Source organism: Varroa jacobsoni, unplaced genomic scaffold (genome assembly GCF_002532875.2).
Source record: "Varroa jacobsoni isolate VJ856 unplaced genomic scaffold, vjacob_1.0 scaffold_596, whole genome shotgun sequence".
NCBI lineage: Eukaryota > Metazoa > Arthropoda > Arachnida > Mesostigmata > Varroidae > Varroa > Varroa jacobsoni.
The window spans coordinates 139,497-425,031 of record NW_019213498.1 but is presented as its reverse complement, the minus strand read 5'-3'; the positions used below and the strand labels follow the sequence as shown (position 1 = coordinate 425,031).

Sequence of the window (285,535 nt, the reverse complement as noted above, 5' to 3'; positions counted from 1 at the left end):
CGATGAAAAATTCGTATACCGTTTCCGTGTTTATCGCAGAGGAATTGAATTTCGATATGCCTCGGGTTGTCAATGTATTTCTCTATGAGAAGGCGGTCGTCGCCGAAAGAAGCGGCCGCCTCATCCTTCGAGAAACGGAACCCTTCCGCCGCCTCCTTGTCGTTCCAAGCAACTCGCATGCCTAATCACCGAATGAAAAATTTTTAGAAACGTTGAACGTATGTCCTTTGAGTAATATCATTGCAGTTTGATGCTGCCTCTGCAATGCTGTTGTTTCAAGCTTGAATGTATAGCCACATGTAAATTACCAATCTTAATTAATATTAGTAACAATAATATACGAAGACGCGACACTTATTGAATGTTATTTTGTACATAATGAAGCTGTACAAACTGTTTTCTATGAAACATTAATTAAATACCTTTGCCACCTCCACCTGCAGAAGCTTTGATCATAACAGGATATCCAATTTCATGAGCTATCTTTATTGCTTCTTCGGGGCTATTTACTACTCCATCGTATCCCGGGATGCAATTCACTTTTGCCTCATTGGCTAGCTGTAGTTTACGCATTCAATATTGGCAAAAGCATCGTATAGAACTGCGTGTTAATACATTATTCAGCATAAGTTTAGTTAATATCTTTATCAAAGGCAATATAGTTTGCCACTTATTGCTTCTTTACGTTTCTCAAAAAGGTCAGCGTTTCAAAAAAAGTCAAAGGATAACTTACGTAATTTGAAAATATCTGGAAAAACTATGTGTTACGTGACTTAGAATATTGCCAGTGTTCGTGTACGTACCTGTTTAGACATTATTTTGTCACCCATGCTTTCAATAGCCTTTGCGTTTGGCCCTATGAAAGAAACACCATCTTTTTCAAGACGAGCAGCAAACGCCGTGTTTTCCGACAAAAATCCGTAACCTGGATGAACGGCCTGCGATTGAGCATATTTTAAGGTAAATGAGCAATGGATCCTAGAGTCTGTAAATCCAAAGCTATTTCTGTTTTAAATACACTTACCTCAGCGCCTGATTTCCGTACAGCGTCCATAATAGCTTCAATATTAAGGTATGAGAGATTTGTCGGAGCCGGACCTATGCAGAACGCCTGGAATAGCCGTTATTGATTGGAATTAGGAGATAAAAAAATGCTAAGGATTTGTCACAATATTGCTTGCTATATTGTTGTTAATAGGCATGGCCCAAAAAATGTAAACTTAGCATCAACTAGCCTCATCAGCCATTCGTGCAAAAAGTGAACGGGAATCTACGTCCGAAAAAACCGCCACTGTTCGTATCCCCATTCGGCGGCAGGTATCGATAATTCGACACGCGATCTCTCCACGGTTGGCAATCAGGATCTGTGAAAAATAGTTCACACTCTGCGTAGGGGCAAAATTTTTTCTGTCAAATATTACATTATATACAAGGAAAAAGAGCCAATGCGAAAGCTAGATGAATCCTGAATGGGCCACTTCATGTCGGAAGTGGCCACAGGAAACACTTTTCTTTCTGCAGTTGATTTTTTATCTTAAATGAACAGCGCATGGGGTAATTCTTCACTTATCATGAAAAGCATTCGAAACTGCGTAAAAGAGTTAGACGAAACCAGTAACGACTCATCGCTAAACTATTAGATCGCTCATTGAATAGTCTTGCTGATTCCAGAAAACAAGTATTGCATGTATAAAAAAGCGGGAGTATGAATTCGAAGAGTAATTATGAAAAATACCGTATTTATTATATACTTTACAGGCTACGAAAAAGAAAGTGTGTAGACCGCGCTGCGTAAGTTTTGGACGCAAATAAAATTTCGATAAATACCTTTCCAAACTTTTGTTCTGAAGTATCGATGGGATCCGTCGTGTAGACCAGCTGCTGCCATGACGGTATCGCCGCTATTTAGAATCATGCATATACATCTTTATTTAGACGGCAATAAATATTTTCACGCTTGCTGTAGTTTACTAGCACTCATACACTAGGGTTTTAAATTTTGTAATTACGATTGGGTGCTTTTTTAACTTAAGAATGTAGCATGTATTCATAGTGGCAAACACAAAGACGCTTGTCGGAAACTGACAAGATATTAGCGAGCGGGTACGGTATTTAGGCCCTAAAAACACCTGAGTAAACCGCTGTTTATTGTTTATATTGCTGACCTTACCATAAGCAACTTTCACTTGTTTTTAATGTTTTTTCCGTTTTACTATTTGTTCATTTCTTGTATATTCGATTCGAAAGACTTCGGGTTCCAAAGATGCAGTTTCAGACGAGAAAAAATGTGCATTTTCGATACCTACCTTATTTCGCCTATTACCCTAGTTAAACGGTAAAAAAGCGGAAGTAGTACGGGATATTTAGGCCGTGAATAACAAGGACTCTACAACTGAAAAAAAAAAACGCTCCAATCGATCCGCGAATTTTAAGAATGACTTTTCACTTCCAGAGGATGCAGTTCGTCCCAGTCGGCCGCTTAAGGTCATTTGAAAAAAGATGACCGGAAAAATAATACCTGAACTTGTGAGAAAGTGCACTGGAGTCACATGAGTATCGACGAGCACCTTAGGTCTATGGGATTTAGTTAAGAATTAGGAGCTTAACTGCTCCATGAATTGAATGAACGTCACAAAAAAACAGGGTCAAGTTCAGAATTAAACCAGTTCTTCGATTTAAAGAGACGACGGCTTGCTGGAAGGGTCTTACATACTAGGAAATACTTGAGGAGAACAAGACGACCAACAAAGATTTGTATATTCTAGTTACAGTGAGTGGATGGTGTTATGGAACAGAAAATGCCCGATAGACAAAGCGACGTCATCCTTCTTTACGACCACGTTAGATCGCATCCGGTAAAGATTATGGAAGCCGTCCTGAAAGAGCTGGAGGTTGAAAGAAGTTTGGATTTCTCTCAGAAGAATAACCACTTTTCCCGATTATTAAGAGATCAAATTAGTAAATGTATGTTTCACAGTGAAAAAGACCAAGACCTGGCTGGACGAATTCTTCAACAGTAGGTCTCAGAATTTCTCGTGAAAAGGAATAAATAAATTAGTGGATAGAAGCTACAAGGACGTGGACGCACGGCAAATACATAATATATTAATTTGCTGCTAAATTTGAACAAGAGCTTTCATTTTTGTGACATGGAAAACCGGACTTACTTGTGTTCTAACCTTATATATATATATAACTTGAAAGAACGTCGAAACTTTCAATTATCCAAAACTAGTTAAATCGATCAAAAACGGTCTTTTCGGTGCCTTTGTAAAAAAACATCGATTTCAATTTCCTAAATATTTAAAACTATCGAACTGGATTCTAGTTGTTTAAGACTGCGCGTGGAGAAGCGCAATATTTTACGAGCATAATAATGATAGACAAAATTCCAAGATATATAAATGTGAATTTAGAGGAACTCGAACGCCTTAGCCATCAACCATATTTATTCGGTGTCGGTTAACGTTTGCTAAAACAAATGTAAAAATTATCTTTCACACAGATGGTATCAATCAGTATTTAATTACCTGCAGCCTCCGCAAGGGTCCGCTGACCACGTTGACTGATTTCACCAGTAGATTTTACGACGGCAGAACCACCCCGATTTCGGGGGATCGTATTTAACCAGCGGAGCATTGTTCAATTTCGAACATGTAAATTATTTCTCTGCAACAGTGACTGAATGCCGCAGCTCGCTGATAAAAAAACACGATTTGTGAATGAACTTACTAAAATCAATTATACAACCTAAAAAGTGTATCTACAACTACATAAGCAAAATATACAGAATTTTATAAAGCTACGCAACTTGATGTAATATTTATAAAGTTACTGATGTTGCAAGTACTATGCTTTACACATTAATGCCACAGTATTGTAGTATTTACGCATTTTAAATAGTCAAATGACAGAAACGTCATATAATTTGGGAAGTGACTTCGATGAATTTTGTGTTAGTCTGAATTGAATTGTTTTTATTTAGTTTCTAATTGCAGTTAGTACGTGCTCTAGTTATCAGCGTTATACGCTGAACTTAAACCGCTTGCAGGAAATACATAGGATTATATCAAATCCTGATTTGTAGACTGAGAAAATCTTTGGAAATGATGTTCATGCATACAACGATATAGTGGTGATAAGCAGCGATAGATATTAACGGGTCTTAATTTAAGATATTTTTATACATTATTTGGAAGTCAAAAGAGTATATTACTAAGTGTTAAAGGCCATTAATGTTCTGAAAAGCTTGACTAAAGCCTCAAATTTGTCTGATGTAAACCCGTCGTTTTTATTTGCATATCATAGGATTAGAAGAATTGGGAGATTTTGATGGAGCGAGCTTACCGAATAAAATCTTCCGTTCGGACTGAAGGTACTGTACTCTAAACAATAACTGAATAATACACTTAAATACTACAGTCAGATAGTGAGAAATTAAAACAAAACTTGCTTTTACATATGCATGAAAGTCAGCTGCGATTAAGTGGAGAAAGTTCTACTACATTCGAACTTTTTCGAGGCCTAGGAGAGCGTAATCATCATCTAGAGCATCTTGAGTTGTGACAATCATTACGAATTACTTTTGTTTAAAAAAAAACCTATGCGTAATTGCACAGCGATAACACAAACATACTTTGGATGTTGTTCGCTATGTTTCTCGGAGATAACTGAGAGACCCGGAATTGCGCCCGTGCAGAATACTCCTTACATATAAAACAAAGAACTACTGGTAACAAAATTGTATCCTTTAATTTTAGTTAACGCAGTAGAATTAATATAGACTTGGGCTCCAGTTCGCTCTCACCTGGAGCCAGTTTTCATATAAGTGAACTTTCGGCTGTCGTTAGAAGCTGCACACTACTAAATTCATCCCATTTTATATAGTGAGATTGTTTCACACCAATTACGACAATTTAAGACAAGTAGAGCGGTGTTTGCCCCCTTGGACCGCTTATTCTCAAAATACGTATGTCATATAAATGCAAAGTCATGCCGATACAGGAAGCACATGTCTAGGGCCTTGCAGTGTTATCTTATCGTCATATAATCAAGGAGATCTGTAACAATGTATGGGTAAGCGAGGTTAAGTGGTCCGTCTGATACGTTTTCTTGAACAGCTCGGCACGCGAGTCTGCCGAAACAGGGTTTTTTTAAATCTTTTGTTACGACACTGGAAATTTATATCTACCGCTTTATACTTATTTATTATATTTGAATAGCCTTACTCTAAAGCAAGAGAGTCTGATATAACGAATAATTATTCTACCTATGATTACTACTATATCGTTATTTATTATATCAGTTGCATCATTTTGTTAAGCCTTGTAATATATATAGACTCAGGACCAAATCGCAAGGTTAATAATAATATTAATATAAAAACTGCTTCAAAATCGTCTTCTAGTAGCAATAGGTATACTATAATTCTTGATATATATATATACACACACACACACACATTCACACTTAACTCGTAATAAGTAGATTTATGATCATCCCGTCTGAAGCAATACTTAATGGTAATAACCAAACATATATATTGAAACACATACATAAACTCTTTCGTGCGCCTTTGCAGTGCACGAATATAAAATCATTTAAGTGTAAGAAATTCAAACTAAGAGGACTTTACAGAGATCTGTACGAAAGTAATATGTGGAAGATCTGATACTGGGTATTGATCTAAAGACTATTATTGATGCACTGGAGTGGAGGCAACAAGGCGACAGCATGTTGAACTGTTAACATCAATATAACAGTAAAGTAGGAACAAAAATAATTAAAACATTGACTTCTTAATACTTATACAGAATTATCAGTTCTGTATTATTGCTAGTGCTATTATCACTATTACTACGAGTACCGTTAGTCGGAGGCAAATATAGGCGATCGAAGTTTTACTGCTTAATATGATTTTTTTGATCTAGATATCTGAGATGAAAACAAAAGTTTGTTGTTCCGAGGCTCAAATATATGAAGCCTTTCAAGCTGCAACTAACACGATTTGCACAATAGTTCTCGATCGTCTACAACATACAGAATGAGTCAAAAATAGTCTTATAACACAAAATGACCAACGTATATAATTAAGAAAATGTTAAGTTGGTAATTGTGAAAAAAGACGCCCATAATTGAAAGAGCATCCGTATCAACCAGAGACTTACTTTTGCCAAATCCTGCATACACCTGAACTACCGCGATGTTAACTAACAGCAAATGCAATATTTCAAACATATTAAATTTGTCTACACTGTAACCTACTCAGAACACTCGCCTAGAAAAGTAAGTCCATTACCAATGTACTCTACTAACTAAAATAGTTTTCACAATGTGATACCCATTAACTATATTGACATCTCATATTGAAACTACTTTATACAAGTTATTTTACAAGCCTGAACTCATGTACTTGGAAGCCGAAGTTTAACGCCTAGAAGCTACCCTTCTTCAGCCTGTAAAAAGAGTTCAGAGTGAAATAAGTTTTACTCTGCACTGCTCTTTTAGCGCTCGTAACAAACCGTGGATAGATTTTATTTCAACACAATAAATAATAACACACCTTTTTAGAAGAATTGGGGATGGTAACTTTCAACTGCTAGTAACTTCAAAATAAAGGATATCAGAGGCATCAATCTAACAACATATTGACACCTTCACTGCTGTCACCTGAAGGAGATACACTTGCACTAGATGCTTATGCTACGCGCACAGAAGCACCCCACTGCACCACAGAGAATCGTAGAATGCAAAATGCAACAGGTATCGAATCGCTAAGCGAAGAGCGCCGGATTAGCCGGCCGCTAACGGGTGAACGGTCCGACTCTGCGATATTTCGTCAAGTTCGTTGATAGTCGCAGTTCAGCGGATGACTTTAGAACAGAACAGAGGCTCCCTTTTATTATTACAATAATTATCATTATTATTCAATTTAGACAATATGTCTATCAAACCTCATAATAACTTTGAATTTTTTTGACATACTAATGCAAAACGCCTGAACTTCACTGTACATTCAATTAAATCTGTTGTGCAGGAATCTGTTTAGAAACAACTATTATGAATCTGTAACGTCTTACCGAGGAATGCGTTTCTTATGTGATGAAGGTAATGTTATATAAAAGAACATACATGAAATTTTGTACATTTTACGTGACGAATACACAAGAAATAAGATTTAATATATTCATCTTTCCTATCTCATTAAACATGGACTATGAAACGAAACGAAAGTTTATAGTTTTTCATTAAAAGCAGCTTTTGCTGAAAACTACAGATGATTGTAACTTCATGTTGAGTTCAGAACATTGCACGTACTTTACACAATAATAAATATAGAGAAATCAGCAACTAAATCCTGTTTGCACTGAAGGCGAATCTTCATGAGAGTGGACTCTTTGTTGAATGCATGTTTTCCGCGTAGTTCGTATATGGGCCTCATCCTAAAACTATCTAATATGTAACTGCGACATCCTGAAGATAACCCAGCGATGTGCTACCACTTGTCCTTGAAAAATTTTAGAAGTCAAGTTAGAATAGAGTTAATAGGATGCTCGAGGCGAAATATTGGATATTGGAATACATAAGTAGTTGGTAAATGGTGTAAATTAAATACCAGCGCGCCACTTCTGCACGAGCTGCGCCGAGAGGTAAATTCCAACCGTACATAAGACAGTAGCAGTAGAAGTCGGCGTACATGCACAGAGTCGAATACACCAAAAAGAAATGCAAAATTAAAAGGGTCACGCAGTCCCGCAAGGTTGTATGGCTTCCTAACCGTGTTTGAAAAGTTAAGCCCTTTCGACTTTCTTAAATCCAATAGATGGATTGAAAGACTTGTGGCGAAATTTTTGGGTTATGGTGAATTCTTTACGCTGCGAGTCTTTACTCTGTTGCGAACATCTTTGTTTCTCATAGAGTTACTTGGCTTATAGGAAAGCTATATATTTTGGAAAAAGTCTCTGCTACAAGTAGATCATGGTGATGACGCTTTTCGTCGTTCTAATCCTTATGGCTTCATTTAAAGTCTAATATGCGTCATGATCACAGTTTATCACATTAAACGGCGCGTTCAAACAAGTTTGGTTTGACAAAAGCTTTTTTCCTTGCCTAGCTGTTTTGACGATTTTAGGTACTCGATAAGACATCGTTCGTATGGTTTAATGGCACTAGCTGTATGCATGTACAAATAAATATACAATATTCTCGTATAAAGTCAAGTTAAACTTAAAAACTTAAAAAAAGGCTACCTTTTTTTCCGAAGTACCCAAATATTTGCTTAGATAGTGTTTCAGTATTGAAAATTAGCTATTTGCATGCAAGTAGGAAAATACTACTGGAGAAATTTTGGAAGTGTACTTTATTACTCCATTCGAGGACTTCGATATCGTGGGCATCAATTACTCAAATGCAATCGTTACTATATAAAAAACCACCATTAAAAAATTAGATGAATTTTTCGTATCTATCTATATCTAAAAAAAGAGTGAGAATATTTGCTCTAAATTATAGTTTAATTATATGTATAGACTGGATTACCGGCAACGTGTAGTTCTAGTTTTGAAAAAACAAATCCTAGCTTGTAATAAATGAGGTTTAGACGAGGATTGTCTCCATTACTGTAACCTACAATCCATTCATTACAAACGTGAGCTCAGAATAATGAAAAAAAACCTATTAAAACTATCGCTTCGTAGGGTTTTAGCTCTTTAGAATTAGAATCACAAACGTTTGTAGGGCAAACATCCATATTGCCCATGTTTGTTTCAGGCTACCAGAAAATGTGCTTGCCCGTTTCTAAACATGCTATTCTGGTTCACAAGAAACCAATGAACAAGAATGGGACACAGTGATCCTGCGACAGTTTTACTTTTTTTTGCCAACTCTTCCAAGGCACGTCTAAGAAAGCCCTCTATCGAAACGACATAATTAGTTATGCAGACTTGGCATTAAACAAAAGGTTTGAAATAGTGTGTCCAACGAACTTACATATAGAAATTAAAGTCACTGACACTCGCGAGCACCTTTGCAACGCACTATGAGTAAACATAAACTATAAAATTAATGATGAAGCACGTCGAGTACAGATTCAATAATGGCATCTCCATCGCCATCGGGTGATAATATTTGCAATCAATCTGCGATCATGAATAATCGGAAAATTAAATTTATCGAAAAAGCGTGGTATTTTTAAATGTGTGATTAAGGTTCTCCTTGTGCCATAATTGCAGCCTGAAATTTAAACGCAATCTGCATTTGATCTTGTATATACTTGTATTTGATGTATCAACTGCTATGAATTTCTGAGGGTCTACGGCGGTACTTTTTTTTAACTATCTAACGTTTTTATACGTGCTAGCCTTAATAGGTAGTAGTACATTTTCATAGGAGGTCAACATATTCATACGTCGTTGTTTTTGGTAGGGCATACTTAATTCATTTATAAGGTAGCCGCCGAATGTTAAGTTGTTTCCGAGAATTGCGCTTTTTACGCGAAAAACCATGATCCCACTGTTAAATAATATAAATAACATAATTAAATGGCGCAGGTTTAATAGAAATAAGACCTTATATACAACTGGTAAGTTGCATGTTGAAAACGCAATGTCTCTGATAAATGCGCGATTACCTACACAGCAACATAACATTGCATCGCTGTCCTGGGTATCTTAAATATTGATGCTATAGTTGGTAAAACGAAATTTAGCTCACTCTTTAAAAAATCGGTTGCAGACGGGCACCCGTAAACTCCAAGCATAGATGCCATGCAGTTAGGAATCAAAATGCGAAACATTTACTATTTCATCATGAAACGTTTAAACATTAGAACATCTATGAATTGGAATAAAGCATGACTTATCTTAATAGTGCATAAATTATTTACTCAAATGATATTTGTTTCATCTTGATAAAGTCTTTATAAAATAATGGCAACATCTAGTTAAGATTTTCTAGCCTATAGCACAGCATTTTCGCTCGACTTCGCAACATTTCGCAGCATTTTCGCATAGACTTCATCGCTTGTCTCTCGCAACTATCCTCAGCTTGTTCGATGTCCAAGTAGCTCCTATTGCAACGTATGAGATACGCGTCACTTGGGAAAATCGCAATTTTCTCAAGTCAATTAGATCGCGTCAGACCCTCCTTCCTCAAAAGAGCATTGAGTCTTCATATGCTCCCCAAAATCGCTTTGCGTGTCTGCTAATCGATTCATTATTGCTGTTCAAGGGCATACGTCGTCGCTTTTGATTGCCAGCAACGGGAGACTGGAAGGCCAGCCTTAAAAGCTAGGAGCAAAAATTCGTAGCGACCGATGGAAGTTTCATTGGTTGGAAAGCAGTTAAGAACAACGAGTACAAAAAAAACAAATCGGCTAACTGGCATGTCGCTATTCGCTCTTCCGTGCATGGGTTCTATGATAGACTCTGCAGAAGACGATGCTGGCACGAACCTAACGATACATATAGGTGCTTCAGATACGAGGAAAATTGTGGTCGATCATACCATTTGTTACCCTTTGATATCATCTTTAGGGCATCTAGCAAATCTGTCAGGTTAATTGTATAAGTTCAATATAACTCATATGATGCAAAATGTCCTAAACGTTTCTGTATACTCTGTCTGATATTGAGGTAAATTCGTACTACTAGCAACGATAAATAACTTAAATTTGCAAAGTGATTAACCATGTTAAAAGCAAAAAAAGAAACGCCTACGTGTTCTCTGTCCATTCTCAATATATTTTAAGTAAGCGCCTAATTATAGGATGAAAGGAAACAGATGTTTAAAAAAAAAAGTACTCTATTTATTCAACAATTTGTTTCTCAAATTTATTTTTTGCTGAACGTTTTATGAAAGCGTTCGTAGAAAGCTACTGACTCGTTTGTAATTCTGGGTGTCACGATTGTCAGTGCCTTCTCGATATGCCATGTTGACACGTTCTGCATAGTCATGTGCTCTTCATACGCTTCGATGGCTGCTTCCTGCATTAGTGCCACAATCTGCCCGATCCAAATTTATTATGAAACAAATTTATTATGAGAAAAAAAATTAAGAACGTATACCAATGTACACTCATCTCAATAACGTTTTATGAAACTTTTTCCTCTAATGGCCGAGTTGAGAGTGCCCACAATTTGTGCAACAACTGTTTAACTAATCATCTCTAGCAAATCGTTCGTTGCTGTACATACAAGCTCGGCATTGGCTTGCTAATTTTTAAAAAGCAAAGTGATCTGCGATTGTTAAATACGATCACACGATCCGATAATTAAGTCAGACGATATCAAACACGCGTTGGCGTGTATAACCTTGTTGATTACTGACTGAAAAGGGTCTTTCGTAATCTGAAAAGGGTATAATCGCTTTGAACCAAAATTAGACTCAGTATTTCTTCAAACTGATAGTAATTACATCATATTGACGATTACGTTTCATACCTCAGCTCCGGAGTAGCCACTCGTCCAGTTAACGACGTCTTCCAACTGAACTTTACTATCGACAGGATGTTTCTTGAAGCAGATCTGCAATATCTCTCGACGGGCCGCCAAATCAGGGAGAGGGACATAAACTACGGAATCTAAGCGACCTGGACGAAGTAGAGCCTATTTTGGGGAAAAGTGTAGTTTCGCACGCATCTATGTCATTAATATATCTCGACCCGTATTGAAATATTAGCAAAGGGCCTAAGTCTTAGATGCCGTACCTACCCGATACGAACCTTTTGCTACAGTGTCAGAAAATTGATGTAGTTATATATTATATAAAGTGTCTATAAGAAGCTTTTGCTGTCGGCAACATTGTGTTCTGGTTCGATACCTCATCGATAATATCCGGTCGGTTTGTTGCCGCCACTATCATGACACCTTCCAAAGCCTCGATTCCGTCTATTTCAGTGAGAAGCTGTGTGAGAACCCGATCGCCGACAACACTGCCTCCTCCGGAAGATCTTTTTCGTTCTGAACCAATTGCATCTGTAAATTAGAATTGAATATTATATATAAAATCTATCGCATAAGCTCATGGTAAATTTTATGATCAAAATAAGTATATAGTACTCACAAAATGTTTAACCTCAAAACTAAAACAGATTTGTTCGAGTGATAACCATCTTGACAATTCAAAAACGTAGGGGACAACTGATCTATCTCTTAATTATAATTATAACTAACGAATTATATATATATATAATTCATTATAATTAACGATTAACCGATGATTAAATTAGACTATATCAGTTTTCCTAAGTTTTCCATAAACTGACGTCTTCTATCAGTACGGTAGCTACGAATCGTGAGCGAAGACGTACCAATGCCGAGCTCACCTATTTCATCAAAGAACACAATAGAAGGGGCTGCAGCGCGAGCCTTCCTGAAGAGATCTCTTACTGCTCGCTCACTGTCGCCGACCCACTTAGAGAATAACTCTGGACCTTTGACAGCCAGAAAGTTCAGTCCGCTCTCAGTGGCTAATGCTTGTGCGATCATCGTTTTAGCGCATCCGGGTGGGCCGTACATGAGAAGCCCTGACGGAGGTTTTATCCCCATTCTAAGCAGAAATCAATAAAAACTGGTAACTGGATTTATTCATAAAATATCAACAAGAATTTTGCTCAACTCGACAACTAATCCAAATTTTTATTAAACTCTTTAATTATAAAAATAATGAGTCCTAAGAAACACGCGAAACGGTGCTGTTCATCGCTATTCAACACATATTTTTAGCTTCCTATAGGTAAAATCTAATATAGAAAGTTCCGAACAAAATGACGTCAAGTTGATACAGAAAATTGGCATACAAGGTTCACTTGAGACTGAGCAATTATTTGATCATGTCTTTTATGCACAATTACCTTCTAAAATCGTCTTTATGAAGCAGAGGCCACTCCACGCTTTTTCTCAGCCTCTGCTTGACTTTCTCCATACCACCAATATCAGACCAGTAGACCTTGGGAATATCTAACACAACTTCACGCATCGGTGTTGCCGTCACGATCTGGTCATCATTGATATCGAAAGTCACAATCGGTGTTATCACAACCTACATATTCTATTTAGAATTACAACACTCTTACTTTTTGCATTGATTTGCGCTACATCCAGCAAGCTGATCTCCCCTTATGCTCATCTGGCTTAACCCCCCCCGCCCCCGCTCCCCCAACCCCCACCCACCCTAGCTGTAACTTAGATATCACAGTTAGAATACGATTTCTACCCCCAATTTTAATTATTTTATTAGGCTTAATTTACGTTTTCTTTCGCACCTTTGAAGCTTTCTTTAGATCCTCGTTTTCCAAAAACCCTGCTTGGTTTTCACCTTTCTCTGTCATTCTCGAGACAACTGCGTGCCTTATTAAGGACTCTAAGTTCGCACCTGTGTAGCCATGGAGAGTGCTGTTGATCTGTAATAATTGTACATATACAAGTTAATAGAAGCCTTTTATAGGGGAAACTACTGCCTTAAAGCGCTAAGGTTGTATATTAAACCTATATACATGTCGTTGTCCGCACAGTTTGCATTTTATAATCACTGTCTTCATTAACTAAATCATTTTTTTAGAATTTCTTCTGAAAAGACTAACCATAATTTTTAACATTCAAAGACGATCAGGACTATGCGGTGAGTATTGCATGCCAAATTCTGATTCGACTGAAATGCTTTACTATTAATGAGATGTGTAAAGACTAACATGTTAACGTTTACTTATAAAGGTACCTAAATAGTAGTTAGTTAGTTTAGTTAGGTTTCAGTTACTCTGTCGGAAAATTTCTATATACCTCGTCGATCTCGCTGCTTTTAAGATGATGTGAAAATTTCCGTAGCATTAATTTGAGTATTTCAAGCCTTTCCTCGACTTTAGGTACTGCTGTTTCGATCTCCGCATCAAATAAACCCCTAACCGCCTCATCAAGTGTAGAGACGCGGCCACTGGTGGCGATCACAAAACTCTTGTGCGACATGAAACACATAGTTAATATATTGTGGGACCAATTAAAGCTAAGATTAAAGGGCATCAAAACTGTGTATCGGAATCACACCAGAATCTCAGCTGAATTCTGTCGAATTAATTTTTTTCTTTTCAGACATCATTTTCTTTGCATGAGTGGCACAACAAACTTTTAAAGCGTATATTATTTAAAAAAAAAGGCACAATGACGACCAACCTGAGGCGGCAAAACTCTGATAAACGCATTAATTCTCGCATATCCATCTCTAGCATCGCGCTTGCCACCCAGAAAACACTCCACGTTGTCCAACAGAATGAGTTTATGCCGAGCTTTTTTCAGAAGAGCGGCCGCGGCCCCAGGAGACTCCTCACTGGTTTGATGTATCGTAAAAAAATGTGAACTTCAGCACATGTATGTTTTTCTTTACTTAATATTTATTGCTCCATGCACTTTGCTATCTATATTCACTGGACGCTGTAAATTTGACCCGATTCTAAAGTTTAAACCGAACAAATCTAATAGACAGAAAGAAATTATGTATTGGCAAACGATGGTTAACTTTACTTAACGGTTGGAGACAATGCCTTATATCCTAGGCTGACCAGGCTCTGATATGTCATGATGTATGCAAATAATATACCAAATACGAAAAAAACTGCGAACCTGTCAAATTACCTGCCGATAAGATCCTGTACGGTTACTTCGAAGATATTAATGCTTATTTGCGATGCAAAAGCGCTAGCGAGCATCGATTTTCCAGTACCTGAAGGACCAATGATAAGGATGCGACGTGGTGGCCGTACGCCAATCCTCGCCAGCTGTTTCAATCCACTAGTGGTAATACTAGCAAAAGCTTTAAGGGATGCCTTTGCAGATTGCAAGCCTCCAATATCCTCAAATGTAATTTTATTCTTATTCTGCGCTTGTGAGGGGTCAGTATCCTCAACTGAGACTTGTTTACGTCGTATACTGAATTCAGTATTGTGAGTAATCCTGCTTGGTCATACACATACAGAAATGAAAACAATGAGAACAATTTTCTCTTCCGTTCAGTAGTGTATATCAGGCCATCTAGAGGCCTAAACAAATAAACACATTAGAAGACGTACAAGCCTTGAAGGTAAAAACGTACCTATAGTATGTGTCCATTGCCTTAATGTCCTTGTCTGGGGATCTAATGCTGAGTGCCGCCATCGACGTCTCCAACCTGAGATCTTTACTCTCGGCAGCCACTATCCGCAACGTGTACGACTCACAATAGTGATTACATCGAATTTCCTCTCCCAAATGCACGACGGTAGCATCTGCAATATATATAAAAGGTACACAGTTCACGCATAGAGCACCCGTGGGTTCCGTGAGTTACACCGAACATTTGATAAATATAACTTAATTTCTCCTTGAAAACAGCACAGAACTATCAAAATTAGTAAGCATACAAAGTAAACATAAATAGCCTATAAAATAGAACAGAACATTAGAGATTCTTCGAACAGGTTACCATCGCAGTGTACCGCTGACTGTGTGTTATACTGATAAAATAAATCTTCTCAATCAATGCCGTAAGTGTAACAGGGCGAGTAGTGATTTTTAAAGGTTATTTGGAAACATTAATAAATCAACTGAATCTTCTAAAAATAATGTACGAAACTTTCTTACCGTGTGTTCTTCGTAATCTATCGAGAACCAGCGATTGGATTTCTTCGGAAATCTCAATCCCAGCTACCTGTTCAACTTCTAATGTTGATGCCTCAAGTATGTTACCATCGAAGCGACTGATAGATAATCGGCTCGCAGGAGAAAATTCATCGCATTGTAGTAGCGGATATGCAGATAACAGAGGCGCCGCCTGCAGGCCATGGCATATTATGAGAAACAGGACGCATAACTAACATGAAAATATATTTATTTCTGTACTGTATACTCGGCACTATGTTTATATGCATACATATAAATATTAGCGTACCATGTGTGGCCAGACTATTCGAAGTGATGCGTGTCCCCGTGCATTGGTCACGATGACATAATCGTTTACTGCAATATTGGCCATTTTCAACGTGAACGGACTTACAAGCAAGATCTGCCTCTGAAGAGACATTGAAAGTTCTCCTAGGAGATTATCTGCAATGAAGATACAAGAAATCCACTATGCGAATTCCAATATGAATTTACTGTACTTGAAGAACGCATACTTTTTACAACACAGGTAACGACAATGCGTCTGAAAGGCAGGTTATTAAAGCTTCGTAGCTTTGCACTAATTTGATCAGACCTGCTATTTTCTCTAGAAATGCGTAAAAATTTAAGGTTCAAAATTCCCTTCTATTAAGTTTATTGTATTTGTGGGTTATTCGAAAGAGATTCTCCGTCAAGTAAAAATGACTACTTTCGGCATTTAATGTATCGGGACGTGTGAATCGCACAAGAACGTATGGATTCGATCTCGCATCTATTTTTTTATAGAGAAGAAATAAAATATGACGAATAAACAAAAATTAAAAAAGACAAAATGCCTTTTTAAGTGCATTTTAGCGACGCTTACTCTGCAGACATGAACCGTGACTTGTGAAAAACTCCGAAATTAATTCCGGTTCATTTTATTAAACGGATATATACCATCTCGATGATATGCATAATGAAGCAAGGGCGTGAGGATAACTACTAATACCTATTTGCAGCAACAGATAACCAATGCACTCACCCTTATTCTGAAGTTCGCGTACAGTCACAAACAACGTCCCATTACGGATGAAATCGTAGTTAGTGTTATCAAAACCTAACTCTTTTGCGCTCAGATCTGTTTGACAACCGTCACCATCGACAACAGTGTGTAGATGCTTCTCACGATCTTTGGGCAAGATAATGATCGAGCATTTGTTGCATTTCATGAAATCACTCTTAATATTTTCTTTCTTTTTATTTCCGCTGTTGCCTGTGGTAGGAGTAGTTGTCATTTTGAACCGCAATTTGGATACTACTGAAAGCAAAATAACACATGTAGTAAATACTACATAATAACAGAAAGCTAAATACGTTTAAACTAAAAAACGTTAACTAAAAAGATGCTCACACATAATTTAGTTGTCAAGGGATTCTATATTTTTCTATACAGCCAAATCTCCTATGTTGGTACTGGCTTAATTGTTTACCTGTCTGTGGCAAATCAAGAACCAATTTGTTATTAGATATTAGACGATAAACAAATATTATGTATTGGGCACATTTAAACCATTACGATTTTCAGGTAGAGGTCGAAACCAAAAGGTTACGGTTGCAAGTTGGATACCTGATCATGTCACTATTGCAATAACTGAGCTTTTTCTTCTACGACGTCAATTTTTTACGACCACAAAGTAAGTAAGTTTGGTTGCTAAGGCCGAACTCCATAACTGCTACATTGTTAATGCAAATAAATGCAAATAAAACCTTGACGAAATACCAAAGTTATCAGAGAAGTAACTGTATTGACACAATTTTGTAATATAATAGATTCTATCAAGCTTTACAATGCTTCAAATTAGTTAAACTGATACCCAGTCGGTATTATTCTGCATTTATTGACCGTCTAATCTTCAGCTCAGATAATCTAGCCTTCAGCAGTTAACGCTTTACGTAAGAAATTGTATGTGACGTTTAATCCAAGGTTTGTTGCGTAATCAGTTCATTATATTGTAATGTGGACACTGTACGTACAATGTAACGATGACATAAAGCATTTAGCGATAAGTAATCATACAGACATTAATATATGTAGTACTATTTAACATAGTGACTTTATACTAAGGTTTTTCGCATAAACTTACTAAATCACTGCTTAGTAATCTATGTTTTTATCATTTCAAATGTAAAAAGTATACTTCTTTACTAGCTAAATATATTTTGTTGAATACTTCCTCCTACTCACTTACACCCATTTGCGCTTTCGTTGTGCAGATACGAGCGGTCAATAATAGTTCATCCTAATTCATTAACAAACCAAACGGACTAAGTTTAATTGGAAAAGAAATACAAGATGATGCCGTTTGCCAATTTTTGTTATTCTCTGTCGTACAGTAAAAAGCTGTAATAGATTGTGATGAAATAAATATTCTAACCTCAATGGCCTTGATGGACTGTTCCACAGTTGATGTGCAAACGTGTCGAATAAATTGGAAGCAATTTCTGAAAATTTCAAAGAATCATAATCCAAACAAATATGTAAAAGCTGACTATTTATAATTTAGAAACCCCGATATCGAAATTATAAATGGTTTATATACAAGTAGTTGATCACCATAGCAAACTCCTTCCGTACGAAGTACGGCGTGCGGTGAAGGATGCGTGTGTGCCGTGCAACAGCTGATTAATAAGTATCACCGTTATATGCGAATATTGAATATATTCTAAAGGTTGTACCCGACTCTGAAGTTTATTATGATAAACGTACAAATGGTGTACGTATTTATTGCACAGAGACTTCGTTAAGCCATGTCATGTCCTGCTTTGTGCACTCGACTTACACTCGCTAGTCGTACTTCGCACAATTTCAAATGTGGTAAAGATTTCCTGCTGGGTACACTTTTTAGTTAGGTTTATTATATGATGCATAAAAGCTAAAACCGCGTTCCATTTTCCTATAAATGTGTCTGCTTTTGTTTACAGTTAGAAGGAATAGAATGTGACTCTATCCAGCAGCCTGTACACATTGCTCAGAATCTACCGAAACAATAACTGATAGCGTTCGGGGTGAGTACCCAAGTTACAGAGAATCACACCTTTATTTTCAGATTAAAATGCTTTCGCGTCCAATGAACTGCAGTTGTCGATCAGTGACAGTCGATTATGTGCGTGTCTGGGTTCTTAACGAAATCATTAGAACTGCTAAAAATAAACATTCGAACTTTGAATGTACCATATGTGCGTAAACAGAGAGGTATCATGAGCTGAATTCGATTTTTACGAGGTATACCCCTTTGTATTTGCTTGTATATTTATGTCATTAATAATAACCTAAATAAAAGTCTGTTTTTCACTATAATTATTAACTTGACTGTCTCCTCATAGAGCATATACGAGATATTAAAAACGATGTAGTCATTACTAAAGGTAAAGAAATATTATGATTTAAAAAGCAATAAAAGGCAAGTTAAAATTGAAACCTATATTTAAATAACGGTCAGGCTTATCTTTAAAGCAATAAAGGTGTATTTGATGATAAAAATAGATTTTAATTGCGTACGGCGGCTAACGCTCGAATTTAAAAAACTTGTAATGCAAAAAATCATATGTGAAGTATACAATATTATCAAGGTTGAGGTTTTAAGTAAAAAAAAAAGCTCAATCTCTGATTAATTGGTTGTATTTATGTTTGTCAAATATTCTCTACGCTATCATAAATAACATAAGGGTAACCGTTCTTCTGTTCAAGTTCACGTTCAGATTCAATGTACACGATAAAGTTGTTTCACAGAGCCCTACCTTATTGTATTTCGTAGATAAACGAGGTACTGTAGATTATAAAACACCGTTTAGTTGACACTTCAGAATGGGCAAAAAAGAATCAGGTGCGGTTAAAGAGCAGCGAAAGATTCTCTTCCAAGCAGCACAGAATGGAAGTTTAGACTGCCTACCTCGAGGATTACTGATCCGAAATATAACGAAGTGGTCGGCATATACACCAGAACAAGCGCAGGCAACGTGGGACAGCCGAACTTTAGTGCAACCGGCATCTTTGGATAGCGTGCTGCATGTCGCTGCACGTAATGGCAACGTTAACGTCATCCGGTAAGCTTACAAAATGTTAGCTTGCCTTACCACTTTCTCTCAAAATTTAGTCCACACATATACCTTGCAAGTGTGCAGAAAGTACATTTTTTCTACAAAATATATGGTACACAAATAAACTAGATCTTTTTATTTTTACTTTTCCCTGAGCTTTTTCTTGGAATATCTCAAGTTAGATTATCTGCTGACTTCAACTAATCAGGACGGTAAATGCGCACTTCACGAAGCCGTCCAAGCTCTTCAATGCGAAGTTTCTCAATACCTAATTGATCGTGGAACGCCAGTGGATGTTCTTAAAAGAGCTGATTGGTATGAAGAATATTTAAATATCGTATACTCACTACTACGCTCCAAGAAAATTTATACAAAAGTCTCGAAATATTTTGATATATTCGAATATACCGCGTTGCTCATTGGTTAATTAATTGACTATATACATGGTGCAACCGATTACAGGTCATTGCGCATAATCTACCTAGATCTATTTTGCAAACAGCAGCATACGATTTTCAAAATATTTCGAGCATACAAAATATTAGATGTTGTAGTTCTTCTGATATGTAGTTGATAGCATTCTGAAATTAGTATTGGCCATAAATGAAGCAAAGAAAAAATAAATACCGAGTAAAAGCTAATGCAGCAATTATGCACTGAGCTGTAAAAACCTCAAGCTTCTATCTATAAAACTGTTCTTTCGTTTTATTACGGTTGGTTTTTTCCGTTCTAGAATCTAATGTTGCGCCCAACTTCTGTTATAGGACTCCACTGATGTTGGCGTGTACCCGATCTAATAACGTTTCCATGGTTAAGCTTCTTTTACAAAATGGAGCCAGAACAGATCTAAGAAACAAGGATGGCTGGACGCCGTTTCATATTTGTACAAGGTAACTTTCCTTCATTGTGCTACTACTTACACTAGATTACGTGCCTAAAAACTAACAATAATAGTAATAAGTTGCTCAAAACACTGCGTAATACATTTATTAACTTATTACCGTGTATTCTCCATCGCTTCGGGCGTCAGAGTGCCGAAGAAAAATAATTTCTTCAAAATTTGCACTAGCATTGCTCACTGCCTTCTTTTAGAGTGCAATAGCTGATCAGAACAAATATTTGATCATTTAGTTTTTACTACCTGAACTCGTCGCGCTGCTGCTACTATATGTTCTATCTTTAGCGGTGCCACTTTCAGTAGAATTTTTTCCTGTGCTTTTTTTTGCTACGCGTTTGGGTAGGTTTTCGCTTTTTTTTGGCTTCTGGACGTCATGTATTCTCATAAGATCAACAAGCTTTTCGGCACTTGAGCCGTTTGAAAAGTGAAGAACATCGTCCGGCAACGAGTACTGCCGGTAGCTTCCCGGTCGAAGGCTTACACCATCAGTGTGATAACGGAACTCCGGTTGATCATTATCCGCCTATTAGACACATATATACGAGAGAAAAACGAATTGAAAAAAAACTTTACAAATTAATTTCTTTAAGAGAATTATTGCTCTAGAAGCAAATTTAGTGTTAGGGCGAAAGGAACTATGCAGTCATCTTTCAGCAGCATCATCTAGAACAATTTATGATAAGAGTAATGGACAGTGGCTAAGCGAAGATAATCTAAAATGGTTTCGTAACCGCTTGATTAATCAAGAATGTAACTTTTGTGCCTCGTTCTGCTTAAAAACGGTTATTTGTAATGGTTGAAAATTCTCAGACGATCTATCATTTGCGAAATATCATATTATATGGAAGACAACTTCTGATTTTACTAAAGATGCGAAGTGTAATGATAATCAGACTGATAAGATGTGATTTTGTAATGAGGTGATTTAGAATTCAAATATTTAGAAAGGATTGCTGAGTCTTAGTTGGGAATCAAATATGGGGTTTTGCGCTCGCTATTCTGGAATCCTGGCCACCTCTCTATTGCACCGATAAAGTAAAAAATTGATGTTCTTTAAATTTGATCAAATGTTTTAGACAAAGATGCTCTATTTGAAGATTTGTCGGTCCAAATCGCACACGAGCTATTACATATGCATGACAGACGAACACAACTCTAGCCTTGTAGCAAACGTTCTGCTTTATGTTTAATTTGATATTCTTATTATAATTATAGCTTGGTCAAGGGCTGGACTTTCCTTTTGTATCAGTTGCCAGAAACGCTGCTTTGAGACTATTTATCAATTAACTTCTTACCTTCAGTTTATATAATTCGTTCCAATCGAAAAGTAGTCCATCGGTTTGAGCGCAAAAAGGATTAAAATCGAGTAGTCGAACGTAGTCCTTGCGTGAACGATATACATCAAAGGTGTAATTTTCTAGAGGGAAACGGTCTTGAATGTATTCCTTGAAAAAGGACATTACGTCATTTACAATCTGATCCCGTTGCTCGATGATGTACCTATAAGAACGGGTCAATAAAAATATCAAACTTTAGCAAACCAAAAATATAATCAACTGTTTATCTGCAAAAGAGCTTAATACCCTTGAAAAAGCAAAGTGCCCCTAGCGGTTTATTACAAATCATAAAAATGAAAATCCGAAGAATTACAACTCACCCGTAATACTGACTGATTTCCCTCTGCGAGATAGCAGTCAGTTCCCGGTGGTGAACAAAACAACGGAATTCAAATGAGGGTTCAATTTCTACCCATTTTCGTAGTACCAGATGGTGAGGTATGCACGAAGCAGCTTCTGCGGTTATTGCAGAGGTTAATGGAGTGATATTTGTCGAGCTTTGTACATAACAATTATTTATACAAATATAGCAGCATAATTACTAATGACAAAAAATCGATTTGCTTGTATACAAGAACATTACGAAGTAAAATAGACCTTATTTTTTTTGTCTACTTATTTTAATATTCTTTCGATTAGAATTCTGCATACCTCCGCCTATAATGTTCTCAGCAACCGTTTCGTGACATGCGGTATCCAGTGGAATTGTGTCGTCACAATATTCGAATGGATTTGTAAGATCGTGGATCACAAATGATGAACTTTTTAACAGAAGGCACACATCCACAAAAGTGCTGCAGCTTAGTGAATTGTTAAGGCCTATCCAAGATGCATCCTAGAATAAAATAGTCACAAATTCACACAAATATCATCAATAAATAATTAATAAGAACGCTTGCACCCTAACGATTTTATAATAAATTCGAATACTAAAATGCTTTCGACATAATACAAGAAGTTTGATGAAACATCTTGAGATTATTATTTATGTTTACCCGTCTTTAATAATTTCCTATAAATTGGAAACGTTAGGAAACAAAATTAAAGATACATATATTAAGTAACATTTTGAACATAACAAACATTCAGCCATTTTTTTCCGATACGGTTAATGTGTTCTACGCATGCGTTATATAGCAGCAGCTGTGGATTTTACCTTGGGGCAGCTCCAGTCCAATTTCGGAAAGCAACGGCCGCCTAACTTTCGGATTTTTTTCGAAACCCAACGCGACAGCTTTTCGAAGGCAGGGACCTATATGAAATAACATGAAATACATAGTAAACTAGCAGAAATATTTAGGGTTATCTTCAGTTCTTATAACCTTTATACAGAGTTCAAGCACAAATCATGCGTTTTATTTCTCTGGGTAGCTAGCAGTCAAGACGTTTTCGCGTATTGACATGTCTTGTACTCATATACCGAATGCAGCTTTTGTATTTGCGATTACAGCACTTGAAGTATACAATTTTTATAAAATTTAGGTGTATGACGTATGACGTAAGGGGTCTGAGTCATTCTAAAAATTAATGTACTGTTCATTTTGCGGTAGTGGGATCTAAAAACCGTACTTTTAACGGTACCAACAATCTTCAAATAATCTTAGACATGATTTATGGTGCATATGGTTTAGTTCCTGTTTAGTATACGATTTTATAAATAATCTCTTCACGTCGTTTAGTACACAAGTTAATCCAAGTTAAAATATGACTTACGTCGGTTGCACCTTCACCGAGCTCATCGTCATCTTCTACGTCCGACCAAGATACATCAGAGTCGTTGTCCTCTTGACTGTTGTCCTTTTGTGTCTTCCGGTTCCACTGATATGGCTTACCGGGCAATCGGAGAGTATCATCCGAAAGCAAATATTCGACGAAGTCCGCCGGGAGTGGCGTGATAAACGACAATGGGGTCACTTTCTCGAACTGGTAATACCTGAACAAGTACAAGTGTTGAGTAGCCGAGTCAATGAGACCAACCTTTTTATTAATGAATGTTGTTCACGATAAACACGCTAAGACAGACGCTAATTTGTGTGTGATAAAGATATGAAGAATCGCATTCTGATTTCTAATAAGTAGACGAGTGTAGTTTGGGCTCGGCAATAGCTTGCTGTTAATTTACGCGAAAGAATACAACATCAAACTAACTACTGCGTTATTTTGGTGCTGTATTTTTTAATTTACAAATGATGTTCTCGTTGGCGGTACGGAGGCATATATCGCTAGACTATGTCTTTTCTCATTAAGTATTTAGATGCAGTTTGTAGTTGCGCCAGATTGTGATAATCGATGGTATTTGCTTTTCGAGTGGCTCAAAGAGTACGGCGGTAACTAGAATGTCAGTCAGAAACAATGTTTGTTTCTAAAATGCCTAAAGTCATAAACAATATGATTCAATGACATAAACGTAACATTGTTATTAAAAAGCGTTTCGGTATAAAAATAGTAAACTATCAGTTTTAAAGACTGTTGTTTTTCGCTTGCATTTGCTTACCACAATATGTTGCAAGCATCAAAACCAAATTTTTATGGTTCAGTAATGTTTCATTGTACTGAAGAAACGCGTTCTAAGTTACGCCTTAAATATTACTTTAATACCGCTATATTTGGCTACCAAATTCTGGGAAATTTCTTAAGTTCGAAAATATTTGTAAGTGTATTTTGCTTTTTTGATGCTAAAATATTTCTATGTGAATTATAAGTTAGCCAACAAACGTATCAGCTGAAAGCGTACCACACAGGAAAACTGCACTGCATTATCTCACTACGGCTGACTGTTCGAAGGCTATGGCTGCCATTTGCTTCCGCCATTTCGACTGGTCAAAGTGAGCACCCTTAATCAACTTTAAATTTGTTCACAAGATCGACGAATGATTAGCTGCGCGACAGCGAAACGTCGCGTTTTGACTACCGGGAAAATCCCCCTGTCTGTTTGTTGTTATCTTTCTTTTTGTTTTCATCCAAAAACGAACAAAATGTAAAAGAGTAGCGGAAAGATCAGAAACGAATTCTGAAGCGATTTAGAATGAACGACAAAATGGACGAAGTTGAAAAACAACACCACATTTTCAGCCTCCACGGGTCCACTTGATAGTCCCACTTCGTGTTGTTGGTTATGATGCTGTTGATGATTTTGCTGACGCTGCGTGCGGCCGCATCAATGAGGAGGCAAGTGTCGCGGGTGAGAAAAGTTACGATTGCGGGTTGATTTTTTTGGGAAGTTACTCTGGGAAGCTGTTAATAAATATCCCAAACAATATACACGAAAAGAATGCACTGAGAAATAAGACAAACATAGTCATATTATTGTATATGTATTTTGTGAATTACTAAATAATACAACAGTATATTAAGATAGATATATTCGGAGTAGGATAGCAAAGTAATAGGCCGAACAGCGCAAGCATTCCATATATTTTATTTATTAATTTGCCACAACGGTAGCGGTGCGGTTTAGCGATAATGTGTTTGCCACGTTCCTTGGGCGGACGTGTAACGTGTGTCATGTTAGTCTCTGGGAAAAGGCATAAAGCGTTGGGGCGAGCCGTGTAATATAATGAATGCCTCACAGCAGCGCTGTGCGTAAGATCGACGCCTTTTATTTATTTTGCAAAGTCTGTTGCAAGCGAAATTGTGATAATAGTTATAATAGTGGTAGTAATAGCAATCGATTTTATGATCTTTCGAAGCCTTTAGAAAGCAGTTCAACCTATTATTCAGCCTTATGTTTCAAAAAAAAACTGAGAATTTCTTTATCTTACACTGAGATGATGCGTCAATACAACGTAAATCTAAAAAAGACATCTTTTTTAATGTAAAAAAGTATTTGCGCGTCACTGCATGGAACTAGATGGTGCATAGCAAACTCGTATTTTAATTTAGCATACTGCTTGTTCTTTTCACTGACATATTACGCATGACAAATTACGGTACCGTCGTAGCAAGCAACGTTTTTGCGCGATCGAGCCGATCCGTAACCAACCAATGTTTGAATCAGTATTGCATAAGGACACTAGAAAATTGCCTCGAAATCCAAAAAGTACGACAACCTGATTAGGACAACTAGGAATCACTAGGCGAAGGAATCAAGTTGGAAAAAGGCAGACCACAACCACCTTAAACAAAGCGGTGTAATGAAGTTAAAAGAGACAAGGACTTTTACTTTTATCTTTCATACTTATCGTGCGCACAAAAAATTTGGAAGGAATATGCGGTTTAAAGGCCTTTGATCGCCTAGCAGGACCAAAAAATGAATGTCTAAACAGTGGTTTCGATTTACTTTGCATTGCAGGAAAGGAAATTTAGAGTCGCTGAAGATCCTGTTAGCACACGATCCATTCCTTTTGAACACCAAGAGTTATAACGGAAGAACACCGCTGCACACAGCTGGTAAACTTTTGAATCTAGTTTCTTTCGAGTAGTCATGAACTCCCTGAAATTTGTCATCATTGAATGTGCGCTCTATTTATATATTTATCCAAAAACAACAAAATCTAAAAAGCAGCTTAAAGAATTCAGGAAAATAGTAACCCATTGTTAACAAGATAAAGTCTGAACGTTTTAAAGGGCTCATAGCGACATGTGCGTTCACCACTCGGTACTTCGATAGAAAAATGATATAGGTGAAAGACGAGTTTTGCGTCAACCTATGTAAGGATAGTACAAGAATCTCTGCTTGTAACAGTCTGTAAACAGAATGAATTTAATTATCAACCGAAACACCATTTTAGTTAATTCCAAGTAATGACTCAGACGGTCAAGGACTTGTTTTTAACATTGTTTAGCCATAGGCCCCTTTCGTTTAAAATTAACTAATGTATTTTCCTGTTTTCTATGCTAATTTCACTCGCAGCCATACACGGCCATTCAGAAATTGTAAGGTTCATCGTGTCGGCCTGTCGACTGAACGGCCAACTAGTGAACGCACAGGATTCATGTGGAAGTACACCTCTTATGGATGCAGCTCGTTTCAACTCGGTCGAGTGCTGTGACATTCTTATCGGGCATGGTGCAGCCATTGATAAACGAGACGGAGTCGGACGAAATGCATTCCATATCGCTGCTCAGGCAGGATCTACTGAAGTCATCCGATATTTCCTCGGCGTAATGGGTGCTTCAGTTAAGAAGACAAATTCGATAGAATCAAGGCTAGACAACTACAAAGCCTCGACTAAAAATACACGCAATGGAAATGATGTCCATGTAAATACCGTACATTGGAGAACAGATAACGGACAAACAGTACTACACCTTGCAGCACGGGTTCGTATCTACAAGTTTTCTGAAAAAATTTAATCTCATTTAAAGAGTTTAATTTGGCTGCTGCGTTGATAGAAACTAGCCACAAGATTGCGACAACATCGTCATAGCAATATGTATATATGTATAATAAAGGTTTTAGAACATGACATCGAGCTGATTTTGCTAATCGGCAGGAGGGCCACGTTGACACTGTAAAATATTTGCTGTCCATTGGAGCGAATATCGAAGTAAAAGATTGCGAGAATTATACAGGTATGTTTGTTTTATTCAAGGTCCATGGTTATTTTTTTGTATATAACACATCTTTAGCGCTGTTTGTATCTATTTTACTTACTCATTTGATCCATAAATTTACCGGGGTAAAAAACCGATAATTTTTCTTTTAGATTTCTTGTTGTGAAAAGCACCTTTGCCTAGAATACTGGGATAGATGTGCTGAACTCAATTTAAATTACGGATATTTGGACTTTAGTTAATGAATGTAAGCAAATTGCTATGAAAAATATCTGTCTCATTAGGATGAGCCATCTCTGTATTTACACATACCTATGCCTATAGCTTAGCAGTTATTTTAAGAACGCTTCTTGAAGATATAGGTCTTTAACTAGTGGCATTTGAGCCAGCAATCATTACTTCAACCTTATGTCTACGCAATCATTTCTGTATGTCATAGTTATTTTAAGTACATTAGCAAGATGAAATGGATAACATCTGAGACAGTAAATTTCCGTTTCATTTTCAGCCATGGATATCGCTAGAAGATACAAAAATGATCAAATTCTCGAAACCTTAAATGAGCATCGTGATAAAACCCTTAAATAAAAATTGGATACTTGTTAGCCCTTTACTAAAATTACTTGTGTTTGCTTATGTATATATATATATATATATATATATATATATATATATTGGATTACATGATCGACTATGTGTCATATATAGATAGATAAGCTAAGATATTTAGGAGGGTAATGTGATTATGTGATGCATGAGATATGTATTATGAAGCAAAAAATATTCTACTACGTCAGCTATCTTTGTAAATCAAATTTTCTTTGTAGTGATGTTTGCGACTGTTCGCATATAATTTGAGAGTTTCTTGATAGTAGATCCCAACTGGCATTTCAGTGCAAGCGGTAAAAATCAAAAAAAGGCATACATGAAAAAACCTTTGGGGGTGGATACAATTTCACAACGTTTTTTTTTGTTTCTTGTTTGAACTCGTAACTTTTACGTGTTCGTTGTACTAGTTGAGTGCGAAATGAATTGTCTGAAATAAATAACGATCAATTCCCAACTTGTGATCATCAAGCCGAACGATGGATAGCCGGCCATCGCTCACTGTCGTTTATCAGTTCAGAATGAGTAATGTATACCTGTGAATACGTCGATATGTATACATTTAATACTTTCGTAAGTAAAACATTTTCGAGCGATCGCACGTAATAACGCCTTTTTTTCTTTCTTATTTACATTATCGAATGTTAAAGTTTAGATATTTTCTATCATTTCGTATACTAAATTCCGCTCTGCGCAGATTCAGTTTATATTTATCTGTTGTTTTGCACGCAATCGTCTCCTGTTGTCGCATTTGTTGTAAGGGCCCTACTACGTTAGAAAGTTTGCGCTTATACGTGTATAAAGGTTTTGTTTTAATATTATTCTCGCTTGCATACGGCTACAGTATTAACAATACAACAGTTGATCAGAGATCAGCTGAGTTTTCTAACTAACAAACTGTGTAAATATGCTCAGAAGCAAAATATCACTAGATTCGCTTATCAGATATATAATATCAACTCACGAATTTACATAGCAGATTTTGTCTACAACTTCGTTGCTTTTTAGCAGCGGAGCGATTGGGAAAATGCTTAACGGAAGCTGAAAGTGCAGCAGATCAATAGGTAGCAGCATACCGACTATTTCGTTAATTCGTACCACTGCAATAGTTCAAACGCTGCTGATGAGAGAGAGTAAATTCGTTGGCTTCTTTTTGCCCACGCAGGTCATTCGCGACGAAGGGCAAATGGCAAAATACTTCAAGCGAGAAAAACGTGACCTATTGGCCCACACCTGTGCACGCTGTGAACTCGCATAGAGTTCTGTTTATTACGATGAGAGGCATATTTCGATTGTTTCATTTGCTGAGCTACTATATTTAGAATTATTTTCTAATGTGAGGCGATCTATTTTTCATGTTGCACAAAATAAAACTACTTTCCATCTAGTTAGTTGTACGCTATGAAGGAGCGTATTTACTATAAGCCACAGTGAGAGCGTAAACAAAGTCACGGCTTTTAAGAGTTCAAACAGCCATAGGAATGATCTAAAGGGAAGGAGCTAGACAGGTACGCCACACTACCAAAATAGCATCATTAAAAGGACCTAGATCTGACTAATATTTGAAGCTTTTTGAGATGCTAACTGCCACAACACCTCAAGCAAGCCCCTGCTTCAGATGCGCATCGAATTTGTTTCCATTGTGCTATGGTAAATAGGTCTTTAGCGTTCGATTGTGTCTCAGAACCTCTCAACATTAGCCTTAATAGTGCAAAATGATGCAAAAGCGAGAACTAAAATCTGTGCGACCTTTCTAAGGTCCAACCTTCTTTTAAGAAAAAAGAATTCACATGTTATTGCATTTTATTACACCTTTATTTTCCCGTTTGTAGTATTTAACAATATGCTTCCAGGGAATTCCATTTTTTTCTACTCGTTTTGTCCTGTGTTAATGAATTTATGAACAACTGTATCCTTGTGAGGTTCTTGGTGATTTGTTTTTCGTTATTTTGTTGTTGCTTAGTTATATGTTATTGAGTTTCTTGAGCCATTCTATATAATTCGCAATCTCTAATGATGGCAAAAGCTTTCCTGTCAACATCTTACGCGAATAGTTCATATCGAGCTATATATATGTTTCTTGATTATTTCCGACAACACGATTCGCGCGAGCGCCAGCTTTATATCGACACCTCCAACACCAGTTGCCGTGTCACTCTTTATGTCTTAAAAGCCCTTCATGTAAACGTTTGTAATACTTCACTGCCTCACTTTGACAATTCGCATTACCGTGCTTCCAATATAATATGAACTTTTTTCTAATACATTTCACTCTGTCTTTTGTAATATTGTAACGTGTTGTGTGCTTAATATCCAATGTTTGTTTAATCATGGTCAACTAGCAAAGATGCGTTCGCTTAAATATCGCGTGTACTTGACGCAAATCAATTATCATTCTGATAGAAACTTTTCCACGCTCTGTATATACTGTGACAAATAGGATTTTCCTACCGTGACTTAATGCTTACTCAGTACAGGTATTCAATTTCTCTCGTGCACAATGACTTTTACCTTACGCCCACCAGACCGCAATGATTTCAATACGGCAATACAACAACGTAACCTAAACAGCGCTGGCTTTCTTGCCATTGGGAAGCTCGTTGAGGCCGACGATCGTATTCGATGACCACGGGAAACATGCAAGACATTAGTCGTATCTGCTTTGGGGGCCGGTCACGTCGGCAACCTGCATCGAAGGGTTGAAAGATGCTACGGACGCAAACAAGCTCATTCTGTTTGTTTATGTATGTGCTATATTAATGTGTTATATAGGAAACCGAAACAGGCGCGGGTGCGTGCGTATTTCCTAGCACTGCCGCCTCTGACGCGCCGCTTGCCTTAGACATTCGATTCGTGCGCCACATTTACAACCATGTAAACATGTGGACCAGTTAATAAAGTGTTTGCGCTTATGTAGTCGGTGCTAGAGTCGAGGAAAACCCATCGAGAGATATGGGGGAGACTGTCTCTATACTATTCCACTGCTTCCTCGGATCTAGTGTCAATCCAGTGCAGACCTGTTGCCAACGCGTCTGTGTGACGCACCACAACTCGCAGTGATAATTGTTATGCGATTGGTAAGCTGCCGCGTAGCGAGATCCGAATCAGATTTTTGTAAACCCGGAATAAATATACCATACTATAATATATTGATTTATTATTTGTCACCTTTGCTTATTTACCATTTAGATATTGGCTGCTTCAGCTCGACTCACAGATGTAAAAGGCTGAGTCATGTTTATTTTCACGTATATCTAAAAAAACTGTCGACTTCTATGGTATATTTGAAATGCTAGCATGAACCAATGAATTTTACATCGGAAAACCGTAAAGATCCGTACCCAGTAATATTCGTCGTTTAAAACTTCATTTTAGTGCAGTCATATGCTACACTCCTGTTCATTCGAACGACTGCAAGGAAAAATGTTTCTTATTTAGATATCAATATTATAGAGACAGTTACCCATATATTTCGGTCGTCTAAAACTGTTCAAGGATACACTTCCTTTCCATTAACAAAGTTATGTGAGAACCGGTGTTAGATTTATAGTATAAGGTCTAACTAAAATTTAAAATTCAGTATTAGCGATAATTCATAGGGCATATGAAGCACTTTTTAGGTTCATGACTAAAACTCTTGCTTTAGGGTCACCAGTCTTAAAGGACCTCAACTTTCGGGTTTAGTCGAAATTCGAAAAAAATCAGATTTAATGCATATATGCTGCATGGTTATGCTGTAAGGCTAACGTAAATCGTGATCTCGAGATTCACCGAACCATATGCATCACCGAGTAACGCGGGTAGGCTCGATATGTCTGCATCAAGCAAAGGATTGGATGAAACATAAAGATAAAGAAAAGAGTCGTTCACCAGGTTGGGGAGTGCTATTGTTTGTTTATGGCGAGCTATGGGTAAACACGTCTTTGAGGCACGATGATCTCAGGTGGAAAGATTGTGAAGATTTGGACACCATGTAAAATATAGAGATGCGTTACCATAATTCTGAAGCGTATCAGATTTTTTTTTATTTTCCGCAAGCTAAGCTACTTTTTTTTTGTCTTCGTTCAAGAAATAACATGTGAGGACTTGTGGAGATGAGCGCCTAGCGTGAATGCGTATATTTCACTATTAGAATATATATGTTCATGAGAAAATCGGTAAATTGATATTCCATAATGATGCAGTGAACACGCAGCATTGCATCTCAAAGTACTTGACACTGAATTGGTATCAACATCCGCTTACCGCCATTAATAAAAGGGTCCCAAAATAGTGCACTAAAGCAGAAGACTAAGTGTAATTATTTTGAAAATGTTTTCTAGCAAACTTTGAAAACATTAAGAAATACACCGACTGTCGCATGGCTACCAAGCATAAATGTTCTTAAGCCAAAGTTACACGCTTATTTATGTTAAGTAAGCGGAACGAAAGCCTAATCGGTGAGAAAGGTGAGGAAGTAAGTGGCTAAAGGAAATGCTAGTTATAAAGAAACGTACCTTTTAGAAGATTCGCAAAAAAAGGTTATTGCAATCGGACGTAAATAATCAGGGTTACTAGATAAAACCTACGGCAAGGCCTGAACTAAGAATCGCAGTGCAAGGGAAATCGTTACGTAAAATATAAATTCAATCGGCAGACAGTTAAATCGCGAATGCTACGTTTAATTGCTTTAAGGTCTTTTAATTTAAACCTTCTCATAAGCAACTGCCACCTAAGTTAGCAAACCTGTGCGTTAGCATTTACCTTAAAAGTCACCTCATTTTTATTAATGTAATATTTTATATATATTTTTTTCGTCTACTGCTTGATTATACTCCGGATATCGTTCTCGGCGAAGAGAAATCGTAAGTTTTGTGACTGCTGTGCACGTGTTTTTGATGAGGAATCTCGTCTGTCAACGACACTGCCCATAGCTTCATTCGGTAATGTGCTTTTCTTAAGAGAAGCACATCGTACGTAGATGAAGAATTATATTCTACTTGTTAGTAATAAGGTAATTCGAAATCATCATCTCAGTGAAAAAAATGCTGCCACCTTTGCACAAATCCTTTTTTTCTGCTGCCACTTTTACCTGAATTTGCACCTCGAGATGCCTCCGGGGTGGATGTTGGGTTACGTGTAACTTGGTTTTTGTTTCTTGATTTTTTTTTCAGACCTTCTTTTATCTGCTCATGCAAGCGGCTTTTCTACACGTTATAGTATATAGGTGCGTGTGTGTATTGCTTCTGTCACTCCAGGGACTCTCAGGATCGGCTCTTCGCAGAGTGCGCAGGTTTGAAGCCCGGGTACTTGAACCGTCGTGCGGCCTCCACCCGATACCGTTTACGCTCAACTATGGTTAACATATATAGGTTGTACTTAATACAAATTTCTCTTTTTGAATCAATGCGATGGCCATCATCTCCATGCATTGTTTTTCTACAACGACGTCATGGAGGTTATGTAATGACCGTGTAGATGTTGACCACGAGGCTGATGATGACGCGATGCTTGATCGTGTTGAAGATAGGTCGAGGCCCCGGGTAACGAAAAGCAGAATCTACTGGACTCGCGGTTTGGCCGGCACGTCGTTGCCCCTGATGTTCCTAACCTGTGCGAGACAATGCAACGGTTGAAAAATTCATCAGTGCGGAAAAGTAGGTATAAAAATTACTGGTAATCTGATGGGCGAGCGTAGACGCTCATGAAGGGATGACATCACCGACCTTGAATAGGCTAATGCTAACTAGAATAGAGTCATCGTGTTGCTTTCATGTCGTTGGAATATACGTGTTCATGTGGGTAACATGTTTCTGTTAAACAATCCTCGTTAGGGCAATGGCAGCGTTAATCTTAACCCGATTGATATACCGAGGACTATAATACAAGACTGCGTCGATTCCTGATGCCAATCTTCCTTTAATCGGTACGTAAATCATAATGTTCTTTTCATCTAGCTTAGCGTTGTACTAGCAACTCTAGCAATGCAATAATCTATTAGGTCTTCGCCGTCACTTTTGACAATTCTCTGTAATTTCGAGCCACCAACTAATTTAGTTATCCTTTCTCGCTACAAATTTTCTGGTGAGCTGTTAAAAAGTTGACCCAGTTCCCATTTTTGAGACTTTGTTTTTCTGGCAAATGGACTGCTGGAAATTTTGTTTGCCGGTGGTTATTGAACGTAGCAATCCATCAGCTTAAGGTCTAGCCAATATGGCGGATGCCAAGTAAGCTTTTACTGACGCACCTGCAGGGCGGCCTGTTTGCTGCAATGTTTGCCATAAAAACGTATGATGTTGCCTTATCTATCAGGTTATTTCAGCCGCATAGCCTGACTCATCTGATGTAACTGGGCCGCACACAGATCCTTGTTAGTCGTTTCGTTTTCCTCAATCATTTTCCATTCTACAAGACTTTTTGAGTCCCATTGAACACAAGTCGTAGTTTTTTGAGGATGAACATCTCGTTTAATTCTAGGACTAGGCCTACTTTCCTGAGTTCTTAGTACTTTCTGCATCTCGCATCGATGTACGTATACTATTTCCTGTGCCCCGTAGCAATTCAATGTAGAAACCTGTTGAATTTCAATATGGAAACATTGTTACTGTGTGTTTGTTATTCGATTGGAGCCGAGATGTTAGAAGACAATGCGAGGTCGTGTTTCCTTGAGCCCTTCACCTAGTTTAAGTGGTATCCAGCCTCCTAATATTTTAATGAATCTCGTATGTTTTATTTATTTAGTCATTTTATTTTAATTTTAGTCACGTTATTATTAGTCACTTTATCTCCTCGACCAACTCAAAAACGACTAGCCGGCCGTTCATCCCGGAAGTGCGATTCGGCAATCTTCAGTGATCTCGTATGAATGGCGGCGGTGGTGGGCATGATTCGAGACGCCATCTTTGAGCAGTTCTCTCTGGCAAAGAGCTCACACCGTACCCTGCACAGATATCCCGGGCTGTTTCGGCATCATTTTGGGTCCGGAAAAGACTCGGCGTCAAAAACGAAGTCGAGCTTAATCCTCGTTTACTGCTAAATGAAGTAACAATTAGTTTATAAAGAAAATAGGAGATCTTTAAACATGCATAAAGTAGTACATACCTTGTGGGGAGCAATTAAAAGAAACGACCATTATTGATGCGCTAAATTAAGATTATTATCTCTTTGGATTCGACTCTCAAGCTCAAATCTGTACGCGAAAGAAAACCTAGCTATAGTCAAGCGCGTTCCTGAATGAGAATTTTAAAAAGAAAAAAAATATTAGGTTGGACATGTCTAATCTGACTAAGGATTCTGAAAAAATATGATTTAGTAGTCGTCTTCATATATGCCTATTTATATAAAGACGATTAACTAACAATACTGCGTAGAATGCTTGAGAAAAAATGAGCTATGTTACGAACAAAACATCGAGGCATGTAAAACGCATACGGCTTTTATTAAATAATCCGATGTCGTCTTTGCAGAATCTACTAATATCGATAGATTCGATTAACAATTATTTTTGATACGTTCATATAGTTAAACACGATCATATTGCCATAGAGCTTACATTATCGAAGATCTTATTTAACTATAAAAATTTTTTTAGGATGTGTCGTTTCGACTTCCAGTACAACCTCAGACTGTTCGTAACGATGTAGATGTAGCGTTCTCTGTTGCGTTAGTCTGGCCCGAGTGAAAAGTTTCTTTGTTCGCTCCATTGTTGTTATTGTCTGATGCTGAGAACACTGACATAACTTGCACACCCGATCGAATATTCGATAAAATTCTAGTTTATTGAAGATACAGTGTGAGCCTTACACCAGAGAATAGGTCTTCCCTATCTAGCTATATCACGTATGGACATTCATCGCGGCGCTTTTCACAACAGACAGATGCCACATGGAACCGAATGATGTTGCGTTTCTTCTGAAACGTTAGCGAGGTGGGTAGCATATTAAACTTTGGCTTTAACATAGAGCTTTGGCGTTAACAGCCAGCTGAGACGCGGTGCTTCATTGAATTCCTTGGGCTGTAAAAGTTATCGCAGGCCAGGTTATGACTACTAAGTGCAAATCTTGTGTAATTTTCCATCCTTAACACATGCAAAACAAACCTCACCTTGCCACGGACAACATCATCTAATTAAGTTAGTAACGTTGGGAGGTTTTAACCCTGTGCAAAAAATTACATATAGATTTATGTGTATAAATTGGCAGAACGAAGGTTTTTAGTTCTACTCATGGAATAAATTTATCTCGATATTAAATTTATTTCGTACCTGCGAAAGGACCATAGTCTCCATCTCCGCCATGCGCTGGTCGCTGAATCCGCTGCGTTTTTGCACGTCTACAACTTTCACTGTTCCTCTGTGTTTATTACAGCTGCCTTTATCGGCGATATTATACCTGGTGTTGTTCTCCGCTTGAAGGATTTCAAGAACCGCGTTGATATCTCCGATTGTCCGGAAAGTGGAAATCCCTCTGAATGGGCGACCAGGTGCCCCTGTGTCCTCCCTTTTACGTGCCGATCCAACACCGCGTTGGCCGATAATCAGCGAAGCAGCACTGGGGTATACAATGAGCTCTAAAATATGGCGCGGGTTGGTCTCCAAATTGAGCGCTATGGCCCATTTTAGTTCCGTCTCCGGCGGTTGAGTGGGCCCATTGACGTCCAGATTTCCGTTGATAACGTGAAGACTGTTACCGTGCGCGGCTGAAGGATCAGCACTATATAGAATGGTATAGTGTTAATTAAAAGCAGTTAAGAGCTGCTCCTGGATCGAGCGCAGCAACTAATGCATTCTGATATCGAGCGTATCAATATAGAAATGCGTTATAGCACAAATAAATGGCGGTGTTACGCTGCGACCCATCCAAACTGAGCCACGTCTCAATTAGGCCTATGTCGTATTTTTGCTAGTATGTTTTAGCATTCCAAACACATATTTTTCATTCGATTGATTGAGACTATATGGAGGCGTACACACAGGGTAAATCCAGGCCAAATCATCGCACAAAAAGTTTATTCATAATATTTTCTCGTTTTGTAGAAATTTATTTTTTGCTGGCTCATGGCAACCCGTTAGAGCAGTGGACATTCGCATAAGCAGCGACTTCGGCTCTTATTAATGAGTCTTATTTTTAAATTCTAAAGGGACTAGCAAAGGTTTTTAGTATATTCATAGGAGTGTAGCTGAGTTGCCGCGTTATAACTTCAAGAGCGGCGATCATAATTTCATTTAGATAGTTCCTTCTTTAGTCGCAAATAGGCAAATTAGATTTTCATACATATTCAGGTAGACCCACACTAGGCTATCAAATGAGTGGGGACGCGTTATGGCATAATTTCGAATCCGGGCACAGACAGAGCTTGTTTTATACTGGAAGGCAGCCATCTGGTCGAATGCATAACGACGAAATAGAAAGGCTATCAGTTTCTAGGAAACAGTAGGGCGGATTAGAGTCGAATCTAACTAATAAACTGCATACTTCTGTATTAATCTATTTAAAGGCGAGAACGATCATTGGCAATGATTAAGTAGACGATGGCGCAGAAAGAAAGATAGAGACAAGGTTTGGCGGACAAAGTATGTTGAGATAAAGCTTGCAGAAAGTCGGTCATGAGCATTGCGCTTGACAGAAAAGTGGACATTTCATTGAGAAGGATATATATATATATATATATATATATATATATATAGAGAGAGAGAGAGAGAGAGAAAGAGAGGGAGAGAGATTACAATATATATAGGAGAATACGATACAGGTTGTTCCTAAGAATGCAGCAAAGTAAGGGAAATTGTGTTAATATATATATATATATATATATACACCATATATATATGAAATCCACTGTAATGAAGTTTCAACATGATAATCTCGTCTAGCAATGGGTGGGGTCTCGTTGCACCTGTGTATGGTTACGGTGTCCATAGCGAAAATTGAGTAGTGTATAAGATTTACTAAATGGCCAATTGATGAACCTTTGTAAGAAACGTGCCAATTTTTCGATGCTCTCAAAAAGCTTACGCAAAAAGCAGAATGGGTAACAAATATTTTATTATTAATTTTCTAATACGAAGGAGCTGAAACTGATTTTTAGAGTATAATCACTTTATACCTTAAACGAATGCGGAAAGGTACTACATCTTACGCTTGTATATTTCGCCCTTTCTCAGTATCGCACGCAAGGTTCAACTAAAGCTTAAAAGTAGGAAATCTAGGTTTTTGGTTACAAATAAAAACAGGTGTTGCAGTGTAGAAAAGGGCTTTCAGTGCTGCCTTGGGTCAGAGAAGATAAGAAGCGATTAGGTCCTTTAGCAGAATTATCTAATTAATTCGTTCGACGAGGATTTATTAAACTTGATGGTTTAAGTTTTCGTACTCTGTGAGGATGACATTGTGTATAAGCGTCTTCCTAGTAGCGAAAGTAATGGTAAGACTGCAATGTTGAAAACACTTCATTGGATAAGAAAAGTTCAGAGCATCGGAATTATGGAGCAATTAAACCTGCATAACTCTAAAAAGTGCATCTCGCTTAAAAACATTTATATGGCCTTGTAAATGCATTCGGTACGTAGGTATGAGAAAACGGTGACCAAGATTTGAATGGATGTGATTCATTGGAAATTCATGAAAATTACATGGTGCAATGGCATGATCTAGTTAACTACAGGTGCGCTCCTTTAAGCCAGTTGCCTAACTTCATCATTCAAAAAAAGGATATGTTCGTTTCACTTACCTGTGACAGGAGAGAATAACTTATAAAGAAGAAATTGGTATGGGTAGCTGGTCGAAGATAGTTGTCAGCGTTTCTTCAGCACATAGGATTTTAGGCACTAGTAGTCGCTGGCTTGGATAGATATAGCTTCGTTGCTTAGTGACAGACATGTGTGATTGGTACGAACACCAGGAAAATATACATGTGACCACATGTGTGCAAATGGCTAAAAAGTATTTTTACATAGGACATCAGTGGAAGCAGAAGCTGTGCGTGATATAGGAAGTGCTAGGGTAAGAAGAAACCTCGGCTGCATGCAAAAGCTGTGTCACGATAAATCTCGAATTTTTTTTTTATAACAGAAGTCTACAGCTAATTACAATGGACGAATCGGCTTCTCACGCAATGACTGTGGCTAGCGAGACGAGAAAGTTCTTAGAAGAATTATTACACGACAAAGAAGGATAAAGGGTAAATAAAAACGAGAAGAAGAAGACCAGTCACTTCCCATGCACGTGGGCTCGTAAAATTGCAGTCTTTTATATTTATTATTATTATCATTATCGTTATTATTATTATTATTATTATTAGCATCATATTGTGTTCATTTTAGTGGATGATTTCCAATATATCATTGTTTGCAATGTGTAATATCAAAGCTTTTGTTTTCCCTGTGTTGGGTTACTTCGAATCATATACTCGGGCTTCATCAAGTTTGTGTTTCGTACATAACATTGGGCGCCAGGAAGCGTTCGTGGACGCTTTTCGCATCAAAGCAAGCGAATAGTGTTTTTTTTACCAAAGCCTGATCAACAGGACTGCCGTTATGAGTCGTATTAATATAGGCATCACTAGATCGCTAGAGTTCGCATTTGCATTCCCAATAGCTTAATCCTTCCATTTCTACTGAAGAATATTGAAGCTCTGCGACACAAATTAGTAAAGACTATTTGATTACATCGAAAAGAAACACATGTGTGGGTGTGTGTGTGTGTGCGTGTGTTTGTTTGTTTCAAGGTTACAATTTATATTTCCGCTTAGATCTACCCCCAGGCAAGGTCATTACGCCGAGTGTGAATACTCTATAGCAATACGGCACGTATTATTTATTATCAATAACCGGCGAAACGGATATTAATCGGATTGAAGGTTATAGGTGGAAACGACGATGTCTCGTCTAGTTAGTTCATTCTATTTCAGGGCAGTGGTGATGAGCAATTAAAATGTTTGGAAACGTGGACTATTTAATAGTCGGTTGCCCATAAATATTACAGCCGTTGAACAAAAACCGATTTGACCGTTGAGATCGATGATCTTAATCATAAAAACAATACACAGACATCTTAAATACTGATCCGGTGATCACACTGAAGACAACTGCTACAGGGATAGAAGAACAAGGTGCCTCATAAACAGTAACTGTCAAAGTTAGCGAAGAGGGAAAAGAGGCACGAATGACGTTGAGACAACAGGCGTTAATCTTAGCCTCTGGCCATTGTTATTGCCATCACAACGACCGCTATTAATATCAACTATTATATACCTTTTTCATTGCAAGCATTCGGTTTCCTTCTAAAGCGATCCATCTAGAGCGTTATCGTTACCTTTGGTACAGTCATAGCGATGGTCCAGAATTTATGTGTTCTATATTGACATGCGAGAGACGAGACCTGCCAAGATTGCGTGTCATGATTTAAATTACAAACGAACTTTATCGTTCATAAATATTGATCTCTCCTTTGTTGAATAAAAAAAACAAGAAGAATAAAGCACATAATATAATGGTTACTGAGATGCATTGTCTGTAGTAGATCGTGAAACATTTGGACATTGGGAAATGACAACGGGATATATGTTTATTGTGTTTGATTTGATCATTGATTAGGGGCAATAAAGGTCCGCAAATTGTTTCATTTGTGTAAAGGTAAAAGTTGTAAAGGCCGGTACAGATCGTTCAGGTTTCGGCCCGTAAACGTAATGGCGTGATGCGATGTCGCCATGTATTGCTGACCACCAGTCTCCAACTATTTCAATAACATATAAAGCATGTTTTGGTCTTTCACTTATCATTATGATAAGTCGCGAGGGTTTTTCAGTAAAGGTTTCCGTGGTCATAAGTTGTTCCCGTAAAGCTGGAACATTAGAGTGAAATCGGCGTATCTGTTTACGAAACGAAGATGGCCGATTGCTTTACGTGAGTGCGATGAGCACCAAATCTATTCGTATAGAGACGATGTTGCAACGGGCTATGTCAACTAAAAGGTTCCCATTTTTCTTTAGATGTGTTTGAACGCTGTTATCGTTATTATACCAACTCATAACGGTTATAATTCCTTTTATTTCCTTTGTTTTTGCTACATAACTGAGTTGACTTCGATTAGCCCACAGGGTCATTGTCAATGGAGTGGCCAAACCTCGTAGTTCAATGCGAGAAAAGGTTTGCCAACGGATCGCTGATTAAGACGGGACGAGTTGGTGCCGCGTGTGTTTTTGTTTATTTATTTATTTGATTGCCTATCTGTCTGTTTACCTCGACTGTTCGCTGGCGGTAAAAGCTCGCTGCGCTGGTCTTTTCATAGAGTTCATTAACATGGCTTCCATCTCTGCAATCCGCTGATCCGAGAATCCACTGCGTCGCATTCTGCGTATATGGAGGCGGACAAAAAACACGACAAAAACCGTGACAACACTCATACGAGTTTCGGATAAATACATTGTCTGTACACCTAATCATGTTACCACACAAAAGAAATTTACACAGACTGACACGGAATAGTAATAACGCACTGAGCTGCATTACAGATTAACTTTAGCTCTCGATAAACGGCTGGCTGATAAACATCTAAAAAGCACTAAACAACTGTACGAAATCCCTAAACACTCACATACGCGATATCGGAATCGATAAGAGCGAATCGAACCGATGCCAGTTCTGGGTCTAGAACCAAGAACCCACAGAATACAAAACAACCCATTTGAGTCTCGATAAAATCTAGCTGTGTTATGTACTTTTCGTGTTTTACGTCCCCGGTACTTAATCCTTTTTGTTGTAGAGCCTATAAAGTTACGATGAGAGAAGGTGACTCACATATAGGCAAGCACCGCAAGCCTTCGCTTTTTTCTTACCGAAAAAGTTTTTTCAAGTTAAGATCGCCTTAATTTGGATACCTGTCAAAGCAAATAAGTAACTTTTTCACGCAGCAAAATATATTATACTCACTTATTTTGGCTATTAAATGGAATAGAAATTACTTCTTTCCCAGACTCTCTATGCAATGGGAATTCCGCCATCTTGTTCACTCTAAATACCCTTCATGATGACGTTCAGTGCTACCCTGTCTGCAGGTTAGCGTCAAGCCTGCTGTATGGACATCGATTGATGAATGAAATGTCGAAACAATGGTACTGAGTTACTGCCTCGTTCCAGAAAGATTACTAATTTTCTTGGTCACAATTTAATACGGCGTTATCTGAGGAGTTATGAAACTTCATACGTGGAAAGCTTAGGTTGGCAGTATTATAGGAAAAAGGGCGATATATTTGTGCTAACGCGGTTACTGTTCATAAACCTCTTTTGTAAGCTAAATTTCATATGTAGATTCTCTATCGCTAACACAGAAGCAATACCCGTAATTAGTTGTTTTTTTGAAAAGATTTTTTTCAGTTCAGTCTCAGAAATGTGGGATGGAAAGTTTGTTGATCTATTGGCTTAATGTTGACCGGGCGTACTTGCGTAATGCTGATTTGTTATATGAAATTCAGCTGGATCAACAGTGATTTTGATCCAGTTGAATTTCGGGGGGTGAATTTGAGGGGTGCGTGTTGAAAATAATTACTGTCAATTCTAGTGGGACGAAGGCTAAGGTTCGCAAAGAATATGCTCAGGTTTAAAATATAGGGGCTTCAAATACTCTCTGTTATCAGACGGTTCTGGTTTCACACTATTAATCCGCTGTAAAAGCACTCGTCAGCCATCTTGAAGTTGCGAGGTGTCAAGACGCTTTTCAACTGTGATCGTCATTTTTAAGCTGGAAATAGAAAAGCAGCAATATGAACGTACAGAGCAAACCAACTTAGACGAAAGCATATCTTCAGTGCCGAGCGTCCAAATAACATATCATCACAAAATCGAATAGTATGGATGACGCAAATAACACTTCATGTCCTGTCTCTTCATGAGTTGCTGCTGCCGTAAAACGCTAGTTCAGTATTGCGTTAGTCGCATAAATAAAGTACGTACCTTAATTAAGTTTGTACTAACAACTCGAAATTATCCCAGTGAACCTTTTGTGGATATGGTAACCCCCTGATCAATTGAGCGAACCCCTTAAAACTAACAATACTGAAATATATATATACTGAAACAATACTGAGGTGGCTCTACACACTCTAGAAGACTAAGTGAATTCCAGCTGAAATGGATTATCGCGCCTTTTACGTAAAATGGGTCGACGTTCTAGCTTTTCTCCCTAATTTAGCGTCAAGGACACGTACCAGTTTCATTAATAATTTCGAAACAAAATGGGGCCGGTTGAAGTATCTATATTTAGCATGGTCGTTTCATTTAACGTGGCTGCTTAGAAAGGCGTTTGCCCTAACAAATACTAAGAGTTACTTATTTAAAAACAACATTTCACTTGCTCTACAAACCAAATGTTCAGTGGCTTTACGAGTCCGCGACGTTGAAACGGTCAGCCCTCGGATGATGCGTTCGGTTGAAGTCGCCAAATACTCACTCGTAACCGAACGCGAGTATTCGGGGTGAATTTGAAACACTATGACTAGTAAGAGGTGATTTTACCGAAAACGAATTCATCCAGGCGCTTTGTCTTAGCGGACATGTTACGATTTCTCGAAACTAAACAACGGGCTCATAAGAGATAGGAATTTTCACGACAGCTCGAAATCGATGGCCTACATTATTCTGAATCTCTAAACCGCTTCTGAACAATCAGAGGCAAATGTACACAACGCAATGCAACGATAGAGATTTGCTTGAGGGAGTCTGTAAATCTACCAAAATGGCGCAAAAAGCTATTTTTTTTTTCTGTGTTTCGCATAGATGAGCGAAACGGCAACGAGTGCACGCACTGAATGTTTCGCTTTACGCTTGCTTTCCGTAGAAAAGTTATTTACGAATTTTGAGAAGAAGTTTTTCAAAATGATTTGTGCTCGCAGCCGATGAATGTTGTATTGTCAGTAAGAAGAACCGCACACGGAAAAATCTTTCAAATATATATATATTCTCGTAAATATGTGAATCATGAGCAAAGACGTCTGTTTTATCCCGATACCGGGCACTTTACATACACATGTCTTTCATACCTATGTCTACCATTGAGTAAAAAGCTATTGATGCTAAATGCGGAGCTTCCCTATGCACAGTTACATATACATGTGTCTACATGTACATAGATATTGCCACTAGCATCATATACAGTTCATCACGAAAGGATTACATCTGAGCCCAGTGAATTAAAACTATGTCACTGGATGTGTTTATGAATATTTCGGCTGTAGTGCTTACATAGGCTAGACCAGAAAAAGCCGAAAAAATCTATCTGCATTACATAGTCTTAGGAAGGGCTAAATTGTACTCAGCTCTCTTCCATTTACCCCAACTGGGTAGATTAGTTAGTTTCGTATTAATTGAATTCACCAGTTATTATCACAACGAACAGTAGTATAAAAAAAAAAAAAAATAGTAAGAATAATCACAAAAAAGTAAAAAACCATAGAAAATGTTAAATTAATGAAAAGATGCTAGGAATTAAGTTATACGCACACTCTTGCTTAAGCAGACACCGTCGTAACGATGGCTTTTCTTTCGCCTTTTCGGCTTGAGATAACAGACGAGGGGTCAAGCTACGTTGTAACATTGCATGTATAAATCACTGTTATGCAGATAGAGCGTTCGTTGGGTAAATTCCAATACTACTTTAGAAGTTCACTACTTTTCAGTTCAAAGTAACTCTGTAACCTTTAATTAAGCATATCTATTCGAACAGCTTTTTTATGGCACTTGGCATAGTAGATAGAACGAAGACTAGGACGACTATATTTAGCCCGTAACTTTTCAACGGTACCCCCTTTGGAGGAACCTTGTGACCGCTAACCAGTAGTGAGGTGAATGAGATATATTTGGATTTTTTTTTATATACTTCACAGTAGCTCTTCATAGGTAAACAGCGTTCGACTATGTATGGAGACTTGCCAAATATGTTCCACGATCCTGTGTGTATTTTTAGTTCAAAAGTAAAAATTTCTGGAAGTAGCTACTAGGGATTTCGGCCGTATAAAACGACGCATAATAAGCGAACAAAGAGAAATAGATCATGTCATTGAGTTGAAGGCTTGGCTAAACAGTGTTTCCTATCCTATAGGATTAGACAAGCTTCTGCAGTGCAAAATTGTCTTTGTTTGTTGCCTTATGATAGAAACGCTTCTGCTTCAGCCAGCGGAAACCGGTCACCCTAACGCTGCGCGACTGTTGATCACACAACAAACTATGAGCAAGTGAAATGGAGGAAATTATAGAATGATTCTTCACACATCTACATATGTAAATCACAGAAAACTCTGTTGGGGTCCGTGAATGACAAGCTGGCTAATTTGGCTACTTGTATTGTCTAGTGTTATTATGCTCTTAGTTGACTGCCAACAAATCGAGATTTTTGGCTTTTCAAAGTTGCTATCGTAGTCATTAGTTGCTAGTTACATTTTATAGTGAATATTTCATAGATGATCGATCTCAACCTCTTTGTTTCTGTTCTTTCATCAATCCTAGTTTGTTCGGCTGTCGCAGAGTTCTGCTGATTCGATGCCTGATTTTACTTTTACTGGATGCCCGACAGTTTTTTTTTCGCACTTTTTCGAATTTCTTATACCACTTTGTCATCCGTTCGGCCATATTCATTCTCACGATAGTCTCTACCGGTAATATTCAAAATCTATTTTTAGTAAAAATAAACATTCAGCAACACTACATTAGCACAACACTGCGATTTCAAAGGCTCAAACATGATACCTGCAAATACAAATCGTTCGATTGACAAACGTGAAGATTAATACTGCCCTATATTGAATTACATTGATTCGTCATTAGTTCTTCGTCTAGGATAGCTTTGTAGTATATAGTATAGTTTTTAGGAATATCATGTAGCCTGCAAGTCGTCCTACAAGAACTGCGATCTAGACCCCTTGCAGCTGCTATAATTACGAAATGAGAACTGGGTCTCTCAAGATGGTCGAACGAGTGCTTGCCTTGGGCTTGATCAGCAAAAACTCGAGGCAGCCACTCTGATACCCGCAGCTTTCAGTAGCTACTAGTTCAGCTCAGTGCGGCAAATGCTACACTGTGGTTGGTCATAAAAAAAACTTAGGAAATTACCCTGAAGCCACTATTAAACGTACAGAAAGGAAAAGAAACTGGGTAAATTCAGAAGTTCCCTTTTTTCGTCGATCAGACGTGACGGTTTCCACATGTTAGTATAGGTCTAGTAGAGGAGACAATATGGGAGATTCTATAAGTCCCAACGACCCCAACGACGTTTTAATGTACTTTGCTGCATGGCGGTCCAACTCGTTTGAAAAGCTCTATCATAATATCTAGACACGGACGATTCCGCTCGCTCATTGGCTGGTTGACAGCAGATTAGGTGAGAGAAAACGTGAGTCGTAAGAGGTTAGATGTTTTCATGGACTTAGAAATTGATTGTGTCTACATAAGTTTGATAAAATACACAATCAATGAAACGTAAGATGATTTACGCGCAAACATAGTGCCCGTTTAGAAACGCAAATCATCTTTATCCGAATTTATCCTGTTTCATCCTGTGGATGAATAGGTTGCGGGCAGGTGTATTCAGTAATCTAAAATCATGCAACAGGTCCTTAGTGCGTCGCGCAGCGGATTGCATAGCTTACCTACAGGTTAGGTTTAGAAACCAAAGAGTCTTGCTTTTTTTTAACATACTCCATCGAAGATTGCCTTGAGTCACACTCGAAGAAAAATCATTCTAAGATAAATTTGTATTTCTTAGCCAAAGGGTTTTTGCTGCACTAGGAACGAACATGTTGGACAATATCTTACGCTTTTTGATAGTGCAACAAATTTGAAATATTGAAAATGCTGGTTTTTGCCACTCTATATGTTACCTCTGTAGTCCGAAATCAAGACGGGTGTTGAAAACGCTGCTATTTTCAGCCCGACATAGCCAGGCGTAGAGAGAAGTTTAAAAACAATTCCACTTCGAACCTTAGCGCTGAGCTGCTTCGATATATTTCGCATTTCTTTGTAAATAAATATTTAACCTAGAGGGCTTGCAATTGTAATAAATTATTTCTTTAAATTGATCAAAAAATTGAAAGAAAAATATTGACCTTCACGAATTGTTGCTGTATTTATTGGAAGGACATGCTAGTAATTCAGATAGGCATTTTAGAAATCGTCCTAATAAACTACAATTGTGTTTTATGATAGCTCTAGTTTCCTTCACTTTAACGATGATCGTTTTATATAAAATCGTGTTGGATTAAATCGTTCAGGCCTAGACTGGATTCGCCCGGTCGTTTAGTTTAAATATATATAACGTATAGTTTAAAATTTTGTACTGTAGTGAAGGTTAAAGTTGCTTTATGTAAACGAAGGATAAATCGCAAAAATATCCAGACGGTCCGTGGGGCTCCAATTTAAAGCTTTGTGACCTAAAACAATAACGACCCTCACTTAAAGACGTTTCGTAGGGGCTTGGAAAAAATTCTAGAGGGAAACTCTTCACCTTTTCTAAACCTTGTGTACAAAATAATTGTATTCGAATGATCTAACTAACATACCTGAGTTTGGCGTACTCACCGATTGTTCATCAGCATCCCTTCGAGTTCAGCGATTCGTTGATCGGAGAATCCGCTCTTCTTCGATCTAAAAAATCAATACGGCTTTAAGCATTCAGGTCGGCTATGTTTTGACTATGCGCGCGATAAGATCCGCCTAAAAACCAATAGCTTATTTGTGCTCAACTTAAGTAAAAATGAACTTCTCTATGCCCATTTATTCGTTTTTGCCAAGAACCCTAGTGATGCTCGCCCAATCGCATAGTCACTTTCTAGGAAACAGTTCGTAGGAAACGTTGTCCTCACCTTGAGACGTCTGTTTCTGTTGCGAGAATAAGGGCATTTGTTTCGCATTGAGGACAACGAAAGATACGAATTGGTGTTTGCTGAAAAACGATGTCTCGATAGTTTAAGGGAACTCCAACTGAAGACAGCGGTACGGCGACAACCCCGTCTGGGCCTCCGATTGAGGCAAGCGCGGCCATTGCGCACCAGAGTGCGCTCCAGTGGCCAACAGGCCAACCCCAACCGCTACACGGGCGAGACGACCTCATCGCTTCTTGCTATGCTCGAAGTTTTGATCACGTGAAGGAGAAAAGGCATCGTAGATTGCATTGCAGGCTTTTAGTGAATAATATTAGTAACAAAATGATTGATCCTGACTCTTTAGTTAAGTTGTGAAGAGAGACTTCACTGGGGATGTAAAGTTCTCTTCAGTCTACAGATATTTTAAGATAAGTTATCCCTCATCGTTAGAAGTGCGGCCGAAACAGGGCAGAATTCATACGCTGCAGTATTTATTTAACTACAATCGCCTTAAGGAGCTCGAATTTCTCTGTGAGTATCTGGGTAGAATAACAATTATCCATTCATAAATAAATGATAATAGTAACTGTGCATTTAGAATGCGCTAAAAAATGTTATTCATTGAATATTCTCTTACGATATCTGTAGTTGGCAGATCGGCCCGAAATCAACGTGATTCGTTTTAATGTGTGCACTGAGTTTTTTTTTTATCAAGGTTCGACAAAAACAGAAGTTAAACACAATTGGCACTTCTTCCTTTACATTCATGAACAGATAGTAGGGATTTATCTTTTAATCTGCAAGAATCCGTATGAATTAATTATACTTTAAGGAAGTCTGACGTTTGCAAGATGTGCCGGAAACATACAAAGCCCGGGCAGTGTTCATGGGTAAACCAAAAAAATAGTGCTTTTTATCGTCGATATGCATGTACTGGCCCTATAATCTCAAAAACAAAATGATCCACGTAATGTGCAGCATCGAGCATACCACGTATAGTGTACTCGTTAGCATACGAAGCGACCTGAACAAAACTGTCATCCTAAAAGCAAACGATTTGGAACGGCCGTTCGGCTACGGCTTTTCTTGTCTGGTGTACTATATTTAAGATGTATGTCGATTGACACAAGCTTCTATTTAGCGCTATGGTATACTTATAAGGAATTTACAACTCGAAAATAAACCTGACGAGTATTTCGGCCTAGCGAAATGAAACTCTGACCTCAATCGCTGTAGCAGACGACTTTTCTGTAGTAAGGCTCAATGGGGCCGTAGCCATTGGGATGCGCGCTTCCGCCAGTTGGCTGCTTGGGGGAAATACGCATTACTCACTAAATAGATTTAATTATTTTCTACTTTTTGTGGATTCCTTCGTGTTATGGGCGATCTCAAACTGATGCATTTGTTCTCTGAGCAACTTTCGTTTTGATATGCCTTGGAGGATTAAGCTTATCACTAACAGCTGATCTTTCGCTGCAGACAACTGTGCTAACGAGAAAAACTAAGTTTGTATCTTTGGGCTGAGGCTACCTAGACAATGGCAAGACCATTCAGCATTAAGATCTGCATTCGAATTGTACAAATTGTTCGTGATAAAACAAATATCGTATAGTTTTAAAATCGAACGTGTATACTATACATATTACAAGCAGTAGGTTCAATAAAAGACCAAATAGGTGCAATCGTGTGCGATAACCTTGAAAAATCGTGCATACAATTATACGCGCAAATCTTATTCAATTGTCAGAAAACAATGATCAAAAATAAGTTGACGACCAACGAAGTTACTACTAGTGAAATAAAGTTGCAGTTTCAGCTTTTACGTAAACTAAACCATGATGCTGTATGTTTACTAACTTTTCTACATAAGCCATAGCCTTCGCAGGTCCCCAATGTCATTTAATACTGAACGTTATTAGTTCTTGACTAAGTTATACGGCACATCAAAGTAATTTGCTGTTAGGCTAGCTAGACAACGCGTTAAGTGTAGCCACGGTCTTATACATTCTTTTGTATGCGATATTTTAACTTGAATAATATTGTTGAATTATTATCTCAACCGATGGGACGTTTTAAAAGTATTCTTCAATTATAAGTTTCATAAAATCCTTTTGAAACTGCTGTTAGAAAAGGTTTATCTTAGACGTAGTGTCTGAGCTTCTCCTCTGTCCAACAAAAGACAACCAATCGTGCAGTAACATGCCGTAATGGCTTATTACAATTGTTACGCTGAATTTGCCGTGAACGTGCCGTAAGTATAGCCGTAACGGACTATCAGCTTAGCAACGTAATTTGCACACGTAACAGTACGTGACAAACAAGCAACTTGTGCTTAATAGCAGTCTTGCACGCACACTTTGTCTTTTAAGTCTTAGTTCAAGTAAGCTTCGTGTTTATCCATATAGTATATTAAAACTTATCTAATATATCATTTGATCATCTAATACATCACCATTAGTTCTGTCGTAAGCAGACGCTAACAAGGTCGCATGCGAGCGACTACCTTCGCTCGTATGAATTATTTATGCTTTCTTTTTTCGCTTGTCTCCCACACGTTCGCAAAACTAAGAGCATTAGGGTAATAGGAGCGATTTAAAAAAGCAGGAAAATCGATATTTGACCCAACGAGATACGTATTCTTGAAATGGGACCGCCGCGTAAATCTGTATACTTGGTATAACTGGTGCATGATATTCTAAATTGTCTAGAATATATTCAGAAAGGTAGTAAAGAAAATAAAGTATCAGAAAACGTAATTATTTGAGAAGGAAACAGTAATTTCATCTCTAAATACAAAAAGAATCTCTCTGCATATCCTTCGGTTGATCTTCCATAAGCAATTGCTTCCTCATTTGGCTTGGAATCCAAAAGTTTATTGAAAACAGATGCTATTACGTCTTAACAACCGGCGCTTCTACAAGAACATCAGCCCTTCATATTATTACCAGAGTACAAAATTGACATTAGAACTCTTTCGTCACAAACGTACCGCACAGACATATGTCTGCTTCCTCTTGCCGTGTAGTTTACTGCATCGATAGATATTAACTATATAAAAACACTTTTCATTTAAACATTTGTAAACTGTCCAAAGGTCCGTTTTTTCCGTCCGTGATTCAGTCCGTACGCACATACAATATGTGTGACATATAACTTAATGTTTGAAGATCTGCTCCGAATAATATGATCTTCGATAAGTCTACAACTTAATAAATTGAAGAGAATCGTGTACATAATTGACCTATGTTAGTAATAATATAATCTCTTTATGCCGTACCTTTACGGTCGTGTCATCTAAAAATGATAGAATGATGAAGCAGTTATTGCCGTTGCTTTGTTTACTATTTGGACAATGTCATGCTAACCGAACCAAACAATCGTTAAATAGTGTTAAACGATTTTTAATACGTTGATGTATTTGTAAAATAAAAAGATTGGTATAACTATATCTTAACGTAGACGATATGTGTTTGTTCGCACTGGTCATGCAACCAGACCATGGTGGTATATGTACTTCCTGCACGTTGGCAATTTGCGTCACCTCAGTCAGCATAATCGTATTACTTTGGGAACCCTACTGGGATTTAGACGCCCTCATGGAAATTCCTTTTGGTCAGTTCGCATAAACCCTTTTAAATATGGACGAAGCTGCTAGGGAAATCAACAGTTGTATAACGGCTGAAGAGTAACTGGCTAACTAAGCAACTCACAGTTGGATCCACTTAGCCATTACCAGTCTATGCCTGCCCGACGTCGATATCGCGGTGCTCTAAGGCGGAAATGGTGACACCGCCCTTTACACCATGAGAAAATACCTGTATTGCATTGCATCCCCTTCCTGCTTCCGTGCCACACGAGCAGGATAAGTGCTTTAAAGTGATTCTGGAAGACCTTGAACGTAACTTGCAAGGAATTAGAGCGTTAGGGTTAGAGGTGGGGTGGTAAAGGGTAAATCCGTTTTCCAGGCTTGCACTGCTATTATGGAGAGCTTCGTACGTAAACAGACCTGAGGTTGAATAAAAACTGAGATGAAAATGGGGCTCGAGTAATAGCAGATGTTTGCACAACAGCATCTAGATGTTTCAATCAACATGGATAATTACAAAGACGCTTTAAATGTGTTTTTTGTTCGCATCTGTACTCTCTTGACATTGTATTAGAGTGTTGTAGTTTTTACAGTGAGATGAAATTTAAAATATCAGCTATATCAGTGCGGTAGATCACCTGGACAATATAGTTCTTTCTAGACAAGCCGTAACACTTGCTGTAAGCGTTTATCGTGCTGGCCTAAATCGGCCAGAAGAGGCAGAGCTTCACTCCGCCTATGTGCGACATTACTTTTTGGCGGCCACGCATTAAAAGATCATGCGCACCAATAGTGGACAGTTTCCTTTATATCATTCCTTGTTCCTTAGAAAGCTCAGTACTCGTTGTCACGTCTTGAAGTGTTATAACCACACCAGTTTTATGCTTTGCGTCTGTATATGTGTATAACCAGCCAGTGGGTTTCGGGTTTTGTCTCGCTTTTTTCGCTTAACTCTTCTGATTGGCAATGCTTGTTTTCATACGCCCTCGTTCTCTCTCTGACTCTGTCCGGCTTCGGGCGAGTGCAGACAGTGAAGCTGTTAGAACTTCTTGATGGTTTGCTAGCATAGGCGTGACCAAAAAGCGCGATTTGCCCACTACACTCCTGCCGTTCTAGGTCAGGTCGTAACGTCGGAACACACTTCTGAGTTCTGCCCCAATAAATTAGCGAGACAGGCAATGAGGAGTGCGGCGATGTCAGATGTATGATACCTTCAGTTTGTTCTCTTTCTATTATTTAGTAGCTGGCCCTATTACACAAAGATTTCTGAAATGTAAGCGTGACAAAACTTCGAAGTGGTCGAGGATTTTGCTAAACTTTTTCTACACGAACTTCGTCCCGAAAACAAATGTTTCCTTCATTAGTGGAAATATTGTGGAGGAACGTGAGCGTTATTTTAAACAAGGTAGTGCCTAAAGTTTAGCTAATGAAAGATGACGGAATCGACGCTTAGCTTGCCATGTGTCCTAACATAGAATGATTTGCGCTAAGTTTTTCTCGAAGGAAAATTTTTCGTATGGAGCATACATTAAAGCTATGCATGGGCATACGTAAACATCATAATTAAAACACGTGCTTGAGTGGTCAGAGGTAACTGGCCAAATTCTGATTCAAGTTTCAAACACGGACTTTGTTATGCGCGAGTATTAAAAATACGTGAAATGTTTATTATGTTAAAAGTTCTTATAGTCCTTCTTACTGTTAAAGGTCTTTCAATTCGGTAAAAGTATATTTGGGTTTGGCTTTTTGGTACTGGACACCTGATTAAGTATGAACTCTAGTTTAATGGGAAAAAGCATATGCTGGAAATAACTGCCAGATAGAACTTCATATAAGAAAATGATTAGCTCACGTTCGTAGAACATATTATTTCAATATCAAACGGTTAAAATCAAACGCTTTAGAACCTATTATGCCCAGTCATTGCTAAGAAGTAATTAAAAGTACCGCTACAGAGGTGACGGTTCGTTTGCTGTGGAAAAATTTGTACCAGGAGTACCCCTTCGAAAAGATTTTCCCTAAAGTGATATCTCGATTTTAAAATGAATGTTAATTATCTTTTATGGGCCTTACAAAACCCAATAATGACACTGAACTCTGCTCCATGCAAATGACACGGGACACTTAATGTTGCGATGCTTTCGTTGCAAAATAACAACCAGGTGTTAGCGAGTGCTGGGTTTGCCTATGAATAACTGTTAACCCTCTCTTTCTCGCCATTAGGCTCTTTCATTGACCGAAAGGTCACTCTTTTGGGAAGTGCAAGTTAACTTTTCGTCTCTCCATACTCCTGTATAACTTGATATTATTACCGCAATCAGATTGTGAATGCAATGACCGTTACAACCCTAGTACATACTTAATCTCTTTAAAATATAGCTCGTCGAGAAGAAAGCTCACTTTTGAGACGGTACTCCATCACATAGTAACGCTAACGGCATCTAACGCTAACGTTTGAGATTCGAGTGTCACCCAACTGCCCATCACAGCCGCAGAGGAAATAATCTATGTACGATTGGATTATTGAAATACAAAGCAAAAAATCGTTACGTGCAAATATTGGCCTTGTGTTGAAAAAATTATATAATTTTTGTGAGCGTGCATAACACTAATCTAGTAGATCATCGTATTTGTATATGAATGTATCAGCCACTTTTTTATTTCGTATCCTGGTGCACACTGATTTTTTTCAGTGACTACGACAAGATGCCCAATAATGACTAATTGGCTTGAATGACTAATAGCGCTTGAATGTCCGCCCTACCCTGCAGTTCGTTCGCATGCAGAGTAATACCATAGCGTTAAAAAACCATCACCTTTAATTATAGGCGTTAAGTAGGCCGGTAACGCGTATTTTTGCTACATATCAAGTCAGCCGACGATATTTTATCATGTCAATAAAATTTCTAATTCGAGTACAATAGTCCAACGATAATAGACAGCATAAAACTACCTGATATGAAGCTCTGAGCAAAAATTCAGGCGATTCTTTTTTGGCTGCATAACTGTCAGATGAAAACTTATTATTTATTTTTCCTTAATTGATTTGTTTTTATTTTTTCATAATTAGCAGCTAATTAATAATTAAAATAAATCAGTGTGGAAAGTGGGTTGGGATAAGATAGGTTTAGGTTGAAGCATTGTAAGAATTAAATTTTTCAACTTGATACTAGGTGACCAACCCTTAAACCGTCATACGTCGGGCCGAGTCGAAATTACCGGTTGCGTTTTAGGTTTACCCAAATGTGTTTTTCCCGGATAGCCGCAAACTATATTTTAATTATTAATTAGCTGCTGCCCGATGATATGTAGTGATTTAGATGTAGAAATTAATGTTAGCCGAACCGCGTATTTTTCTAACTTGGAGTCGTATGAATAGCTTGACTCATCATATTCTTATTTTTTTAAATTAACCTAGGTCTGACAGCTGACATTGGGGGTGAGGTATGGGATCTTAGGTGAGACACTTGCGACTAAGCATTTCGCCTTGCTTTGTACTTTTACGCGTCACAATATCACCACACGTGTGCTGCGGTTTCGGCACTATCTTAGTTATATATCCTGTGTACTAGTCCACGTAATGAAGAAATCGAATATCTAAAGATACGAGGAGCAGCCATCGATATAATTGACTTCATCAACTTCATCCTGTATTTTTGTCGCCACAATCCTATGGTACTGGTGGCGCTGAGTTAACAGTCGGAATCTACCAACTGCGTGTCGTAGCGCTAACAGCTAAGTTTTTCTTGTTTTTGCTCTGTGTAGTTTGTTAAACTTTTATAGAACCAATATATTAGGGAGGAATCGAGATGTAAATCTTTCATGGTACCTAGTGAATTTCACCAACTAACGCGTGTTGTCAGTCAATAAAGAGCAGAGAGAAGTGTGGCGGCAAGCTTCATTTTGTAACCGAAATATAAACTAAATGACAGTCTGTCTCAGTTCAGCTTAAGTACTTCAGTTCATCCGAACGTTGAGCTGAATTGAGACGTTATCTAATTTTGCAAAATTTAACATAAAAATTACTTATGTGTATGTATTCAGACCAGTATCGTAATAGCTTAATGGCCGAATTATAATACTAGGTAGAATCAAAATGTTTCCTGCGCTAGATTTTATAAGCTTTAAATTAAAAACGTCCAAAATCATATATTAAAGAGCACCTCGCCATTAAAGAGGTTGTCGCTAAAGAGCGTATGTTACTTTCTAAAAAGATCGGATACGTAGAAATTAAATCTATTCTAAAATTGTATTTGTCTTGTTACGGTTATATCTTTTTTTGCATTTTTTTGCAATTTCTCTCATCTTATATATCAAAAATTATATTCGTTGCTAACAGTGACCTACGGAAAAATCCTCTAATGACCTTTTTGATTATCAGGTCATTCAGTAGGAAATACGCCCGAAATGTTAATTAATCCATCTTCCTTTTCTTTTTATAACAGTGCGCTTTTTCGCCACTGACTGTCTTTGTATTTTTGAGATGCACTAGCGTCTCTTAAATCTGAAACAGTCCGACCATGCGAATATCGCCACTTGGGCTTTCAGTAGGCAATTTTCAATGAGTTATAAAAAATTCAAGAAGTAGACTGCTTCACGAATCTGAGTCCGGCCTGTTGCTACAGACGCAAAGACCAGTTTCCGGAAAGATCAGCTATTGAAGGTTCCGTGAGCCAGTGACAACATTTCAGGGAAATAACTTTTAAATTCGAAAGTAAATTTTAAAAAATCAAGTTAAAAAAAAAGTCCCGGCAATCTTTTAATAGAAAAATTGTTCAAATCTTAACTTGATGTCGCGAAATAAATGAATTACCATCCGAAAGGAAGAAGGTCATAAATAGTGACGGACATATTCTGACTGAAAATAAAACAACTGATTATCCTTGTGGAAAAATTCATTTCAATTAGAAAATAGTTTGATGTCGATGCGATTAGATGAGGTCGCTAGTAGGTAGGGCTTTAAGTGTTCTTTAAACGAACTCTCAAAGGCGCCTCTGTGGGTCAAGAAGGTTCCATAGAGCTTCATTGGTATTTTGTAGTCTCAATAAGCCATGGGCTTGCGACCACATCAGCTAAGAAGAACTGCGTCAATATACGCTACTAAATCAGGAAATTGATCGGCGTAGTCGACAAATCTCAAACAATCATTTGCTAAATAGTTACGCCTTAATTTAATAGTAATGGTGCCACTCGTGGCAGCCACCGTCAGAGACAGAATACCAAAGCCACTATTAATGATTATGTTTAGTTGATATTTGTAGTAGGACATCTAGTAAAAATGTTCTTCTGTGACATTGCACGAAAGTGTTTTCGGCATATAAAAAATATTTCAAGGTTCAAAGATGCCTAAAGGCAAATACGTTTGGCGTCTAAGCTCAGGCCCTTACGTTGTTTATTATTACTAAGCAATTAGTATATTAGATCGCGAGCTCAGTACAACAGCGTGTTTATGAAGAATAAAATAAATGGTGCATTTTATTGTTTGTTATTGAAATTTGGATTTCTAAGAGTCGCCAAGGCGCTGCCTTAGAAACAATAGATTGAAAGCTTTTCCATTCTCTTTGGCCTTGTTAGGAACGTTTTCGTTTGGCTATTTGTCGTATATGGGTAAAATATTCTAACGATACATATGTGGTCTAATTATTATTAAGAAACGAAATTTTAAAGCACACCATTACTTCATTTTGTTATTCCGTAGGTATCTGGCAAGCAAACTTATTTGATATCGAAAAAATAACCATATTACACCTCTTATCAGGATCGAAGGCTAGCTTCTGGGAGAAAAGCGAGCGATATCGTTGACTCAGCGTTATATGTCAACGTTTTTTTTTTTCTAAATGTTACCTAAACTATATTAAGCCAATATGAGGTGTTTACCGAGCGGGTAAGCATTTGAGTATGTACCTGACTCTACTTTGGTTTACCAATAGGTAACCAATGATCTTAAACAATTTGCCCAAAGGTTGGTTTACCCTGTTTTTTTGAGCCAGTTCACGTTTCGGTCTCCATCTTTAGGGACAGTTGATTTTTATGGGACTGCTGTTCCTGGATATCAGCTTGCACGCTGATTCACAAATTCAACTTCAAAAATCAAGTAATTTGTTGCATATTCCTATGGAGGCCAGTTTTGGAAAAGCAGTATGTGCTCTACATGAAATGCCCTGATTCTGCCTTTAAGCATAACTATGTGCGAAATGATGATTGATAGTGCGATTTTTCTCTTAATTATAAAAAAAGCTTTTGGATCAACCCCATAGAGATGAGACTCCAGAACAGCTATCAGCCATAACAGACAAAAACTGTATCTTTATTTACGTACTGATCCGCGGCACGTTCGACTATACAGTTATCATTCTTGGGTTCGCTTCCAATGAAGACAATCGTCAGGTATCCCATTAGTAGCTTTAGCACTCATCAGTAATTATAACAATATCGAGTCCATTCATTCTTTCGAAATCGACTGATCAAGCATCACGTAACGACACTCACCTTGGTATGATTAAGGTTCGTAGGTTGGTACGCGCGTTATGTAGGCGCGATGATGAGGGTGATCGTAGACGTCCTATTATTCAGTCCTCGTCGACCCTTTTACACTTAAATTCGTTATTTCGCACGCCTGGTTGCCTGTTCCTCCACCTGCTGCTTTAATGCTTTTTCGTCTTCCTACTTCTTTTAATATAAGGAGACCAACTTTGCTTCGCCGTGTGTGACCGACATTCACCGATTTCGATTAAACGAAAAACAGAGATCTATTTTTCGGACGCGACCGTTTCCTCAACTACGCTGGGCAATGAACGACGCGCGCTTTTAAACCACCGGCACACGGCACTGACTCAGGTACAGACGAACCTATCGGCTGCAGCTAGACTGAGTACAGAGCAGCATTGCTCCTACCCGAATACACTCCCCGGAACCTGAAACCCGCATGTCCTGCTCCCACAGATCCCTGCGGGCAATTTCGCGCGCAAAACTCCATACCCCCTTCCAGTTGCCGGCTTCTGACCCCCATCAAACAGTGGCATTCAGTTGCACTACGGCTGCTGCCAGATTTGCAACCGCCTTCAAAGTTGGGGGTGAATGAGAAAGAGCGTTGTGGGCGGAGCCTACGAGAAAACTATAAGCTCAGAAGAAGAGGGTTGATGTAAAGTGCGAGCGCCACGCTACAGCCACAACTACAACTGCAACCAGCCAGATATCCAAGCCGCCATCGACCACGCTTACGTATTAGATAATACATTGCAAAATAGATACATCTGAGCTGCGCACTACGATACAACCCCACATACTCACAGCAGCTGGCGCCGCTGCGTCGGGTCGTGCCAATGGCATCGTCCTCCGGTAGTAGACCGGCCACTACCCCCCGCCTACAAGAGACGCCATTTCCATTACCACCACTTTAACGAGCCGCGTACAGGTTATCCCGCGTCGCTACGAACTCAAGTCAATACAAGCACATTGGCAGCTTGCTATACGTGGTCACACCCATGCGAACGGAATAAACACACAGACCGGTCGTATGCTAGTCAATCGTTTATAGAAATAAACGTAGCGAAATGGTTCCGGATCGCCTACTTATTTGCTGCTTGTCAATTATGATTGGCGGTAGATGCCACTATTCTGTGTACAAACATAAGCCCTTACGACAGCAATGGAAGCGCTTTAGAAATAGGAAGCCGGCAAAAGTGAATGAATGTCTTGTAATGAAGTCAAATGACAACACAGACTAAGTCGAGCGTACACAGTTGTCACTGTTAATGTTCCTCTAGTGACATATCTATAGACTATATGAAAAGTATGATTCATCGTGTTTTGTTATGTCATAACAAGATCAAATAATCAAACGGCCACTTTTCAAGAAGAGCATAAAAGCTTATTTCGTTCTATGAAGGAATTGCTATTTACGTTTATGACCTAGTGGACCTGATAAACTGTATCAGACAAAGTAGCTATTAATATCGAATCTTTAGGAACGATGGAGTATCTTCTAGCACCTGCTCCGATTTGCTACTTTTTCTGTTTCCAAAAATGAGAAACACTTCGAAATACAACTCACTATACTGTGACTACCTAGAAGATGGCAAAATAAAATCAGGCCACATCAATCTCTAGCCTTCTAATACCTTCATAAATATGCCACTCATTCCTACCAGCCCGTTAAACGATGATCCGGGTTGGGTTGGAGTGAAGAACGGAAGAGAAGTTGAAACTTGTGAGTAGTAGCGTAGACGAGAACCAGTTCAAACAGAGGCGTTGATTCCCACACGCACTCCGCATAATATAGACCGTAATACTCCCTCTACCTCCAGTTTGAGTGTATTAATTTCAATGTGAATTCCAGCCCGTTAGGTACGACGTGCGAAAATAGCAGAAATAAAACGCGTTCATTTTCTTTCATCCTTATATTTGTCGGCCACTTCTGTCCCTGACATCTTTAGATCTGGTGTTTAAGCACTTTTCCGGTTCTTCGTGAGTTTCAAATGCACCGGGACAAATTTCATTCGTAAGTGACAGGGAAACGCATGAAGCACTTGGTGCGGCGCTTGAAGAACATCATTATCTTCGTACTGCCGTAAAGAAACCATCTTTTATCACCCGTAATAACTGTAATAGTAACCTGCCATGGGACGTTGAATTTACACAAAGCTGTATGTTATTGTGCTGTTCTCTTAATTTATTGGGCATGGAGCCTCTATTTGTTGTTGAAATCCTTCTCTATCAATCCACAAGTCCCAGATTGGCTGTTTTCTTACAAAGGTGTCTTCAAACCGCTTTTATCGACTGACTGAAAAGTGGTGTAGTCTCCGGGGGCAAGATGGTAACTCTAATCTCGGCCGGCCGTTTGTCGGCTGCATGCAGCGCAAATACCTCCGTCTGTTTTGTTAAGTTTTTTTTGATCGAAATAAAATAGGTGTCAAAAATGTACTCCTTCTTCATCTGAAACGTCAGAGCTCGAAACTAAAATGAAGACCCATTCACTAGACGAAACCTTAACGGAACGACGATAAATGAATGGTATATAGTAGCAGTAGACGACCAGTGGGTAGGCAGAAGCAACAAGAAGAGAACATTTGTTAAATCACTTCTCTATTACACATACATGTCGAGTAGGCTTTGGTCGAATATGATAGTAGCACAAGCATTCGACTTCCTACCGTGGCGGAGTCGGTAAAACACCGGATTGTGGGTCGAGTTCCTTGCATTTTTTTTTACACCTATAACGCCACAGTGAGATTACATTTAATCAGCTTGAATACTGCAAGGATTTGTACAGTTATCAGCAAAAAAAATTGAACTGTACAAATTGTGGACGAGACCATTTCATATTTATTAAGTTTGAACGTGAGACGCGTTCAACCGCGCTAAACTATTGCTCTCTTTTGAGGAGATACGTCTGCTCCATCGGGCGGATTACAGCCCGAGTACGGCGTCTGCTATTAGTGATAAACATTCGCACATGTTTGGTCTAAACACTTAGGCTCTCGAAAATATCAACCAATACGGATAGACAAAAAAAACAACACTTCGCTCAGTCAAATTTACAAAATGAACCTAGAGTAATTGTCATGGTAAACGAACGAAAAGTTCCCCTAACAATGCTATTTTGAGATGTGTTCATCTAGCTCTTTGTAATCGAGTTACAGTAATGAAGCCTGCAAAACAGAGCGCCTCCAAAGACGAAAGTTGTTCAGCATCTGATTTAGTTAAAAATGACAACGTTTCCAATATGTCTTCGTATATTTTACATATTTCACGGCGGAGTTTGTGCTGGTTGTCGGGTAAGCAATCACACGTACACGTTGTTGTGTACATTATAGATCACATGCGGGCAATAGCCTATACCCATACAACGGGTCTAGACCCACATAGGCCAAAAGCTTTGTAAATAGTCGAACGCGTTGTAAGTGAAACCTATTCAACAAACGACCTTCGGCAAACAGCGATACCTATGATTATTTGTAGAGAGAGAGAGAGAGAGAGAGAGAGAGAGAGAGAGAGAGAGAGAGAGAGAGAGGAGAAAAGCTTTGTCGGTTCTGGCACCCTGACAGCTAGGTCCTATTCACGTTTTTGTTCACAAACATTTCGGATGCCCTTTAGAAGCATTATGCTTCCCTCGAATTTCGTGTTTTCCATGAATGGCAATCAGAATAAGCTGTACTTGCGACAGGCTGGTTGCAAATGGGTTCTACGAATAGAAGATCTCTGACGAAAAAAAAACCTGCCAACTTTTGCAGGTTTATGCTGTGTTGTAACTTAGCGAAAGGACCAAAACGTATTTTGCTGCGCATACAAAGATCCTGCAAAGTTAGCACTAAAAATAATTAGCCTATTTTAGCCTAGTGGGTTGTTACGACTAACCAGTGGCTGCGATCTCGTATGCTGAGCATACCAAATAAGACCCATAGGAATCCTGTTGTGGGACCATATGTAGCCCATTGAAGCCTATAAGGAATATTATAGGAATAATATGTACTGCATAAGGAATATTTTTGATAGGATCTTTTAATGCGATTAGTGGCGGCGCTTTTCCGTGTGACTCTTATAGCATTAAGTACTCCTGATCGAAACCTGTTATTTTTTTGTCTCACAATTAAGATATAAACTGAAGAAGTATTAGTTTTTAGCTTTCAAAGAGTGGTCTAGCTAAATGTGCCACTGTTCGAAAAGGTTCCCATTGTAGGCTTACTTTATATAATTTTCGTGCAGTCTGCAAATAATAAAATTGGTTGAATTATCATTAATAGGACACTGCATGTCCAGATTATCGGATAACTTCTGCAGACGGTTAATTCTGTGTACTAGTCTAATCGCGGCACAAATCAGGCCTATAAGACCCAATGAAGCTTCAAATATTACATACCTAAGTACAGGTTATCATGAAAGTGGGACGTGGATTGCTTGAAATTTTTGGATGTCCTATCATCATCGTTACGTCGTATTTCCCATTTCGAAAACTGGATTCAAAGACTCGTTTTCAGCTAATAAAGCATTAAGCAAGCGGTAACTAGATAGACGACCACGTTCCATGCCTCGCTGAAGTATGCCCGAGCTGAACCTGTACTCAATACGTGTAAATACTTTCTAAGGGACTCACGTGCTTAGTCAGCTTTATTAACTTAAGTTATATGGTAAGTGATTTTCAATAAGTCTGCGTATTTCTCTTTGCCGTTTGCAACGAATCACAAGTACAATATTTCGATTGCTGACCGCCAGCTGAAGCTAGGTCATATCGCAACAAAATTCTTTGTGTGCGAGTTGACTACGGACGTACGCTGAAAATGCGTTAAAAAATGTAGCATTTATGGCAGTCTATCACTGTTCATTGGAACGCTCTGTCCCTTTGCCAAGAGTTTCAGGCGCCTTTGATAAACTAACATGTGAGTTACTCTAGAAATTATGCCATATGAAACGTCAGCCTGAAGACGGTCTGACATCATAGGCGCTGAATTTGCTTATTACGAGCATTCAGCATTTAGATTCTTGTTTGTAAAATCTAAAACGAAAAAACTCTAATTCAGCTGCTTTTTCAATCAGAACGATACTTTGTACGATTCTAGTTTCAAACGTAGCGTCCTAATGTCTAGAAATATCGGACAGGCCAATCATCATATTCGTGGCCACGGGCATGGGATAGGTCCTGCGGTAAAGGTTCGGCGCGTGTGTATTTTGCGTAAAACGCAGACGATTCCTTCGACAATTCGAAATCTATGAGGTGATATGTTTTGACGAGATCCTGCATACGGAATGTGGTGCATGCTATGAAGCGTCAGAAAACGCAAGAAGGCTTCACTGTATCACAGCTCAACGAGTTACAGCTCAACGGTCGACTCATTTGATACACGCAACAAGAAAAGAGAAACGAAACATGTCTGCAAGCTTCCTAGACAAGTGAATCTAAAAATGCGTCTTTAACATGAACGAGTTATCGATTAGAAAAGAGCCTGTCTATTTCAACTATAGTCGAAACAAGACACTATCGTGTTCTAGTAGTTTTAGTTAGTAATACTATCGTATACAGTTTTTGCTGCAGAAACAATTTGACCATATGAGTTAATTGGAGGTTCGTGGATGAGGTTCACAGATCAGTAAGCTATATGTATATAAGATGTCGGCTTCATCTAACAATTTTGTTTTAGTAAATGTAATGTTAGGCGAGTGAAGTGCCACTGATGCGGTATAGAAAGAAACGTTAAAATCGCTAATTAATAAAACTGGGTGAGAAACTGGATGTAGCTGCTGGATCGCTGGAAAGACTAAGGGCTACGGCATAATAATAACAATAATAATATAACATAATAAGTAATTTCACATTTTTATTACTATATTATTAAATGTAATATATTTTTATTATTAGATAACGTTTAGGCCTCTCGTGATAACGACAATAGGAAACATACTAACATTTATAATCAATGACTTCTCTGTTTATAAGCGCACAAACACGCGCACCCTATGTTAGATAGAAGGGTTCTTTTCTTGCATATAACAGTACATTTTTCAATCATCACCGCATAGTAGATACGTTATATTTTTCTGTTTATATTTGTTACGAATATAGCGTAAAATGATGGAGAAGCACGGCTCTCTGGAGCCATTGACTCGAATATGATTCGAACTATTTGTTAAATAAGAGCCGAACTATATTAACGTGACGTCATAAATAGTTAGATGATCACTTTTTGATGGGAGTAACTACAGTGAAATAACCTCGTTCATGGGAAACTATGTTATTCCTCTACCTAGAAAGCGTGCCATAAACCTGTTTTCGTACCTATTTTCGTTTCTAATCATAGTCTTCCCAATGGAAACCCATCCTTTTACGCTGCTGCTAGTAACCTTAAAATCTTTCGTTATTCGGACATAGCGTAGAGGTTACAAGCAATTTAGCGGTTTGGCGGACCGGGCTCCATATCGTGCACATCTGTGCACGAAGGATCTATTAGGGTAAGGTGCTCCCGGATAATTATATTACTTTGAAATACCTGTACGGATGCTGACGGATTTTATCCTTGTTAGGCTCTATTTATATGTTATAAGAATCAATTTTAGTAAGCCGTGTTCATACAACGATATTCTATTGTCGCTTCGTTAGAGTTGGAGGTCGCTGGAAATCTATTGGATAAAACCGACCAAAAGCATCTTGCCTAGAAACGAGTGCGGTATCTCCTTTTTGCATCAAGAGAATGCTTTTTCAATAGACAATTTGAACGTACTAATTATATTATTAAATTTTGCACACTTTGCTCCAATGGTGGTTTGTCTGTTGCAAAGATGGCTTTGTCGGACACTGAGATATTTTGGGGCCTCTGGTGCACTGTACAAATATATGTTTTTTTTTTTGTGTGTAACTGTAAAGTCAGATCCAGATTGCTTTGCCTCGAAGCACTTCAACGTGGCATCGCTTCTAAAAAATGAAAAGAACTACCTCATTGAAGAAACACAACAGGTACCGCTCGCTGGCCACAATTTGTCGGCTTAAATGAACATCCTGAAGCTTATCTTCATACAAATATTCGCCTTGTGATATGATATTGTAAAAAGAATAAACACTATCAAGAATATGTTTTCCTAGTGCCTAGTTGGAGTCATCAATTGATATTCAAACTGCGTTATGTGGTACGATCGCTCCTGGTAATGAAAGCTTCGGATTCCCTTCACGTAATTACAAAGAGGATCTAATTTGCTAATTGACAACTTCTTTAACCTCACTAGCTGACGCTCGATCTTAAAGAAAATCGTCTCCGTAAAATTTGCCTACTGGAACGTTGCCAGCATTAGATTTCATTCGGACGCGCCAACGCGTTCGTGCGTGGTCTGGTTTTGATGATTGCACTTGAAGTTGTTAAAACTTTGTTAAAAACAGACACGCCACGTCCTCTATATTTCCCTGTATTTATGCACATCCCGTGGAGTCTTCAGGAAGAATCCAGCGTAGTCTAGATCCAAGTTGAATTGTCTGATACTTGTTCTTGTTTCAGTTCTTTTAGAAAACCTTGGTCAATGTTCCATTTACCATTATATATTGCAGTTTAACTGATGCCTTGTTTCGGTTGTTATTACAGAAACAATGCAGTGATCATTTACCAAGAGGCAAGCGAAATAAACTAGAGATCAGTTAGCGCGACGAACTATTATCCAAAAAAAGAAAAAAAACTACGGATTTGATACATGAATTGTTATTATTCACTAAACTTTACTGAATTCACTGAAGTTCATGAACTATTAATATTCACTGTCACTATTTTTGTTAGCAAACTTTCCGGACAATTGAACACGTGAAAGACCAGACAAAACGCAAACTCAACAACCTTGGACTGACGTCTCAGACAAGCGATCAATCTGGTCTTCGGATTCTCGTTAGAAATCGAACGTAGAATATCCATTTAAAAGGCCAAACGATCAACTTACACGCTACAGTGAAAAGGGCTGCTCTATTCGGAAGTTCGTCCTGTAAGTTATCCGATAATAATATCTAGTATACTTACATCTTGCTTTCGTCTATTTAGCCTCCAACGTTATAGACATCCCTATTTGTATTGACTCTCAATAATTTTTCCATTATGGTTCTCTGCTGGGCGGTAGTATTTAGATCTAATAATAGAGATTCAAGCGAGTCACTAGTGTCAGTGGCAAATTGTAATTGAAACTTCCTCTTCTGTTCTTGTCAACCGAAACTATATAGAAATAGGCAGACAAGAATCAAAATGATAGATGTCTCACCTAGCGCATAGGTCGACTCATTTGTGAGGTTCTTGCGGAACCACCTGTCGAGACAAAAATGTTTTCTAATGCTCAGCTACTTCAATCTATCTTAGTTTTATACAACTTCATATCGATAGCCGTAGCTATTAATCCAATAGATAACTACGATTTGGAAAAGGTCAATATGGCTGCCTATGCGATCCTTTACCTTAACTCCAATTAGCCACGGGTATATCTAACAGCAAAACATCTCGGCAAAAATTTGCCCAAGCATTTTGATCAGTTATTAGGTACTGTTGCATAGAAATTAGCAAATAGGAAATAATAGACCATGGTTTTCTCCAGGCTTTAAGATATAACAAATCTAAGGTATATTAACGTCGAATGAGAAATTCGTTGTAAATTATGTTATATATATATGAAATGCGTAAAGGGGTACAACATTAGCTTCCTGCCATTAAAAGAACTTTGCAATTAACTAACACCTTTCAGCCCAGATCCGTCGAGCCTAGAGGTTGGAGCCTAGCGTGTATAGTTTTTAAATACACGTCCAATGTTGGCTCGCAACCTGAATGGCAGGTCTTGAGCTGTTTTGAGTCATTCGAGGAAACTGCCTATATAGTACATATGTGAACGAGTAATCTAGAACAGAAGCCGTCCGCCGTGTCTATGCGGCTACTGTGAATTATATCAGCAAATTCACTTTATCAAGTTCGTCTGGCGCGCCTTTTTTTCTGCGACACTACTCCGATTCATGTCCACTAGAAGTATTTCATCCACTTGAAAGTTATTTACGAAAAATTCATGTCGTTGAATCAATGAAGCGATTATTTTTACCGTGTCATATACCAACGTATTGATTTGTACAAGTAGTACTCAAGCAAGCTCTGGTGGGTTACGCATCGAGGATTATATACAACAAATTCGATCGGTGAACAGAGGTCAGTTTTGCGAAAAAAATGTAATAATCGAGGAATTTACATGGAGATCGATCATGTTAGTACAGGATGTGTTACATTCTATTTTGTCTTTACGTGCTTGACATGCATCGGTGCGTGTACGTCCTATATATTATGCGTATAACACAATAAATATAGCTCAACCTTAAATAGATAAAATGCTATAAATATAAAAAAAAAGGCATGTAAACTATTTTTTTGATTATGTTTGCCTCATCTAGCAGACTCAGGGTCTATGTATAAGCAGGACACTTAAGCTGAGAATTCGATAACTACGCCTTACGGATTTATGTAAGCCAGATCAAGTGACATCCAGATGAAAGTATCCATCTATTTATTAGCGGCCATCTAACTAGTTAGATGGACAGTATTACATAGCACCATAAATATCAAATATAGGATTGCTTTCAGGCCATGTGCCTATCCTAATGGGATCTGGTCAGTCTAGAGGCCCATAACCAGGACAGCCTGGTGCTGACGTTTCTTTGTCGACAAAAACAAAAGCAACGAAGTAATTAATAACCATGGGTGATTTGTAGCGCCAAAATACGAAGCGTTTGTGGCTAGCGATCTCCTATCTCATACTTTTTGTATATATTGTGTATATTTATATATATTGTAAGCCGATTGGCCGTCAGTGATGCATCTGAAGAACTCAGCAAATTAAATAGCTAATAAGAGCAAGACGGGGAAGTGATGTTTTCCCATTCAATGACGATGCAACGAAGACTCATTAATTAGCAGCAGCAGCAGCAGCAGGATCCTTAAAGCCTCCAATAAACCGGGACATCGTCTACTGGGTTACCATCTTAAAGATTTAAATCAAGTTGTTGAGAAAGCCTTTCCATACTTTTGTGTTGTGTTTAACAGTTGTCGATACGTATTTGTTTTCTAATCGTCACGAGATGATTTTGGAAATGGATAAAAAATCTGTAAATTTTTCTACAATTTTTGTCAATTGACTCGCATGGTTTTATACAACTTTGTTGCTAAAAGTTGTGTTTTTTTTTTCTATTAAAAACTGCTCCCTGCCAATCAATTGAGTAAATTGCTTCGGCTGTGTGAGATATTGTGGCACATTGTCTTGATTTATGCGAGTTAAGCGAGTTTACCGATTGAAGGGACACTTTGCTGATGACTGGGAAACTCTCGAACCCAGCTTTGTGACTGATTAAGTCACGTCACGATCATAAAATATCCAAGACGATCGTAAATGAAAATATTTTTAAATTTTCACTATGTCATGTCGACTGGTTGTGCAGGAAATCCCTGTTCCATATTCCTATAATGTTTAGAGGCCACTGTTTTTTAGCTTTAACGCTTATCGTCGTTGCCTTTACTGTTGTAATTTTCGTAGATATTGAATACAGTTTGGTGACTAGGTCTTTTTGAAAGGCATTTGTGTCTTTAGTTGACAATTGGGTACCTTTGACACCTGCTAGCGCAATATCCGTGCAAAGCATCTAAAACTAGAAACAGTTAAAATTAATACGTACATACCCCCCTCCCCCCTCGAACCCTCACTGTTGCTAAATTTATTTGCTGATATAATTGATTTACATTTCAGAGCGATCGACAAAACATACTACCCCATCACCACTATCAAAACTGGATACCATCTAATGCTTAAAGGTAATCTTCGATTCATATAGTAGTAGTACACCTCTTGCCATAGATATAGTGCAGCTTTGCTTTTGATGAAAATAAACAATATCCGGCGCCACGATTTGTTTTTATCGCGCATATGTCGGTCTAGTTTTTTTTACGATTTACGATCGATACGTCATTTTAATGGGATCATTATATTTTTTTTTCTTACGGATGATAAAAAAAAGGCGTTCCGAAATAAATTATGTCAATATTTCCGAAGTAACCATCGTTCATTCACCGGAACGAAGCGGATGAAGAGGAAAAAAACAGCAGAAGACAAACCGCATTGATAGCCAAGACAATCAGTCTTGGTAATATCATGACCATTGAACGTGACTAGCTAGGTACCTGTTTGCTTATTTTTAATTATATAAATACAGTAGGATAGAGAGTAATTTTATTTGCTTAATTAGAAGTACTTCTTGGGTACCGACTATGAAAAATATAGTTACGTTAATCCAAGGTAGCAAACGTACGCTGCTTCCTTCTAAATGACACACGTTTCACAACTATTGAAAATCAACGTTTCGCTATAGAAGTCAATTCATCGAATTCAATGAATAAGCCAAATAAACTGCGAGTCTTTTAATGACAGACCTTTGCCGTAGAACCGACATGATGGTATTTTCTCTATTATGTCATGGTTTTATATGAGGACCGTCTTTGCATATTGAACGATGCGCCATGCCTAGCAGGTGATGTCACGGGCAAAGTGGGCAAACTAATGCTAGGACTCGGCTGTCAAGCACTCGATGAAACTGAAGAGGTCAACAATGAAGACTGTCCAGTCTATGGGAAGACGTCACAAACTATATAGCCAAAGGGGCATTTAGGCATTTAAGAGGAACCCCAACTTGGTTTCTGTATGCATAAAACGTACCCTTCTTTCATACTAATAAATCCTGCGTTGTCTGACAAAATAAATAAAGCACTCCTTTATTTCAGCAGTTGAAGCAACAAAGTTGTGTATATATATATTGTAGCTTTACAAATATGATTGGCTAGAGTGAGCCGCACGTGGAAGGCGCATGTGTAGGGAGCATAAACAATATAAAGATGATTGCACAGTCTACTATTCGTACCCTAGGAACGATTCTGGGCAGAATCTTGAATGATAATATACATAGAGGCCGAGGAGTTGTGGCCATTCGACTTAACTCTTAAGTACTTCATCTACAAATAATTTTTTTAAAATCTAAGCAAAATTGAATCTTAGCTATTCGAGTTCTAATAGTTTTATTCTACACCTTCGAACCGCGATTCTTATCATTTTTTTTTTTAAGTAAGTTTTGTAGTTTTTCTAATTTTCCCTAACTGTACAGAGTTCTCTTGCCAGGCCAAATTTACTTAAACGAAAGTTATTCTAAACTATTCCAACTTGCCGTTTTGCGATATCTTTCATGCAAGTATTATGTATTTGTATAAACAAGTTTGTCCTTTGAAAAGTAAGTAAGCAAGCAAGCTCAAACGACACACTACGACCCAAAGGATAGCCCAAAACCATAGACCTTACATAAAATTTGAGGCTTTCTGCTTTAAATTTATATCTCTAGATAAATCTGCTACGCTCTATACTTATGACAGCTGCAGGCAACTTCCAAGTTATTTGTATGTATAACAAAAAGCGACTGGGTATAAACAAAAGGTTTAAAAACACATATATTTAATGCTGATATTTGAGGTCGTGAATTGAGCTCAAAGGATTATATAGGAAAAATGATAAGGATTAATCATGCTTTCGACATTACTTTTAATATCGGAATTGCCCTTGTGAAACAAGCATCCTTGATATTACAATAACTGTCGCAGCATCAGACAAGGGAATTCGGCTCTGCTATAACTAAGAACTTAGAAATGCGTGCACCATTGAACCTGAACAAATCATACCTAATACTGAAAAAATGCATAATCCTGCAGCCAGTAGAGATAACTTCCTCTTAGGCGACAACTCATAACGTTAGAATTCCACCAATCAACCTCCTATAAAACAATAAAATAAGAGATTTGTTTTAGCCTGTGTTTTTTTTTGTGGGATTTTCCCGGTGGATAAGGCTATTCATGTTAACTGTTGCTGCGATGTTGATTTTTTTTTGGTACGCATTGGTTTTACCGATTTTATCATTTGTGTTCTGTTTTCAAAATACAATATAAAAACGTTGTGCTCGGTCACACTGCTTTTTGTCCTGGTGCATATCTTTCTTATATCTGCACTGAAAGAGATGTCATACGTATTTGAAGATGCTGTTGAACGAAGTTATTTCTCTGCGTGATATCCGAACCGTACCTTTTGTAGAAGAAATACAGTAACAAATTACTGAGTTGGTCAAATGCAAGGGCATTTCCTGTCTCTATATTATCATATAGTCGTGTCGATACAGCTTAAAAGGTAGCATCGTAAGGGCTCGTGTCAAACGATTACGGTCTCACAGAATCTCAATACGCTGATTTTTCAATGCTGCTTGCTTTGCCTTCCATGATCTGGCAGTCCGGTGCGATTTTCGGTATCTCTGCTCACAGATTTAGCTTAGCACGTTCACTCTATGGGATAGTAAACAACTTTGGGAAAGGCATGAAGCAAATGGCGTCTTGCAATCGTCGTACGAAATCAGCTGATGTAACACCACTCAGTTTCTAGACTGTAATCAATCAATGAATAAGTACACGGGTAAGTAATAAGTAATAGAAATAAGTGCGCGTGCTTGCTCGAGAGGCCAAGCATAACGTTGTATAAGCTGCCGGTTATATATGCATGAAAAGCTAGAATGATTTTCTAAATTTTCATCCTAACAGAGAAGATTCATGCAAGAAGACTCATTTATCATATAGAAGGAACGACGGATATTCTGGGATGTCTTATAAAACAAGATATACCTATAAGGTTTGTTTGACACCTCAGAATGTTTGCAATGTCTGCCGCCTCTCCATTGTGATAGATTAGTCTCCTTACATGATCCTCTTCTCACTTCTAGTTAGGATCTAAACTTGAAGGAAATCAGTCTAGTTCGTCTAATATTCGCGTCTAGTTTCGATCTACCATAGCAAGAACACGGCCGCTACCGCATCTAATTACGAATACCAGAAAGATGTATAAATATCTATTATCTTCATCGAAGTGATTATATCTCCGAGTGGCAAGACAGACCTTCTAGAATGTCAAGGCCTAACATAAGCTCAGACACGCTAATAAACAGTTTCTTTAATAATAGCCAGCTTCTTTCCATGAAAAATCGCAAATATATTGATTTCAACAATATTCTATGTTTAAAAAATGTAATTTAATAAAAACTTAAAGCAAATCTCATACAACTAACTGAAGGCTTCACGTCGCTACACGGCAGCTTTAGCTCTTCAAGCAAGCATAGTCCATCATTTTGAAAAATGAAGTTACACAGGCCCAAGCCTTGAGAAAGAGCAACGTTGAAAAAGTACCCTGGCCGTGTTGTGCGTCTTGTGAACGGCTGTTCCTCTTCTTCTTCTTCTTCTTCTTCTTCTTCTTCTTCGCTCACGATTAAGATTATATATAGAAATACGTTCAAAATAGTTTCAAACGTTCAAAATCACTTGAAGTCCTGTGCTCTTGAATAGATGCTGAGAAGGCCGTTGGTAATGCCAAAAGAAAGAGCCTACTTGACATGGAGAACAGGGTGTTATACAGTGGGTGTAAAGTGAGCTGGGCTTCTATGATTCATTGCAGTGTAATATCCGAAGCTTTGATTCGAGGCAAATTCGACGCAAACGTAACAGATAGTGGTTAGTACATTGTATTCCGAGATTTCGTAAAAGCTATCGGGATCGATGTTTAACGGTAACCTTCATCTGACGATTTAACAATAATCGCCTTTACGCCGAAATCAGCCATGACAATTCAGTGTTAGTTCCAGATTGAAATAAAATGTTTTGCTGGAGTCACTTCGTTTCACTGTATAAGAAATTGACATTGATTTCATGCTAATCAATCGATTTAAACCCTATTTCATCGCCTGTGGCGCGACGTTCGAACGCTAAAAACATTGTTTTGCCTTCAATACTGTTGTCGGTGAAGCTTGGACACAGTGTGATGCTCGTGTCCCCTAATAATAAAACTAAATACATTATCTAAGGTATCGTGAAGTCGATAAAGGTCCGTTGCTCGAAAACGTTGAGTTCCAATTGAAATTAAAACTTAAGTATCAATAAAATATGTTTCATTTGTGTCATATTATTAGCGGAGAACCACGAGCAGATCTACGGGACTTTATTAGATTTCTCTTTTTTACGACTTCATTAACGACCAACTGGTAGTATAAAGCAGAGGAAGCTATTAAAGGTATTCTATTAGAATGAATTGCAGGATTAAACAGGGAATATACATAGCTATGAGTAAATTGATTGAATTATATTTAAGTATTAGGACGCCATTTTGGTATGTATCACATACGTCTATAACACGCTAGAAAGCTCTGTCTTTAGATGTGTTTATCACCCAAACGTTCAGGGTTGGTGGCTATTAACTTAACTGATTCGGTTTAACAAGTTTCGAGAAAACAACTACATAACTTTATTATAACGCTACACCAGTACCGGTTAGTCAGTATTAACAATTGCGCTACATTAACAAAGCGAAACGCTGCGGCAGGAAAACTGACCTGCGCAGCGTTTCGCTTTGTTCGCAGTCCTGCGACGAGAGTATGGGATTGGCTTTCTACTCACTGTCATGCTAGGAGGTTCGTATCCACATCTGTAGGAAGTTTTCCTATGGCCACGACGAAGGATCTCCACGGCGGAAAACAGGCTTTGTATCTCAAATATGTGAAACGATATAGAGATATATGCGCAACAGAAAGTACGACACGAAATCAAGTACCATGGAAAATTTTAGTGCTAGCTGGTAATCTGCAATGGTGAGTGTGTAAAGCGAGGGTTGAACAAGGAAAAGTATTTTATTGATAAAGCCTGAACCTTTCTGACCTGGTCATCTCGATATATCAAACCTCTAACTTTTAATGGTCATTGCTCACCATATTTCAACACCATTTTTACTAAGTTTGTGAGGTCCTACCGGACGATTGTCCTGTGCACTGCAAACCTGGAAGATACGGCACATCACGCATTAACGACCTATACGACATTTACCCACATTAGAGACATTGTTTCTAAAATACAAGATGACTTACAATGAAAGAAGACGACTTACGTACTTAACAGCAACCGTGTTGGAAGGCCTGGTAAAGACCCTGGCAAAAGATTTTGAAGCAAAAGAACAGCTCGTGAAATTTTTATAACAGCATTTTTGTAACAAACGATGGTTGTCCAATTGAGAGGACGCGCCGCTGTCATACCCCCGTCGAGCGAGTTACCTCGTCTGCGGACGCGGGTATCTAAGCAGAATGGCCTCGAGTCGAAAATCCGGTGACACCAGCCACACCGTCCTATCAGAACGGAGCTACATAAAATTATTTTACAGAATTACATTCGGTATTCTGGACTTGTATCAAAAATTTCGAGTTGATACGTATTGAACCTCGAGAAAAACTATGAATTGGTCATTATCTCAATGGAAAATCGAACTGGTGGGGTTTCATATTCGGCCCATATAGAATAGACATCATCGTCCGGTCGTGGTGATCCTATAGTACGTGACCTATATTCCTCAAATCCTCTATAAAAATGTAAAAGCACTATGCTACGCTAAAATGTCATTAGAACAAGCCCTTATTGTAGCATCTAACAAATCACAGAGTTTATTGTTTATGGTAAAATATTTCTTGTTTTGCTGTTATATAAAGTAACACTAATATGAATTATAATGGACATATAAAACAAATATCATACGTATTGTGCAAACAAACTTGGAAGAAAGGTTGCGGAAAATTGGGACAACTTTTGGTATTGGAAGAAAAGCTTTCATTTACGATGTCTGCCCCTATGAGGCAGACACACTTATACGGTTGTGGCAAGCCATCTTGGCAGTCTCGGTCGAGCTTTTCTTAAACATTTATGATTTTGTTTTCATAATAGGACTCACTTAGGGGCAAAATCCTAGGACACTACAGATTTAATTCTTTACCAGAACATGATCCTCTAGTAAAAATAATTTTTACTCTCAATAAGAAGAGCAATTTTATATAAACAACGGGTGAGCAATGACTCAGCTGAAGAATGCATCAGTTTTCAATCATAACTATTTCGAAGTAAATTAAATGTCATGAACATTAACTTTGTAGTCCTACATTTTGATCTAAGAAGGGTAATTTTCTGTGCCTATTCCGAATTCAAATGAGGCGCATATCCGCCATGAGTAATGGTACTCCTCTACACAATCAAAGCTCATTATGCCTTATCACTTTCCACTAAAATGTATAGGAGCCAGCTGTAAAGTTTTTGCAGTGCGAGATAGATCAAATAACTTTATATGATCTTTGGCGCAACATAGTCCGGTCGTCCTCAAAAGGACTCGCGTATCAAAGAACGATTGTCCCTATCACTTTGTTGCTTAAACAGGAAAAAGAATATAACGATGTTCGCCTTGAGCTCGAGACTGATATCTGCCGCAGCTGTCACTGCTGTGTTGTTTCTGATATCTGCTGAAGCTGAGCCTAGTTTCAAACTGATAGAAAAATTCGACCTGGAGAAGGTGAGTTTTCTCACGTAGTAAATGCTAAGATCTAAAGGTACCTGGATAACATTAGCCTAGGAATACCTGTTTAGCTAAGTTGGATCCTAAGGTGTCAGACTATGAATTGAAAAATCGTTCGTTCAAACTTACTTTACCGCTCAGCATTTACTTTTTAATAAATCTCTATATTGTCCTGAAGTTCCGTAGTGAATCACGGCAAGTCCTATAGACTACTTTCGTCAGGCACCATAAAACATGTTGTCAGCACACGAAAAAAAAACAACGTTCTCTACAGCCAAGAGACGGTTACTGCCTTAGGAGTGGTATATGTGAATGGAAATGATGTCATTTATATAATAATTGGATAAAAAAAAAAAACGACTACTATGATATAATATGGCCTGACGAAGTATTGTAAACTTATCAATGATCTATTTTTTCTGGTACACCGAAAACGACTTTGAATTAAGTTAAATGCATTTGCAGGCGCCTTGCTACTAAGAAACAAATATACCCTGTCTGTCAGTCTAACGGTGTGATCGTCTTTTACTGGACCGATGAAAGGCGTATGGTTCGATCGACAAGCTGCGGATCAGAGGGAATTTTAGTCGTCGATAGGTCAAAAAAGTTGCAGTGTAAACATAACATACAAGAAAGGGCAACTTCTTTTTATTCGAACGATAGGTCCAAAATGCTCGATGTCTCATTAACGGTCAATACAAATTTAAGATTGATCAATGACATAATTAATCATGAGACTGAATTCGCGGTTAGTTTCATCACTAAATTGTGTTGTGATTAGAATAACAAGGAAAAATTTAAAAAAAACATGATGGGTGTGTTTAGATTTTCGCGTTTACTTTGATAATTTTTCCTTTCACACATTTATTCATTAACATACTAGTTACATGTAAGACTGCTATTCCATGCATTGTAAATATAATTCGCAATTCTTGTCTTAGAGAAAGCTGGAGCGTGTTTTCCAACCTGGATTTTTAAATTAGAATTATAGAATTATATATATATATTATATATAATTGTGCGTGCTCACCCTTACAATTTTTGCAGTTTCAGAAACAAACATGGTGGGTGACTCATCGAGCCCAACGACTCCGCCCAGGCCATCTTGATCGTTGTCTAAAGGTGACCATTAGTCGACCATTTAGAAGCAACCAGCTTTATATCGGAATTGACCACGAGAACTCAGGGTTAGTAATACTTGCCACATTTGTTAAAGTTAGAATCTTTATGTCGACAATCTCTAAATAACCCTATACTTCTGGTATGTTAACTGCAACACATAGAAGCCACCAGAGATAAAAACGATGTGTACGGCAAAAATGCCCGAGGAAAGGAGAAGAGTTAAACGACAACAGAATATTGTGTATCATATGTTAGCTTGGAGCAATAAGATGGAAATTGATGAGGCAAGTTACTTACAGTGATCTAAAATGTCAACGATTTTCTAGCGTCATCGATCAGGCCTACTTTCCGGTCGAGTTCAATTCTCAAGGATTCACCTTTAGAATGGAGGGTAGTGTTGTGCAAGTTTAGTTTCACGCCCATCCACCCTAACCCACTGCACCCATTTTCTAGCCTACAGGTGTATTAAAAACATCGAAAATAACGTATGACGAGAAGTAAGAATATCCGGTCCGTAGACCGCTGTGTGCAGCTTTCACCTCCAGGAAGGTCTTTAATGATTAGGGTTCTGTACATTCCGCCTTAGATCATTTATTGTTCACTTATGCAGCTTACAAGTATTGATCATATAAAATAACGTCTTGTTTGTAGTTCACAGAGTACTTTAGAAAATAGAGATCTTTGTTTGTGTCTTTGTTTGTTGTACTTCAAGACAATGAAGTCGCTCGGGTCGACGTAGTAGACACCGACTATACCACCTACTTCATCGGATATATGAGCTTCGAAAAAAGGCGTCAGTATCTAATCTCGTAGCCTTCCACCGCCAAGACAAACAGGTTTTTTTTTTTATAGATGGTTTCATAATATTTTAGATACACAAATATTAACGGCTAAAGTCTTCGAATGCGTGTGTGTGAATAACATCTCCTTTGTCGTTATAGCAATTAGTGCTAACAGCGTCATATATCTTGCCCAAAAATATTCTGCTCAAAGTTCCTTTAGCGGCCGTTAGCGACTTTGAGCTTTCGAACATGGCCGCAATGGAAAAGTGATCATTCAGGTACCTAGTTTCATCCCTGTTGTTGTAAAGGACAAGCTGTTAAACGGACACATTGTATTTGTACTGCCATTGACGCACCTAATCCTTAGTGTATAGATATGCTCGAATGGCTAAAACGCTGTGCGTTTTCAGTTGCCTATCATGCGAAACCTAAAGAAAAAAGAGCTAAGCCAAAAAATACATAGTAATCATATTCTAATTCATTGCAGAAGACGAGTTCCTGTTCACGTATTCCAACATGCCTAAGCCTGAAGGAGCTCTTTTATCAAAAATGTCTGATAGTCTCTTGGAGATTGCCGGAATAGGGATAGATGCTCTGGAACCTGTCGACAACGACGATTGTTCTGATGCCGAGGGCTAAGCAACCAGCCTACTGCACGTTTTTTGCAGCGAGAAGCCAAACTGAAAGACAATGTCAATTTTGTTGCTCCTATTATTATTATTATTATTATTACTCGCCTTTTCAGCAATTTTCTGTCTATTCATCTAGTTTTCTACTGGGTAGACAGTTGAGTATGAAGGGGCTTATCTTAGCGAGCAGCTTTTGACGTGCGTTGAAGTGCGTTATTATCGTCACGCCTAAGTAGTAGGACAAAGGGAGGATTGGCTGATCATTATTAACAAAAGCATAAACCTGCTTTTGTTTCTACATAGAAAATAAATCTACTACTTTTTTGCCTGCAAAAATTCCAAACCATTTTTCGTGCTTTGTGATTATATTAAGAGTTATTACTAATAACTTATCTAAACACACAAAACACTTTTGGTTTAGGTTTATGTTTATATCAGAACAAGGCCTATAGAAGCGACCGGTGGTGCATCATTACGATGCATCCTATGAATCAAAATGAATATTATTCATTTTAATTAGAAAGCTTAAGCTCATAAGCAGATCTAAGAGTGCGGTTTTGCACGAAAAGATGTCGGAACTCATGCGACTTTCGGCCATTTTCGTATTCCTATGAGACGTCCACATTCCTGAAACCGCCCAATCGACCCGTATATTTATATCCAGGTCCACGCACGAGTTGGATTTACTATTTAGTGCTCATAAACAACAAACTGGAACTTCAGCTTTCGACTAAAAAATTATGAGAAGCCTTTCTTTGCAAATATTCTTACATGAAGCATCGCTCCACCTGGATCTTAATTTCAACTTGATTCGAAATTTTCTTTTGCAATTCATCGTTGCTGCACTAAAAGCGAACGGATTATTGAATACGTCTACAATGTTTCAATTACTGAAAGAATAGAATACCACTTCTAGAAATAAATCTCAGATTATTAGGTTCATAGTAAAAATATAGCACTCTATCCTCTTTCGTTTATAATGTCTTATAAATTTACTGAAATTATTGTATGCACTGCTATAATACCCTCTAAACACTTGTCTCACACACTTTAATAACCACTAAATTGCCCCCCTTTTCACTGGCTTAGGTTCGTGCAATAACGGTTCAAACAAGGTCATCTAGTAAATGATCTTTCCAGATTTTCTTTTTGTTTACAGGGATTAAAGTATTTTAACGTTAATAACACTACACGCAAACTTCGATAATAATCAACACTCCCTAAAACAACACAAAACAAATATATACGCATACGTTGTTTTTAAGCCTTAGCAATCCCACGCCTAGTTTTCGCTTGCGGAAATCTTTCGATGGTATGGCACAGACTAACTACTCGGTTTCGAAAACCTATTAAAGATGATGGCCCTGCAAACTTTGTAGTAATTATGCCATCTGATAGTCAATATCGCCTAATTATTTATAATAATATTAATAACAAGTCAATAACTTTTACGCGTGAAATATTAAATGAGTATTTGAACTATCAACAAACCATCAAACCGCTGAAGTCTACCAAAACAAGTTCAGTCATTCAAGGATTGCCGCTATCCAACTTTAATAGTTAACCGCTCATCTTCATAACGAGCATTCAAGATATATTCTGAGTGATACCAGCAGTACCGTTTTGACCACTCAGGTTGCCTGTTATGTATTTTATTTTATTTTAGGCAGACATGCATTGCATTTACCGAACAAGCGGTGTCAGTAATTTTAAATCTTATATTCAAGATATGATTAGGAAGTTCAGCAATGATGTCAAAGTTATTTCCACAATTGTTTCGTTAAGACTATGGGTGAAAACAGGAAATCGGAAGGTGGTTGAAAAATAGAAAGCATTTCCAGGTTATTATGCAACCCATCAACTCGATAGAATGATCACACATGACGGACTTACGTTACCGACTTTTTCCTATAGTCGTGTACACTTTTTAATTTTTGATATGTTAGTTCAGACCAAGCGATCGGTTGAGTTATACCGCCAAAATTTCAAAAACGAAGCCGCAGGATCATTTTGCCTAATTGTCCAGGTAATGCAATAATCGTCTTGAGATTTACTCATGCAGTAGGCCTTTAAAACCCGTATTTTAGAATTTTGGTTATGACAGGTAGCGTCGTATTAGCTGCACGAGTACCTATAAAGAGGCACTATGTATATATAAAGGGCTATGATCGAAGTACGATAGAGTGCCGCTTTCCATTAACATGTCGGTACGGGATCAGTAACGTGAAAGGCTATTGAGAATGTCGTCAAATGCAGAAGTTGACAGTGTTGTCACGCGCGTGCTGAGCTCTTTAGTCGGGGGTCGCTTGTCAAAATCTTTAGCTGCGGCCGATAACCGAGAGCGCCCAAAGCGGAGACGTCGACGTTGTCGTTCTGACAGTTGCTCGTAAACGAACTATCCATCAGCAGTAATAACAGTGCATGGGATCAGAGAGAACAATATTGACGGATAATTTTCGGTTATCAGCAGATTGTCGAAGGTGGATGTCAAAAGAATTCTGGGATGCAGTGATATCTGTCAAGAACGACTCAAACATTCTGCGTTTTCGTAGACGGCAAGGACAGAAGAGGCTTTCTACGTATGTCTATGACCGGCGTAAAAGGACTTGTACACTCCGTCAACGTAAAAGATCACGGGATCAGCGAGGTTCGTTGCCGCTGAACTGTGATCGTCTCCTTGCAGGTAGAACTCAACGGGAACGTGGGCAACAGGAACTATTGGATATACATACCTGCATGATAAACCATCTAGAATTTTCCGATGTGAAATCCAAGTGCAGAGGTCGAAAGCACTTCCCCCCTTTTCAATGTCGTGATGAGCTGATAGATTCACTGGCGTTGCCAACCATTGCAGGTTACCAAGGGACATCAGAGGCTGTTCCACATCCGATTTTGAACTTATCGGGGGACAGAAGAGCTCTCGCACATGGGCCACCGTTAAGGTTAAGTCCGGACGAAGGTTTGACCACCACAGATAATCTAACAATGACAGCTAATGTATCTAGTTCAGAACTAGAACTGGAATGGATAACGGCCATATTAGATGGAAAAGAAGAGTTTCCGAACATTGCGGCAGCGACAAAGCATCAGTCACTGAAACGTAAACACGCCAATGAAATCCTAGAACAGTCTATTGCAACGCACAAACATTCTGAAGACATTACGGCACTCGAAGATTATCGTAAACAGAGTCGTAACTTTCAACTTCGCAAAAAATATTTGCTCAATCACCTGAAGACGAGCCGTGGTTTCTACGAATCAGATATCGAGTGCTCGCTGTGCAGTGACACATCTTGGCAGGACGAACATCTGGAACCGTTTCTAGCCGTACAAGCCGATCGGACGGAGTTCGAGCATCGAGGTGAGTTACTGAGTAACGAGCATCAACCGAAAGGGATAATGGCTCCGAAATCTTACGATTGCAAACACCATGCGAGAGGAAACGATAGTTGGCGGTCTTTTTTTTTAACGGCGGATGAGGAAACCTATAATCCTTATGAGCAGATATCACCGACGTTTGATAATGAAGAATTATCGTTGCCTTCTATGACCAGACTGAACGTGTTAGGTAAGAGAATGGCATCAGGCGTGCACGAACATACTGAAGATTTAAGTTCATCAGCTATGGTTAGCATATTAAGATCAACTGTACGAGAACCGCCTCGAACAATCGCAAATACTCTACTAAACCATAAGCTACAAGAGGGGAAAGAAAAACAAAACTTTCCATTGCAACAATTAGCGCTTAATAAAGAAGGGATTAGCTTAGAAAGCCATACCGAAGAGTCGGTTAAGCACGTGACGAATTTCGAAGGGATTAGCTTAAAAACCCATACCGAAGAGTCGGTTAAGCCAATGATGAATTTCGAAATTCACGCTGAGCCATCCGAGCTTGAAAACGATCAAGAGGCCGGCGGGGTTGTGCCATTAGTGACCTATGGCGATATCTTGATGCCATCACCTATAGGTTACGATGAGGCCGGTGAGGTTGTGCCATTAGTGACCTATGGCGATGTCTTGATGCCATCACCTATAGGTTACGATGAGGACACAATCTCATCAGTCGGATATAATGAACAACCTGATGTGCCCGCGACTCGATTAGAACGAGAGAATTGCCAAATATCATTGCCTCCGCAGGAAACTCTTACACAAACTACCTGTTTCGGGCATGTTCAAACTGGCTCTCAGGGTGAGATTGCGTCAACAACCTCTTATGATCCCCGAGTTTTTTCATCGACGGTAGTTGATGATTTAATCAGGCCTAATGCTTATAGTGGTGAGCTATTATCGACTACACGCTATGACTACAGCGCAAGTTTTTTCGACATCCTCACGTCGACGGCAAAATATGACGACCAGCAAAGAGCACCCCATGGCGATAAGTCATTGCAGTCAGCGACAGCTAACGACGGCTCTGTACCCATCTTCAATCAAACGATTGTTTCTCCAATAAATTACGATTTTAAGAAACAAGGTAAACCTGCTCCATTAACAACGACTACCATCGAAAAAAGGGTTTTCCCGCATCAAATTAATGATTCTAGGCTGTTAGAAATTCGTTCTGCTAAAGAAACCGAAGATTATACTGGCATATCGCTCTCCGTGAGAAAAATGGCGAATCTTCTAAACGGGCAAGCTTTGTCGGCAATAGATAATAAGAAAGGCTATCCCTCTCTAGCCACTGATCCAAATCACGGAAAGATGACACTAAATGATGGAACTAAACCCGACCGTCTAGTTACGGATCGTACCGAAATGCCTTTGTTGACGAAAAAGCCCACACGGGTGTACCTTGCCAATCAAATGGGGACGCCGTCTGTTCCTTGCTCAAGCGTAGCTTCTATGGAACTGTGCTTTGATTCAAAAACCGCCCTGCCTACTATTAATGAGCAAACACCCGTCTCTTCTATAACCAACAAACACCAAAAGCGTGTCCACAATTTACCAGTTGGCTCCACAGCAACAGTTCATGAAAATAAAGGAAAGATACTTATAGATGAGATTGACCGATCTGGCAATCAGTTACCTACGACGCCAGTCACCAATCAGCAGCCGACCATTAGCAAAAATACTTACGTGGATCGTAGAATACCACTTTTAGAAAATGAAAGGCCCAAGCCGATCACTGATTCTGCTCAAAGACTTGTACAAGCTAAGAATAACATGGGCAAAGAAGCCGCTATTTCCCTGGAGACAGTTCCATCACCGACCACTGATCGCGATAGAAAAAAAGCAGTTTCAGCATTGCATCAGACTGGCCATGCCTACAAGGGTATATCTGAGCAAGTTAAGAAAAATTCAAAGAAATCCTATCCACGCTATTACGATGTGGCTAGCGGTGAAGACCCGTTTAGAATGCGGATCAACGAAAAGAAAATAACAATCTTATAATTTAATAATCCACTAGGGGCTTACGAGTCGATTGGTACCACAAATAAACTTTTTCTTCTGATTTAAACACATGCCTAATTGTTTATTGATTGATTTTCTTTTACGTAAATATATGTAAGTAGATGAGAGCAGAATCGTACTATGTGCGGATATAGAAGTTCTAAATGTTCCAGTAAAACGATTCCTGTACAACCATTAAAACATTCTTTAAAAGAGTAGGTATGAAAAAAGCCATATGCGATAATATCCAATTCTGTTTTGAGTTTAGATTATTGACATGTCGGCATAGTTGGCAATAATGGCTCAATAGAAGCTTCATGTACTTTTTAAGAACTGCCGAATCATAGCATGAGGAAAATCTGGACGCGAACAGATGAGAAACTTTTATTATTTATAATTAAAATGCTTATCCAAGCCCGAATCTTCGTGACCAGTACGTACTACAGGACGATGAAAGAAGATCAATCAATCCGGAGGCCTCTCTTAATGTGGTGCCTCCTATCTGTGGTTGTAAAATCTATACGAAGTGCTCTGCTTAGTGTGGCTCTGCGCATCTGTTTAGGGCGTTCCTCCTTTTTTAATATTTCTGCAGCAGTCGACGAATCACTTTTTCAACAGCCTGTAGTGCCTCTCAGGTCGCAACCCGTTTTTTTACTTTCACCTCTGACTCTGTGCCACGCAGGTCTGCTAGGTAAGGTATAGGTTGGGTATCTGGCACCAGGGCCACAGCGAACGTAGATACCTGGATCCTTGCCGATCCCGAGGAGAAAACTTTGAAAGTTGCTTGATATTTTTAGGACTTCATTCCCGAGGCGCTTGATTTTTCCACTTAGCATGTCGAGTTACTTCTTGGTGTCTGAAACGAGGTCTCTGATCAGTAATCCACAGTTGCCCCTTAAAGTAGCCGTCCCTTCTTGTTGCTATTCTAAAATAGCGATTGTTTTCTTTCGCTTTCTTTATTTCTTTTGGTTTCTCGCCTCTATGTCACAAGCGATTTCTTTACGTGATTTTCAAACTTCAGAGTAGAATAATGCTTGCGTAAATTGGAGTACAGCCGTTCGCTGAGTCTTGCGGGTTAGGTTTCTGCTCTTTTTCATACTTGTCGCCTTCTTCATAAACTCCGGGGTTCCCAATATAATCATTTATTTCGTGACCAGCCTGCGGCGGCCTGCTTCTCGGTCTATAAACTATAGAGAGGATTCTCGCTATAGAGTTCACCACTTCACTAACCTTAGCTATAACCTTTCTTATACGGAAAATATCGTCTTTTATCTAAATACGCTCCTAAGCAGCTTGTACCATTTACTTTCTCAATCTGTTTACGGTTCAGACAAATATGGTTTAACTAGATCTTTTTTCAATTAATAGATTTCCTAAACTTTTTTACCTCTAGTTCGAAACGGTATACAGAGTCTTACGTGCTCGAAGTCCGGTTTTTGGGACAGACCTTGCTTAGACGGTGATAAGTAAATCTCTTGCGTACGTCACCATTTGCACTCCTTGGAAAGGCTCTGGAAACAAAGGACGTTGTCATACGCTATGTTCCACAAGGGCCGCATTAGAAGAGATGCTATGGGACACACGTTTTCATAGCCATACGAGTATATAATTGTCTTCTCGTTCTGTTTGACAGACTCAACAAGTATTTGTATAGATATCCCGCATTCGCAATCTTTTTGACCTTTAGGTAATTAGATACTGTTTCAACCTGGTATAGAAGATTCCTAATCATGGTGTTGAGATCTGCTGGAGGAATAATGGAATGTCTTTAATACCTTCTAAGGCTGTAAAGTGTATGCGCAACTACCTTTGGGTTCTCTATGAAGAGGTGAATGTTGTCCAAGCCAGAAGTCTTTTCCATTTTAATTCGATAGGCAATTATTAATATAATCGATAGTACTAAATTACGTATTCCCATAATCACAGCTTGTTCGTTCATGTGGCTCGCATCTGAAGTTCTCATGCTTGACATCGAAGTTCTCTTCTGCTTGAAAATGTCAACGTTGAGGGCGTCTGCAGTTTTGTTTTTGATGATTTTATATGAATAGCTCAAACAATCTTTTAACAGCCCAGCGAATTCGTGGACAAGCTCTGTTAGAATCAGCAATGGCCGCATACCAGCTTGTTTGACTTCAATTGCTTTGTCCTATGGTCTCTATTAGGGGCACTGGCTAGCAGGTTTCGTAGAGTGCTCTCGGGAGGCCTTCCTTGCCTTTCCAGTTTGTTGTGTACCATAACTCCTTATAACATATCCTCGAAAGCTTCTGAATCCAGTATCTTTAACCCATTCTGTTGAACCTCTTCCGGTTTGTACTTCCTGTATGACGAAAATCTTGACCCAATTGTGATGATTAAGATTTTCTACGCTTCAGAGAATTCACTATTCAATGATTATTTGAACCAGATCTACGCCTGCGATAGTAAAACTTGAATACACGTCCCTGTTTGGCTTTTAGATGGATGCTTCTATGGCATCATTTGTAAAAGTTAGCCTATTTGTAGTGACCGTCTTTATTACAGTTGTTTCTCCTCTGTCTGTAGAATGCCAACACACAGCAGTCGCGTTTCTGAGAAGTCCTCAGCAATAAGCATTTTATTTTAATTGGGCATGTCCTAAATGGATTCTGTAACTTTATCTAAAAAAGCTTGCAAACTTCTCCTTCTGGCAGATAAGGTTTACATATCACGAGTAAACTTTGCTAGCTCTATTAATATCAATCCAAGCGAATTACTTGTTCCTGCTGAGATATTAGGGCTGAGTTGTCTTCGATGATACTTGCACTCCCTTTGCTGTCCATGATCCATTCGGGGTTCTATTTACCAACGCAATATTCGGTTCACCTATAAACATCAGTTTAGCATCTTTTCTGTTGACTGTTTGGTCCCATATTGCACTGACGGGATTACTATGATTGCAGTTAACCTGTATCATATTGAGATGACTGATTACTGCTGATTAGTGTGAGCGACCCTATTGTGCTTCGCGGGTTACCCGTATTTTTTTTTGGTAGGTGCCCCGTTCTTGTCGCGCGATTATCTTTTGCTCAAGTCTGGGTTTTGTCGTCTGCTGACTCCTCTGGCATTGTTTTCTCCGTGTCACGATTCCCTTCTTGTACTTGAACCTTGATATCCTTCCTAATTTTCAATGTATTTCACAGTTCGTTTTCTGCTTACTTGGCTTTTAGAAAGAAAAAATGCATCGTGCATGAAGATTACTGCTGGGGAGGGACTAACCAAATTCTGAATATCTATCTCCGCACATGTTTCTTGCGGATACTTTCCGCAAACGTAGCTTCACCTGCAGATGTTACCTCAGCTATTTTGACGACCATGCTGCCACCTTTAATCTTTGTGACCGGGCCCAGGGTAATCCCTGCCTTCGAAGTGACCTTCGATGACATTAAAAGTGGCCTTGAACGTAAGATTGCCCTCGGCTTTTACTCTGACGACACGCGGACTCGTCCGTTTCTGCTTCACTAATTGTTATGGGAGGTCTTCGCCTTGGTCTCGACGTGGACGTTTATCAGCCGCGAACATGCTTTGACCGAGCGTCTTAATGGTGCCACTTCAAATGAAAACAATCAGAAAATTAAAAGAGATGTAATAGCTAGCGCTTCTCGTTCTTTAGATGTCTTGCTCCTCTTCGTAACCTTTCCGAAGATACGAAGGAATTCAACGGTAGAAACCGTAACCGTTGCCATTCCTGCAATTAAAGTGCTTAGAGCGGTCACCCTCATCTTGAATAGCTTTGATGGTATCACTGCAGTGCATGATGGCAATCCCTCTTACTGGCAAGTTTGTCATAGCTATTGCAGATATTGCAAAGCGAAGTGTCCCAGGAAAGCCTTATCTTTTTCTGAGTCATTTGTAATCAGTATGGCCTTTCTCGCTCGCGTTACCAAAATGTTTGTTTTCTAGTTTTGTGTTAAACTATTCCTTGCGGACATGACCACTTCCTCCCGTCGCGTTTGTATTACCAGAAGAGTGAATCGTTCCAGTTTTAGTATATGTATCCGAAAACATTGTACTAGGCTAAAACTGAGTTATTTGAAGCAAAGACTCTCAGTTCCATAAGAATTAAACGAGCGCAGGAGAACCAAATATTCAGTGTTGAACACAAACTGTCAACTTCATTGTACTTCAACTATACTGGGACATAAAAAAAGCTGCGTATATTCCATTATAAAGTAAACCCAGATAAGATTTACGAAGATACGTCGTCGTCGTCGTTGTCGACAACGCAGTCTAAATTCGTCGAATAGTTCCTCCACTTTTTTAACGACTTGCTCATGAGATTCTGTCCATTGCGGCAGAACTCTGCAAAGATTCACGTGCGTCACCATCGTTACGAAGACCAAGCTGGAAGAAACTCAAATTCGATATAAATACGATACAAGAACAGAGCCACGGTAGCTATTGTTGCAATTAAACAATACTTCTATTATAGGAATTAAATTAAATAAAGAATAGGCTTGATGTGTACGGAGACTACACTGTATTAATCGTTTTTACAAGTCTTCCATCCTTGTTTCGTCCTAAACCCATTGAACGACCGAAAAAGGTGGACGTCAAATGCGAGCATGCAAAGTTGATTCAGTATTGCTAGATACTACGGTGGCCAGAGCGTGCCTATCTCGCAGTCCCAGTTTGATTACTCGTTGGGGCAAAAACCCCCTATAACCTACTATACTTATATGCGAATAACGTATTTCGTACGAACCACGTTCCAACGATCGTAACTGTCGAGCGATTTCGATGCTGGGAATTCAGTTTAATGCAATGGACAATGCAAACATTTTACAATTTTTGGCAATCAACCTCATATCAGGGGTCTGGCCGCACGCGTGGCGAGCGACGATGGTGGGAAGAACAGTTGCTGCTATTTTGGTGGAGATGGAAACCGCAAAAACGGGTGAGGGGTAACGTTACTTCGAATACTAACGTAATTATTTAATGTATAGCTTATCAAGAAGGCTATTTGAAAAGCTAACTGCTGAACATTACTATTATATAGATATTGGTTACCGCGGGCCATGCGTTTGCTTGTAGGTGCTTATGGCGGGGAAAAGACAAGCTTGGTTTCATCAAATCATGATAACAATATGTCTGTGTTTGTTTGGTAAATGTGCATGGTTGCTACTAACGGTAATCTGTGCCTACCTTAAATCCCATTATGATACGTGTCTCCAACCGACGAGTAGCGTAGAAACTTGTGACTTACGAACACCGGCTTTATGTCGAACTTCCGTCTCGGCCGTATGAAGCTCACACTCAACGACAAGTTCTTTAAATATCCCTTCTCGGGCCGTTTTAACATTACCTCAGACTTGTGTTACAATAGAGGAATTATCACTTTTGAAAAGGACTCCGGTCCAACGCAGACGACAACGTTGATTGATGAGCGTAACTCAGGTTGATGTTTGGCTACAACTGTTTTTTTTTTTCTATTATTAGAAACGGATAGTATTTAAGACGATTGTAACTATGTGCAGCTGAGAAAAAAAGCTACGATCATTTAACGTTCCAAAAGCGTACCAACGCAGCCTTACTATTTGCTAGCCTACGGTGCATATGCTTAGACCACAGATAACGGACGCAACGTTATAATTCCATTAAGAGTTATTCGGAAGATCTAGTATTTACCTATGTTGAGGGGTAGGCCTGCTAAATCTAAAATTTTGACAATCGCAATTTCTGTGAATCTGATCGATTTCATCATACAAATGATAAGATGAACGGGTAGATTGAAAAGTGCCCTGGAAGACAAGTTAGACAAGAGATTTTTTCTTTTCAAATGAAGCATGTTCAAGCGAGCAACTTCACTATGATTAGTCATTTTTTGTTAGTACAAATGATCAAAAAATTCGATTTTTTGTGAAAATTGATTCGCCAAAAACTATATTCACGAATTGCGCTACCAATGAAACATACCGAAACATTAGAAGATAACTTTCAGAACCAGCTCACCCTTTGATCTGAGATAAGTAAGAAACAACAGGCTCATTATAAAGTTATAAATCCAAAAAACATGTGGATTTAAGTTTAAGGTTCGTGCAAGTTGAGTACATTATTATAAGTTTCTCTATTATAAAGAGGTCTTTTTATGACGTTATGGGTTAAATTGAGTATTTACGGTCCAGTGTTGTTAAACCGGTCTGAGATACACCAACAAAGTTCTATCAAAGCACGAACACAAATTCCTTATGAAAGAAACATAGTTATTTACACGAAATCAACGTTTCAATCTTCAAAAAATGTCAGTTAAAAGTACGTTTCAAAAGTGTCAGAACGAAAAAATCTAGTGGACGGGCTAAAAATAAGACCAACAAAAGACGCGTCCCCAACGTTTCAAGCTAATATACACGGCTCGGCTGAAAAAGGAACGAGTAATAATAATAATATTTCATCAATATAAACTGCGAATGTTTCAAAGGAAATTCTTGCAAATTGTTTTTAAATAAATCAAAATTTTATATCTAAAGAGCTTCTCTATAGTATTGTGATTGCCAAAGGTTTTGCAACAACTAAAGTGACAATGGTTTTCAAACATTATCAATCATTCACTATTCATTTTATTTTTTAGCTGTTCTTTCACGTTTATATATCGATTGAGGTGCCTCACATGTTGTCATTTTTTGTGTGTAAGTGGAAGTTTAGACCTCGAGAATGGATGATTCTTATTATCCACATGATAAATTTTCAACATAACATGTCTTCTTCAGCGAAGATTATCCAAGCAGCCCGGATTATCCGACCAGTACACACTGAAAGCTCGATATCTGGGACAACTCATTAAAGCGGGTCTGATCCATGCTCGAAAATAACATTTTTTCCTTGGAGGACTCGTCCCGATAGGACATACAACTGTTGCCCTAAGGCACGTTTGAAGGATGACGACTCGTGTATAATCGATGAACTGACTGAGAACTAACATCAGCCAGCTTCACGTATGGGATTTACTCCACAATTTACTTACGAGCTTTGGGGCTTACATAAACTAAGTAAACAACATGAATTTTTATGATCTCTCAGGAGTTTGCCAGGTATCGAGCGCCAAAACAGCGGCTCGCGCAAAAATTCTAACAAGAAAATTTATTGCATTTAGCTCATTTCACAGCGACAAATTACACCCCTTTTGATCGCTGGCAAATGAAATTTCTGACAATCTATCCCACAGTAAAGAACGCCTTCAACCAGCTAACCGAGCTCTTTAACATTACACCTGAGAATTTTCAGCGGACTGTAATAAGTTGATTACGAAATTTGAAGAAACTGTAGAGGATGACGACAAGCACATAGTAAATCAATTTTATGTCTGAATTCACAAACATAAATTAGGCGCTTGTTAGCAGACAGAAACCGCTACTTCTCTCTGACCAGCCTAACAAGTTAGTAAATCTAGTCTGGAAAATCTATTGATTGTGTCGAACTACCTCAAACTTCACTCTCAAAAAATTAACAGCATATTGCATATGGAATAAACATTTAGTCTTCGAAAATGTAAAAACACAGTGATCCGCTTGGCTCTATACGTCCAGTTTCTAAAAGCTAAAGCAACATAACTGCGTTTGTTAGTAAAGACTCACATTCAAAGATGGCAGAAAGTCGTGGACAATACTTTGAGCTACGACGTTCATTGTCCATTTCGCCATATATGTAATACGGTAGGGTGTTTTTTTTTTGTTTTTTTATTGAACGTGAGAACGTTTAGACGGAAATGGGCCAATTCGGTATTCATTAAATACCGCCAAGAGTGGTGTTTGACAGGGTCAACACCTGCGAAGTATACCGAAGTTCGTGGAAAAGAAGCAGCCTTATATAACGATTATGGTGTTTAAATAGTATATTATATATGTTATGAGTAATTAATGAAATGATTCTAGCGATTATTGGTAATAACAGTAGATATTGGCCCCTTTCTCATCAGTGCAAAGCTACATATGTATATATATATATATACACATGTATGTATGCTTCAATTGATAGACGAAACAAAACAAGTTACAAGATTATTACACGCTTTACTTATACTATCAGCTGTTCGCCTATTGCTAATGCAAATATTTCGTCAACTTATCAAAGGCAGCACGGGTACCGCTTCAGTGGCCAGCTGCAGCCATCTTTCTAGCTAGCCGACCCATTATGATGGTCAAAGTGGTCATGAAGGACGATCGACTATGCAGAATGATGTTTATCATCTTACTTGCTTTCTGCTGCCAGCTTAATTGCCTGGTCAGTCGTTCAATTTCTACCGACGACAATAATAATTTTCATCCACAGTTAAACTTCTATCAACTGCTATTCAAATTTACTTAGGATTGTCCCTATCCGAGCTGCGTTCGGTTGCTCTTGTTGTTGTTACTAAATCTGACGGCCATATGGCAACCTGAAGACAGCGAGCAGAACTGTTGCTTGTGATTCCGGATGCGTCGTACGCGCTCTTGTCTCGCTCGTTCAATCCTCGAAATATATAATAATAATATTAATATAGACAGGTATTAATTCCCCATTGCTTCTTCTTCGTCATCGATGTTGTAGTTAGACCAGGCGCGAACGACTACCGTGGCTGCATGGGGCAACTGGCCATATCCGAAACAATGATGCGTTTTCTGAGCGAACAACACAATTGGCGTTTGATATGGTATCCGTTCAGATGCTGTTGTCAAATGGAAAAGGTGCGTTGTGTGTACGCGCCGGCTTGACTACTGATACTATAACTAGATCATTTCAACACGACGACTACTCGTTCCACTAAAAAATGCCCACGTGCGTATCTTTCAAAGCACGCTTATATCATGGTTACACATATCGAATATAAGGAGTTTCATGCAAAGCCGAGTTATACGGGGCTAACGCTGGACGGCAACGAAAAACTACGAGTAATAGATGGACGCGGACTCATGTGTTAACATACTGTTGATGACTGCCACAAGCTTAGTTGTCTTATAAGTTTGAAATAAAGAAGGCCAGATAAGGCATTTTTAGACCGGCTTTGTAGACTTGCTAGACTTTGTAGACTAGAATGCCACTCGTCATTGAGACATTTTAATACGCCAGTGAAATGTTCCATGCTGTATATATATATATATATATATATGGATATACTAGATTGGCCTTTTACGGGGAAGCAGACACTCAATGTGTCTCCCGTTCCCCCCGTAACTGACTTCATATGATTTGAAAGAGATTGAAAAATTAAGCTCCCTAACACGTAACACACATATACGGCACCGTTACGGGACCACGACCGCCAATGACTTGACGATTTTGAAGGCGAGCCAGTTTACCTTCATTGTTCCCAATGCAGAAGCGGTGCCGGCGGCATCATCTGAAACAGTAGCGTCATTTCTTCTATGTTTTTGTGTGAAACCCGTTGCGAACGCGTTGCCCTAATACAATGGAACCCGCTCGGCAAACGCACAGTTCAGTATCAAAACTTCTATGAAATACGTTCCTGATATTACGACAGAACCATTTAGAAACCAAGGGTAGAATAAGCAAACATTTGGAAATCGTAATTCTGATTGTGTATATAGACCACTTCAGCTCGTGACCGCGTGTTGTAAGCGACTTTGAACGCGTGAAACTTACGAGCTAATATTTATTGGTCACAAATTGGTGACACATTTGAGATTAGGTTCTCCTTGTTCCTTCGCTTTCCAAGGTACTGCCAATCGACGGATTGATTGTACCTTAAGTTGTATAAGAAAACTTATTTTTTATTGAGTGGCTAATGTGAATAGTAGTATTGCTCAAGAGAAGTAAAATCCGTGGCGTTGAATGGCAGTTATTTACTTCTACATCGTGCGAAATCCAAACGCTTTAACCCATTGTTCAGGTCCCGACAATGGGTTAAAGCGTTATGTGATTTGTATCGTACTTAATCAAATTGAAGATATGTCTGTCTTATAGTTGTAAGTATACGCTTCCAAAGACTCAGCCTGATTACGTTTTAATATTTCTTTTATCAAGAGTAGGTGGTCTTGAGCCGTTTCCTATGGATTACTTTAAAATATTCTTATAAATAAGAACGACTTCCTTTCACGTGAAATAGGCATATCGACAGTAAGGAATTTCAAGGTATAATTCTCGTGAACGCCTGAAACGTTTGCATTAAAACGAAATAATAACACTAAAGTTGAAGGTTCGACTACTAAGACCAGTGTTTAGTAGAACCCAACTTTAAGAAATTATTCTGTCAGCTATTTTTGCTGCCATTAGTACGCCGTTCAGTAGATGTCTCCTCCTTCCATCTTCCTATAGCGAGGTTTTGGAGGAAGGTCCTTTCCACACCTTGAATTTTCTTTCACAGATCACATTATAGCCTAATCTGATTCTAACTTCCTCGACTCCAACGATTTCTACCTAATATGATTCTAATTAATTTAAATAAAAAGGTTCTGTAAACAAGCTGCCTGTAGAAAACACATCTATCTTGAATAGCAAGCAAAGGAAACCAAATACAACCATCGACAAATCAATAAACAGATATAAAATTACACATAAAAAAATACAATATTTTTTATGTGTGCTGCTAATGCTTAAAAAAAACTAAGCTGCATAGGGCGATTCGTCAGCAACTGCTAAAAAATACTTGACTAACTGCAAATGAAAACGCGCTTCTATGTTTTGTACGCTTAAATATGGGACAGCATATAAGGCTGCCATCTGAAACTGATCTTCTCCATAACTGTTCGCACCTATGAAGGACCTCTAATCTACGGATTTAAATAAAATGGTCACAATGTGACTTAACATGCATATAATAAAGTGTATATGGTATCAAATACTGCACACAGCTTACTGACGTAGGTCATGGTGTTTACGCTTCGGTACCCAGCAAGCAAGTAAGCAAATCAATTAGCCTTCTGGGTCTTTTTGAGGTTGAAGTGCAATCTTTGCAGGTTCATGTGAGTTCCTAAAGGGTCACACACTGAGCGAAAAATTTTCCAACAGACAAGTTGCCTCCATCGCGTAACTTACTGCGGAGGTGTAACTTGAGCAAACTTCTCCTCATAAGATATTCGCATTCGTAAACTTACCGTTTTTAACTAAAACAAAGGCCCTTTCCCTACACACTGCAACGGCCTGGTCCGGAAGCCTTGAGCGGAGACGTGAGCGGAAATAGAATAACTCTATAGGCTCATTACCTTTTCACTCATCAACCCTAATATTATTCGCTTGCCTAGGCCAGCCTGTTGCTACTTAACGACACTGTTCTCGTCTGCCATAACATGTGACTTACAGATCTCAAACATTCACAGTTCAAGCACATCTTGCTTTAGGCACGTTGCCACCTGAAACTTTTCACCAAACCGTTACACTGGCAGATATCGGATCACAATGACCCGCAGCCGTTACTACGATTAAATTGAGCTCAGCAAGCACTCTACATAGCATGTACTTGTTTTAGCGAAAACACTGTTGTTATTTCGATGCTATTATTTACCCTCCAAATTTAAATTAGCATATATATATATATATATATATATGTATATATATATTGTGTGGAGTTGCAATACGAAAGGTCTTCCTAATGGATACAGGCAGTGCTTCTTTTGTCTACATTGATAGTACAGAGACCTCTTAACTGAGCCATGATTTTCATCATGTTTCCGACGAAAATCAGCGCGATGATAGATGCCTGTTAAGGCAGGATGTTGTTGTTATCAAGATCGTTGTTTTCGCCGTTGTGGCCATTGCGTAGCTGTTGCGGGTATAGGCTCCGTGTTTGCTTGTAGCTCTCCGCTTGCAGCTGACTGATGTCTCCTGTCCTCCACTACGACCAACGCTTTGGTCTGGTTCGCCCCCGTTGCGTTAACAGCCACATCAGATTATAGTGAAAGCCCGGTCTTTTTCATTTGCTCCTCCTCTTGCAGAGTAACGCTAGGCTTTGACCGTTAGTGAGCGGTGGGGGGTAGAAGCAGCAGTAGTCGATGAGCGATGCCGGGGGCGCCGTTAGCACCGTTTGCCGGCGTGATGTCTATCATAGCAGCTGCAGCTGCACAAAAGCGGCTTGGTGACCAAGTCTAATGGCCACCGAGCCGGGCCAGGGCAGCCCAGCTTGGCCCCCTGACTGCCCTCCCGACTGACAGCCATAACATCAACGAGCGACGGTAATAACAACACCAGCGTCAATATATCTACTAGCACCGTATTGCCGTCACCATCGATTCCGTCAAGCTTTGTTCGCCACAGCCGTCAGCGCAAACACAACGGAGCTAGCGACCGACTTATCGAGGCCCCAAGTAACGGATAGTAGCTAGTTACGTGCAGTGCTACTTGCTACAGTTCTGTCTGACAAACGTCTACTAAGAAACTGTCCAGCGTCAATAGCGACAGGCAGGCGGGCGGACAAGCGAATGAGCATTAGAAGAAGAAAAAGGCAGCAATGGCTTTCGCCCGTGCCCACTACTTTATGGGGTGCTGTGGCATCCTATGCAAGCGTCTCTTTTTGTCTGTCTTTTGCCGTTTTTTCTATCATTCTCATCGGTGTCTTCATCATTGTCGATCGACGACTATTGACAGGATCTGTCGACTGGCCGGTGTCCACCCAACACTGCGGGGCTGTGTTAGCAGCCTATTTAGTCCCTTGCCATTAATGATGCTGCAGCCACCGCCATTGCAGTTGTCTGTTCGGTCTGCCTATTGTTAGGGGCTGATTCGCCTTGTGGTTAGTGTGTGGTTATTATTACAGAACGCAGCAAATGCTTGCTCGTGCACAGCAAGTAGCTTTCACACAATGTGGACATGATGACGCGATGCCAAGATGCCTTCTCTTTTCCGATTTCTTCTTATATTTGCTTTACATCTTTTTTCTCGCATTATCGCAGCCACTCTCACCACTCAACCCTCCGATGCCCAGCTGGCCCTCCTTGCTCCCGATGACTGTCTGCAGACGCCACTGCTCGGCCATCCACCCCCTGACGCTATAGTGCGGCAGCGGCGGCGTTGATGATGGTCGTGGCGATGATAGTAGGGTCGCTTGTTGATGTTGTTCCTTTCCTTGCTTTCGGCGTTGTCACTGCTGCTGCTGTTTTCAGATACGGTTGCAGCGGCGACTGTCTTGACTCATCCCGCTGCTGCTGCTACCGCTAGTCCTACTGAAGCGATCTGGGCTAGCAGAACAGGCGTCAGCTGTAACGATCTGGGGCTTGACAGCTCCGCTAAGGCCAAGCCCTGGCTGGTGGTGTTTGGTGTCCGGCGTCAGCGTCAGCCGTCCCGGCGAGGGACTGCTAGGGGCTTCTGCGCTGCCTCCTATGTTTGCTGTGTATCGCTTTGCCAGTTGCCGATGGTATATAAGCGGTCCTGCCGGTTTAGGGTGGACATTAGCTAGCTCTTCTTTGACAAGTCAAGTACGACAGTCTATCAACCCAGTCGAACAACATGAACGCCCTCCAGGTTGTTCTCTTTGCTGCCGTTGCCGCCGTGGCCTTTGCGCAGTTTGACGGAACCGACTTTTCCGCCTTCGGACAGCAAGGTCAGTGTGAGCTCTCGCGATTGGATGACAACGTCTTTGACAACACATGGCGACCAACAAGATTAAACAGCGAAGGGCATCAGCGTTGTCACAACATACGCGAAACCGATGCACCGTTTTAGCTAATACCTTTTATTGCCTGCAGATCTGTTCCCTTTTCTCTATACTAATTCTCTGCTAGATACAGTCACACAAGCCAAATAAGGTCTGGCCGCAAAAAAAAAGGAGTCGCAACGTTGCCCCGCATCGCGAACATTTGCAAGTGAATTTCAAGGGAATCTCCACTATTGTAGTACGATTGATCGATAGGTGTTCTTGCAGATCTTTAGTGAAAATACGAGTACACCTCGGCAGTTAATTAATTACGTACAGGCATTTCATGTCGTTGCATTTAAAGTAGTTATCCTTTAACGAGGTTAACTTCAGTTTGTAGATGAAAGAAATGCAAACATCGCTTAACTTTGCCCTCTTCTCGTATCCTCTAGTGGCCGGTGGAGACGCACCTCAGTTCGACTCATCGGCGTTTGGGGCTGATGCTGGTGCTGCCTTCGGTGCCCAGAACGCTGCTGGTGGTCAGGATTTCCAAGGATTCCAGGGCTTCGAAGCTGCCGGCGCTCAGGCAGCCCAAGGAGGCCAGGTGCAGCAGTTCGATGCATCGGCCTTCGCCGGCGCATTTGGAGGTGACGCCGAAAACACTCAGTTCCAGTAAATAAGATCGAAGAAACCAAAGAGATCTGTGATACTTACTAAATGTTCTGGATTGATATAGCAACATGACAAATAGCTTCTTTTGTAGTGCATTAGGAGAATAAGAAGGAACTCTATGATTGATGACGACGGCGATAATGCTGATGATGGTGACTGAATGACCACCGGTGCGCCCCGGGGGTAGTATGGCAATCAAGTATGGGATTACGGAAGCGAGCTGTGATCTCGTCTGAGTCGTTATTGTAGCAATCGTTTCGAACGCGAGCTCCTTTCCTGAGAGTCTGACACTTCTATTGATAGTTGGAACTTTTAATCGAACACTTTGAAACACTTCGAGCGTAGAGTAGATGTTTCTGTAAGTTTCGTGAGACCAAATTGTATATATGTTGTGTATATAAAAAACTGAAAATGCCAAATAAATAGACCCTAGATTGAATGTAGAAGAGTTTTTTAAGATCAAGTGATAATTCAATTAATGAAATAGGCTGGCAGTAAACGGGTTGATCTTGCATTATATTAGGTAGCTTTCAACTCCTTTCCAAAATAGCTTTCTAAATAGGCGTAGAGTACCTGCAAGATTGGCCACCATGAGCTTGAACTATGCTGGGTCCAGATTATTTTAAGAAGCACTTCGAAATCTACTCTAAAATGAATAACGTTGTGTTCTGTTTCCGCTAAATTTAAAATGACTCGTGTAGATGCGAATCTGACGCAGGTTATTACTAATGGGTTCGTAAAACATTACCCTTATCAAATTTTTTTTTATTCCCCCACACGCATAACAGCTCCTGTACTATAAGCTTTTTTCATTTTCTCCTCTTATAAGTTGGAAACCTCTTCAACATGCAAGGAATACGTTATTTTTGCTAGAAATTACGAATATTATATATTCTGATAGATATTCAAGGAGTTTACCCAAGAACTAGCGAGGCTTATGACATAATCTTTAATAAGCAAAGCTTAATCGACTCATACCAACTGATAAAAGTTCATAAGCAGGGTTTATGAGTCCGTCAGTATAAATCAAACGTTTTGAATAGGCACAGATTGCCTCTATGTTGTACATTTTTAAATAGAGAAGACCCAGAACCTTCAGAAAGTTAAATATGTCATTTTGGAATCAATGCCTAAACGTTTCAAGTTTCACGTTCGGCAGCGCTTTTAGGAATTACGTTAGAGGTTAGTATCTACACTTAACATATTTTAACTAACTACGATAGGCAAATTTTAATTGTTAAACTTTAGTTTAAAAAATTTTTTAAGCTTAACTCATCTTTTTCTATTCGGCTTTCTTTCCAGCTCAAGATAGTTACTGATTAATAAGGTATATTCCAAAGCACTCTACGAAAAAAAATTCTAACTGTCCCGAAATGAAAAAGATCTGTAAGGAAGTAATTGCTGATGCGTCAGAACATGCTGTTGACCCTTTTCCTCGGTCTAAAAGGCAAAAAATTATACAATGGCGTAGCTGCTACTAAGCGCTAATTACCAGCTTTCAGAAGTGTGATGATCTGTATCAGTCGTCCTAATTTTATAATTTTTTGGCTTGTGTTCTTAATGGTAAACAATAACGTAATAGAAATATTTTTATCGAAGCTCTATTTGACGCCGCTAATATTGAACAACTAAAATAGCGTATGATCAGCTTGGTTAAACAACAATCGAACCTTGACAAGAAGTATACTTGTAACATAAGATTTGCATATATTAAATATTTTAATGAAAACTTTAAGAAGTATGTGCCTCGTCTGATTTAATTATATCTTGAACTGATCTTTTTGACCGCTTGGTTAGTAGCCGAAATCGTCCGCGTCGCTTGGCTCCGACATGTCCTAAGACATGCGCGGCACATTTAGCGTCGACCCATCCTAGTGCTGGGAGATTTACCCGCCAAAAACGGTTCGGTGTTGAAATTTTGTTGGCGAAAGCCTACAGAGCCCTTTAAGGGCATCATAGAAAGTCATAACTTGGATAGGTTATTAGTTGTTATAAGCTATGAATAACCTAAGATCTTTAGTTATAGTTATAGTTTCTTCTCACCTCCATGACTTGCTTAATTTCGCAAAAACATAATCTCTTAGTTTTTTTTTTCATCAGCTTCGTAAGCTTCAAATCATTTTGTTTCTCTCAATAGGCTTGTACACTTGCTGCGATCTGCAGGAGTTTTAGCAGTAACGAAAAGGCAATCTTCGTGTCCTGGGTTAGCCATTTATTATCAAGTTATTTTTACAACTAATGAATTCAACAGACGCAGCTGCACTGACCCACAACTTATGTGCTAGTAGTGGTTTAACTAAGAGTTTTAGCACTTACAGACGAACTGCGAATGCGGAAGAAATATTTGGTCAAAATAGAATCCTGGCCTAAAATATCTTTCGGTTGAAAGTAGTACTCCCCAGAATATAGTATATATAACCATTGCTGAAAAATTTTATACAAAAAAAAATCGATAAAACCACATACTTTATAATCTTTCATTGAATTCGATGTAGGTATAAAACTTTGTTCAACCTTTGGAATTTCTCAATGAGAAACTTCTTCAGAAGGTTCAGCTAATGATGGACGGGACGTGAACCAGTACGTTCTGCCTCATTCTGGTGCAACTTATGCAGCAGTTTGCATAAACTAATGCGCAGCTATAATTTTAAAACTCGAAACACCTATTATTATCAGCTTCTAGCTTGTAATAATCATTACCATTGCAGTTTATATCAAAACGATTTCGCTACTAATCTGAGGACCATCAATTTTCTAGAGACTACTATACTGACAACGTTGCAAACACGCCTCAAAATCCTATTAGAAGTGCTTCATCCTATTAATTCGGTTCAAAAGAAATAAAAAAAATGGTACACGGATTAAACAGTCTATATATTATTATATTAATCATTTCTCTATTCTGTGATAGGTAGCTCAAAAACTGTGAGTGATAAAAGACACTTACCGGTGGGCCACGTAGTCTTTAATACGCAGTGCTGCATTGTCACCTGCGGAATAAAACTTTGCTCGGCAAATAATAATTACGAATTGATTGTTTTGCTTTATCTTTTAAACTTTTACGGCTGCTCTTTATGTGCGAACAAATCTTCGGAATCACCTCCTCGATATAGCGTCAAAGATTTGCCCCCTCTGGAGGGTCGAGCCGCAGTGGGTCTTTGAAGACATGTCATCTGGGGTTTCACCAACAGATCGGCATGATAACAATCATATACTATGATGATAAATTGACAACGATGAAATTTCGGTCAGGGATTTCACGCTTCCACACGCTCATGGTTACCATGGCAACGTGCTTAAAAAGATGTGCATTATCTAGCCAAACGACGCCATTGTAAAATAACCGGTTCGGAAACTTTGACTGTCGAAGTTAATAGGTCGAAAAAAATCAGGCATGTGCCAATAGGTTGTTGTGAGACGATGAAATCAAGGACACTTGTGGAGGACCCAAAGGTGTTGACGGTTAATACCAATTACGTATGAATTTTTATGAAAAGCGTACCGTATAATCGCTATAAAATGAAATTAATTATCGTCAATCTCAAAATTACCCTATTCACTATCGGTGTAGTGTGATAGAACGTAGTGATCTAGGTGGCTGATGTGCATATTTTTAAATCTGTTGCCACAGTGACCATGAACACGCGGCTATCGCTGATTCGGATTTCAACGCTGCTGGTTTTTTTTTGATACCATGCCGTTTCATGAATCTGTGGGAAACATCAGATAACATATCCACTCCGGCTAAACCGGCCAGGCGAGGGAAGATCTTTGATGCTATAACAAAGAAATGATTCTGTGGACTTTTTTCGCATAATCGAAGTAGCTTAAGGCATTGAAAGAAACACCTATACAGTAAGGTCAGCTACTAAAATCTAGATCGTACTTGGTTTTACTTTATTAAAATTTGCAGAAGAATGGCAGTCATCTTCAAAATAAAAATTCGTTGCATTGTCTAATGGAAAGTAAAGCTCATTGCAGAAGATGCGGAAAATTTCTAAGAATAAGAGGAGCGTTCTTCCATTCAACCGGCGTGTCAGGTAAGCCGTAAGGAAATAAACTCTATCAGAAAAAAGATGTGATAAGAGGCAACTTTTGAATTCGTCGTAATCGAGATCCACATTTTGGTAAGTTCATATGGTTGAAAACTGTATTAGACAACTTACTGTTAACTGGAGCAGGTTTTTTAGGCTAGATTGTGGCACAAAAAACCTAATTATCTCTACATTTCAATGCGCTAGTATATCGAGATCTGCTAACCTGGACCTTGATTAGGTCACGACAAAGGCGCCCACCGCACCGCTGAACGAGGATGCAGCCAGTACTAGAACACATCTAACGCTTACGCAGGTAATGACGTTGCGTTGCAGCAAATGATAGTAAAAACTGATTAATAGCACCACTCATAGCCGATCTTTAACGATCTAGTTCAAAGGTCTTTTTATAGAAGATTAATTTTGTTATTAAAAAACCACTCTTTTTTCAAATTAGTTATTGCTACAAGAAGTCTGGCAAACCTTCGCGCCAAGAATTCGTCCTTTTCTGAAGTTTTGCAAATTCGTCCTGCCTAACAGACTAGGCTTCTACAACGACTCATCTATAATATCTGGCCTATCGATTATTTAACAGAAAAAGATAAGAGGGATACTGAAAAATATGGCCCGTATATGTCCTACCCTATTTTTACTTGGTATCTCGCGTTTTTGCATGACAAACTTTGGCGAAAAGTACTGTAACGCTAACGTATTCACCGCATCGTCGATAACCATTCATGTTTCTGAGGCTTTTTAAAATATTCAATTGGTGGTAGACATAAGTTGACAGCAATTTCTTTCCATCTCCTGGGCATCATAAGGGCACAGAACAGAAGGCATAGCTATGGAACACAAGCGAAAAAAACGAATGAGACGTGAAAAAAATGGGGTAAGTTGGCGGACATAATTTGTATCATGAATCTATACGGTCGGTTGTTCGTCTGCTCGTTGTCCGTAACTCGTTAGGCCATTATGTGGTCCCTAGGTACGACGGTACCCTATTTCATCTGCACTTTCTAGCTGTTTCGGTTCTTCTCGGTCCCTCGATCGCCTTTTTTTATTCTCTCTTGTATCTCTCCAGTTTTCGAGTTTCTTTTCCACTTCGGACAACTTTCCGTCGTTGCTGCTCATAGGACTGTGTCATTGTCCTGCTTCGATGCATGTCAAATAAGCGCAATGAGCTACGTGTTCCCGCCAGCGCTTTCCTGCTTCTCTGCCTTTATCATCTTCGCCTGTTTGCCATTATTCCGTCAGCCGTACGCTCTCAACAGCACCGCACAACAGCGACCACCGCAAGCACGGTAACGGTGACGTCACGAAGGCGCCAGCGACGCCAGCAGCCACAGCATCGCTACCGCCGCTAAGAGTAGCCGCAGCAGTAGCGACGGTAACAGCGAAGGCAGCGGCGAAACGGTGGTCATCGACGTCGTCATTATCGCCGGCACAGACAGCAGCGCGGCGGCAGTCTACGACGACAGTGAATGAATGTGCAAACGACTGGTTACGGAAGCGGAACCAAGCGAATACAGTACATCGCTGCCAGCGGAAGGTCGCAATAGTACGGTTACGCTTACTATTGTCGTTAAAAGAAAAAAGCTACAACCTAATGTTCATTTTCTAGTCGACACCTGCAGTATAATCGCCACCTGTTACCTTAGCCGGTGGTCGTCGTCGAGAGTGTCGGGTATGCAGGCGTCCGCTATTGTGGTACGTCGCTGATCCACAGAGCGAATTCGTTCGTGAGCAACGCAGCAATCGCAAAATTAGACGAAAGAAGATGATACGTTATTATTACTTGTGGCCGTTCGACTTTGAGGTTTTTGTTTTCTGAGCCTGGTGTTCCATAATTTGTTTCACCATCATAATTCCGATAAGTATTTGTGCTCCACGATGTAAGCGATTACTCAAACGTAAATAATCTTCTTCTATTCAACACTCGGCTTAGGGTCGAGGGATTTTAGGTCTGTCCAATAGTGCGGCCATACTCGGGTTACTGACATCGGCAATTCGGCCGTCTGTCCTATGCTGTAGTCAACATCGTGTGTCAACATCCATTTGTTTTTGTGTGTGTGTGTGTGGGTGTATGTGTGTGTGTGCGTGCGCGTGTGTGTGTGTGTGTGTGTGAGAATTAAGTTCGAGTCAGGAAATTTGTGTAGCAAGAAAAATGCAGCGATCTGTTTGTATCGGTTTCTGGAGCACTGCACGAGAAGTATTAGCATCAGCTATCCACTACCAGCAGTGAATGAGTTGCCTTTTGATCAGATTGACGTGACCAGCGGATGGTGATGATTAACAAAACAGGTAACACTATTACTGCTAGTTGCCAGTCTTCTTAAGAGAGGGCCTAGGAGACTTTCCCCGAACGAGGGTGCCAAGCACAGCACGATGGAGCAAACGCAGCAGCAGCCTATTGTACAATACGATCAGGACTTCCTGTTCAAGGTATCTGTATTGTTTCCTATTATTGCTAAATGTATGAAACTATGTTTGGACTCAGTCAGCTAGTCTGAGACGCCTGAGCGGCCTGGTAAAGGGAACGCGAAAAACCTTTTGAACAAAAGACTGGTGGCTTCAGTGGGGAAAGGCATTATTCCCTCTGTCAATGTTTCTCTTACATATTCTATTTATGTTGTAAGTGAAGACTCTAATGGTTTTCGATATATTTCTATAAAATAACACTTGCGACGCAAATAACTTGTATATGTAGGATAATCTGTGGTTTTTTAATTATATGCTAGAAGTCAGCCGAGCAAATAGACAATTCTATCCTCTAAGATATTTATCATATTACTTCCTATGAGCTGTTGACCATACGGCGCTCAGGTATTAGCCGACTCACAAAGAGCAACCTATAATGTATTTGTAAAAATAGGATTCATAGTCCTAGGACTAGAATCACTTTTCAACCTTCCAAATTTTAATTTGTTTGTAAAACGCAGCTTGTAAAGGTTCGCCCGAACAAAATGGACTTGATACTTCGTTTTGTCTGTGACTGAAAATATTATTCCAGGTGTTAGTTGTCGGTGATTTTGGCGTTGGCAAAACAGCGATCGTACGCCGCTACACAGATGGAATATTTTCGCAAAATTACAAGATAACCATTGGAGTCGATTTCCTTATCAAGCGACTTCGTTGGCATCCCAATAAACAGATTACTCTACAGCTATGGGACATCGCAGGACACGAGAGGTTTGGCTCGCTTACGAGGGTCTACTATAAGTACGCGACAGCAGCAGTCTTCGTCTATGACTTGACGCGGCCAGCTACACTCGAGTCCATCGTAAAATGGCGCGAGGATCTCCGGGAGAAGACGGACGACAAGACATGCTTGCCCACAGTGCTTCTGGCAAACAAATGTGATATTGCAGACGATTGGCCCGATCTGGACCGATTCTGTAAGCAGAATAATATCGATGCCTGGTTTCCTACTTCAGCGAAAGAAGATGTTAATGTTGATGAAGCTCTTAACTTTCTCGTTGAACGAATAGTTGAAGGGGGCGTGGAATTAGGGAATTCAAACCCGGCCGGTGTTCAAGCAGACAATGGAATTCTCCTTAAGGATAGGCCAACTTCAAATGTTTGTCAGTGTTAATTTTTCATCGATTACAGCGTCGTAGTGAATTGTTCATTGGAAACTTCAGCGTGTATGAAGGTTACAGCAAAATTGTTAAACTAAGTCAGACCGCGAGGCTACAATAGGGATGGATCTCACGCACGTTATTTCTATAGCTGTGCCCGCGTCACATACACTGTCTGGCGGGCTTTTCAAATGTTCAAGAAAATGTCTTCTTTAAAAGTACCTGCTTGATATCTTCAAACTGAGCAGTAGTCATTAATCGTCTAAGGAATTCCTTCATCTTCCCCGACGGCCGAACGGTTAATCAAGTAAGTAACGAAGGTCGAAATACAGCTAAAAAATATGTCGTAAAGTTTTACATCTTCTTTTTCGAGAAAAAACTATTGAAAAACAGGGCCAGTGATAAGCAATACGATTGTGAGATACAGTAACATATTATGGAATACGATGCTAGAATGGATGTATAGAACTGTGCGCCCGCAGATATGGCTAGTATAATTTAACCAGCCATGGCCATGTTTTCCTGCAGTACAGACAGGCAAAAATCGTCTTGATTTATACTGGTTGTTATGACTCGACTGCAGAAATAATGTATATAAACATATATCAAATATGAGAATTATGTAAAGTCATTTGACCTTTAGCGAGCTAAAGAAAATTGTCAAAGCATTGGTGGTCAGTTTCTCCTACAGCTTAATATAACGTAGCAGGGCGAAATATTTCGTCGTTGATGATGATGAAAATTATATTTTCGGTACAACAAGATAACATCGAATCAAAGACTCCCCTACATAGTTACACTTTAACCGTCCTGTATTGTTTTATGACGGGTTTCAAGTTCGGCCAGGGACATACCACGGCTCAATAGTCTATGAATATATTAAACTTAAATATTTACCCGTTAAATTAACTTTAATCATGAAACAATATGCATGCCGAAAACTCAAGAATTCTTAGGTTTTTAACGGCAACACGTAAAACAAATTGCACTGTTTTAATTGACGAATTATTCTAAAATCCTCTGTTATTTTGAATAAAAACAACCATTTGTGAAGGATTTATACGTTTTTTTAAATCTATAGTTCTCACCAATTTCCAAAATGCAGCGCATAGAAGAAGACGCGACCGGTTTTCCTTTTTAAATACAAACAGTGATATCTGCGTCTAAGCTGCTAGATCAAAAATCTCCTGCAGGGATGCACCCACAAGGGTATACTTAATACAACACATTTAGGACGTGCGAAAACTATAATTCAGTACTTCGAGTACAATACGCATTGGCTGATGCTTCTGGATTACGAGGAATACCATGTTATACTAGGTTACCAATACAATTTTCGCCTTGGCGATTTGTTTGCGGAAAACAAACAAATACTAAAATTATTATATATTATATTTATTATAATATTATTATATATTATATTATAAAACTAACTACATTCGTGTGGCTAAACTGGGCAGTCGTATGATTCTCGTTCCTGGCTTTTATAACGATTCTTATGTTCAACGCTAGTGTATATCATAGTCAGTATTCATGCTAGATTGTTCTCTTATAGATTTCACAAGAGAAGCGTGAAACTTATCGCTCTGAAGTACAGCTAGAGCAGTTTTTCTGTTGTAGCTGACTGTACACTAACCAATGTACATCAAGATTTCGACGACAAAATTCGACGAGAAGCTGTGTTTTCAATGTTATCTATACCTTCCATCCCTCGTTTCTAAGCGTACTTAAAAGCGAGAGGAAATGCCGTCTGGAAGTATTGTCAGACGATGGCATCGACAAAATACGATGGCCCACGTCTAGAACCGAACGGACAACTGGCTTTTAATGGTTGCAGGTCCCACGCTACCGCGCCGAATACCTTGGGCGTCAAGTCCAGAATGCTTTAACAATCATTTGCTTTTTATGCGGACTAGATATTATAGTAGATTATTTTGCCGCAAGCTTTAAAGCGCTTGATAGCATCTGAGGATTTTCATAAGAATTTATAAAGTACGATATGTTTACGCCTTTTCCGCCTGGTAGCTTACCTTGACTTACAGGTCCACGGTCATAAATAATAATGATAAAAAATCTGAAAATTTTACGCGCACTGTAAAAATAGATATAGATTATGAATATTAAATTCTACAAACCTTCCTGACTCGTCATTCTATGGACGTATTAATATATGTTTATGTATCATTCCATGTATAACGCAACCGCATTTATGTAGGGCAAAATTCGTGTACATCCGATATGCATAAAGTGACGAGTTTTCGTTAAGTGCATGTGCCAAGAACATCATGAACTAGTGTCGCGTATCAGTTACCAGCAGCTTGACATGTAGTCCTGTTACCACGTTGTTGTGTGACTCAGACGCTAACTTGTCCTATATAAACCTCCCCTTCCACTTTTCCTTTCAGGCAAGACGAAGGGGCAAGTGCAAGCATATAGAGCCGCCTTGATGATGACTCAATGATGACCATGGTGGTGGTGCCGGTGATAATGTTATCGTTTCTTATTACCGCAGCCGTCGAGTCACGTCCTGCTGCTGCTACTCCCGATGAAACGGCCGAGAAATGCCGGCGCCAGGTTGCGACGAGGTCCCGATTGAGTCATCCAAACGCTTCACAGTTGCACTGATGTGGTAACATAGTAACTGTTGACTTGTCTCTAACTCATCCAAAGTGATAATGACGGGCCGACGCACAAGATTATCGTCCATCATCGATAATAGATTGGTAAGTCGAACTGGCGCCACTGATATAATAGCGGATGAAATTAGTGAAGGATAAAGGAGCTCCAGGGGGTATCGTATTCAGGTGGTCTCTTTATCTGGGGAAGCTGAACAGGAACAACACGTCATTAATTCCTGTGTACCACAAAATATCGACTTAGATTGACAACGTCTATAAGAAACATAGACATATTGATGAAATTAAAATGTTGTAAAAAGATTATTATAAGTTAATCTGTGTCGCATTCTGATAGGACATTAGTAAAATGTAACTTTTGTCTTGAACATTTTACGGCGAAAGAAACATGGGTTCGCCCTACTTTTATTGATACATACTACAATAATATTACCAAAAAAACTATTAATTATTTTAAAGTCGCAAAGGTTAGACCTTAGCATTTATTGGCAGCAGCACAACACAGGTCGTATATAAGTGTTTATATAGAAACTGCTAAAAAAGATGCTTTTCTCTGAGTGCCTGATTTAAAGACTAGCTTTTCACAGACATCTTAGATATATCTCGTTCACATACCAGTTGCCCGGATCACATGTACACATATGCTGCACTCATAATATGATAATTAATTGTATTAAACCTAACGTAGAAAAGAAAAATCTATGCTAGCTACCTAACCCAAGCCGATGATATTTACTTTAAACTATTGTCCTGTCATTTAGTATGGTAATCCTACTCATTTGTATGGTAAATGAAGCAGGTTCGCAACGGTATTGATTATTTCCAGTGGTTTAGTGTACATATGTCTAATAGAATACGCAATGGCGATGCCGGACGTAAAACTCGAAACGCAGAGAGGGTATATATGCATATACGAAGCATATTATAGGTTGGATATATAGATACATGTTGTCCTGGACTGATACATGTAGTCGTACTAAACCATGTGCTAAGATGGCAAAAAAGCAAACATATCTTCCCCTTATTTCATACTATTACTCAAAACCATTATATTTATCTCGTTTCGTTTGGTAGAAAGGAATGCTACCTGGTATTAGGACAACGCTGTTAAGCTAGCCATTTAGACGGTCACGGTTTTGATGTGTTGAATCGTTTTCCCATTATTAATGTGCCTAGATGCTCCACTCTTTAAAAGCATATGGCAAGTGAAGCCCGCAGATGGAAAATGAAGACTAGTAGGTTTATATGCCCCCATCGTAGCACGAAAATCTTCACAGATTTCAAATCCATATAGCGTTTTGATTCTACAGAGAATTTCTACACATATATTTCCTTCTTGGAAACATGAAACTCCATATTTGTCACACCTTTTGCGAGCAGTTGATAAATTGTAGTTTACCTATTTCCGAAATTAATTTTGCCAATACTAAAGTCATTAACTGAACCATTCCAGACAATGTGCGTTCTCGACGTGGGCAACGTGCGCCAATGCTGGCGCAACTTCTTACGCAATCCCGCTAATTCCCGAAATTTACAAAGTACGACTGTTAATCTCTCCAATAACTTGTTCTTTTAAAATGTTCATTTTGTTCTAGCTGGTATCTATTAGTTTATGATCGCGCCATATACTGCAGACAAGAGAAGCACCCGTCGCTTCCGGGCAATTATTTTGACGCTTCATTCTAATGATGAACACGTATCAGGATTATTGCGGTATACCCTGCGTAGGTGGTCGATCGATCGAGTTCGAGCCGGCTATTCGCACCAAAGTGCAATCCGGCGACGTGCGTCGGTAAATCTTACTGGATTTTTTCCATTCGGAAGTAGATTGAAAAGCCAGAATATGCTCATACCTAAAAGAAAGGAACAGAACTTAATCAAAAGACTAAGCTTAGACACCAGTAATAATAGTAATTCCGAGGGGTTTAAAGGGACCATTTTCGCTGTGTTTGAACTATAATGATATAATAGCATTGATATATAGATAATAATATAACATATTTCCAGTTTAGAATAGTGATTCAATGCGGTTCGTAAGAAGCTAAACCAGAATGCTGAGCAAATTATGCCACAATTCACTTAAAATGGCTCAACGACCAAACCCGTCGAAATGTAAACACATAGCAGACGGAAAGAAGTATTATCCTCAAGAGTCTTACTCTAGAGGTCACAGTCGTCATTAGAATTCGAATGGATAGATACAGCAGACGATTGTTAATGGCTATGTTTGCACAAACTGATTTTTCTACTCATGATAATTAGAAGAACAAGTTTATAGAATAACACCACTCAATTGCTCAATTACATTAAGTTCAAGCAGTTACAACGAATGCTAGTTATCCGGTGCGACTGATAGTCTCGAGAACAAGCGCAGTACTTCTACAGAAACGGTAACTACTGTATATTGTTAGATTGTAAAGTCTCTATTTATTGACAGTAAAAGCTGTTCTGTAAATAAAATCGTTTGAAGTGTAACATGCAAAAGGGGTTGTCCTTCTTTTTTCCTATTTTGTAGAAACGCCATTTTGTAGTAGTAATAAAATGCAAAACCCCTCTAAAAATTATCTACGCTTCAAATAACTTGAACATTTAGATAGCTCTAACCATATCGATAGATGCAACACACAGGATCAGCATAGATTTTTGCTTTGCCCTAGTTAGAAAATATTCGATTGATCAACACAATAACTCACTGATAGCTACACTGGATGAACGCCTGTGGGTACTTGCTGTTCATTCATTACAGGTTGACTGGCTTGTTGTCTTGCCTAATTAAATTTAGTGTGTCGAATCTTGTGCCAAGAAAACTGTCCACCATTTTCCCCATTTCGTTTCGTTCATAACCCCCACGTAATTTTAGTTTGAGCAGGGTTTTCAAATATATGCAAATTTTCCTTTTATTTGATTCACTTCGAACCAGCTCTGTTTGTTTGTTTCAATTACTAAAAAAACATGCTGAAAGCAGTTTTCGTAAAGCGAAAGTACTTTTTGTCAGCGGACTCCATGATAATAAGCCAATTCGGGCTTTATGCTTCGTCACACTTTTTGGTCATCACCCGAATAGGCTACGATTGATCCTATGAAAAGGTCACATTCAATTATACACGGTATCTAACCGAAGAAACCCATATCTGTAACACCGCTAATCTCTCTTACTTTCTGCCGAGTTTAAATTTAGCGGGTTAAATTTATGGACGAATCAACCTACGTAGAGTTAACGTGTACATTAGCTGAGCCAATGTCCTCTGTTGCTCCTGAAACCAACGTGTGGTTATTGCTGGTTTAACACATATCTTAATTTCTGCATTATATAAATCGAGATCCCCGATTGAACTATTTCCGCTAGTTTCTACTTTTAAACTAAAGCTACGTATGTACAAAAGTTAAAGAACGAGTGTTTGACCGTACAATATGCGTCTTCTATACCCGCAAAACTTGAAATATTTTTATGAGCCATGTATAGCTCAATTTTCACAAATCCCATAATTCACACATATTTTGCAGTCTTAGCTAAGTACTCAGTGTTGATTGTGATGACTGCCAGTAAACTCAAGGCATTCAGAATCTAACGAATTCGCGCACTCCGCGAAGTGCTCAATAAACGGTCTTACGAACGTCAACGGAGCTCTAACTTAGATTGGACAAACGTTAGCTAGGACAGCACTCGCTGACTTGAAAACTATCTATGCAAATGAATGATCTAGCGTACCTTACGCGATAAACAAACGCATCTTGTCATACTTTCATCTACAACACTGTTTAGAGAATGAAGTTCCTACGATACGTTGTGACGTAAACACTGAATAAAGTGGTAAAAATAATAATTTTTATGCAGAGACCTATTAAATGGGCATTCAAGCGTGCACTAAAAATAGCAAATTAAAATGAGCTGTATTACACAGAAAAGAAAGGCGAAAAACAACGATGCTCCGTGGATAAGGATGTCCTTATTACAGCAGTTATGACAGTTTAAACGGTGGAAATTATTTCAAAAGGGGGCGATGCTAAACCTAAGCAGTTAACAATAACTGAAGGCATCTGAAGACAAGAAATGCAACGGAGGATCCCCCGCAATGAAGGAGCGACTTGAACTGGTAAAATGTTTTATCATGTAGGAACCTATGGAGTTCGAAAACGTTATTATTGATACCACCAATCCAGCTACTTTTCATATGGAATGGCCGGAAAGCTCTTTTTGCTATCAAGGACAAAAGGCTAGCTGAAATATATATTTTCATTATCGAATTCCATGATTCCCACTTAAATTGTATGACATAAGCATTCCATGACGAGACTCAGACCAGTGTCCGTCGATTCAAGATTCGAACACTTCTCCATTTAAACCACATAACTTACGTGAAATATGGATAACATTGAATTTAAAAATATTGAAACCGTGCACTTATAGATAAAACAACACCACAAAAGTATACCATTATTTTTTATAATATATTTTTTGCAACCTTGAACTAAATGAGTATTTTGTAATGTTTATTAATATAATTAAATTTCTTGGGTTGGGGTTTTTTCGGGTTTAAAAACAGTGTAAATACTTTCTGACAAACACGTCTAGAGGGTGCTTGTTCTTTATTTTTCAACTTCTTACTATCTAATGCGTTGTGATTGAATATTCTTCGCGCTTCTTTACCAAATTCAAAATAGGTGCAACGACCGGCAATTGGCCAGGTAGTGGGCGCGAAGTTTCTGTTCACTGCTTGTAAAAATGACCCACATACGTAACATGAATTTTATCAAGTGACTAATTATATCGCGTATGGATTTCACGTTCAGCAATAATGTCGTTTGTGAACTTCGTAACAGTCGTGTGGACTGCTTTAACGTCTTAGCTTAGAAGTTCCTTAACACCAATATGTACCTATACAATAACGTATTTTATAGGTTTGCGCATGAATACTGGACGTTCTAGCTTTGTCTAAGTACTCTTTTTAATTATCTATACTGTGTAAATATGTATCCATGCTGCGCGGAAACTGCATTAGTCCAGCAAGCACGAAAGGACAAATAACGTTTTCCCAATGAGTAATTTGCTAACTAATTTCTTTCTATAACTCTTAAACTTTGAACTGCTCAAAATATTCTACATCTTATAATTAACTACATCTGTAATCTTCTTAGAAGGTGAGAAAATACTTTATAACATGAATTTCATTTTCCTTACCATACCCCATGCGACACGAAGTTTGATGGATGGCCAGAATTAAGAAAAAGTAATGATTTATGGCAAAAAACCATTCAGTAAAATTACTGTGCAACTACTGGCTTTAGGGACACTTGAATATATCCTACTTTTAATGAAAAAAGAGAGACTTGCTATATACATATATACGCAGTAGGCTCTCGGTATTTAATTTGATATGACGTAAGAGCGTTCTCATAGTTGCAAGTAGGACGCTCAACTCATAACTATGGTACTCCCGGTTTGCTTTCCAACTACGGTTTAGCTACTTTTTCCATTAATTAGGGTTTTAAGGTTCCCTCAGCCCGCACTTACGTTTGCTTATAATTTATTATCGGTTTTTATTCTACAAACATGAGATCTTTATCGGATTTACTTGTACGAACTTACTCGGCTGCTGATAGCATCAGTCGAGGCAAAAATAATGAGGTATAGAAAGAATACTAAAGATGAACACAGATTGAGATCCACACACAAGCAGCATATTTACAGATCTACCGTGAAAGCAAATGAGAAACCATAATAATTAGTATCGAAAACCTATTTGCAGATGTTCGTCCTAATGCTTATAGAAAATGAAAATGAATCTTAATGAAAATCCTTCACCGATCGTACTTGTTGTGTATCGGAAGCGAGGTGTTAGTAAAATTTAATGAAACAAACCAGCTCAGTGACGAAAATATTTATATTTATTTAATAAACATTAAGAAACATCAAGCATATTTAAAAACGCTTTTATACGTCTTTTTTTTTACGAAGAAAGGTTTTAAAACTATTGCTTCTTTCTCAGTTAATAAAATATTCTTGTCTAGAGGCTGAAAACTATAAATTAACGCAGGAATCAACAGTTACAGAACGCACATATTAAACATGATAGAGTCATGAAAAAATTTGAGATAAACGTTGTTATAAATTATGTAAGGAATTATATACTATATATAATAGTACCACAAATCTCATTCATTCCTTGTTGTTTATAACCAATGTTTTAAAGAATTTTATAATATAGATTACAATCATTACAATAAGCACGCATCGTTAATGCTTAATTATTTTTGTACTGCACGTTATCCTATTGTTTGTATATGCAAAATCGTACACAGGTGGTTCGAGCCTTCAAATCTGATCTATACGGCCCAGCCAAGTTTAGATCTACCAGGTTAGTGTGTACGTGTAATGCTAACAAAGTACACTTATCAATTGGAATCCAGATTTCGTAAAAAAAATAAGGCCCTATTTTTAGCGTGTCTCATTTAACGTGATTGATCTACGTAGTGAAATGATAGAAAATGTGCTCGACATCGACGGAGGTAGCATTACTTACTTTCTAAATAATTTCAATAATAATAATTCGTATTATTTGACTTCGTGAACGCCAAAGAATTCGTAGTTTAAAATAAGCAGCAAAACGTTTGCATTTTTTATTTTTCATTAGGCAAAATGAAGTCGGTTACCGGAACGTACTTTTTCTAAAAATGAACCTTACAATCTTCAAAAATATTGTTAGGTTAAAGGAAGACTTCTAGATCTTGTTCTTCGCGCTCTATATATACTTACGCGACGTATGTGCAACAACAAATCGTCCCTAAAACCACTACAGTGTACTACTTTCAAACTATATTGCGAAATGTTCACATGGCTTTAGCAGAATCTTGTGTGTAACACAGCGTTTTAAAGAGGTAATAATAAACTACAATTATGCGAGATCTTTTCCATTCCAAACAGAGTATTGATGTTTGAAAAACTAGACGGTGCTTTTTAAACAACGAGCGCGATTTCTTTTTTATAAACTGGCGTTCATGATAGACCTCACAAATACAGAGAATACGTCAAAGCCCTAAAAGCGGGTAAATATACTAGCCAGTAGTTGACCTAGGACATTTTTTATAGTAGTAGATTTTTAAAGACAATCGAAAGCACGCAGTCCGTTTTTTCCGCGTTTTGCCTCTTTTTGTGAAGTTTCGAATAAATTACCTAATACAAGATTTAAAAAATTATAAAGGAACCACTAATATAAATGTCGTATACAATGCAAAAAGGACGTAATGTGAGCGTTTGATTTAAATTAGAAAACTTTATTTTCTCAACTGGTCGCATAACGGAGTAGATGGCGCAACGGAAAAGGGATGTTTTATTGTTGTCACCGGAAGCCGTTTGGTGTCAGTAAACATCACTGTTTCGTCTCCTAAACGATGCTTTTGCGGTCAACCACTCCAGTTCGTCCTGTTTACAACTCTATGCATGTCGTTCTTGCACCGCCTAATTTGTTCGTCCTTTTTCTTTATGGCGGACAATATATTATAATGACACCTAGTATACTTAAGTCGAATCTAACGAGCCATCATATCGTGTATACCCATACATACAGAGCAACCTGATATGGATGCCAGTAGATAGCGTCCCTTGAAAATCTAGGCGAGACATACAAACAACACAAGCTCCTTTCGGTCGTCACGATAAACCCTTTAACAGAAATAATCTATCATTACAGTGTTGCTTTGTTCCCAATAGAACCCTTAAATTTGTCTCGCTAATCAAATATTAACATTACATTATAAACAAGGCAAATGGGTTTTGAGGAAACATGAACAGAATGGACGCTCAAAATATTCGAACTCTTTCTCTCTCGCCGAAGAGTACTATCTTGTATAAGGTTCTCTTTTACATGATGACCGTGGTGTCGGACCATCATAAAATTCGTGACTACTGATAGCCTACAAGTATAAAAGTATTGTTTTTGACGATGGCGCCGATTTTCCACTCACAGCTAGCTATTAAAATGTTTAGTCGTCATTTATAGGTATGTCGCTTTCTTAAGTAAGCTGAACTTATTAATTCATCCTGAAAGTTCCGTTGTGACACACAGGCATTATTACATCACACGTCTTCGCGTACAGTTCTATGCTATCTGCATGGGAACTGAGAAACCATCAAATACCTAAAGCAAGAAAACTCCTATCGAACCAAAGGAGTCTGATTTAGCACGCTCTTTCCATTTAACGTTACCATTTTCTACTTTTTCATTCTCTTTGGACGCCTGTTGTTCCCACGAATAAGATTAACGATGGGCGCATATGGAAGATATCATTACAAGCACCCACCCACCTACGCACGAGCACCGTGACTATATTCACTATTCAAATATTGCAACACGAAACTGAGTTCGCAGATTTTTTTCTTCCACTGAAGTACATAGTTGAACACACGCTCACCTAGTTGATGTGTTCATAGTTAGCTGCGCAGACTTCCGAACCTGAGCAGAGTCCAAGCGATAACAAAAAAAAAAGCAATTCTCTTGAACCTATCACACAGCTTCAATCGAGTACTTCTAGTGTGCAAAACTCCCAAAATTATCAGCAATATTCAAGTTTTTACATTTGATTTCGGTATTTGGGCTCAATTCCCCAAAATTATCTCAATGAAAAGCAATAAATATCAGTCAATTATGAAAGGATAAAAATATTCTTTAAGGAAGCAATTAACAAGAAAACGATGCAACGAAAAAGAAGCAGTCATAAAAAAAAAAGTAGATTTGTAGTTAGCCCTTGCTACCAACCAAGTGGTCACGAATGGTCAATAAAAAATCTAATTTAGAGTGTGAAAGAAAATTTAAAGCTGCACACTTCTCATGTCGAGGCTGTGCTTCATATATTCTAGGCTGTCTTGTTTTATCTTTCCTCAGCCCTACACGCATATTAGAATCAGCATAGGCCATTTTACTTTACTGTTTATAATTTTCCTCACTTTTAGTCTAGCTAATCTCGTATATGCATTGTCGTTCGTGGTGCCTGTCTGGCAATGACGAAGTCAACCGTTAGCTGGCTTGGAGTACGAATGTCACTGAGGCGTCGGCCGATGGCCGATTCGAGCCCAGGTATAGAGACCCATTTTTGGTGATACATCGTTGCCGCTGTTGTCGCTGTCGATCAACGTAAAGGCATGAAGCAATGTTTTTCTGCTTCCTGTAAACGTGACTCGGATGTTTAATACAATGAAGTTGTACTGGTTTTTCTTGCTTTTTCGGATGCCTGTTGCCGATTCTCATCAGGCAAGTCTCAACAGCGGAAAGTAAAGATGATGACCTCGGTCGAATAAGATTTTGGCATCAGGTAAATGTCCACTGGCGAGGAGATTCACGACTACGAGGTTATGTTTTGCTAGTCGAAGTAGGGATTGCTGTTCATCACTCAGCGCGTCGCCACTAGACTCTAGCAGAAACTGCGAGGAACAATCCAGTAAACGAAAGTTATTGAAACGTGATGCGACTAGAATAATCATATTTAGAATAAAAAGCTTCTATTCGAAGATACTGTTTATAGCGCGTAGTAATAAAACAGTATTCTTATCATAACGCGTTTTTCTCTTTCGACAAGCATTATATACTCTGCAACCATGAATTATATACCATTAGCAGTAACAGCTAGCTGCATGGAAATATTTGCTACTGCAAAGATATACCTTCGTTTGAGTGAAGCATCTGGCCGCGGCACTATAAATATCGCGCGACGTGAGGGCGTTAACTCCCAAGTGGGGATTTTTCTTATTCGATTCATGACTTAACTCAACTTCATTCTGCTGCCCTTCACGCTGACCCGCCAGACGAGAGAGGTCGTTGAGGTCACGATATTGTTCGTAGCTAACGACCGGCGGGGTGGCTACCGCTCGGAAAGCGGCAAATCGGTGTTCGAAACGAGTCTGCGAGATAAACACAATAGCCACGTATTTTTTTGATAGAACCCGTGGATTCAAAAAACGTACTTTAATTTCTTAACACAATTTAATTTCCAACTCTCAATTAAAATTGTATCCTAAATCCTTACTCTCTCAGTGTCGAACTCCTGATGCGGTTGTTGGAGCTTTCCGTCCATACGCAGACCGAGCATGGTCTTATACAATCCACCGCAAACATTCTGCATTGCCTGTTAACGTTTAAACAGGCGGAATAGAATAACATAACCAGCTTATAAGATAGATTAACTGTAACTTTTTGAAACCAATCAGTCTAATTCTAAAATGAATTTTCACTCGTTCCGACAAAGTTGTAGCCAATATGAAATACGTATTGTGTAGAGTATTCGTAGCATTAGTTAAAATGTTGTATGTCAAACGTTAGCCTTAAGTTACGTTTGAAAACCAATCGTCCGCGTGTATACAGTTCAGTCGATGTAAAACAGATGATGCAAGAATGAAGTGTAAAGCTGGTTAGTCTCAACGTTATTTCAACGTAATTGTGTTCTTCTTAACGCATTTCACCCGTGCCGTTATTATATATCATTGCTTATTTATTATCGTTCAAATATTAATTTCGGCTAGTAGTAATAATTATATAACTTACTGTTTTTGGTTACGTATTTGCTTAATTAGTTGGCCATTTTATAAGTTGGTCGATTAATTAGTTATTTAATCATATTATAGAGAGTTTAGGGTGAACACATGATTAGGAGAGATGACGATGGTAGTTGTTTGTTTATAAATAAAAATATTTACCTGATGCGCCACTAATTCCTTGTGATGATACCCTTGGCCTTTATTAGCCGGCTTCTTAGCCTTCGTTTGGGATCGAGGATCTTTTTTCAGTTTTCGTTTAAGTCTTCGATCGCAATCTGCCAAATAGTGGTCAGCCTGAGAGAGGACCGTTACAAGAAAGCGGTACAAATACTCGTACAAGTACCTGCCATTAATATGCCGTAAGGATAAAAAACAAAAGCGCAGAAAATATGATAAATAATTGACTTGTATTTGAAAATGAATCAAAGACGTCTGAGCTTCATTGTTGAATTCTTCCTTCAGCTATCCATTCAATTTGTTAAACAGATTCACTTGGCTGACGTGATTACTGTTGATCGTATATTAGGGCGTACTGACCAAAAGATATATCCATATTCGTGGACAGCGTACAGCTCCAACTCAAACCCTGCAAGTAAATATCTTATCTGCGTTCGAAGTACATGCGCCATCAGCCACATCGTGAACCATTGGAAAGCCGGCGCTTGTGGATCTACATCACGTTGAGATGCCACCAAACGTGAATCGACAAGTTCGGCCTCTTCTTGTACTAACGAAAGGTCTTCAAGGAGTCGAGCCGCCTTTTCGCGCTGCCGTGCCCGGTTGTGACCCGTCGCCTATAATGAGCATAGTACAGGACCAAATAATTAATAGAATTTAGAAGCTTCTAAATGTATAGATGATCCGTTGGATACGCGTGTCGTTATATTGCGCTTCAAATCCGTCCTAGAGCTATTATAAATCACCACTTTGATGTCTGAATCTGCACAAAATTGCGGATGGGAAAGCAGGAAAAAAATACGGTCAGTGTGCAATTTACAAAGTATGAGTTCTACCATATGTCTCTAAGATACTACTATATAGTTATTATATTATAGTGCTAAACAGAACAACATGATTTCTTCTTTTCGCGGATGAACTCTATGAGAGCGAACAGATATTTGTTAGTTCGCCACCTTTACTTTATATCAGAAAACTAATTGGCAAGACGTCGCAACTATAATTAATTTATTACATAGAAGAACAATTAATGATACCAAGCCTAATAGATATGAATCTCGCAAATAGTGCACACCGGAGGACCCACCTGTAGCAACCCGAATAGCGGATGTACACAGCGAATTAATAAGCCGTCAACCCAATCTCTACATTCCGCAATCTGGGATAATGGAGTCTTGGCTAATAACACCTGAAAATGGTTCAAACGGGCACGACATGTTATGACGAATTGCTAGAGGATAAACCTACATAGAAATACTCCAATTACATAGTACTAAATCAGAAAAATCATTGCAGCAAGACTGTAGCTTTCTGAACTCAGTATTCAATTTGGTTAACGGAAAATGATTTTATTTATGTATGCTTCTATGCAGAAAACGTTGATGATGATAGATGGACTTGTCAAAGGCATGAACAGCAACGCTAACTTACGGGTGGTCGACAGAAGGATCTGACAGCGTCCTTTAATACATCAATGCCTTTCGTTACGCCGAACACGAGACCGGGTTGAGGAATATAAACGAGCTGGCCGATACAGCGTGAAAGTACGCAAGGTGCTTTCTTTGAAAACTCCTCAAAAAAATCAAGAACCTAAAAGCACATGGACATCAACTGGCAAATTAGAAAACAAGTGCATGTTATCTGTAGGTAGATACTCAAAGGGGCGGCATATACTTGACCATCATAAAGCTAGGAATTTTCTTGCAAAGCAATGCATTTGGCAGTAAAGATCTATTTACTTACTTGGTTATAACTCGACAAACCCACGACCTGCATCGCTTCGAGCATCCGATCAACCATTCCTGCTAGATATTCATATGCTTGTCGACAGCTTGCAACTTTCGTGTGTCGTGGAAACGTTGACGGTAGAAGTCTGAGAGAAATAAAAATATGTTTACTATTACATAAAATTATTAACACAAGGATATTCCATTGAAAATTTTAAAGAGGCGGCCCATATTTGTATCCTATGTTGTTTTGTATCCTAAAATTCAAATTAGACCAGCTAACAAGAAACAAGAGACACTACTACTTGAGGACTGCAAAAAGTAACTGAACATAGCATAGTATTAGGTATTAATCTAAAACGTGATCTATGCTACCTTTGATTAAGTGTTGCGTCGAAACCTGGAGTTGTCGGAAAGCTGTCATCGTCGTCGTCCTTGCTAGGATTATTTCTATTGGTTTCTCTGATGACTTTTAGAGTTTCGGCCGCACTTTGAAGGATCCTTCGGGCCACACCGAATCCTCTCGCCATGCCTGGCCTGGCTTCTAACACGCACAGACTTTGAAAAAACAGCCGCATAAAGCGCAATCTAATTTGCAATGCCCAAAGGCTTTCAAGTGTATCTTCAATTTCCAAAGGTGAGACCTGCTTGGCTAATCTCTCTTCGACAGTTTTTTCCGGTTGTCTGTGATCTTCGGCAGTATCTCCATTAGATGCTGGTAGGCTTCCACTTGACTTGACATCATCGACCTGTCGGGCGGCTCGCTTCGCACGCTTCTGAAGTTCATCCTCACACTAAAATCAGAAACAACACAAAAACATTCAAATTAAAGGCTCTATAATATACGATAACTCAGAAACAATTCAGAAGCATAATTAAATAGCCTACTTGCTTTCAGAGACGTATGACACTTAAACAACACACTGTAGAGCAATTTACATGACCACGTGAATTTTCACTTTAAGAAAAAGTAGTACACGGCAACGCTCGATTTCGTAAACTATTATTTTAATGAAACTCTAGTTACTGTTTGAGACCTTAATGCGTACTATCACTTAACGTTTATAAAATTGACTTTGCTTGAAGAGATCTTGGGGCGGGCGGGGCGGGGGGTGTGCGCAGTCTTCGCAAAAATAGAAACAAATTATTTCTATGAATCAAAGCATGGTACGAATGGTTTTTGTTGTACAGCTCATTTAAAGAGACGCTTGTGCTAGTCACTTACCTCCTTAAGTAGTGAGTACGCTTTAGCGTCGGGAACATCTAAAGCAAGGTAAAAATTGTACATAACTCCATGGAAATCCTCTTCCTCAAAAGCTCCAATGCGGTATACGATATCCTGAAATAAATAATTTATCAGTACATTAATTTCTCTAATTAATAATTACTAATGGGAAAAAGTAGACTAGATTATTTACTTTTCTCTGTAAAATAAGATTCCTGCTTGAGTAATGCTTGTTAGTGCTAAAAATAATTCTGGTCAAATGCGACATCTTACCCTAATTGTTACTACAAGTTTGATTGTGGCAAGGGCTACAGAGCGAAGCGTCCTATCTTCGATGACAGTTAATGGTTTTAAATGGAGGTAGAGATTTGTGAACACCGTTTGAGCTAAGCAGTGGCCTTCAAGCCAACTAGCTAGTAGACGAAGCGATGAGTCTAGAACGGCTCGGATCTCCAACGCACTCAAATCTGACACCTACACAACCAAAACAGAAGATATTAAGAAAACATGAGATATTTCATATAAATTTTCAATAAAAACGGATACAACTATGAGCTATCAATACAGGACACATTGTATAAGATTTAAGTACCGCGTATCAAGTTCTTTGTACTGATACTAAAAAAATAGTTATCATTTTTACCTTAAGGCGTCCTTCTGCAACAGCCTCCTCTGCGACCCCACAGCCTCCCTGTTTTGACCTTTTCGAAAGCAGCGCCTGGCTGTCTGTGGGTAGAAGATCGCCATTTTTTTGTTGAACAGGTTTAGTGTTATTGTTATTGTTATTATTTGCTGCGTTACACATCCCTGCATCCATCTTGGGGTCCATCATCTCGATGGCGGACATAGCCTCAAGAAGGGTAAAGTCTCCTGTAGCAATACAGTATTGACAACATAAAAAGACCCCCGGAGCATATGCAACTGTTATTTTTCAACAGCAGAGTACTTTGTTCTATGATTCTTAAACATAGCGCTATGCTTACTGCAATGAATGTTGATGAAAAATGAAGTAACAATAAACATCGTCACATAATAGATGTTCTTGACTAAAAATGCTTCCTTTATATTTGGGCTTTTAAATTAATTTATTCATAACTTTTCAGAAATACTAAATCGTATTGTTATTTTAAATGCCTATTCTTCTCAAACGTATGCCTACAAACGTATGTTTGAAAGACGCTGCTAAGGGTAAAACGAAGTTTCATACTTTTTTTTTGAAGGCAATGAACTTAACATGCATATTAGAGAAGACGAATCATACATTTGAATTCAAGGTATTCCCACTTGTAGAACCTTATATTAGGTGTAGTTGCCAGAACTCAGTAAGGGTGCTTTACTTTAAAAAGTTTTTCCAAAAACCGCCTTAGTACCAAAAAAATTTTTAATTTTAACTATAATTTTAATTGCACGTTGAGTTTTTTCAATCAAGCTGAACCCATAACAAATGGTAGAGTTCTACGAGATGTAAGTGTCGCTTAAGCTTTATTCCATATTGAATCACCTGCATTAGTTATCCTGAACTCGTAAACGAGTTAGATATTCTATGTATGTTTGAGTTGTGAGGAAATGATCATAGTGGACAGTCATTTAAAATGAAGGGTTGAAAATTTTTAAGGAATACAAACGTAAAAATGATTTAGTTAATTTAAAGAACGTTACGAATCTGTGAAAAATATCAGTGTTTCAACATTTTTTACTTCCTTGATCTCATAACCAGCCTAGCATTTTACAGATACACAGAGGTTACTTTTATTTTAAGATAGCAGGATAATCAAAGACGTAACGGGTCAATGATGGCATAGAGACGACCCATTAAGATGAGAGCACAGGAAAATTAACAGTGGGGTATGGGACACCTACAACAGGGTCACAGGATGATTAGGACGCGATAACGGAATAAATATAGACCAAGATAATCACACATTTTATTTGAATTTTTAAACCAAGGTATTGGAGCAAAGTAATGGGAGTACTAATAAAATGCAATCGGTTTACTGAAACAGGGTGATACCACCAAAAACGAAAAAAACTGTAATAACAGAGTGAATTGTCATCAGGTAACGAGAATACAAAAGCAAGACGGCAGAACAATTACAACGGGCTCAAATGAGATAGTACCGTGTAGCGCCAGTCCTACGTGAGCAGTATATTCCGGTCACTAAGTTCATTATCATATTATCAAGCTTGCTAGCCTTGATGTCAGATTAATGAAATGCAATAATTTTTTTTCATTCAATAAAGCCTCTCGTAACTACCCCACGTTGAGGAGCCGCTGACATTGCTCAGACTCGACAGAAACTCTATGATGCCCGAAATGCAGAGATAAAAGAGCTTTAAACAACAATGCAGCGAAACTGTAACTCAGCGTTTAATATTCTAATTTTTTTTAAATGATTTTCTCATATGTTGTATGACGATTTTGGGTGCCTTCGCTGACATTTAATCTAAAAGTTACTCTTTGAATCCACAGATAGATAAAAGTAGGCTCTACAAACATACGATGCGTCTAACAGTATTAACCGGTGTAAATGTGCTTATTACGCGTCACATTGATTTCATCCGCATTTAGAGATATCACAGAAGTTCTGTAGATTAACCTAGCAGCTAATGGTTATATATCATAAAGTTACTAATACCGCATTGAGATTCGACAGCAGCATAACGTTCGAGCACTGGGCTTTCGATTGTATTTCGTATGCTTCCACATGTATATCGATTACTCTGGATTTTCCCAAGTAACTTAGTCTTTTGCAGTAGTGTCCTGCCATTGGGCAACTGGATTTTATATATAGGCTAAACCCCTTATTCAACGCAGGACCATCTGATTCTTGCATAAGACGAAACGTATTTATCCAGTCGTAGTTTTTAGTTTCAAATAATTGCGACCGTGTTCGGCGATCGGATTTTTAATTAGCCTTATGGTGTTTTCAACTCATAAGATTTAAATGTCTCCTTTTACAGTTGTGGTTGCAGATCATTTATCTACCGGTATTATAATAATTAATAGTACATATAGTAACAATTAACAGTAAAGCAGTGCATGACTTTGTGGCAACTTAATTTGGAATAAAAAAAATGCAAAGCTTAGATGAGACTTTGTAGAATAATTAGCTGTCATGCAAACACTTTTCTGTACCTTAGTGCGTAACGTATATATGACTGTAATTGCAATATCGAAATGTACCTCCACAAACACATTATATAAGGTAGTAAAATGGAATTAGTTTCCATGGAACTTCCATTGGAATTGAGGCCATCGGTTGAAAGCACTATTAATTCTATATATTAGGACGATGAAGCCACAAGGCTTAAAAGGTTGCATAATATAGGATTGATGTTTAGTTGTTTACCAACATTAGGCTCTTTATAAAAAAAAAAAAGAAAAAAATTAAGTTGCATTTCAATCAACGCAAAGTAAATTATATTTTTTCTGTCGACCAGCAGGGAAAATAACGAAATACGACCAACGAAATTCCCAGTCATCCATTTTATAGTAGGGTAAAGGTGTAGTTTAAGTAGTGTACATATTCTTTTACCGATATAATTGAAATAATCACTTTCAGATGTCGATTATTTACTGTCAATCACAGTAACGTAATAGTGCGGTTTTATAGAAAGTTCTGTTTACGGTTAAGGAATGGTCTGCGCTCATAGATCGATTTGTCATTCGAGATGTAGCTATTCCACAGCTTATAATGGTATAAAAGAAGAGTTAATTCCTACGTATGCGTTCACTAAAGGATGCGCCAACTTCGCGAACCTAAAGCCTCAAACTAATTCTGAATTTACTCCGCCTAAATAAATAATAATAAAAATAACAAACTACCCTAAATATTGTTTCGTTTGTCCTCACTGTATCTATTACATATGTTGCTAAAGGTGTGCATGCAAGTTATCCTGTCAAGCTAGTTTTTCAAAGATTTAATTTAATAAATGATGTTCTTAATAATTATAATTTGTGCATAATATATAGAAGAGTGAACATATGATGACGCACTGTCCCTGAAGAGTTCGCCGAGCGCAAGCGATTTTGCAGCTGAACAAAAGTTCTCGGTGATATCGCGCCATTTGAACGCCACCGGTGGTCGTACGGGTGGCGATGGAGGAACCACGGCATCCGCCATTGCGCACGCCGAAGAACCTCCCTCCTACCCAAGAAAACCTCCTGTTTAAGTAGCACTACTAGTAATAGGAATCACTCCTCCTGCCTGTCCGACTGCTTGGTTGTAATGAAGAAAATGTTGTTAGGTGCACGTAATAAGAACGGGGCGCGAAACACGCTCACACGAGTAATTAACGATTTTCACTGTATCAATCAACAGCCTTTTTCTTTCTCAGCGGCGTACGCTGTTCATGTATCAGTTCGAGCAGTGGCCCAGTGGCACAAGGCCGTAAGCGCACAGGTACACCACCGAGTACGGGAAGACAAACAGGAACAATCGAATGGAATAAGGGTATAATCATAGCAGTGCTAAGTGGCTCAATCCAGACACGAAGTTTATTTTGATTAGAAGCGACACCCTTATGTCGTAGTCTGCTACAGGGCCGACGGGCGATTCCACACTTTTGAGAGAGCGTAGCGCATGCATCGGAAAGCTTAGAAAGACTCTAGATTTTACCCCACACCAGAGTACGATCGGCCTTATATCCGTAAACTTTCTCGTTAAATTACAATTGCCAAGTTAATTATATAGATAAACAAAATGATATTGCATTATTATCGCATGTATCCGTTTTTCGCAAAATGTCTTAATCTGCGGATGTCATACCTCAAAAGTTACTGGTATGCCCATAACCAAAAATTCGCATATGTAGCGCAGAACTATATAAATTCCGCTTTAAGAAACGACGCGTAGAAAATATAACTATAAGCAGATTTGGTACCAAATTGCCATACATAAATCAACTGACGATTTTGAGCGGACGAAATAATACGTACTCGATTCAAGCGGAAATAACCCCAAAATACATCTTCTTGATAGACGTCAAATATTAGCCGGGAATCCCTTTTATTCTAAAAATAAAGTGAAATATCTAGATTACGGCAGGCAGTCGGCTACAAATCTGCTACCAGCACACTATAGCAAAAAACCTGATTTGTTCATATTAAACGTTGTATCATCTAATATTGTATACATCTACTTTATAGATAGCTCTGTTAATGTTGGACTTTATATAAAAATTGTAGCAATCTCATTATATATAGAAGCTCGTAAAGCTATTTAGACATTTTGCTTTCTTTCGAAAAACTATGCCAAGTGTGCATGAAGCTCATCCGTAGGTACTTACGCCATACAACGACTAAATGAAGCATAGCCAAAACAGTTTTAATTTACTTAAGTATAATTTGGGTGGGAGTTGATTCAAAAATAAACAAACTATTATAGATAGCGCAAAACGCCTGTGAATCACCACTAGAGTCTGCAAAATGTAAAGTATAACTAAAGCCATCAGAAATTCTTTAACGAGTAGCTAAAAAGAGCTGATATTGGCATACATATACACAAAGAATAAATCGCACTCGAAATAGCTGACTCTGTGAGCGTTTTGACTTGTAGATTTATCTAATTGCAAGATGAAATAATTATTTTTTATCGTACTTTACCTTGGTAGCTATTAGTAGGCGAGACGTTCAGTCAATGTAAATACTTGGCGAACTTTTTTCTGGTGAACTCTCCACGATGGGTTTTCTAAATAATAACAATCATTGATTCCAAGCTCCCCAAAATTTGATGCCGGGGTCTCAGTGCCCTTTGTGCATTCCATGCGTCTCCAAGGTTAGTTTTAGCAGGATTTATTCATATTGCAGCATACATCTCGGCAGGCTATAAACCCGCTAAATTCATTTATGTGGAACTCATATCTAAAACTCAATATTTGAAGAGTTCTGTTAAAAAGGTATAACTGAATTTACGGATTTGAAGCTTTGCAGAAAGCTTAAACTTCAATTTGAGGAGCCGAAAATTCAACCCTCATTCAAAGTAAACAATATATTCTGATCTTTGTAATGTTTTACTCATCGACCAAAACACAATTTGACCCAAAAGTCCTGTGGAGCTTTCGTATCACGGTAGATGAGTAGCAAGCACAGTAATTCGCTTATCACATAATCGCTGGAGGGTTACTGGGTATCATCATCATCAACCAAATCTTTAAGACGCAGAATCTTTTCTTTTTTGTCGAGCGTTTCGCTATGCCTCTCTCATAAATTATAACATTCATAATGTTGTTCTATTACTTAGGCTTAATCATTTTTCAGAGTGTTATAGAGGAAGCTCGCACGTCATAAATGAATATTCACCTAGGTTAAACGGAAGGATTTTACATATTTCTACGACAGTTAAAGATTTTACATATTTCTACATTATATTCATTCATTCGAGGATCAACCAGCATTTTTAAATTAGGACTAGGGGTAGTCCTGGTCGAGCAAAAAGATTAGTAAAGGAGGGAGAATTTACCTTATGTCGCGATCGAGGATGCTATGATTGGTGAAAAGTTAAGCTAAATGGAAACGCTTAAAATTGTATATTTCGTGAAGAAGCTCGTTTACTATAGAAGCTTGACTTCTTCGTCTTGTTAGATTGTGTATTCTTTGGAATACGTAAAATGTGGCGATAGATTTCGATGCGATCGAAACTTCATTAGAGAAAACTGCAATTTATTAACGACGCCTCTTCTTGCTCATGTGCTTGCCAGTTTTTCAACAGTTGCAATTTTCTTCAGACCATAGTTCCTGAGCATCACTGTCGGCATCTTAACCTAAGAAGGCACAGTCAACAATTTGTTCTAAACAATCTATTCGCAATTGAGGTCTCAGGCTTACTTATGATACATATGAAGGGGTTCGAATACTCGAATAGTCGCTAAGTTTTAGATAGAAATAGGACTAGAGACCGCCAATATGAAAGTTTGACGAGGTACCTATCTCGCCTCTATACCAAATGAGGCATCGTACACAACCTACGCTCTTTATTAACACTGAACCTACCACTAGAAGTCACTTTTACTGTTTGCAACATCTTTTACAGCCTCACATATTTAAACGTTGTCACATTACCATCGAACTTTACGCCGTCGAACATCTACATTTAATTATAAAAAAACAATAATTTTTTTCAAGGATCGCTTATTTTGGCCGAATATGTAATGTTGTAATAACAGGAATACAGGAAACATAGTGATAGGTTTAGTATTATTCATAGAAGTATCAAAAACAGCTTAGAAACAATTTGTTTTAACCAAATTCAGCGCAGACGATATATTGTATATACAGTATATTGTATATACTTTCGACGTGCTAAAGCACACTTTTCAGTTGTTGTTATAATAGACGTAATTTATCGTGTATACAACGCTTGATTTATAAGTGCAAAAGTATAGTTCGGCAGAGCGAAGTAGAATACTTAAACGACAAGTTTCATATAATTACTCACCTGCCATGCTAATAACACCACTTGAAAATAATATTCTAATGACAGACATGAAGGTTCAGTCTTAAGCCAGAAGTTTTATGTCTCAAAAATGATACTTATCGTCTGCTGCCGGCGGTTTATTATTAGTGTGTCCGATAACTTATTTTAAGCTTGAAAAATACCTAACCCTACTATCGAATTCTTCCACAATCTAGGCAGATCGAGAATCGTTAGCTTTTATGAACAGCACTGCTTTCCGAGGGCGTTGCGCTCCGAGTTATATTTTTTCAATGGGCATTTATTATCGGAAGTAAATAATCTGAGGTTTTGTCTTCGCTACATAGAGTCGTACGTCTCGTTAAGTGCATCCCCTTTGAACCCCATAGCATAACTTCTATATCTGTGTTCAGTTACCAAAGACACGTCCTTCGAAAAGCGTGCTAAAGTTGTAAGTTCAAACGTTTATGAGGAGACACATGGCGCGGCATTTGTTTTTCCCTGAACCTGTTTCAGACTGTAGCTATCTATCGCTCAACTTAATTAATCGAGTCATCCTTTCCGTTTCTATCTAGTAACAAGACATAAAGGCTATGTCTTGCATAATTTGCTAATAAAAATTATGTATACCTGCCTCAAACGTATCCCTGTCGACGTTAAGTTGACGAGAACTCTTAGAAAATTAGTAGAGATATGCTAATTATTGCATCAACGAATTTATAATAGAAATTTAATTTTATTGATTGGGATAGAGGATTATTGCCAATTGTCTTTCCACATGGAACTAATGTTTAATGGAAGCAATACATTTTGATCTACGTAAGAAAGAATCACAATTGTAAATCCCAGAGCCTAATAAAAATCTACTGGTCAACCATAAAATTCATTAGGTTAATTTATGCGACCAAAATCTGATCTGCTGAAGGTCGTGGGGTCCATTAGGAGCGGAGTATAGCGCACATTTTATTTTGCGAACCTGCATGCTGATTATTGACTTTTATTAATGAATTTTTTTGTAAATACAACAACAGACATGAGTCCTTGCGGTGGGAAGAGGTCTAAACAGAAGGCTTGCGGTAATTAGCCTTCTACAGTTCCGCTGGATATAAGGTCTATATTATAAAATAATAATACTGGTCAAAAAGCTTCGAGAAGCCGCGCGTAACTGCGTATACCTAAATCGTTCAAATTCTAGCTGTCCCCAAAAATGCGCCGTGAGGCTCAATTTACATGTACCATCGGTTTTTGTAGTAGTTAAAAAAAAGTCTTCAAGTTCTACCGTATAAGTAGATCTCGGTTTGCTTCTCACCTTTTGGTGGGTTTCTTCTGTCGTCTTGAAGTTTTTTCGCTTCTCAAATGTAGCTTAATCTTTGGATAAAGAAAGAACCACAGGCAGGTAGATCTGTTAACGACAACATCGATGTCGAATTTACAACTGAAACTGCAGGACCTTGATGAGGGACTCACAGTTTTTTTTAGCTCAGAATTTAGGCCTACCAGTACCTATTCTGGTAGACAAGACTGCAGTTTTCTTGATAATACTTTTCAGTGACGGTAAAACCATTTGGAATTAGTTTAAAATGCACACGTCCCCGATGGCCGAAAAGGTTGGTGAAATAATGCTTAGCCTTTAATCACGATACTGTAGATTTTTCCACCTCGCATTCATTTTATTCTAATTTTGTCGACACTTGATATCCATACAGCTATGTCCAGTGACATGTAATGATGCGTTGTAGAGCATTCGGCTCTTCTTTAAGCGTGATTAAGTTATTTTGAGACATTTGCTAACAGATCGAAGTTCAGGTGCTTCGGCACAATCCTTGAGGTCGGTCGTCTCGCATCCAAATGAATTTTCCAAATTATTCGACATGACCCGTCTGAAATTCTGATCTGAGGGTGATTCAACGAGCTTCGGGCATAAATTGCCTTTCTTTTTTCGTGTTCTTGTACATACTCATCTACATCGCCCTAAACGAGGGTTCTATTCAAGGCCCCCACGTTTGGCGTGAAATCGTCGGTCGATCTGTCGCCTACTGACTTGTGGCTTGGTCCTCAAAGGCTTTCTTTTCCAGTTAATCGTTCTTAACATAATACATGATACACGTACTTTGAAAGCCGATTTGGATAACAAAAAAAAACACTCGCCTGAAAGAGCCTGCAAGGTCGATAGAGACAAATGGCCATGCAGATATAGCGTCACAGACCCTATTACAGGGGATATTCACACCCGAATATAGAGGAGCAGGGCTGGCCAGCTGTAAGTTGCCGCGACGGCTGGCAGTATAATGAGTCTTTCTATACGGAAACCGTTATTAAGATTAGAATGAGTGTGCACACACCGACGTTTCTAAAATTATATACAAAGTAGTACTACAGATAATGACCATAAAATTAATTTTGTACGTAATTTTACAGAAAATGCGTAATTCTTTAATCTGTTCGAGGCGCATTTACCTGAGCAGATTTTTTTGCAAATGCTACAATTTTTGATGTACTAATTATAAGGTTATTATTGTTCTGTAAAAAGGAGGCTTATCAACCCTCACATTCAATAGATCTTTTAGGTTTAGCAAACATACTTGAACAAAGGCTGATATTTTTTTAACGGATTTGTCGTTTTTCAGAATGGGTTACTGATGTCTAACCATCATTATCTCGACTGGGGGTAACTTGAAGTCATGAATTTGTGCGATTTATGAATAATAATGTACTGAAGCTCATACATTTAAAAACCAGTTGATATGCAAAAAATGTTATTGTTTCTTCTATTGGATTGATATTAAATGTCATCGCTAAACCAAATTGTAAATGGTTCAGTTTAAAATCCAAAATTGCTCACATCATACTATAATATCGTATAATACTAAAACTTTAATACGGTTAGAAGAAATTATGAAAGTACCCAGCTCACACTCACACGCTGCTATTTGATCCTGTTTTATATAGACGTAGCGTCTGAGTGTGAATAGTTGGTCTCATGTGCTCAGAGCGTTTCTTACGTTCATGCTACGGTGGGAAGCGCCATGTTTGGTTGATTAGCGGACATTGTGGGACGCCGTCTTACCTTTCTGTACATAAACCTTTTAATGGTGATGTACGAAGTAACAGCAATTGCCCCATATAAAGTTTATATAGTTCTATGTTACCTGAAGGACTTTTCGTTTCCAACGGGTCACAGAATTTCTTTTCTAACCAGTGTATTCTAAAATTCAGACTTTTTTTTACTGACTTTGTTATCATCTACGTTAAATTATTTAGTTTCAGTTTGCTGTTCATTTCCTAAACACCTTTGTTCCAGTAGGGCTATTATGACCATGAGGCTAGAGGTTTGTTTTAAATATAAATAGTAAAGACACAGTTATCTGTAGGTGTTGTTGGCAAACTATTGTATACCAGCCAAACAAGTTCTTAAAAGAGCGCGAAATCGGTCTATATATATATATATATATATATAAGCATCAAAGTTTAATCCATACCCTATATATAATAGTTGTTACAAATATACTTTCTGTACACAAGTATACACAAACATATTACTTGTACAAACATAGTGACAATACTTTGTTGATTAAGGTAATTTTTGTTGTATCATATATGAGTGTCGAGTAGCTCCCGTTTACCTTTCAATATTTGTTGTAGAACGGACTACCTCCATAGAGTTTGTATAGTGGAGAAAGAAGACGATCAACCTTCTCGTACGCCGCTCGAGAATCTGCGCAAATGAACCGCACGACGCGGACGTTGTCGGCTGTCAGGGAGGTACAGAACAAGTTTTCTCGTTCAGGAATTATTCCAAAGTCCTCCCTGAAATAAAGTTATTACTAAGGTAAGTTTAATAGGCGAAACCCTGTCTGTATACGCTGACATTTAACTATGACCCGTGAGCTACTGTCTAGAAAAATGCAAAACTGGATACCTAAGAATATAACATGAAGGTCAACACGAAATGTTTCATTTAAAGTTATCCAGATCTTGCGTTGATATTAAGTTAGAGACTGTTTTTCATGAAATGGTGATGCATGTACTATGAAATATAGATATCAGAGTAAATATAGTGTTTCACTAAATACAATTGGAAGACCATAACCGCATAATTAATTATGGATGATCTTTATTTATTAACTAAGTGTGAAGAATGAAGTTTTTTTGATATCAACATGAGTTAAAGGATCAAATAAGGAATAGCGGGTGTACCTTGCCGACAGCTCGGTGAATACTCTGCCTTGAAGATCACGCACAACTTCTGATCTGCCGTAGAGAACGAGAATGCCGAAGACTTCGAATTGGTACATCCGGTCGGCGATGGTCAAATCCTCGAAGTTCTCTAAGATGGTGGCTTCACGCAGAATTAGTTCATCGCCAAGATACACCTTTAGAGAAGAACTGAGGTAGTTGAAGCGCCATTGTTCTTGATTAGCAACTCGTCCCGAGCAGTACCAATCCAAATAGATGAGGTTTGAATCGAAATTGTCTAGGTAAATTGTTTGCTCTTGGCTGAAGGAAACATAATAAGCAGCTTCTATTAATTCGCATACTTTTCGTACTGATTAAGATTATAGATCTTAACTAAAATTATGGAGCACATGGGCAATTCTTTTAGTAATATACCTATAGTTGGCACCGGCATAGCAGACAATGAAATCCGGCAGGACGGATAGAAGGGCCCCCTGACGTATCTCGAAGTGATTAGTCTGCCGTGTAATCTGGTTCGCTTTGGCCTTGTACACCTAATAAAATAGATACAATTATGAAGCTTGAAGTTATGGACTTTCCACCTCATGCCCTTATTGACCAAAGCTGATATAACCGTACTGACTCGCAGCACCATACGTCAGAATACTGAAGTTAGATAGATCTTCTTTTCATTTGAACTGCAATAATTATCGTGTTATATTACTATTAGAATACGTAAGGAACTGCGGGTTACAGACTTCTACAACAAATATTTTATTTATATATATATATATATATATACATATATCCATTCCCAAAATATCAACTTGGGCACATATTTGCGCCATAACCAAATCACGGATGCAAACAAAATACTGTTCACAGAAGTGAGCAAAGAATGCGGTTTCACTGCAGATAGGACTCGAAGGACGATTTTTCTAGAAGAATGATTCGAAGATCTGTCAACCACGACGGTAAGAATGCTGTAGCTTCCGAGGCATTTTTAGAATGTTTTAAAACAGCCAAGGTTAAACCTAGCGCTTCGCGTCTATGTGCTGCGTGCTGAGAGTCCATACGGAAGCCATTAATGCAGGAAATGAGTACATGTCAAGGAATACGTACACTCTAATTTCTAGCCGATAGCAACGGTTGGTTGTGTCGCTTGGTACAACCTGGCGTGCGGGCTCCGGTTCTCTAAGACCTAGCCGACGCTCAAACTCATTCGACTCGATAGCTGACCCTGTCACAGCATCTACGAAAAACCGCTCTTAGAAATTAAAGTGCATGTATATGGCGGCCCCTGGACAGGTCCTCTCATTGAACCATATTTTACTTCGTTTCAGAAACATATTGAGGGAAAAAGTTCTGTCTTCCATTATGCATACAAAACAGTGCAATTATCGAAAGAAAAGCTTATTGAAGGCACAACTTATTGTGCAGCGCTCGCAATATGGCCGTTTTGTTCTTGTTGCAACTTATAGTCATTGTATTTTTCAGTATGCTTTTTGAAAGGCAAAGCCTACAATAGTATGCGTTTTATGATTTGGCACACCTAATTCGTATGAATCATAATCAAAAAACACATGTCTCGTTTCGAACATAGAAGGAAATCCTAAGTGACGGTATATATTGAATATAATGACAAGCATTGCCAGTTGTTATATGCTCATCGTATTGTGTGTACTCGAGAAACTTTATGACGGTTTGAAATTGATAAAAAGCAAAACGTTAACCTAATTATGATGGAAAAAAAGGGGTTTAGTTTCGCCAGTTTTTTTCTACGTATTGCATATTTGAGCTGTGCTTCGGTAGGTACACGCGTACGAATATCGCTTTACTCCGGGTAATGCTTAAAAACCCTTCAAGATGTCCGTGATCAAAACAAATAGCGATTACATTGAATAGCCGTGTTTGTTCCTACTGGCATAAGCAAATATTTTATTCTAATACGCTTTTAATTTATAGATAGGCTACAAACAAGTCACAGGTTATTAGAAAAGATTTATATATATCTATACAAAGTAGGCCATGTAAACTAGGATTTTTTTATGGTTTATTTCTAAAGCACTGTATCTAAATAGAAATAAATATCTTCCAATTCTTATGGGCGACGTATAAGTGTCATTCCTCACGTTCAGGTTTATTCGGTATGACCACCATTCACCCGGAAGCCTAAATTCGGGATTCGACCCACTCGTTAGCCATTCCTACAATATTCCGTTTTTTTTTCATAAATTATTTTTTTACAAATATATTCTTATTAGCAATTGTGCGTCGACCAAAATTTTGTGTATAAACACATTAAAATCGTGTTCTACATACAAACAATTCCAGTGGAATTAAATTTTGGCCTGACAAGAGGCTCAGAACTACACAAATAGAAGGGCACAAAACGGTGCAGAAAGTCCTATAAAGGCTGAACGTTGCAGTTTATCTAGACTCTCCAATAGACAACTGATATTTTTCTCTCGAAAACGGTTGTTAATTTCCATATCCAAGACGGTTTTTAAAGCCATTTTTACGAACTTTTAAACTTCTCAAAATTGAAGCCTATCGACGATTTTCTAGCTTGTTCCAAAAATCTCTCTGGGCTTTTTTAGAAGCCGTACGAAAACAGGCAGAAATATAGACCATCGCTTCCGAAAAGGAAAAGCTTGATGGGATTCGTTCAGCACAAGAAAATTAGATAATAGCTCATTTTCTCTCAAAGTGCGAAAACGACGCGCTATGTAGATTTTTCGTCTCGTCTTCTAGAAAGAACAGGCTTGTTTCTGGCTGCAGAGTGCACACCAGCCAGCCCGTACTCTGTATATATATGTGTAGCAGAAAAAATCGTCCGTTTTCAAGGGCATATTTCTAAGGTGATATGAGTTGCATAAAGACTGAGTACACGTAAGTAACCATGATACCGCCAGCGAACTACTTCTATCAGCAAATAGTTTCTAGCCGTTTGGAGAAAACTGGCTACAAAAAAAAAGTCGATGTTTGGATGCCACATGAATTGACACAAAAGAAGTTACTCTTCACCCGGAAAACTTAAGAGAAACACAACTAAATAAAGCCAAATTTGAAGAGGCTGCTAATGGCTAATGAAAAATCTACCACAAACAACAAAAATGATAATGTCCAACTAAGATATAGAAACAAGATTGAAAAACTAGATTGGAACTCGTGGGCAAGGAAGGTGTTATTTTACGTCATATAAATAATGCTATCAGACAATAAATCTAAAGAATTTAAACAGAAAATTTCGATACGTGCTCTGTATAGCTCGGATCGTGCACCGTCGTACTATCGTCTGTTTCGGTCTTTAAATAACTCCCTTAATGGTGTTAGTCTTAATAAGATGCAAAGATCCCTTGTTTCAATTTTTCACCCAAAAACCAAAAAAGTTCTACAATAACAAAACTATGGTCTACCAGCAAAATGGTGAAAAATCATCGGCTAAAATGACGCATATTTCACTTAAATGTTATTATAGAACATAAACAATGGTGCTTCAATTTAGGCTTAAAAACTGACAACTTTATATATATGTATGAAGGTAGTCAGTTACCTTGTTAAAGGCTTGTGATGTTACGAGGACTGAGGTAGCTTTGCAACACGTAAGAATGAGGCACACGTTGTCACCAGATACGAGTCCACCTCCGTATACAACAGGGTAAATCCAACGGGTCGGGCTAAGACTTCGGATAGATGGGCGCGGCACGAACAGCTATTCATGTGGAATTTCGTATCCCATTAGTGGGTTGATGCATTTTATTCCACTTTTAACTGACTGGCCTAAAAGTGGTGAAAGTTAACTATTTAGCGAGATTATGTATAATAGTTCAAACAAATAACTTCTTCTCGGATTGAGGTAAGCGATGAAATACCTTGCAAAGCCCACCTTGTAAGGATAGGTAAAGCAAATGCTGCTGGCCTCACTCCAGCGAAAACCATCCATAGAGTTCCCTGGCGAAACCTTGAAGGTAACCGAAGCAGAACAGGTTCTTGCGGGTAGCAAGAATTTTTTAGCCTCACGTATCCTTTGAAAAGTTTTTTCGTCTCCAGGAACAATGGCTGGCATGGCTTGATGTTGTGTCAGCATGCCCCCTTAATTTTGCGAAACGTCTGCAATGGTAAAAACATCTACGTGTCGGTATCTATATACATGTAATGTTTGCTAGTAATGCAGATAGGAAATAGAGTAACCGCTACTACAACTACTTCTAAAAACAATGTACTAGCAACCTTTTGAAGCACTGGTTTCCACTAACCCTAAGTAAGGTCGTCGATAATTTACTGCCTTAGAACAAGTTTGTTGTCCGAGTAGCGTATAAGGCGGGACGCTCCACGTAGGTTTATATAGATGCTTGTGTGGTAAGGACAACGCTTTCCCAAACCAATACATCCTGAGTTTATGAGCTATCCCTTGTTCCAAGTGTGGACCGTTGGCAGAATGGTGATGCCAGTGATGACTTAGAGAAATAGTTACCTATAAATACCTGAAGAATTTTATTATAGACATGAATGTGCCATCAATTAGCAATGATGCGAAAATGTTTGCAAGGATGACCAAGGACATACACCTTCAAGGAGAAAAAAAATTTAACAAAGTTCTACAAGTAACCTTTTTTTTACAATGGGGCCTGGTGGCCCATTAAAAGATACTGTGCTTGTGTATACACTTTATATTTTTTTTTTGTTTGTGGCTTAAATCGCGCAACCTCTAAATGACAATTTGTTTCTATATAAAACGTGTATTATTTGCCCCTATTTCCCGACTATTACTATCTTTTTAAACGGTTCACTAATTCGGTGGACGCTTTTGGGGGAACTAAGCTGCTGCTGGTGCTGAAATTTAGAATCGTTAAAATCTGGCTACTGATCTTTTAGATAATCACCTACTTTTATATAGATACGAATTTTTATTTATAGGTCATACGCGTCAGTTGAGTCGATTAATGAGTTGCGCGCCTATAGTCGGAATGCCTTGAATTCGCAAAAAGTACGGTGCGCATGCGTCTAATATTCGATTTTTACTAGGGGAAAACGGAAAAATTATCAGACCTTTGTTTTTTTTTTTGTCTAATCTAAGCTCTACCGTAGTTCGAATTATGGTTACTAGCCATGATGCTTCTTGATTTAGCACAGTTAACAATATCATTAAGGGAAAGGCCGCCGTAAGCCAAGCGAAAAAATAGTGATGTCATTATGTATTTCGCAATACGTAAGTGCTAATAGGTAGAGCTTTCTGTTACTTAACTGTATTATATTTTAAGTGGACAGTTCTCATAGTAGTGATCTATAATGTGAAGGACATTCTGCCCATTAGTTACCTAGTCTATGGGCATCATGTACTTATGCAAGGATCATCACCAACACACATAAACCAGCATTAAGACGTTGATTAACAGTTGATAACATCTTGTAAAAGAGGACGACGCTTTAGCGTTCCGATACCAGTTGCGGAATTCATTGGAAAGTCGTATCATACGACGTCAGCAATACCTCTGGTTATGCCCTTCTCACTTGGCATGGTGGTATTTGCATTGGCTGCCCCATTGGAGACTTGTGCGAAAACGATGTCCTGGATACCTTGTCTCATCCTTTCTAGTTACTACTATTGTAAAACGGATACAATCGTTTGTTTTGTATTCAGTAAGAAGTTATATTTGAGTGAGGCGACGTTTCTAGTGGATGCTGTCCAAAAATACATTATATACCTTGCTTTAAAATAGTTCACTATTTCACTAGCAGCTTCAAATATATTGAATCACTTGTTTTACACGTTGAAATGTTGCTATTGTGGCTAAGGGTATTTATTACCTGCCTGACAGCGTTTATAGTAGAAACTGTATTCCAGACGAGCCATGTAACTTGGAAGAAAATAAGCGACTAGATGTAGATAGAGTGTAACGCGCTAATATTCGAAATATTTTAGTCAGAAAAAGGAAAATGTTGTTTTTTTTTTTTAATAATATAGGATTTCTTTTAAAGTATATAAGAGTATTACGTCCGGAAATCTATTCTAAACAACGAAAGGCAACGGGTAACGTCGTGATGATATCAAAAAAAAAAAAAAAACAAATAAATGTAAGGAAAAACCTCGTAAACGAAAAACTGTATACACTTCCGATCGAGATTGCCATTATTTTAGCATTAACAAATTCTGAAATTTAGAATATGTATAATTTGCGCGTATTGAAGTCTGAAGCACAGTTAATTATAATTGGTTCTATAAATTGCTTTGTTAAAGTTAATGGCTATCACACTATGTTATGTAAGGAAGCGATGGAAAGATGCACGAGACGTTAGCAATCTACCAGGATACTTATTGCATTGTATACGAATTCAACGAAGTTGAAACGGGTGACCAAATAAGGTCATCGAAAAACTACGGACAAAGATCTGACGGGTGAACCCAAACTTTACATCGAAAAAACCACATTGTCGTGAACGGTTCATGGGGGGGGGGGGGGATAATCGAAAATAGAACCGCACAGTAAACATCTAAGGTTACGAAATACAGGCCCAAAGTATGATCGCTTGAGAGTTTTACAACGATGATTAATTGAATGTCCAATGAAAACATAACTTTGCTTGATCATTAAGGTACTATTGCGTTCGTTCGAGTTCGATCGAGTCAGTTGAAGTTGGTCTGAAACTCAACTTACTGAATGTCAGCTAGTTATGAAACAGCTACCACGTATGGAAACAATTAACAGGAATAATGTTCACTAGATGTTGTTAACGAGAGATAGCTACATGTACTATCTGGTGGCTATACAAGAAACACAATTTATCAGCGTGACGCGATTTATAAGCAGGATACCCTTTGGCCGAGTTCGCATTGATTGACCATAAACTTACAAATTTATCTCAACAATCAATTCAGGTATGATTGACGTCAAAGGTAGTGAACAAATATTTCCTGTTGGCCGAAATTTGAAGAACACTTACCGAAGTTATTATATCGACTATGTTAATCTAATGGTATGGTCTAAACAAATGCTTAGTAGTATCGGGGGGCATCAGTAGCATAATTGTTAATGATGAATTGGCCTAGTGATACCGATAGGAACAGCGTAGGGGTGAGCTACCCAATTTAAATATTGTAATCATTGAATATTGGGTCGTTCACTAGAAAATGCGAAATGGCAAACTCTGAGGTTGTCAAATTTTTTTACAAGCACCGTTCTTTATTTTCAATCCAGGTACGTACCCTCATTAATTAGTACCCTCTGCCATTTAGATGGTATTCTGTTGTTGTGGAAGTCTGAGGTACGAGGGTCGGTAAAATCTCGAAAGGCAATTTCCAGAGCTAGCTGAACTTCGAGTATTGTAAGTTGAATATTATAAGCATTGTTGAGATTTGGAAAAAATACTAATCTGCATACGCAACGTTTGACGGGTTAGGTGGAAGAGAAAAAGTCCCCAATTGGAACTCCTTGATTTTCGCCACCATGGTCTTTGTGGTGTGAGGTTATTTGTTGTCATGCAATAACAACAGTTTAACTTGGTCCGTTAATCCTGATTGCTTCACACGAAATTTGTTTGTTATCTACTTCACTCAACAGAGTTGAACTTCCGAGGATGTAGCGGGATGTAGTCCCACTACATCCTCTAGAGTTCCCCAGATAGACATCATAAGCTATCACAGCCATACATTTGCTTTAGGGTAATGTCTCGCCGTTTCAACTACATTCACCTATTCAGTCTACGCTGCTTCTGGTAGTAGACTCTTCAAGAAACATCAAGTTTACACGGAGAACTATATCTGTCGATGTTGTTCATATAAGAAACGCATATTTGTAAACTAGTTCAATTTTCTTATTTTCTCTGGCTCTCACGTTCTACAGGTCTATGCTATTTATATATACCATATTCAACGCATGCAAGTTGCCTGCCCATGTGACGAGATACGAGTGAGCGGCCTTAGATTACAAAGAATACAAGTATATCTCGAAAAAAAAAGTGCCCCGAGTTTTGCACCATTATACGAGGGGACGTTTTAAAAAGTGGGATTAATGTTTCCTTCTTTGCTCACTTATAACAGGTCACTTGAAAACAATCCGAAGATTGTGGCATCGGTCATTTTTTTTACTAAGCCCAAGTACGATACAACTCTGATTTATTTTTAGGTTCATATGGGCATGAGTTCTGAGATCCTTTCACTGACAACATCAGCTTACATGCCGTTTTTCCTCGTTGGCCCACCGGAAGTGCCGGGGGTTCTGGCTGTCTGGGCAGCAATGGATCGTCAGGGCCGCTGGAATACGATAGTAATCTTGCTATTAGATGCGTTACTGCAGTAATAATGTTGTTCGATCCGGCATTGTCAATTTCCACAGCGATTGTGATAGATGGTTGATCGAAGTCGTGCCTTATTTTTGATACTAACATGACGGATTTCTCTGTTTTTATATTCACACAAGTTGTTGTATAGTATTGAGGAACCTTGAAGCAGCCAGCTGTCAATAACTACTTTAAAGGAAAAATCGGATGAGGGATTTTGGAAATTTGTTCAATAAGTCACCTTTGTAAAAATTATTTTTTACGAACTAACAAATAATTATGCGCGTATTTTCAAACCCGGCATGGTTACTTATAACATTGTCATGTCTAGCGAGGTTATCCATCTCTTAATTGTATTATTGTAAGAGTTGTCGCTGTCGCTCCTGCCGACTCCCACCCAGACATTTCAGACAGCCAGGACAGAGCCTATGATGGCGATGAAAGAAATCCTAACCTAGTGTCATGCAAGGGAAAAGTTTAATCCACATCTCAACAATGCTGTAGCCAATGTTAACTTATGTGGTTCTTTATCCTCCGGCAGTTCCAGCTCTAGCAAAGTTTGCAGGCATGTATTCTATCGTAATTACGTAAAGTAAGCTCGAAACATTTGCTCGATAAAAAACGTAACAGGCACCGTAGGTCATCATTGTACGTTTGCTTATATAGAATGGAATGGAACTATATGGGGCGAACTTTGCTTGAGGCTATTGTTGAAAACAAGGTGGTGCAAACGAAGCGAAAAAAAAACAAAATAGCATACTTATCGAAAGTTCTTTTATAAAATCTTTATCTAAATGGGCTCGTGACTATTCATCGACTTTCAAGAATACAGAAACTGAGGAGTTCTATCTACCTGGACCATATAGACCCAAAAGGTATGGGTAGATAGGCTAGAGGTGGCTTTAAGAAAGGCACTAACTATTTTGTGTAGAGAAGTCAGTCATTCGACAAGGGCAAGGGAAAAATGCCTTTCTACCTGATAAAGGACCGTAATTATGGTTAAAGAAGACGATGCTTTATAATCGTTTACTGTCAAGTCAGGTAGGTTAGGTCTCATAAGTCATAGGTCTGCTGCGATGTGTGAAACCGGGACTTAAATGGCTCACGTATTGGCCCATATACGAGATACACCTGGTTCAATAAATGGGGAAAAATAATAACGATATGCGTAACGCTCTTCAACATCAGCTTAACCCTAATGAAGCCTATTGTGATTGTCAATATAAATACTGTTTCGATATCGTGATTATTTACAATGACTTTAACATAATTTTATCTCTGTTACGCTAATGAAAGAGTCCACAATATTACCTTCAAAAATAGCCATATGTTCACAGCAACGACATGCGATACAATTGGATCTATAAATATATGTATATTCCCTTTTGCTGAGCTGAGTAGAACTGTCATGCCACTCGGTTTTTTCAATTTTTATGTTTAATTTAACACGTGCTCGAAATATAGTGGATCATATAGCCCATGATCCATATTAGCTTCCCCTCCCGGGTGATTATGCTCTATAACTCAGTGTAGCGACTTTTCCAACCCGTAATTTACTTGCAACTTACCTTCGATAATATAGTTTTGAGGTAGGCAAAACTGTGGTAAAAAGACAAGGTGATTATTCTAGTTCTTTATCCTACCACAGAGGCTGATGAAATGCGAAAAAAAAAATTCTAACTATCCACCATAGCCGTATTTTTTAAGGTTTGGCGAAAGGAAAAATTCAATAACACAAATCACACGAAATTTTAGAAAAATTACACAAAATTGTTTCGTTGTGCGATATTCCTCAACTACAGTTCTGTATGCTGTAATGTATGCAATGTAGGTTCTGTTTATGCGGTAAGACAATCTAGCTCTTTCTAAACAAACGGAACAGTACTTTTGAAAATGTCAAACCTTCAACATTTTCGATACGCAAAAGCGTCCGCTATGGATTTTTCCTCGCAGACAAAAACTCATTGCAGCCCTATCCTGTATAGGGCGCATATAACAATCGTCAATCATGTCATTGACTGCTAAATTGGCAGACAAATTTAAGAGGTTTATTTGCCTCAAGGTACAGCTCTCAACGAAAACTTCGTAACGTAAACTATCCGAATTAGTTTATTATTTTATACGAGTAGCCGATGTTTCCCACTGTGCTAAGACACTGGGATTAGTGTTAATGACAATAATTAAATATTAGATGAGTCTCGAAGAATGAGTGAAATAATTTACTGTGTACATGTTTGAGAAATATTCACTACTAACGGAGTGTACATAGGTCTCTATGAACATAATCATTATTTCTTAACCTACTGCCAAATTATAGATTTCTTTCAACATTTTTAGAACACCTTACAGAGCCTCAGACGATATGTCGGGCCTAGAAATAATTACACAGAGCTTCTTCAACCTCGATGCATGCCCTTCTAAGTATTTGGTCACTTTTTTGAAGTAGCGTCCAGCAGCGACTTTTTTACACAGTTCATTATTGAGTGATGCAATCAATACACTATCATCTATGCAGTGTAACTACTGCATAAACATTAAACTTTTAAGTTTGTTTCGTCGAAACCTTAAACGTTGTTGCTCCATGAACTAGACGATTTTGAATACCGTTTTCCAATCCTACCGTTACTACAGTTATTCACGTACACTGGCCTGCCTTTGCTTAAACAAACTGGATGTGGTTTTATCTCAGGCCTCTTGAAATGATCACACATTTATATTAGGCTGTTAAAAAGAGTACTGACCGTTTTTTTTTTTACTGTGTGCCTTTAAATTTACATACCTTAGGTTCTATAAGTTACGTCGGATCGGCGTTGGCGTCATTTAAAGTCTAAGTTGTGTACTATGCTTACAGCACGTACAACTGTGTTCAGGCTTAAAATTAAGTGCTTTAAAAATAAGTAAAATTTCTGCAAACATTTACTTTATATTACAATTTTATATTACAAACACTGTGCAGGTGTATAAAATATTGTACTGATTAAAGTCAAAATGCGCTATCAGAAGAAATTGACTGAAGATAGCACTGTCGCTTAAAGTCTACAAATTTTGATGCAGGAGATGCCTCTCGTCGTGCTTGATTCATTATAAAAAGCTAATGAAATTATTGCGAAAGTTGAGCAAGACAGATACGTGAGAAGCCATATCGCTAAGGTTCTAAATGTCTACCATAAAAAAGTTTCAAACAAACTGAAAAAAACTAACGACAAAAAAATGCTGCTCGATGTTTGCGTGCCACACTGATCGACGCAAAAACATAACCGGATTGTATTTTTACCTCTACAAAAATGCCATTTCTAATCCGGTTGATGAAAAATAGATAACATACAACAAAAATAATGTGCAAACATAAACATTTTTTAAAATGTGCTCTATTACCTGTAGCAAAGCCTAGATTGACGATGAGATGTATTTGGTGGGACTGAAAAAGGATCGCGTATCATGAGCTGCTACCGCTCAAAAAAACAAAAAAGCAAATTACAACAAGCTATTGAAAAAATCCACCGAATTCAGCTAGTGAAAAGAAAGAGCGTTGTTTTCCACCATGATAATACAGGATCACATACATCTTTAGCGACCCAGTTTGCAAGGAAGATTTAATTACAATTCGAAGCCCGAATCTTGCACAGTCCAACTCTAATCAGTCTCGGTCTCTGCAAAACACCCTTAATAATATTAATTTAGATTTAATACAATAGAGTGATGCTAAAATTCGTTGTCCCAATGTTTTGCTCAGAAACTCTACAGTGATGGTATTATGGCGTGGCCAGAATAACGACTGAGGGTCATTGATCAAAACTGTGAATATATATATATATATATGCTTCAATTTTAGCATAGAAAACGGCTAATACTTTTCAATGAATAAAGTTTGTGACGTTACGATTGGGAATTCATGCAAAAATGCTAAACGTAATCAGGAATGCGACTGATATGAAGTTCATGCACTTTTAAAAACAACTTTACCTTTATGTTAAAAAAGACGAGGATTCCCGCCAGTATTTTGAGCTAATGAAAATTACAAGAAATTACACGAAAAAAATACTAACCGTTTCTGATTTTAACACTAACAATAGTTAAAATGTATTTTTGTAATGCAGGGCTACGGATGAAAATCGGTCCTGAAAGAAGTGCTATGTAAATTCGGTTGCCGAGAATTGGTCTCTAAAAGCACATATACTTTATGTAGAATACTATTGCTTAACTAGTAGCTTTTTACTAAGTCGAGATTTTAACCGCTTATATCTGCAGTAATCGAATTTTATAATCAAAGCCCATTTGTATGAACAACTAATAAAACAATTGATACGCGGAACACTTTAGTTTTAATACAGAATATTATTATGAGGAATATCTAAAAGGTATCTATCTACCAACATTTCAATAATTTGTGGGGCATAATCCAAGTTGGCACATGACGGTTAGTCGTTGTCCCGTTCCTACCGAATCGAAAATGCCAGAGAGCTTAATGAGTCCACCCTTTTGACCCAAATGGATAGTATGATAGATCTTGTGGGCATATCTGCACGAGGATAAGAAAATATAGCGTTCACAAAAGACTTTTGATCTAGAGGCGTATTTTCACGACAGAATTTTGGAATTGATTTGGGAACCCTGCAGTAAAACTGTAAATAATCTCAGTGGATGAAAACAAATTGCTCTGATATTCCACTTAGTGCAATACAAATTTCGAAATTCAATGAAGAGCTACAGCAGTTAAATATATCAAATTTGATTCAAACACCGAGTGTCGAAAGAAACCCATAAAATAGTTTGTTCCATTATTATTCTATTCCGAACTTTATTTACAATATTCAAGAAAACTATCAAGCTATTGTCGGCAGATGAAATAGCAGGGCAAGATCTATTTCTAGGGTAGAATTCGTAAATAGCGCTATGGTGTGTATAAGACGACGCTGCACAATTTCGAAACTCAATCTTAATCGAAGCGTCGGCGTCTGCCATTATGGAAAACAAATCCCATTTTTCAGCTATTTGAATGGCTGTCGTCACAGCATATACGTGAAATACATCGTCACCGCTGCAGTCCCTGCAATCGGCTCTAACGCCTAGTTAGGACACGCTCTATTCAACCCTTAATTACACAAGAGATCGTTTTTCATCGTTATTTCGTCTCCACGCACATTAGCATAGTACATGTATCATATACCCGTTAATAACTTTTTCTACACGCCACTATGGCACTACGCTGACTTTAATGGACAATGTCTAGCTGAAATCTATGATGCTAATCAGCTCTGCATCTGCCAGCTTCTCTCCGCCAATTAATGAACCTTAAAACGTTTCTCATACTGTTTGAGTTCAATGCGCCATGATATAGAACAGTATGGGATAACGATCGCCAAACGCTGTATCATTTTTTTGTAGGTTTTTCAACATGGACCTATGTCACGCGTTTGAAGTGTTTCGGAAAGAGATATCGTAGACTCTCTGTCCAAGGCAAACTAGAGATGTAGAACTTGTTTACGAACGCTAGGGAAAACGGTTGTTGTCATGTGTAGTAATTTGTTCCATATGGACTGCGTTGCTAACTTGGTTTTGAATAAAAAAAATCATTGGAAATTACTCATTGTACGAATAATCAGTCTGCCCTATTGGTACTCGTTGTATATATCACTAACCGATTACGAAACAAGTTTGATAACCAGCTAGAAGGCAGCGAAATCGAAGCTGTGGAGGTAAGAAAAACAAAAAGATCCTATTTTCCTTAACCTAAGTAATCTACACCCTAACAGTGTATTGAACTTCTTTATGGAACAAAATCATCAAAACAGGCACCCAAAGCCCGGCAAGCATTTCTGTTTGAGAGGTTACAATGGCTGAAAACCGCATCTCACAATTTAAAGATAATAATGTTTTGCCCCACGCAATGAATGGTGGTTGAAATAAACATATTCACAGTTAGCTTACTGATTTCATTTTTAAGGCATGTTTTATAACTGTCTGTACAACCGCGTTATCAGCATAGTCCAAACCGAGCTACCTTGCCCCTGAAAAACATATACTCTATATTTTCGATAAATTGAAACCCGTGGCACATCGATATAGAGAATTATCACAAATACATTTAACCCATTATTCAAATACGCCTCTGTTATATAAAATAAACAACTAACTGTCATGATAAGAAAACGCAAGCCATGTAATCATTTATTAACTGCGAGTCCTATAAAATGCATCACAGACGGACGCCGCTAATAGCGGTCATAACATCAAGATCCGCGGCATTTTTGCGTCATCGTCAGCGTAATTTTTCGAAAGAATGATGGCTTCTATTGTACTATAGATATCTTATCCGTGTTCTAGCTATTCAATTATTCTTATTCCAATTATCAAGTCTCATTTACAGTCTTCATTATCGTAGTTCTTCTTTTTGATGTGTTGTCGCACTGTGTTCAGACGCATGCGTTGTATAATGAGTTTATAGATTTACTTAGCTAGCATTATTGTTTTTCCTTTCTCGCCTCGAAATGGCTGGCTGAATAATATAGCAACGTAAAACTTTAATTCCAGTATCATTACCCTTAATTACAGATTGCCCTAAGACGATTCTCTCGAGTGAAGAACAGAATGAATAACCATTTGCGTTTTTGCATCCGTAATATTTTTGTACAGCATATAGGTATTATACGATGATTACTGTTCTGTAAACATGTTGTGTCTATCTGTCCGCATAAATTGGAAAATATTTTTTCTATGACAGTGACTGAATGTGAAGTAATTTTCTAAATCGTATTTAAAAATTTCAGTTCTCTCCTTGTGGTTTGTGCGGCTTAGGGATTCCGTAATTGTCTCTCGACTGAGTAAATAATGATGCTGGAGAAAATTACCGTGTCGCAAGATTAAATCCCTGGACTTTTCTGGTTTTTTCACAAGCTTAGTCTCTGTTTGTTTATTCAGTCTTTGTCAGATCTTCGGTCAGAGGTATTGAGATCGTAATATTGCTCACACAGAAGCGTATAAGGGTGCTCAGCGCGTAAAACAGGTTCGTATCTATCTAAAAATAAAACAACGTAATTTATATTCACACATCACGTATTGTTAACTTCATCAAATTCCATACTTTAGCATTCGACTCATAGTATCTTGGCCCAACGAGCGATGTTCTCTTAATTTTGCACGCTCTGGTACTATTTGACCTTCCTGGGCCTTCTTAAGTGCTCAGTAATGCCTCGGTGATGAAACGCCTTGCATCGTTCAAGTTTCAAACAAATCCCGCGATTGAAACGACACGAATTTTCTCGTTAGCCATGCTACCGTGCTCACTAAAAAAATGTGTTCGATTTCAGTATCTTATGGGGAAGAATACTTCGCTGGAATACTGCTTCCGGCTTTCGAATCTTCGGTTCGAAACACTTTTCGTCACTTTTATATACTGTATACGTAAGCCCCAAGGCTAAAACAATCGGTCAGCGACATAGTCAACACTCGGAGACGCAATGCGATGTGCGCAATGAGCTAAGCATGTGGGAAAATGGGCATAGATAATGAAGATGACCCACGCGAAGGCGTAGATAATCGTAGAAGCCGTAATAATAACACTGGACGAACTAAAGGATCGTCAAAGTGGCCCAATACATAGATATGGCTCTATTTTCAGGTTCTGTATACCTATTGAACTATCAGCATCGATTCGCTTGTTGATCAAGTGTGTTCTTATGTCCTTTATAGAAAAGCCAATGCCATTAACGCACTTGCTAATTCCCGTGAGCTTTAGCCCAAGATAAATTTTTGCTGTAAGAACTACCACGTTTAACGAACGTTTCTATAAACTGGCTGCTTTCTTTATTTTCATATTGATAATGCATCTTTTGTATGAGTAAGTTTTTTAATAATGAGAAATACCAATAGTTCGATGAGACAGATAGTAGTACAAAAAACTTTAGATTGTAACTTGGTTGAGTACATGGAGTCACCAGCTAAGACGGTAACGTACATAGATAACAAACTGGTGCGACGTAAAATATTCGAAATATTAGCACGTTTGCGATCACACGTTGACGCTTAGTTACAGCATACACATCTCCTATGTTTTATAAATTAAGCTTGTATACAATTTGTTTCTGTGCGAATAATTTAGGGTTCACCACAAAGATAACTGCCTTCTATATTATTATGTCACTGTAACACACACGTCTTTAAATCTACTTTCCCTGTACAACCTGAATGAACTTTTTTAGTAAATTCCAGTCACCTTTAACGCTAATCTTTCCGCCCATGTATCCCTTTAGTGGTGACATCTTGCCAAGTACGATGAGAGTTAGGTCGTCGGAGGTCATTTCCAGAGTAACATCTGGCTTTATGGCGTCCACTTCCGTAGAACCAGATTTCACATCGACGTTACCTAAATAATAAATTAGAAATTATTTGCCTACACACAGTTTGCGCTATATAGTAAAGAAACAAATCTAACAACAACAACAACTTTGAGTAATATGATAGAACGAGCTGGGTAAGACTCTGTTATAAGTTAGGTCGGTCAGAGTAGAACTTTAGTCACTTTCAAACTCTCAATTAGAACCATAAGCTATGCTCCGAATGAGCGCAAAAAGCAGACAGTGAATCGGCACAAGTTTTCGATTGCGTAGAAATATTGCCCGGTTAGGAAACACGCTTTTAACATGATTGGGTGTTATTCCCCGCACAACCTCTAATCACCTGTATACATTAGAGATGGCATTAAAGACAGTGATGTAGATTTCACATGAGCTTCACAGTAGTGCTACTTGAATATATCAATGCTGGTACAGTATTACTACCGGCTGTGATCAGTACCGGATATTAAAAAGGCTCGGAGGATTTGTTAGGATATGAAAGAGCTGCCTCACTTTAAATTTTGTAAAACTATTAATAACGGTTCAAAACGACGCAAAAAACATTAGACTTCATTTTCTTTGGCCACTTGGAAAATGAATGTAATACAAATGGGAATCTTTTGTTTCGGCTGTTCAGGTCCATGCAACGTGACCTGCAGTGCACGCGGTAAAATGACTGTATCAACTGATCGCCTCCATAGATATCAGCCCAACAATCGATCTAATGTTTGAACAGGAAGAGATAGCCTAGTTAATGTATTAGCTGATTTCTTGGGCAAATAGGTAGCATTTAAATCTAGCTGCATATTCAGTGGCCGACTTACGGTGCGAGATGTGGGTCACAAAGATGGCTACCTGCAATTCTGCCATATATGGCGCCAATAATAGTGCCAGATCCCAAAATAAGTACTTACAGATTTTCAAGACTAACCTTTGTCAAATATCAAGCAGATGGGGTAGACCTCTTTAACGTCGCTTCCGGGTGCGCCATGCAGCAAGAATTTGTAGGACGCGGTGGTCTCAATGAGAGCCTCATGTTTAGCGGCGTGTATAGCCAGCTGTTGAAGCACCATCGTTAGTTGAGTAAACTGGCCGTCGTTGGGAACTGCAGGAACAATATGCAATGCGCCAGCTAGAAGTGACAAACAGGCACGCCACAGACAATCCTCTAGTGCTTTCTATTTGATTAAGGTTACGGGAAGCTCAGAGCGCACAAAATGCAGGTATGTACTAGAAGTAGAACTTCAGCTGGCAGAACGACAAAGGGTCGCCGTTTGCAGTCTCTACCTGAACAATTATATGAGTTTTTGAACATTATTCCTCGGCCAATATCGGTTCATAATGGTAGAAAATTCCTCCCGCGAAAGCCAGATAGCTAGATGCATTCTAACTTCAAATAAGACCATAAAGATGAATTCAGTGTAAACTTAACGGCCTCCCATGTAATATATACACGTCTACACTGTAGTTAGCTAACTGCCAAGTCAAAAAGATGTGCAGACATATGAAATGTCTACTCTTCATTGAGTTACGTTACATGCCTATATATAAAGGCGCCATCGAGGCTTCTTTGAGTCCTCAATGCTTGCTTCTTATGTATTAAAGCATCTGTGGTTCTGAAATGTCTAGCCCTAAAACCATGTGCGCTTTTGTTGCTATCGGCAAATTCTAATAACAAAAGCACAGTACTAAATAAATAAAGTGATTATTACCTTTTGGTGATTTTCCATCAATGATTTTGCCAAGCAGTTTTGAGGGTTTGTCCTCATAGTCATCTCCTGCTAGGCCAAGCGCGCTCTTTAACACTTTTACTAACGGACTAATAGCATTAACGGGTTCGGCTTCACGAATCACCTGATCCAGTTGGCTAAAAAGATAACACAATAAGTTGTATTTGAAAGGATTCTAAATTATGACTCTAAAAATTACATCTCTGTTCATAAAACATGCACCGATGCCCACTGAATTCGTGACGAGGACTTTTAAACTGACGAACTGGCAATCTTTGTCTCACAACTGCTAGAAAAAATTGCTGCAACCTTAACCTACCTATAAATAAATATTGTGGGGTCTCTTGAATTACTCTGATAACGCCTCACAGTTTAACGTACATCACTTTTAGATCTAGAGACTCAACCTGTGAGCTTCGAGTTTCACTGTACTTGTGTAGAAATAACTTGCACACATGGTCATCGGACACGCGTTAAACACATTTGTTTATGTAAGATCATTTTCACGCTCATGATAAATATGCGCGGACGACCCTTCAGTGTTCACATCAGCGGTTCCCTTCAGCGGCCACATCAGTGTTTGTCAACATTGGCTCTCAAACTTGGGTCTGCATTTGGCCCACAACCAACAAAGTTTACATTGTTCTCTATAAGAAAAATCAAAATGGTTTGTCCCTCTAGGTTGAAAATTATCTGACCGGACGGCTCCACTTTCTGCGCAGGCCGTCTTAAGACGAAACTTTAGCAATCCACAAAAATCAGGCCAACCCAATTCAGCGGATCGTTCAGGTCCGACAAAAAGGCAGGCAAACGAAGACAAATTTTTAGTAGTACAGATAGACAAATGATGATCTCAAATGAAACTATTACTTCTTGGTCGATACGCGGCTGTTGTAACTTCTGCAGCACATTACGCTACATTCGACACTAACATAGATACTTACATGGTCACCCTGATCACCTCGAGACCCCACGGGATGATACTGTCATTCAGCTTTGTCTACAAAGATATCAATAAGAGCACAACAACAACAGCAACAAAATGATCAAGTAAATTCTTCTACTCTGTGATACATCAACTAACTTGAATTTTGAACGATGTTGACCATGTCTAAAACTTTGCCAGCAGATCTGATTATATATGTTCGAATGGTTACTAGAGCTACAGTTATGGCAGTCGTGAATGAATTTACGTTAACCAGTCGCTTGTTGTCGTGACGGTTCCTTAAGTCTTAGCTAATTGTTAGCAACCACGCATGTTGGAATAGAAGAACGACAATTTGAAACTTCCAATTCAAGTGAGCAGGCGCATGAGATGCCCATAGATATTAGTTCCCGTCTACTAGCGGAATTCATGGGTTTTATCAATTCCAATTACTGGTCCTAATAAAGCAATCTAAAAAAAACTCAAGACTCCTGTCCCATTCATCTCCTCTTTGTAACATTAGCCGATTTATTTTTAAGGAACAGCTAAACATCATGGGAAACCTACCATCGATCTAGGACAAATCTTTGAGCGCATAGTGACCTCAAGCTTTTTTAAATAAGTATAGCATACACTATATATGTTTGCATCCATTTTAAAATAGCCTCTTTGAATAGCTATGAAGTGATCCCAGACAGAATGATGTCCACCAATGGGTAAAAAACAAGAACTTCTGTAACCTACGAGTAAAGAAGATTCCAGGCTTTCTTTGCGTCTCTCAAGGTCTTCTTGTTCGGCGATACACACAACCGACGAAAGACAATGTTGACAAAGCAGCCGAATAGTAGCGTCAACTTCGCGGACACGCGTCACGTACTGGACCGAGTTGACCACCTGACAGGCCAAAGAGCACGATAGCTCAACCACGGCCCCATCGCCCAATAGTATCTATGATAACAATCATATATGAAACACCACACAATAATAACAATCGTACATATATCTTAAACGTACTTACATGCTGAAGCGATAATTATTACTATCTCTTCTGTTTATTATCATGACTATTATTACTCGATCTCGTACATAGCCACGACAGGGGAAATAAATATTACTAAGCTAAGTTGACAGCCAGCCTTTTTCTGATTCATCAGAACACTTTGTTTTCGGATAGCAGTGATACAGCATAGAAGTTCAAGAAATTATCGACAAAGATAAGCATATGTGTTACCTCTTCTCGACCCTCTGTAATAATAAACGCAACTGAACATACTTCTTACTCTACCAACCTGTCGGGGCTCAATCTCGATCGTTCGTGGTCGCAAATCTATTTTACGATGATTATCTACGCCGGGAAACACGATGACGATTCCTGAGGATAAGAAAGATAATAAAGAATCATACGGTTTAAATATTTTTCAACAGTTCATAAACTTGCTACACTTACAGGATTCCGAGATCAAACAATTATGCACGAGTGCGTTCCCAACATGAAATCCTCGATCGATCTGTATAATATTTTCAAATATTGGACGGCCCCCCTCCTTATCAACAAAGTCCAACAACAGTCACCTTTACGTTTATTGCCTAAAGGAATAACAAAATAGAATAGTACCTTGCAGCTGCATCTTGAAAGTCTTATGTTATACAAATGGCTGGCTACGCCATAACATCGGCACGACGCATAAAAGGATGTAGAAAGAATCATGTAGAATGCACAAATGTATGCACCTAGATCTTCAATAATACTAGAAACGTACGCCTTAGTACAGGTTTTGCAGCAAACTGACAAGATATTGTCATTAGAGTATCACAAACAAATCCGGCGGACTTTAAAATTGAATAATTTTTTAACTATGTGGCTCCGCTAGCAGACGAGGTGCGGCTAGTGACCACACCAGTCTCCTAAAAACTAGCGGATGAATATCGGTTGGGTTTACTTGGTTTCAGAAAAAAATAGTCTCGAAAATCAACGCTTAGTAGTCGAGCCTTTGTTCCGCGGAGACGGTGGTGCTATGGAAATTCATCTAACATTGGTGTAGACATTAGGCAGCAAAATTTTAAACAAAGGCACAATCAGGATTGGAGTGTTGAAGACCAGCGAGCAGCTAGCCAAATCTAAAAACTCGAGAAACAAGAATGCATCGCCACAGTCGAGGACGCTTTAATCTTAAGTACTTCGTCGGCAAAATTGGCTGTCACATGTAACGGGTCACAGAATTATGACCGAATACTGAAAAGGTGGAATAAAACGGGGACCAGGCAAAAGAGTGGCATCATCCTGGAGAGAAACTGAGTTCGGTGGCAGTGTCGAGAAGGTTCCAGTGATTACGAAGCTTTCGATGCTTGCCACCAATTGCCCTAAAGAGATGGGCAAACACATTCCAGTATCGATTTACTTCGAGAAGCCATAGATAGATTAATTACACGTGGAAACGCGAATGGTAGAAATATGGCTATCCACATGTTGCCAGAGCGCTGCAACAACTATAAGAATCAGACAGAGCACCTCTAGCACCTACTAAGAAATCATAATTCCAGCCCAACTAGTTCAAAAATGACTCATTTTCGAAGTCCACCAGATTTTTTTAATATATTTTTAGGGTCTTCCTTGCTATAGTTGAATCCATAGACCAGAAAAGCACTTACCAGGTCCCTGGACTGGCATGAGTTTTCCCAAACGGAATATCGCCATGCGCTCCAAAGATGTCACTCGCTGAAGACAAAAAAATGATCAAATCATAATTTCGTAGTGAGGTGACTTAGATCAGAGATAATGGTAATCAGTTAGATTGCTGTTATAGTCGCCGTCATCTAATGTAAGCAGAACTGCCTACGCTATTTTGGCAATGCGACGTATTTACGGGGGTCCTTCTATTATTGATTCGCGCTAGTAATCATTGGCACGGGCGACCCGAAACGGATGGACGGCCGGATGTCCCGCGGAAAAGCTCCAAAAAACAAGTAAAATGAACACGTATCAAGCAATCTAACTGAAAACGACTGTCTACATTATTTATGAAGCTAATTTTATTTTATTTCAAAAATTTACCAAATAGATATTGTCACTTGCATGCACTCTGGAAGTTTCATCAACAGAACAACCAACAAAAAAAAAGTGAAAAAATGGAAAGTAATAAAAAAAAATAAGTCGAGTTAATTAAATGTCCAAATGTTATAAACTAAATTTATGTTTGAGAAGAGCTACGAAAATCTAAGCTAAGAATAATTACATTGAATATAATATTCACATCTGTCCATTTCGTAGCTGATTTCGAACGAACAATAACAATAACAATGCTACATCCATGACTCATCTAAGTCATGTATTTTATAACAAATAGGAGTTATGTATTGGAATAGACACTATGCGACAACAAAGCGAGCTTACCTTAACGCAAAGCCATCCCGTTAGCGGAAACGTAGCGACCAGTACGACGTAGCAAAGGACAGTGACAATCGCGCGGAAAACAGCGCTCTGCCACGGCTCCTGCTCACATTCTGACACGGACGAAGGTTTGAGCCCCGGTCATCCCAGGACACAATCCCGGTGAAAAGAAACAATTACTTCTAAATTGGTGGGCTCATTCAAAAAGGATTAATGATCCTTGTCTGGTCATACTGGAAAGGGGAATCCCTATGGTAACAACCTCTACAAACGCTTAGTTTAAGAGAAAAAGTGCAACCTACCTGGTGTGTATATCTTTACTACGTTACATTTGATTGTTATGAAACATACCTAATGATTAATAGGCTACATTGATTTTGAACGACTGGCTTGACGATGCACATTAAGAGTGGCACATATAAAGTACTGGCACATAGAAACAGTTTGTTTTTCAAACACACATGTGTTTATGTGTTACTTGATTATGAAGTATGCAAATTTTCGATTTACATTTGACAAAGTCTTCTTCATTTCTGCTTACACCGCAAAACTTTTTCAGGCGCATCGGGTTTTTGATGATTATTTGTTGGGCCGCCACTTTGGGCGAAGGTGGTATAGCCCCAAATTGGTTGAGAGTGAATCTAGATTGAGACTAATGGCGGAATGAAGTTAGCATATTGTATAAACAAAATTGATTACATAATTTGAGCAGTGTTTACCTTTGCAGACGGGTTCACTTAGTAAACAATAATTCATTATATTTTATAGACTACCTAACAATATCAAAAAAACCTACTGGACGCCCACCTACCTGTTATGTCGACGATATAATCGCGGTCGTGATACTTGAATACCGTCTTATGTTTTTTGTCGGTGTTAAACGTGTGCGCCGATTTAAAGTCGAACGCTGATGTGTAATCGAACACAAAATCCGTATCTTGGCTTCCGCGCGACTTCGTTTTAGCGCAGAAAAACTGTGTTAATCGGACCATATTGCAATAGGCTGCGTCTCCAGATCTATATAGTAAGTACGCTCCTCTGTGCTGGTCGCACGATCACGTAGCGGGGTATCTGTGCAATCCACGGGGTTGAAACCGACATATATTTTGTGTTGGTCAATTTTTCTGAATGGGGATGTTATCTCGCACTCCAGATTGGATAATCCTATGCACAAACACCATCGAACGTAGCCACACCGTTCTCAACAGCAGGGAACAACTAGGACCAACTAAAGCATAAGAAAGGCTAGACTGCTCAGCTACACCTTGTTATGAGCGGCACCGGATTCAAGCCCCAAACCCGCAATAGCTCGAGCCTACCTAGTCGTTTGTGCCGAACGAAAAGAAGGTGGAGGGAGGGGGCAAGATGGCAGCTGCTGCTGCTACTCTCGACGGTGGGCAACCGCGCGCATAAAACCTACTAACGACGCTTTCAGTCGTAATTCACCGCCCAGGGCATTCAACTGAGATAATGACAGGACCTCCTATCCCAATGACCTTCATCGAGGGTGTGAGACTTCAACTCAAAAATGCGTTGCACTAGTAGAACTTAACTAGATATTTCTTTAACTGTATGAAATACAGAACGCAGACATGCTATGATAGATCTAATAACACTACTTAAATGTAAAAACTCATTTGAGTGTGAGTATTTCACAAACGAAACGGTTTCCTACATTTATCTCTAAACTTTAGTTTATATACCTATTATTTTCGAGTTTGTTAACAAACATTGACAAAATATTTAGTATATTTTGAATACACAAATAGCATTAGCAAAAAAAAATGCGATGCAGTTGGCGTATTCCTAGCTAGTTACCGCAAACAACAATAACACGCATCCTTAGGATATACACAAATCGAAACAATGAAAAACAGAATATAGTAAACATGTAGTAGTAATAAACGGCATATCATTAACAGTATCGAACCCATGTATAATAATTCAAAAAAGTAATTTTTTAATTTCCTAGGATATTATAATTTTATTGTAGATATATAATCTATAATCGGAGATCTGTTTCTCCTAAGATTAGAAGTTAAGGCGTAATTGATAGAAAATAATTAACATTTAGGTATTCCACGAGCCAGGCACCCGATAAGGCAATCCAATAAGCCAATTTTAGAATAAAAAGACAAAAGTTTTTACTTAGCGTGATAAACAAAAAAAAAAACATATGATAAAGACATACTATGCACTTAACCTATAAAATTTTGATGTAGGCCGAAGTACGAGAGCTTGGTCTTCGTAGACAACAGTCATCTCATGAAATCATGCATAAATCGGTTGCTTTCAAAAATTATAAATGATCGCCACTAGCACAGAAATTACCGTCTGCTTCGACAATTCTTAGCCCATGGTATCGACAAGCTGTAGCATTTTTTTTTTAATTAAAGGAATACAACGCATAAAACAGAATAGTCACCTGAGTTCATTGCAAACTGGTCAGCATAGATCTAATGTAAGTAGCAATTAATAGTTCAGTTACAGCTTCCGTGTCTCTGGCGTTTTTTCTGTCCAGTGCCTTGTAGTGGAACGTATCGCAACGTACGCAATATATATTGTTATAATCTAGGTAAAGTTTCTGGGGTAGGGGGGTAGCGTATACCCTGCTATAAAGGCGATTAAATGACTATCTCTAAATTGTATTTTAGTTCAGACTTCTTTCGTCTAGTAATCCACGCTCATAACAACCGATGAGAATACTTATCAAGTTACAATAAGGGGTCATCCCAAAAACAATTATTACGAATAATAAAATCAAAAATAATAATTGCGATTACGAATTCTTCTTGTCTTCGACGGGATTTCTTAGCTGGGGTGCTATTACCCAGGCAAAGCCAGAGGACTTGATCTGTGAACGGCGCGGGTCCAGATGAAAAAGTATGAGGTCTTCAGACACGATCCCAACGGTTGCTGAGGCAGCAGCAGCTCTGACCGGTGTTTAGCCTGGTGGCAGACACAATAGGCTATTGTATAATGGAACAGGTGATCTGTTCACACCTAAAAGGGCAAGCATTGAGATTAGGTAAGGCACGCACCAACGTGAGGGTGCCCCCTACCGCCACTCAAACAATGAGTACGGCAAAGCTTGCTGTTAATGCATTTAGTGAGACGTTGAATCTTCATTTTTTGTTAATTTATCTTTATGCATAACATGATACTGTCATCAAATAACAATAGTGTTTCCTACGAGGACTTTGAAGCGCCGTCAAGTATACTGGACTAGGAAAAAGAGCATAGAGCATATTCAAAACAGAGATTGTTACGATTAATATTTATATATTTATTTTCTAGAGATCTCCCGTGCACCGTAAGCCGTTTCAGACTTTCGTATTAAAAATGACACTCAAATTCGGAATCAAGTGTCGAGGTTTATTCACGAAAGTGATACACTTCGACTGTCGTTGTTGACAAGCCTCTATTTGTTTAAATTGCTACTCTATATAAATAAGCTGCACAGATACCCAAAGGGTGGGCTGAGAATCTAGCTGAAGGTTGATACCATTGCAATTACCGAGAGGTTCTCTCTTTGATGTCAGTCACTTATAGTTGTATTCAGTACACAACCTCCAACTATGCGCTGGCTAGGCAGTTCCACAGATCACAAAAGATAATACCAGGAAAATGCTACGCAACATGACCTATGAAAACGCTCGCTTGAATACGCGGTCAGGGTGAAGGACACGCTGATCCATCGTATTTTCGGAAACAGCTTTTATTATATAAAGGCAGTCGTTTACTACTTCTTCTTGTTTATGGTGAACGACGATCCAGTGATCATGGAACCCATGGGGACGCCTTCAGCTGACGAGCCATCTGTCGCAACAATGGGAACTGCCGTAATAGGTACTGAGCCGAAGCGTGACTCGTCCCAGCTTGGTGGGTACGGGGCCCAGTCTCCAGGAATGCCGGCAGCCTGCAGTGCTGTGTGGATGTAATTCCACTTCCACTTTTGGCCGCGGACCCAGTACCAGGCTACGTTGGGGCTCACATTATGGTGGAGGAAGCCCGAGACTCCATGAGAAACATCCTCTGGCTTCACTTCAAAGCGGACCGGCACAACGTAACCGTCTTCACCGCTATTCTGATGGGCGGGTTGCATCGTCTGGTAGGCCAAAAAGCCTTGATAGAGTGGCACAGCAGTCGTAGTCGCTGTCAGGATGGCAAGGAGTGCGATCCGAGTCATCTTCAAGGACGCTTCCTCGTTGTTCAAAGGAGTGCGATCGTTACACCCCCGGCAACACAAAGCAGACTCTGGGCTCGAGGCCCTAGCTGCCGCCTTTAAATAGGCAGAAGTCAGGCCTGGAGAAGTGGAGCGTATGTCGAACATCGAACGATCGTTCAACCACGGCTCTATTATCATCGTGTCGGGAGGAGGTTGGAAAAATTCGCGCGTGAAGTTTGTTCCTCCTCTCTTCCGACAGTTCACAGACAACCGGCCATCAGCGCTAAGCAACTCGGTGCAACAGAATGGCGAGGAGACAACGATGACTGACGAAGCAGCGGATCGACACGTGAAGACGAACAATGAAAGAAGATGAGAGCAAGCGAGAAAGTCTGGTGCTCTGCATCTGGTGATAAGGATTTGGTCTTCATAGACGCCGGTTGCGCGAACCCAGCTGGGCCACGGTATAGGGGAAAGCGGCGTGTGTGCCTCTGATTGACCTAGGATCTAATTGTCACAGACGTATGGCCCGGACACCAGCAAAATGAGGGAAACGCTTTATAACTATACTTAATTTACCTGTAAAGAAGACGCCGTTATTTTACTGGTTAAGAGTAATGACATGCTTCTGGCGTGTTGTATGTTTGAGCAAAACGAACTAACCCTTAGTCTTGTTAGAGCACTTAATCATGTTACATTGAAAACTATTATATTGCAAACGAACGCGTAACAAAATTTGATCACTACATGCCCCAGCGTAAAATACACGTCAAATTTTGACCATCCTTTGAAATTTGGTTAACGATATTCTTGTTTGATAGTTGCCTATCTTCTGAGAACACAATGTTTACTTGTCGTGTCTAATTTTCTGCCCCGCACCCATTTTCAAAACACTTCAGCTGCAGTCCATAGTCAATCAGCAATTTAATGTTGACTGTAATAGGAGCGGCTCTGCTTTAAAAGCGGTGATTTACTTAAGATGATCCTAGGAATATTTAGGCGATATGAGAGTCTAGAAGAAGTTAAGGTGCAAAAATACGGCCAGACCTATAATGAGTAATAGATGACATGAAATACACTTTTAAGATAATATACCGCCCACTATTTCGCATGATTTACTATGCGTCTCATAGGACGTTAACATTTACAGCCATTCGCCATGATTAATTGGGTTGAATTCTAGTCAGTAATAATTAATACGGTCCGCAGATTCTGCTCGAATAGGTTATCTGAGTCGCTATCAAAACTGCGGAAAGTGACTCCTGTTTGATGAACATGCCATTTCCACGCGTTGACGTTCCTAATTTCATCCAAACTTCCAGTTTGGCCACGGGAAACAACAGCAACTGTTCGTCAAAATAACGACCCTTCTTCCTCGAGGGGTCGACCTCTAAAGGTAAACATCATTCATGCCGCGGGAGGCGCTCCCCTATGGAGATTTCTATTAAATTTTTTCTGGCTCAGTTATTTGCTCCTTGTTCTTGAACTGGGATGCCAATAAAATCGTCTCAGTCAATGTTAAACGTATCAAGTTAGATTATTGAACTTTTACTATTCATCTTCATTATCATTAGTATCATTATGCACAATAGACCAATGACTGCCTAAATATATTCAAGCATTTTGATTAAATGACACAAATATACCTTATACGAGGCGACCGATGGACCACGCAAACAGTAATTAATATTTACGAGAAATGATAGGACGAGCTGATCGGTGCTAGCTATTATCGTTTCGTTTGGTAGGGGGACAAATCGTGTGGAATATGTACGATCGTACCCGTTCAATATGTGAAGAAGTATTTATCTAAGTTGAGTGCAAATTTTAACAATGAAGTTGACATGAACCATATCTCGAGGATGTTTCTTTATTGGGCTGGTTTATCGCAATTCCTATGCCTTGCCATCAAGACGGCAGAACGATTCCATTAATTTACAGAAGCGGTTTTTGAAACACTTCATAGAACAGATGCCCCTTTGCGTACAAGTGCGCAATAGCTCTGAAAACATGCGTACAATCCACTGTGCTTCGGTTATATCATAACGGAAAGGCATAATGCGTACATCACTCCTCTGGCTAGCGAACAGACAGCTTGAGGGATAGCGCCGACCCACAATAGTTTCTAATCAGCGATACCGGCTGATATGGCTGCCCTCCTCTTCTGTAAGCGCCAACAGAACTCAGTCTAACATTGTCGTATTCTAATCGAGTAAATGTAAAAACTAGTAACCCTAGCGGGATAATTTGCTTCACTCGTAATCTAATGAATAACCTTTTTTCTTAGCGGTTTACTCCAATTTAAAGGCGACTTTACTCATTTTTGTTCAACGAAGAATTAACTAGCGTTTTCGAATAGTATTTTTGTTTCAGCTCGTTCACTTTCGCCGAATTGCACAAATGTTTACTATATAGAAAGGCTTTTAGAGATTAGTCGTAAAGAATCTTTTTTGTGTCTCTATATAATGTGTATTTTTCTATTTCAGTTTTTAGGAATGGTTATATATTACGCGAAAAAACGATATGTTGCGTTGTTCCATGCCCAGTAAATTTTAGATAACGAAACTATTCGACGCGCATCTTCCTCAATCCCTCTATAGATATGCCGACGAATCTGTATTGAGTATCTATGAGATTACATAGTTCATATATGCACCGAGATGGATAGTTTGTTTTAATGCCGAAATTTTCGAAACAGTGCACGTTATCGCAAGGTGTTTAGCGCTGTCTGAGAACTCGCTCGTTCTATTCATACAACAGTTTTTCATTCTACAATAACCTACTTACGACCAAATTTCGTTTCGTGTGCTAGCTCGGCGTTACTACGCCTTTGGTCATTCACAAAATAGTCATTTTTTAGTACCTTATGATTTCCTTTGTTCCGAGAGAAATAATATGCCACCGCTCTGCAATAAGCTGCCAGTTCTAGGTACTTCGTAGAAACGAATTACATGACACAGTCTGAGGCAGATAAACGTTTAACATGAGCCTGAAGCTAGCATTTCGGTTAGTTTTAGATATATATGAAAAACTAATTGGTTTATTTTTTTTTTTGCTACTTAAAGTGCGTACTCTAGTATAGCATATATCATATGCACGTAGACAAATTAAAGCTTCTTACACTCTATAAACTATATCTCAGCTCAATTAACAAAAAAAGCCTAGTCTAACGTTTACTTTTTGGCACCCACGCCACAAGTAAAAATCGCAAAGAAAAAACTTCTAGAAGATAGTAAATGAAAACCTTTTCTACAAGGTGTACAGTTATGTGAACTTGTCACCAAATCGAGCAAAGGTCTAAATGGTAATTAGAAACCGTATAGGATTTGTAAAACTGTCCCCCTAATCGCCTAGTGGGTGACGTATTTTCCGCTAATCTTAGCGACGCGTTGTGGCTTAGGTTGGAACCAGGGCATTGATAGGCTTCGTTCAAAGCTGGGAGCTAACCTTCTGATAGAACGTGTGACGGCGACATCGGACGTAAAACTCAAACCGTAGCAAATATAGAGGTTTCATAAACCCTCAGAAATTATAAAAACGATTGCAGCTCTTGTTTGGGTAAATTATCACATATGTGTAAAAAGAGCCTCATTATAAATAATTACTTACATACCTTGCTAGTTTTTGTCACGTGAAATAAATCCAGCTTCGTGTTCGATTCCTCGAAGATGACAAGTGATTTTTTTTGGTTGACTACTACAGCTCAATGTAGAGTTACGTTAAACCAGTTTTTTTTTTCCATTTTATCATACTACTTCCCTGGAACTTAAATCCGTCCCCGCCAAACTACCGTTAGCAATATTATGGAAGACTTTCGCAACAGCAAAAAACATTGCGTTGTCCTAATGTCTATAGCGCATTATCTCAGTCATAATAGATTAGATTATGAAGGAAACTTAGCAAAGATACCCTTTGCTGGATATTTATCTGGAGTTATCGGAGGTTCTGATTCTATTTAACGGAGAGTTTTTGTTGCAAGAAGTTGAATGACAGCGCTAAAGGTATTCTCAAAGATAGCTGTCTTCTGGCTTCCATCTGCCCAATAAGCGGCCCTGTTATTGACGTGTTTGTCGTTACTACTCAGATATCTTCTAGCTTATTAAGCTCTCCCTCGAACTGCTGGTAACCCAGTGTTCTACTTTTTCACAGACATCCGGGCACACTGTCACGGCTGTGCATGGTATAAACTCACCGACGAATATAGGGACATACAAAGATGCTTCGAATTTGCCATCGCGAGAGAACTCTTTCCTTTCCATCTCCGAAACTATACATTTATAGTAAATAACGATGTCCGGTTCTTTTTTGCTTCCTCTTTATACGCTGTTTGCTGGTCAGTGAACCTCAGAGTAGGGAAGGTCCCGGTATAGTGGCATGGTGCATTGAATACACCTGCTCGTCGTCGCCGTTGTCGTCGTCGTAGTCGTCATCGTCATTATAGTCGTAGTCAGCAATAGGAAAGGAGCAATCCCGAGCAAGTGTTGTCTCTGCCGCATGAATCAGGCAAAGGTGAGGCACCCGTTCGGACCAAGCTCACACGCAGGCATTACAAAATCAGGTAACCGTTATCTGTAACGGCACCGATGCAATCACTACAGACAGCCCGCTAACCAACAGGGACGGACGCATCAGCAACATGATGATGTCTAGATAGACGTTTCGGTATGCCATAATGCGTATCAGATCTAGCTGGCTTTTCAACCGTTTGTCACATGCATTACAGATACAGTTGTCGACTTCTTGATGCTACCGGTTAATAATACCAATTACTACTATTATAATACTTGTTTTTGTTGTTATTATATTACCATCACTAACATTGACCAAACTGGTGCCTCTTACGGTCTACTTTCGTCGTAAAATATTCCATAACTGACAGCGGCCTGTTTCAACGCAATCAAGGCCTAGGCTGGTATAGAGCCTTGGGGAAGGTGTTTATACTGCGACGACTTGCAGCGTAGCTCTTCGGTTCAGATATCAATATTCTTGCGAATAAAACGTTCTCCGCTGCGCATTTTTATCATTCCTATATCAAAAACATAGATGTATTTCCATATAGGAAGGTCATTATTACTCTACTGTATTATACATCGCGTGACTGTGTAGCATTTCTCTTTGTAGCGTTACGCAACAACTTAACTTGGCGAAGAACTGAAAAAAACCAGATACAAAATGCCATGCCAAATGTCACCGCCTAGCTTGCAGGCACAAAGTCGTTGTGTTGATTCTGTGGATTTAATTCAGTCGTGCGTAACGGAAATCCCTACAAACATACATGCGCGGAATCGCTTTAGCATAGGAACCTCATCGTTCAGTAAAGAAAGATGCCGATGAACGTTCAGAAAACGTTTCCTCATGAGCCATTGTACACGGTGATATGCAATGACAGTAAACACGATGGCATTCAAATCGGTGGCCTGCAGAAAAGTGACCTAAAAAACACACTTCTTAGATCTATTCGTGTCCCTCTAGCCGTTTCGAAAGTGAAATTAAGCCTATGGAATGCGCTGAATTTATTATGCGACTAGTAGATCAGCCAATAATAAAAACTGCCGATGCAAAAACATGTTGTTTTTCCAGTAGCTTTTCAGTAGTAGAAAAAAAAATAAAGTTAAAAATGGTTTGTTAAAGTAGCCATACTTTCTAAGGTGTAGTGGCATCAAGTGAAATTTTACAACCGGATGGTAGTACCCGATTATGCTGAACGTGTTTTTCCGAAAGGAAAGTTGCGCTCCGTAGAGCAACACGTAACTTCAACGGAAAATCAAAAACAAAACAGCATACACATAGGGATATCATTGTTTCCTAATGCCGAAAACTTATTTATCAGCGTAATAGATGAACATTCAGCATCGTAATAAGTTCTGTTTGTAATTACCATGAGGCTAAACGAAAATGTGCCTTCTTGCGACCTGCTGGGTTTCGTCTAAATAGAGCACGACTTACTGCAAGTACACGATCCACTTTAATATAGTCAACATTAGCCCGGTAATGCAGTTCTGTGTACCATGAATCACCAGTCCATTTATAGAAACGGAGCAAAATGGGCACACTATAAAGGCGGGAAATTTTCAAAATGTCCAAGGAGAGCGCTAAGACAAAAAATCAGGGTTTTCGACGTCAGATATGATGTACTGTATAACCCTAAACAACCGTTATCTAATCTGGTCGAACAACTTGATGACTAATGTATTGTCATTTATGACAAACCTTTACAAACACAAACATTTATGATAAACATTTATGATTTCACCAAACGTCCCCTGTTTGCTACGAGCTTATAGGCAGTATTCCAGCGAAATCAGGTAGAAGTTGAGAAATTTGATATTTTTTATTTTAATATATAACGTTAATCGTTAATACCGTTCTTTCATATTTACGCGCACTTACTTAGAACGAACCGAATTCACATAAGCTTTTTATTATAAATAACAAGTCAAGCTATCAAACATGACGAAGTCGGAAGGTCTCTTAAACACAATAAAACGCTTTGATTAAAATTGAAAAGTTTGAAATCTGTCTGTAATCCGAAATTATGAATGTATTTTCGGATTACAGAGATTTCAGCCAAGAAATATCTCATGCCAAATCTGTGATTTTTTACGTCATTTATTACGGCACCTGTACGATCGGGTGACAACCGTACGAGCCCATGTCAACGGGTTATATAAAATCACATTTTTTCCCAAATTACCAAAAAAAACATCTTAGACGAAAAGGACCCTCGACTCTAATATATGATAATGACGGCTGAATACCTAAGCATCTTATTCTTTTTAGGCGTGATATCGAAAAAAGCAATTATGGTCGTACCTCAATTTACTCTAACGTCTGACCTTTTCCTCATCCATAGGAAAATCGCGTATAGAAGAGTTTCTTTGTTACAGAAGAACGACCGAGCTAGTGCTTTTTTAATCCGATCATAACTTACCGCTCCTTCTCAAGTGAATCGGAGATACTCTGCAGGGCGTCTGAACAATAATACTAATAGGCGCAAGGTTTCTGTATTGGTCAAGCTCAATAGATTCTGCGCCCCCAACTAAAAGGCAGAACAGCTCGTGCTGAAACGTTGTGAACGACGGCATGTCTAACATATCTATTAGATATGCTGTGAATCTAGATAAAAACTACCCTGGTAAACTGCTGTCTGTCTTTAACTCGTTTCGGACAAAACGAAGTCAAATTGCCTAAATACAACGGCTAGATACCCTATATTATACCCCCGTAGTAAAGGGCCTTGCTCACTACTAATTGATTCTAGCAATGAGCCGGCATGGGACTGTTAGCTCTCGAAGTCAGAGATCCCAGCCGACGGCAAAAACTCTACACCCGTCCTAGTTTAATGCTAATAAACGAAATAATCCTAAAACAGATATTAAAGGTAGAATATTATGGTGGGATTTGCTCTATCATCATTATGTTGGACATATGACAGGGTACTATTTACACAGGTTTCAATGATTTAAGGAAAAAGTCAGCGAAAGCAGTGGCACGTGATACGATGAACAACGGATCAGAGATCCCGGGCAATTCTTTTTAGAGTAGGTGTCAAAATTTTCTTTGATTCTCTTCCCAATTAAAAATCTTTCCACTGCAGCGCATCAGTGTGCTCAATACGCTCAGATATTAAACTATTGATCTATTTGCTTTTTTCAAAACAGCGAACAAACCTAATTAACCTATGCAGTACTCATTCTCCTAATCCATGGACGTCATAACGATGAGTTGAGATTCCGGTGTCACGTCGACAAAAAAACTCTGCCTTTGCCAGTCGGCAATTTAATTTAGAAAATCTAATTTAAAATTCTCGCTCTAACCTCGTATTGATGTTATTACTAAAGAGGGCCACATGCCCCACCAACTAAGATTGCTTAACTTACCAAATCTATCGAGTACCGCTACAGGGTCTACAGAAAATTTGCTCCGCCGGGAACTTCAATCAACAATCAATTCTTTTGTGAATATAATGAGCGAACAGCTAAACAGATCAAGCTTGCTGTGGGCCCTTCCACTTCCGCGATAGCTAATGATTACGACGATAATGGTATGGACCCGAGCAGGGCACACTGGCCTATTATTCGATGCCTACGCCCATGTCGGTACCGTCATTGCTTTTCGTTATCTCATAAATACATATTCTAATAGTGATGCATGTACCGACATCAAAGAAATGTGTTCACAAATGTTCACCTTAGAGGCCGGAAACACCTTGCTCAAAGTTCGGTAATCTCTTGAAAATGTTATGAAAATGATGCTCAGTAAAAAAAAAAAAACTTTCTGTACGTTTTTCTTGATTTGTTTATTTTGAAACGCGCCACAGTAGACGATGATTTATTCACCAAAAAAGTAACTTTTTGCCCCACTATAATCTCTCTTTGTTACCGGTCTACTCAAGCATAGCACATTTATTCAACATTCCGAAAATTCCAAGCTTCATTTAGTCATCCGCATGAGAGCATACATAGCTAGTTCGAAGCACTGGGAAGTACTCGAGAATTTCTCGATTAGTTGTTTAGTGAATGATTATTTGACAACTTTTCCCGGAAGTACAATTTCATCGCAGTTTCAGTGGAAGGACATCTCAAACAGAGGTAACAACGAAGAGTATGCCATATAAAAGGTCGATGTTATATTTCAACGATGATAACAGCAACGATTTTGGCCGCCTGTTTGTTACTTTACGGTTCATAGACCGTATTCCATCTAAATGTAATTGTTTTTGCTTGTGCATAATATTTTCCTAGAATAAATGTAGGCTTAAAAAATAAATGTGTATATATATACCTCTACGTTTTTCGGGTTCGCAACCAACGTAAAAAACGCCATAGGTACCATTCACACACACTACATACATATATATCTTTCTAATGGTCACCCTCAGCGATATGGTTGCTAGTTTTTTCTTCTTTCATTATTTTTATGCCTAGCTTTGTTTATTCAATGTACTGGGATAAACGGTTTTTTAGCGATGGATCTTTAGCGTTATCAAGGTAACGATCAAGGAAAATTCGTTTGGTCACTTACTTATACATGTGTGGATGCTGCACATATGAATGTTTGTAAAGTAACGACTTAAAGCTTTTACGGATTTTGTTTATCCGCACAAATGGAACTTTATTTTAAATAAGACATGCATTGTAGACCACGCTTCCACTAACATGCCTCATTAACAACACGCTTATCTAGACAACATTGGTATATAAAAATATTTTCTTGTTCAAAATAGACTCTTTCCTTCCTTTCACATATACGTCTTTCGATTATCGATTGACTAATAGGTACAATTTCAAATTGAGGAAAAAACTAGCGAGGTGGAACGCTCACCGCGTCATGTCATCAGTTACATAACGGATGCTTTATATCCATTTGCAGAAGCACATTAATCAACAACAAAGCGATCAACTACAATCTTTCCCTTGATCCTATTCGCGCCTCGACCGGTTCGTATAAAACAACATTGTAATAGTCATATCAGTGTGTTGAAAAAGCTTAAAACTAACACACGGAGTTCTTACATTTGCTGCTGTCGTCTTCTCATCGTATGTGCCGTTTACGTGTGTTTGCGATCTTTTAAACAACAGATTTCGTCACTTTTACGTTGGCTTAGTTCTATAAAAGTACTAACATGCTACAGATCTTTCTCACTCTTCGCATTTTTGCCGATAGGCATTAATGCCTCGCGTATACGATCGGCATTAACAACGTACATTCGTTTATGTGCTTCACCGATTGTGCTTCGATCAGTGCTTATGGACATTTAAGCACTGATCTATCTAATCGCCGGAAAAAAAATATTTGGTAACTTACTTCTATCTATAAGTTCGCTTGGCATTTTTTTTATCCCTTGTATTTACTTTCTGAGCGTTACAGCGTCTTAGGCTTTAGTGGCATCCTACTTCGAACTTCATATCTAACATAATAATGTTATATTAGAATATGAAACATCAACTGAAAACAACGTAATAGAAGGACCAACAACGATTTAGCAGAAGCGATATCTCCTGGTATAGGTGCGATGCATTGGAGTCAACTAGGCGCGTTTGTAGTATCGTAGAGAGTAATGCTGTGGCATTGTAAGTCTTTCCCTGAGATTTGACGAAAGGCAAACGATACCATGATCATTTCCCGCTTTAAAGGGAGACAGTTTAGGATCATTCTCGAGTTAAAAGGATCCAATATACGACGAAAAGGCCTATTTCATAACATAAACTGGCAAGTTCTTGTAACAGCAGAATAGCGCAGGGTAGTATTTTTGGCCCCAAACTTGAAAACGATTATTATCTGTTCAGCTTCAATGAATCAGTAGGGGCATTATATATTACTGGTTTCTAGTAGGCGACGCATTGCACTCGGTCCCTATGAAGCGGCGGCCCGACATTAGATTCTCATCGCAAATAGCCAGGTATGCGTTCTTCTAGATGGGCTCGCAAGTAATGCTACACATTCAATCGATTCAAAACTGGGCTGATAAGACCCTGGTCCACCTGTGGCTAGATCTCTCTTGCTAACTGTTTGCCAGGAGCCAAAGTCCACTACTTTTTTGTTTTTCGTTAAAGCCTCGAATAACCGTTATGGCTTTAGTGCGTTTATGTCGTTGATGTTTTTAGTCCTGATCTGGGAAAGTGAGCATAAGGCCAATGATAAGTCCGATGCCGAGCAGGACCATAAAAATCCTAAACAATCGCGAACCTCCCGTATGTCTGGAGTTGAGCTCGTGCGGCAAAATCTCAAAGAATGTTATGTACACAAATGTTCCAGCTGCGATACACTGCAATACACCGTTGACCATTGCGGGGGCGCTATCGATGCCGATCGCAATTCCGATGCCAATTGGCGCCATAGCGGCAAAAACTGCCAAGCACGAAAAGACAGCAATGTGCCCCATTCGCGTGACTGAGCTGACAAGATTTGTCGCAAGGGTAACGGCAATGACGCATTTATGGACAACGATCGCTCCAAATAGCTGAACTACCTGCAACAGGCCGAAGCATAGAACGACATAGCGGTGACTGCTGCTAGCCAACAACCAATTGAACTAAATGTAGAAGAGAATCTACACATAAGAACTGATTACAAAAGTAGTGTAGACCTTTCAGTAGTTCAATGCTAGCGGCAAACTGTTTATTATAATCAAATAACATAGTACAACGAGTTGAAATGGTCTATATAATGGTCTTTTGTATAAAAGCTAGAGCGACTGCTTGCTTGCACTGTGGCAGCAATCGTCCAGATGCTGAATAATATATCCACTCTGAAAATTTCTCTACCTTCAAGGAACTAAGGTTTAGTGTAAGACAGCCAACAACTTCTTAGAGGCGCTTCCTACTTCTTCTGTTAGCTCGTAGAATGGTAATGCGCTTCGTCCGAAGGGTACTCGAATCGAAGCCCCGGAGAGGAATCGTATGCTGCAACCGTTCTTCATCTAAATGTCGAACTAGTGAACATACGCATACGAGCAACCGAATATATAATAATAATGAATAAAATACGAACATATAAAACAAACCTGCTGTGTTGTCGGTCGAAGCCCTATGGCTATACCTTCAAAAATAGAATGCAATGACAGGGCAAACACCATCACAATTGCTCGGAACGCGGAATGACTTCCCGGATCACCGTGCATGGATACCGCCGTCATGCGATCCTCTTCGTCGGTCAGCTCATCAAATTCATCGTCATCCATTTGCTTTAAAGAAACAAAAAGTAATATATTAATGTTAGTTAGCTTACACGATGCAAAAACGTATTGCGTGGATATGCCGCGCGGTTACGTCCCACTCCCATCATGGTTGAACTTTTAAAGGATTTTAATAGGTCTGTGCTACCTCATAAATGCGCAGAATTTGTAACGTTATGACATCTTCAAGTTTACCTCGGTTTGGGGTTTGCAGACTGAGTAGCGATTTCGAGTTTCATTAGTTCCATTAGATTCAGTAAACATCGGGAAGGGGAGTACATTCAGAATAAATATTCTTCTTTTTTTTTTTTTATAAAAGTTATCCATAGAGCCCAATTTAGAACCGAAGAAGCAGGATAGCAAATTGAAATTTATCTATTTATTGATATTTTAGCGTCCCGTTAGCATTACCAAAGAGAATTTTTCCCCGATTATCAGCTGAAGCTTTACGTTAGCTAGCAGATGTTGTTTAATCAGATCGTTATAAAAGGCAAATAAAATAGTGTACCCTGTAGAACGAGTCTAGGCTATAAAATTAGCGAGAAAACTAGTAGTTATGCAACAGATAAACCTTGGCGCCCATAGAAACACATTATGCTCATGAAGCTTGTAAAAACACTTGGTAAAAAATACTTATGAATAACACGTTCTATACTCTAGAATAGAGAATAACACTCACTAATCTTGTCATCAGCGTTATGCCGACCTATTTAATTAACGAAACTAACTTTTATCATCTAACGTTAACGCTTTCAAACATGTGATTATAATAATCTATCATTACTGATACAAAATTTGTCAGTGACTAAAAGAAGTCTGCGCAAACTCAGGACGATGATATTAAACTGTAACAATTCTCAACACTATTTAACGAACAGTAAACCTTAGTTATTTAATTAAGGTTTGCTGTGTGTTGGCTCAGAGATTTCGGCGTCAAAGATGCCAAAACTTCTGCACAGATTTGTATATAGGAGGATAGAAAGCGGTTTGCAAGGGGCGACATGTAAAAAAGGAGAACAGACAAAATTTAGATGAGTCAGCAGATGCTACACGAAATTAATAGCGGCACGTAGAGGTAGGGGAGGGAGGCATGAAAGAGAAGATTGACGTGGTCAGTTGCCATCGTACCCCAACGGGTTTATTCATGCCGCCTTCTAGGACTCCGTCGAGGTAATTGGAAGAGAAGGAAGAAGTGGGGGCCCCATCACCAACCGAAGGTATACCAAATTGGCGTTGTGCATCGTCGTCCTCAACGTCTTGGTCAACGTCATTCTCATCATGCTGACTGTTTGGATGAGGAAGATCGTTTTGGACGACGGTGACACCTTCGTTGGCTAGCCTCAGCGCTTCATCGGTTTGAGCACAACCACCGACCTCTCGGTTTGTCTGACGTTCGCTATCATTCATCGCCTCCCTGTGAATCGTTCCATAATTAGGTACTGGCGCTGGGCCTAGGTCGTCTGCTCCACGGCGCGGACCGTGACTGTGGCTGTGGTCCATGCCACTACACGAGTGAATGAACTGTAATTGACAATACGATACATGGGATTAGAAAATGGAACGAACTAATAGACATGTTTGCTTCAGCAAATATATTAACGTTTCGTTGCAATGAACCATAGCGAACATAGTACCAATGACCACGCAAGCCAAATGCAGTATAACGTTACCATGGCAACAAATCATTTAAGCCAAACCCTCAAAGACAACTTATTTTACTCTTTTTTTTTTAAATTTTTTTTTTACCTTATCTTAGGTAACTAGCGCTCGTCGGAAATACGAAATTATATTCGCCAATTAGCCGGAACATGAGACTGTAATGCCACGATCCCGTATGGGGATGTGACAGGCTAAGCCGATGTGACAGGTGCTTACGAGTCTTGCAACACCTACATATATTTTTTCTTTTTAATTGTAAGATTTCCCTCACTTGAGAACGTATGATTCTGGTACTAGATAAGAACTTTATTATTGAAATACATTTTTTCTATTAAAGATGAAATAATTGAGCCAGTAAAAAAGAAATCTGAGTTATTTTGATTTCTATTCTAGAAGTAAAGAAGTTTCTGTCACGCGCAGCTTTTCTACGGTAATATGCTTGCCATATTGGTCATTATTAGGGTATCAACAGAGAAACAAACGAAACGACAGAGCACTGACAAAACATAAATGAAAGAAATAAATTATTAACTTACTTGAAAACTAGAAAGCACACATATAATACTCTTCGATTCAATGTTATTACCCAATTGGACGGCCAGGCCTCAATATCTACTGCAGACCATTACATTTTTGTCGCTGCTGATATGCCTAGGTCCATCTGTCGCCAAAGCATCGTGACATTCTGACATCCGATGTTTATATAGCGCGCTAAGCAAGCATTTCTAGAAATTATTGAGCCTGTCCGGACTAAACTTGTTGATGTATTTTTTTATTTCTTGTTTAGGTGACAAAATAACAAATTTTTCAGGTCTGCCTGCTGGTAAGACCAACCGTGGGGATACATAACAAATCAGATCACCGATCCTCAGGGCGTGTTACTAACTACAAACTGTAGAAGATGAGGGTACTCGTTTATTTGACCACGAGCATGGGCATAATTCGATTCATCTCAATGCAGCCTTCGACAAATGCGTATCGCACCACAAAACCTTTTTGCCTATAGGCAATAATAATTAGAAATGAGCAGATATAACAGGGCCAAAACCGAAAATCTTTCAAACCAAAAGAATAATTCGCGCCGGCAAGAAGCGGCGGAGGAATATCGTGTCGAACAGTTGTGAGTAGGCTAGATCATACGTCGACTCACAAGGTCATCGTAACAGACACTACCAGATCTCAATGCTTTATGAATCTTAACCATATAAATTTTGATCGTTCGTCTTTGCTAACAATAGTAACTTTTCGTATAGACAAAACAGTATCTGTGATCATTTTGTTTCCAGTTTGCTTTTCCCGAGAGCGGCTGTAAGATGCCTTTAAGGGTACTTTCGAAAGCTAGAAAAAAAAAACTAAAACGTATTTCTCTATAAAGTGTGTTGAATAATGAATGCCTCCAAGATGAAAAAGGTCGGTAATCATTTATAAACTCTAGTAAAAAGCGGTCTTCTTAGTAAGGATTTGTGGAAAAAAGTTGGCAAATTGAATGTGTCTATCGTTGAGAGTTGTGGGTAAAGGGACGTTGTCTCGCCCGAGAACAACGCACTTAGCCTAGCTACTCGGTATAATGTTGTTTTAATCTATGAAGCTTTAATCGAAGCAACGATTACTAGGAGAAACAGAGGAAAAATATCATTTCCACTTTAGGGAGTTCGTAATCAGGTTAATCAGATCATTTGCTAGACTGCGCGGAAAAGAAAAAATTTAAACAGCTATGCGGGTGGCGAAAATTTAAAAAGTAAATTTTGTCGTTACATCGTTGAGATAAATTTGCATTATGTGCTTCTGAATAAGCTATCACAATGATGCGTGCGCTGAGTTCGGTTACACCATTAGCAAAAAACGGCTTGTTTTAAACTACTGCTAAAATATGCCTTAGATTAACGAAACTAATCACTAAAATTGAGACTTTTTTTTTAGTGCACGTAAAGGATGCGCAATTTTTTGCGTCAATTGCATTTCGTTGTATCCAAACTACTATCCTAAGTCAAACCGTCATTTTAGGAGATATTTAAATCAATGATAACGTATAAATACGACACTTTTAGCAATTAAAAGTAAATACTGGTGTGCCTTTACGGTACAACTCTTCGTATGTTTACCTGTTCTAAAATGAGCACGAGGAGAAATCCGGCGATTATTATCGCATAGGGCAGAGGTAAATTTATGTCAATTTTAGCATCAACGAGTGCGTTGTCCATTTTCTCTGTAGCTTCCGGTATTAGATGCAGGAAACACGTGGCCAGAAATACACCGCCGCCAAGGCAGGATAGTCCTGTGAGAACGTGGCGAACCATGAAACGTCGGCTGTGTGAGCGGCGCGACAGAAGCACCGGAATCGAAGCGAAAAGCATTGTCCCGCAAAACAGTCCGAGCGCAATACATAATTTAGCCATGTTTGGCTTAATCCAGTTGCCTCCACCTTCGACGCCATCGTTTAAGCCAACTATGGTCGTGTAGTCAGACATCGCGGTAGATCTCAACCCCATTCAGCACTGAACGCTGCCGCCTAAAATCAAAGGCAAACATAACGAAACGTTTGAAGCAGGAACACGTACAAAGGAGGGAACAAGGTTGCGCATCATTAATAAATACACAAATAAAATCAATGTTTCTTTCTTTGATTGACGTCACTCTCATCATTAATATTCAGTCATTTTTCATTGATTGTGTTTTATTCTGACAATTCAATTTGTGTAGTCCAGTTGTATGCTCATTTGTGAGTCCTTTGTTCCACTGCAATTCACAATGGGCTATTTTGACTAAGATAAATTTTATTTAGATGCATATTCATGATGTTATTTTTTAGAGTAGTAAATGGAACGTAAATACGCTCAGTATTTCTAGAATAATAAATTGATTAAAAAAAAAACTGCTACAAAAAAATGCTGTTAGCGTAACAGAACTAGTTATCATTTTGACGATTCGAACCATATTGTATTGTACACAAAACAAAAAGCAAATTTGCCTGTTGCTGGCTCACTTACGAAGCCACCTAACTTAAATCACTTTGTGGCACAAATTCGGTAGGACGAATGGACAAATACAGGCCTAGACACCTGGTCAGGGAAAATAGGTTGAGATTCCAGCACTTCACGATCTCAAGGATGCCGTTGGTCCGTTCCTTTTCAGTCAGCCGCAACTTATCGCAAAATTTCTACAGACAACCATTATTTTATAAGCCCTTAACGATAACAATTCAGTATGCTGTTACAATAAGCATACAAAATCTACAGATATTATTACAGACCGATTTGACCACAGTTGTTGGCTTACAGCCTGTACACACTTACGACCCGTGCGTCAACGAAGCAAGGTTACGGCTAGGCTAAACGATTCGTCCTAATAGAGAAGAGGCCTGCTTTATGCGTAGTTTTATTTTCAAGCATGAAATAGTCATCATATTTTCAACGCAGGCTACAGCGCCGTCAGCGCAGAAGTGAGTTCGTGATAGCAGGTGCTCTATTGGCTACAATTTGTCATGTCAGCACAATAAACGTGATAAAAATTTACGAAGACTGAACGTTCCTAAAACGTTTGAAGGATGCATGTATATTTTTGGCCTTATATTTGTAAAAGTTACTAATAACACGACAATTAAGTATCATGAAATAGCAAGGCTTCGATTTCAGTCCGTATGTACAACGATAAAGGTAATAGCGGCCATTTTACAGTCCTCACTGTTACATAGAAAAGAGGTAGTCACTATGAACAAGTGGATCACAAATCCTTTATATTATCGTTTTTATATTTGAGCTTGTCCTTATTCCAGTAACTGACTAAACGATACTATACTTACCACTTCTACGGTCTGAGTTTTCTGAATGGTCAATAATCTCTGTTTCACAAGAGCAAAGAACTTCACAACGTCTGAAAAATAATTACTGGAATTGATAGGAGAGAGATCGCTCCTGAATTGAATCATTCAATTTAAACGCATGAACATTTGGCAGCTACTAACAGTAACCGCTTACCCGCGTCGACCCAACGTCCGTTCATCAACCTAACATGGCCTCTTATGGCTAGTTGAGCTAATCTATGTTACCTAGCATCAAGAACTACACATCAGAGCTAAAAAAATGATCGCTGCTCGTGGTGTTACACCATGCCTTTTGTTTTTTTTTCTTGAATTGCTTTATGGATTTAACCGATTCAGAGTATCCAGTCCATAGGCTTAGCTGTCTTCACCACTATTGCCAAGGAATCGCTACTAGGTGTAACCGATGAACATGTAGACGATAAGCACACGAATAAATGATCACATTTTACGAGGATCTTCCCATCCAAGTCATCGTAAAATTGTCGTCCGACATGCTAGCAATCGTCAATATCTTTGGGTTATTACATGGGGCATTCCAAAAAGGTTATAGATGTTCCGTGTAAGTAAGAAGCCCGACGAAGCGATCTTTAATCTGCCCTACCTCCTGACGAAAATCACCTGAGATGAAAATAACAGGATTTTAAGCCGAGCAGAAACGTAAAGACCGAGCGACTGTCTGAAGCTGACTGTACAATCAAAACCGAAGAGGCTTTATACTTTACAAATTACGAATGGCCTTTATCGCTCTTTCTTATCGAAACTATGATGAGATATTGTTAGTCTTACAAAAAAAAGATTTAAGATTACATAAGGTTGAAAATAGCCCGACAATTCCAAAGTCTACTATTTAGGATAAGGGTATATAAGTGACCATTTAAGGTAGATCTTATTTTAGAACAACAGCAACAACACCTGCACCCAGTTACGCTGGGAAAATATTACCTAAAAACATCATGTTCGTTCCATTCGACTATTCGTTAATTACTGGGGGTTTGTTCGGCGGCTATGGCACATTAGGAACCCATCGTACAAATGATGATCCGATCTGTTCGGTTACGACTTCTGAACAAAAGGTTCGTTTGGAGGTTAATCATAGATCGCAAGATCCCTATAGAACTCCACAGAAGAGAGGTAGACATTGTCAAAAGTTACATTCGTTTCAACATATGAATTCTAGACATTAACTCATCATATTAGGCCATGGCAGACTTTTGCAAAAGGATATAATTCGACCTTTTTTTCACGTACTTCAATCACGTATACTATTCTTCATTCGAGAGTGTGGTCCACAGTCAATTTTATTAACTAGCAATGCAATAGTTAAGTAAAGTTAACAGCTACACATCGGCTGCGGATTTTGCAAAATTGAAATCTAGATTAATTCATCACCTGTTTGTGGCTATTTTTTTTCAAGATTCAATATAGAGATTGTTTTCGTGGTAACAGTCACGTCCTGTCAAAGAGGTCTAGGTATAATCTGCCTGTAAAATCATAACTAATATCGTATCACATAACTCATAACAGAATACAAAAGTTTACTGTATTTTAACTTAGCTCCTGTACAAATCTTTGCAGCGCTCTTTTAATATATATAGAAAACGTATATCTATCTATATAAATAATCCCCATCTGTTTATATGAAACGGTATCCTTTCATGAATGATATATGATCTATGCCTTTTTTTTTTTTAATGGAATATTCTGTAATGCTAAGATTTATGCTGTAATGTGAAGAGGTAGGATCGATCCTTGTCATCCCCATGTCAACACACGCTAATGATGACGATGATGATGATGATGATGTCAGGCAAAAATATTTTGATCTATTATTATCGTTGTCGTTATCTGACTGTCAACTTACATTCTGTCTGATAGTGTATAGGTCTGGGAAGGCGCATTTATTTTTTAAATTCGTTGCAGTGTTCATGGAAAGCATTGTTGTTGATTGAGCTAATAACGTAACTCTGGAGGCAAACAATAATCAGCTATAATTTGATTTCAAGGTACACTCATCCTACAGTAGAAGGACGAAATAGTTCGATGTTTGTTGCACAAAATACGCCTGGGCTTACGGGACAAACTGGATAGTAGGCTCAAAAATGTTCGTAGAAAAGCCGGACGAAAATTGGTATCGATATTCATGTAAACTATGTGCACACATACGGTTGAACGAACCTCGTTGAACCAGAATGACACTAAGATTGAGAACGCACAAGTAACGCATTGTCTAAAGTGTACACACGCATACGCGTTGACACCAGCCGCACTCACAGACAGACAGACGCTCCGAGGTCGGAAACAATCTCGGAAATGCACAGATGTTCTTTTGATATATCGCGTCACACGGTCACAATCCACATCGTCACGATTAGCAAATGCAAAAAATAACGACAGCTAATAACACCGATACCGCTGTAGCGTCGCCATGCGCCAAACTGCATCGACACCGTACAATACCATGGCCAACCGACACCGATAGCGGCAACCGCATCTGCAACACCTGTCGACAGGAGGATTCCGTTCAAAGATTGAATAAGTGAAAACTATACGATCACATGATCTTTTGCCTATATTCCCCGTCCGCAGGCGTACGCCCCCGTTGTTGTCGACTGCTGCTGCTATTGTTGTGACGTTAAGTTTCTGCTCGGTTAAGTGCGGCTGGCCACACGCCGTCACCGCTCCGTGACACTTCTTCGTCGTTGTCACCGCCGTTACTATTACCGTGTGCTCACCGCGATTTGCGTTGGTGCTACTACAAATATGGGAATCCAATGGAGCATGGTGACGGGGGACTCTGCAATGGTGACGCTGATGCCATCTAATCCTACGCTAATCTACGAGTTTGGCTTACGGCAGTCCGAGCCTCGTTGGACCATGGTCGCCACATGCAGCGTCGCGCAGTTGTCGAAAACGAGAGCCAGACAGCAACAATCACCGCGAATAAATAAAATTGCAGCAACGCATTGTCTTATTCGACTTTGCATCCTCAAGCAAGGCTCCCATCCTCCTTCTCCTGTGACTCTAGCTGAGTGCTTCCCGAGATAATAAAGACGTTAGGGTTGTTGGGGCAGTGCGGCTTATCGGTAACCGCCTTAACAGAGACAGACAGAAACACGTAATCGTGAACGTATTCTATGCTGCTCCCGTCGCTCTAGTGATCGCGATAGTTGATGGAAATAAAAATGACGACTTCATTATTGTTGCTGCTGTTGTTGTTATTGTTGTTGTGCCAATGGTGACGTTGATCCTTAGCGGGGGCGGCAGTGTCGAGGAGCAAAAGGCAGGTACAGGCGGGAGCGGCGGAGGACTGCACAACAAGATAAATGGCAACCAATGAGATGAAGTGATACGCGACGAGGCAAGGTTTTTGGATGTTTTTGCGATCGCTTCTCATCTCGAGGTGGAAGCTTGTCGCGTATTTAGTGTGTGGCTGTTATGGCTGCCACTTGTACACGACTACGCCGAGTTGTGCTGGTGTGCGTTTGAGCGCATGAGTGCGGTCGTTCGCGCCATAGCCGGGGCTGGTGGGCCAAATCTTATGTGCAGCATATGCTAAATGTCCGTTATGCTGTTTTGACGTCGCTAGCCAATGAAATGATCCCCGTGTATGCTCATTGCCTATCCATCTTCAAGGCCATGACACTGCTATATTTTGATGCGGGCCACTTACTGCGGCCCAAAAACTAATTGTCTTAGCAGTACGATGTAAGGACAAGGATACAAGGCCAACGAGATCCCTTAATAGGTGGCTCAGTGAAAGATAAGATTTCAAGATCTTCTACCATACAGTTAAGGACTTTGTCGATTCGCTTTGGCGGCGGGCGGGGGGCGGCTAAGTAAACATGGCGGAAATGCAGTGACCTTATATATTTTCCAGTACCATTTTGCATCTAATAATCTCTAAGCGGTGCAGGCATTTTACTAGTTGCTTAAGAAATTCATAAGTCGAAGTTACTGAACGGAAACAGGTTATACTCGTACCGAATTCAACCGACACAAATATAATAAGAAATAGCCACATATATTTAGATCTAGTTTTATTCGAAGCGGTTTTATCCGACACTGGCCGGCATGTTTATTGTCAACAGATAATTAACACCGTGAAATGTCCCACTGGCGACCATGTAAAATGAAAATATAGTAAAATGTATTAAACTACGTTGAAGAATACAAGTACATTCTACCTGATAATTTACTATATTTGTTCCGCAACATTTGCTATATACTGGCGTAATTGTTGTCCTTTTCATCGTTATTAACACGCTTCTTGTTCTTGGTAACCGCCGTACAAACGATATGTCGCTTTCCTTCTGTGCTACTACTATCGCCCCTTCCTTGTCAGCTTCAGATCTAATTTCAACGACATGATCAAGTGAATATACGAAAACCTCGCCTTCTCTTTAGCATTTACAATCCGTGAAACTTTGCTTCCAATAATGATGTACAAGTGTGGAACTCAATTGTGAGGGATTAGCTGTTATATGGCTCGTTGCTATCTATGTCACAAATGCCAAACCTAAACAAGAAGTGCAATTATTTAGGTTTAGAAGTGCTTAGAAGACTATCGAAATACAATGAGCGTCTGTAAGATCGCAAAATCGTGAAACATTTTCAACGACTCTTCAAAACAATCTTATCCGCAGCTGGAGATAAATCGAAACAAACTAATGTTATTTTGAGTTAATTTCTATGAGCTTAAAAAATTTGTATATAGTTTCATAGATTTAGATTTTTGTTCTCATTTAGTTCAGAGTCATGCGGCGGCGACACATACCCCGTGCTAACATTTCACGCGTTCCTTAGTGTATCCTCGCTTACCCCTTTGTATAAATGCACCTGGTGGGGCAATGCTGCAGATCAGTTTCGGCCGCTTTGTACCTGTTCACTTCGATATCTCTAAAGCATGTCATAAAAACAGTCAAATACCTCGTCGTACGACTATGTTCACTCGGTTCTGGTTTTCTTCTAATTTTACACTACTTCGTTTTCATTCGTTCAACACTTGTTCGTACCTTATCTGTCCAATATGACCTGAGTCACAAATTAGGCCAAGCAGTTGTTACTTGACAATGAGCTATAGTGCTTGTAGTACGAACAAATCAAAATTATCTCCACATAAACCTCTGAATATTCCTTAATGGGCACATTACTATTAACACACTACTAACAAATGTGTGCTTGAGATAGTGTATTTTTTTAATTAAGGCAACTACTTTTGTATTTCTTTGACTAAATCTGTGTTTGTCGCAATAATCTGCTTCACATCAACGTTACAAATACGAGCGCACATTCGAACAATCTGCTTTACAAAATACACCACACTGTTGCAGTCGCCTATTCGTCTTTCTGACTATTCTATGACCAACATTAACAAATTCTAATGCTACTTTATCCACAACCCAGTAGTAGTAAATAGCAAATATAGGATTATTTTGTACCTAAACTGTTTCTAGTTAGAACTATGTCCTTAAGGCATTGTTTTACCATGTCTATGTCGTGGCGTTTACTCCGTTTATGTATATTGACTTACTTAGTCCGCACAGGTTTTAGCTTTTTCTATGCCTCTGCGAGTACTTGTAGAAGTCGGACATTTCAAACGGCTTGCTCTCCTCATAATACGGTTTAAATTTTCCGGCCTCGACAACGACCTGAGTTGCAGCCGCTGATGTTCTCACAACTGTGCTTGGTTGGGCCTGAGATTGGGCAAGAAGAACTGTTGCACCTGTAGCACTGCTTGCTGGCGTTGCCGTGACTGCCACTGGCGTTGCAGATGCTACTGCGACTCCGGAGCATTGCGGGGGATCACGTGTTGGTAACGCTGGCGGTGGGAGAGGGCTACGTCTGAGTGGAATAGGTTCGTCGAGATCCGTCTCAGTCCATTCTTTCTTCAGTTTTGGCTGGGGCGGTGGAGGAGGAGGCGGTGGAGGCGGAACAGATGAAGATGGTGTCGACGACGAGCTCGCCATAGACAGACTAGAGACGCTCGACGTGGACGTGTGTCGCGGCAGGGGTGGCGGTGGAGGTGGGGGTGGCATTGCAGTCGCGGCGGCAACGACAGGATAAGCGATGCTACCAGCGAGAGGCCCAAGACTAGGTAGTCCGGGCGTGTTCATGTCGCCTCCGTCCGGTATCATCGAGGATGATGATGTTTTAGAGCTAGTGGTCGTGGCCGGCTGGAGAAGACCAGGTATATTGTCGTGACTTGAAAACGCTTGCGATAAGCGTTGCGTTTTGACGCTGTATAAATTAACCCGTTCAAAGGGGCCTTCGTATTTCGAACGCGCCTCGAGTAATGGGCTAGGCGCTCTCGTTTTGCTGCCCGGTGCTGGTGGTTTACATGGTAGATGCGCATCAGCCCGCGACACTCGATACACTGGCGGATACTGCGAACGCCGGTAAGAAGTATGCGTGCTTTGTTGAGCGAGGCTAGGCACGTATCGCGATGAACTGTCCGAGCGTTGAGATTTTGGCGAGGACGGCGCAGAGTAGGCGGCAAGTGGAGGAATCGGTGAAGTCGATGTCGAGCTCATCGATGAGCGTGGCGACACTCTAAGGTTCAAGCTGCTTGACGCGTGACGACCGAAGTCCCGACCAAGAGTATTCGATCGTGGCCTTTCAAAGCCGCCCTCAGCGCCCATCACAATGCCGATGGAGCCGCTGTCCACGCTGTCACTGAGGTCAGACAAAACAGGTGAGCGCGCTTTCAGGCGATCGAGCGAATGTGAAGGTGGTAGAGGGGGCGGAATACGTCGATTGGTTGACGCATGAGGAGGAGGTGGTGGACGCACTGGCTTCTGGGGCATTGTTGACTGCATTTGAACTATAGGCGGAGGAGGCAGAACTGCCGGCGGTGGCGCTGTGACCACTACTTCGTTTGCATTACGATCCACTAAGGGCTTGGCCTTACGCAAAGTCGGGTTTGCGATGTCGTTATCGGACGGCATTTCAGAATCGTATGCGCCTGTAATATCCGCTTCTTTTTTACAAATTTCTTGTAGTTCCTTGAGTTTTTTACGGAGGATTTCAACTAGAGCGGATTTCTTAACCGACAGTCTTGACAGTTTCACCTCCGTTGTGGCTTTATCATCATCCCTACCTTCGAAGGCGAGCGCAATTCTCGAAAGCGAACTACGGATGGTCATCTGTGACGGATTATTGAGTTCTTGCGAGATCCGCTGCAACCGCAGAAAGTCTTCTGGTGTTTGTTTTCTTGCTCTTCGGCTATCCATATGAAACTGATGCTGTGCTATAGCCATAGACCAAATTGTTTTGTTCAGTGCCGCATTGGCAGCGTACCACACAATAACAGAGGCATTGCCTGATAGCATGCTAGTACTACTTTTCGGATTGTTGATTTCAATCGAAAATTTTGTCTCTCGGTAGTATATATTTTCCATATATTTCCACTGATAGAACTTTTTGGGAACTTTACGATTATTGAGGTCATACTCACTGAGACCTCTATGGCTCAACCCTATCCACATCATTGGGCCGTTTCGATCTTTCTGTTGTACCTTGTAAAAATGTATACCATAAGTAGCTAACCCCTCAACTGTGTTCATGTACTGGATAACCGCGTTGCCCCTGGTAAAACCCAAAAAGCTTCGGTAGTCTTCGAGAATTTTCCGCTCACAGTAGTCAACGGATTTGTGCTTTGTTAACGAAGGACTGGGGAAGCCCATTTGGCGTAAACGCAATTTAGCATCATCATCTCGGGTCCAGTCACCAAAATTGGCTTGAAGCGCAAGAGCAGTAAGGCGATACTCTGTCTGACTGTCTGGTTCTAATACGTCCTTGCTCATCAATAGCTTGGCCTGCATGAAGAAGGCCTCAACCGTGGCAGCGTCTGCCAAAAGAGCTATCGTCGGCACATAGAATTTGATCATAAGGTGAAGAACCACGCGTGGTGCTTCACCACTACCGCCCTGCTGGATACAGTTTTCAGTTACCTGATCCAGCACGAGCTTTTCCGGCTGCAGCCAGTGCAGGTGGCCATCTTCATCTTGCCACGATAGACCAAACAACTCACGTTCACGCAACTTCAAGTGAGACGCCGCCAAATTAAGTAGGTCTTCAGCGATCAGTTTCTCATCGATCTGCGTATCGATTCGTCGTTCTCCTAACAAGTCAATTTCGCAACGGGCAGATGCTTCCATTCTCATCGCCACCTGCTACTTGAGTTACCAACAAAAAATGAAGAGGTCACACTCATTGATTATAAATCCAACAAAGTGCAAAGCACAACCGCCCCAGGACACGAGAACTGAAACTGATTTTTTGAAAGCTCTCTACAAATGCACCTCTCTTCCCCCGTGAATTACCTCCAACCACCCCAACCACCACGTCCCGTCTGTCTGTCTGTCTTTCTATCAGTTCGTCTACATGCCTAGTTCTATGAAGGGCACTCGGACATTTGTAATAGGTAGCCAAGCGAAGCTCAGCCGCCGATTATACCTCCTGGCGGACAGACAAAGCATCAGGCCGACGCCGCGAGGCGGCTGAAAGGCTAGCTACAATAATCTGAACCAGCTGTTGCTGCTGCTCGTGTTGCTCCTGTTGTTATTCTCGTTGTCGATCGGGCAGGTTGGTCGTGTTCAGCCGTGCAGTCACCCAGGTAACCCCGCGCACTGGTGATCGGCGGCGTTCAGCGTAAATGGTGATTTGTTGCCGTTTGTTGGTGTCCTGCAAGCGCAATCGACCGCTTCGACAGGCGGTGTTTTCAAAGACCGGTCGATGGCGCAATAAGGAAGAGATGATCTTGGGTGGTTTAGATGATGGCAATGATGGCGATGATGATGGTGATGATAATGGTGGCTGATCGATGCTGATCAGAGATGGTAGGCGTCAAGTTGTTGTAGTAGCATGGTGTAGTTGAGTGTTGTGTGGCGGTGATGGTCAGTCAGCGAACGCGACGAGGGGCGCCAGAGGTAGACAGACGAGCCTTAAATATAGAACGACAGACAGACAGACAACGATTGGTCCTCATCCTGAACACAAACCTGTACACATTCCGTTTCCTCCGTTCATTCCTTGTCATCAGATAATTGCAGTATTTAATTAATCAATGAATGAATGAATGCATCAATGAATGTATGGATTGGAAGCGGCAAAGAGGGATGATAGGAAAACATACGAAATAGGAAAGGGTGTTGAGAGAAAGCGAGAGAGAAAATGAAATTAATTTCTCAAATGATCGTGGTGCGCACACGCACGAAGAATATACGCTTCGTACCCAAAATTGGATAAGCAGTTATATAATTGTATGTTTACGTATGCATTTGTAATAGTTTATATCTGCTGTAAGAATATGCGCTCTAATGATTTTGATTAGTCACGTTTCAAACCTCAAGTACTATGAGTCGTCTACAGATACTTACATTATGTACACGAAGTAGGCCGAGAATAAAAATATAACTATACAGATCAATGGAAGTTTATTACTTTAAAAAAAAAACTACTGTTCACTAATTATCTCAGTATCCGCTGTAATTACGTATCCGACCCTTTGTTGATTCTGTAAGTAGATGCACCAGCCACATAGAAAAATGCCTCTTAGTACTGAAAAAAGCGAGACATCCATTCAGTACTACTGCAGCATTGCTGCAATATCTGTAACTTCCTAGTTATGTAAAAGAAACCATTTCAGATGGTTTAGATAAACTGCGCTCTACTGCGTTTCCTACTTATCGTGATTTAATCGTGATAATGAATTTAAACTAAAGGCTCGGCTTGTTTGGAAGCTAATTATATTAATGCATCGAACGCATTGTCATGACCCACTTACTTATAATAATGTTTAAAGCTTTGGCCATTTACTATTAAACTACTACGGAACAGAAGCCGTAGTGACCACTCGTGTAGAACGTTAACAACGAGCATTCACATTATACTGCACAAAATCTAAATAAATCGTCTTTCACCATAACCCGTATTTTATATCGTTGATAACTCGGGTTAAAGGATCGAACGCCTCAAATTGGGGATTTATGACCTGCCCTAATCTCACATAATAGAAATTCAGAGCTATCCGTACACTTAGGCTTTCTAAAATCTCTCCCTAAGGTTAAAAAGGTTCGCTTGAATGAGAACAATATAGTGATTTCAGATACTGAATAAGTAAACGTACTAAACACAACACGCTTGAACACATTGTAAAAATAGTGCGATTGTTATTTCTTTGTGCAAGTCAATCATTTTACGAAACTGTAGGCATAAATATATGGTCTTGGATAATACTAATAATTTTCTGTCAAAAGGCCGCTATTCTTCCGCCGCGCAAGCAATAGAACAATATCCGATCATAGATCTAACATTTACGGTGTATTAAATATCATAATATAATATATATATATATATATATATATATAGTAGTAGTAAATATAAATACCGTAATAGAAAAAAAACGCGAAAGACACAGCATAAGCAACAAACCTACAGGCTTAAGTATTATTACACAGATATTACGCAACAAATATGCGCAGGTCAATGACAACGATGAAAAACAGACATCTCGTGCTCCCCTGGACCATGCACTTAAACTCCTAGGGCAATATGTTGTCCCATTACGATAGCAGAAACATAGACAAACTGACTAGAAATCTATAAATCGAAAAAACAATAATAACGGTGATTTTCCGAATTTGTAGCTTCGGCTTGCTAAGAACCCCGTAACTCGTGTAGTCGATCAATTAGTGGACCAAAGGAGGAAAAAAAGTCCTACTTCTAGCTCCAGTTTACAGACAGTAGTAAAACCCCTTAAAATGCTGTAAACTACAATTTCGGTGTCATACTATTTACTCGTCCTCAATATAACATAACAAATCATTATTTGGCACTGCTTAGTTAAGAAGTCTCACAGGCTAAGCTCATACGATTAATTAAGCTAAGCATTCTAATATCCGTGCTCTAAATTATATTAGCTTCACTTGATGCACTGCCAAAAGCAAATACGGAACTTTCTCTACACAACTTAGAATAACCGGTGCCTATTGTAGGCCAATGTCTTAAAAATGAACCATTCAAAAAGTTGATACGGTTTGGGGAACGCCATCTCTTCGATGTTTTTAGATAGGTTATTCAACTCTTCTCCCTTCGAATCAACTCAGCATGTTCCGACTGGTTTTCCATTTGCGCGAATTGTTTCCAAAGGCAAAAAACGAGAACAGGTGCAATTATATGTCATTCTTTGTAGTGGTGGGACGGAGAGATGGACTTTTACAGTCCGATAGCACCAGCGTTTTAATAGAACGCGCTCGGCGTTCGTAGGTTTTCTATAGAACTAAATCCAGTTCAAGTAAGACGTTGCACTATTAGTAGCGAGACCTCCGCGTTAACCGTCCTACACTATACGTTTTGTAGAGCAGTTGCCATGAAAAAGAGTAAGTCGGCAATCATTATACCAGTGTTTTTAGTTATGTTCGAATGATCCGTTACAGAGACGGAGTCAATGGCCGAGGTTTGGCTCCGATTAATACTACTGCTGTTAACTTCAGCAAAAAAAAAAAAACGAATTCCGTAATGCATGCTGTGCTGGTATGACAAACAGTAGATTACCACAGACACATTGATACTAGTCGGCCTATGCACAAGGTAGTAGCCCTCCCTCTTTATCGCAGAGAAAAGAAGGGAACTTGATTTGCGGTAGTGTCACGTTCAGCCAACGCGATCTGACGCGTATGTTACTATCACGAGACTAAATCATTGTCGATACGCCAATACTACCCTATAAGACATGCGTACAGCCCTTGACCCCAATAACTTAAACCAGCGAGAATAATCATGAGACAGTGTGCGAAAAAAAAATGGATAAAAAATAGTCAAAATTATAATAAACATACATTGTAACTTTTACCAAAAGAGGTATTCTAACTATTACGGAAGCTCCTCTTCACATATTCTATTCCGTACCTTTGTAGTGGACACTTAATTATTTTAATTAAATTAATTAGCAGTTTGTTAATTTCTAGGGCACAGGTTTTTTCATGACTTTCACCACATACACATCTGAGCACAGGTGAAAAATGCAACAGAGGCCAGATTCAAGACATAGGGTGACCCTTACTTGACACAATGGCTCATTCATCCATTATTACATTAACAAATAATTATCTCCCGTTGTCAAGGGATGAGCCAGTTAAGACAAAAAAAAAAAAAAAAAAAAAAAAAAAAAGCTAGATTCGCCTGTTTGATTATACATTTCGTAGAAAATAACACTTGCACGCACAGCTTGCGCACAAAAATTGACCAAAGCAAGCGTATAGTTCTGTATTGACTATAATAGTATTATCGTACGTATTGGTTGGTGTACATACATGCGCGACTACAAGGCAGAGCGCACTCCTTATGGCTTTTCTAACAGTAGCAAAATCCAAAAGATTCGAGAACCAGAAAACTATGAGACGCTCAGGGCACCTGAGGATCAGCCAAAAAAAATACGTTATTATATATGTACATGTAAGTGAGTTAACGTTAAATCGCGCCGATCAAATAAATAAATTGTTCATTCACATACGTTTCGATATCTATGGTTCACAGCTTTGCTAAAGACATATGTCGCCTATACTTACCTATGCAGCCAACGATGGCGGCAAATGCTACCGATAGAATGGAAAAATCAGTCTAAATGAAGATTGATTAAGTTCTGATGATAGTACCTCGCAAAGAACACTGATCGTATAAACTGCTTCAATAGGCCCTCTATTTTAGCGAAACTCAAGCTCACCATGTCGCTAAAATCTACGTCTGGTAGGGCTTCGAATTCACTTGTACCTGCAGAAATTACGTTACGATTAGAGGTCAGTTACGTACATATACCAAATCAATGAAATGCTACTCAAAAAGTGACATCGGAACAATGGTGACAAACTACGTTGACACGACCATCGACACATATATATACGCTCGAATTACAAGTGCTCTTCGTGACTCAAACCTTAGCCAAAAAGTTAGCGTTTCAGGATCCCCGGCTATATCTTTCTACATCTTGGAGAAAAAAATCGGCTCAGAGCGTAGCGAATCGTGATTTTATCATCAATTCGATGATGAAAAACTCGACGTACGATTCTAACGAACGTGACGGTTGCGCAACTTTGGGATCAGACGTTTCTGAGAGGTTCTGGCCTACAATTTAGAAATCCTTTCGGGCTCACCTTGTTTTGATTAGTAATGGCAAACTTGAAATTAGGCTTTTAGTTTCCCTCTAATCTTTGTTTCAGTTAATGTATCAAATGGAACAGCACCTATGTAGTTATTACTACAGCTACTAAATGCATGAATCATAAGTTATCTTGAAAAAAAAATTACATATCCGCTCAGTATTACACCTAAATAATCCGATCGATAATGATGATTAGCGGAAGGCATAAAAAAGGAAATCGCAACGAAGATACAACGTTCACAATTAGGAACTTTGGGTAAAGTCTTCCCTATTTCTGTAGTCAACCTGTTTAGCCTACAGCGTGACTATGACCCTTATTATAGTCGAAATGTAGAGGATCAACAACTGCGTTACTGGCATGGACTGCAATTGTTCCATTTATGATGTCAAGCAAAAGCTTACCGGGCAAATCTAAAAGACAAATTTTCAAATATACATGCCCTAGTTAGTAGAAACGAGTCGAATATTGACGATAATTGACTATATATGTCGAACTGACGGAAGAATGAGTAATCGCTGTTCTTCTTCCATGGTAGGGAGTAGCGCCACGTTTTAAAAGCTGTTGACCACGAATTGATGAATCTACTATGTACCAGTGAACATAATTTAGAAGACTTCGCAGGGTTGATATTCCTATTGGACAGCGTGTTTATCTTTATTCAACAAGCGATACTTGCGACTGCGTGGCCTGGGAAATAATATCATAGATCTCCTATAAAAATGTTGAAGAGTATTTTAAATTGTACAATGGAACTGTTTTACCTAACGACTATGATATAAACTGAGTTAGCGCCCATCACAGGTTTTCCTTAAGCCGACCCATGACTCCATAACTCCTGGCTATAAGATCTCTCTAAACATGACTGGGGAACTCGTAGCTACGCTATATTCATAGATGCTCCTCCGTTATTTAGCTCTCAGGAACACTTTCCCTCTCTTCCACAATAACAATCTGATATCTCATGCTGTGATCATTACTTCATACAAGAGTTTATAGGCTCCACCGGAATTGCGGTAAATTCAATTTTAGGCTAGGTGAATAGACTTGCTCGTATGAACCCAAATCTGTGGGTCGAATTCATTGTATTGTTCAAATGTGCAAAAATTATATATTATACATTGAAGTTAGCTCTATACGAAGGAAACGAAAGAACGGCTATTAAACTTCTGCCAAGTAACCAGTGCGTCGTTAAATACTTTGCTGTATGGCTGAAAAACACACAAAATCGAGTTGCACATCTTCCGCCAAACTGCTATAATTTAACAGTTATGAAAGAATGTATGTAATTGAGCTTGAAGTAAGCTTTTTACTACCGAAGTCTTTACTCCGAAGGCAAATTTAGTTATTCGAGCCGGTTGCTGCAGTACACTTTCCGATACCCGAATTTGACTATAAATTTATTGAATAACCAGCCCGTAAAAAGAGCACACGAACATCGATCACTGCCGTCGAGTTACAGCCTACACCATGTGAAAAGAAATGTTTTCGGGTGAAACAATGAACACAGTAGAATCTCTCCTTCAGAATAAGTTCGATAAGCTAATTTTGGCATTGATTACGAATGGCTTAGATTCGGTCGATTGATCAGATTATTTAACAGCAATTTAATCTTGCTAACGACCGTCGTTCTTCACTGTTCTTTATTGCAACTCATATAACGACTTCGGAGCATATCCTTTCGTCTTTTGTATTGACATTATTATAAACGCTAGGGTCGGAAATTCCTCATAGATTAGCAAATGAGAAAGAATTTTAGTTGTAGACTTGAGAAGTACAGAAGCTTGAACATCTATGTACGCGTCTTCTCGGCTGTACACATTTAAGGCCTTTTTCGGCGTAGACATGAGACCATACATTAAAAGGCATCTTTACGTCTCAGACTATTATTTATAAGTACATATTACGCTTAGGAATTCAGTTAAATGCTAAATTTAAGGTACGCAATTTCCACCAAACAAAACACTAGTAAGTTTATTCGGTCTCTGCACGTTTGCTTAGCGCCCTTCAAGGATCATCGGCGAAAGCTAGAAAGTCGTCTCAAAAATATTTTTATACGTGCGTAATAGGCAACTAGAAAACAAAAAAGTTTATCCTAAGAGTGACTCCATAAATTAAAATTACTATGCAAAAAAATTTATAAAAATGTAAACAAAGAACCGATGCCACAAATTCAATGAAGTCTAGCGAGTCACGTTGAGAGGTTGGTGAAGCTATTGTTTGAAAATTCGTTTAAAATCTCAGTTACAAATCAAAAGAATAAAACGATGAATTGAAATTATCTACATGATATTTCAAGGCGCACACATCAATATTATATAAGTAAACTCAAGGTTATTGAATATTGTGAGGTTTATTTTAGGTCATTAGGTTAGACAGTAAGTTATTTTTTGCGTAAGCCTAGCACTTTTTATTTTTTATGTTTATCTTTAGCTAGCGTCTTAAATACCCTATACGGAAGCCCGATGGCAGCAAAGTACAGCTTAGATATCCAAGCAGTTTTTAACATATAAACAACGGCTTTAAGTGCTAGTAATCAATACATTTAATTAGTCCTATAGATTAACCCTAGCTGTGCCTGCCGCATAGTTATCCAAACACGTGTCACCGCAGGATTTAACAATACACATCAGTTCTGAAATGTGGATATGTTGAATTATACAGAAGGAGCCCGTGTTCGTGTCAACATAACATATGTCTACTTTACAACATCTTGAGACTTAGATACTGTATATTTATGTTACAGTATCATTATATTACATACTATTAAATGGTTTGACACAAGTTGTTCAGCGTACGTACTCGGAAGCTCGGAATTAGCATCGAACTTACATAACACAATGAATCTGCCTCTCACATCCTTATATCCAGACACCTTTTTAAAAGTCAAAGCTATATAAAATAATGAAGGAAGTTACACGAAGTAACTTAGAATTTGAGGAATCATTTTTAGCGATTGGAAAACACCCGTGTAGCCATAATTTTATTATATATTCTACTTTTTGCTATTAGTATAAACAAGTGACAAATCTTGAAACTATCAATTACTTTTGGCTAAGGTGCTATTAATTGTAAATTGCAAACTTATTCTGACTCCATGAAAATGACATGCCTAAGTATTTGTCTTGCGACCTGCTCAAGAATACGCGAGAGAAATCTAAATCCATTTGTCCCACAAAATTACCACAACAAAAGAAGTGAGCGCTAGCAAAATGATCAGTGCAATATCCGCTAATTAATGACAAGCGTGCCATGATACGGGCGTGTTTTTCTCTCTTTTGTGACACCTGCATAACAATCGATGAATACGAACGCTCTTTGTACAGTCGAACAAGATGTGGAATTAGAGCGATGATGCTCATTTTCAACTTCGGATTGATTCCGGAACTATCGGATGAAGTAGATATTTTGCTATTGGTAAAATCGACGATGAGGTTTTTTAAAAAGCTGCACTTTTTTTCGGTGGTTTAACTGTTTACTTAATTAAAGTCGATTAACATAATCTATGTCATACCGTTATGAGCTGCTTACAAAAGTGCCCTTAACATTGAGTTTTTTTAGGTATAACTGAACGAACCAATGAGAAAAAAAACGCTACCGAAATTGGTGCCAAGATATAGCTCTACGCAAAACGATTAGCCAGATTCGAAAATTCATTAATAGGGATAGAAATGAATAATACTACAGTGGAGTGTAGTATCTCAATGTCTCTTCAGGTCCAATATGAACTACCATATACTTAATATTAAATTTATTCCAATTCAATTTGCACTAATTCAATATTCAGCTGAAGTGGCTTATTATTTCGTATGGTTCCAAGTGAGAGAGTTCTAGATAGTTTCAACCAAGACATTCGAATTGTAAAATTCAAAGCATGAGGGAGATTTTTCCTATTTGTCCTCTAATTTAGAACACGAATTCGCTTCGTACTGACCAGCAAAAAATCGTTTAATTGTTGCATACACAGTTTTTTTCCTTTTCTGAATACGCCCATTGACAGAGTGGTGACGAACAGCCAGCTCGTATTTGACTTCGCACGGTATTGCTCGTTAATCCGTTCTAGTAGTACATGAGGGGTCCAGGAGTAATCAACATCCTGAAGCGAACAAGATTATTGCTCTCTGCTGTTATTACCACCGTCTTTTCCTCCGTCTCTATGTCATGAATAAATGATTAGTTATAAATGTGTGTCTCTCATCGCAAAAATGCTCCTAAACATTTGTCAAGCAAATTCCAATTACAAAGGACGCCGTTGGCAAGCAGCCGGCGATTTCTCTTGCCGCTGTATTAATTTAGAAATGTTTAGAACGGTTTCGCCATACCAATATTGAGCTTCACTGCAGAAAAATAAAAAGGAAGGGAGAGAATATTCATAGAAGCGTGGGCGGTTCACTTCAGCCTCTTTTCGCTATCGTAGTTGTGGATATCTAAATAAACACACGAGTGATAATTTTATGGCCAGCCTTTAAGATCCTAAAACGTGAAGTGCAATAAAGCGTCTTCAGCAAATATAAACCTGGCTCTATCTATCGGATGAATAAAAACGACGTGTCCATATATTTCCTCATTACTAGTGCTAACTGGAGATTTTGATAGACTGCTTCACTCGAAACATGTTCCCAGCTGTCCTCGCCAAATTGTTTGACTTCTTATAAGCTGTTTCCTTAAAAGAAGTCGCCTTCGGCCTCATGACTCTATTAAAGTTACTAAGCCCCTCTTTTATCTGCCAGCTAGGGCAAATCGTGAAATGGCATAGAAACTAACTGGCCTCAGGCTTCCGCAGCTTCACTATAAGTGATACCAGAAGCAAATATAGGTGCGCAGCACAAAAGACCATGCTGTTATACATGCAGGCAACGAACTGTGCACAAGTAATACTCGAGTTAAGTTAAGCGCATTTCGTTGAGTGCATTGCCATAGTAACTATGAATATGCTTCGGTGCTTTAAGTTTAGGAGTTGGTCACAGTGCCATTTCATAGATCGGCTAAAGAGAAGTCCAGCAAGCCTCACCTTTGATTGATACTCTAGTGGGGGGTGGAGTGGGGGGTAAAGATGCTATTTCTAAGAGGTAATTGTTCATACAGTAGGAACAACCAAAAGTGTCAAGAAATGTGTAGGTAATGCTTCTGTGTAAAACTAACATGTTAAGCTTTGCGAAATGAATCTGATCCTTTTCAAAGCCTTCGTCGATCAATGAGGGCTGCAATGACCTAAATTTTTAGGTTGGTGAAACCAGTCTCCGTCTAATAAGGGAAAACAGCTTTTCCGACTATTTCACTTCATGGAAAATAGCTTACATTATAGTGGAATTCGAAGTTTGAGTTTTCTTGTGTAGAACATATAAGTAAACGTCGAATGCAATCAATCGTTTTTTTAACACCTTTATTATTTGCTCTTTCAGTCAGTTAGTTACATCCGCTGCCTAAGCTTACGTTCGACATTGCGTGCTCTTTCGAAAATCCCTAATCTTTGCATAATCACCTCTCCATTCTCCATTAAAAAAAGATAAAATCGTTCCCAGAGTTAATTGCCACTATGGGTGAGCTCCCCTCACCTCCCCTAACTTTACTAGGCGCGAGTGTAAACAGGGGTTTACCGTTGATTTACCGCTGAGCTATGTATAGCCATATCAAATAAGATGGAAGCAATATATATATATGTCAGCGCGGTATGATTGTATCGGGTTCGCGAGTTTTTTTCCCCACTTCAATGCTCTATTCTGTTCAATCGAGCAAGTTACTACAAGCATGTAGATGCTGACTATCGACTGCTGCAAGAAGTCAGTTAATCAATTTCTTGATTTTTCCGGGTGTCCAGTAGACATTTTGGCGCATTCACGCATGCGTTTCAAAGTTTCACGCGCGGCGACAGCCTCTACAAATCGATTATACAAAACCTCATTGCTTTTTTACAGTTGCTCAATGACCCTATAATGGTATGTGTATCATGCGCAGACTTCCATGTGAAACGGCATTGACCACCCATTTCCCGACGTACTCTGAACATTACAGATTTCCTATTCGCATAGCAGTAACATTTAAGATCAAACTTCAAACTGCTCCCATCAGCTCAAAACGTCGCCACGCCGTAAAGTTTCACCGGAGCTATAAAAAATCTTAAGGATACCTAGAAAAGTTTGAGGGTACTCACCAAAGATGTTCAACCTTTTCAGAACACTGTTCAAGGCCTGTTTTGCCAGTTCGTCGTGTTCTGTTGTAGTTGTTGGGCTGTCCAGAAGAAAACCAACGATGAGTAGAACAAGGATGATGTCGATGATCTCCTGATCTGGTGCCCGGTCTGATGTCGCTCGACTGCGGTAATGGCACTGCACTTCGCAAACAGCCTCCTGTCACTGTTGTGCTACTCACTGTGTGTTTAGAGGGAGAGAGCGCCAGGAGAAGGAGAAGCCATGCTAACTGAGCGAGCTACGCCGCTGCTACGCACTGAGACTGATAACTTTTTTGTAAAAATGCTGATTGCGTCTTTCTTCAACTATTGATCCCGGCGTTTCAGCATATTAGTCACATTTCAACATACAATAGGTCATAACGTTCAGCAGACTACTTCGTCGACGTACTACCTCAGTCATGATAACGATGACAACAACTTTCTCCCTAAGAAGTAGCGGCGCGACATAAAAACAGTCAACAACAACAAAACTCTTCGTAACGCTCTTAACTCTGTCACCGGCTGGAACAGAGCCCAGTTCTCAGCATAGCAGAAGACGAAGCTATTGCACTTCAGTTATACTCATCGTCGTTTTCAATCGTCGCGTTCTAGGCTCGCATTATTATGGCAGCTTTTGTAGTAATGGGAGCATTGGAACAGCTTTCAATCGGCTGCCGCGGTAGCAAGCGCAACGCGAGAACAACGAACGCGCATCCACTCGTAACAGCCAACAGCAAAAGCTGCAGTAACAGTAGTAACGACACCCCCAATATTAATACAGGCAAAACGATATGACACTATCAGAACTACAGCAACAACAGTAGCGGCAGCGGTTTAACAACGGTTGCCTTTTCCTCTTTGCATCCCTCAATATTGCAGCAGTCGTTGTAGAAGTAGTAGAAGAGTGAAAAAGAACCAGTTCTTTCCCTAAAAAACCGAGGATCTCACCTCGCTAGCTTCAGTGGTAGTCACAACAACAACGAATTTGCGTGTTACTGCTGATCGTCGTTGTCGCCGCTTGGCGCTGTCTGCACCCTGTTCGCTTGTTCTCTACGCAACGCGATACGTTGCATTTTGCGTTATTTCGCTATGACAAAGATACTAGATACCATCACTACCAATCAACAAAGCTAGTCAGTCAGTTAGATAGACCTCAGCTAGCAGCTGCCGCTTTTTACCGACGCCCCCGCCACCGCTAATCCATATAGCACTCTGTTCGGACGGCCAAACGCCGACGATGCCGGCGACAACAACAATAAGAAAATCAACAGCGGGAACTGATATGTTTATCGTAGTGGCTTTTACTCAGGAGGCCCCTCCTGTCTGCTATTTACCAGTCGCTTTGATGATGAACTCGATATCGCTTACTCTTTCTCAAGCTCAACTGGTGCAATAGTTCTCTCAAGTGTTTTTACCTAAAGTTAGGAGTCTCAGTGCTACGAACTGATTGGGACAGGGTGAAAAAGTTCTTTAAAATAGAAGCTGACTCCAGGGGGAGCGCGAAAAAGGGAGGATGATAAGGGGTTCAAAGATCGCGCGCTCTCCCATCTTGTCATAGCGCTGTGTACAAGCGCGCCAACTTTCAAAAATGTTTAAGAACATGTTCTGAGTACTTTCATGGAGTAGATAAGCCATAGAAATGCGCACATGATATTAAGGTTTAATTAGATATGGTCTGGAGAGGACTAACAAAAGTCAGACCTGCAAACACGGATGCAACATAAAGTATCACTACTTTCACAATGCCCCGTATTGTATTCTCCCAGAACGAGATGACTGGAACGCAACGTCAATGAAGGGGTGATAATCTTCACCTGAAATACTAATATACTGTATTAGTATGCTAATATACGAACTATGCTAGGACGCTATATTTGTTAATCTATGTCGAGCTATCGTGCCAGTCGTACTTGTGGCCAAGATGGCGACGTCCATAGGCTAGTAACAGCAGAGCAGCTGAATTGGATGCTGCCGAACGAAACGAGAGCACCATTTACTCTAAACAGCCGTCCTCGCACAGAGACAACAAAATCTACCATACAATCTAGCTTATTTCCTCCTGGTGTACTCGTAGCTAGTTGTAATCGAATTCATACAAGTTATCGGGTGACAGGAGATGTTTCGGCAGCAGCCAGTGATGTGATAGTGAACTCAATGCAAGTTTGTTTACTTCAGACGACTACAACAGCCGCGCGGTACACCGGGGCGAGATATCTGTTCTACTTTCATTTTCTACACTACTGCATACAATATATTAAGTTACAACGGCTTATTATATATTACACAAACAGATAGGAAAGTAAACAACAGAGACAATGTCTTCGACACGCATATTACTCGTTCCGCTATTCTTTGCAGCAGCCAGTGGATGGCTTTATATGCTCTCCAAGTCAGCGCCGAAACTTCAGAGGACTGCAAATGAAACGTACGCAATCATTCGATTTCTATCTTTCTGTTACCAAGATATACGTAAAACAAAATTATGCCATACAGTCTACATACTGATTCAACGTCGGAAAAAATATATATCTCTTGCTATTATCCTCGTAGTCTTGCTTCAATGCAAAGTCTCGTTCAAAAAATACAAAGAGATATAATCGAACTACATCTGGTTAAGGATTGTAATCTCCCCAGTACTTGCACAGATATATTTTGAAAGGGTCACGTGCAGGAAGCAACCAACCCTTTTGATTTTACCTAAGAGGCTCCACCAAGAGCATAATTAGCCAAGAAGTATTTCTTATTCAATATTTTGCTTTTTTCAGACATGATCGTTATAGACTGTTGGAAATCAATTGTTGAATAAAATGTAAAGCTACCGTAACACTTTTCCAAACATCCTGGTAGATACAGCCAATATTAGCCGAGGGTAAAAATCACTATTTATAAGAGAAATCGTTTTCAACTTTTATCTAACAAAATCCACTGTTGTATGATGTGGGGGTGTTAACGCACAGGAACGCACTTAAGTTTCCATCGTCATTTGAGGAACTGCATGCGCTGTCGGGCCTCCTCCAGGAGTATTACTCGTCTCATCCAAATTTTGTTTACGTCTTCTTTTGTTCAGCCTACCTTTATAAGCAGACATTCGCAATTCCTGGATCCGTATTTATGGTGAGCTCGTAACATCGGGTAATGACGCCATTAGGTCATTCAGATTCTATTCACCAATACTCGCGGATACAAAGAGCTTTTTTTTGTAACATCTTTGCAAAGCATTTTTTAGAAACGAGAAAAATGAAAGCATGTACACTGAGAACAACCCATCGGCACCGGAATTTTGATAAAGAAACTATCGGCGCACATCATTAAGTATATCTGTATGAAATGCATTTAAAGTTTATTATGTTTACGTACGCGTTATTTACTTTCATTTGAGGATAGTACTCACTTATTCTGTTAATTGTACCTGCGCATTATGCTTCTTTGAAACGAGTACTGACCAACAAAGTATCACGTAATAGTTGCCCTTCAAGTATGCAATCGATTTACACAAGCAACACTGTATTTTTGGTAATTCAAATGATGATATTTCAGAATCTTCTTGGGGGCGCCCTGTTTGGTGTTATACCGGGTTTTTTGTTGGCATGTTTTTTATCGGCTACGGGAGCAACCTTCTGCTACCTTCTCTCGTATTTATGCGGCCGGCATCTAGTCAAAAAATTCTTCGCTTCAAAGGTTGTATCTTTATAATGAAATAATCAGTAGGTACTTATGGGTTATGCTATTGCAAGAGCCACTGTTTTATCGAAAAATAAAAGCGAACACAGCTATCGCCGTAGCAAAAGCAACCGATGAAATACAAATTCGAACTTGATTTTGTGACTAATTTAAACATAATTGTCTGTACTACTATTGTTTACTGACGCTGAGAAGATTTCATACCTCGAAAGAAAAATCAACGAGAATGAAGACGAACTCATCTATTTCCTGCTGTTCCTACGACTGTTTCCGATTACACCGAACTGGTTCCTGAATATGGCGTCACCTATAATCGGAATACCCATTCATCTGTTTTTTGTTTCTGTCTTCATAGGTTTGTGCACTTGAATGCTATACAGAGGTGAATGGGCAATCAATGAAGAATGAGCACATGCGTAAGAATTCCGTTCTTTTAGTCGTAAAGATCTATTGTTATGTTATTCCAGAGTCTAGAGGTGTTCCATGTATCTGTTTGTCGACTTGAGATGACTAATAGGTAAATGTGCAGAATGTTGTTTTTGTTTTATTCATAACATAATCATTATTCCAGGTTTGATGCCCTACAATTTAATGTGTGTGCAAGCGGGCTCGCTTCTAAGCGAAATCCAATCGACATCAGATATTCTGACTCCAGCCGTCGCTGCCAAAATGGCGCTTCTGGCGATTGCGGCCCTTCTTCCAGCGCTCTTAAAAAAAGTGCGCAACAACCACAAAGGAACGAAAACTATGGAAGCCTCGGCACTTGGAGACCATTGCGAGATTAAAGATCACATGGAGTGAGGGACACCATACATCGCACCAGATGAGCAGCACCGAGATTACTATATATATATATATATATAGCGCCAGGCAATGCTTGCAAACAAGCACAATGAAAAACTATGCATAAATAATAGAGACACATATAATATATATATTAAATAAGGAACATACATATATTGGATACACCCGTTACAAAAGAAACGTAGATAATATAATTGTAATAGACCCTGCTAGGAAGAAACTTACCAATCCTGCACGGTGCATTGCAAAGGCATATGTTTTTTGATACTGAGAACTAAATCCGAGATAGTAATTGCTATTTTTACATGTTTATACAGAAGCGAACGTAGCTGTATTTGAAGTTATAAAATTATTTAAAGTTAGTATTATAAAGCACAGTACTTTATTTCACTTCAGAGGAGTTTGTTGTGAATACATGCTGAGCAGTTGATGGAAACTTTATAAGATCGTTTCGGGAAATCTAGCTTTGGCTTGGATGGAATTGTGTTTGAAGTCAAGGGTCATTCCATATAGTCCTTATCACAGAAGTGCATATTCGGTCGGAATTTAGGTCAGTTTGTTGCCCGAAACTGGTCTGCTGAAATATTCGCCGATTGAAAAAATAACGATAAAAAGAAAGCTAGAAGCTTTTTTTACTTTAGTGTACACCCATTTGTGAAAACATACCTAAATATGCAATACAGTAGAATTTGTGTAGGTTTTGCCGTTTTTTGTATTTTACAAAGAGTCCTAGTAAACCAAGGGTTTCACACTGTATTTGCGCGCTTCATATAGATAAAATTTAACGCTTAAATAGATAATGCTATTAACAACAGTAGTTATTAACAATCGTTTTTTTTCGATTGTTCTTCGGTATTTTTGCAGATTATTATTGAAACAATAACAAGGTATGAAAAAAATTAAATGCATTAATTGCTTGGTTTCCATTAACCTCTGTACGATAAGGGTTTATTTATTGAGAACAAGTATTTGTGGTAAATTATATATATATCGTTTATGATTTCTATAGTGAAAATACATTTTGTACAGACCGCCACCAGTTGGCGTAGTTTGACAACTACGTAGCACCTATTTTAATAGTTGGCAAATGAGTGATGACGCAATTAGTGAAAGCAAAACAGATAATATTTTTTAACAAATCATAAGAGCAATAGTAGTACTGAGTCTTCTTAAAAGTATTTTTTTAATTTCATTCCATTGGGTACTAAACACAGATGATCTGATAACGCAATTAAAAATGAATATATAGATTGGAGTACCATTATAGCTTATTTATGCGCGTAGTCAATCCACGTTTTTGTATAGACAATTTTGTCCCTTTGATGATTCAGCGCAGTAATATTACAGCAGTCGTCAACGCGAAAGCGACCATTTATCTTTGAAGGTGGATTGTTTGTTGTAATTTCAATATAGACATTCATCGCCAGATGAATGTCTATATTGAAAGCTCTGGAGAGCCACATGCACACCCGTGTGTAGGAAAAGGTCTTAAAAGACATTGATTGTTGTCATTCCTTGAGACATGAATATGAATGCCATATCCTTCGTTATAATTTTTTTTCCGTAAAAAAGTACTTCAAAATAAAATATTGCTTTATTGTTTTGTCTAAACAAAGCAAAAATTATAAGTGCATATTATCTCGCCTAATCTAATTAGAGGGACTTCATTTGCTTCATTAGCTCGTCGAGGCTCGTGTCATCCGAGACGGCCACCTCATTGCCGAAGCTGCTGGCGCTCGTTGACGTCTGAAGAGGTGAAAAGAAATGAAAAGAAATAACATCGAACATTAAAGCGAGCGCATAGTTGACAAGTGTTTTCCGGAACTGTTGCGACGTTAACGTTTCATGGCACATTTTATTTAGTTTACGTTGCGAAACAGTCGGACCCTAATTTGAGACGAATTCATGTATAGAAAAAAAACAGCAGTACGTTTTACATGTTCTTCGTGTAAACAATGATTGCCGTATCTACTAACCTAAGTAGACAAATAAGTTAATCTTACCTCATGTTGTTGCTTCGGAACCGTGTAAGCGAGTTGGACACCCTGTGTGAGCTGTGGGGCAGTGGCATCTTCCTGTTTGTCCTCAACATCTTCATCAACCAAACAGATACCCCATTCGTTGTTCTCATGGACAATAACCTCCTGCTCAGTTGGAGCTGACGCCGCCTTTAAAGTCCAAAAGGGGAACAAGGTTCGAAAAATGATGCACCAATTTCACATCACATACTGGGGCAGTGTGTATTGAGAAAATACACCACGTTCATTCAATCGCATCAAGGTTACCAGGCTATATTATTTAATTTTTACCGGCATATTTGAACCCTGTTTTGATTTGCGATCGAACTATTGCAATGAATGTAAATTATAATTACTATTAATGTATTGCGTATAGCACTCAAATGACAGATTATATGTTGCTTTCCAGAAATGTTGCAGCGTTAATTGATATATTTTCTATTTACTTTATAAGGTGCTTAAATCGTTTATCTTTCGAGCTATTAAATCAACTCACGAAATTGTATTAGCCGTTATTTAAATCAAAGCCATTAAAGCTAAGACGCTAACTCGCACACATTATGACATCACAGAAGTCATGCAATCGTTGCCAGTGATTAAATTGAGATTAAAAAGGATGCATTACCAGCTACACAGAAGCACCGGGACGATTACTCTTTCATGATAACATACACTTTCCTTCAGATACTACATTAGGCACTCGTTTTCACATCCTTTTGCACTTCCTTGAATAATGATGTATAGTTTATTCTAAATACGATAAATTTATTCTCAATATATATTTTATCTTTTATTATCTGGCTGGTGAAGAATTGTAAAATGAATTTAATTTTTTAAATCTAAAAGTACCGATGCTATGGTTGAATTAGCACTTGATATGGAGAGCCTGGTTAAACGTAGACCTAATCTCTTTAACTAGCGGCTCTGTACCATTACCTGAGTTTGTTTATCGTCACGATTACTTTTCTCGTAGTCTCGCTGGCGGCTCCTGCAGAACGAATCGTCGCAATGCGGATTGGCCTTCATCGCCATCGTTGGGAAGAAATCTTGAAGGGCATTATAGCCCAGATAATGTGATACTGTTCCGAACTTGAGAAGAAATCTAACGTTGCATGTAAAGAAAAAACATAATGGCGATGGTCACTTCTGCGAAAGAAATGAAAAATAGTAGATAACAATTGTACATAGCAGCAAATCCAATGAGATTCAATGAGATAAAAGCAGAATAGGTACGTACAAATCGTCCTATATCCCGCGCCAACCGTTTTTAATTTTCGTTACGAAATAAATATCTAAGGGAATATGCATTCCTGAACTTGAGTTGTATGATCGAAAATAAATATATATCAGCATAAATTCTACTCTACGGTTTTTTTAGACACCACGGATCTTTCCAGAGGGGACATCACATTAATAAAAGTAGGTCATATGATTTGGAAATAAAAGAAGTAGTTATGCTGATGTATGAAGTGTGCAGTGGTATAAGATGTGACGTTCATATAATTTTATACGTTAATAACCGACTATTCCGTTGAATGGCTCACTTGAGAGTGTTCTGAACAAGCATTCCTGCGACAATACCCATCGTCGTCGGTAAACTCGCGGCACAAACTCCTTCCCGCTTAAGTGTTTTCTCGTCGATCTGGGCAGCCACGACAAGCGGAGGCGCACAGGCAAAACAAGCAGTTTCGCCCGGAATTACCAACTGAATGTGGCCAGACACCGCATTCTCGGAAACTCCACTTTCCATCCATGTTTGACCTAATTCATTGCAAGCCTGAAATAGCAGAATAATGATATATATATCATGCATTAGCACTGGACCTTTTCAGAACACAGAAAAGCGTACTTTTCGGGAAAACTATTATGCATAAGTTGATGAGGGCCTTGCGGACCTTTCGATGACTCAAATGAATAACCGAACTGGGTGTATTCGTTACGTATATATACTTAACATAAGGTGTACAGCAAAACATATGTACTATATACGTTGTTCACACGTACAGTGTTAATGGCCATTCGGGCTTCAAAATTGTCTACGCAACTGAGTACAAGGTCAACGGGCTTTCCCTCAACAAGTCCGCCGGTTCGCAGGACTTCCATGAAATGATTAAAGTTGTCGACTGTTGTGATATTATAGTTGTGAGTCTTTATTACCACATCAGGGTTAATCGACTGGAGAGTTCGGGCAGCTGCGTCTACCTGAAAACGATGGTTATTGATAGGTTATTTCTAGACTGCACGAAGAAAATGTAATAAATTTTTGAGTTGTGTATGATTTACAAACATCAATTTTTCGACCCGTTTACATATGGACTTACATAGTATCAGTGCCAAAGATATAATTTATTTGTGTCTGTGTACATAGTAAACAAATGAAGAAAACGATATTTTTAGAATACGTGAAAAAAACTAACCGTTTAACTAAATTGTATGTCAGTTGTGCTTATGTGTCATAAACCATTAACTACTTATCCTGAGAAAAGCTTCAGGGCGACAAAAATTACGAAAATAACGGTAAGGCGAGTCGTTTATTCGTCAAATTTGCTAGGGAATATTATTTCCACGGCATTGAGTAACTTACTGAGTTACCAACCTAATTATTAATCCTGTTTGTGATAGGTTAACGAATTAAATTATGATATTCTATAAAACGATGGGTTAACGGAATCGCTCCGAACTACAGCGAAACAAAGATGCTAACACAGGATAATCAAAGATACCATTTAGACAGTTGCTACCCGAGTACCAACAGGCTCTTTGTGCGCTGGTGGGTGTCACATGATCTGGACTTCTTAATTGAAACGCTTATCCATAAAACAGGATACGGTTAATTTCAAGCAACACAATCCTGTAAGCTGCTTACGTTCAAGTGCAACAATCTAGACATGCGTACAATGGGGATATTGGAAAAAAAACAATAGTGGCAATTAAGGCCTTTCTATTTGTTACATTTAATATCTTATGCCAAATCTGTATCACATCCTTGAGTATTTTCTGTTACAACATATTATATAGACTGTGGCAGTCCGAAGCTGCGTAGAGAATCCACGTTCCAAAAGCGCCCCACACCAATGTACTGACGCAAAGTTTAACGATAGTACAACAAGAAAAGTATTTTATTTATGTATGCGTGTGATATGTATATTCATTGTTTGATTGCAAATAAAAAGCAATACGCACGTCAGGTCAGTATTTGCCATACATTCGTTGATTACCACGTGCTCCTACGTCAGATACGTGTTTGTTTTAATTGCCCGCTGAATACTACTGATACTAAATACTGATATTGTTCGCACCTTCGACATTCCAGCTTGATATGGTTGGAAGAACAACCGGTTCATATTTGCCATCTCTACTCTGTCGTAGTCGAACAGGATTAGCTGCAATATAGAACGCAGACGTGTAAGCATGTATACTTCTGTAAAAATGATGAAAAATGGGAAAATTGAGGATCGTATAACGGTTTGCTAACCTCATGGATAACATTCGTAAAGAAATAAAAGATGGCCTTTCTCTTTTATGAATTACGACTGGTCGTTTCCCACCAGAACTGAAATTTTGCAATACGTTCAATATATGTTTTAACTATTTTTCAGTGGCTTTTAGCAGCTGAACACACCCACCTTTCCGATACCACATCTGGTGAGCATTTCTGCAGTTACGCTACCAACTCCCCCAACGCCTGCAACGACGACCGTGTAACTTCGAATTGCCTCGTAGTTATCCACAATACCCATTCGCTTAAGAGCCATAAGACGACTAGAAGTCCATGAAAAGGACAAGGAAACGATTAATGTAATATTGCCGATGGGGACCTGTCAATTGTCTTTTGTCTCACATGTCCCTTTCATTCAGATAAACAACGCTAACGTTATTCAAAGTTGTTTATACGAAACAAAATTCCAATAAAGTAATTTTTACCAACTGCTTCAAGACAGGATCCAAGGCGGAAAGCTTTCATCGTAAACAGTCCGTTCCAGCGCTTCAGTTTTCTATTATATAATTCGTGCTTCGATTTTCACATTTAAATCAGGAAGCTTATAATCATGTTGTACCTAAAGTTAGCTGATTTAGCGCCAAACAGCTTGCGCTTTTTTTGCAGAGCAAAGAAATCTCATCATTATTCTTACTTCATAATATATTGATGATCCGTCTATTTTAGAAGTCTGTAAACCAATGACAACATTATATAAAAAAAACTATGGAGTACTGCTTTCTAGTTTCATACACCACTGTCGTTATGTTTGAAAAATAAAATTAATGTTTTTGGGCGTTTGAAATGCGAGATAGGTCGTTGATAGGAGTGCTGTCTGAAAACAGGGGTTTGCTAAATTTGAAAATCCAGTAAATGAAATTGATTCATATGGTGATAACTGGAAATTCTACACAACCATGCTTTCGAGTCACTACATTTACCTTCTATCATTGTATATATTGAATTGATTGATAATCAGGAGAACAACTATGCAATGTTGTGTAGCATTATACAACAAAAAGCCAAACAATAAAGTGTTTGGTTTCCATATGGTAAACAGTAAACTCTGAACGTTGTACGTTCAGTAACAAAGCTCCAACAGGTTGCACCCATTGGAGTTAGTAAGCAATTTTATAAATTGCATATCGATACTGAAATCATGAAAGGCCTCGACGAAGTGGCCGAGTACAAAGAAGGTGGGAATGTTTTGGTACACAAGTGTATTGCAGAACTGTGTTATGCGTTAAACAGCTGTTACTGCATACAGATAGAAAATACCAGCGTGATTCGTGCACGGAATAATGCGCATCTGAATACGACTGCATTGTATATACAAGTATGTAGTTAATCTGTATTAAATTCAATTTTCAAAACAAATATAGATTTGAGCCAGCGCTCACTTTTAACAGTGCTTGACTCTGCGGCGCCAACATTGATACTCACCTGTATGGATTAGAGTCGACTACCTCGGAACTCATTTGTTCGATTTTTTGTCGAGTTGGACCTTCTTTCTGTTCATACTGAGCCAGCTTCTTTTCCAACGAAGCCACCTGAGCTTGAAGAAATTCTACGGTTGCCATTTGGTCGCACAAAACAGAACGTTCGGATTGAACTGAATTACTGTTTGTATTATCCAATCTTACGTTGATTTACGCGTCACTATCTTCGCCAATTATTTATCACTTTACATTGTCCGGGACACAGCTGGTTGATTCGAATGCGGCGTCCGACTCGTCAGAGCAAACAGCTTTCAGCCCTGAAAGTACCCGGCAGTTTTCACAATGAGCCAGAAATGTTGAACACGTTGCAGACAGTGTCTTCAAAGCGCGCGCGCATTCAAAATTTCTTTGTCGCTCTAATAGAACACAAGGACCGGAGAGCATAGTAACTAGCCATGGATCATATCTCAAATGCGTTAAATACGTTTTCAGAAGTATGGAGTATTACGCTCGAAAAGTTTACCCAATTTTGAGTTGGCCATGATTAAGCCAGCTGTAATATTGACTTAAAGTCAACTTAACTATTCTATTCTCAGTCTATGAACTTCGTTAAATTTCGACTTTTTGCAAATTACAAGAATCGTTATTACTATTAGTATCAACGTAAGCATTATACTGTTGTTTAGAGAGATGTAGCGTGTTTAAGTACCAGTGAGCTGTTAACGCACATAGCTATATATCTAAATCATATTTTGCTTTAACGGAAAGTGTGAACAAGTGGCAGGTATTACGCTTATTTTACGCCCGTCCGGAAGCAGAGACATCGAGACTATTATTTGTTCAACTCCCCTCTTCTACGATCGCTGCCTTGTGAATAAATGACGAAGACAACACAGTTGTCCAAGGCTAATTTTAATGTTAACGCTAAATTCTAATATTGTCATTATGCAATGTCTGATCAAGCGCTTATCTCTCGTCTATCTGCCTGTACCTCTCGCGCACTCAAGCGACATTAATTCCTAACGGTAATCACTCGAACTACCTATCGCTTTGAAATATATCTGAGAAAAAAGACACGTATTTCTTTCTTTTTATTTATAGGCTTAAATTAAGTTTTGTTAATTAGGATTTAAATTGTGCTGTTATTTTGACAATAGCGTCTCGCCAGTTACATGTGTATTAGTCGTACAATAGCTCCACATCAAAGTTGCGAGCACACGACTGAGTTATTCTTCTTTGATAATGACAAGCCGAGACAAAGAAGCAACAAGCAGAGGCTGAGTTTTTTAAATTAAAGGTAATTTTAATTTGAGTGATTTTAGCTGGAACAAATATATAATTTCCTTCGTATCTTCCTCGTAGCCGATCAGGACGAAGCGTTTAATCAAGAGTGAAGTCTAATAATCAACCAATTCATTTTCAAGTTGTGAAGAAACAACAAAGAAAATATTTGTACACGTTCATCGAATGTTACATGGTAGTTGAGTTCCAGGTCGGGATCCTAAAGCTGCATAATTCTGAAAAGGTAAACTCTAGCGGAACTATAATTAATTCCATGATTATCAGGCCTACGAGTAGTCGTTGTAACGGACTTTTTATTAGTTTTGAGACTCCGGTGAACGTCCGTGACAATCCTGGCTTCCCTGAAATCCCCAGGAGCTTTGGCTATTTGGCTGACTCAACGAGGTGGTGGGTTGTGGTAGACTTTGGAATCCTGAACCTCGACAACGTAGAAAGAACCAACAAGATCTATTGCGCTAACATTGTGAATACTTCACGTCAAAAAATATCAACAATTGAAAGAATACAGCGAAGAAATTACTTGACCATGAAAATAACTTCTAATTCAATTAATTTCAATTATTTGAATTAACTAAAATGATAACATCCTTACCTATATATATACTTGTATATATAAGTACATACGCATAATTGCGTACTGAATAGAAATCTTAAAAATTGTATATATATATATATATATATATCTATATATATATATACCTTCCTGAAATGACGGCTTAAATGGCCTTCGGGCAGGAACCGAAAATGTTGGTTTTGGACGTATCGGGGCGTGGGCCGTTAATGTTTTCGGCTTCTTATGGCTTGCATTGACTTGATCTATATTCGCTTGAATCTGTTTCGGAGCAGCTACAGCAGACTTCTGTGCAGCTTTAGGAGGGCTGTATTCGTCGCTCCGTCCGAGAGAATCAACTATACCTTAAATCGAGAGTTATTCGAAAAGTATAATCCACTGAAAATATAGAAATTTTATACATACATGTTTCTTTTTTTCTAAACAACAGATACGGAAAATTGTGCAGGTATTTGCAAAAGCGATTTTACAAACATCCACAATTAGCCGAGGCAACGTGCTAAAACACTAATCAATGTAATTGAATCGTAACATTATGTGGTTCTCCTTAAAACAAATATCAATTTTGTTACGAAGTTCGTCTTGCAGTTGACGTCGTTTGGTTCCTTGTTTATAGCTTCATGAACAGCATACTACAGATTAGCTTACCGGAGTCGCAGTCGGAGTCCGTCATCAGTTGAGCACATTTTGATTCAAACGTTGCTTCCAACCAGTCAACGGTATATGGGGATGGGCTTCGTCGACCACCTTGTGACGTGCGTCGGACTACTGAAAATTAAATTAGAAATATAATTACGTTTGGCGTTTTGCAGCGCAGTGGACGGCCGCGAATTTTTTGGGCTCGAAGCACCTTAAGGGCCCTTGAGTTCAATATAAAAATAGCAACCCATCTTTCTGGAAGTGAGCATGCGCACATCTGCGGCATTTAAAAGCTTTTTTGAACACTGGTTCAGCTCAGTATTGATACTGATAATGTCCGTAGACTGATTGGAGTTACGTCATGCCGTGTGTATTAGAGATTTAATTGAAGGCATGCCACCTACAAGCGTTCAGTTGATGCCTTGTACTTGTTTTTCATGCCTTTTGTTCATCGTCTTCAAGTTACATATCTAACACCTAGCGAATTGGTGTGATGCGACTGAATACAAATTGACCCACATAAAAAGGCTTATAAAACAATCCTAGAGTTGTTGCAACAATATCTTATACCTTTTTGTGGCTGTTGAGGAGGCATCGGCTGTCTAACTGGCGGGTCTGTCTCAACTCGAAACGGCATTTTTGGGGCCCGATTTTCGGCAAGTACCGGTTGTATGGGTTCATCTTGGATTGCCTTCTTGGGTGACTTCTCAGAATCTCGAATAATTCTATGAAAAGTTTGTTTGGTGGGAGCTACAAATAGCGATTTCTTGTTTCGGGGCATCGGATTAGCAGGCCGTTTTATCACTCCTTTTAGCTCACCTAAAATCAGAAAGCAAAAAGTGATTCGAGTATATATAGTTGACCTTCCACTTAATAATTATTATAGGCAAGATGACTCCGAAGCAAGTTGAAGCAAAATGTGAGATTGTTTCAAACTTTATAGTAAGGATGTATGAACGCGTGTTTTAGGTCAAGGTGTTGTATTGTAGGTTATAGGGAGCTCAGCTTTTTTTTTGAAGCAAAAAGATGCCAGAGTGCTTCATACAGAGCATCGCGCTCGTGAATATGAGCTAATACGTGCAAATAAACCAAACATTATAATAAACCTGGTATGTGATAATGAATTATTTTTTAAACTGCATGACACTTCAGTCGTATCGAACTAGTTTGACCCTCCTTCAGATAAATATGGGATTCACTGTAAGCGGTGCCATTTATAGCAAAATTAAAATAATCGAGTGAGGAGCGGTAGTCTGCACAAATATGTATTTGGTCCTTCGTACAAGAATACGTGTCATCTTCATGTGTAGCATCGGTCTGATGATCTTATATCGCAGTTACCAAAGTGCATAATTGGCTATTGCTCTTACACTAATTAGTATATAAACATTTCGATGTAGCTGACGCACTAAAACACCTCACCTTCTTGTGTTTGTGGAGTATCAGTTCTTTTTATTTCTGGAAAATTTTCCGCAGTTGGAGGAGCCTCTTTTACACTGCAAGATTCGGAAGGGAGCGACTTTTTCAGTCGCTTTTGGACCTTTTGGGTCTCGTTATCAACTTCAGATAATGCCTTTTGGCTGGGCGGCATATTTTGAGATTTCATGGATTTCTGGGCCACTGTAGCAGTTTTCTTCAGAGCCGCATGTGCACGAGCTTCTTCTTCGTTGTAAGTATTAGAGTCGATCACCTCTTTGGCTAGCTTCTGAATTATTGATGTCTCTTCATCAACTTCAGATAGTATATCCCGATCGAGGGGTGCATATTGAGATTTCATAGGTTTCAGTGCTATCGCAGGAGCTTTCTTGGTACCCACATGGGTAGGAATCTCTCTTACACTGCCGCTTTCAAAGACAATCGCCTTTTTGTGTAAATTTTGAACCTTTAGGGTCAGTTTATCAACCTTGGGTGGTATTTTCTCATCGGGAGGTACGCATTGACATCTCAGTTCTGTCGCGGCAATTTTTTTGGCACCCTCGTGGGCAGATTGTACAACCTGAGGTTTCCCCATTCTCTGATCGAGAGTATTAAGGTGCTTTGTTACCCCTGTTATGCCACAAAGGTACATATAAAAGCTTTTGGTTAACATTCACGAGCATAGATTATTCAAGAAAAGTCGCATTGCATCCTCATCATAACGTTGACTCTCATACATCTACTCAGTAATTGCTCATCTATAAGTACTTAACTAACTGTTCTATTTCCAAGTACGTAACTATTTTTTGCTCGAGAAATTGATAAAATGCGAAGCCTAAGACTTGTTCCACTTAAAGATGAAAAGTCGATATCGATTGTAATAGTTTTTAAAATATATGGCACGAAAGTCACCCATTAAATAATTACTTATCATGTTTATGATTAGATTTTAGAGAACAAAAACCATTTAAACATTTAATAAACAACAATTAAATCAATATGTTAGATCTTTTCCTTTGTTTGTTCCGGCAAATACATCTGATATGAATAATGCACCTGTTAGACAAACGTTGTTGCTAAAAACTGCTAATGATCTGAAGATTATCTCATTCCTTCCTATGGGTATATGCAGATCAGTGTCACTATCCACCGACCTTCTGTTAAGTGATGTACAAAACTGGGCTGTTGTTGTCGTACAAGCTCCTTGGAGTTACGGAATGCCTTCCTTTTAGTTTGGCTGACGGTGGATACGTTCTTTCTTATCTGCTTAGGTTTTTCTATTTCCTTGAAAGTCGCTAGACGCGGTCGCTTTTTAGCTGGCAGCTGAGACTTTGTTTGGACCGTTTCTGTTTCGCGGATTTCATCGAAATCAAGACAAAGAAATATCATAAGCTTAATGAGGCGTATCCCCTTTTGATGGTTGTGTGCTTCATAGAAGGACGAGAACTGTGAAGAACATTGCTTAATAAGTAGTAAAGCATTGTGTTCATCTCTCTCTCTCTCTCTCTCTCTCTCTCTCTCTCCCTATCTATATATATATATATATATATCTCAATGTTTAAAGTGGAAACATACGTTCTGAAGAACTCAATGATAACTCAATAGGTGCTCCATTGGAAGCTCCATTCGCGATGTAATCGGCACTGTCTGACATTTCCAATAAACCACGTTGACGAGCCTTCGATAAAAAAAATGGGGCTATGTTAAAACTATGTGTTAAATAAATAGAAAGAACTAAGGCTTAAGTAAACAATAGGCCAAAGGATTGCATATTTTTATGAAGGCACTAGAAGTAGTAAGTGTCAAGCTAGATTGTATATAATGATGCTAAAAACGCCTGTTGTGTTAAATATAGTCACGTGGAGAACATGTCAGCCCTGGGCATACTTTAAGGAAAACTTCGTACACTTCATGCTGGTCGTTTACAAGCCGTTCTCTGAAATGCTTTGTATCGTCTGGCATAACTGGCTTGCGTAACAATAGATTCGAAAGCTAAACGAAGTTGATTCTCAAGCAGATAGCCGATTTCTTGAAAAATACAACCGCACAACAATGGAATATTACCGAGTACTAATCTCAATTAATTTCCCCGAGCATAGTAAAACATCGGCTTTCATTACTTTGTGTATGTTAAACTATTTGTCACTTACAACGTACGCAACGAAGGAGAAAAGCTCTAATCGATCTCTGATATCGCCCGTTCGAAGTGCGTTTCGAGCACGCTCGATCGCTTCCGTCATTAGACGGGCCCTTTTGGGAACTTTTCTCACGCACTTTTGCTGCTGGTATCGGAGCAATTCCGAAGGATCGTCTTTGAATCGGATAATTTTGTTGGCACTTACCCAGCCGCCGGTTCGAAACGTATCTAAAAACGTGACGTGGTAAGCGATCTGAAATGTTTTTAAAGATAGCTATTATGTTTTTTGCGCAAACTTGCCCAACTTGGCCAATAGATTCGTAACATTTCTCAGACTTAGAAATCAGACTAAGCAAGGATTAGTAAGCATGCGTGTACGTACAATTCGTCTAGCCGTTTTTATTTAAAAGCATATAATGAATCATTTTGCCGAAGCTTCATTATATAGCAATGAAGCGTTCTTACCGGCCTACTTTCGGAACTTCGATTGACGTCAAGTAAGAAGAACTGCGAACGTCGGTCATGGCCATCTTCTATAAGAGCTGGCCACCAGACGAACCCCACGCCAATCGAGTCTTTTTCTTTTTGTGCCCAAACAATATTTCCGGGGAAGAACTCCGGGTGATAGAACAAACCATCCACACCTGGATCACTTGCGCTACCGCAGTGTTTCTTTACTAAATGTATATAAGATAGGTGCGTGTTAGTTTACTCTGCTGATGAAGGAAATTCAACTTGTACATTCTCAGATCCAGTTCACGTAGGGCTATTGCTCCATATACGCTTCGTATAACGACTACTTGAAAAATATAATTGCATAAGTGGTCTAGATCATTAAATTTCTGCCGAGTTTGCTGATCGATGCTCGCAAGATGGTATTCGATAATAGACGACTTATCGAAACACAATTTGCTTAGGTACATTAAGCACGGTACCACGCCCAAGCTGGAGGTGACTAAAATTATGTAATTAACTTGGTCAGTGACTTACGTACACACATAGTGTTTTGGGTGACGCCATGATAAGGCGTATTCCAACAACTGATAACTACGGTAATTATGGAATCTCTTTATTCTGATAATGCTACGCTAAGTATTACGTCTACATAAGATTAGAGAATATTCGATTAATCTATATGAAAGTGACATACGAGCACAAAGTATTGTGTCCCAAAAACTCTGACAGATCATTAACAGAAGTGTTCTACTTTAGGGGCCCCGAACTTCTTTCCCTATATTAAGACTTACGAATGGTATCGCGCCAATAAAGCGTAGACCCAAAAAAGCTAAATTAACGAAGTGCACTTCATTCGAGCGTTCCTCGCCATGCAAGGCGAACTGTTTTTTAGACTCTGTCTTACATGGTTTAAGAGGTTTGCAAGTGCTTACCTTCGGAGCAGTAAAAATCCCTCTCAGCGTACACCACGGGATCTTTAGCTGAGAGCACATGACGCCACGAATCGCAGCGATCGCATTGGACCCACAAGCCTAAACAAAAATGAGGCCATTATCTCATCTCGAAAATGAGCTTGAGTACATTGGGCTGGTCCTTATATGCGCTGTAGCGCTATAACAATGATCATACAAAATAGATCGAGCTCTAACTCGGAATACTGATCGAATCATCTTTGTACTTATAGCAGCATCTTGATCGTTAACAATATGGCAACGCTGGTAGCACTTCATAGAAATGCACGTAATGAAATTTTTCAAAATGTTAATATTATAGTAGGTTTCTTGATGAACTTGAGAAGTTTTCGCTGAAAGGCAACAGGTTGTTGTTAGATGCAGAGCGTGCTGCTCATTAGAAACGCTGGTACTTTTCTCGAAGATGAGAGCCGCCACTATTCTAAATAATGCCTGTGTCTGCTCACTGAAGTCAAAACACTGAGTACAAAATTGCAGATAGTCTTAAAAGAAAGTGCCGCATTTATTCATTACGGAAGCAATTTAATTTAATTAAGTAATTTAATTTTAATAATAATTCGTGTCGCCCTCGAATCTTTTTTTGATTAATCAATCTGCAATGTAGTCGAGGCAATTCTGCTTTGATAATGTGTGAGAAAGTGCTCAAGGTTGACTCACTCTTTACGGGCGTTTTAGCGTGGGCCTGTACTGCTAAACACTTAGATTATGTACTTACTAGGTGTTATTTGAATATTGCTGGTTACAAAAGTTAGAAATTAATATGTCGAAGTCGTGACGTTATCGTACAGTGATGTTTATGAGTCGATCTGACGGCTGTTGATAAATGACGTTTCTATGTAAAGGATCGCGCCCATCTCTCGGCGGTGATCGCAGTTTAGCATCGACGCGCTGAGCTCATTCACTACGATTTTCGACTTTGCCCCATTTATCACTTACCAATACCAAGTTTAATGTTACGCATGTGCTCATGTAATATGCATGTGAGCATACGAACTTCGATCTCTACAAGCACGTTCGACAAGTGTATAGATATTGAATAGTAAACTTGAACGGTCATCATTGAATGGTCATTGTAGTTACAAGAAACGGTATTACTTCGTAGGAGTATAATAGGTTAAACTGTCACTGAATAATCAAGCGTTAAACCCCAACAGCTTTTAGTTTTATTGGAATGATCCGTTCACACATTAGATATACTTAATATAGCTGAAGCTTTTGTTAGTATGCTGATAATGGGCAAATTGCCATACAGCCACTTCAGGACTATTAGTCCCTTCATCCCGTCAATTTCCGTAGTAGCAAAGCGGTGATGTATGGGGGAAAACACAGGGATAGGTTAAAGTCTAGGTTCAAATTCAGGTGCACACACACTTGTTTCAAGCTGGAAGCCAGCCGTGTGAAGCAATGGCTGACGCCTTAATTACCCTGCGTGAAGCATAAAAACTTATTAGTCGCTTAACTCGGTGACTTGTTTTTTAGCAAATTCCATCAGTTAGTGATAATCGATAGGTGCTAAAACTGGGCAGTGACAACTCGACTATGAATAGCAAATGGATGCGCTCAAAAATTGCGTTCTGAACATCGTAGTGATCGTACCTTCAATGTCTTTATGAAGTCGAAAATCCAGTAGCGATAAGGCAGTATCGCTGGTCTCTGCAACGGTACAGTCCTTAATCACATTCACCAAAGTCTCTGCAGTATTCATGACGAGGCGGGTCTCTGATAATCAGCTATCTGAAAAAGGCATGTGTCAAAAAAGTCGCTTATTTACCGCACTTTGCCCTCGAGAACTCGATGGAACTCGAGTAAGGAAAAAGGAGGTCTTCATCAAAGGCCAGTATAAAGCCTTCGTGCTTCAGGCTTCATGAGAACCAGTCGTACGACAATAACTAAGCTGTTAACAACAAAATGTGTAGTTGATAAAGCTGGCTTTTTTCTTTGGTAACTACGTGATCTCGAACAGTTCAGCGAACGTTCGCACTATCCCGTACATCGGGAATCTCGTAGGCAATTTATGAAGAAAACACGGTTCCTTTGAACCCTCTTACCAAGCAGATTGAGTCAGAACGGGTGAGTGCTTCCTGCGTACGTAAGTTAATCGAAGAAGTAAACTCTTCCTCTTAATACACAATTGGTCTCAGCACCGCACACCACGAGACTGCCGTCGGAAGAATATGCATGTAAATAAGTGATACTGTGCAACGTGTATTCTGTAGGGCATCATTTTGACATGGGTACGTGATGTGACCGTCGCCAGTTAAATGATATGATGAATAACTCACAAAAACAGAGTATCGCTATCCTTTACAAATGTCGCATACATATTCAATATGTCGGCTATCATTGTACGATTTTTTCAATGCAGCTTGTCATTGCTGTGCTCAAAGATTGTGTTGCTTAGGGACGCAGTGATAGAGATCTAACACACGCGGGGAACGGGGTTGGGCGTGGCGACGCTGCGGAAACAACTTCAACTGTTATTTTTCTGCCAAGAGCATTAAAAAGTTAGCAGGCAAATGGCGGCCAAGTAATCCTCAAGCTTGAGAAAGCCGATAGTCGCTTGAGGAAATGGCATCATACGCAGATCAGAAAACGAGCTATGTGCATAAAACCGCTATCTTTGTATATATAAGGCTATAATATAACTTCCACGACGTTATAGTCAGGTTAGTAAAATGTTTGGTTGCGTTTAAAACGGGGCGTCCTATCGTGTTCGAGTACTTTCTAATTGACAAGAGCTTTATGCGCTAATCTTTCAATTCCCTATTCCTATTCGCTTGGTTTACTAATGCTAGACGATCGAGAATTTTTTATCAGTCTAGATACCCTGTTGTTTTTCAGGCGCGAAATGATTTTAACAATATAGCTCTGTTTTCTCAACTGGTATAAAAATTCTAGCGACGATCATCCTGGATTTTAATCATCTAGATGATCCTAAGATTTTTATTCTCTTCCTTTATAGGCACTTTCAGTTGATGCGTTAGTAGATTCTATGAATTTACTTTTTCAGTATATGTCATTCGCAGCAATTTAGATGATATACTAAACGGATATAGGTTGAATTCACCGGCATAATTTTACAATCACTGCATAAACGTTTTGGACGCAATCACTGATTTTCAAAACTTACCTGCCCTCTCATTGGATATAAGCAAAATTTGCCCATTTAATATTTTCGCGCCGGAAATCTCATCTATTCACCGTTAAAAAAAATGGCTGTATTGAAATTACTCTATGAGTAATCTAACAAGTAGCGGAGGCAGAATTAGACAGAATTTAAATTTATCTATGACGACAAAGAACGACGCAAGATACTACTAAAAAATGTGACATACATCGTGTCGTCTAAACTCGAACAACATTTTTTTCACTGCCAATATTTGTCGTCACTAAACGGTGACAGAAGCTGCTTCCTATATCAAATGACCCAGCGAGAATTGAACTTGCAAAGTTACCATGTGTGTAGGTGCGTGCCTGCGTCCATGAAATTGAAGCCGTCTCAAAAATATATTGACTGTATACCTCGTACTGAGTTCTAAAAATTAATGAATAATCGTGATCGTGAGCGATGTTCGAAATTAAGCGCGTTATTGACACGTGTCGATGAGTGTCCACTTCAATGTTTCATGACAGGCTGTGTCATTTGCATAGTGCAGCAGCCGTTGAATGTGCTAAACAATGATACCAGGCAACGTTATAGAGAAATTCCCCAAATGCCGAAGAATGAAACCATTGTGGAATATGAAACGCCCGATGCTGGAGATGACCGTCGAAGGGCTGACGTTGATAGTCCTGCATTTGCTTAAAGTTCGGAGCTTTTTGAAATATACCGACCCTGCAGAAATGTCTATACGTATCTAAAATGCATATAAAATGACTGACTTAATCGACAAAGCGACGTAGTAAAGCTGGATCTAACCTTTTCCCTATAAATTGTTTAGTACGGTTCAACTGCAAAGCATAGTATTTATTTGTCAGAATCCAGAAATGCTGAAGCAACTATTAGAAATATTGAGCTTGTCAGCGTAAAAGGTCAAGTGTAATTTGTTGATGGGATTTCTGTGCATCGTCTTTAGGTAGCGACGACATCATGATTAGGTTGGAATGCCTGTCGGGCACACTTCCACCATCCTTTCCACATTCTTGACTTTTTTAAATGGCGGTTCCTTATTTCTTACATATATATATTTTTTTAAATCATATTTTCTGATGCCCCACTCGGGGGATCAGTTGTGAACATTGTCTAATGACAAGACCATTGATTTTAGTATCTGTCATGTTTTGTGCCAGAGTCTCATAAAAAAAGAGCAACGTATGCGCTTCACAATACGACCACGCCATCAAGTCTAGCAATTGGCTACAGCCGTATATGTCCTGTCATCGCGTTTTATGCATTTGGCTTCAACACGAAATTCTACGCGTAACAAGTCTTTATTGGAAAAATATCACCCTCGATGCTTGGCGTTTTCCGTCCTCAAATTCTCTCAATTTGTGTCTCATTGCAACTTAGCCGACTTCATTTGCTCCTCCACTTCGAATTGCCTAACCGATCATTATCGTTGCCGCCGCCACCACCGTTAACAATTACTGAGCTTATTATCACATGTTGTTTCATGCTAATACCGTGGCGCCATCTGGTGGCAGCCAACACAACTAGCGCCATGACAATAACGTTTCCGTTAGTTCTGTATGCACCCCTTGTCCATCCCGTTGCCGTCTGTTGGTTTCCCTATCAGTCGGCAGTCGTTATCGATCGTTGTTCGTTCATTTGTAGATAACAAAAGCCACCAGTCGCGGATGTAGAAGTCGCAGCAGTATACGCCGCATTTGATTCCCCCTTGTCTATGCGGTTTCTTCGCTCCTTTACCCTTTCCCGTTTATCTGCGTAAATGCATGTGAGTGGGGGTTGTGTGTATGCGTGTGTCAGCAATAGTGTGTGCGGCACCGCGACTCCAGCTGCTGCTGTCCTAGGGAAACCAGTACGTTGGACGGTGCCAACGACAACTACAGCTGCGGCTGCGATGCCGATGACGGTGGTTATAGCAGTGGCCGGGATGGACTAGCAGCGGCCAAACACCATTTAAAGCGGCCGTGCCTGTCAGTGGAACTAGAAGCAAAGAAGTGTTCCTGATGATGTTCGAGTTGGTATTGATGTTGTCGCTGACACTGTTGAGGCTGCGACGGCCAGAAGCAGGCAGTAGTGGGGGGTGCCGGTGACTGGAGAGTGGAGTACCGCAAGGTACCCCAGGGAATCGCTGACGCCGATTCAACAAAGCTACAATTGGCAGGAGTAGGAGGTATTACGTTTATGCGAAAGGATCATATTTCTTTGATTTGATGCATACACAGAGAGTGCCCGTGTTAGCAAAAACCTAACAGCGTTTGAAAGCGTCAACGACAGTTGACGCATTGGAGAATGACAGAGAACTACCGGAGTAGTACGCAGCATTATTTACTGCCAGCTTACGAAACAGGGTAAGTTGACTTAGCCTCTGCCTTTTGCTACTGTAGGTGGATATATATATAATAAGCAGGTTATAAGGTGGACTATAAAGATTATTGGTTGAAGTGGTATTGCTGCCATCATCGATCTTCAGTCCGGTTCTTTGAAAGTAGACGCTTCAGGACAATGGCCCATGCTTCCTATTTTCCTTTACCGAAAGCTCGTCACGACGCTGTAACGCGATTTGGTGATCAACTTCAACTTCTTTGCTAGTTGCATTGGTCGCTCAGTCCCGAAATGGGCACAGCGGTTGTTTTGGTGGATGAGTATAATAGATGGTCTTTGTGTGCGTGAGGTGATGCAGCGGTTCGTCTAGGTATTCCATCCAGCTAACGGGTTCCCGGAAAATTCTAACGATAGAAACGAAAAAACACGCTCAGTTACGTTCGATGTGCATGAAACACACGCCAAACAACGGTATAATATAAACGGAATACGAGCCACACCTGAAGACAATGATTATGCATAAGATTATTGATCGCTAATGAATATATACGTGATATGTCATATAACTATACAAAGAGGACATTACAAGGTATTTAATTCGATTTGGCTTCATATGGATGTCAGCTAGCAAGATGCTGACAAATATTCGATCTTTTAAATAAAACTACTCGACGATTCGTACACCCAACGATCATACGCTACTAGTGTAAGCTTCACATATGAGTCTAGTTAATTACATAGCTTTCCCTAGACGTCTGGCTCGGACTTGCTTCTAATTACTAATATTTTGATACCAAGATATACATTTGCTTGTTGTTTATCTGTTTGTTAGCCCGGCCCAACACTCATGAATGATTCGCTTGTATTCCTCGAGTCTCATGGGAGACGTTATAAGTTTTTCAGTACGCGAATAACAGGACATAGAGAAAGCATTCAGAACTTCAACGACACACGTCTTCGCTTTGAAGGCAGCACAACTAGCAGAATTGTCAAACAATGAGACATTGTATATAAATATGTCAGAATTGGTTGGATGGCTTCTTTTTTTTAGCGTTACCGCTGGAACTCTACGGGTCGAAGGTAGCGATCGACGTTACCTCTCGCCCGAAATCTCTATTCTATTCTCCCAGGGAATTTTCTATATTCCGTTCATAGGACTGGCTTTGTTTCGAAATAATTAAAAAAAAAAACTAGTTTATCTGTGTATCTGTAGACGTATGTTAATTTTACGATTGTTGCTGCGGTATAACGTAGGTAAGGAGCTTGACTGTAGAATAGACTATTATAGAACAAAAAGGAAGGTGTTAAATGGGAACGCGTCCATTTAGCCACAGATGTCTGTCTTCGAGGATACGTACGTGTATAATAGAAGTGGTACCTTCCAACGAAAAAGTGACAACAGACGGGAAATTGAAAGTGCCTAAATTGGTGCCGGCGCACTATAATGATGTTCACTTCAGAAGTTCGTAACCTGTATTCTAACGGTCATAAAACAAAAAGAACGCTACGGTCTAGAACGACATTTTGCAAAGTCGTCACTTGAGTTACCCAAATACCTATATATATATATATATATATATATATATTAGACACGCTTGAAAAATTAGTCAGTTAGTTAGCGTAAAATGAAAAGAAGTCATCTATATATAAGGGGAAGCACATAGCGATTACTTTATTCACATTACATTAGCAATAGTCGTTGTGTGTTGGGGGTAAGCTATTTCCCACCATTTTTCTTTTTTTTTTTTTTTTTTTGATGATCTCTATCCAACGTGCTATGCAACATCTGTGTATGCGGCGTCCGCTAAACAATATTTTTAGTGCTAGTTATTGAATAGCCAATGTAATAAGTTGTGTACACTCGCGGAGTCCATTTTTTGTCTGATATTGATAGGTAAATACGAGCTAATTGATTACTTTTGGGCGATGTGCAACTCAAAAGGGTGTCGTTTTGTATTCATAGTTCGGATGAGATTGATCGTATCGGAGCACTTTTAAGCTCATAATATCTCATGTTTCCGGATCGATAGAATATAACCGGATTAGTGTATTAAATACATTCGGAATGAGGCGGCAGTTTCTGTGTTTAACGTTGAGTTGGGTAATGATACCTTCTAACAGTAGCGACACATCATATAACTCGTCATCTATTTTCTAATAAACGAGTTGTTTTTTTTTTTAAATCAGCAATAGGAGACTTACTATGTCTTTTCAAACCTTCCACTGTTGTAATTTTCCTAGTTAATAAACGGTCTATAATCGTTATTAATTCACTCTCGGACTGGTCACAATTTCAATTCGAGATAACACCAATAAATGTGACGAGTTCGAGCGGTGTTGAAAACGAGTTTTTGTTTAATTTCTTAATTAATTAATTAATTTAATAAATCTCGTAACGAAGAATGAGGGGTAAGCTGAATCTGCGACAACTTGTATTCGAGCTACGTTGTACCTTTAGATATAAATCTATTGATTTTAATATAATAAATTATCTATAGTATTTTGGTTTAGTTGAAGAGAGACGAATACCTTGAACATTTACACTGAGATGCCTTTGTATGGTATGGTATCGACTTTGTCATACCGATAGGATATATGTATATGGGTTAGGACGCATAGGTGAAAATTACAAGCATTGGACAAAAAAATTCAAGTCATCGTAAGCTCTATGGGCTTACCGAAGCAGAATAATTCGGCAAATCCTATATGCCAATACCGAAGGCTTTCACATAAAGAAATCTCTATTGTCGATTCAATTCCTTACCTTTTGAGCTATTTATTAAAAAAAAAAAAAAAAGTTGAATTTGTTCTTTGTTGAAGTTGTTATGTTAGGAGGTCTTTCTACTTAAAAAAGGTTCACATCGTGCTCTAGGGGCAAACTTAAAAACTTCCAGCTTTTCGTGGCTAACGAGTTAGCCACCCAGTCTACCAAGCAGATGTTCGCCCATTCGTTCTCCTATTTCGAACTGATACAATAATGAAAATAACAGTAGCCGATACATTTACGAATACGTGACTATCATTTGGACTCCTCTCGCCGTGAGCTTTAAAGTGCAGCAATGCCCGGTCCGAGGAAGAGAGCAGCCGAAATCATTTTGTCTTCATTTTTTTATTTTCAATATTTTCGTCCCGAAGCAAAGCAGTCCTATGCATATCACTTAGCTTTTTAGCACACCCAACTACCTGAGCCTATAACCTAGGGGTAGGAATTCTAAGGAGATCTAACGCATAGGGGCTAGGGGCTATTTAGCAAAACTGATTGCAAATCAGCGACAAATAGAGCATGTTCGATACAACGATGGTAGGTTGAAGCAACTGTTCAGCTTATGTGAATGTTTGACGGCGTCGCTGGATAGCTTTATACGAGCTTAATGAGCGAAATAAAGTTGAGTTAATCGAGTTTCAAATATTTTTTGTGTTGCTACGTGAAAGTTGTTGCTCTGCCATAACTGTGTTACTAGGGCGCTAGTGTTCACTTTCTTCAGTGAGTCTCAGAAATGTGAGCACGCTGCCCTAGCTTTTACAGATATACAGAAAGATTTCAGTGATTCTGTGCATAACTCTGTGGATTTTTGTTTTCCTACGGCATCATCATATACCTGGATCGTCACGGTTGGCTGCATGTAAAGGATCAAGGAATCACGTGGTTATCGTTCTATTTATGATATTATATTAAATGCTACCTTAACTTTCTCAAAGTTTTTGTGGGCAAAAACCTATATCAACCAACATACGACACGTACGAACTTGAGGTGTACTTCTATTCAGAAACGGGTTTATTAATTATTGATCATATAAAGGAATCGTCCTAGGTTGGATGCAGTAACTAAATTCTTGACCTTGAGAAATGCAGAGACCTTACGTTCGGCCTAATATTCCGCAATTCTGCCTCGATTGTAAAAAAAGATTCATTATTATTGGAAAAATAAACAAACAACTTACACGCTTAGCGAGCATGAGTTCCTATTCCATTAAATGGCCCAAAAAACTATTGGAGCATTCTCAAAGTCCATGAGTGTTTAAATACTTAATGCAGAAGGGACTATCACTAGAATCGGATGCCTCATGCTCTGGCAAAATAGGACAGTTTCTTTAGAAAAGCGTAGCAACTAAAAAGACAAGGTCATATTGTGTCAACTTTGACGGAAAGCAATGGAGAGGATTTCGATTGGCAACAGAAGCGCACGCTAGCCTGCCTCACTTTTCCTATCCACATGCACCACTAATATAGAACTCATTTCGGTGACGTTACAAATTATCTGTAAGCTCCATTAATTAACAAGTGGAACAATCGACCTTTTTTTCCTCTGTTCATTCAACCAAAATGCTGGCTTGGACGCGTTTGAGTACAAGTCGAATAGCGCAAATGACAGGCCTATTTGAAAAAAAGACGACAAACAGCCGTGAACCCTGAGCGTCAACAGCATCGGTACACATCACTCGTCTGAATAGGTATTGTGTCAAACATAGCTGAAGAGAGAAAAATTGGATTTTGAATAACGGCCCGTGAGCTTTTCCCCATTGCAGCAGTGTGACCGCAAACGGTTGCACGAAAGGTCGACGACTTTCTGACATTTTCAGCTCTCCATCCCACCTCTCCTCGTCGGCAGCAACGGCGGCCAATAATCATCATTTCGCTAACGTTCTCTCCTGTTTGCTAGGGATTCACTGGTGCCATCAACATCAGCCCGGTTCAACATTTCAATCAGCGTTCCTATGAAAAACAACGCCAGTTCAGTTCAGTGTCCCGTAGAGACTAGCAATAAATAGCCGAAGTGACAAAGTCCAGAATCAGTGACAACGATCGCCACGACCGAAGCTCAGTTGCGCGTCTTTATGTGCGAATGTTAACTGACCAATGTCTGTGATAATTCGTGGCTATGTGGCTTTTTTTTTGTTACGCCTGCTTCAAAGCTGCGTCTCACAACAAGCAATATGTTTGCGCTAATATCGATGTATTTATGTATAGGTAAGGATATATGGATTCATTGTTGTGTCGACGAAAGAACATCTGCTTAGGGTTTTTCTGCGAGAGCTAGCGTAGACGTCTCAAAGATACACTCACGCACTCATACATCCACGTAGTCAATAAGGCCATTTCCGTTGGATACTATCAACCGACGCATAGCATATTTTAATCCTTCACGAGCACACAAGAGATGGTGAAAGCAGCACCATTTTGGTGTTTCACATTCATTCGTAGTTAATTCAAATCTATGAAACGAAGTAACAGGTTATGTCAATAGATAAACGCAAAAATTTTACTACTGCTTTTATTTTTGCGTACTAGACCGCTTTAATGGCAAAGTTAGCAGCGCATACACCGACTGGGATCTAGCTTTGGCGAACAGATTAGCCGATCTATCCGAATGCCTGAAATAGAACTGCGACTCACACAGGACATGCCCTATATGTACTATGAAAGTAATAGATTGTTCTAACCACCCTTATTATAAAGGTAAGGTGTAGATTTTTCTTTTTCATATACGGACAAGTAAATATGCGACATCTTTAATTATATCGAGCTAAAACGTGAGCTCTCAGAGTTATAAACGGTGTACGATATCCTATGCAAACACGCTTCTTGACACCTAAACGAATGGTTGGTACCATTTGCCGGTAACCGTCTCCGCGCTTTCGTCAGAGTTCTCAAAAGCCGGATGTTATGATGTAATGCGATAAACCTAGAGAGAGGGATTCTACTTACTAAGATAGTCAGTCAACTGAAACGACGTTCTGAAAGCTGATCTGGAGGGTTTAAGCAAGGGTGACTATCATTGAGAGTACCTTTATATCGACAAAAAGTATAATAACTCAGAAGAAAAAAACTTGCCAAATGACCATTCGGCTCGTACTCGCATGGCTTCTAGCTTGACTTGATCTGCAGTTGAAACGTACAACGTTCACATGATTGAAGTGAAAGATAAAACGCGTTCGATACGAGTGCTTAGCTTTTCATCTGAGTTGATTCGCAGCGTCTTAAATCCACGTGGAGATATATTTCGCTTTATAGAGATCTTGTGGAATATACGCAGAACACAATTGTAGCTCTATTTCCTGTGAAGCAACCATTTTAGGAATGATAGCATTTCCGTAGGTTGCTTGTTTCATAGGTACAACTAAATTTCTATGATATTGCGCACTGCAGATTTGGCATTTCCTGTTAACAGGTAAAGCCTTCTTCAACAACTTCTAATACTAGTCGCTACAGAATGTCGTATTTATTAGCTAAATATCTAGCTAGCCACTGTAACTCATTATTATTTACATAGGTGCGGTCAATGGTTCCCTAGTCGCAAGCTTAAGCCTAGACCACTTTTGCAGATTTATTCTTACTAGGATATCTTTTTGGCGACTTTTTTTTAAACAATTACATTACCGTAATGAGTAGTAATCATATACAAGCTATTCTTAAAACATTAGTACACATGAGGACAAGGCCTCGTTCTTTAAATTGTCCTTTAGTTCAAAGAAATTGAGCATAATTTATACTGACCATGTGCTATTGTGCATAAACAGATCAATTCTTTTTCAAAGCACTAGCAGAGAATGTAACCCAACATCTTCTCGATTGATATGTGCATTGTTATACCTGAAATCTGCCTTTGGAAGATATCGCTCGGTGCAGGTCATCCATATATTTATGGAGTAAACTTACCTATAAACATAGTAACAACTTCAAGATGTAAATGAGTGTTCTACTTTGTAACCCCTCGCCGTTCTATAGCTTTTTTTTTTCTGTACTGACCTTAACATCAGGAGCCGACACTATACCTAAGTATAGAGGCATCTAAGGCATCTAAGTATAGAGCTGCTGGATAGCTTTGATTTATCACAATATAAAGCTGTAAAGTGATGGTTAACCTATTTATGCCATATCTGAAGTTCTCGTTTTGCTACACATAGACTTTCAGGTTGATCTCAGGACTTCTACTCCGCCGAGGCGATGAAAAGGCCGGTTAACGATTGCGATCTTCTAAAAGGACTCACTTTTTTCCTCGCTTAATGCAATCACTTGCTGCTCGAAAGAACGCAAAAATGAAATGTTTCCAACTTTGCGGTTTTACGTAATAGTTCTTAGTATTAAGTTACAGGCCGTAGCTGCAAAAAACGGTCTCGAAGGAATTGTGTCCTTGAGCCTTGACAACGGTCGTACTTTAGCAAGCGACGATGTCGTACGGCCGCCTTGACAACAACAATGATTTAGCAACAAGTAGCGATAGGAACAATACGGATATACCACCGCAGAAGGATGTCACGGAAACGAAGCTCACAGTAGAAGCTTCGGACTTAAGGGGATCAAGTCGCGTGAATTGTAGTCACAGCAATGGAACTAACGCGCCACAGATCGATGGCTTACATCACCTTAATACCAAAGCTCTCAACCAGATACCAATTAAGTAAGTGGTAGCACGGTTTCCAGCTTCTTATGAGAGTACAATGTGCTCTAAATGTCTCATTTCGTGTTTCAGACGTTCGACTTACTTTCTGTATTTTTTTCTTAAATTATATTCCGTTTCCATTTCCCATTTGGGAAAACTATGGGGTACAATATTCAACAATAGTTTATGTACAATTGATACAGTTTATCGCTAGCTGTATGTCTCACACGATTTGTGAACAATTCGTTTGGGTGCCGTAGATCTGTATGAGGAAAGTAACGCCTATTTCACGGGACAAAGTGTATCTGTTTTGTCTATATTTACAGTGACCGGATAATAGAGTCAATTTGATAAGAAATAAAAAATATGCTGAATTGTGATTATACCTCAGGTTTCCTATGAAATTTTGTCGACTGTACAATAAGCTTGTATGGAACGATATAAGGGAATACTTTTGTACACGTCTTCGTCCCTTGTTTTATTTTCCGGGAGCTGATTACTAACCGTTGCTGATTTATTTATATTTTTCATTCAGGCATCATTTGCTACGTCGTGTAGTTGAGCATTTGGCGTTTCGCTTAGTAGCTCTTCTCCTGATTGTGACTGATATCTGCCTTCTAATCGTTGCTCTTGTCGAAAATCCGGAATCAAAAAAACTCGTAATATACGACAATATCGCGCTAGCTTTTTCGGTCATATTCGTGCTAGAAATAGCACTGCGAATATATTCTCTCGGGTGAGTAGTTTGTCATGATATTTTTTATAATATATATAGCAGCTCATCAAACTAATTGTGTACATGTTACATAGAGTCCCATAGTCTACCATACATACCTACTATATTTATTAGCGCTGGTAGTGTGTGTCCGATATGATGTCCGTTTTTAAAATCGTCCTTTGAAAGAGATTTTTGTTCTTTACTTGCTCGGGATCCGCCTGCAGAGTTTTAGCTGCTGGAGTACGCAATATTTTGATGGAAATCTTCGTCCATGATTCCTTCTCCTAACTGAATAGCGTCTTTTTTTTAGAAGGGAATCCATGTAAGGGGGATCGATCTTGATATCAGTCAGGGGGGTCGCGATACGGTGTAGCGATCGCTATACATGTTGCTATACTTAAATTTAGGTTTTCGTATTGAGAAAGGCGTCGATAAAACAGTAAAGAGCTTTTTCCTCGTATACGCCAGCAACATTTACAGGCAAAGGACCGCAACACCGTTATTAGATAGCGGAATTACGTCGATAGCCTCGAGCTTCCGTATACGCCTCTATCTATGCTGCAGCTTAAGTTTTCCTTTCTCATTAGTGTACAGCAACAATTAAACAGTACTACCGCTAATACACATCATTCGAATTATGGTGATGATGGCGGAAGGTAATGCGTACTATTTTTCTATTCACTGCTGTTATTCGATAACGCTAAGCGCATTGGTGTTTATGCTAAAGTTGTAAGGCCGAAATAGCATTGGTCGACAATAACCGTTTAATAGCATCTTGATGATAAAGACCAGCAAAACGCTAGCGGAGGCGAATGGTACTCACCTTAATCTATAAATATCATAGAAATAGTCAAATTGAACAATACGGGTGCATAAATCAAACGCAGACATGCATGTAAAGTTGTCCACCCAGCTTAACCCTTTATCTTTATCTAACTTAATCTACTAACATCAAGTCCACGAGATCAAAGCCCGACGAGGGTACTTGTCCTATCGCGCGACTCGAACCAAAGGTCTCATTTTTCGCAGCCTAAAACAGCTCGACAAGCCACCGCGTGAGATATGGATAAAAACAAAAAGTTATTCTAAATGTCTTCTATTTTAAACACTGAACGAATTTGTTACCGCCGAATAAAAGCAGTGCTCATTTAAAGTAAATAATCTGCTCTGCCTTTTGTTTCATTTTTGAATAATTTCGATCTCGGCATGTATACCTACTTTATTTTTTTTGATGTGCCAGCTAGCTTCTGTCCATTTTGAACAGTGATCTACTATGATTTATTTAAAAAAAAGGAAATTTTGAACTGAGGGCCCATTTGAAGGACTGACCATTGAACGTAACTGCCTAGCACATACCTTTTTCAGGACGACAGACTTTTTCCGTAAATGGTACAACAAAGTGGACTTTGCCGTTGTGATGCTCACCTTCATAATCACAGTGATCGAACCCCGTATCGAGCAGGTCCACACCGTGGCAAAGTAAGTTGTGTCGTTTTGCTTGTTATTATGCGTTAAAACGCCTATTTCACTAGATCAACTAGGCTGGCTAAGGCGGATACTTTCCTTGCATAAGCAAAAGGCCTGTTCTTTAACACTTCTAGTTTTATTCGTAGGGCAGTGGTGGTTGGACGTCTTGTTCGAGTTGTGGGTTTTGTCCGCTTTCTGAGGTTCTATACGGAAAAGAATAATCTGGCAAAGGGCGCCCGTCATGTAATTTCCGAGAACAAAAGACGTTACCAGAAAGATGGCTTCGATCTCGACTTGGTGTACGTGACGTCCCGAATAATTGCCATGAGTTATCCGTCATCCGGTAGGATGGCTTGGTACAGAAACCCCATCCAAGTAAGTAAAATACCCGATCAAAAAATAAACCCTTTATTGGGGTAAAAGTAATAGAAGTTTCTGCGGCTATATAGGCCTCAATATTGCATTACGACAATTATATTGGAACTGCGAAGTTGCTCTGATTGCAATTGTTTGAATTCGGTTTCGCAGTAGCTAGAAAAACGCTCGAAACAGTTTAGCCGAATTTTCTGTTTTTGAGCTCCACTAAATGACCCTTCTGACTTTAACATTTGCGTATCAGGACGTAGAGAAATTCTTCGTCACGAAACATTCGGGACACTACAAGGTGTGCAACATGTGCAGTGAACGAACTTACGACGATTCGCACTTCGAAAGACAAATTCTTCGACTCAAAATTGACGATCATAACGTACCTCTACTCACGTAAGTTACTGAATCACCTGTTCACCGTCACCATCAAGGCGATTGCGTCGTGACAGTAATGATGCTATACAAAAAATAGCTAAAGCAATCCAGAAGCATTAGGTCATGAAAACGCAGCGCCCTTTAAAATTGGCTGACCTATGAAATAAAACGTTTCATGTGGCTTATGAAGAACAGTGTCAACCACGTTAATGCTATATATCTATATAGATTATCCCCTATGATTCATGTTTATTTTGGCAAAAACAATAGCGTTTTTGCAACACATAGCAGAAATTTCGTAACAGTCTAATGAAACCTCGAGTTTTCCGATGAATTAGCTTAAGCATTGAGCGTTCTACGATTCCTCCTTACTGAAGCAAGTAGCATCGCATTAGGCTTTTTGTGTCTAAAGTAGAACCAACTACACGGACACTCTGCGTATGTTGCATAACGCGTAGAATGAGGCTAAAGTGAACTGGTAATTAAAGTATGTTGAAGACCCACAAAAATCCATCGAAAACGATCTGCATCGTAGGAGGTCTGTAACAACGATCACGGACTAGAACGCGGTGTTTTTCAATGTTTTATTCGAGCCTCGGTAAATCGCTCATCATAATTCCGCGAGTCTATCTGATGCAAGAAACCACGATTCCAGCACAACAAGTTCTGAGTCCTCCATTATGACGATACACCGGCCCACACGTCACTACTTGCATAATAGTTTTTGAAAAGAAACTCGATGTGTGTGTGTTGCCTCAACTCCCGTATTATCTAGCCTTCCGAGACTTTTTTCCCTTTGTATAAAAAGTCTGAAGAAAAAGCATCTCGACACTATAAGAAAAATGATAGGAAGGTCGCTGACCGAGCTCAAGCCTAATCCGACAGCCTGATTTGAACCATATTTTGAAGACTGGAAGAATTATGGCATGTATATATATAGTCCATCCCGAAAATGGTCTTCACGATTATTGTAATTTTATGCGCCTAACACAAAAACACTTTGATGAAAAAGACATAGGGTAATATAAACAGTACAACAGAGTGACAGAATAATTGTAATAAGTTCAGTTTCAAAAAAAAAAAAAGATCTAAATTAGCCCTAGGTCATATTAGAAATAATAAAATAAGTGGAGTGAATCTACATGGTACAAAATTGATAATAAGTTAATTAGTGTCCATAGATAAAAGCTGATATATGTTAATGATTACAGTAAACGAGAAATGGCCGTTGCAGACTTATCGACATAGCTGTTTTATTAACTTTAAAGGTAACAGTATTAACTTTAAAGGGTAAACTTTTTTTGTGTTTTATGCATATTATCATGCTCATAAAATGATAATAATAAATTGTAATAATTCACTGGAGTTTGCGTACGTAAGAAAGATTGTTGCATTTTGCTAGTGCTGTTAAAGGGCGCGCTTTACAGGCACTTTCTAAAATCTTCTGACTCACTAAATTACATTTTTGTTTATTGTTTATGTTTGTCGGAATGACCAGTGAAGCAATCGAATTCATCCAGGAGGCTCAAATGTTTTTGGATGCAGATCCCGCAAATGTAATAGCGATACATTGCAAAGGTGGTAAAGGCAGAACGGGAACCCTCATCTGCATGCTGCTTATCAACAACAATGTTTTCGAATCAGCTAAGGTATATGTGTGCTTATTTTCTATCAGTGCTAACTTGAGCTTCGTTTCCTAACCACTTGATCAATATAAAATTTAAGTTTGTGAAACAAAGCTCTGTAGGGGTTACTTATCGCGTGCTTCACGAAGCAACAGGAAATAATGCTATAAAGGTACATTTTTCTTACATGCATCTTTTATTGTTTTTACATTAAACTGTACTACTTTGCAGATATATATTTATTTATAGCTCAACTTTAAGGGAAATTCTTTTCGCTTAAAAATAATTGTGCGGTAATGAAGTCGACGCACTGAACATTACAGGAATCACTTGAATATTTCGGTGAAGTTCGAACTGATCTCACTGTCGGGACGAAGTTTCAAGGAGTCGAGACCCCATCACAGAATCGTTACGTCGAGTACTTCGAGCAAATAAAAAACAACTTCAATATGATCGTTCCCAAAGCTGTAGCAATGAAGGTAACAACCTACTGAATAATTAAAACTGACTGAGTTTTGGGATACAGCACTCTTAATTTTATAATAAAAAGTCAGACCCGATGACCCGTAGCCTTAACAGGCTGAATGCCATCACGCCAAAACAGCAATCGACGGTTCAGCACGGCAGGATACCTTCATATGGTCTTTTTCCATCCTTTTGGTCAACTAGGCTACACAAAAAACGATGCGTCTTGTTTGTATGTATCCTGTATCCTTCGGCATCTGCCGAACTTGCTGCATGTATTATAACTTGATGACTCAAATATAAGTAATCGGCCCTGGAAGATTTTTGTCTTCGACAGCATGCAGAATTATGCCGCACTACGCCAAAGTAATAAGCAATTTCATCACCTCTGCGTCACCTCCGAGAGCGACAGAGATAATACTAAAAAGCTTCCCGTTTTTTTAATATTATTCTTCTGGAAAGATCTCTAAAATTGTTATATTTTTTAAATTTGCAGGTCTATTTCATAGCGATGAATGATATGTTGTTGATTTTCGTGTCGACTTCTTCAGGTGACACATATAAAGATCCGAGGAATAAATACTTTCGGTAAAGGAAATGGATCTGATCTGCGCTGCGAGGTATTCGAAGGACGCCAAGCAGTCTTCGATATGAATTTCGGTCAGTATCGAAACTGCCGCGTGGTACACGATGCTGAGGAGAATTGCGTGACCGTAACACCAGTGAATTTCCCTGTTGTTCGCGGCGATGTGAAATTTCGCTTCCACTCCTTAAGTATGTCGGTTCCCAAAGGCTATGAAAACTGTGCGTTCTTCTTCTGGTTTCACACGGCATTTGTGGAAGGTGACTCACTGTCCCTTCATCGGGATGTCCTAGATAACCCGCACAAGAGAAAAACGTGGACTTCTTTCGGAGACGACTTCATCGTCGAACTTAGACTGTCCAGGATTTAACTAGGATCTGAAGTAGGACGAAGTCTTCGTATAAATAAGTTAAAAATAAATATCTTCAAATAACTCAGTGGTAGCTCGCTATCACGAGGATCATGTCATTTAGGGCGTGTTATACCGACTTTTGTAAAATACACTTTCTGAACTTTAGACTTTCATTAACTAATCTTACTTCCCTTTATATAATCAGATTATATATGCGTGTCGAAACGACGCCTACTGGTTCCTCGTACAGAGAAGGTACATATTCGGACATTAGGATGGACGCAGTTCATATACGACTATATAATTCTAACATTATATATATATATATATATATTTAATACTAACAACTGAAACAAACATATTTGCTTATTTTCGCATAGTGCTTCTTCATGGACTTCGCGAAGTGCTGATTTAAATAAGATGGTAAACGCCCAAGTAAAAGCGTTTGGAAATCTTATCGTAAGAGCTGCAAAGTGTGTATGATATTATCTAGTTGCTGTATTATTTAATGAGGGCAATCACTGACATATTTTTCAATTCCAAAACTGATTGTACACACACTATGCTATGATCACTACCGAAATAATATATGCTTACCTCGTCATAGGTGATATTATATAACATTCTAATGCTGTGAATATTTTGAAGATGTACAATAAAGTTTTATTCAATTTGTACCAAAAACATCAGATTTATTTGATTTCGGAATCTTCTACATGTCAAACACTGTATATGCACAAAAGCAGTGAATATATACATACATAAATTCATATATACAGAAGCAGTCAGTTCTACTGGTTGCTACCGGCATGAAATTGTTTACAGCATTTAAAGATCCCAATGTAGAGTTCAGTCATTTTGTTACTTGTCGTTGCATTTTGGAAGGTCGAGTCAATTTTTCGTTTGTTCTTAAGCTAACGCTTAACACTTGATTGCGTGGTGTCTTTGCCGGTGTTTTTAGCAAAGTTCTGTTATCGGCAAATTTCACCGGAGTTTTAGTTGCGATTTTTAATTTATTTTCAGAGTCTTTCGATGGAGGTTGCATTTTTTTCTGAACAGAATTAGTTTGAACAGTTTTTACTTCGTGGGCAACTCTGTTAGTTACTTTTACCCCCTTTACGTCTGTTGACTGGATTTTGTAAACCTTGGGTTGACACACATTGTTATTAGAAATCTGGAGCACGGGCGTCTTTAGCAGCGTGCCTTGAAAACACTGCCTCAGTTCAGGTGTCTTTTTCATACATACTGATGGTACTTCGTCAGCCTGAACTCCAGCCGTTTCAATTATCGCAGTGCACTTCTCTGAAAAATTCGATTCTTTAGAATCGGAGGCAATAACACTGCGTTCTACCAATGACGGTTTGAAGGTCATACGGCTGCTGGGCATTTCTGGGGTGCAGTCTTCAGCAACTAGGGTCTTCTGAATAACGGCTTGCTGAGACGAAATGGCGAGCGCTTCCAATGTTCTCTCGTTTTGTCCGTTTGGAATGTTGTCTAACTTGGCGGCAAGACAGAGTCGTGCACCTCGTGAAGTGCAACATGGTGGAGAAGGAGTTTTGGTCATTCGCTTCTTGCCACAGGTTGCTGACTTTCCCCCAGTACTCAAACCTATCTCAGAAGGCCTTCGGACAGTAGGCATCGTGGGGGTGACGCTCTTTTTTGATGTTAGATCAAACAAAAGTGGCCGCGGTGGGGTAAGGGGCATATTCGTTTTTCGGGGGCGTATTATGGGTCGTTCAGGGGTGGTGCTTTGTTTAGCAGCTGCTTTTGTGGGTAGCAAACATGTCAGTTCTTCAGAGTCCTGAATGGCTACATAGCGCTGGTGTATACTCTCAACATTCGGGTTGTTAAAAAACATGATGCGTTGCTTCATTTCTGGTGTGGCCGTGTTAATGTTGGATGAGCCCAATGTGGCGTTTGTTGGTTGCATAGGATAAATAGATTCAGAAACGACTGGCTCACACATCTGTATTGGTGCGCGTCGATCTACTGATTCTACTTTGCAGAGCTTCGACCTCGGAATTTTGGGTGTATCAGAATCGGTTTTCAACTCTTCCTTAAGAACAGTGTGAGTGTCCTGACGCACGGGGGCCGAGACGAATTTGCTCAAGGAAGCAATCAGTGTTTTTGTCGCAGACTTACGTTCCAAAGGCATCTTGGACCGCTTTTTATACATGGGCAACTGTGGCGTTGAGCTCGGACTTTGTACAAGTTTATGCTTAAGGGCAGATAGGTAAGTCTTTTTGTGAATAGACTGGTAAGTGTGAGGAAGAAAAGATTTGTTTAGTACCACTTTCCGGGCTGACACTGGAGTCCTGATTTTAGGCGACTTCGGTGTCATGTTTCCAGTAGTCTCTCGGTCTATTAGCTTTCTAGCATGAGCCATTGCATCTCGACTCAGTTTCTTCCTTCCAGACAATGGCGTTTGCACTTTAACTGGAGTTTTTGGTTCGAAAGACTTTTGACAAACTCTCCGGAATTCTCCTAATCGATGAGGGGCCACAAGGGACAAAGCTTCTGGAATCTCGTCCCTCAATCGATCGCACGTGGCCTCAATTAAGGCGAGTTGACCTTTGGCTTCCATTGTTTGCAAAGCAATATGGCGACGCAACTCTTGAACGTTTCGCAGGAAATCTCGGTAACTAAAGGCCTCGACTGAACTAGTCTCAGAAAGGGCTGCTGCCTCTTGAAGTCTGCCGAGGCAGTTCTCATAGCGCTTCAGTTCCTCCATGAATATACTAAAACATAACAAAAATGCCACAATTTACAACTAACCATGACAATTGAAAGATTCGACTAATCGATGCTGTTTCTAAAAGACGCACGACTCTATAGATGCTAATAGTTGAAATCGAATTGCTTAGTATTCTTAGTAGAGATGTATTGTCTAAGGTTTTACTTCTTCCAGGATATTTTTAAAGTCAGCTAAAGAGCAAATTTTAGCTTATCTAGCTTGATTAATTTATACAGTTTGTCGTGTTCCTGTAAATGTAACTGAATTCTTATAAGAATTTGGAGGAACTATGCAAAAGTGGGCTAGCGACCGCAGTTTAGACGTATGGGGTTTCATGAACTTATCGTTTTAATAAGCTAAACCTTTTGTTGAATAGGTCAGAAATCATTGATTTAGTTTGAAGTTGTATTTGTTTAACATTTTTTAGATTACTGCACTGTAGAGGGAGGTAATTTTTTTCGATGCGTTTAGCTATTTTCATTAACTGAACAGGGAAGAGCTATCACATTAACAGCAGTCATTTAACCACAATTTATACATACATTTTTGTTGCACATCCATAGTACAAACGTATACACATAGAATATGTATATACGTATATAATTAAATTATAGTTTGATTTATAAAAAAAGGACCCCAGATTAACCTTGTCTTATGTGGTCCTGTATAAGTTCCTAATGTCACTAAGGCTGCACCAGACATTTAAGTTGCGGTACTATGATGTTTGAAGAACATCTCAAGAAATTGGTTTATCTTTCCACCATAAAGGACATTTTCCTAGCAAGTTTAAACCAGGCCAAAATTGTTATAACGGTAATTGCCACATCAATTTACTAGGTCTCCTGTTTGTTTATATAGACATTAACTTGTAGACTGTTTTATCTAAATCCAAATGCTTATGCTTGGACAAGCCCTAACTATACTGATCCTTAGACCGAATTCCACATCTGTTTTACTATAGATCATTTTATTAAGGACAAAGCCACATTCTAGCTAAGAGAGGACAATTTTAATATTCCACAACGAAAACCAGTGCCCCATGCCCATCACCCGAAGATTTCAAATGAGCTCAAACTGACCAGCCACAAAGTCACTCGATTTTCATTCGACTGAATGCTGATATATAGTTCCTTTAAATGAATCTGGACTGATCACGTATTTAGATCGAAGTTGATTTCAGCTGGTCCACCGCGGCTGTTTGTTGTGTCGGGGGGCAGAAGTTAGACAGTTTAGGTGCCGTAATGGCGTATAATAATCCTAAAAGGGAGAAATCCATATTAGGATAGATCAATCATGTACCAAGAGGGAAGCATCAACGCTCATGCTTGCTGTTAGTTACTTTCGTCGGTACATACTCATTACTCTTTATTACAAGGATTGATACTTTCGCCTACATAAAAAGCTTGGACAAAGATTTCGCTTAATTAAAATCGTGCAGTCTAATACGAACTTCATGTTCACAGCGTTAGAAGCAAACGTTCGACTAAAAATTAGCTAAACGCTACTTTGGCTAAGAGTTGCCGATGTGTTTTCAAACTCACCCACACTAGCAGAATTCGTTGTTTATGACAATGACTATACCAGACATGTTCTAGCACATCATACGCGAAGTCATAGTGACATTTGCCCCCTTGAGTGCCAGTGGACTTCGAACAGTCCCTTTCGTCTGCTATGGAATTAAACACAGCTGTGTATTAGAGTGTCGTAAACCATCGTTGCCGAATGTTGAGTAGATACGCTGAAAATTCCCTCAACAATGTTACAAATGCAATTAGAAGATTCATGCATAAAAAAAAGCATTGCATGCTTGCATAAAATCAATTAAGTCTTTCCCATTCCTAGAATGTACGTGTTTGGAACTCTGCGAAATTTGCCATCCGAGCATTTAATGTGTACCTCTGAAGATTAAGATCACATGAAAACATTACTGACGGAGCATCGGTGAGCGAAAAATATGAAAGAAATAAAGAAATCAATGTCCTCTAAAAATAATCTGGGTGCAAAGTATTTTCACAAACAAAAGGTATAAATCACAGTAGCAGTACATGTGGTTTGGTAAAGAAAGAACAGGTATGTGAAAAGTTTATTGGAATATGCTGTCCCGGTTAGTTCCAAGAGATGCAATGCAAACTATCTTTATTTTTAACAGCCGTAAATAGAAGGTTATTTAATCATATATATAATAATATGCATAATATTAACATATATATAATATAAAAGCAATGATATGTACATTGTTTTTCGACAGGAAGATAGCTTGCTCGTTTGTCATAAAAAAAAAGCTTATATTTTAGATAAAGACTACTATTCAAACAAGCATGTATTAAAAGTGAAAATATGTATCCGAACACACTGTATGACTACGTAAAACATAAAATTTAGGGGTGTCCTGAATAGTATCCTTTACTATGTAAAAAGAAACTCACCGGCTGGAAACATCTTTATGAAATGCACTCCATATAATCACTGATTACTTGTAAACCACCAAGCTTATTAGAAATGACCTATTCGAAGACATATGTATATTATTCAAAGCTCAGCTAGCTGCGAATGGCATTTGCGCATACTTCTATGGTTTAGTAGTTGAGTGGTCAAAGTGGAAAAAGGTCAAAACAATTAAAGTCACCGTTCGCACCAAAAGAAACGTTTTAATTTAGTTACGCTTCCAAAGTAAATTTCTCTCTATTAAGATTAATTGCAGGCGACGTAGTTTCTTGTTGGGGGAGGTGTACGTTTGTCAAACGTTACGAGAGCGCTAAATTAAATGGCAGCTAGTGTTGGAGGAGGAGGCGGTTTTTTTGGGAGCATGACCAACAACTTAGATGAAGGTGTCCTTCTGTGCTCAGGCGGATATGACAACGTCATTAAGGTATGGTATATAGTAGCTTCAAGGTAGTACTCAGAAAAATCGAGAGGCGCATTATCAAAGGAATCTGCTCATTAGTTTTTTATGGCTTCACTTCGCAAAAAAATTCTTTGTTCTTTTTCGTTCCCAATATATATAGCTTTAGGAATACATAGATGAGAATAATCTTTGCCCTAATACATTCATAGCTTTACAATTATCTATGATTACGCGGACGTTTTTATAGAAATTTATCCATTTCGTTCGTAAGTTACTCAGAATAATATAATATAGGAATATATTTGAAGAACGAAATTATATAATCTTACGACTGCAAATTATAGGGAATTTTCGGTATGTGTGCCCACCGGAGTGTAACGTTCGACTTGTAACCTTGTTTCCTATGTCAGGTCTGGAGTGCATACAACGCTAACTGTTGCCTGAGATCACTGTCTCACGGCGAGTCACAAGTCAATTGTCTTCATATTACCCCTGACAGGTAAGTATGTTCCGCGAATTAATTCCGGGTCTTTGTTCGTGACTGGATTTAATTTTTCTTATAGGATACTTCTTTGTAAATTACTTTTGAAGATACCGGCTAGAGTTTATTAAATCTAAGAACCTTTTTTTTTGTTCACTTACTTTTACGCGGCTGATTATGATTATACAGATCTTATTTTGTCGCCGGAGGTTATCAGTTAGTACGGCTGTACGATATCGCCTCACAGAACAGCAATCCAACGGTAACGTTTGAAGGCATCACGAAAAATGTTACATCCGTAGGATCACACGAGGCGTTCAGTTTTATGTTCACAACAGGCGAAGATGGGTGTGCGCGGATCTGGGACGCAAGAGACTCTCGTGGAGGCAGTCAGTGCCAGAGGATGTTTGAAACCAAGGTAATAATGTTCCTTGACTATTAACGAGCGTATCAATTAATATAATCAATAATAACCGGTAGACATCTTTCACCAAATATTATGTTCTTTCTTTTTAATACGGATAATTTAGATATCCTGTTCAAAATATTCTAGAAAATAAAACATGTTTTGTCATACTTACCTCTACAAGCTTTAAAATAAAAGGCAATAATATTCCCATTATCACGATTCGAGTGCAATCAATGATAGGTACCTAGTGGACCGAATTGGTACAGCGTGTGGTAATGCTTTCTGTCAGTAGTTCCTTTAAAATCCGTACTTCCCTTACGACTATTATTATAACAATTATACTAAACCAACTTCTTTAATTAAACCTTTTGACTATCTTTCTGACTAATATATATTTCAGGCGCCCCTTAACGCTGGTGTACTTCATCCAAATCAGACGTGTCTTTTCCTGTCGGATCAGCAGGGCTCAATCTACATGTGGGATCTTCGCAACAACTTCAATGAGTCCCTTCTTTTAGCTAGGGAATGTTCCATTCAGAGCATAGACATTGATTCTCATGCTAAAAATGCTGTTGCCGTTGATACTAAGGTATGTCGCAATGGAGCAGACGATTAGAAATCTATGAATATAGCTGAATCATGTGCTCAGCGCATAGATATAATGAAAGATTAACTAGTCCAACCAATTAGAGTGCTGTAGGGACAACCTGTTTTAAAACGTAGAGATGTTGCAACTATAGCTAAACACAAAAATATACTTACAAATATCACAAGTGCCAATTATTTATTTATATAAATAAAAGTATGGTGCTTGGACATAACACTTTTTTCTTACACGAAATAAAATGATCTCCTCTAATAATAAATCTTATTTGTAGACATATCTTTATATACGTGTTGTGGTGAATTGAATAGGGTCACTTATATTTTCTTCGGCTGGACGAGCCTATGGTGGAGAAATCGCCCTTCTTTAATGAATGCCCAGCTGCCCTTAAATTTACCGCACACTCAAGGTATGCCTTAAAGTGTAAATTCAGTCCTGATGGACTCACGATCGTGACTGGTTCCGCTGACAAAACCGCTAAGGTAATTGCAGTTTCGAAAAATCATTATGTCTTCTATATATTCAAGTATATTTACGTATTTGCCTAAAAAAGGGCTTTTACGGATTTTTCAAATTTGTATTCAACGTTCCAGTTTGAATGTTACTGGTTTATGTCCGCCGTCAACATATACTACTTTACAATTATGATGAAATAATGACAGTTTTTATAATGAAAGGATATGCACATTTTAAACCCGTAAAATATGTACGTACAAAAATGGCTTTAGGGAAATTACGAATTTCGCTAGTATCATATTAGTACATATTTAGAATTTCTTTTAGTTTGTTCTAGATTTCTACTAGTATAAAGGCATTCAGCTAGGTAGTTTGTACTAAAGCGCAAATGTACTTAATGACAAACTGCAGTGCCACTACCGGTATATGTAATTAATAACTGAAGGGGGTCGCACGGGCAAAAAAATATCGACGAATAGTTGAACTACGGTATATAGTTCGACTAAAACCTCAATAATATCAATTGATAATTTTTAATGATTTCATCCTTGCAGTTGTTAAACCGATCGATTTATATAACATACTTGTCATATTTTACGTAAGTGTGTATTCACACTTAAATATATAATCGAATATGAACAACCAGTGATTAAACACGTATGATCACATATCCAGATAACTTTGTTTTTGGACTAATCTGGCCAGTATGGTTAGATAAATTTTCTGTAAAATATGATGCTTATTTCTTCTACATTTCTCTCTGCAGCTTTGGAGTGTGTTGGAGCTGGAGGAACTCCTAGAAAAAGAACTTACGAATTATCACGACGAGATGGAGATCAAAGAGGTTGATGTGAAACCGACCCAGGTAAACGAATACCCATACGCAATGGAGCCTTATTAAAAGTAGCACCTCCTGTGATATATATGAATATTTTTATGCGCACTTCTAGGAGGCATCTTTTGATTGACTAATTGTTCTTGCTCAGTTTCTTTACATAAGGCATAAATGAAAGCTTTTACATATCGCCGTATGGTACAGCTCAATACAATTTCTATGAATCGACCTATATTCTTTATTAACAATTTCCTATATCCTGTCTAATAGACGCACGGTCTCGTTCATCACCTGCGCTGTCTTCTTATATAGGCTATGCAGCTGTGCTATAAATCACGCTGTGCCGATCTTAAGCTAGTATAGGCTGAATGACTTTAGACCAAGAAGAAATGTATTGAGCAGTTGTGGCTAGTTGCCTCGGCCGAACGAAGTTTAACTGTCCGGGCTGAGCTCCACATACAGCCCAGATGGCATGGAGCTTTTTGATGTTGCGCCTCGTACGTAAAAATATTAATAAATCAAATTCAAATAAATCCTATTCACTGCTAGAAGTGTTTTTCGTGACTTCAATAAGTATTTTTTTAATGAAAACGTATATCTATACAACAATTGTATCTCTGTGTTTTCTAATGTCATCTCAGGTGTTGTCGTTCGAGGGACAGCGATGGGTCTGGGATGTTGCTTTTACGATGGATTCCCAGAACCTCTTTACGGCTTCATCAGACAATATCGTAAGACTGTGGAATCTTCCAACCGGAGAGGCTGTTCGGGACTATAGTCATTCAAAAGGAGTTATCGCCTTGGCATTTATGGATAAGGCCGTAGACTGTTGAAAGGTGCAATACGAGTAATTAAATTAATAGGGTGTCCGTTTCCATCGTTTGGGAGTCTGCTAGTTGCCTTCACACTTGGAACCATTTTCAAGCCACTGAAAATTTGAGTAGTTCTTTTTTATATAGGTATTTGTAATTACCTCGACTCAAATATATATATATATATATTATTTTGTATATATATTAACTTGAATAAACACTATTTTTAAGTTAACTGGTACGCTGTTTTTGCAGCTGTATCCAAGCAAATTATTTTTAAATAAGCAGTGGTAAGACGAACCGTATGCATTCAAAACTTGATTTATTAAAGAAATATAATAAAGCATCATACAAAGATGAAATTAAGGATATCTGCTGTTTTAACTCGGTTCAAAATATTTATGGACAACGCTACGCACACCTGCAGCCTTCACAACTGACAGTTCTTACGTAGTCTTTTTGTGCAGCTAATACAGCTTTACTGTCACTTTGTTTAGCAGATATTGTTGTTCGAGTCGTTAATTTTGTTAGTTCTTCGTGCTGTTTGTTCCACCAAATGTAATTAGTTGTTATCAACACACGCTCGAATTAGGAAGCATTAGAATATCATATAATTTTTAGTAGATGTTAATGGAAGACGAATACACTAATATAAGTTTGGGTCAACTCAGTACTAATTAGTGTTCGCTGGTTTAACTTAGATATTATTCGCTACAGCCTCAGGATTTCTGGTTTGTAGACTACGGCTGGAGTACTGTTCAAAATTGGAAGAGATGGTAGGAAAAATTCGGCATAAAGCAGCCAACAATAGTAATTAGAAGTAAAACACCTCTATTGCACGATAACGCTCAGCTTATTGCAAGATTTACGATGGCCAGAATACTCGCTGGACTTTTTTTAATCTCGACAATTGTTATTAAAAAAAGTATTCATATCTCAATGTAATGTTGAAGTTACCTTTTAAGACGTCATAGACTCTCGTACCTTGGATTTGCAATTCTTGGATTTACCTTGGATTTTGATACAGCAGCAGAATAACTAAGTTATCATTTAAATGACAAAACGTCATGAGAAATAATGAGGCGCATACTTCTATTACAAATAAAAGTTTAAAAAATTTGAGATCACTATGTCATTTGTTATACTAAAGGATTTAATACATTAGAAAATGCAAATTGTTACTGACCGTTGAGAAAAATGAACACATCAATACTATGGACAACTATTATTATATTTATGTACAGTTTATTCGGAACCGATGGTACGAATATTTCTTCACGTTTGTTGAAATCCACCTTTCCATATCGTTATTTTTTTCATCTTAAGCGTTAGCATGCCGTTAAAGAGTCCCATCGTTATTATTGCACTTTCGTGCCACCCCTTTTATCGCCACACGACCGCAACCTTATTTGGTTGACTTGCTACATGTATTGTTTTGACGCCATTAAAAAAATCAACTACCAAAATCAACATGGACTAGAAGGCCCTATGGCCAAAGATCTACTTTCCCCTTTCTCTTTTCGTAATGCTTGTCGGTTTCTCAGGACCATAATCACAACTGCTATTATGGTAGCTAAGGTTGTAGAAATCCACCATGACAACATGATATTCTCTTCCGTTTTTTATTGCCGCTTTAGTGGCTGAAATCGAGGTTATGTAAGGATAACGCAACAGAACATTACCTTCAGGGATTCAGAGAAATTCAGCTAACGAGCCATTGTCACATGACCATGCGTAACACGCAGGCTTATCTATATATAATAATTAGATCTTTGATTTAATTCAATAATTATAACTTTTTCTTCCGTAAGCCAGAAAGATTTACATAAGAGAACAGGGAAAAACGAATAACGTCCCTCTATTCAACAAAAAAATCTTATTTGGTTATTTGATTTGTTCCTTTTTTTGGTTGACTGGTTGATTCTTTCTAAATAACACTTTCTTTTTCTATAAAGGCATATAAGTGAATAATAGATTTACAATTTTCACAAGAGAGATTTACAGGAGATGCGTCTTATGCATTTTCCTCTCAATGCTGAATGTTTTTGTCAGTTATTTACTATGATGAATTCTTGTATAAGTAAAGCTACTCTCGAAGAAATACGCTGAGTATAATATAAATTGCTTACGTTCCCTAATCCGGACCCTACAAAAAGAGCAAGTATATTTATTAATAAAATTAAATAAACAGACAGTTCGAACCGGAGTAATTAACAGGTATAGATAACATCACGATGGAAAATGGATATATATTTTATATCGTACTTCACGCCAGAATATAGACAAATAATGTTTACAACAAATCGTTTTACTGCAGCCATCATGTTTGCTATAGAAAGAAGTGGACAGAAAGAATGTGCTTAGGTTTGATCCGTACACACTTCATTAATGGCGGAATCATCAACGACACAGACCATATGTGAAATCGAAGATCAGATGCTTATCGAACATCTTGACTCACCTAATTTTGCTTTGTTCACACTTTTCGTGCCGCTTCATGCAGATTTATTACAACTTCTCAATGGCGCTTACCTGTTGACATCACCCCAATAGGGGGATTCAATTGACTTCTGTCACACATTAGGCCATTCTGGTCATCTGTTTTTTCCATTTTATTGTATCTTGTTTATATTTTCTACATGAACGCCGTTCATATTTTGCTAAGGTCGTAGATTTTTTTCTATGATATTTTTGTTGTTTATCACACTCGCCGCCCCATCCCTCTATTCGTACATTGGGGCTTTCGACTTGTCGTCTATTCGTTTTGCACATTTTCCCCAAAGATACGACCGGGTAGAGGACCGCTAGTATATTTCGGTGCATCACTGTAACCTCACCTTCGTTCAGTAAATAAGACAAAAGGATACATCGTCATTTACCGATATCATTTCCAATATTATCATCATCATACGAATTACCTACCCATCCACCGCCATAACCATCACTGTCAATACTTCTCCACGGGTATTGATAATTCGGCTTCTGTAAATTATTTTTGCCGTATGTCACATGCAGTATCAAGCAAGAGTAGTTTCCAAAAAAACTTATCTAACACTATCGTACCATCATGTAGATATCCATTATGAAGAATCTTACCGGACTTTCATTATGCCACTGTTAATTCTTATGTTGCTTCTCCCCCTCGCTTTCCCCCGTTATGTTGTGAAAGTCTCTAACGTGTCCCTTAATGACACCTCCTATACATATACAATACGATAAGTATACTATCAACAGAAACTCCATATCCTGTCGTTGCCCTTTTCTGTCCATCACTTTACGCTTAATAACTATTGCTACCCTATATGTATATATCTACCTAAAAACCATCTCTAGAACATTGTCCATTAGGTCCTGCGTATGAGACTCGCTTGCCCCACGTTACTTTCTTCTCCCTGGCCCCTCTTCCTTTTATTAGGCCCATCAGGCACCAACTGGTGACCCTCAATGACGCGTACAGTAGCCGCTAACAGCTTCCAATGACCGTTAACTCGTTGAGTTTACCATTGTCGTCGTTACCGTCGTCTTTCCGTTCGTTGCAGTTCGTGCCTATACGAATTTGTATGCATGTATCTTTGACCAGACGCAATCACCATGGCAGCAATCCAATTGTCACATAGGATCTATCTTTGTCTCAATTTTTACTTGCCTCTCTCTTTCTTTACTTTCCTCTTAGAAGCTGAGATCTCTCTTCTAGTTGCCCTACTGCACGAGAGTTCTTTTTTCTTGCTGAGCGTTCCTCCCCTATTGCCAGCTTGGTTTTACCATACATTTACATAATCTATCTTTTTAGTTCCTGCTACTTCCGATTTTTAATATCAATCATAATTGCAGCTTCACTCTCTTTTGCATTCCCTTTTTTGTTTCTTTTTTTTTTTTTTTGTAATTATTATTAACTAAAACATTTTACGTTGCATGCTGCTGCTATTGTTGTTGTTGTTGCTGCTGCTGCTGCTGTTGTTGCTGCTGTCGCTCATAGTTAACCAGCCTTCGACCAACTAGGTACTTGTCGTTTTTGATATGCTCATACAACCTGCGAAACTGGCGCCATTGGAACATAGCATACCACGCAAGCAGGCTGCCAAATAGTAACGCTGGATAGATTCTCCTCACAGACAGGTGCAGAGTGGCGTCAGAGACGAATCGCGCGAGCACTGAGTACACAAAGATGTATGGAAGGCTAAGCGACAGGCCAAGGATAGCAACACACGGAAGAACAATATCTCGGACAATTCGTGTAAGATTCATATTCCTCACGCCGTCTTGATACACCTAAGAATCAGATGACAACCGACAAGTACGACCATAAGAACGTGGTTGATTTAAATTGATCTATTTTGAAGTTCAGCGTTCTAATACTACTCAAAACCGTGTATGAATGAAAACACAATAAACATGACCGTGTATTGGAACAGTTGTCAAGCTTTGTCTCTCGTACTATTATTATCGAAATGTTCATTAGAATAAGTCTCTGGGTGAAGATCATTTGAGTTGTTACTGGTGACTTTAGAGAGTCGAATCATTCAGTTAATTTGGCTAGCGTTTAAATTATAAAATAACTCCGTTAGTCGTATAAGAAATGCACCTGATCAAGTGCAGCCTTAAGCCACCAGTTAGGGCCCATGAGAGTGAGTGCTCCGATGATTTTTGTGTGGAGCACACCTAGCGCCCAGTCATGGAAAAGATACATAACTGGGCTGGCGTCTACAGGAACTCGAAGTGGGATGACGATGATGAGGTCGAAATGGATTCCTGCAGCATCAAGACACAATATAGGGTGTACTGATTATTAAGCTTGAGTTTAGCCAGTAAATTCGGAAAGTGTGAATAATAGAGATAATCTTGCAGAATAACTGTAAAAACAAAATTACTAACGGGTGCCTTGTCACAACCGCTTGGTCTTACCGATAAGTAGTGGCACGAGTCCAAGAAGCAGCATGGCTACGGTAAGGGCTTTGAGCCCAACGAGAGCCGAGCTTAACAGCGACTGATATATTGAAGACCACCCTCTGGGAAGCCAACTTCGTGCCAGCGATACACCGCGAATTGCTAACCAACAGACATACAGCCCTGCGCCCACCGTGTAGAATTCATGTAAACGCGTATTCGGTATGGCGATGGACATCACCCATCGGCCGACAGATACGGGAGCCACCAGAACTGTTACGCTGACAAGTGTCAACGTTACACAAATGCAAAAAAGTAATCCGGCAATCTGAAATTTAATCACAATTAAGATATTAATATTTTATATAGTAGCAACCGTGTAAATTACAGAAGGAACGTTAGCATGGCTTGTTCATGGTAATTATAATAATGATGACCGGCTCCACTTGATTCTTTCAGGAGCTTCTTTTAATAATTTACGTTCATATATATATATATATATATATATATATATCGATTAATTTTGATATAAGTCATGATATATTTTTATTTTATATGAAGTTTTTATTATTAAGCTATTTTATACCCTGAGAGGAAAATATGAACTGCGCACGTAGGGCACGTTCGGCGAAGGCACATGCGCATTGACGAGCGCCTGGTGCACCGCCGCCAGTTCCCTTGGCTGTTGCTGGACGTTTTCTTCCCGTTCATTCTCCTGAGCGACTCCTGCGTCTCCTCCACCATCGCGTCTTTCGCCGTTGCCATTCGGTTCCCCAAGCAAATAGCTTCTAATGCCAAGTATCGAAGACACGCCACGACACCAAAGCTTGACGCACCATTTGACGAACTGCTTCGTATGACCCTGCTCCAGAAGGGCCGGGAGGACAACCTGCACCAATCAGACAGAGGAAAAAAGTTACATACGTCTAGAACGTGAAAATCTATTGAACCTATTTCATATCGCTTCTCCACGTTTATTTCGCAATGAGAGAGAATCATCTGGCGAACGGTGAAAAGTTCGAATTTTGCAAGCATTTCGGCGTTACCTGTAGTATCATGAGCTCCATGGATATCTCGGTTGTCGGCATATCGGCTGTTTGCATTGACACATTGTAGGGTATCAACGATGGCGTGAGCCTCTTCATTATCCTCAAAGGCAACCAAACCATGAGGAGAATAGCAGAACCAAAGATTACCAAAGAAGCCACGAACCGCCGCACGTGAAGCATGACTGACATTTGGATCATTTCCTGCAAAATAATAGATATCACGAGCAAAAAACCTGGGGTAAAACTAAGGGATGTATAAGCAACAATAAGACCTAGATGTTTAAGCTTTGTGGTCCAATGGTTGAGTTGCAGTTTTCGAAAAAAGGTCTTGAAACAGGCAACATTCAGCAGTATTTTCTTAGTTTTATCTTTTTTATTACCTGAATTGGATGAAAATCAGGATCGTTGATATTTTGTAAGAACCAAAGGACACCCGGACGCAGGACCTCCCGTAAAAGAAGTACGAAGAACGCAAAGTAGTAAATAAAGATCATCCCGATTAACCAATGAAGGAATGCGTTCGTCGCCGGCGCAGCCTTTAGGTGAGCATGAAGCAACGGAAGCGAGTTTCCGAACAGTTCCATCGAGCAAATGTTTAGCCAGGCTCCGCACATCATTGGGAACAGGCCAATTTCTGCTATTGCCAACAACGACACCTAGAGGAAACAATAATCATAAAATGTCATAATGTTAAGGATTTAGTATTACTATTGCACTCATACAATTAACTAAGGTATAACAAGTTGGATTTTAACATTTGAATCAAAAACTTAAATACAACGCCTCATCTACCTGGTATACTAACATAGAACTAAATAGCACGTAAATCGTCTTACTTTATTAATGTCTCCGAACCTTTTATATGTATGGCTCACACCAGTATAACATACAAATAAATGCATATATTTTTTTCTGCTACAGATATTTTCAAAAATGTTTGGCAAACAATATTGCATTTTTTCAAAATACTAAAAAACTCAAAATTGGAAATATTTTAGTCAGTAGTAAGCTACGTTTCAAACTGCAATACCCTGCTGTCTCATATCCATGTTTAGTTTACAAAAGTGTTAAATAGCTTAATTACATATGTAGGTACCTTAATGATAAGATAACACAGCCCAACAATTCGACGTGCCCTGCGAAAACGGACTCCTTGGCACAGAGTGTACAAAGTCATCAGGATAAAAGCTGTAACAATGTAGCTAAAATTTGCAAAACATAATATGTCAATAAAGGCGTTTTTTAAACGTCTATAAGGAGATGTAGCGTTTGTATAGAAATATATGCACGATCAAAATACAGTATATTCAAAACTTATCTTCATAGCGAATTGGCTATCTAATCTGAACTATGATGGTCTCATGTACCCAAGAATATGAAAACAAAGAATATGGTGAAGATAAATTCAGTACGCAATTGGATAACTAAAGACATTCACCCGATAAAAGTAACTAGAGGTCCTCGGAACTCGAATTCTTCAATGTGCTGTGTGATGCCTATAAGAGCGGCAAGCCACTCGCCAAAGTAAAAAGGAACTAGAGCAAAAAGAAACATGAACAAAGTATTAAGCGACAAAACCCAAAACATATGCTCTAGGAATACGAGAGACCCATCCAAGCCAAGAAGCCGTTGCCATGTAATATCTTCGCCTCCACGCTCCCATTCAGCGTTCCATTGGCCCTGAAATATTAGAAAAATAGAAAGTATTCACTAACACAATTCTTATTAGAAAGTTGTGATTTCTAGAAATATGCATTCAGTCACCCTTCATAATTTACTATGCTCGTAATCGTATGGAGAGCACGCACTGTAGGTTACTTCTCTTTGCGATAGGCTGTATATTCTGTATTCAGATTCTGTATGCAGATATTCTGTATTGCAATATAGACGAAAAAAGCCTCGGCATCCCTAAACCGATGTCCAGACTAGAACCGTGGGCTTACTATCAACTTCGAGATAAGACCTTTAAATGCAAGCATCAGAGTATCAATAACGGATGTAAGTAACGATGTGGAGAAAACGATGGATACCACTTTACACAGTAACAATGGATCTACCTGTTATATGAAGACCGACCAGACGACTATTACCTGATCGTCGTCGTCAGGATTATTGACCAGTCCGGCTTGTCTGGCAACGGCATGCAAATCGAGTCCACGCCAATTCTCCCCACCACGACCGGCTGCAGCGCCTTCAGCTGCACCCTCCCTTATTGCCACGGCGGCCACCCCCATAACGCCTCTGTTGTTTTCAAGCACGTCGTCAGCGCCCGCTCCGACTCCTCGTATTTGACCAGCATTACCGGGGGCCGCAGCTCGTTCAACCGCAGCATCAGCCGCCGCGGCGTTGTCAGCTGGTCCACCAGCCGCGTGTTCTACAGCGAAGTCGGCAGCAGCACGCCGCTAGAACCATCATGTAGATCGCATCACATGATCAATTATGCAATCAACTATTAATTCGCCACAGAATTGCCTTGCAAAACCGAACAGGATTACATTTTATTTTGGGTGATATATCATCATCATATGCGTTAACAAAAATTGTCTACATTAATGCTAAAAGTCGTAGACTCGGAGTATCTCATTAGTTGAAAGTAAACATACCGCCCTTCTTCGGCGTTGAGGGCCACCGACGTGGGGTTCGCCATTGCCAATCTCGTTACGGTTGGCTCGCTGCTCAGCGGCCATCTGTACCGCCGCGATATCGTTGCCATTCTCCTCGATCATTCGTTGATCTTCATTACCGTCGTCGTCGTCTTCCTCTCCTGCCTCTTCTTCATCTGTGTACAGGTAGAAATCCTGAGGTTCCCTAGCTTCCCCACCTCCGCCCCCATTTTCAGGGTTTCTTCGGGGTGGCAACGGAGGCTCAAGCCATTCCGGGGCTCCGCCATGAACGATCTGTTCGCGCAGCCACACAATGGCTATAAAGAAGCACAGCGTCGATATGACGATGACGAAACCGCACATTCCATCATGCATTACGTTCTCGGTCGACATAATGTCGAGTGGTAACGACAGAAGGGATGAAAACGACATAGCGAAGAGACATTTGTAAATGCGAGCCGCTATCAACGGCACGATCAGCAGCCATGCAATCCATACCTATCGAATCAGATGATCGAAAGGAATCATATGAAGGCAAATAGAAAACAAGAGAGATCACAACTACTATGCGTTCCACAAATGTATTACTTGCTTTCTGATAGGTGATCATGCGAAAGCTAAGACCGTGGTTTGAGATTATTGCTTTAGGCTATTATTATTGCTCTATCGATCTAGCTTCTTCAGTATATTATGTGAATCCTTTTATTGATTTATTCAAAGCCTGCAAAACGTTTGTTGAGAGATTTACTAGGTCATATTGCTAATAAGCATCTTTTGGATCTTATCACTGCCTGGGAGACCTTAACGGTACTCCATGGTTAGCAGACATTGGCAGAACACCAAACTGCATTTGCTAAATCGTACGAACCAGTGTATAATGAAGCCAACATTTTAGCGCGGCTCCGACTGAAGCGAGAAGACCGTGAACAATGTCTCGCGTTGGCAGCCGCTTTGGCATATCTGCGGAATAGATTGGCATAAATGAGAAATGGTGATTGCAGAGCTCGCAGTAGTCCTTCTTCGAGTACCGAAGCCATTGTACAAGACACTCCTGGTGAATGAATTTGATGGAGCCTGTGCAGATACAAGGATGATATAAAGGCCGATCGGCTGCTGCTTCCGTGCGACACACCCGACAGATTTCTGTAACATAAATTATAGATGAAGAGTGATTCGATGAATTGACTGATTATAAAGTCCAGTGTATTTATCATACCTTTGTACATTAATTTATATCGGTAGATGTAAAAAGCCGCCCAAAAAGGCAATATTACTTAATGAAATCAATAATATTGCCAATAAAAATAATGATGATCTAAATTAGAAAGGAAATCTAAAAATTCAGCATTAAGATTTTTCCACCCAAGTTAGTTGTATAGCATCTAGTGCAGAAATTGTTTTATATACAGTTAAGCTAGGTAGAGATGTCCCCTACTTTTCATATGACACCATTTACATTATTAGACATTAGGGCTAACTTAATTCCATAATAATTTTGATTGAACTGAAGATTAAATATCAATAAAGTGCTTCTAAGGACTGCGAAAAAGTGGTTTATCTATGGTGTCAACATCAGCCAGTACCCGACCCTATCTATTGCATAAAGTGAGTAAATAGCGATACCTAAGGTAACTAAGTAGTATTGTAGTGGTTAGAATAAAAGCAGGCTGAACAATGTCCTATCTATGGATCACTAAATGATCAAGTGTGTGTGGACCGAGGCTCAAGACCCAGGTCTAGAGACCCAATTTTTTTATTTATCGCTATTTGATTCGTCGAACTGAAAATAGAATATGTAAATCTCAGTCGTTTCAGCTCCCATAAAAGTGATCCACCCTGGCATTGCCGGACGCACACCGCACTGGAAGCCTCGTACAATAATCAATTAGAAGCGAATCGCTTCTTTTAGCTATAAAAAGATAGCTCTTGCACCCTCCTTTTCAAAATTCTAAATTGTCTTCTTGAGAGCAGTTGGCCACTTTCCATGAATTTTCCATACTAAAACCTTTTTCATAATTTTGTTTAGGAGAGAAAGCGCTGTTTATGGTTTCTAATTCGAAGGGTCAATCATCGTTCCCATACGAAAGTTAGATTCTTTCATGAGACGAGTACCTTTGAGGACACAAAAAATATATGAACAGTTTAGCAGTCATGTGCTATACGACTACGGAATAAACAACGCGTGCACAAATAACCTATCTGTCGTGGCCTGCCGAAAGGGTTGCTGACATTATTTAAAAGCGATAGCAATTCAATTTACGTAACGGACCTGAAGGCGAATTTTACGGAAGCAGATAAAGACATGGACCTCCCTCACTATTCAAACCAATGCTTTCCTTAATGGAAGAGACAAGAAAAAATTTTCTGCAAAAAATGTGTTCATTATAAAGCCGACTTTTCAATAATAGAAAACAATATCAGTCTGCTTAAGGACATCACTCACTAGGTATCTGCAGTATAACATCAGTGGTTTTCCATTAAAAGCATTCGAAAGCGATTTAATGTTGGAGTTCTTGTTTTCATTGTGTAGACCTAATTTAGCCCTTTGATTCTGAGAGCAATTTATACCTTGCTTATACGTTTTCCTGGCAGTGAGTATGAGACATTGGTCCTGTGCGGTGTGGTTGTCGCTGACAGAAAGACAACAGATGTGCAGATCTGAGTAGGCTATGAAATGCGACAAAGGTTGAAAAAAATAAAAGCCAACTGATAGCTAACGTTGAATTTAAAAAACTTAGTTCTCAGATTAGTGTATATATATATATATGTGGCTAAATGTCCTGTATGTCGAGTGGGTCTAATATTTATTTAAGTCGCATTTGATAACCGCAAAAGCTAATATCATAACGTATTTGTCCGTACTTTAAATATGTGTTTTACAATATTTCTACTGACAAGTTCTGTAACTTTAAACTGTTCGACAATGAAAAACGATTGTCTGGCAGCCTGTTTATAGCTATCAATAGAATAAATTACTCGTCAAGAGTACGGGCATTCTTTTTCAAGCAACTGGGCTGTTGAAATAAAGAATGTGCTGTTCTTCATTTGCATGTTGAATGTGAAAAAATAATTAGATACAGCGGCAAGGGTATTTCTGCCCTTTGGAGAGATTCGAAAATTCTTAGCTAGAAATGTTTATTTTCTATATCCTTTCACTTACAATAATGACGTGCTATTTTTTTGGCAAAAATTGCTTATCATTTTCAGCTTCGTTTTTGTACGGATATTTTGAAATTTCGAGGGAGATAAGGTTTAACTTACGTGCAATTTTTGAGCTTCGCGAGTAAATAGAAAAGCTTAACAAGACAGCTAATGTGAATCATGACGATCCAGACCTGTATCTTAATAGGTATGTTTTGAATCAAATTGTCGCCTTCGTCGTCACTCAACTCAATAATTGGTGTATTATCGCTTCTAAAAGCATGTATCCTGGCTAAAAATGGGAGGCCATTACTTAAAATAATGAACAGGTTTTGCAGTGAAATACTATTCCCCATTACAGCATGATCTTTGTGTCCATAGACTGCATTGATTTGCTGATTATCCTAGTCTAATAATCTAGTTCATGTAAGGATCGAAGACGAGTTTTTACGTAATTGCGTAAATCCTGGGTCTTTCGTTAGACTGACTAAAGCAATGATGGCATTATTTGAATAGTATTCATTCGACTGTTTGTGAGAGCATAAAGCCCTATACTTTTGGACAAAAATGATCATGCAACTAGCGATACATTACATAGACACAACATCCACCACCTGTCCAAATAACGAACGACCAGCATCATCACTAAATGGACCATATAGTTTCAAATCATCAACATAAAACTTATGATGAGCCCCAACCGGAAAATCCATAGAGCATGCCCAAAAAGCTTTTTCTCAACTAAAGGAATCCTCTATTTTGACATAAAAACTACGATAAGTCAAATAGCTTTTAATCCAGTCTCTGAACCGCCCAGGAACTCCTAGTTTACAAAACTTCCTGAGAGTTGTTACGACCAGTGTCAGGTAGTTTAGAATTTCCACATAATAATACCACAGAATAAATAATTCAGAAAGCATTAGTCTTTAACGAGCTATTCGACAAACGGCAGGATATGCGGTGCTCGTTCGCATTATTAGAATAGCCATCAACAGTAATAACCCCTATGGTAAATGTGATCCGGACTCGCCAACCTTCCCAGTCTTCAACTACTGTGGACTTACACGCTTTTTTAGCAGTAATCCTACCGAAAGCTCAGTAACTGACTCAACAACTAACAGGACTATTACCGTATCTCTGCGTCTCCGTACTCATAGAGTGTGTGATAAATATCGAAACTATAAAAGAGGCTGTATTTGCGTGCGTCGTCACACTTTCCAGAGTTTGGTAAATAACTGCACATTATGAAGAATATGTTTAAAAGTATATTGATTAGTTAGCGACAGCTTACAGAAGTTTAAGCGCATATGTATAGATGGCTACAAGCCATCTTGATAATTTCTAGCAGACCCGAGCACCTACCATAATTACTGGCTGTGATTGTCTAGAAGTATTTGGTGCCGATACAGTGACTCCCAGAGCCACTTTTCAACACGCTTTGATCTAATTTTGTTAAGAAATTGATGTGCGCCTTGGATAATAAACATATTCGCGTGTTTGGGTCTAGGATTTAATTAAGGCCGTAACTGTTAAAATACGGAGTTTGTCTTAGTAATAATCTTAGTACAATAATAAAGAAAATAATACAAAAGATGTCTAACACGATAGTTGAGGAAACGGCGCATAGCCAACTTTGTTCAAATATTTGCTTCATAAGATCATTTGAATAGCTTATCCAGTTTCTCGGAGATTAATCACAAAGTTAGTTACTAGTGGTTATTACAGTTATACACAACTGCAGTATATGTTTATTACACAAGTGTACGATTTGTTTTCACACTAAGTAAAATCACTTCCATACTGTGTCCATGCCGAAAGCTAAATTGAAAAATCCAAACGGCGCTTCCCTGGAACACACTTTGTCTATTGAAACAGTTGTTTCTCTGCTAGAATGCATTCAGTCAGCATTTTAGCTAATACGAAACAGGCACTGTTAACTAATAACCGTTTTACTCTTTCAGTGTATATTGTACGATAGAACGCCCAGTCTCCCTCCCCATTTTCCCAGTAGCCTATGCATCGCTACTGACTTATAGATAGAACTATATTACTTCGATTCCCAAACAAGTCGTTGTAAAGGACACATCTTGATTCGATAGTTGTTTGGTTTTTACTTATAGATACATATGGAAGGAAATGCAAATCTTGTATTGGATGTCTCGCAAATGAGGTTAGAGAAGACAGACATAACCGATGAGTGAAGGCCAAATCTGATAAAACTTCTAGCCAAGAGGTGGTGTTTGTGATGTCCGAAAAAATTCTTATTTCAACAACGAAAATCTACGATTAACTGTAACTTAACGCTGATCATTAGGTTACCAAAGGAGAATATCAATAATAATAGATTACAGAGTTACACGATTATTACGACACAGGTCATCGCATTATAGCTTACATAGTACATGTTCATCATATATAACGCTGGGAGTATCATAGAAACTAAGCCACTTCCGATATTGTGGCACCTAATTGATTAATACTCTGCAGAGTCAGAAAATAATGTCTGATTGACGAATGGTTAGAAAAAGGAAAATCTAACAGGAAAAATAACATAAGTAACATACCCTGTCCTGTATCCTCCATAGTGGCACCACGAATGATTGTTTTTCTAGTGTCGATGCGGCTGAATGAAACAGGAGGCTACTTCTCGCCACTCTGTGGTGGCAGTGCCTGTAGGTAAGAATGTGTGCGACTCTTGCAAGGTTGAGAAATCCCGCGCCAAGTCATCTGTTGCGTTTGCTGCTAAACTGGAGATGGAGAAGTGCCTGTACGTAGGATACACATTCCTGTAAAAGATTATTTTCAAAATATTTATTTAAACTATAGTCTTTTTTTTTTCACTGTCTATTAAGTAGTAATTTTACTACTATCTATTAAGTAGAGATTTCTGTATCTTTAGAGTTTTACATAATAAGTTTCAGATTGAGTTCTAATGCTGTCAAGGTGTTCTGCTAACTTTTTGTGACGAAACACAAGCGGAATGCCACTGTAGAGATGACGTTGGTGTAAGAAGTTTGTATCTGTGTTACTCGATACGCTAAGGTTGCCTGTTGCGTAAATACGAATCATATTTGTTTAAACAAACTAAACATGTTTAAACAAATTGTAGTTACAATTGACTTGATTCCCTGGGAGTTGAGCGAAGACCTATCACCTCAACAGATACAGTATGCGCTTCTGTCTTTGCATTGATGTACTGGTGACAATGAGCTTGGTCGATAGACCTATCTAATTGAAAAATTGCCGAACCGCTACTCTTTATGTTTATGCATATTTTATCACTATTATAACAAAATAAACATTTTCATACCGAATACCAGTTAGCATATATGTCAATTAATTATATATATTTTTATTATTAAGTTGCATATATAGGTTAATCGTTTTTAAAGTGTCCTTTAAGTCACGTTCATCGATCTTCTAGGATACTAAAATGGAGGATCAAGTATTTTATCAAACGTTGCTTGATTTTAAAAACTGTTTACATGAAAACGAATTCCATGAAATGTTGAAATTAACAGGGCAAGCTTCGAATGGAGGCCTATATGTTAAAACTTTGCCTTCATTAACGATAGTCTAAATGACATTGTAAAAGCTTTTCTTGCATCATAGAAGACCAACTTCATCATAGAAGGGAGTAAACGTTTGGATTATTGAATGAATATTTTTTCATAGATTAAGCCCTGGAGTTTATTGGTAGGCACGCTAGGTCAGCAAGAAAACATTATAGCAGTTAAGCTATCTATCGTGGTCTAACTGTTATTTCAAAAAAGGGTAACAGACGAGACCGCGCTGCGAATTTTTTCTGATCGAAGTATTGAACTACCTAAGAAAATAAGTACGGTGATAAATGTAATTTATTTCACTGTTACGATGTTTGTTACATAGAATAAGATGGGACATATGAAGCATATCACAACATTATTGACAAGCATCATCCTACTGCTCATCTTCAAATGCTGGTGCAATTTTGTTCATAACTAACAATGAAAAGTAATGATGCGGAACTCACTTGCACTATATAAATATATATAGAAACAAAAAGTTCTATTCTCACTTCTACAACCAACAGCTGTACCCTAGTACGCTTATAAATCTGCCATGGAGATAACTCCAAAGCTTGTAGAAGTGTATAATATAGTAGTTTGATTCACCGTATCAGCGCCGTTCATTATGTGGGTCAAATAAGTCAATGAAATAATAATAACTATTCTAATACAATGCTAATATTAATTTACCTTCGAAAAACTTCTACAGACTTGGTACACACCTTGAGGAGCAACGTAAGCGTTACACCATAACTTTTTACGCCCTCTGCGTAACTTTTTTAACTACTATTATCTTACGCAGGTATTATCTATTTAGAGGGAATCGTTGAAAAAATATTTTAGGAAACTTTAATACTAAGAGATTTGTAAGCAGTCTGCAGCAAACTGATGAGCTGAAGGGCGAGGTAGACTTAAATTATAATACCCTTACATCTTTCTTTGGCTGATAGATATTACATAAATTCTATACTAGCGTAGCAATCGTATTCAAAATTATATGAGTCAGAGGTGTTTCCGTCTTTAACTGCAAGGAGCGAAGAACTTGACACGCTTTATTGGTAAAAATGAAAAGGTATACCAAAAACACTATTCAAGGTAATGAGAGTTTATGATTTTTGTTTTTCTCGAAAGTGTATTCTGTGTATTTCTCAAAAACTATTTGTTTTGAACAGAAGTAAGAATCTGCATTTAGCGCGAAAATAGCTAGTTACCAGTAGCTGTCAGGGTTGTCTCCTCAGTGCGTACATGGTAGTTACTTGCCGAAACGAAGCTTTTCTACATACCTAGGATTCTGTTAACTGTTTCTGACTCCAACCGATCAAATGGGGTGTACAGGGTGTTTTAAAAAAAATGTTGTAGAAAAAGTGTTGTAAAAAAAAATGTAAGATCAGCCCTCTAAAAAGTGATAAAGCTTAATAAAGGAGGCATCTTTTATCAATGAGACGGTAGGGCACCAATACCTATTACTATCGAAAGCTGAAGTCTGAAATAAAAAAGTTATTTGTTTGATATTACTTCGAGAAGTATATGACCGTGTAAAAATGCTGAAAATGCTGAAATGATGAAATCTGAAAGTAAGAATATGTGCCTATAGGAAAGATGGAAAAGGGCGACATATGCTTTTAAGATAATAAGTATTTGTAACCAAGATAGAGTGGAACGGATGCTTACCAGCACATTAAAAAAAATCAAAACGAGTTTTCTATAGGAAATTCCTTAGTTGTCCTAATTAAGAATTTATAGATGTTACTATGTGTAACGATTTGAACACGAAAGTTGAGGATTATTCCATTAATCTACGGAAAATAGCATCAATGTTTCTTCATTTTTGTGTTTTGTTGTTTACTGAAGAGTTAAGAGTCTCGACACTCGTCTTGCTTTTTCCGTATTACAAATAATTCTTTCCAACAGAGCCAGTGGATTTTTAAGTTAATAGAGATACTAATACTCATTCGGCGATAACATGAACCTTTGATATACTGGGTTATGTATTCGAATTCGAACAATCTTTAACAGGGCGCTTATCGTATGCGTTCATTCGCTAATCTTTATATAGAAAGCAATTATGACGAAAAACAATCGAGAGTTCTCGGAATTTGAACAGGTGTCAACTGTCATCTAAAATACCGACGAGTGACAAATTTTCACAGGGATTATATATTTTCTTTTTACACGAAAGACAATTTACATTGTTGCTAATCTTCTTTCGGCTGATAAAGCCTAAATCCTTTACCGGCCGATTTGAAGAGGAAATTATCAATTGCCATTTGAGTCGTTTAGATAAGCTTCAGAGGTCAGCCTTTTTGAGACTTTATGCATCTTCTCGCACCCGAACTGTTTGTATGTAACGTATTTGAACGACACTTTGACGAGTGTACGTCCGTCAGTGTCGCTTGACATGCGGTTGCTATGGGAAAGTTATCTGCGGATAAAAGTAAATATATTTTGAAAATGACTAGTGGGTAGTTTGGGTTTTGTATTGAAGACGTAGTAGCGTTGAAGGATAATTATGCTGAATAAATATTTCTATCAGGAATGACATTTCTAGAACATGCGCAAAAATAGTTGAGACATATGTTTCACTGTATATATAAAAATAATTCATTAAAAAAAGTCAAAATTTAGCTGCTCCATGCTGTAATTTCATTTTACAGCCGCATACTTATTCGTGATTTAAATTCTTCATTTGATTCAGTACGATTTTTTTCATTGATTGCAATAGGCATTCAAAACAGGGGTATTTCTAACACAGTAACGTTTTTCTCAAAATAATGTCTGCTACGTTACCTTTTCATAAGTTCTCACGTTATCTGTAATATTGGCGCTCCATAGTCTCATCAAAAAAAATGCACGCCGGGAACTTACCGAGTTTTAGAACGCCCTGTTGATTTTGTGTGTATTATATGTATATGTATATATCTCATACACTGGTTACATAAGGACGCTGTGGCGCGCAACAATTCTAATTATTCGGACTAAAGTTGCGTTCGTAAAGGTGTGTTTAAATTGATTTTCTCAGATTTTATAACAAGACCTTAAGCTCGCTACTCATTCATGACAAAGTTCAGGACCAGCAGACTACAAAACTGAGTGAAGAATGGAATTAGTAGTGTCGTTGAGTAAGTGCTTACATATGCTAATTGCTAATTAAATACGAACGTCCCTTAATAGAAACCTGGTGTAAAAATCAATTTTTTGCGAACACTCATTAAACTGTTTAAAGAAACCTAGCCTGGTCAAAATTGACCTCATCTTTTAGATATGGTTGAGTATTCTCTGAATATAAATTGGTAAAATCATACTTTTTAACCATAATATTACTGGATATATATAATTATCAATCGTATTTGCAATAAATAGGCTAGATAAGGACTAACTCAAGGTTACCAGCTTCTTGGTGTAAGAGATCTTATAGTTTATTTGCTACACTTAATGGAGGTGGGGGATTTAATTCTTAACCTCAAGCCGTCTAAACAAAAACTTGTAAGTCCGCAACCGCTGTCGCATCGCTCTTCACCGTCCAAGTTTAACACAATAATCACAGCATGTTCCAGTTAGATCATGGATAAGACAACTACATCCAGGACAAACCAGCCATAGTCCCTTATGGTACAGCTTTCCAAGGACCTACTCAAGTATACGAGACGGACTAATACCTTGCAATGGTTGCAAGAGTTCGAAGGTGCCGACGAACATAACAACTTCGATAACTAAACGAAGCTTGCCGCCACTAAACTAGCTGTACAAAATCTAGCAATAGACTACTTTGCGCCTGTCAGCGTGCTATATAGCTATATATGCTCAAATTGCGTTTTGCTGACGCCGAGGCAGCTTAGTATGCAGCGTTGAAGCTGCCCCGAAATGCATACCGAAATATAGGCACGTCGTGTCAACGCATTTCTAAATTATCCGCACATACTATTGAGATCTGCGGCCGAAAAAGAACAAATCCACTGGCTTCTCTCCAGCCACCGAACTTCACTCATTGTTCGGGGGGCTCGATACACACTGAAAGAGCTTAGCGAAAAGCTTTCGACAGAGGCCCAGTTCGAGATTCAGACGATTTAACAGAGTAAAAAGCGCCAGGGAAAATCGTACTACAGACAACGGCGAAGTTGTTTTTAACGCTTCGAGCACGTATCTCCACCTCGACTGAGCACAGCATCCTTCAGACGAAGACGATTACCCGTTTGCTAGTCGAGCCCATACTGCACCCAGAAACGAGTAATGTCATATTGAAAACTTACTATTTCCAGAAAAATAGAGCGTTTTTCAAAGGCAACAGAAGGACGCCCAATGGCCCTCTAACATGTAACTAGTGCGGCACTAAAGGACACGAAATTGATTAATGTAGGAAGAGACAAAGCGGTCGCCCAGCCAAACAACTATCTAAAATGCCGACGCGGACCTATGCTTGCCGAGCACGGTATTTCATCTCGTCTAGCATAAGACTGAACAGCTAGCAACGCCGCTAACACCATGTTCCTTCGGGAACAACTGCGTAAACTTCTATTACAGGCCCGTTCCCATAATTATCGCTGACCACCCATCGACGACGTCTTTGGTTGGTATAGTTTTCTTAATGGAATCCACATAGATTCCCGTCGGGCCGTAGTCCTACGCACTGCCCTTTGCGGAGTTCGCAATGCTAGTAGGTTTCAGTCCCTTATTATGCTTCTTTGTTTCCTATTATCTCTTTGTTAGCTAATGATCGAAATGACCTAACTCATTAATTAGTGCTCATTGTGCACATATTGACATATACACACTCATTGTACAGCCTCAGATTTTGCTTAATTGACTTATCTGGGACAAAATGCAAATTAGTACCTGGCGTATGCGAAAGGGCTCTATCATTCACGCGGCTAGACTAAATCACTTATCTAATCAACTTACCCAACAAAAGATGACAGTACTGCCGCGTTCAGGGTGGTAGCTTGATCCTGTTTGCCTTCACTAGCGAAGCTAAAGTTGCTTCGTTCGTTTCTGACTCTTGTTGAATGGATAGAGACAAATGAAGTACGTGCGCCTCAGATCGGGACATAAATATTTTTATTAAGAGAACTTTCTCAGACGAACTGCGCGTTATTATGGCCATCCATCATACCTACGGTATCACAAATGCACAAAATACGACGCCACTACCTTTGCACTTACTGTAGGCATCCTGCTGATTTGTCTAGACGTCATATTTATGTGCATTATATCATATATTAACGTCCGACTGGTGCTGTATTGACTTTATTCATTACGGCCCTTAAATAGTAATATTTATAACAAAAAAAAAGTTCGACCGTGTGACCTGATGAACAACGTATTCCGAACGCTTGTATTCCGATAGTTCATTCTTAAACTAAAAAGCTGTTGTCTCATTGGAACACACGGAACTGCTCTAGCTCATGTCCCTTATATCACTACAATACAGAGCCGATCCGGAAGACCCATTTCTAAGGCTAAGATGGATGATGCGAAGTGTTTCAGATCAGCCATTCAATTAGACCGGTCTGGCTGTCCTCCTTCAACTTCACAAATGCTGTCCTTAAAAATCGTTGAGTGGAGTAGTGAATAATTATTCGTAAACTCACGTTGCATAATTTATAAGCTTTCGGTCTAATTCCTTCTTAGCTGTTCCTCATGCCATGAAAATATGTAAGAGATAACTATCTTATTTGCATTTAGTACTGCAAGAATTTCCTCAGCTTTTTCTGGTGCTAACTGTTCTGAGTTAGCAACCAGTTTGAACACGACATTAGCTATTTACCTGAACTTCGTCAGATTATCGGCATTGCGACTTTACCTAATAGCTATTCAACATTGCGTTCGACCCACTAAATCGGCTGATGTCTTGGCTTATTTATTTCTTTCGGTCAGGTTTCATCATCTGCAAGAAAGTCTTGTTTCGAGGATTTTGTTTCTACCGAACTCGCTTGTGCTATTATATTTTAATTCCACTATGTAGTTACAGACTCAGCGTCTTTATCAGGTACAGAACGTAATACAAAATTTAAGAAAAATGTACTTCGTGAGAGTCTCTCGTTGTTTTAGTTGATCGTGCATTTAATTGTGCATTGTAAGTATTCTCGTTGAAATTGCACAGATGAATTAATCACCTCCATCCAATCAACATGGATCCGATAGAGCATGTTATTAGGAAATGGTGGCATGTGACTTTTATCAATAACTAGATATGACAAACGATGTCCCCGAAAGCCGCGAAGAGCTTCTAACAACGTCAGTTTATTCGCAATGTTGCGGCACATACCCAACGTTTCAATTGCGTCCTCGCTCTCATCGTAATGCTGCACAAAACAAAAAAAAAAGAGAAAGAAGGAACTTAGATAAATTATTTGTATAAATAAAAGAACTAGAATATAGAGGCCGCTGTGAAGTTATTCTGTACTAAAATTGATGTTACCAATTTCCAGTCATGCTAGCTATATAAGGATGAGTCTTGGTCATTTTATTAACATGAGTAAATAATAAATAAGGACGACGAAATGTATAATACAATTCATATTCAATTTGATCTATAATGTTAATAAAGCTATGTGCAAGCGCATCGAAGTCGACATTTTTTTAATGGAGAGCGTTTGACCACATTGACTTCCTTGAGAGCCACCTTATCCTTTAATATATAATTAACATTCAAGCTCGGTGAGTTGATATTAGTCCCGATAAAGATGGGAGAATGTTGCCTTTATTTCGATTTTGCCAACTGTTGACCTACTCCTGTATAATACTTTTAATTTAAAATTCCGATTTTCGAAAATTGATTTTATAAACGTCTTCGTGAATTTGACGTTTATGCGACATCATTAATCGTGACGTTTGGAAATCAGCTAGAATATGTGTATATATACACATATGTATGGGACAACAAGACGGTCATACCTCAGTGCATGTGCAAGGGTGGATTTGGTCTTTTGGGGGACAGGCCAATTTATAGCCACTCGTGTGATCGACAGAAGTATCGGCGCCTGCTAGGGCGACAACGGGATTTACAGCCGGCGACGAAACCCGTTCGCTGTCCTCGGTCACCGCAACTACAAAGAATAGAGAATCTGTATTTGTATAGTATTTCGCCCAAATAGCTTTTTCTGCAGCTTTTATATATACATCCTCAGTGTGTTAAAATAAAATAAAACCTAATTATAAACATAATTGATACAGTTTGCACGCAGCTCGATTATTTGTTTACCTGGAAGTCCATTTTATTTCTACTATGTTAAAATAAATAAACAATAGATCTGACTTAAATTTTATTTTATACGATAATAAGGGTTAATAAAAGGACGATGCCTTTTGATTATTATTTGGGAGACTCACATTAATATGTACCTAAAGCTAGTTTTGAGCTGATTTTTTAATAAAGCAATTTCGTAACCATTAAAATACCTGGTCTTTTTGTCGTAGTTGTTGCCGTCATAATTGGATTTGTGACATGATTTCTCTGCATCAGGTAAAATTCTCGAAGATTGGCTTTAACGTCGTTATCCGTCAGTTTCCTGTCAGGGTCCTTCGCGTCCGATAAGGCATCGTTTTTTGCATTTGAAGTTTCAGTTTTTGTACCACCGTCCGTCCGATACTATAATATAGAAGAAAATTAGAATCTGTTTATTGATAAATCTGCAAATGCTTCTTTTACACTTTCCTCTCTGTGAATTGCTTATTTCACTTGTACTTGACACAGCGCTGACTAACAGTTTTGCCATTACTTACACTAACTGCAGTAGTTACTTCGGTGATTGTCGGCAGAACAGCGCTATCTTTCGGATTGTTACCACCCATCGGTGTTACGGGAACAAAGTTTTTGTTTGGAATGTTTCCAAGGATGGGAGCCATAGTCGGTTGATCCTCAGCGACGCTTCGAGTCGGCATGATAGGCCCACTGCCGCTACTATAATCCGCGGGTAATTCTTCTGTGGCAGCGTCCGGTTCTAACCTTAAGTCGGCCAAAGGTAACCACTCCACTGATTCTGCATCGCTGTTATTAATCAGACTTGTCGGATCACCCATAGCTTTTTTACTCTGATCAGTAGTTCCTTCGTGGTTGGTTATTGTTGTCGATAATAGAGACGCCGAACTAGATTGTCCAGGTGTCATGGTCTCGGTAACCGAACCTCCAATAGCAGCGGTGCTTATCAATGAAGGTTTGTGTATACTTAGTGGAGCAGTTTTTTTATTCACACTAGGTGGATAAAAAACCTGCGGCGGGTGGAAATTGTCTAGTTCAGTTAGGTCTTCGACATCAGAATCAGGCTTGGTAGTAGGTTTTGCGGAACGCCCTCTTAAATTTGCTTGTGGTTGCGGTAATCGTTTTTGCTCTTCCTTGCGTTCTTTACTGTTATCAGTCACTTCTAATTGCTTCTTCCCATCATTGTTAGCTTTATGCGTTTGTCTTTGAAGCCCAATCGAATCTATGGGCCGAACATAGTCGTAATTTGCAGAGTCGACGAGAGGGAACCGCGAAGTTATCACGCTTCGAAGAACAATGGGCTAATGGGCGAGCGCCAGGCACAAACAATGAAAATACAAAGAATGGAGGTTAAAGAGCAAAGAAATAAATTTCTTTGCGAAAAAAATAAGTATTAATGGGACTAATTAGTTTAGCCGTCTTCAGAAAGGTTCTCTATATTCAAATTCGGTTATGTCATTCCGTTATATATCAAAATGTGCATTTAGTCATTTTTGTTTTCTAATGCTGTCATTATCATTGTGCCTTGAAGAGTGCATATTACGTACTGCTGTACTCCATCTCCGATTATTGATTCCTGTGATTCGTGCGACCATGTTAGCAAAACTTAAGACTCACCAAATTTGCCAGCATCATGACCGTACTGTTTACATAGGCTTTTCCGCGGTCGGTACCAAACTGCGACACTTCAGAGTTCTGAGTAGACTGCCGACCTTCCAAGTCGGCTTCATACTGGTCCACAAGAATCCTGCTAAAAATTCTCGCCATCTCAAGAACTCCTCCTGGCTGATGCCACTCTGCTGGGCTGTTAGTACCGACTTGACCTTTCATATCATTTTCGGGTGACCCTTCAGAGAATCTGCAGCAAAAAAAGGGTTACAAGAAGCTTGTATTCTGATAAATCACTTTGTTTGAAGTGACTTATCACCACTCTTTATATACTTTTTACAAATCTACTTTCCTAAAGCAATCCATGATGCTAATATTTTTCACCTCGTCAGAAAGACTCCCAGTGAGTGCCGAACTTAACTTCTTCAAAGAAATTTTGGTACTAATTGTGACGTGGTAATGAATACTATGCTGGGCATGTCTCTCTTATTTAGAGCAATATTGTACCTGGAAACAGATGGGGTAATCAGGATCGCGATAAAAGATATCAGGCTACTTGCTATAGTTGCCAACTGCATCTTATATGCTGGAGTAGTTTAGTCTGAAATGTAATTGCATATAATATAATAAATATATATATATATATAAAGTAAGTAATTTTATCAACAAATCTCTTGATCGCATTAATTTGCATGTGCGCAATTAGATTATGTATCTATAGCCTTATATCTATCTGCACCTTGAGTATCACTCTACGCACACCTTTTTAAGCATCAACCTATTTTTTCCACCACTACGACGTAAGATTGACTTTTCTTCCGGGAAGTATTCTCCCTTGTACCTTGACCAAAGTGAGCTCTAAATTTCTTATTGCTAATTTGTGTACAAAGGATGGAATTAAAACCGTTTAAAACGTGGACAATTCTACTCTGCTCCAAATCCATCTGCATGCACAGCACCGACGGGGCAGCTATTGAGGTGATTTTTTTCTTACGTAATTCATACAGTAGCTCCAACTGAAGATTTGTCCGTTTACTTTGAATACAACCGCGGCAAAATGCTATTTTGCAGCTACGGTCTTAGGATTCTGACGTTACAACAGTTTCCGATCTCGTTGAAGACTCAACAGGAAATCCCAGACCCACTAGCAGATTCCCGCTGCTATGACACAGAGCACGTTTTTTGAATATGTTACTCTACAGGTGAGTGCGTTAATTGGCTATGCGAAATGGTCCTTCTCGGTTCGTCGAAAAAATTCGAATTCGAGCACATACTGTTCCACTCAGTGCAGTTCAGGGGTTCGGAACCTTCAATGCATGGTTAGTTACTTACAACTTATTATTTCTGGGTTTACTCCGATCACTTTGTTGAACAACATTAATAGGTGGAGACACTGCAGTCCTTGAGTATCGTGCCACTTACACGATTGGTAACAAAAGATCATCGACTATTAACATAGGCCCTCATATCGGTGAATGCATTACAACCTTCATTACCAGTGCATCTTCCGAATGAATACTTGAAATGAGAAGGGCGGAACGAGTATTTCTACAGCAGAAAGACCAAGGAGCGCTTCGATACAGCAGGTGAGAAAGGGGGCGATTATCTATGCGCACCTCAGCAGATGACAGACCTCAGGTCCTGAGTGTTGATAATAAGCTCTTATGATGTCAATGGTCTGCAGTCTCTGTCAAAAAGAAAGAAAACAATCAATTCCAACTTATTAATAAATCCACCAGTGTGAGTTCTGCTATTTTTGTAACGTACTAACTCAGAAAAGCCAGTTATATTTTACCTCTACAACGAGATGAAATAAAACTTGTGCAAACGAGCCTAGTTATAAGCAAAGGCATCAATGAATTGAACTACTAAATTTCATAAGTTACATCGGACAGATTAATTTTTTTAAAATGTTAGTTTTTTATTGTAGCGTACCTGTTGTTGAGTCTTGAACTAGTTGTAACAACACAATAAAAATCATTGATACCCGAAGAGTAATGGTATTTATTTGTCAGTACCGTTTGATAAAAGCCGGCCGCTCATTATCCCGGTTGTTACATGAATATGAGCCAAAGCATGTGTCAAGAGAAACCCAATTAAGCGGCAACGTTATTTGACGTAAATTGATAAGAAAAAATACCCTAGAGATATCACACAGCAGCAGTCAGAAGGGGTTTTTGAGGCTCACGGCTAGAAACACGGCAGTTTGCATCGTCATTGCGGGCAGGTATAGAAGCCCTATCATAGATACAATGTGTGGAGTCATTCTGACTCTCACTGTGAATACTGCGCTGCCATGACTGGAAGAATTCATCAGAGATTTCCTGCGAGCGATTCCTGCGAGGAGTTAGCCAGAAGCTTTCACAAGTATTAAATAAGTTCTGTTTATTATTTTGAAGCTGCAAAACTCCGGATACAGCTTTTATTAATCCGATAATTCCTTCGTCGTTGTCAAGACATTTGAATATTAACTTAACTATATATTTTAACTAAACGCAAGTGTTCCTGTGAAATTTGATGCTGTGTTTTTGGTGATGTACCACTTTGGTCTCGAGACTATGAGACCAGACTTCACATCTTTGACTTTTTTCGGCTATTTAATTTCAAGATTCAATAGTAGGAGAGTGCTGGTAGAGATTTTCATCTAAATGGCAGAGAAATGAGGGCAATTAGGGCACATTAGGGTCATGCCTACTTATATTTTTCGAATATTCATTGTTCTAGTGAACAGAATTTCTGAATCGGTCAATCGGAAATACTTTTTTAAGCGTGGTAGCGGTTGGAAATTTCTCATGTTGGATACTTCCTGCCTAAACATAATAAAGTGCCTAAAGTTTACTAAAATACTGGGTTGACCAGAGGCCCATGCCTGTTTTACTATTGATTTAACTATTTTTGGCCCTTTTCAAGCCTTAAATATCTACTTTATGTATGTAGATATGTGTTATACTTACGACATCCATTGATTGTCCTACAAGCGAACCACACTTAGTTCTGGCCTTTTTCGTGCTGAGATGTACATTTTAGGTAAAATATGATGTACCTTGTGCATCTAGCGTCACGAAAAACCTACTAAAACTAAAGAAGTGGTGGTTCGCGTAGAGAAGATATTTTGACCTAAATTGGAGCATATTGTGTTATTGTCATATTCGCTACATCCGCCTCTTTAACTTCCAAACAAAACCTCGGAACAAAATTTTCACTTTAATGGTGTATGGTAGAAACAAATGTTACTTTCAGTTTTTGCCATTTTCACGCTGAAATATCCAGTTTAGTATGACGACATCTACAGCATTACGAGTCGGCTCGGCGAGAGCCTTCGATTAATGCCAGGAAGTACCCCTCTGCATAGACCTCCATATTGATGTTGGATTGCCATTTTGTTGAAAAATCTATCTTAGAAATATAATTTACATTAGTTTCTGTAGCTTTCTCGTAAACATGTGCAAAAGATTTCGAAAAGGCGGCTAAAAGGACGAACCCCATAGTCAAGGAGACACTACTAGCAAAAAAAATTTGATTTTCCCAGCATCTAGCCAAAATTCAATTGCAGATTGACATTTTTACAGTTTATGGGGTTCAAATTTCTGACACCAGTCTCGTTGCAACTATTCCATTATAGCAATGGTATAACCTTAATTCAAATAATTCTAATAGTGCTACGGCCGCGCTGCAGTTACCTCATTATAATATATGATTCGTGTGGCACCTCTAATAAAAGTTATTGCTCTTCTATTTCAGACCTATGCTTTCGCAAATATCCGGTCGCAAGTTCTGTGAATTTTTGTTACATTAGTTCTGTTATTTCGCTGCAACTCTCTAGTTACTGAATGATCATTTGTATGTGGTCAATTTCTAATTTGGGGCCAATGATTTCGTTAGTTTAATGCAGTTACCCTATAACCCTGTCCAAACAGCAATCGGTTCTTCGGCTAGACTGATTCCACTTCCTTGTTAGAATATGGCGGTAACCTTCTACCTATTACACATGGCAAGCATTCTGTTGCTCGAAGAAATAGCCAAACTCGATTTCCGAATTGCCAATATAAAGCCATATAAATTTTACTCAACTTCTACATGTAAAATTAGCTTGCTGTCGTGCACACAGAGCAAGTGTGCGACCTTACCTATCTCAGACCTCATGCCCTTCCACAGTTATCGCCACTCTCCAAGTGGAACAGCCTAAACTCGATACCCTCTTGCATTTATCCCGTTTTCCCATTTCAATCATCCGTACGATCTAAAAAAAATTATCCAGTTGGAGGGTATACACTATATATGCCAAAATTGTTCAGATCTTATCAAACATTCCATGATTTAATTATCATCATGCTTCTCTGTAAGGAGAAAACGTCCCTTCGGAAAAAGTATTTATAGTGTTGACAAAATGTACTCAGATTATTAATATGTCATCAGTTATTCACCACTTGATGGAAAATCTAAAATTTTCCCCCAGATCCAATGTTTTTTAGAGGTTTTGATGGAGTTTTTAGAACTGCGCCCATCTGAAGTGAACTTTTCTCGAATTCTCATTGGTTGTCGCGCAAGTACCAAAGAAACATTACACTTTCTAAGGAGAAAACACCTCACTTTCTAGGGAAAAGGGATTCCGTGTTAAACGTAGATCTTTCCGGATGAAATTCTTCCAACTCACAACAAAAACGGCCGAATCAAACCATTCTACGGGCAGATTCGGATTCGCCAAGCTGCCAGATATAAAGTTTTAGCAGTAAACTAGAAAGGCCTTCCGGGGTTCCCCCCACGCTTGTTCTTCAATAAACACACTTTATTTTTCCACCCAGAGGTAAAAAGCTAATTATGTATATAATATAAGCAACGTCAAATAGCGCTCAATTATTCCTTTGTGGTTATAACCTCATAACTTGTTTTATAAGATTGTTGAACCACATCACAGCACTGTTTTTTTCCAAAATGTATATTTGTATATGTGACGACACATCAGCTCTGGCCACTGTGGTGTTTCTAAACTATACTATGAACTTGTTTTCAAAGAGGGAACTCGAAGAAAAAGACGCTCGGTTTACGTACAACTAATTACGTCTTACGAGAAAATCTAATTTTTCCATTGTCGAATTTCGTGCAGGTTCCGCACCGCATCTCCCAGATTCAGATCAAATAATCAGTTTAATCTGCGCTCTCTAAAGCTGCGCTTTGGATCCGGAAAAACTATTTCTCAAGACTTGTAATAAGTACACAGAAGTCTCATCTGATGAGTTTTAGCTAAAGATCGCGCGTGGGTCCCGCAATACGGGGCCTTTTAAAAATTGAAACTTCAGCTTTTAAAGGGAAAAGTGAACAGAAGAATGTGAATAGAAAAAACGTCTAGAGTGGAAACAAAATTGTAAAAGCTGAGATACCAGGTATTAATGCCCAAAAAATATACGCAATACAATACAACCTTTGGCTTTTTCATTAGATTAGGTCACTATTAGAAAGAAAAAAAAATCCTCTTTATTTTAAAATATTGACATGACTACGCAATATAATTAAACATACTTTTTTTTAAATGTTGGCGCCACTTATTTTGCAGTCTATTCACTGCATTCAAACAGATATTACTATGAAACTTCTTTTAATCATAGATCTGTTGATACGCTTCGTCTTAATATACTTTTAGTTGAGTCGGATACTAACAAAAACAGTTCGTATCTAAAATGCTATATGCTTGATAATATCTCAAAAGTGTATTATAACTGCAGTTTTTGCATTACGTTGTCATGAAGGCATTGTATCAATTAACAAATCCTACAAGGAGAAGTTCATGTAATGAGAACGATATTTTATTGAGATACGTAGCTTGTTCACGTATAGACCGACTAGATATTGAAGCATCTTCTGTTCGCAGAACATAGACCGAAGCCTCTGAAGTTTTGTTATAATTAGAACTCATTGTTGCTAAGAGCCGCGGCCTCTATCAAACCTGGTCCAACACCCTCAATATTTGGGCTGATTTTCTTGGTCAAGGTGATCTTTAGACAACTAGGACTTCGAACTCCCAATAACACGTTACTTTTCTCTTTTGTTCGGGCGTCAAAGCTACAAATTAGGATCTGCATTATATGATATTATATATAGCATTATTATAAATCCGTTTACTGCTCGCGTCAAATGTCTGCACATGATCATACACAAAAAACAATGATATCCATAGTTCGAGATTAGTCCAGCGACTTTTCGTACACGAGTAACTTCTTGTCGCGCAGTGGACACAATTAGGAGATCTACAACTTCTGAAGGTTAAAAAGGTTCGTATTGAACCGTTATATGATATCTTGATATGATTCTAGTGATATTTTTGTTGTGAAAGAATAAACCAAGTAGTAGCCAAGTAGAATTGAGAAATTTTAGAAGACGAAAAACTTCTTTCGATGACCTATAAATTAATAATAGAGTTACATTAGACCCTATTTCGTTGTAACTGATTAGTCCCAGAAAGGAGTACCCCAGTGGGGGACGTTTTTTTCTGTAAATTCCGTGATTAGTATTGCTACAGCATCAACAAAAAAGAGGTTAGAAAGAACTGAAGAATAAAAGAGCAGTTATCACCCATATAATCGTGTTTGTATCTAGGTATGTAGGTACGGTCCAACGAAATGCGGCTAGGGACACTTTTATTGATAAACACAGGATTGCAGCGCTTTTTCAGAAAAAGCTATCATCGATTCAGCAACACAATAAAGATCCTAAAAATGTGTCGAGAATTTCTTTGTATGGCCCTAGCATTAAATACAATAAATATGAGGCGAATTTCTAGTAAAACAACCACTGATTTTATGCGCTTATCTCATGATTGAAGTACGAATGACACAATTGTTTGTTTTACTTCTCAGCCGATGTAAACCAAATACTTCAGGAGTATTACTATGGTTTGCCATAAATGTAAGTCTAGTATCAGGGTTCGTACCTCATCCCATAATGCCCACTGTTGAAAATGGAGATTGCTGAAGTTACTTGACTTTTTGCAAGTATATAAATATATATGGGGGCAAATAACCCCACGCATGGCTAGCTCTTATACGTGATAAGACAGGATTTCCGGTTTAGGTTTTTAGTATTCACAATAAGAGTTCCCTGAGTGTTGATTGCCCCGATTAGTTTATACTGTACAATGTTTTGATTAAGGAAAGCGATATCGCAGTGCATAATCAGTCCCATATAATCTGTTTCACGCATAAGTTTATGCAGGAGATAAACGCGTCCCGACCCGTCGTTAGAGCCTTCAGGTTGGTTCATAAATATGGTATCTGAAATCACTGTACCGAAAGACAATCACTGACGGTCTTATAAAGACAGATTATAAAAAGACCTTCACTTGTAAAGTTTTAGCAGATTTGGCCTTGTGAAATATCGACGATCGTTAGAAATATATACAGGTCCGAATTCCTTTTGTTGATTTACTGGCAACGTTGTGATTCTTAAGGAAACCGAATCTAGGCTTTGGTACATCTTAGGCCAGCCTTATATTTGGTACTTTACTGTTGAAATATCATCCGAAAGCTACAAGTATGCTAACATTTTACATCAAGGACGACTTTATATCTGCTTGGTGTAGACTTATTAACCTAGCATAGATATGATTTAGAACTTCGACCCGAAAATCGACCTAATCACAGCTGTATTTTGATATCTAGCATCAATTTTAGGCCAAAAGATTTTCTCACGGTCTTGTATCTTGATAGTTGCAGGATCTCGAAGTACTCATACATCCTTAGCATTGCGATGGGAATGCGAAAACTAATATATGAGGTAAGGTATTAATAGTCACGTGAAATTCATCTTGAGCTGTCTTCGCTTCAAAACATATGATCGAAATTAAGCACGCCAGAATTCAATTACGAAGTCATTAAGAGATACTGTATTTATAGAAAAAATTAAAAACCACAATGAGTAAGCAGAATGAAGTCCCTAACTAAACTGGTGTAAAGGAATTGCAGTACGCAGATATTTCATGAGTTTTATTAGTCCACATATTAACACTCAACTAAAGGTAATGACAACTCGGCGCCGATTCACGTCTTGATTTGTCGATAACAAATTAATAGTAATATTAATTTGAGTCTTCAAAAGTGTTGAGTGGTAAACATGATATTTTGGACGTTTTCTGTCTAAAATGTGCCCCTGAGTACAACCTTCGATTTTTCTCATTAAATTTTTTGCGACAATTCTATTTCCGAAAATCATCAATCTAGAAAAAAAGCTACTGAAAAAAAAGAGTGACTAAAATGTAGTACTATAATACTAAAAAAAACACAGAATTTCACCCAAATTATCAAAAACTTGCCCTTATATACGTCGTCATTCCCTGCGCCTACATTAACATTTCAATTGTTCAAGTCCTACCAAATTTTTTTCAGTTCAGTATAGAAGTTGTTTAGTCAGCTCTTTCCACCCTTTTTATTATTATAGTTACGTACTGCTATGAATTCCCTTTTTTTTATAATCGAAAGAGAGGGTATTCTGTTATTGCGAAGCCTGGAGATTCACTTATGGATGCGAAAAGACCTGCAACACAAGTGGTTTTAACGACCTTAGCCATATGCTGCCTGCCACTGCCTTGGGAATGTCGACTTTACCTTGTCTATTGGTTTTCTTTCTGTTGGATAGCCTCTTTTACGCCATGCAACTAAGCTATGTACAAATTTTTGTTGATTGACGTGATTGTTGACCGTCTTACTATACCCAAGCACTTCGTAGTGCGTAAGACTAAACGCAAAAACAGTTTTTTTTTGTGATAACGGAACTTTGGCTTAACTTGAGGCTTAGACGTACCTTTTTTAGTTTCATATAAAGACGCCACTTTTGGTCACCCGCAAAAATTCTGTACAAAAATCCGTCATTGTTGTTGCGTATCGCTTAAAATCGAGCGAGATATTCAGAGGCAATAAGGCAAATATAAGTGTCCTATAGGGTTTTTCACTCAGTTATGAAGCACCTAGGCTACTGTTCTTTGATAAAATCCGATAATTCAAGATATCCAATGATGGTCAAGTATTTGCAGGGCCCCTCCTCTGCCAATTCACCGAGCTTTTTGCCAGTTGTTTTTCTTAAAAATTGACCTCAGGCTATTTTTATGGGCTTCGAATAGCCGACCGCGCCGTGAGGCGCCTTTTAGTTCCATACCGCCATCTTTGAACGCATACTAATTGCAAGAATTAATATTCGGACTCTTGAAGATTAACGAGCACATAAGCTTGCATGTGTCTTACGTAACTAAGGCAGGAAGGGTCGGTTCTTCCACAATTGTAGAACTTTATTTCTAGGCACATCGACATCCCTGGTTTCAGCAGCCGGCGAGCAACCTGCAGCGTTATGTCTGTGACCCCTACCGCTACTCGACGTACTCTACGTATACAAGTGATCCGGAAACATCTCCCTGAGGAAAAATTATTGATTATCAAGTATATCTCGTTTCGGCATCATCCTGTAGCTGATAGAAATCTCTGAAACTACATTCACTTGCCTTGATTCGGTGGTACGTCCAATCGGATTGATCAGAATAAAGTTTCGTAAGAAAGTATCATGAACTATTTGAGTGTTATAGTTATTAATAGTCGATTCAAACTGTAACACCGGTGCCGGATAATGTCGAACAGCTAAGCAGCAGAGGCCACTAACGCTCACAGCATTTTTATTCTGAGAACTCTAACGAAGGAGGCTTAAAATCCGTTATATGATAGATCCGCTGACTGTTCCAGTTCACCTTACTGTTTTCATTTGACTCCATTTCACAATGCTTATATATGCGTTTGTACATCTCGAAAACTGCAGTAATAGTCGTGACTATTTCTAAAGGGATGGCTTGGCCTGACAAGAACACTCTAGAGTGCAAACAATAGATTTAAGTAACCTCTGACTCATGCTAAGGACGCCCCTTATGAAATTCGTTTCTATCACATGTGCAATGGTGTCAGTCGCTAGGCCCCGATACGTTCTGAATCGGAGTAATTGGGAAAGCCTCATACCGCACAGATAAGGTGGCAACTTTGAAATAGATACTCCGTGCCAGATAGCGAGTATGGGCATCTTCACAGAAGGTAAAGAAGGCTGGACAACTGTATGGGGGAAAAGGGGCGGATGTTTGTAAGCAAGTCAGACAACTGCCGGGTCTAGGATGCTTTAGCAGGGAGTTTTCCATTGATCAGTAGCGGTACCGAGCCTTGATCTCGAGTATTTTAATGATTTTTATTTGGCCGGAATAAATACCGTCGTGTCCAACTTAAAACTCCACTCTAAAGCAAGATGTATATACAGTAGTTCTATTATACTGATGATCATACACGAGTGAAAAAATAAAGATGCACTTCGGAACTTGCATCAGAAAGCTTGCATTTTTGGGATGACGGAAGCAACTTGTCCCATGCATTACAAACACATATGTTAGGTGCGATAACGCTACACGAATCAAAAAGTGTAAACCTCGACTAGGAAAGCTAACAGTTGATATTATTAAAAACCAACGTTTTTTTACCTTGGTTAAAAAATGAACTTCTAATATGCTCGAAATACGAAAAAATAAATCCGTTGTGTTTTCATCCTACCTATTTATTTTAGAGAGTAACAAAACGTAACCAATTTTACTTTAATCTTCAAGATATGTATATTGGCGCTATTGTCTAAATCCTTTAGAATTCCATTATTACAAAATTGAGCATGCGTGTTGCAAAATATTAGAATATAATAATATAATATAATAAGACACTGGGTAGTAATTATTTGAATCAAAAAATTCTAAACGATTTTGGATAACAGATACCCTTAAATAAGGTAGAACATACATAAAAACTCGTTTAGCAAAAATAATCGTGCACATTCAAATTTGATGAACGTAATGAAAGTGTGTGAACTTAATGCTAACCTCGAAACTTATTATCATTTATTATATTCGTTTTTATTTAAACACAAGTTTAGACCTTTTGAAGTTTAAAAGCAGATTATTCTTATTTGCGTCGTATAATAAGCGAAATCTAATATCTGATTTTTCGTTTCGCTAGTAAGCTAAGGAACTTGAAATGACTGAAAGAAATGGTGGAAGCAGCTCCGAGCGAATTTTGTAAGTTAGTAAGGTCGTAATGATGCAAATATCCGCCGCATTAATATCTTATCTACGAGTGCCGTTACGGGCAACAAGAATGCAAAGCACCACAAAATACAACGGATCGCACTGTCGGTTAAAATAAGCAACCTTATCTTTGAAAAACTTTGCCATGACAGAATTTGTCGTATAGCTCGTATACCGATATACATACAGATCTAACGTCGTTAATGTCATTAAGCCGTTTTCAGCAGATAATATTAAAATATTTTTATGTATAAAAAGGAAGCGGTCGCTTAGTCCATTTTGCGTGTACATAAGTGCTCTTTCTACTTTATTCATTTTGCGTGTACATAAGTTCCCTAATCTTTTCTCCGATATTTTATGCAGCTAAGATAAAAATGTAATCGCGTCTAGTATTTCCCTGAAAGGAACTTTTCACTCTCTAAATCACCTTCGCTTGTCACAGCAGTGGCCGTCCACTCCACTCACCCACACTGGTTCAACCCTTCCTACTTTTAGCCATATAACTAAGTGGCAGCCAGTTGTGGCTGTTCTTGCTTCATAGCTTCTCAGACAAATTTGCAGGCAAATTTTCATTATTAACAGGGCTGCCTTCAACTATATTCGTTAGAATTTCAGGGGATTTTACGGGCTGCCACTCCGGTATGATTTTTGCATGAAGCTTCCATTGACCGTACTCATTTGACATATGCTTTTCGAATACGACATACTCTAGAACATCCTTCGTGATCGCCTCCGATCCGTGCATTAACCTTCCGAAACGATCATAGATTGCAAGCGTCTGCTGGGTGTGCAAGCGAACGGTCACCTAAAACAAACAAAACAAATTAACATGCACGTGAGTAGCTAGAGCGAGAACCACACTGAACACGATTAACTTGGATTGTAAACGATAACGCGAAATACTCAATGCATGCAAGACATCAGCGATATTGTAAGACTGACCTTTTTTCTTAAAAAACACTCAGCGGTTGCATTACGTGTTTTTAAAAACACTCGTGTTATGTAGTTTTTTAAATGTTTGTATTAGGTATTTAAAAAAATGTTTGCATTACGTATTAAGAAAAAAAAACCCACATTACATCTTTTAAACGCTTGCCTTGCGCGTCTTTTTTAAATGCTCGCGTTATGTCTTTTGTTCTAAACTCCTCACGTTACGTCTTTTGTTAAAAAATGCTCGTACTACGTGTTTTTTAAACGCTCGCGTTCATATGCAAACGATGTTGTTTGCTTCGAGTTTTCAAAATTAAATGTGCCGGATATTCCTGGGTGATCTGGTGCACCTGAGCAAAGATGTTATCTTTGTTGAGTAAATCCTGAGTACGAATATGTACCACTCGAGCGGGCTCAATGCTTTTTATGAGTGACCAGCGAAGTGTCTTGAGCTCCGTGTTAGCAAGCATTTCCGGATAACAGCGTTCTGTCACCTAACTCACAGTCAACGAAACAAAATTTAATTTAAGCGTATTGAACTTCCTAAGTATTATATATACGGTAACCTTGGTATATCAAAGACTGAGAGGAAATCCTAGATAACACTATTGTATGCTCATTCTCAAATCAATTAAGTTAAAGTACCAAAATGAGAAAAATCTTATTCAAAATTTAGTATTTAAAGATGTAGGCAGGTAGTTGTGAAATTCACCCATATAATACGATTGTGTACTCATGAATTCAACGACATTGAGCAATGTAGAATTACTTTCAACCAGTTTTCTTCACAATTTAGAGTTTCGTAATTTATTCGATAGTTATTTGCCCAAAGTGCTCTTTGATAGTTAATTACACAAACTGTAAAAGAAAATGCCACGATAGCACTATTTTCGTCAAGGAGGGGTTACTCCCGCAGTAAGTTGCGCCAAGCACGTTCAAAACGGACCAGTATTGAAACAGGTGAACATCTCCATTCAAAGTACCGATCACATTTTCTTGGACTGTCAATCCATATATTTTTGTGTTAGCTGAGATTAAGTATCGCTGTGATATTCTAATTACTATTTGTAAGACGAATAATTTACATGACTACAAAAAATCAGGTAAGCAAGTACATTTAGACAAATCAAATTCAGATTCGTAGTACCTAATTTATGCTCGACAATTTTTCTTTACAATACGAACCGTCGGATTCCTCTGCCTTTGGCTAAAGAGAAAGGTATTTAACTAATAGCATCTATCACCTTATCTACGATATCAAAAACGCACCAGATTTCCTAATTTCTTCTTATCACCATTAGCGAGAGCGAGATGAGCTTCCTCGTAGATAGTGTGCGCTTGCTGCGCAAATTCTTCCAAATCGAAGTCCTCATCAAATTGACGAATTTTTCTTAATTGCATAAGTGATTTTCCCTTTTTCTCCAATTTCCTCATCTGTTGCAGTGCTCCTGTCTTGGATAAAATTGTAGCTTTACCATCACCTGTAAAGCAGATACGACAAGCGTGTAAACTACATGCATATAGGCGTATAGTTATATACGCCCACACATAAGAGACCTACAGAGCTGAAATACGAACTGCGATATCCATTGTAAGGATAAAAAAATAAATTCTCTAAAATTTCTCAAGAGAACTGATTAGTGGCAGATGATTGGTAAAGATATACAATGGACCTTCTGGAGGCACAAACGCGTCGATAACCGTCCCAGTACAGGACATGAACACCGGTTTCTCAATCCAGAGGCGGCCTGGCACAATGCCTTTTTCCTTCATAAGACTTCTTATCTGCAATTAATAACAAGCATACAACGCTCACGTAGACGTATTGTAGAATATAACACCCATAATTATATCAATAAAAAAAATATATATATATATATGAAAAGTATGAACGGTGTTATACACGCAGTACAGGACTTAAATTTATCCAAACATATATTGTTCTAAAATCTTATATAATTTAAAAAAAAATTTAAATATAATTATGTAAAACCTATTTTTTGTTCCGTAATGTGTAACGATATCGAATATTGAGTACCATCTACATGTCGTCCGCTAATAACCATGCTGTATACTCGTCATAACAATCTTGTACTACGCCTTAGTGAATGTCATGATACTAAGCTTCATTAGTTAATAATTAAAATTTAATGTACGTGTCATTTTTCATTTTTCTTAATTTCAAATTTTTACACCACTATTATTATCACTATTATTATTAAAAGCATTAGCTATCCGAAGGATTAAATAGATGCCAACGGAAATTGTAGAGATCACATATTATACACACATCGTTTTGTAAGTTTATTACCGGTTAAATCATCGTTCTTTCCTATAATACTTTGCTCTCATTCTTGTTACATTTTACTGTGTCCTTGGCGCTTTGGCTATACTATCTCTGACGATATGTATCTTCATATAAGGCATTATTGTTTCTTTATGATCCAAAAATAATTGACGTCAAAGTACTACGAAAATGAACTACGCTTATAACTACGTTACATATTAAGTAAAATGGAATTGCTTCTAAAACATATAATAATAGCACGTTGTTTCGCGCTCTAGTGAAGCGTGCTTTTCAACCTTCGAAATAATGACTTTTTATATACAGATAAAACAATCCTTTAAGGCCGCATCACTTCTTCTCGTAACAAATATAATTTCAAAAAGTGAATTGCAAAGTACTTCATGGGGACATTTTTTTAGCGAGCAAAGCTGAAGTATAGATACGTCCGGGAAGTGGACTATCGAAAATTATCCGATATCTGCTTAGAGATAAACTTATAAAAAAAACTGCAATTTCACAAGACACCTAATGTTATATGTTAAGCAGCTGAAATTTATGAGACTATATTGTACTTTGTATATAAAGTACTATTTATTACGTTAAACTGAGCGATAACATATGACCTATTATTCCTCCAAACAGAAGCCATATGACCTATTTCTCAAGATACATAGGCACAATTGGTAACTTTTGAAATTGATTCTGAGGTATTGAATTGAGTATCTTCGCCATATAAACTTACCTCATCAGGGCTCAAATGTGAAAAATCTTTCCGCATCTCTTCATAATCAGGAAGTTTCAAGCGAAATGTTTGGTTTGCACGGTATTTCTTCCACTTGGGGTCGCGATGCCGATTAGGCATGTGACCACGAAATCGATGCCCCATTTCGCGACGTGGTTCCGCACATAATTTCTCAAAATTCAAAAGAACTTTTGACACACCAGCAAATCCGCGCACAAACATTGTGAAAATCGATCTTCCACTTTGTGTACTATCATCGACTCAGCTGCAGTGCATGTGTTCGTTCCGAGTTTTTACTAATACGCGGACTTCCGAGTCTTCGAATAACATTTTGGTAGGTTTGACGGGACCTTAGCGGGCTACCGTTGGCGTTTTTCCCAAATGTTTCTCGATCATTTACTACCAAATTCACATGATTACTTCCGAGGCCACAAAGAAATATCTAGAACACAGTGATCTAAAAAAACGTAGGTAATCCGTGCAACTAAATTTGAACATGTATCGTCATGGCGGCAAAGTTTTGGTTACGAAGGGTTTGGCGGGTTAGGCGAGAACCGGCCGGCATTGGTTCGTTCCAAAGTGCACCTTCATCTGTTACGTTATGTTGTAGTCGTCCGCTAGTGCCGCCAGCCCGCCGCGTGAATCCTGCTGGCCTAGCGACTCGCTGTAGCTATGGGCTAACTGGTGTTCGTTCGTTCGTTCGTTCACACGTGGAGTTGTCTGGTGATGTGTGCTGCAGTGCCGATACTGTGTTGTAGAAAATCTGTTTGTGGGAAATCGTGTCGAATCCTAGTGTCGTTACCTCTTCTGGATATCTTCGCATGTCTTAAGGCACAACATGTAAGTATTATAAAGAGATAGCGACTTTTGCGCAAATTGACACTTTCTTGGAAAACATTTAAATGCAGTCCTTAACAATTTGGCTCGATAGCCGGCCTTTCCCTCCGTTCAATTCACTGGATACATTACTTGATCTGTGAAGACCCTGCCGTAGGTAACAGATCTACAATGGTTCAAAGAATTATTGAATGCGGTTAACCGGTAGAAGTAGAAGTAGCGTCAGTCATTGGGTAGCACGTGCATCGAACACTGCGAAGTAGCCGTGAAATGTCTCTAGTCCCGAGCAGCCCTTATTTGGTGTGAGGCGGACTCCGGAGGCAAGCTGCACTGCGACTGCTACAGCTATTTTGCAAGCAGGCGTATTATATCAATGTCACGGATGTTCATCGATTCAGTCTGGTCTGCAATACACACGAGCCGGTTCCCGCCGACATGAACTAGCATATTGAATAGCCAAGATTTTATTGTGCGCTGATTCTGGTGCGCTGAAAGGATCTGTAGGCTGTTTGTAGATTTCAAACGCATAAGTTTATTTATTGGCCTCGTATGTGTCCTTTACGCGTGCTACCAATTATTACTAGCATCGCCATTTGTTCAGTTCGTTTGAACAGTCCTATTTCGCTTGCCTGCCGGTCAGTTGGCCTATTAACATACTGAGATTAAAGAGTTGTCTATCATGGCGTGTGTAAGAACGTCATCCCTTTATGTGAAATTGGGCAAGCGCCTTACGTAGCTTGCCTATATTGATCAGCGGCGCTAGCTGCCTCATTGTGCTGCGCGTGTAGAGACTTCATCCCTCCACGTGAGTTTAACCGCCCTATGTGTATTGCTTACCTTGGTCAACGGCGCTAGCTGCCTCATTGCGCTGTGGCCTAGTCATCTGGATGGTGGTTTATGATTATCGGAGTAATGACAAAAAGCACTGTAATATGAGGTAGTACGGTATAAAGCACAATAAATTGTCAAGAGGCTGTAGCGGAATTGATTCTCCCTGCGATGCAGTAATTCTTGTCTACCGCAGTCATCTATATTATACTAAGCTCTGTTGCCAGTTAACGATGTTCTGGCTGTAACGATCCGTTAGGCTTATTACTTTGGGTATATCGGTTAGTGGATCTGCCTTTGTTTTCTACTGGAGGGTGTTACTAGACCAATCAAGCTGGCGCTCGTTGCTCAGAAGACCCGAATGTTCAACAATGCTAAAGTGTAATTGATGTTAAGTGTATCTTGTGTTTTAATCCTGTTCTAAAACTAATATATTTAGTTACAATACAATTATATATTAATTGTATTGTAATTGATATCACGATACACGCATAGTATGTGTCGAACTGTGAACGGTCAATTGAACGTACATCTATTGATAGGTGCAGTATGAAAGTTATTTAACTACATCGTATGTATTTAGACGCACGCGTTTTATAGGGCTATTAATTATTAACTGGAAACTGAATGGAAAATATATAAAACAGCGTATATAAAACCATAAGCATGAATGGTCTGGCATGCTTTGTTAAAAATCCTTTTGAAAGCAATACGTCAATAATTTATCTATCATAAACGATATAAGACATGGTATAGCATCCTTAGATTTTGAGAGAAGCTAAGCGTTATACTATTTTGTGCTATCTATCTAATAGATAGATCTAGATAATGGATACATCGGCCTGCCATTAAGTCACATGGTGAATGATGGTGAAATAGCCATCTCACATTCAATGGTATTTTAAACCATTGTAGTACACAGCAGACTCCTATATGTATATATTGCACCACGAAACTTACCATTAGCTAAAGGCGATGACGGAGTTTTCTTTTATAGCGCTAAGTTATTCAGGCTACGTGCAGGATTGGTCGAACCAGCACGGCGGTAATTTCACTAAGCAATAGAGCAAAGTTACACACATAGGTCTCATCCAACAATATAGCGATCGATATCAATCAACAACCAGGTTATCAACGACACCCTGCCACCAGTAAAGAGGTAGGACTTATGTCATGAGGTTCTGACTACGCAGCAAAGCCATCTGAGCTTCCACGAAGCCAGAAGTCCTCTTCCGTTGTCCTGGCCAAAAACAATGATGACACGGTGCGATTCTGATTGGACTGACTAACTCAAACTAAATGCTATCACGAAACAGAGTATGTAATCGCTGCTGCCCATTGATAACCCTTGCTCCCGTATTTATTGCTTCAGTACATTGGAACTTCTCCATGGGTGCTGTCTACAACCGGAGAACAAGGAACAAATTGCGTTATGTACGCAACGGGGTCTACCAGTTCAAGCAGATGCTGATCGGTTCCATGAATGCATCCACGATATTTTAGATACTGAAGCACGAAGTCATTTAACCCGTGGTTCTTTTTTGCTTGGGCTTCCACCGACTGCGTCACCCGCATGTCGCTCTTTAAGATAGTACTGACAGTTATCTCGCAAATTTGACTTGAGCCTAGTTGCCCACTTCATTTATCCATAAA

The 285,535-nt window shown here is 38.9% G+C and overlaps 23 protein-coding genes and 4 long non-coding RNA genes across 71 annotated transcripts in view; 11 read left to right on the top strand and 16 right to left on the bottom strand.

The window, feature by feature from the left end:
• Positions 1–6,751, bottom strand: part of LOC111261815 (propionyl-CoA carboxylase alpha chain, mitochondrial) — a 12,731-nt gene extending 5,980 nt beyond the window's left edge. The window contains exons 1-9 of one of the 3 annotated variants that reach the window (XM_022835621.2): positions 6,563–6,750; positions 6,413–6,455; positions 3,531–3,698; positions 1,828–1,901; positions 1,236–1,364; positions 1,025–1,111; positions 804–938; positions 423–558; positions 20–181 (exon numbers count right to left, since the gene is read on the bottom strand). In XM_022835621.2, the coding sequence (XP_022691356.1) occupies positions 20–181; positions 423–558; positions 804–938; positions 1,025–1,111; positions 1,236–1,364; positions 1,828–1,901; positions 3,531–3,639 (832 nt within the window). In that variant the 5' untranslated portion in view covers positions 3,640–3,698; positions 6,413–6,455; positions 6,563–6,750. Of the gene's footprint in view, positions 1–19; positions 182–422; positions 559–803; positions 939–1,024; positions 1,112–1,235; positions 1,365–1,827; positions 1,902–3,530; positions 3,699–6,412; positions 6,456–6,562 lie in introns of all 3 variants that reach the window. The other 2 variants (XM_022835622.2, XM_022835620.2) reach the window with 2 other exon arrangements.
• A 4,031-nt stretch (positions 6,752–10,782) lies between these two features.
• Positions 10,783–18,771, bottom strand: LOC111261807 (ATPase family gene 2 protein homolog A). 7 transcript variants are annotated; one of them, XM_086968847.1, is made up of 15 exons: positions 18,701–18,771; positions 18,041–18,107; positions 16,648–16,920; positions 15,913–16,067; positions 15,606–15,795; positions 15,079–15,250; positions 14,622–14,939; positions 14,163–14,316; positions 13,776–13,946; positions 13,262–13,399; positions 12,851–12,993; positions 12,323–12,546; positions 11,818–11,972; positions 11,439–11,603; positions 10,783–11,000 (listed from the first exon to the last, which is right to left on the bottom strand). In XM_086968847.1, exons 3-15 carry the CDS (start codon positions 16,898–16,900, stop codon positions 10,830–10,832), a joined length of 2,409 nt encoding a protein of 802 aa, XP_086824973.1. In that variant the 5' UTR covers positions 16,901–16,920; positions 18,041–18,107; positions 18,701–18,771; the 3' UTR covers positions 10,783–10,829. The 7 variants fall into 7 exon arrangements, with proteins under 7 accessions (XP_086824973.1, XP_086824975.1, XP_022691344.1 ...); XM_086968849.1 differs by having other exon boundaries at positions 16,648–16,923; positions 18,701–18,768; XM_022835609.2 differs by lacking the exon at positions 18,701–18,771 and adding an exon at positions 18,446–18,573 and having other exon boundaries at positions 16,648–16,923.
• Positions 18,594–28,053, top strand: LOC111261809 (ankyrin repeat domain-containing protein 16). 4 transcript variants are annotated; one of them, XM_022835612.2, is made up of 8 exons: positions 18,594–18,671; positions 19,470–19,709; positions 19,833–20,018; positions 20,468–20,593; positions 26,230–26,327; positions 26,791–27,200; positions 27,374–27,452; positions 27,943–28,053. In XM_022835612.2, the coding sequence occupies exons 2-8, from the start codon at positions 19,471–19,473 to the stop codon at positions 28,020–28,022; spliced, it is 1,218 nt and encodes a 405-aa protein (XP_022691347.1). In that variant the 5' UTR covers positions 18,594–18,671; position 19,470; the 3' UTR covers positions 28,023–28,053. The 4 variants fall into 4 exon arrangements, with proteins under 4 accessions (XP_022691347.1, XP_022691345.1, XP_086824976.1 ...); XM_022835610.2 differs by lacking the exon at positions 18,594–18,671 and adding an exon at positions 18,807–18,888; XM_086968850.1 differs by lacking the exon at positions 18,594–18,671 and adding an exon at positions 18,808–18,888 and having other exon boundaries at positions 19,458–19,709; positions 19,860–20,018.
• Positions 20,661–25,052, bottom strand: LOC111261810 (translation initiation factor eIF2 assembly protein). Its single transcript, XM_022835615.2, has 7 exons — positions 24,673–25,052; positions 23,652–23,871; positions 23,095–23,190; positions 22,590–22,773; positions 22,259–22,394; positions 21,897–22,101; positions 20,661–21,124 (listed from the first exon to the last, which is right to left on the bottom strand). The coding sequence occupies exons 1-7, from the start codon at positions 24,747–24,749 to the stop codon at positions 20,831–20,833; spliced, it is 1,212 nt and encodes a 403-aa protein (XP_022691350.1). The 5' UTR covers positions 24,750–25,052; the 3' UTR covers positions 20,661–20,830.
• Positions 28,054–29,841: 1,788 nt separating the features above from the next.
• LOC111261806 (uncharacterized) lies at positions 29,842–69,684 on the top strand. 5 transcript variants are annotated; one of them, XR_015311674.1, is made up of 6 exons: positions 29,842–31,117; positions 33,194–33,676; positions 33,854–33,945; positions 68,674–68,738; positions 68,977–69,100; positions 69,449–69,684. It is a non-coding gene; the product is annotated as an uncharacterized LOC111261806 (long non-coding RNA). The 5 variants fall into 5 exon arrangements; XR_015311672.1 differs by having other exon boundaries at positions 68,942–69,100; positions 69,452–69,684; XR_015311671.1 differs by having other exon boundaries at positions 68,942–69,100.
• A 5,420-nt stretch (positions 69,685–75,104) lies between these two features.
• Positions 75,105–78,248, top strand: LOC111261805 (uncharacterized). The gene is made up of 5 exons (XM_022835604.2): positions 75,105–75,369; positions 76,420–76,559; positions 76,821–76,885; positions 77,207–77,287; positions 77,764–78,248. The coding sequence occupies exons 1-5, from the start codon at positions 75,253–75,255 to the stop codon at positions 77,913–77,915; spliced, it is 555 nt and encodes a 184-aa protein (XP_022691339.1). The 5' UTR covers positions 75,105–75,252; the 3' UTR covers positions 77,916–78,248.
• An 18,363-nt stretch (positions 78,249–96,611) lies between these two features.
• Positions 96,612–97,923, top strand: LOC111261812 (uncharacterized). Its single transcript, XM_022835618.2, has 2 exons — positions 96,612–96,779; positions 97,265–97,923. The coding sequence occupies exons 1-2, from the start codon at positions 96,686–96,688 to the stop codon at positions 97,486–97,488; spliced, it is 318 nt and encodes a 105-aa protein (XP_022691353.1). The 5' UTR covers positions 96,612–96,685; the 3' UTR covers positions 97,489–97,923.
• A 1,218-nt stretch (positions 97,924–99,141) lies between these two features.
• On the bottom strand, positions 99,142–102,812 carry LOC111261813 (uncharacterized). Its single transcript, XR_002681210.2, has 3 exons — positions 101,745–102,812; positions 100,432–100,474; positions 99,142–99,426 (listed from the first exon to the last, which is right to left on the bottom strand). It is a non-coding gene; the product is annotated as an uncharacterized LOC111261813 (long non-coding RNA).
• A 158-nt stretch (positions 102,813–102,970) lies between these two features.
• On the top strand, positions 102,971–110,216 carry LOC111261811 (ras-related protein Rab-32B). The gene is made up of 4 exons (XM_022835617.2): positions 102,971–103,960; positions 104,529–105,403; positions 107,502–107,819; positions 109,186–110,216. Exons 1-2 carry the CDS (start codon positions 103,904–103,906, stop codon positions 105,108–105,110), a joined length of 639 nt encoding a protein of 212 aa, XP_022691352.1. The 5' UTR covers positions 102,971–103,903; the 3' UTR covers positions 105,111–105,403; positions 107,502–107,819; positions 109,186–110,216.
• A 4,767-nt stretch (positions 110,217–114,983) lies between these two features.
• Positions 114,984–125,888, bottom strand: Naa35 (N-alpha-acetyltransferase 35). Of its 2 annotated transcripts, XR_002681211.2 has the most exons (14): positions 125,384–125,888; positions 122,030–122,256; positions 121,660–121,860; positions 121,387–121,500; positions 120,537–120,955; positions 120,178–120,307; positions 119,866–120,024; positions 119,522–119,623; positions 118,795–119,051; positions 118,417–118,600; positions 117,750–117,848; positions 117,388–117,624; positions 116,674–117,147; positions 114,984–116,182 (listed from the first exon to the last, which is right to left on the bottom strand). XR_002681211.2 is itself a non-coding variant. In XM_022835619.2 (13 exons), the coding sequence occupies exons 1-13, from the start codon at positions 125,508–125,510 to the stop codon at positions 116,974–116,976; spliced, it is 2,430 nt and encodes an 809-aa protein (XP_022691354.1). In that variant the 5' UTR covers positions 125,511–125,888; the 3' UTR covers positions 114,984–116,973. The 2 variants fall into 2 exon arrangements, 1 of the variants encoding a protein (XP_022691354.1); XM_022835619.2 differs by having other exon boundaries at positions 114,984–117,147.
• Positions 125,889–129,514: 3,626 nt separating this feature from the next.
• Positions 129,515–138,831, bottom strand: LOC111261816 (uncharacterized). 7 transcript variants are annotated; one of them, XM_022835626.2, is made up of 7 exons: positions 138,786–138,821; positions 137,208–137,461; positions 136,864–137,087; positions 136,531–136,689; positions 133,410–133,528; positions 132,996–133,295; positions 129,515–132,605 (listed from the first exon to the last, which is right to left on the bottom strand). In XM_022835626.2, the coding sequence occupies exons 3-7, from the start codon at positions 137,062–137,064 to the stop codon at positions 132,425–132,427; spliced, it is 960 nt and encodes a 319-aa protein (XP_022691361.1). In that variant the 5' UTR covers positions 137,065–137,087; positions 137,208–137,461; positions 138,786–138,821; the 3' UTR covers positions 129,515–132,424. The 7 variants fall into 7 exon arrangements, with proteins under 7 accessions (XP_022691361.1, XP_022691358.1, XP_022691364.1 ...); XM_022835623.2 differs by having other exon boundaries at positions 137,234–137,461; positions 138,786–138,820; XM_022835629.2 differs by having other exon boundaries at positions 132,996–133,184; positions 137,234–137,461; positions 138,786–138,815.
• Positions 138,832–140,990: 2,159 nt separating this feature from the next.
• LOC111261789 (stomatin-like protein 1) lies at positions 140,991–158,605 on the bottom strand. Of its 3 annotated transcripts, none has more exons than XM_086968844.1 (10): positions 156,442–158,605; positions 155,634–155,743; positions 154,892–154,958; positions 153,532–153,614; positions 152,987–153,190; positions 152,262–152,317; positions 151,300–151,454; positions 150,519–150,719; positions 149,467–149,616; positions 140,991–141,228 (listed from the first exon to the last, which is right to left on the bottom strand). In XM_086968844.1, exons 1-10 carry the CDS (start codon positions 156,620–156,622, stop codon positions 141,143–141,145), a joined length of 1,293 nt encoding a protein of 430 aa, XP_086824970.1. In that variant the 5' UTR covers positions 156,623–158,605; the 3' UTR covers positions 140,991–141,142. The 3 variants fall into 3 exon arrangements, with proteins under 3 accessions (XP_086824970.1, XP_086824971.1, XP_022691297.1); XM_086968845.1 differs by lacking the exon at positions 140,991–141,228 and adding an exon at positions 147,391–148,459 and having other exon boundaries at positions 156,442–158,602; XM_022835562.2 differs by lacking the exon at positions 140,991–141,228 and having other exon boundaries at positions 149,031–149,616; positions 156,442–158,594.
• Positions 158,606–158,984: 379 nt separating this feature from the next.
• On the bottom strand, positions 158,985–165,800 carry LOC147753284 (uncharacterized). The gene is made up of 2 exons (XM_086968846.1): positions 165,677–165,800; positions 158,985–160,377 (listed from the first exon to the last, which is right to left on the bottom strand). The coding sequence occupies exon 2, from the start codon at positions 159,994–159,996 to the stop codon at positions 159,373–159,375; it is 624 nt and encodes a 207-aa protein (XP_086824972.1). The 5' UTR covers positions 159,997–160,377; positions 165,677–165,800; the 3' UTR covers positions 158,985–159,372.
• A 2,272-nt stretch (positions 165,801–168,072) lies between these two features.
• On the bottom strand, positions 168,073–175,623 carry LOC111261788 (zinc transporter ZIP1). The gene is made up of 4 exons (XM_022835561.2): positions 175,237–175,623; positions 172,604–172,996; positions 171,305–171,484; positions 168,073–170,770 (listed from the first exon to the last, which is right to left on the bottom strand). Exons 1-4 carry the CDS (start codon positions 175,621–175,623, stop codon positions 170,402–170,404), a joined length of 1,329 nt encoding a protein of 442 aa, XP_022691296.1. The 3' UTR covers positions 168,073–170,401.
• LOC147753283 (uncharacterized) lies at positions 173,010–175,762 on the top strand. Its single transcript, XR_015311669.1, has 2 exons — positions 173,010–174,544; positions 175,347–175,762. It is a non-coding gene; the product is annotated as an uncharacterized LOC147753283 (long non-coding RNA).
• Positions 175,520–197,653, bottom strand: LOC111261787 (uncharacterized). Of its 2 annotated transcripts, XM_022835560.2 has the most exons (3): positions 196,260–197,649; positions 182,485–185,895; positions 175,520–175,643 (listed from the first exon to the last, which is right to left on the bottom strand). In XM_022835560.2, exon 2 carries the CDS (start codon positions 185,114–185,116, stop codon positions 182,501–182,503), a length of 2,616 nt encoding a protein of 871 aa, XP_022691295.1. In that variant the 5' UTR covers positions 185,117–185,895; positions 196,260–197,649; the 3' UTR covers positions 175,520–175,643; positions 182,485–182,500. The 2 variants fall into 2 exon arrangements, 1 of the variants encoding a protein (XP_022691295.1); XR_002681204.2 differs by lacking the exons at positions 175,520–175,643; positions 182,485–185,895 and adding an exon at positions 192,158–194,204 and having other exon boundaries at positions 196,260–197,653.
• A 313-nt stretch (positions 197,654–197,966) lies between these two features.
• Positions 197,967–201,518, top strand: LOC111261801 (transmembrane protein 41A-A). Of its 5 annotated transcripts, none has more exons than XM_022835596.2 (6): positions 197,967–198,077; positions 198,639–198,702; positions 199,235–199,391; positions 199,815–199,955; positions 200,154–200,313; positions 200,530–201,518. In XM_022835596.2, the coding sequence occupies exons 2-6, from the start codon at positions 198,656–198,658 to the stop codon at positions 200,757–200,759; spliced, it is 735 nt and encodes a 244-aa protein (XP_022691331.1). In that variant the 5' UTR covers positions 197,967–198,077; positions 198,639–198,655; the 3' UTR covers positions 200,760–201,518. The 5 variants fall into 5 exon arrangements, with proteins under 5 accessions (XP_022691331.1, XP_022691330.1, XP_022691333.1 ...); XM_022835595.2 differs by lacking the exon at positions 197,967–198,077 and adding an exon at positions 198,104–198,214; XM_022835598.2 differs by lacking the exon at positions 197,967–198,077 and adding an exon at positions 198,222–198,472.
• Positions 201,519–201,678: 160 nt separating this feature from the next.
• On the bottom strand, positions 201,679–208,048 carry Uba5 (Ubiquitin-like activating enzyme 5). The gene is made up of 8 exons (XM_022835593.2): positions 207,702–208,048; positions 206,407–206,542; positions 206,080–206,163; positions 204,785–204,982; positions 204,325–204,557; positions 203,717–203,882; positions 202,766–202,930; positions 201,679–202,508 (listed from the first exon to the last, which is right to left on the bottom strand). The coding sequence occupies exons 1-8, from the start codon at positions 207,836–207,838 to the stop codon at positions 202,416–202,418; spliced, it is 1,212 nt and encodes a 403-aa protein (XP_022691328.1). The 5' UTR covers positions 207,839–208,048; the 3' UTR covers positions 201,679–202,415.
• Positions 208,049–208,777: 729 nt separating this feature from the next.
• On the bottom strand, positions 208,778–217,353 carry LOC111261799 (uncharacterized). Of its 5 annotated transcripts, none has more exons than XM_022835589.2 (12): positions 217,238–217,353; positions 216,786–216,923; positions 215,151–215,249; positions 214,228–214,439; positions 213,776–214,015; positions 213,201–213,303; positions 212,780–212,971; positions 211,632–212,255; positions 210,780–211,028; positions 210,219–210,335; positions 209,699–209,914; positions 208,778–209,340 (listed from the first exon to the last, which is right to left on the bottom strand). In XM_022835589.2, the coding sequence occupies exons 2-12, from the start codon at positions 216,892–216,894 to the stop codon at positions 209,168–209,170; spliced, it is 2,334 nt and encodes a 777-aa protein (XP_022691324.1). In that variant the 5' UTR covers positions 216,895–216,923; positions 217,238–217,353; the 3' UTR covers positions 208,778–209,167. The 5 variants fall into 5 exon arrangements, with proteins under 5 accessions (XP_022691324.1, XP_022691325.1, XP_022691326.1 ...); XM_022835590.2 differs by having other exon boundaries at positions 208,778–209,417; positions 210,219–210,338; positions 217,238–217,352; XM_022835591.2 differs by having other exon boundaries at positions 208,778–209,411; positions 210,219–210,338; positions 217,238–217,352.
• Positions 217,354–220,017: 2,664 nt separating this feature from the next.
• LOC111261796 (phosphatidylinositol 3,4,5-trisphosphate 3-phosphatase TPTE2) lies at positions 220,018–234,658 on the top strand. Of its 2 annotated transcripts, none has more exons than XM_022835582.2 (9): positions 220,018–220,664; positions 227,545–228,038; positions 228,556–228,756; positions 230,104–230,217; positions 230,352–230,580; positions 230,825–230,967; positions 232,448–232,598; positions 232,898–233,053; positions 233,591–234,658. In XM_022835582.2, the coding sequence occupies exons 2-9, from the start codon at positions 227,809–227,811 to the stop codon at positions 233,990–233,992; spliced, it is 1,626 nt and encodes a 541-aa protein (XP_022691317.1). In that variant the 5' UTR covers positions 220,018–220,664; positions 227,545–227,808; the 3' UTR covers positions 233,993–234,658. The 2 variants fall into 2 exon arrangements, with proteins under 2 accessions (XP_022691317.1, XP_022691318.1); XM_022835583.2 differs by having other exon boundaries at positions 227,524–228,038.
• On the bottom strand, positions 234,635–238,387 carry LOC111261795 (uncharacterized). 2 transcript variants are annotated; one of them, XM_022835580.2, is made up of 3 exons: positions 238,250–238,387; positions 237,788–237,965; positions 234,635–236,712 (listed from the first exon to the last, which is right to left on the bottom strand). In XM_022835580.2, exon 3 carries the CDS (start codon positions 236,703–236,705, stop codon positions 234,828–234,830), a length of 1,878 nt encoding a protein of 625 aa, XP_022691315.1. In that variant the 5' UTR covers positions 236,706–236,712; positions 237,788–237,965; positions 238,250–238,387; the 3' UTR covers positions 234,635–234,827. The 2 variants fall into 2 exon arrangements, with proteins under 2 accessions (XP_022691315.1, XP_022691316.1); XM_022835581.2 differs by lacking the exon at positions 237,788–237,965 and having other exon boundaries at positions 238,250–238,353.
• Positions 238,388–238,559: 172 nt separating this feature from the next.
• Lst8 (MTOR associated protein, LST8) lies at positions 238,560–243,519 on the top strand. 3 transcript variants are annotated; one of them, XM_022835585.2, is made up of 8 exons: positions 238,560–238,649; positions 239,399–239,577; positions 239,964–240,052; positions 240,224–240,452; positions 240,844–241,032; positions 241,359–241,529; positions 242,270–242,368; positions 242,980–243,519. In XM_022835585.2, exons 2-8 carry the CDS (start codon positions 239,473–239,475, stop codon positions 243,169–243,171), a joined length of 1,074 nt encoding a protein of 357 aa, XP_022691320.1. In that variant the 5' UTR covers positions 238,560–238,649; positions 239,399–239,472; the 3' UTR covers positions 243,172–243,519. The 3 variants fall into 3 exon arrangements, with proteins under 3 accessions (XP_022691320.1, XP_022691319.1, XP_022691321.1); XM_022835584.2 differs by having other exon boundaries at positions 238,638–238,778; XM_022835586.2 differs by lacking the exon at positions 238,560–238,649 and adding an exon at positions 238,650–238,778 and having other exon boundaries at positions 239,410–239,577.
• Positions 243,520–244,363: 844 nt separating this feature from the next.
• Positions 244,364–257,442, bottom strand: LOC111261794 (E3 ubiquitin-protein ligase MARCHF6). The gene is made up of 12 exons (XM_022835579.2): positions 257,392–257,442; positions 252,555–252,829; positions 251,687–252,184; positions 251,174–251,485; positions 250,522–250,763; positions 250,180–250,285; positions 249,464–249,739; positions 249,081–249,284; positions 248,621–248,923; positions 248,053–248,362; positions 247,733–247,899; positions 244,364–247,419 (listed from the first exon to the last, which is right to left on the bottom strand). Exons 1-12 carry the CDS (start codon positions 257,408–257,410, stop codon positions 247,072–247,074), a joined length of 3,060 nt encoding a protein of 1,019 aa, XP_022691314.1. The 5' UTR covers positions 257,411–257,442; the 3' UTR covers positions 244,364–247,071.
• Positions 257,443–257,488: 46 nt separating this feature from the next.
• LOC111261793 (uncharacterized) lies at positions 257,489–276,666 on the top strand. Of its 2 annotated transcripts, none has more exons than XR_002681205.2 (3): positions 257,489–257,594; positions 274,879–274,945; positions 276,460–276,666. It is a non-coding gene; the product is annotated as an uncharacterized LOC111261793 (long non-coding RNA). The 2 variants fall into 2 exon arrangements; XR_015311675.1 differs by having other exon boundaries at positions 276,446–276,666.
• Positions 263,396–268,619, bottom strand: LOC111261792 (uncharacterized). Of its 2 annotated transcripts, none has more exons than XM_022835573.2 (7): positions 268,511–268,619; positions 267,686–267,779; positions 267,188–267,428; positions 266,095–266,871; positions 265,771–265,960; positions 265,267–265,418; positions 263,396–264,674 (listed from the first exon to the last, which is right to left on the bottom strand). In XM_022835573.2, exons 2-7 carry the CDS (start codon positions 267,754–267,756, stop codon positions 264,417–264,419), a joined length of 1,689 nt encoding a protein of 562 aa, XP_022691308.1. In that variant the 5' UTR covers positions 267,757–267,779; positions 268,511–268,619; the 3' UTR covers positions 263,396–264,416. The 2 variants fall into 2 exon arrangements, with proteins under 2 accessions (XP_022691308.1, XP_022691312.1); XM_022835577.2 differs by lacking the exon at positions 268,511–268,619 and adding an exon at positions 268,173–268,242.
• Positions 276,667–278,531: 1,865 nt separating the features above from the next.
• mRpL45 (mitochondrial ribosomal protein L45) lies at positions 278,532–282,527 on the bottom strand. Of its 3 annotated transcripts, none has more exons than XM_022835572.2 (5): positions 282,218–282,516; positions 280,862–280,973; positions 280,458–280,669; positions 279,590–279,682; positions 278,532–279,063 (listed from the first exon to the last, which is right to left on the bottom strand). In XM_022835572.2, exons 1-5 carry the CDS (start codon positions 282,437–282,439, stop codon positions 278,794–278,796), a joined length of 909 nt encoding a protein of 302 aa, XP_022691307.1. In that variant the 5' UTR covers positions 282,440–282,516; the 3' UTR covers positions 278,532–278,793. The 3 variants fall into 3 exon arrangements, with proteins under 3 accessions (XP_022691307.1, XP_022691306.1, XP_086824968.1); XM_022835571.2 differs by having other exon boundaries at positions 279,539–279,682; positions 282,218–282,511; XM_086968842.1 differs by having other exon boundaries at positions 278,973–279,063; positions 279,439–279,682; positions 282,218–282,527.
• Positions 282,528–282,613: 86 nt separating this feature from the next.
• srl (PGC-1 family member spargel) overlaps positions 282,614–285,535 on the top strand; it is a 48,739-nt gene continuing 45,817 nt past the window's right edge. For all 4 annotated transcript variants that reach the window (XM_022835566.2, XM_022835567.2, XM_022835570.2 and 1 more), the window contains exon 1: positions 282,614–283,057. The gene's annotated coding sequence lies outside the window, so the exon portion shown is untranslated. The remainder of the gene's footprint in view (positions 283,058–285,535) is intronic.

Bases quoted from the DNA above. Each gene is read 5' to 3' on its own strand.
- LOC111261788 (XM_022835561.2), bottom strand. From the start codon at position 175,623: ATGGGGTTGAGATCTACCGCGATGTCTGACTACACGACCATAGTTGGC. The intron at 172,997-175,236 runs GTAAACATACGA...TGTCAATTACAG, and splicing joins TCGTGCTCATTTTAGAACAG to TTCATTCACTCGTGTAGTGG. The intron at 170,771-171,304 runs GTTTGTTTTATA...GGCCTGTTGCAG, and splicing joins TTCGACCGACAACACAGCAG to GTAGTTCAGCTATTTGGAGC.
- LOC111261792 (XM_022835573.2), bottom strand. From the start codon at position 267,756: ATGCAGTTGGCAACTATAGCAAGTAGCCTGATATCTTTTATCGCGATC. The intron at 267,429-267,685 runs GTACAATATTGC...TTTTTGCTGCAG, and splicing joins ATTACCCCATCTGTTTCCAG to ATTCTCTGAAGGGTCACCCG. The intron at 266,872-267,187 runs GTGAGTCTTAAG...CTCGCCCATTAG, and splicing joins TCATGATGCTGGCAAATTTG to CCCATTGTTCTTCGAAGCGT.
- Lst8 (XM_022835585.2), top strand. From the start codon at position 239,473: ATGGCAGCTAGTGTTGGAGGAGGAGGCGGTTTTTTTGGGAGCATGACC. The intron at 239,578-239,963 runs GTATGGTATATA...TTCCTATGTCAG, and splicing joins GATATGACAACGTCATTAAG to GTCTGGAGTGCATACAACGC. The intron at 241,033-241,358 runs GTATGTCGCAAT...TGAATTGAATAG, and splicing joins CTGTTGCCGTTGATACTAAG to GGTCACTTATATTTTCTTCG.
- LOC111261796 (XM_022835582.2), top strand. From the start codon at position 227,809: ATGTCGTACGGCCGCCTTGACAACAACAATGATTTAGCAACAAGTAGC. The intron at 230,968-232,447 runs GTAAGTTACTGA...CGGAATGACCAG, and splicing joins CATAACGTACCTCTACTCAC to TGAAGCAATCGAATTCATCC. The intron at 232,599-232,897 runs GTATATGTGTGC...TGAACATTACAG, and splicing joins ATGTTTTCGAATCAGCTAAG to GAATCACTTGAATATTTCGG.
- LOC111261809 (XM_022835612.2), top strand. From the start codon at position 19,471: ATGGGCAAAAAAGAATCAGGTGCGGTTAAAGAGCAGCGAAAGATTCTC. The intron at 20,594-26,229 runs GTAACTTTCCTT...TTTGCATTGCAG, and splicing joins CCGTTTCATATTTGTACAAG to GAAAGGAAATTTAGAGTCGC. The intron at 27,201-27,373 runs GTTCGTATCTAC...GCTAATCGGCAG, and splicing joins TACTACACCTTGCAGCACGG to GAGGGCCACGTTGACACTGT.
- Uba5 (XM_022835593.2), bottom strand. From the start codon at position 207,838: ATGGCAACCGTAGAATTTCTTCAAGCTCAGGTGGCTTCGTTGGAAAAG. The intron at 206,543-207,701 runs GTGAGTATCAAT...ATGGACTTCTAG, and splicing joins GTCGACTCTAATCCATACAG to TCGTCTTATGGCTCTTAAGC. The intron at 202,931-203,716 runs GTAATGGTACAG...TGGACTTTAAAG, and splicing joins GTGACGATAAACAAACTCAG to GCGGCGTCAGCTCCAACTGA.
- LOC147753284 (XM_086968846.1), bottom strand. From the start codon at position 159,996: ATGATAATAGAGCCGTGGTTGAACGATCGTTCGATGTTCGACATACGC.
- LOC111261805 (XM_022835604.2), top strand. From the start codon at position 75,253: ATGTTCGCCTTGAGCTCGAGACTGATATCTGCCGCAGCTGTCACTGCT. The intron at 76,886-77,206 runs GTAGTGTTGTGC...TTGTACTTCAAG, and splicing joins ATTCACCTTTAGAATGGAGG to ACAATGAAGTCGCTCGGGTC. The intron at 77,288-77,763 runs GTCAGTATCTAA...AATTCATTGCAG, and splicing joins TATGAGCTTCGAAAAAAGGC to AAGACGAGTTCCTGTTCACG.
- LOC111261795 (XM_022835580.2), bottom strand. From the start codon at position 236,705: ATGGAGGAACTGAAGCGCTATGAGAACTGCCTCGGCAGACTTCAAGAG.
- LOC111261810 (XM_022835615.2), bottom strand. From the start codon at position 24,749: ATGGCGGAAGCAAATGGCAGCCATAGCCTTCGAACAGTCAGCCGTAGT. The intron at 22,774-23,094 runs GTAAAATCCACA...ATTTTATTCTAG, and splicing joins TGGACTGGAGCTGCCCCAAG to GATGCATCTTGGATAGGCCT. The intron at 22,102-22,258 runs GTGAGTTGTAAT...CCGTTCTTATAG, and splicing joins GAAATCAGTCAGTATTACGG to GTACATCATCGAGCAACGGG.
- LOC111261801 (XM_022835594.2), top strand. From the start codon at position 198,593: ATGTCTTCGACACGCATATTACTCGTTCCGCTATTCTTTGCAGCAGCC. The intron at 198,703-199,234 runs GTACGCAATCAT...GTTAACGCACAG, and splicing joins CAGAGGACTGCAAATGAAAC to GAACGCACTTAAGTTTCCAT. The intron at 199,956-200,153 runs GTTGTATCTTTA...GACGCTGAGAAG, and splicing joins AAAAATTCTTCGCTTCAAAG to ATTTCATACCTCGAAAGAAA.
- LOC111261807 (XM_086968847.1), bottom strand. From the start codon at position 16,900: ATGACAACTACTCCTACCACAGGCAACAGCGGAAATAAAAAGAAAGAA. The intron at 16,068-16,647 runs GTGAGTGCATTG...TCTTCATTGCAG, and splicing joins ACGCGAACTTCAGAATAAGG to ATAATCTCCTAGGAGAACTT. The intron at 12,547-12,850 runs GTAATTGTGCAT...ATTTCTGCTTAG, and splicing joins CATAAAGACGATTTTAGAAG to AATGGGGATAAAACCTCCGT.
- LOC111261789 (XM_086968844.1), bottom strand. From the start codon at position 156,622: ATGGTCCGATTAACACAGTTTTTCTGCGCTAAAACGAAGTCGCGCGGA. The intron at 155,744-156,441 runs GTAGGTGGGCGT...CGTCCGTGTCAG, and splicing joins TTATATCGTCGACATAACAG to AATGTGAGCAGGAGCCGTGG. The intron at 141,229-149,466 runs GTGACTGGAATT...ATCGTATTCCAG, and splicing joins CGGAAAGATTAGCGTTAAAG to CGGCCCTGACGATCCATTGC.
- mRpL45 (XM_022835571.2), bottom strand. From the start codon at position 282,439: ATGTTTGTGCGCGGATTTGCTGGTGTGTCAAAAGTTCTTTTGAATTTT. The intron at 280,974-282,217 runs GTAAGTTTATAT...TATTAATTGCAG, and splicing joins CACATTTGAGCCCTGATGAG to ATAAGAAGTCTTATGAAGGA. The intron at 279,064-279,538 runs GTGCACCAGATC...TGTTTGTTTTAG, and splicing joins AAGATAACATCTTTGCTCAG to GTGACCGTTCGCTTGCACAC.
- LOC111261816 (XM_022835627.2), bottom strand. From the start codon at position 137,064: ATGCTGACACAACATCAAGCCATGCCAGCCATTGTTCCTGGAGACGAA. The intron at 136,690-136,863 runs GTGGGCTTTGCA...CCACATGAATAG, and splicing joins GCTTTACCTATCCTTACAAG to CTGTTCGTGCCGCGCCCATC. The intron at 132,606-132,995 runs GTACACCCGCTA...ACTTTATTTCAG, and splicing joins TTCACCGAGCTGTCGGCAAG to GGAGGACTTTGGAATAATTC.
- LOC111261794 (XM_022835579.2), bottom strand. The intron at 248,924-249,080 runs GTAACGCCGAAA...TGATTGGTGCAG, and splicing joins TGGAGCTCATGATACTACAG to GTTGTCCTCCCGGCCCTTCT. The intron at 247,900-248,052 runs GTAAGACCAAGC...TTGATGCTGCAG, and splicing joins ACTCGTGCCACTACTTATCG to GAATCCATTTCGACCTCATC.
- Naa35 (XM_022835619.2), bottom strand. From the start codon at position 125,510: ATGGCGGATGCCGTGGTTCCTCCATCGCCACCCGTACGACCACCGGTG. The intron at 120,025-120,177 runs GTAAGTAAATAG...ATGTGCTTTTAG, and splicing joins GTTTGTCGAGTTATAACCAA to GTTCTTGATTTTTTTGAGGA. The intron at 117,849-118,416 runs GTAAATATTTTT...AAACGTTAACAG, and splicing joins AGGAATTAGTGGCGCATCAG to GCAATGCAGAATGTTTGCGG.
- LOC111261812 (XM_022835618.2), top strand. From the start codon at position 96,686: ATGAACGCCCTCCAGGTTGTTCTCTTTGCTGCCGTTGCCGCCGTGGCC. The intron at 96,780-97,264 runs GTCAGTGTGAGC...CGTATCCTCTAG, and splicing joins TTCCGCCTTCGGACAGCAAG to TGGCCGGTGGAGACGCACCT.
- LOC111261811 (XM_022835617.2), top strand. From the start codon at position 103,904: ATGGAGCAAACGCAGCAGCAGCCTATTGTACAATACGATCAGGACTTC. The intron at 103,961-104,528 runs GTATCTGTATTG...ATATTATTCCAG, and splicing joins ATCAGGACTTCCTGTTCAAG to GTGTTAGTTGTCGGTGATTT.
- LOC111261799 (XM_022835587.2), bottom strand. From the start codon at position 216,894: ATGAATACTGCAGAGACTTTGGTGAATGTGATTAAGGACTGTACCGTT. The intron at 214,440-215,150 runs GTAAGCACTTGC...ATATACATTTAG, and splicing joins GGATTTTTACTGCTCCGAAG to TAAAGAAACACTGCGGTAGC. The intron at 214,016-214,227 runs GTAAGAACGCTT...AAAACATTTCAG, and splicing joins GAAGTTCCGAAAGTAGGCCG to ATCGCTTACCACGTCACGTT.
- LOC111261787 (XM_022835560.2), bottom strand. From the start codon at position 185,116: ATGAGAATGGAAGCATCTGCCCGTTGCGAAATTGACTTGTTAGGAGAA.